At 53.0% G+C, this 273,169-nt stretch overlaps 20 protein-coding genes across 33 annotated transcripts in view; 9 read left to right on the top strand and 11 right to left on the bottom strand.

The window, feature by feature from the left end:
• CRYBG2 (crystallin beta-gamma domain containing 2) overlaps window positions 1-2,424 on the top strand; it is a 7,990-nt gene extending 5,566 nt beyond the window's left edge. The window contains exons 13-19 of the mRNA XM_068418026.1: window positions 3-115; window positions 270-399; window positions 568-707; window positions 834-957; window positions 1,503-1,661; window positions 2,049-2,208; window positions 2,336-2,424. Of these exons, the coding sequence (XP_068274127.1) occupies window positions 3-115; window positions 270-399; window positions 568-707; window positions 834-957; window positions 1,503-1,661; window positions 2,049-2,208; window positions 2,336-2,424 (915 nt within the window). The remainder of the gene's footprint in view (window positions 1-2; window positions 116-269; window positions 400-567; window positions 708-833; window positions 958-1,502; window positions 1,662-2,048; window positions 2,209-2,335) is intronic.
• Window positions 2,425-8,143: 5,719 nt separating this feature from the next.
• On the top strand, window positions 8,144-18,762 carry UBXN11 (UBX domain protein 11). Its single transcript, XM_068418085.1, has 13 exons — window positions 8,144-8,240; window positions 8,950-9,042; window positions 9,350-9,450; window positions 10,220-10,274; window positions 11,363-11,439; window positions 11,945-12,059; window positions 13,472-13,689; window positions 14,025-14,102; window positions 15,303-15,423; window positions 16,532-16,623; window positions 16,867-16,940; window positions 17,696-17,842; window positions 18,597-18,762. Exons 1-13 carry the CDS (start codon window positions 8,144-8,146, stop codon window positions 18,760-18,762), a joined length of 1,434 nt encoding a protein of 477 aa, XP_068274186.1.
• Window positions 18,763-20,370: 1,608 nt separating this feature from the next.
• SH3BGRL3 (SH3 domain binding glutamate rich protein like 3) lies at window positions 20,371-24,193 on the bottom strand. Its single transcript, XM_068417861.1, has 3 exons — window positions 22,225-24,193; window positions 21,684-21,851; window positions 20,371-21,288 (listed from the first exon to the last, which is right to left on the bottom strand). Exons 1-3 carry the CDS (start codon window positions 22,447-22,449, stop codon window positions 21,223-21,225), a joined length of 459 nt encoding a protein of 152 aa, XP_068273962.1. The 5' UTR covers window positions 22,450-24,193; the 3' UTR covers window positions 20,371-21,222.
• A 104-nt stretch (window positions 24,194-24,297) lies between these two features.
• Window positions 24,298-36,257, bottom strand: CEP85 (centrosomal protein 85). 3 transcript variants are annotated; one of them, XM_068417857.1, is made up of 14 exons: window positions 36,216-36,257; window positions 34,172-34,243; window positions 33,413-33,571; window positions 30,489-31,213; window positions 29,721-29,854; window positions 28,821-28,938; window positions 28,253-28,438; window positions 27,743-27,895; window positions 27,336-27,490; window positions 26,694-26,814; window positions 26,181-26,231; window positions 25,988-26,095; window positions 25,107-25,335; window positions 24,298-24,833 (listed from the first exon to the last, which is right to left on the bottom strand). In XM_068417857.1, the coding sequence occupies exons 2-14, from the start codon at window positions 34,224-34,226 to the stop codon at window positions 24,670-24,672; spliced, it is 2,358 nt and encodes a 785-aa protein (XP_068273958.1). In that variant the 5' UTR covers window positions 34,227-34,243; window positions 36,216-36,257; the 3' UTR covers window positions 24,298-24,669. The 3 variants fall into 3 exon arrangements, with proteins under 3 accessions (XP_068273958.1, XP_068273959.1, XP_068273960.1); XM_068417858.1 differs by having other exon boundaries at window positions 33,419-33,571; XM_068417859.1 differs by lacking the exons at window positions 33,413-33,571; window positions 34,172-34,243; window positions 36,216-36,257 and adding an exon at window positions 31,578-31,812.
• A 903-nt stretch (window positions 36,258-37,160) lies between these two features.
• On the bottom strand, window positions 37,161-44,110 carry CNKSR1 (connector enhancer of kinase suppressor of Ras 1). The gene is made up of 21 exons (XM_068417808.1): window positions 44,059-44,110; window positions 43,513-43,670; window positions 43,039-43,229; window positions 42,844-42,928; window positions 42,643-42,684; window positions 42,266-42,565; window positions 42,133-42,192; window positions 41,643-41,711; window positions 41,155-41,274; window positions 40,930-41,015; window positions 40,349-40,473; window positions 40,099-40,262; window positions 39,799-39,829; window positions 39,525-39,697; window positions 39,369-39,442; window positions 38,905-38,976; window positions 38,735-38,808; window positions 38,389-38,453; window positions 38,198-38,312; window positions 37,782-37,963; window positions 37,161-37,697 (listed from the first exon to the last, which is right to left on the bottom strand). Exons 1-21 carry the CDS (start codon window positions 44,108-44,110, stop codon window positions 37,497-37,499), a joined length of 2,439 nt encoding a protein of 812 aa, XP_068273909.1. The 3' UTR covers window positions 37,161-37,496.
• A 2,849-nt stretch (window positions 44,111-46,959) lies between these two features.
• ZNF593 (zinc finger protein 593) lies at window positions 46,960-48,613 on the bottom strand. The gene is made up of 3 exons (XM_068417999.1): window positions 48,394-48,613; window positions 47,570-47,632; window positions 46,960-47,398 (listed from the first exon to the last, which is right to left on the bottom strand). Exons 1-3 carry the CDS (start codon window positions 48,588-48,590, stop codon window positions 47,257-47,259), a joined length of 402 nt encoding a protein of 133 aa, XP_068274100.1. The 5' UTR covers window positions 48,591-48,613; the 3' UTR covers window positions 46,960-47,256.
• A 797-nt stretch (window positions 48,614-49,410) lies between these two features.
• On the top strand, window positions 49,411-50,390 carry C24H1orf232 (chromosome 24 C1orf232 homolog). The gene is made up of 4 exons (XM_068418073.1): window positions 49,411-49,497; window positions 49,610-49,696; window positions 49,787-49,884; window positions 50,132-50,390. Exons 1-4 carry the CDS (start codon window positions 49,411-49,413, stop codon window positions 50,388-50,390), a joined length of 531 nt encoding a protein of 176 aa, XP_068274174.1.
• A 310-nt stretch (window positions 50,391-50,700) lies between these two features.
• Window positions 50,701-53,640, bottom strand: FAM110D (family with sequence similarity 110 member D). Of its 2 annotated transcripts, XM_068417957.1 has the most exons (3): window positions 53,457-53,640; window positions 53,170-53,284; window positions 50,701-52,313 (listed from the first exon to the last, which is right to left on the bottom strand). In XM_068417957.1, exon 3 carries the CDS (start codon window positions 52,192-52,194, stop codon window positions 51,160-51,162), a length of 1,035 nt encoding a protein of 344 aa, XP_068274058.1. In that variant the 5' UTR covers window positions 52,195-52,313; window positions 53,170-53,284; window positions 53,457-53,640; the 3' UTR covers window positions 50,701-51,159. The 2 variants fall into 2 exon arrangements, with proteins under 2 accessions (XP_068274058.1, XP_068274059.1); XM_068417958.1 differs by lacking the exon at window positions 53,457-53,640 and having other exon boundaries at window positions 53,170-53,300.
• Window positions 53,641-57,836: 4,196 nt separating this feature from the next.
• Window positions 57,837-66,706, bottom strand: PDIK1L (PDLIM1 interacting kinase 1 like). 2 transcript variants are annotated; one of them, XM_068417645.1, is made up of 3 exons: window positions 66,634-66,706; window positions 64,088-64,389; window positions 57,837-61,438 (listed from the first exon to the last, which is right to left on the bottom strand). In XM_068417645.1, exons 2-3 carry the CDS (start codon window positions 64,370-64,372, stop codon window positions 60,698-60,700), a joined length of 1,026 nt encoding a protein of 341 aa, XP_068273746.1. In that variant the 5' UTR covers window positions 64,373-64,389; window positions 66,634-66,706; the 3' UTR covers window positions 57,837-60,697. The 2 variants fall into 2 exon arrangements, with proteins under 2 accessions (XP_068273746.1, XP_068273745.1); XM_068417644.1 differs by having other exon boundaries at window positions 64,088-65,525; window positions 66,634-66,691.
• Window positions 66,707-68,818: 2,112 nt separating this feature from the next.
• On the top strand, window positions 68,819-72,480 carry TRIM63 (tripartite motif containing 63). The gene is made up of 9 exons (XM_068417640.1): window positions 68,819-69,032; window positions 69,154-69,320; window positions 70,575-70,740; window positions 71,020-71,115; window positions 71,281-71,514; window positions 71,636-71,658; window positions 71,844-71,968; window positions 72,081-72,157; window positions 72,266-72,480. The coding sequence occupies exons 1-8, from the start codon at window positions 68,874-68,876 to the stop codon at window positions 72,152-72,154; spliced, it is 1,044 nt and encodes a 347-aa protein (XP_068273741.1). The 5' UTR covers window positions 68,819-68,873; the 3' UTR covers window positions 72,155-72,157; window positions 72,266-72,480.
• Window positions 72,481-72,853: 373 nt separating this feature from the next.
• On the top strand, window positions 72,854-75,926 carry SLC30A2 (solute carrier family 30 member 2). Its single transcript, XM_068418084.1, has 8 exons — window positions 72,854-72,859; window positions 73,628-73,922; window positions 74,262-74,408; window positions 74,704-74,857; window positions 74,945-75,101; window positions 75,279-75,384; window positions 75,481-75,615; window positions 75,716-75,926. The coding sequence occupies exons 1-8, from the start codon at window positions 72,854-72,856 to the stop codon at window positions 75,859-75,861; spliced, it is 1,146 nt and encodes a 381-aa protein (XP_068274185.1). The 3' UTR covers window positions 75,862-75,926.
• On the bottom strand, window positions 73,706-84,223 carry EXTL1 (exostosin like glycosyltransferase 1). Of its 2 annotated transcripts, XM_068417634.1 has the most exons (12): window positions 83,822-84,222; window positions 82,340-83,605; window positions 79,271-79,364; window positions 79,080-79,187; window positions 78,540-78,659; window positions 78,320-78,452; window positions 78,122-78,240; window positions 77,673-77,768; window positions 77,487-77,573; window positions 77,101-77,261; window positions 76,853-77,024; window positions 73,706-76,768 (listed from the first exon to the last, which is right to left on the bottom strand). In XM_068417634.1, exons 2-12 carry the CDS (start codon window positions 83,272-83,274, stop codon window positions 76,589-76,591), a joined length of 2,205 nt encoding a protein of 734 aa, XP_068273735.1. In that variant the 5' UTR covers window positions 83,275-83,605; window positions 83,822-84,222; the 3' UTR covers window positions 73,706-76,588. The 2 variants fall into 2 exon arrangements, with proteins under 2 accessions (XP_068273735.1, XP_068273734.1); XM_068417633.1 differs by having other exon boundaries at window positions 73,706-77,024; window positions 83,822-84,223.
• Window positions 84,224-86,885: 2,662 nt separating this feature from the next.
• PAFAH2 (platelet activating factor acetylhydrolase 2) lies at window positions 86,886-91,183 on the top strand. 4 transcript variants are annotated; one of them, XM_068417639.1, is made up of 11 exons: window positions 86,886-86,946; window positions 87,700-87,805; window positions 87,960-88,110; window positions 88,332-88,428; window positions 88,543-88,611; window positions 88,720-88,834; window positions 89,635-89,748; window positions 90,034-90,125; window positions 90,227-90,397; window positions 90,508-90,656; window positions 90,877-91,183. In XM_068417639.1, the coding sequence occupies exons 2-11, from the start codon at window positions 87,716-87,718 to the stop codon at window positions 90,969-90,971; spliced, it is 1,143 nt and encodes a 380-aa protein (XP_068273740.1). In that variant the 5' UTR covers window positions 86,886-86,946; window positions 87,700-87,715; the 3' UTR covers window positions 90,972-91,183. The 4 variants fall into 4 exon arrangements, with proteins under 4 accessions (XP_068273740.1, XP_068273738.1, XP_068273739.1 ...); XM_068417637.1 differs by having other exon boundaries at window positions 90,203-90,397; XM_068417638.1 differs by having other exon boundaries at window positions 89,635-89,756; window positions 90,039-90,125.
• A 10,335-nt stretch (window positions 91,184-101,518) lies between these two features.
• On the top strand, window positions 101,519-105,861 carry STMN1 (stathmin 1). The gene is made up of 5 exons (XM_068417646.1): window positions 101,519-101,542; window positions 103,020-103,090; window positions 103,839-104,011; window positions 104,760-104,951; window positions 105,351-105,861. Exons 2-5 carry the CDS (start codon window positions 103,078-103,080, stop codon window positions 105,417-105,419), a joined length of 447 nt encoding a protein of 148 aa, XP_068273747.1. The 5' UTR covers window positions 101,519-101,542; window positions 103,020-103,077; the 3' UTR covers window positions 105,420-105,861.
• A 1,201-nt stretch (window positions 105,862-107,062) lies between these two features.
• On the top strand, window positions 107,063-111,778 carry PAQR7 (progestin and adipoQ receptor family member 7). 3 transcript variants are annotated; one of them, XM_068417642.1, is made up of 3 exons: window positions 107,063-107,131; window positions 108,640-109,012; window positions 110,480-111,778. In XM_068417642.1, exon 3 carries the CDS (start codon window positions 110,519-110,521, stop codon window positions 111,557-111,559), a length of 1,041 nt encoding a protein of 346 aa, XP_068273743.1. In that variant the 5' UTR covers window positions 107,063-107,131; window positions 108,640-109,012; window positions 110,480-110,518; the 3' UTR covers window positions 111,560-111,778. The 3 variants fall into 3 exon arrangements, with proteins under 3 accessions (XP_068273743.1, XP_068273742.1, XP_068273744.1); XM_068417641.1 differs by lacking the exon at window positions 107,063-107,131 and adding an exon at window positions 107,950-108,048; XM_068417643.1 differs by lacking the exons at window positions 107,063-107,131; window positions 108,640-109,012 and adding an exon at window positions 109,835-109,884.
• Window positions 111,779-112,726: 948 nt separating this feature from the next.
• Window positions 112,727-115,962, top strand: AUNIP (aurora kinase A and ninein interacting protein). The gene is made up of 3 exons (XM_068418083.1): window positions 112,727-112,872; window positions 113,300-113,435; window positions 115,034-115,962. The coding sequence occupies exons 1-3, from the start codon at window positions 112,777-112,779 to the stop codon at window positions 115,960-115,962; spliced, it is 1,161 nt and encodes a 386-aa protein (XP_068274184.1). The 5' UTR covers window positions 112,727-112,776.
• A 623-nt stretch (window positions 115,963-116,585) lies between these two features.
• Window positions 116,586-125,053, bottom strand: MTFR1L (mitochondrial fission regulator 1 like). Its single transcript, XM_068418036.1, has 7 exons — window positions 124,986-125,053; window positions 124,765-124,876; window positions 123,709-123,813; window positions 122,915-123,024; window positions 121,450-121,661; window positions 118,189-118,501; window positions 116,586-117,607 (listed from the first exon to the last, which is right to left on the bottom strand). Exons 2-7 carry the CDS (start codon window positions 124,777-124,779, stop codon window positions 117,502-117,504), a joined length of 861 nt encoding a protein of 286 aa, XP_068274137.1. The 5' UTR covers window positions 124,780-124,876; window positions 124,986-125,053; the 3' UTR covers window positions 116,586-117,501.
• A 240-nt stretch (window positions 125,054-125,293) lies between these two features.
• Window positions 125,294-143,236, bottom strand: SELENON (selenoprotein N). The gene is made up of 12 exons (XM_068417815.1): window positions 143,094-143,236; window positions 137,939-138,056; window positions 137,027-137,157; window positions 136,329-136,541; window positions 135,378-135,502; window positions 134,438-134,575; window positions 132,813-132,894; window positions 131,636-131,824; window positions 130,464-130,569; window positions 129,469-129,581; window positions 128,686-128,787; window positions 125,294-127,787 (listed from the first exon to the last, which is right to left on the bottom strand). The coding sequence occupies exons 1-12, from the start codon at window positions 143,199-143,201 to the stop codon at window positions 127,617-127,619; spliced, it is 1,596 nt and encodes a 531-aa protein (XP_068273916.1). The 5' UTR covers window positions 143,202-143,236; the 3' UTR covers window positions 125,294-127,616.
• A 5,450-nt stretch (window positions 143,237-148,686) lies between these two features.
• On the bottom strand, window positions 148,687-216,214 carry MAN1C1 (mannosidase alpha class 1C member 1). The gene is made up of 13 exons (XM_068417916.1): window positions 215,933-216,214; window positions 214,220-215,224; window positions 193,918-194,014; window positions 170,633-170,748; window positions 168,369-168,449; window positions 166,169-166,263; window positions 162,267-162,390; window positions 159,668-159,761; window positions 156,015-156,130; window positions 155,641-155,860; window positions 153,334-153,506; window positions 152,394-152,509; window positions 148,687-151,751 (listed from the first exon to the last, which is right to left on the bottom strand). Exons 2-13 carry the CDS (start codon window positions 214,793-214,795, stop codon window positions 151,634-151,636), a joined length of 1,926 nt encoding a protein of 641 aa, XP_068274017.1. The 5' UTR covers window positions 214,796-215,224; window positions 215,933-216,214; the 3' UTR covers window positions 148,687-151,633.
• Window positions 216,215-235,434: 19,220 nt separating this feature from the next.
• LDLRAP1 (low density lipoprotein receptor adaptor protein 1) lies at window positions 235,435-253,844 on the bottom strand. Of its 4 annotated transcripts, XM_068417732.1 has the most exons (10): window positions 253,739-253,844; window positions 253,031-253,266; window positions 249,127-249,269; window positions 247,660-247,772; window positions 245,443-245,557; window positions 242,984-243,056; window positions 242,474-242,557; window positions 240,982-241,112; window positions 239,380-239,414; window positions 235,435-237,523 (listed from the first exon to the last, which is right to left on the bottom strand). In XM_068417732.1, exons 3-10 carry the CDS (start codon window positions 249,220-249,222, stop codon window positions 237,379-237,381), a joined length of 792 nt encoding a protein of 263 aa, XP_068273833.1. In that variant the 5' UTR covers window positions 249,223-249,269; window positions 253,031-253,266; window positions 253,739-253,844; the 3' UTR covers window positions 235,435-237,378. The 4 variants fall into 4 exon arrangements, with proteins under 4 accessions (XP_068273833.1, XP_068273835.1, XP_068273831.1 ...); XM_068417734.1 differs by lacking the exon at window positions 253,739-253,844 and having other exon boundaries at window positions 253,031-253,457; XM_068417730.1 differs by lacking the exons at window positions 253,031-253,266; window positions 253,739-253,844 and adding an exon at window positions 251,668-251,856.
• Between the last annotated feature and the right edge of the window lie 19,325 nt (window positions 253,845-273,169).

Genomic DNA, 273,169 nt, shown 5'->3' with positions numbered 1-273,169 from the left:
AGATCCTGCTCTTCTCAGAGCCCGACTTCTTGGGTGACCAGGCGGCCTTCGAGGAGGACCAGGACACCTTGCCCACCGCCTTCGTCCCACGCTCCTGCAGAGTCCGCGGGGGCAGGTAGGGTGTCCCCTCCGGCTGGGGACAGGAACAGGGACATCACGCTGGCTGGCAGCCTGTGGGGGCTCCCCGGGAGGGTGGGCAGGGCGGTGGTCCTGGGGGGGTTCACAGGAGGGATGGATGCCCACCACGACGGCACACTCCTCCCCGCCAGCTGGATCCTGTTCGACGGGCAGGCCTTCGCCGGGGAGCAGCACGTGCTGTCCGAGGGCGAGTACCCCACGCTCAGCGCCATGGGCTGCCTCTCCTCCACCGCCATCCGCTCCTTGAAGAAGGTCCCGGTGGTGAGTGTTGCTGGCACCAGGACAGAAACCCCTCGGGAACCTCCTTCCTCCCCTCCCACGGGTACCCCTGTGCTGGCTCTCCAGACTTGGAGCCCTTCTGCACCCATGGGTGATCGCTCCTCCTGCTCACCCCACCTCACACCTCATCTCTTTCCCCCCATCCCGCAGTTTTTCTCCGAGCCCTCCATCTTCCTGCACGGGCTGGAGTGTTTCGAGGGGAAGGAGATCGAGCTGAACAGCGAAGTGCGGAGTCTCCAGGCAGAGGGGTTCAACAACCACGTGCTGTCGGTGCGAGTCAAAGGCGGGATGTAAGTGAGCCCCAGCCCTGCTCTCCCCCCGGCCAGGGGGTGACCACGCTCTGCCCGTCCCATCCCATCCCATCCCATCCCATCCCATCCCATCCCATCCCATCCCATCCCATCCCATCCCCTCAGCTGGGTGCTCTGCGAACACGGTGACTTCCGCGGGCGCCAGTGGCTGCTGGACTGCACTGAAATCACCAACTGGCTGACGTACAGCGGGATCCAGCATGTGGGATCCCTCTATCCCATCCGCCAGGTGAGTGCTGGGACGGGGTGCTGTCACCTGGGGGGGGTGAACCCCAAATCCCCGAGGCAGGCGGCTCACATGGAGCTGAAGAGCTGCCAGTCCCGAGGAAGTGGTGGCAGCAGCCCCGGGTGAGACGGGGGAGGCAGCGGGACGTGGCCCTGAGAGCGGCAGCACGCTGCTGACAGCTCTGGCCCACCAAAGGTCCCACCAGCCGGCACCGTCCCCCCCCAGATCCCTGTCCCCCGCCCAGGGAGCAGCTGCCTTGGTGGTGAAACGCTCCCCATGGGCACTCACCTTGCAAAACGCCCTGGCATCCCCACGGGGAGAGCCGTGCCCGTGCCAAGCTACAGGCCAGGGCCACAGCCATCCCCCTGGGGAGAGGCAGGGGGGAACAAGGGGGACCCTCCCAGCAGCCACCCCAGGGGACCAGCGTCCTCCCTTCCCACCAGCCGGGTGAGGCCCCTCCTCGGCCAGCCGCGGCGTGCGGGGCCGGAGGTGCAGGCAGCGGGGCTTTTTTGGTGCAGAAAGAAAGGTTTCTCTCTTTTCTTTTCCAGCGACGGATCTATTTCCGCATCAGGAGCCGGGAGCTGGAGCTCTACCTCTGCGTCCCCGACGACGTGGAGGACATGAAAGCGGGGCGGGTGGTGGTCTCCAGCCTGAGCGAGCAGAGCAACTCCGTCTGGTACTACGAGGATGGGCTGATCAAAAACCAGGTCAGGGCTCACGTGTGACAGCCAGTGCGGCGGAGGGGACCAGGGGAGCCCCTTGCAGGACTCCTGGTGGGGGTGTCCCCACCCCACAGTGATCTTTTAGGGCTTGTAACAGCCTTTTCCAGCATCTACCCTCAGCCTCAGCCCCAAAGATTAGTTGATTCTCTGCTCCCCAATTCTCCCCTGGAGATGTGAAGGCATCTCTGCCTCACCTGAGTGGTTTTCACCACCCTAATTGTCCCCACCTCTCACTGAGAGGTTTTTTTTTGCCATGTCCCACCCCAGAATCAGGTGCGTTTACAGGGGAAACCCCTCCGAGATCCAAGCCTTTGCACCAGGTGGAGGCGATGGAGAGGAGCAGGCTGACCTGGCCACCGCCGCTCCTTGCAGGTGGCCCCCAACATGAGCCTGCAGGTCATCGGGCCGGCCGGGAAGGGTGCGAAGGCCGTGCTGTGGTCCGAGAGCCGGCTGCCGCGGCAGACCTGGAGCGTCGATTCTCAGGGACGAATCCACAGCCAGATGTTCGAGGACATGATCCTCGATGTAAAGGGTGAGGCCTCGGTGCCGGCACAGCGGCTGCTTTTCCAGGGACCCTCAAAACCGGGATGTTTGGCCGTGAGATGGGGCACCCACCCCTTCACCATCTGCCCTCCTGAAGCTCTCCCCTCGCTCCGCAGGCGGCCGATCCTACGACCGGGACCACGCCATCGTTTGGGACGTGGCTGAGGAAAGACCCACACAGATCTGGGACATCCAGGTGCTATGAGGAAGGCAGTGTGCGGCCCTTGTGCCCAGAAGTGCCACAGAGCGGGACGGGGACACCCTGCCAGTGTCCTCACATCAGGGTGGGAGGTCTCCTACCCCCCACGTGCTGCACCAAACACCCCTCAGCTGCAGCTGCTGCTGTGAAGGATGCCCACCATCCCCTCCATCGCTTGGGGAACCATCCCACCTCCCTCCCGAGGAGCCCCGTACGTGGCTCACGAAGGACCCCATGGACACGACTGGCACAGGACCCTCCGGAGAGCGGGAGAGCCCCCTGCCCGCCAGCTTCCCTCTCCGAACTGTATTTATGTACGTGTGTAAGATACGGCCCCCTCGTCCGGGCCAGCTCTGCCTCGGTGGTTGGTGTCCTTGTCCTTGCCACAACCTGGCAGCCCCCACACTGGGGAGCTGCCCCCCACCCCAGCACCTTGCCCCCCACGGGCCCGATCCTGCCCCCAGGATGGGAGCCCGGTGCCCTCTAGTGTCCACTGGCCCCAAGCAGCACCAGGGCCCTGGGTTTCCAGAAGGGAGGCGCAGGCCAAGCTGTGCCCCCCCAGATCACCGGGGCTGCCGGACCCCCCCAGCTCCAGCTCAGGGGGGAGCCCAGCCTGCTGGTGCTGCGGGCTTGGGGTGCTCCAGCCGCATCACCCCAGGGTGAGCTCTGCTTCAGCAGCGTTCAGCGTCCACGCTGCAGAGCTGTGTCATGGCTCAGGTCATTTGTCTTTGAGATCCCCAGGACAGAGGTCTCCTCCACCTGGGTGAGGGCAGGAGCTCCCCAGGAACGTGACTCAGAGCCAGAAGGGATGTGGGGTGAGAAATCCACACATGGAGACATCAAGTGCTTCTGTCCTCGCTGGTGGGGAGAGGAGACGGCTGCCGGCAAGGGCCCGGTTTGCTGAGCAGGTTGAGCCCAGTTTGGGGAGAGTCACTGCACTGGGGGAGCGATCACTTATCAACCCCGCAGCGAAACCGGGCTGTTCTGGCGGTGACAGACAGCTCGGTGCCTCCCCGGGAGGTTTCCGTGGCAGCTTCAGGTACATCGAGGTCCTTACATCAGACATCTCCAGCTGGCTCTGGCTTTCAGCAACAGCCGTCACCAACCCTCCATCTTTATGCTGAAACTTGTCCTCAGTTGCTCCAAGACCTGTCCTGCCAGGAGGACATGTAAGGACGGGACAGGAGAGCAGAGTCTGCTGCATGGGGATGCCCAGCTCCTCTGCCAGGCCAGCGGGCAGGCAGGGTCGGGCTGGCCAAAGCCCAAACCACTGCCTGCAGGCAGCAGTGAGAGGCAGGGCTGCTCAGAGAGAGCAATACCAGGGTAAACACCACAACCCCATCCCCAGCCTCTGCCTAAAAGCTGGTGGGAGCTCGGAGGAGACCCCTAGAGAATGGGGAATGAGGGGACACACAGGGAGGATGATGCCACCCTGAACAGTTTGGGCTGGGCCTGTGGCACCGCTGAGGCGCCTGGAAGCCAAGTGGGGGGCATCGAAACACACAAGCTCAGCCCGGCTGAGGGGGAAAAGCCCCTCAGTGCGACCCCCCGCCTTCCCCCACCGACAGCCGCGCCTGACAGGAAGTGCCTGCTCCCGCCACCCGCCTTTATATAACCTCCGCCGGGCCAGGATTGGCTACTAGGAGGGAATTCGGCAGCGTCGGATTGGTGGGAAGCACAAGCTCCTGCCGTGGGATTGGCCAGGAGTCACTGTGCTGGGGAGGGGGGTGGGACCTCCAGGCCTGCAGGGGGCGCTGTGGGTAGGTGTGTGGGTAGACGTGTAGACGCTGGGCCCCGGTCCCGGCCCCGAGGCACGTCTCCGGGCGTCCGCCCGGGGCCGGGCCTCGGGGCCGGGACCGGGGCCGGTTGTCGTTTCCCCGCCCCACAAAGCCGCAGGGAGGCCGGGGGAAGCCAAGCCGTGCACCCCGATCTCACCACCTCACCCCCGGGGCTCAGGCCTGGCTCCACCCGAGCGCGAGGGTTCAAGGCCTCGGTGCTGGGCAGGGGGGTCCCTAACCTGCGCCAGCCCCACGGCAGAGACGAGGCAGAGGCCTCTACACCAGCGCTTTATTTCTCAGAGCCTCACAGGAGTTGGCCCCAGGGCCTTGCTTCAAGCCGGGGCTGCTTTGGTTTGAGGGCGAGGGGAGCACGGAGCAGAGGGAGGGGAGTCATGGCTGGTCCGCGAGGCTGCGAGGGTCCAAGGAGGTGCCGGTGCAGGGGATGCCATCCTGGGGGTGTCTTCTTGGGGGGGTCGAGGAGGGTGGGGTGGACTGTGGCCCCCCTCCAGGTCAGCGGAGCCGCAGGAAGAAAGCCAGAGCCAGGCCAAGGGCGAGGGAAAGGAGGGGTGGGCTGCTGCAGGGGGGGCTCAGGCTGCTTATGAGGATGCCTGGAGTGGTGGAGGGGGTGGACACGTCCCCCCCCATCTTGTCCGCCTGGGCAAGGGGCTGGAAAAGAAAACGAGAGAGTCAGGCATGGCTCCAAACCAGAGCAGACATCAGCGTGGGGTGGAAACCCCGGAGAGCTCTCACCCAGCTGTCCTGAGGGCAGAAAGGAGCCGGGGGGACATCCCAGTGCCCACGCTGCCCCGTCCCAGGGGGCACACGCAGCCTCCTCTCCCCTCGCAGGTTATCCTTCATGCCACACATGGAAATCACCGCTGGCTTTGGGGTATTCCCAAGGCAGGGAGCCAAGCGAGCGCTCTCCCTCGCCTCATTGCCCTGTTTCTAGCCAGGGGCTTTTGGAAATCAGGATGGGGAGAAACCAGGGGGGTGGTCTCTGCCCCTCAGACCGCTGCGAGGAAGCTGCTGGGGATGTGGCAGCCCACGGGCCCTGCAGGGGAGGATGTGGGGTGCAGGAGCAGAGCTGGGGAACACCCGTGCTGGAAGTGAGGGGAAGGAGGGACCCCTGTCCCCCCAGGCTGTCGCAAGCAGGGACGTTGCAGTTGGTGTGTGAAATGTAACACCGCTGGGATGGTGATTTCAGGGCAGTTTCCTTCCGTCTCTGAAGACGGGCACCTTCCAAATTAAGGTGTTCCCATTAATCCCTCCTGCCCTGGCTGTGCAGGAACAACCTATCTGTGGTTTTGGTCCTTTCCCGGGACTCCGGGTGCAAGTGGCTGTGCGCTATGCCCGTGAATGAGGACTGCAGCGACAAGTGCTGCTCTGGGCTGCTGGAAAAGGGACACCATTTCTTTCCTGACGCCCCTACGCTGGTTGGCACCGCTCCTCGCGTCCCTCCGAAGCTGGGACAGGGCCAGGGATGGGGCCGCAGTGCCCAGCTCTGCCCCCTCACAGGCACTCCTGAGCTACGAGGGTTTTGGGCTGGTTTGCCCAACCATAGAACAGGACTCCCGAAAGGTAAATGCACCCTGTGAAGCCAGCAGCAGGTCACAGCTGCGTGGAGTTTGTGAGCAAAACAAGCACAGACAGATCTGGCCCCGTTAGCAACACGTATAGAAAAAAAAAAAATCAACCGTAGAGCTGCTCTGAATAACATCACCCTCCTCAAAAGTGCTGTCACGCTCATGCCTCCCACGCAACGGTCCCCACCCAGGACAGAGCCGACATCCACCAGTGCCGCGCTCGAACCGAGCCCCCACGGAGCCTCCGGGCAGGAAGGAAAATAACCTCCAGTGGGGAGAGGCGAGAGGAAACCACCCAGCTGTGTGCCCACCCGGCAGCCCCACAGCTGTGCCCAGCATCCCCAGTGTCCCCGCAGCCATGCTCAGCATCCCCACACCAGGCACGGGCTGGGGTCTGCATGCAAAGGAGAGGCTGCAAGATGGAGAGCTGAGTGCGAAGGTTACAGATAAGCACGATGCTCTTAAATTAAAAAAAAAAATGCTTTAAAAAAAGCAATGTATGGAAGTATTTAGACCTTACAGACCACAGCAGAAAGCTCCTGGTAAGGCAGCCAGGGTTAAAGTCAAACACAAAGTCAAATGCTCAGGTTTCCAGCTGAAGTTTAGCAGAAACTCTCCCACCAGTTGAACCCTCCAGGCCCCCACAGAACAGAGCTGGCTGGACCCCCACACCGTGGGGTTTCTCTTACCATGCAGAGGACAAGCAGGGCGAGCAGGAGCAGCAGGTGGGCGCGCTGGAGGGGCTGCATGGTCGGGGCTCGGCTCACCGTGTGCCGTGACACTTCCTCATCTGCTCGCAGCGATTGCAGCCGGAGGCTTTAAGTGCAGCAGCAGCCCCGTCTCACCAATCACACCTTCCTGCCCTGCACCGGCCCCGCCGCCCCAAAGGGCTGCTTGAAGCCAGGGCGATTTGGGGAAGTCGCATCCGCTGCCGATGCTGTGAGGAAGAAGGTGCAAGACATGTTATAGGGGATCTCCGTGCAGGGATGACACCGTCCAGCCCTTTCAGCCTCGCTTTTCCATCGCCTGGCACGAGAGCAGCTCCTGCTCCCTCTGTTCCCTGGCATGGCCACACAGCCAGCCCCACGCGGGACATCCTGTCCCCAGCAAAAGCAGCGAGCCCCTGGCCCTGCCTTTTCCCATATCACAAAATACACTGTGTAACAAACCTCCTTCCCTGCAACTCGGGGCAGAAGCTGGCTCCAAGCTGTCCCTCTGAATTTCAGTTACACGCCTGGGGCAGTCTGATCCGGGTAATGGATCAGGGAAACGCTTCCTTCCAGCCCCCTGACATCCATCTCCTCACAGCAGATCTCTGAGCTCCCTCACCTGCTCAACGGCACCAGCAGGAGGAAACAAAAGAGATCTGGTTATTTTAAGACAGTTAGAAATAAGTAAAGCTACTGAAATGTGCCCAGCACAGGCCTGAAATACACCTGTTGTCTGGTTTTGTGTTGGTGAAGCACATCACAGCGCAGCGAGCCCGCTGCCAGCCTCTGCCCAGAGCTGAAGGCTCCTCTGCAGCAAACCTTCTCCAAATGGAGTTAATTCTCGCATTTCGTGAAAGCATCAAAATGAAAGTCTCTTGGGGACAGCCAACATCCCATAGAAGGTGCTAAAAATCAGCCTGTTCTGCTCTTCTCCAACTGGTGAGGCTGAGCTCTCCGGAGAGCGGAGCAGCATGGTGGCAGAGGGGACAGGGGATGTGCAGAAAAGGCTCTCTGGAGGGTGGCAAGTGCTGGATGGAGTTCAGAGCATCAGCGAGGCAAACCGAGTGCCCGGGTGGGGGAAAGTGTTGGTAGAAAGAGACAAGAGAAGCAGGCGAGGAAATCAAGAGTGGCCGTACAGCGTGTGGCGACTCAGGTCAGGCTGGGCCACAGACCGTGTCTACGAGCTGAAGCCAAGGGTGCGCGGAGGGTGGCTGAGGGGAGGAAGCGTGGCTGCACCTCATGCTCCTGCACCCGGTTCCACCCCAGCACCGGGGAACATCTGAAGCGAACGGAGGCCGAACCAGCACCGTTCCGTGGGCAGGTGCGCAGGGCAGAGAGCCACTCGGCCTGGCTGGCTGCCGCACCCGGGCCTCCCTCCTCAAGCGCCGAACGGAGGGAGCTTCCCCCGGGGTACCCCTCCTCCAGACGGGGACTCGGGGGGCAGCCGGCAGCGCAGGCCGCGAAGGCCCCGGGAGGCCGGATCACCCACAGCGCAGGCCCGGGTGGCCTGGGGGCAGCCGGCCGAGGGGCCGGGCAGGCCGGCAGGGGCCCGGTGGCACCGGGGGGCAGCAGGGACCGCGGCGGGTCCCGTAGGGCCGCGCTCCCCCCCGCCATAACCGGGGTCTCCCGCAGCCGCGGGGCGCGGGCGCGGTGCATGCCGGGACATGTAGTCCTGAGGGGCCCGCCTCCCCCTCCACGTGACCAGGGCCGAGCCAATCGCAGCGGCCCCACGTCGCCCGTGGCAACCGCCGGTAAACAACATGGCAGCGGCGCGCTGAGCGCGGGGTGAGTGCTGCGGGGGGGGGGGAGCGCGGGGACCCCCCCGGGGTTTGGGACCCCCCACACACACCCCGTGAGGGTCCCGCCAGCACACGGTGCTCCCCCCCCCAGCGCACTGTTAACGTACTGTTAAGGCTTTTTCGGACAGCCTTTTCAATTACATTTTTTTAAAAATTACATCAACAAATCCCCCCAAAGTTAACGAAACTATGTTTTATTTTTATGTATTATCCCCTCTTATTTTTACCAAAAGGGCAGAGCTGTCCAAGTTCATTGCCTCCACTGCTAAGGCTTTTCTTACCACCCTACATGTTTTGCAATGATTGTAGCTCTTTCTCTCCTACGTGTGTCCAAAATCAGATAAGTAACAAAAGGTTTCCACATCCTCAGCAAGCCTAGAGCACATTGGAGCCTCATCTATTTTTACAGTTCCATTTTAGGTCACATCCTTTCTACTAGATCTTAGAGCAAAAACTCGCTTACCACTCCCAGTGAAGTTTGCTGCTCCTGTTAATCAGTGTGAGAGTGCTTATGGGATTGAGAGGACCCGGCCACCCCGCTTTCTCCTGCCCTCTGCTTCCCTCAGCCTAACCCTGGTATTTCTTTACCTGCTTTTGGAGAAGTCGTATCCAAAATGTTGACCTGTTTTCTTTCTTTCATGCTCTTCGTGCCTCTTCTCAGAAGATGACGGACTGTCTCCTAGGACAAAGAATCCAGTGCAATGCAGGCTCCCCTCCTGCTCAAGGGGGACAACACTGAAAAAGAATATGCAGGGTAAAGCCCCTCGATGATTAGGGGATCCTGGGCCATCACAGTTTCTCAGTGACACTCTGGTGGTCTCAATACCCCAGGCCAGGGCTAACTCCTGTGGTCCCCCTCTCACATACACAGCGTGCTGTCGGTGACACAGCCATCCCCCACCAGCCAGGAGCCAAGGGATTGCTACCCCGTACCCCCAAAAGGTGCCCTTGTCCTACCTGCTGTGGCAGAACAGGAATTCTCCCATGGGGTCCTCTATGGCACAGATGAGCCTCCAACACCGATCGCCATTTGAGGTAACATGTTGCGTTTGTCCTTTCAGGCGCAGCTCGCACTGACACAGACCTCGTGTCCTCCATGATGCAAAAAATCACTCTGTTGGAACAAAAAATAGAGAAACAAGCACAAGAAATCCAGCTGAAGGTAAAAATCCTGCCCCTTACTGAACCTGTTCTGTGCGCTGCTTTGACGGTTGAAGCCACAGTAGCATCGCACCTGCTCAGACCTACTTTGGGCTAAACCAAGTTAATCTGTAGCCTGCTCTGTTAATTACACAAACCAACCTTTGCAAAGCAACAGAGCAATGGTATCAGTGCTTGAGGTGGGAGAGTGTACAGTCCCTGCTGTGACTTCTTAAAGCCAAGGCTCTCAGCACCCTTTCACTGATATCATTAGCTGTTCAGCTTCAGACCTTTCTTTTCTTTTGCTTTCTGAAACAACAGCTGCTCGTACAGCAGAGCCATCCTGGAGCAGACCTCTCTGCATTGCTGCAGCTTAGACCAAGTACTCCCTTTTTTATTTTTTAAAGAGGTGGCTGCAGAGATGCTGGTTTCGTTTCCAGATGAGCCACATGCTGTGGGTCAGAGCGTGAGCTGTGCCTGAGCAGGAAGCACAGGGGCAGAAGTTTGTGTGTTTGCCTACAGTTCTTGTGCAGATGGAGGAGGGGGAGATAGCTCAGCATGTCCCTCACCTATTCTTGGAGCAGTGTATTTATATCCCACCCCCATTTGAGTCTAATTAAGGTATTTGTGAGGTGATACAGCCTTTCTGACCCTTATTGTGCCTGTCTCTGAGTGGGGTGAGAGTACATGCACCACTGACTTACCCAGCCAGGACTAATCATGCAAACTGTGCCTCAAGGTCCTGAAGGCCAAGGAACTAAACAAGGTCCTTATTTGTTCTGGTCCTGAAGGATAGCAGGATTGCTGAACTTGAAGAGAAGATGAGGACCCTTCAGAAAGGAGAAGGTAAAAATTGTTCTACCCTTGGCACTTTGCTCCTACCTGTGGAGAGATGCAGAGCTTGTGGTACTGCAACAGGGCAGGCTTGGAGACCACCCCTCTGAGCCATCCTTGCCTTAAAAGCCCAAGAGCCTCTTTGGTGAGTGGTATCAGTTACACACACGTGGTACCAGTTACACACACATGGTACCATTTGCCAAAGCAGATCCACACTTTATACTTGCATCTGTTACTCAGCTTTTCTGGTGTGGTGCAAAACATTATTTCCTGACCTATTTTCTATGGGTTACAAAGTTTCCATGAGCATAGACTAACCACACAGATACCTGAGATGGTCAGGAAAAAAAAAAAAAAAAAAAAAAGAACAGTAAATACTGCAGAGTTCAAACAGGCTGGAAAAAACAGAACTACTCACAGCTAAGCGAAACCAAAAATCTACTTGGAGTCCCAAACAGTATTACAGGTCCAGGCTCACTTGTCCTGTAAGGCAGCCTAACTCTAAACTGAACCAGCTGTGAGTGAGTCACTGAAGGTCTTTCCCCCCATTCAGTTCCTTGGAATCCAGCAGCTCTCCAGCTGAGCCCAGACACGTTTCCTACAATGGCTGAACTACCTTGTTAGCACAAAGCCGTGGTAAGTTCTCCATTTCCTGAGCAGAGAACAAGAATATGCCTGTCAAACCACAAACATGTGTTTTATACTTCATCACGCATTGTTCTAGCCATTCAGCCTAGGTTTCTGGATCCAGCTTTAGAGGACACCTGCTCATTTCTTTAATAGGCCCCTTAAGACTGAGTAAGCCAAGCAATTCTCATTGTATAATTGCAAACAGCACCGCTCACATCAGCTTCCCGCAGCACAAAACTTCACCAGGATTGTTCACAACTATCTTTGAGTCTGTCAGCATCTTTATCAAACTGCTGCAGGTTGAATTGTCAGGGACCAACATGCAGAGCTCATGTTCAGCTCCTGTGTTGTACGGGCTTGAGTTCACTTATGGTACAGGCAGATACTGCTGGGGCATCTGCATGACACGGGTTATCTATAGCTCTTCTTTAAGGCTGTACATAGAAAAACCAAGTCTTCCCTTTCAGACGCTCCTGACTCACGCACAGCAGAGGAACTGGAAATTAGGTGCCTTCAGCTGCAGGCCCAGGTCTGGGAGATGGAGGTGAGACATCTGCTTCACTCGCCCTAAGCTGTCTGCACCTTTGGTTTGAGATTGTTGCAGTGCCAGGCTGCTCGGTCTTTTTCAGGCTGCCACTTTGATCATCACAATTCTTCTCCTCGCCCCTCTGAAAAGAAAGAACAGGTTGGATGTGAGCTACAGGGCTGTAGGAGGGTTTTTTTAATACACAAACATTTGTGCCTCCTGCAAGCCTCTTCATTTTGACTTCCAGGACCACAGAAATATTCTTTGCAGCTACTACAGTCTTGAGAGATTACTGTGTCACCACAGATACTTTCATTCTCCCTTTTGCCTACTACTAGTAGAGCCACTACTACTACCCTACCAGTGAGTTCGTCTGTCTGCCAGGGCCAGTGAGCCCCAGGACAAACCTCCTCTTCCACTTCTCTTTCTGCTTCTCATGGTCACAGCTGACCACTCTCAGGCTTCCACTTGTAGTTTTCTGAAGCTCTGCTCTACAACGCTGACTTGTACTTTCCCCTTACAGCAGTTTCTAAGTGACTATGGTCTGATTTGGGTTGGAGACAGACATGAAGAGCTGGAAGATTTAGAATCACTCAGGGATGAGGAAGAGCTGCCAGCAAGGAGCCTCTGGAAGCCAGGTAAAGCACCAGCACTCTTTGCTGAAGCAGCTATCCTAGCTCCTGCTGCGTGCTTAAAGAAGGTACGATACTCCCCAGAGTAGATAAGCATCAAAGGCCCAGAATTTGGGTCTTCAGAATTTGTGATCTTGTGCTGATACCTTCATATCAGTCCATCTCAAGAACAGAGACACAGAGCAATTAAACGGGAGCTACACCAGGCAGAACGTTGGTATTTCATATACCTGGATTTTGTAAGCCCTGTCTAGGGGAAGAGGAGAGAACCTGATGGCTCAGCCATTCGGAAGGACACCCTCACAGCAGCTGCTTCCTGGAGAGTTCACATACTCAAAACGTTTGAAGCTTGATTGCTCTAATAACATTGACATAAAATGGGTGGAAAATGGAATCAGATGCTTTGTGTATATAGTAGCTGTAGTAACTTACCCATATTGTCTGGCTCCGTCAGAGAGTATTGTTTGCCTTTCCTCCCAACCACCACGTGAGTGGTTTAATTGAGAGCTGATTGTGCTGTATGGGGTCCAAGCATATTTGGCAGTAGCTTCTTAGGAAGTGGTGACAGAGAAAAAAAAAGAATAATACTTGGGCTGTACAGGCAATGCTGCTTTCTAACCACCACGCAAATGTTAGCTAACTAATCCTTCCCTCCCTAGATGCAGGAGAGGAGAAGACAGGAGAAGCAGTAGCAATAATTCTCATTGTTTTCAGCTCACTTACCCTTTTTAAGGGATATTTCCCCCACCCTCTGTTATCAAATCGTAAAAAAGCAGAACAGAAAATACCAAAGGCTTTACCTCTGCCTACTTCTCTTTCACTTCCTCCTCTGATTTCATTCTTCTGTCCCACCACAAGTCTTTTACTGCTTCACCCTACCACCCTCCTCAAGCACCCAGATAAACACCCTCAGCCATGCCCCAGCAAGAGCGAGCAGTCTGGTGGCAGCGAGCAGGCAGCTGCCTGCGTTTACACTGGCATTTCTTCAGCAAGCCTGCCCTGATCCAGTTACCAAACCCAGTTCATCCAACTAGTTCAGTTCCTCACTCCGTGGTGCATTTTACAGCGCCACAGTAAGGGACAACACACCACTTCTGACATTACAACCAGAGACAAGGAGCTGAGGGTGGCCTGTGAAGAGCTGGCTGCATCTGTAGCTGGCTCTGGAGTTGTATTAGCTTGTAGCAAGAGGGCTGTTTCCCTGCTGCCCTGCCCTGCCCTGCGGTTTTGCACACACCCATGTAAACCTGGCAGCGCAGCAGCCGCGTTGCACCACGCTGTGCAGGAGGCGAAGCGTGGAGGGGCAGCACAGGCAGCCCAAGAGCATCAGGACTCAAAGGCACCTCAGATTCACGCCGAGGTGAAAGGGGCTTAGCTGGCATCCCCTTCCCCCCCTAACTCTGATCCCTCTGCCACAGGTGAAGCAGTCGTTTCCCAACACCAGATTGATTTTGATTTAATCTTGGAGAAAGTGAAGGATTTGAACGTGCTGGCTGGAGAAGGCATCTCTCAAATCGAGCACACGCCTGGGGGTGCTCGGCTGAGACAGCCAGAGCCCCTCCCTCTTACGCTGTATCAAAATGGGATTGTCATGTTCAATGGACCCTTTCGGCCCTACGAGGACCCGTCCACACAGGTATGGGAAGGGCTGTAGAGGAATTAGAGCCACCCTGCTGTCATTCACTAAGCCTCAGGAGAGGGGATGTACAGGAATAGGGCTTGTGAGCTCAGCTCAGCCCTCAAAAGGAGCACCTACAGAGACCTCCAGCTTCTCACCTGCGTTCCCATGGTGCCTTTAAAGACTAGTATGTCTTTGGGTAGTAATTTTTAGAGATGGAGATTCTGGGTCTTTTATGCAGACTTTTCTGCATGGCAATAACACCACAAATAGGAGCAGCCCAGAGGGAATACATCCTTCATGAGATAAATAAAGAGTCTGAGGTATGACCATGAGCTCTCATTTGGTTTCAGCAATGCCTGCAGGATATTGTGGACGGCTATTTCCCTTCCGAGTTGCAGATGCACTACCCAGATGGCATCCCTTTGCAGGTAAGCACTGCAAAACCCTATTCATCAGCTTTTTGGAAGAAATTGCTTTCTTGCTTCCCAAGAAAATTGCTCAGGTTTCTTTCACCAATCTACTGGAGGGTCCCCACAGCAAAGTAAGTTTGAGGTTTCTGGACCCAGCATACGTGCAGCTTAATTCTGTGCACGTGTGGCTCGGGGAAAGCGTGGCTGGAGCACACCTGCTAGAGCCGTTACAGGAAGTGAGCGAGCGTTTCGGCGATAGGACCGAATGGTTTCTCTGCTTCGGTGAATCTTGGCTTGGAACAAGACTTCTAAGAGCACAGCAGGCTTTGTAGAAGAGAAGTAGGACGTGCAGCGTCTGAAGAGCTGCGTAATAAAAAAGGAGAAAAAAAAGTTCTCAACTAGTTCCCCTGGAAAAGCTTTTAAAACCAGATTGAACAAGTATCTCTCAAGGAAGATGTCGGGCAAGTTTATTTTGCCACAATTTAAATGGATTTGGCTGCCTGAGGTTCTGTTGAGTCCCACTTTTTGATTTCTCAGAAATGGCAAAAAGCCAAGGCCACGTTTTCAGGCAGAAAGCAGGCAGAGAGCCTCAAAGGACTCTAATGTAGGTCTTCAAGTGCATCTGAAACATAAGCAGGCACAACCAGAGGGGTGCACCTACCCACCGCCACAAAAAGCAGGGCACAACTGCACGGGCAAGTATGAGGTCAGGACAGCCAGAGCGAGCTGGTAGGTGGGGGAGGTAGAAAGTCAGATGGAAGAATAAGGGTGAAAGTCCCCACTGCAGCTTCTTACTGCCCAAAGCCCTCTCCACCCCCAACCTGCTGCTTTCACAGCGCTTTCCACCCGGAGAGCGTTTTCAAGTGTGGAAGCAGACACAGAGGAAAGGTCAGGTCCAAGCACATTTTTTACAACTCATGGAAAGGAGCAGCTGCCCAGTGCCCATTGAGATGGGTGAACAACTACCGTATGGTCCAGGTGGGCCATCTCTTGAGGGATCTGCCAGGATTTGCTTTGTGAGAGAGCCTCTGGGAGCTGAAAATGCATTTCATAGAGTTTGGACAGCTGGAGCAGCTTCCAAGGAAGCAGCTCTCTTGTTTTCATTTGGGGTCTGCAACTCTTGGTTGTCATTGCTGTCGTTTATTGTGCTCTGATGCAGTGAGAACAAGCTTGTGCAACAGTCAGATTTGCTTATGGCAGCTGGCCTTAATTCAACAGGTCGCTGACAGAAGGGACGTGGTATTTCGGGAGAGAGACCTTCCAGGGAGTTTTCCTGGCCACGGCCAAGTGGTTGGTCACCCAAAATCAAGTGAGGTGCAGGAAACCACTGAGATCCCAGGTAAATTCTTAAACCTGCCTCAAAAAATGCAGCTAACCCCCAAAGAGGAGACTCAAAACCTTACCGGGGCAGTCCAGCTGGTAGGAGGTGGATGTGTAGGGTCCCAGCAAGGAAGGCAACACTTCTGGATCAGAGTGTTGTGCTTGTAGCCCCAGTGTTGCTTCAGGAGCTGGGAGCCAGGCAGCACATGTGATGTCCTCTCACCATTAAATCCTTCTGAAGAATGAGACACAAGTCATAAGAGACCAGAAGATCAGCGAGTTTCCAAAAACATATCTGCCCTGTGCCTTTCTGAAAGGCCAAGCTCTTCCTAACTTCACCTTTAGCAGCATCACAAGAACCTTTGGTTCTCTTACAAGCTCATTCCATAAAGGTGGACATCTTAAAGCCTGATCAATCTTAACTGTACCGAATATGGGACGATGTCTCTTCAGACTTTCATAAGAGAATATGGGACGTAAGGTCAGGTCACAGATTCCTCATTTTACTTATAGACTCTAGCAATCTGTGTAAGCAATACCTGCCAGGGTTGGAAAGTCAAATGCAGTCAGTCATCTAGACAGAAAATAGTGGGTTTGTGCATGCTTAACTAAATAACCCAAACACGTGCATTGCCCATCAGCAACTTCTTCCTATTTATATAAAAATAAACATCTTGCTCCTTCATCTCAAGGCCATTCACAAACACAAGCTGTGCTAAATATTTCCTTTATCCAAGTAGTAAAAAAAGATAATTGCCCAGTGACACCACAGAAAAAGGAATGGACACCTACAAATACACGCTCACAAGATGAAAAAAAATTCCAAGTCTGTAACAACCGTCATAATTTCAGTTTTTCCTGCTCACAGCAGGGCAGACCAGGTTGTGCATCCCAGCTGTGTGCTGAACAGGCAGCACAGTGGCTCACTGTTGATGTTGACAAACATTTAGTGGGCCAGAAAGTGGGACAAGCTTCAATGGGGGAGATGGAGGACCAGTCCCAGCCTAGCTAGGGGAGCTTAGAGCTCTCCCTGTCGGCTGTCGTGCTCTCTTATTTCACAAGATCAGTTTATTCTGGTGGAAAATCGTTTGTCAAAAAGGTGACACATCTCCCTTCTGCTCCGGCAGGTCCCAAACTCTCCTTGGAGCAGTTTCTCAGCAAGCTTTCTAAGTCCTCAAAACATGGAGGAGAAGCGATTGGTGCCCGAGCAGCACAGCAGGTACGAGAGGACCCCCCAGGCACCCACAGGAGGAGGCCAGGAGCAATTCCCTGGGCTCAACGCCCTGCGCAGCACCGGCAGCCCCTCTCCTCGGGCCTCTCTCAGCTCTGCATAACCTCCTCCTCCCAGAGAGGCTCCACCAGAGCACACGTGGCACTTTGGCACCTGCTCCTGGGCTTTCCTGGCACCGGCTGCTCTCTGGGCAGAGCAAGCAGTGGTGACACTCACCTGGTTTGGTTTCAGAGCTCTGATGGGGTGTGGAGCAGCAGAGAGATCCTGATGGAGACACCCATGCTGTCTGCCCTGGAGAGGTACCGGCACGGCCCCTCCATCCCTGCCCTGTCAGGCTCTCATCTTCCTCCTCTTTCATCACTGAGGATTTATTTCAGGGGTTTCAGTTGAGGAAGTAAATGGACTTGCCTCTTTTATCTTATACCTTAGAAATAATTAGAAAAAAAGGCCAAGTTTGGTCTTTTGGAAAGCCCACTGAATTGTTCATGGTGAACCTGCCATCTTTTACATCTCTAACAAAAGCTTCTGTTGTTCAAAATATCACTTACTGATTCCTGTGAAATACATTTCCCGACAGCAAGCCAAGGCCTAGAAGTTTGAAACCATCTAAAAAGCTGTTTGTGGGCACGTTAAATGGGAGAATTCTTCCAGGAAACTGATGCCCGAGTGGGAGGTCACACTAACAACAACTTTTCCACTCATAGTCGTCTGGCAAGACAAGACCCAAATAGCTAATGAAAAAAACCCCAAGCAGGTTATTTTTAATCAAAAAAGTAGGGCAAAGTACTTACCAGACAGCCCTGACCTAAAATGAAAAAACTAAAAAAGGTCAGCAACCCTCTTGGCACCTTGAAGCAGTGAAAGGAAAGCAGCAGTTTGGTCAGTGGGTCAGTCTGCTCGCCCGCAGTTGCGTGGGGCCTTGCTTATCTCAAGGACATTCCCAAACATGAAACCCCTCTCCCCACTTCGGATCACCCTGGCAGCCCAGAGGCTCTGCCCGCTGAGCAGAGCTCATGGCAGAGCCCTCACTCCTCAGCTGACAAGGTTTGCTAACCTCCAGGGTGAAGACAGACGAAGAGGCTGAAGCTTCTGCCCCGGATGTCTGCACTCTCCGCATCAAATCCGAGAGTGGGGAGCAGACGTATGTCCTGAAGATGCTGTTCACAGAGACCATAGGGGACCTGCGCCAACACCTCGCCCACGCCAGGTAGGCCTCGGGCTTCCTCCCCTCCTCGCTCCCCACCCAGCTCTGTCAAGCCCTGGGGAAGGTTTCTCAGCTGCCGCTCAAGGCCACCAGAGACGCTCTCTGGGCAGCACTGCCAGGGTCACGCTTAGCTCCGAGCATTTAATACCCACCTTTGCCAAAACGCTGACACAGCAGCAGAGATAAACCTCTTTTGTCCTCTCAAAATCGCCACCTGACCCAGGTCCATCGCTGCCTTTGCCTCCTTCCAGCTGCCCAGCGGCACTCACCTATTGCCACCGTTCCCAAAGGGTTGCTGCAGCCTGGAAGCCGCCCTGCAGCCTTCAGCCTGGCTGATGGATCCGCTGCTGGACAAACACCCCCTTTTGCTCAGCCAGCTCTATATCCCAACGCATTTAACACTGCCCAAGGGCTCACACAGCCCTTTGGGGACAGTTCCAGATGGCTGAGGGGACCCCTTTGCTCTCCCCTCTTCCTAGTCCTATTGCGGGCCGTAGCTCTGGCCTCCAGTGAGCCCACGATGAGCTCACTGCTGTTGGGATGCAGGAGCCTCCTTCCCCGCAGCAGCTGCACAGCCTGGAAGGGCCGCTCTGTGCCTGGCTGTTTGCACTTTGGGCAGGCAGCCCTTTTTTTCTGCTCAGCCTGCGCTTGTGAAACAGTCTCTGCTCTTACGTAACCGCAGCTGGATCAGCCCGAGCATCTCGGCAAAACCTTGGGGGATCCTGGGTGTAGGAAATATTATGCTGTTCTTTCCTAGGGGTGGAGACTCTGACTCATATGAGATCATCAGCACCTTTCCCCAGAGGGTGTACACGGACAACTCCAGGAGCCTGCAGGAATGTGGCCTCATCCCCAACGCCTCCTTGCTGCTGCGGAGAAAAGACCCCTCCCAACAAGAGGGGACAGGGCTGCAAACAGCTTAACAGCTCCGAGCAAGAGCTGCTGCACCCAAGCTCTGCAAGAGGAAGGAGCTGCCTTGCACCATGGGCTGTGTTATAACCTCCACGGGCTGGGAAGAGAGGAGAGGGGTGTTTTTCCAGATTTACTTTCGTTGCACCGTTACCTGGGACGGAGAGAAGAGCTCGGAGGCAGCGGTTTGGCCTCTCCCTTTGGCAGAGAGGGCCAGGCCCAGTCCTGCTGCCTCACGGGGAGATGCTTTTCCCCAAGGCAGGTGGGCTTCCAACAGGGGCATTTCTGCCAGCTCAAACCCGAGGTCTGGTTTCTCATCTCTGCTGAAGGTTACACAGGCTGCCCCCTGCCCAGGGAAAGCTGCCAGCTTTACACTGCTCCTGGGCAGTTGCTTCGCTGGGCTCAGGGATTCTCTATAGCAGCAGGACAGACAAACAGCCAGGGTCAATTTGCTTTCCATACACAGCTGCTTCCCCAGAGATTTCAACTGCATTTACACCATGAGAGAAACAGGCTCAGTTATATGGTCCCTGGTGAAGCCAAACCAAAAGGCCTTGAGCCACTGCAATGCTGGGACTGAGCCAGACTCCTCTCAGCCAGGAGATCCTGCTACTGGGTTTCCTGTACGTGAACAACTCCTTCCCTTGGCCAGCCCCCAGCTCCAGCAGGGCCCAGGCTCGCAGCCGCCCGGAGCTGCCAGCCTCCCTCCCTCCCTCGGCAGCAGGGAGCTGGATGCTGCAACAGGACACCATGTCATTGGAGAAGAGCATAATCCCTTCGCTGCTTCACTGCTGAACCCTGAGTAAAGCATCTTCCTCCCCCTCCTGTGGGCTGTGCTTTGCAGGCCCCTTTCCCCAGCACATTCTTCCCGTTTCAGCTGTGACAAGCTCCCACTTGACTCCCAGCTGACAACACTCCCACTTGTGTGAGGCAGCGCCTTCTGGCCGGTTCCCTTGTAGCAGAGGCCCTGCACGCGCTACCACCCAGCCCTTATTAAAGGCTCCCAATAAAACCATTTAAGTTGCAGTTTCCGCTTCCATTAAGATTTCAAAGACACAGTCGCTGTGGAGGGGGGTGGGATGCCCAGAGCACTTCCCAGACCCCTCTGCCCAGAGCTGGACCCTGCACAACTCAAATCCAGGAAGCACCACTCGTGCAAACCAGCTGCTTCCACAGGCACCCGTGACCAGTGACTCAATCCCCACAGCTCTAAGTTAGTTTCCTCCTTTTTCCACCTATAGCAGATATAGGAGCATACAGGGGACTCTCCTACAGGGCAGCCTTTTCCGTTGCCCCTCTATACCCTGGTCTATAACCAACCAGGTCATCTTAGTGCCAGGGGTTTGTTTTTCCCTCCCCCAGGGCTGCCATTCTCACCACGCAGAGGAGAGGAATGCTCGAGAGAGGTACCTGTCACTACCGCGCTGTAGGATATTCAGACAAGTCCTGTGAGCCTTTGATTAGCAGCAGCAATCTAAGGTGTTAAGATCTTTGTGTCAGGCTGCAGCAGCAAGTACAACTGACTCAGCTTCTCTGAGCTGGGAGTGACTCATTACGTAGGGTGATGTTTAACCTGTAGTCAAAAGAAAACCAAATTTAAAAGAAACCCACGAGTACCGACGTGAAAGGTACAGTAACATTTAATAGCATCTCAGAAGACAACACTGGTTATAAACTTGCTTTTTTTTTTGGCAGGAAAACAAAATGCACTTGGTCCAGGTTGCAAAAAAGCCAACTCAAAGAGGAAAGATAAGACAACGGGAGCATGAGCCATTCCGGAGCAGCCCTGAGCCATTCATGCTCAGGAGGGAGCCCTGGAGGGCAGATGGAGCAGCGTGGGTCCTGCTTCTAGGCCATCCATCCCCCCGGGCAGCCTGCTGGGTGACACCAGCCTTCGCCCCCAGCCCCAGCCTTCACAGTGGGTGCTCAGACCCCACCTTTGTGCAGTATTTTTGCATTAAAACAAACCAAACAAAAATCAACTTAGTTGCCATAATCTCTGCAGTTTGAGATGAAGAAAAAAAAAATTAAGGAAGTGAGGCAGCAAGATTTACAATTTTAACAGCAACTGGGAGTAGTGGGAAGTAACACGCCACCCTAAGCCCTTCCCTCCTGAAGCAGAAGCTCTCCCTGCAGAGGAGAGAGGGCTGACGGACGGCTGCACTTCGCACGGCCCCAGAGGCTTCGCTGTTTACAGAGGCACTGGAAGCTGCGGTGCGAGCCAGGCCCGGCTTCGTTCAAAGGCCATGCGCAGCGAGCATCAGACTTTCTTTGGATCCCTCTGAGCTGATATCAGGGTTAGGCAGGAGGCAATCGGAGGCAGCTGCAGTGAGTAGTTTTGGTCATGGGTTTCCCTATGCTGGGATACAGGTCACGGTGCCAGGACAGTGCTGACAACCTGGAAGTGAAGGTGGTCGGAGATGAGGGTGCTCAGGAATGCAGGTAGAGTCCAGGACGGGAGGGGAGCCCGGGGCTCAGGCCAGCTTCAGGAACTCCTGCAAGGTGTTTTGCTCCACCGCTTCCACAAAGAGCTCGTAATCCTGCAGGGAAAAGCCACACGGTCGCTCATTAGGCAAGAGCGAGCTGCACGCTCCTGCCGGTCAGGCAGCGTGGGGTCCCCTGAGCACGCAGCACAAACTGGTTCACAACACGGGTGACAGTCACACGGAGGACGACAGGGCGAAGCAGGACAGCCCTGCACAGCACAGCCCCGCTGCCCATGGGTCCCCCTGTCCCCCTCTCTGGGTCCCACTTCTCACAAGCCACCGTGCTCCAAATGCCCGTTAACCCTGGCAGTGCCTTGTCCCTGCACCTCCCAAGAAATGCCTTTTGAAAGGCGTCTTGACACCATTTGTAGCAAAAACAAGGGGACGGGATTAGTGCCCACCACCCACCCTCCACGGCGCTCATCCCCAGCGCAGAGCACGAGCCTTACCCCGCAGTAGTGGTCTCCGTTGACGATCTGGGGTGGGATGGCTTTGGGGTTGCCTGCCTTCGCCCTCATCTCCTCCCGCAGAGCGTTGTCCTGGGAGATATCCACCAGCTCATACTTGATGTTTTTCCCATCGAGGATTCTGGTTACTTCGCTCTGTTGGGATTTGATCTGGAACCCGGGTGGGAAAGGGGGGTTATGGAGAGCTGGAAAGGAGCCCGAAGGGTGGGCACACACCCCAGCGTGCCAGCCACACACCCCAGCGTGCCAGCCACACTCCGCACAGCGCTCATGGGGTGACCGCTCCTTATGGGCCACAGTCCAGATCCCACCTGGCCACGGGGCTCGGTCCTGCTTGGGGGGGGGGACACCCAGCACGGTGGGATGGATTCGGGAGACGAAGGGGACGGCGCAGCGTGAGCAGAGGAGGGGACATCTGGGATGGGGCTGGGGGGGGGGCTTCGCAGCTCCACGGGGAAAAGACGCGCCCTCCCCAGGGCAGAGGGACCCCCGGGGCGCCCAGCCTTGCCCCGCCGCCGCTCACCTCCCGGGATCCGGTCACCGAGGTGCTGTAGACCTTGAGGGTGCTCATGCTGCGATCGCGGCCGCTCCCTGCGCTCAGCCGGGCGGAGGGAGGCGCGGAGGGAGGGAGGGAGCGGGCGGCCCCGCCGCCGCCCGGCATGTGACTGCGGGGACCAATGGGGCCGGCGGGCCCGGGCATGCGGCGTCGGCGGGGACCGGCCCCGACCCCCCCCCGGACGGGGCTCATGGACACGGGTGGAGCAGAGCAGCTTTATTTTATACTTAAAACACTCAGTACAAACAAGGGGATGAGACAAAGGCTGGTACAAAGACAGCGCGGCCAACGCGTCCTGCTGTGCAGTGGGACGGGGCGAGAACGTGGGGCAGGGTGAGAAACCCCCTGCCCGGGGTGCAGAAAGGCCCAAGATTTGCCCTGCATGGAGAGCAGCAGGCACAGGTTTGGCACATGGGATCACCACCTCAGCCAGCCAGGTCTGGTTTTGCAGGATGGCGGCGTGGGGGCATTTCTCTCCCCGCCCCGGGCAGCCCCGCAGCTGGGACATGGCCCAAGATGGGGTTTCAGCCACGATCCAGCTCTGCGAGGGCAGAGGGCAAACCTGTCCCCCACACCGACACCTTGGAACCAGATCTCCTGCTTGCACCCCAGGAGGGTGCAGGGAAAGGGGATGGTGCTGAGCAGCACCCTGCCAACCTGCAGGAGACAGCAACTCTCACAGCTGGTGCTGCTCCGCACCCCAGCGCCTAGAGAGCTCCCAGCAGCCAGGACAACTGACTTCAAGAAAGAGCCTTGGCCCACATTTAGCTCAGTGGTTGGCATCAGCAGCCTGGGAACAGAAACAGCCAGAAATGTAACACACCAGATGCAGAAAGAAGAGGGCAGACAGCTGGCTGCCCAGCAGACGCTGCTGCGCTCTCGCCCCGTGCCGGGCAGGGGTAGTGGACAGCAAACAAACCAATTCGTTGTCACCATTACCTATGGTGGCCAAACGCTAAGAACAAAACAGATTTGGTCTAAATTTTAACACAAAGGAATAACGAAAGCATTTCTCCCAAACCTTGGACTCGCAGCCCCAACGTGAACGAAAAACAACCAAACAGCAGAAGTTTCAGCAGTATTTTCCCCTCCTGTTATAAACCCAACGTCTTATCTTGCTCTGCTCAAGCTGAAAACCACAGAAGTTCCGCCCTCAGCACCACAGCGTTGTCACAAGCAAACATTCAGTACTGTAAAGTTGCCACTAAGGTTAAGGAGGGTTGTGATGAAGTGAACCGCATCCCATGCCGATTGATTCAGAAATCCTGTTATTCACCAGAGGAGCAGGGACCTCCCAGAGAACAACAGGCAGGGCTACAACAAAGCCTGAGTGGTCACTGCCTTGTAGGCATCAGGGAGAACTCCCAGATCCATCCTGCCATGTTAGGACCAAAATGGCTTTCTCCTCAAGCAGCAAGCAGAGAGCCAAGCAGCAGGGTCCCCTGGGGGCGCAGAGGCTCTCTGCGGCTCTGGCAGGGGCTAGAGACATTTGAGGCTCCCCAGGATTGTTTGTGATGGCTCTAAAGGCTGCTAAAAGAAACAGCAGTTCCTCACCCTGCCAGCAGATGCATTAGGCACGAAGCAGGGTGGGGACATGAGGTTTCTCTAGCACATTAAGGCACTTCAGCATCAATCCATTTCCTCTGCAGTCCGAACCATACCCACGCTCAGAGTGCTATTTCAGGGGAGATAAAAGGCTTAAGGCTCTGGGGTAACAGTGCCCAGAGGAAGCATTTTCAGAGTCTTCTTTTAGTGTTGCTTTATTCCCCAGCTCCTGTTGGCTACTGAAAGATGCCGGTTGCATTTACCTGAGGAAAGCAGGTCCTGCTCCATGGATGGCTACACAAGCACCCAAGCCAGAACTGTGCACACAGCATCTGAGGAGCCTGCAGCACCTTGGCGTAATTAGCAGTAGTATAACTGGCACACCTGCTCCCCTGTGAAGTCCACAGATATCCCCTGAACACTCTGATAATCCTCTGGTCTTACTAGTCACACAGGATCTGCACAGTGAATTTATCAGAAAGACCAGGGCATACATTTCCTTTTAGTGATGATTTTAACTGTCACATTTGCATGTTCAGCATTTGACATGCCTGCAAGGCAATTCAGAATTCATCTCCCAGCATCAGAGACCACACCAGCTCCAGCAAACACAGCATAAACACATTCCACAAGATCAAAGCTACTGCAAAGCCCGACACCAAAGCCCCGAACGATTCCAAGTTAGCCAGTCAGCAACTAAACACCTCTGGCAACAAACCCCCTGATTTCTCATGGATTGGGCAAGTCACACGTCTTGTACCCGGAACAAAGGGATGGTAAAGTGCTGAATAGGTTTTGGGTTGTAGGAGCTCCAGACTCCTGAGGGTTTCAAGTCTTCATTTCCCATCTTACTTTGGGGAGCGTTCTTTACTGGGTGATGCAGTTGTCTCCCATGTCCTGAGCATATCTGTCAGATATTGCTGTCCTTAAGTCCTCCACCCCTTTGTGAAGCTGTTTCACCTCCACCAGTTTCTTTGCAAGTCCATCAGGGCTCAGCAAGTCGTCCTTCTCCTTAGCAGAGTACTGTACAGCTGTGGAGTCAGAGAAGGGAGTTACCTCACATGCAGTTCTGACCGAGGATCACACACATTTGCAACTGAGCCAGAAAAACCAACGCACATTTGCAAAAGAGGTACTACTTATATTTAGTTATTCCAGCATGCACCTTTAGAGCTGGCTAACCACAGAAAGAAGGTTCAGAATCCCAGAAAGATGAGAACCTCCCATGCTATATTATGAGTTATTTAATTCTGCCACAGCACAGGAACCGAAGGGTTTGCTCTGCTGTCGCTCTGCAAACTTACAGCGAATGCCCAGGAGCAGCGAGAGGTTGGGATCCTTGCCCTGAGCCCTCTGAGTGACAATGCTGTAGACAGATTGCAGATCCTGCAGACAGCTGGCCAGCTCGCTGTGTAACTCCTGGGCGAGGCGGGCCGTCTCCGCAGGCAGCGGCTGGGTTGTTAGCTCTGCCTGCCGGAGTCGTTCCTGCAGGGTCAGGTTCTTCTCGATGAGATCCTGGTTCTGCACAGACAGCTGAACAAAGGGACACAGCAGGTTAGTGGTCACTCGGTACAGAACTAGCACACTTAAAGCAGCTTAACGCAACTGCTCGATGGTGATGGGAGCACCGAGGGCAGGAGGAGCTGGTTTACATCAAGCCCTCCAGACTCTCGCCAGATGAGCGAGTGTCAGTCCTACAGGGTGTGAGCATTCAGCTTTCCTGGCTCAGACATGAGCCCCATGACACTGCGCTATCCCTGCCGAGGCGCGATGCGACAAAAAAAGCTTCCAGGAGGCTGTGCACCAGCTGCTCACCCCAGCGCTGGCCACCGCTTCCCTCAAGGGCTGCCACTGTGCTTGGCTTCCTTTAAGCTTGAGAGTGGGGCTCAGCTCTGCCCTTCAGCCAGGGCTGTAGTGGAGTTTGGGCTCCTGCTCGCTGCCTTGCTGCCCCCAGCTGGCAAGCTCAGCGTCCTCCACCACAGCCCACACCCCCAGCTGAAGCTCCAGAGGCAGAAACTGCCTTTCTCCTCCTGCTTTTGAGGAGAGGAGAGCTCCTTTCAGAGCACTGACAGGGCAACTGCCTAGCAGGAAGCACGAGAGGTGGTGCTGCTGACTGCTAGAAGACAAGCCATTGTTCATTCAACTGTTATACTCTGTTGGGCACTCTAAACACTCCTGCTCTGACCTCTTTCACAGCGGTCCGGAGCTGCTGCAGTGCATTTTCTCTTCTCATAGCCTCCTCCTTCAGAGCTTGGCTTGTCCCCTCTTCCTGGGCCACCTGTTCTTCCAGGTTCTGGAACAGACCATGGGAAAGTAGTAAGTCTAACTCACTTCACAGCAGATTCTCAGTTCTAGGTCCCTCCGCAGTCACCTCTCACCTTTACTTGCAAGGACAACTGCTCCATCTTCTTCTGCTGTTTGTCCACAATCTGGAATGAAAAGCAGAGGCATCAGAACTGGCCACACAGACTCAGTAATACCACCAGGATTTCTCCTTCAGTAGGACAGCATCCCCTCTCCTTCCCTTTCCTGTCCACTTACTGCTTTAATCACTGCCTCTGTTAGTAGTGGACTCAGATTCCCTGATGAAAGGCACCTGATAAAGGCACCATTAAAAGTATCAGCTAAACACAAACCGGAGAAATTGCATTCTTGTGGTTTTCCTCTCCCCTCTTCTGCATTCTGCAACTTCTCCCCAGTGTTACTGTAGGAGCGCATGGTTACCACACCAAGAACAGCTTTTAAAACCCCTCAGTTTGGAATTCCAGGAACTGCTGCTCCAGTGCAATTGTGGCTGCCTGTGACTGCAAAAGTCCTTGATTTCATTTTAGTGCCTGGTGTGACTCAGTGGAAGGAAAAATGTGTGATTCCCAGCTGGGACAGCCCATTACCTTCCTGAGGCAGTCACATTCTTTCTTCAGAGAGTCATTTTCTATTTTCTGTCTCTCCCCGTCCTGGGCAGGGGGTCCTCTCTCCGCATTCTTCACACACTGCTGCACCTTGTCCTGCAAGCTGAAATTAACAGAACACCATGGGAAAGCCAGTTTTATTTGGGGTGTTTCCCTCACAAAACAATACAAGGCAGTGAATGATTTTCATATCAGGTGTCAGTGTTGCCCTGTTTGCATCCCAGCTTGCAAACTGCCAGGGCTGTGAAGGAAGGAGGTCCCTGTCCCTGGACACAGCCCTACCCATTTTACTGGCACATTTGCAGAGATACAACGGTCACGGATTACGTAGGCCCATTTTGCAAGGAGTTACAGTTGAGAGCAATAACTTGAGGACACAGACAAACCCAGGTGACAAAACAGGGCCCCCCCTTTCTTTCAGCCATCTCGTTCTGCTCCCGCCCTCCACTCTTGGCACGTGGAATTTGAACACGGTGTGCTGGTGAGCACTCACATCATCATCGCAAATCCATGGTAACCTGCTTCCAACAAGCGGGACAGTGGCTGTGCTGAATCATCACCGTTCTTGTGCAGCAATTACTTCAGTGCTTAAATGAAGCTTATTCTAATCCTTCAGATTTTTACCTACGCACAGTGGAAAGAAGCTCCAACTCCTTGTGTTTTTGGGTTTCTAGCTGCATCTCTTGCTCCCTGAAAGCAGCCCGGACATCTCCAAGCTCTGTTTCCAGTGCCAGCACTGTTTCCTGCATAGCAGTACTCTTCAGTTCAGATTCCTTGAGCTGCAACAAAGACCATAACACTCTAGAGACCTCCCAGGAGTTACACCACACACACACCACGTTTCAACTACATTCGCAATACTGATTTTTACTATGTGGCAATTCTCAGCTATAGCTCAGAATATTCTTCCTCCAAAAAGGCCAGACCACAACTTTACTGGAGCAGCTGCACAGGGGATTAACTGCAGCTGTAGAAAAGTCACCTGAGCAAGTATGTGAAGAGCTATCATCACACCTCAGAGGAAGTTTTACCTTCTGACTCTGTCTCTGGTGGTCCTCAAGGGTTGGTAGATCAGCCAGGTATCGTTCCAGGGTCTCGATTCTCTGTTGTCTCTCTTTGTTTTGTTCAGATTCCTTCTGGCATTTCTTTTTAAGGTTATTAATGTGTTTGTCTCTTCCCTTTACCTGCAGAGACAGTTATATACAAGTTTAGTTTATATAATTTCTTCAGTCCTCTGTAAGCCCACTCGTTTATGTTTTTGTACAGCACTCAACACCAAAATACAAGACCACCTTAACTCAGCAGCATTTCTGCTCACGTAGCTAAAGACAAGCTGCTTCTCTAGTTAAAAGAGGAGGTACTGAAATACTTCTAACTGCAGGAGGAAGGGCTTTTGCTTATAAACTAAAGTACTCTACAAGGAGATCAGAAAATACCTGCAATAACACACTGCCACAGAAAATTTTCATCTAGGTGCTACATTGTCTTCTAGCTTCTCAAACAAAAAACACCTTCCCACATCTAGAGCAATGGCATCATACCCTTTCTTCCTGTTTCTTTAACTCCTCTGCGTGTTTCTGCATAGTTTCCTTCAGCGACTCCCGGATCAGCTTTGCATCCACCTCTGCAGCAGCCAGTTTTCTCTCCAGTTCAATCTTTTCCTTACTGAGGGATTCAGTCTTCTCCGTGAACTGTGCTCGAAGAAACGTGTTCTCCCGCTGCAGCTCCTGCAAACAGAGACAGCCGATGAGTTCGGTTAGTTCCAAACTGGCACAAAGCAGCTGCACTGTCTCAGAGCTGTGTTCTCAGCCCTCCTTATTCGTGAACACCATTCAGCCCATTTTATATACTACAGTATCTGAAATAGCACTTGTCAGTGCTGCCAGGCGTTGGCATCACTAGCACAGCTTCTAAACAAACCGTAGTACTTCAGGGCTTGAAGTCTCAAGAGTCACAGAAGATCTCAGAGATGACAGGTAATCAGGACCCCATACAAAGGGTAGTTTTACTCTGCATAGCCCTCCTACTCAGGGAAGACCCAAGGAGAAGTGGCAGGGCCATTGGATTCAATACATATTTCTTTACTGACACCCTGTTGCACCCAATTACCTGCACTCTCAACATGTAGACATCTCCATAGGGTGCTGGACAGCCAAGCAGGGCACTGTGAACCTGCAGTTCACTTTCCCGGACCTTCTGCTCCAACTGGGCTATGTGTTGTCTTTGTCTGTAAACAAAACAAACCTACAGTAGAGAGCAATACAACATGAACAGTGCCACCACCACTCTGATGCTCCATACAGTGACAAGCAGAACAGAAAGACAGCTCTGCAACTCAGAACTGACCTGCAGCGAAATAATCTGAAACAGATCCATTTCCACTTTTATACAATTGGTATTAACTTTTCTTCCCTCCCCAGCAATGATTATACACAAAACACACAAGCCTTGCATGCTTTGGAGGATCCAGCTTGGCTGTGGAGCTTATGAGTAAAACAAATAGACATCAGAGGACTCAAAATGAACGATCAGAAAAAGTATTTACAGTCCAAATGCTGAAGGTAGTTTTCATTAGGACTTTTTCAAAAAGCTTACGGACCACTAGCGTTAGGTATGAGAAGTGTTGTTTGCCAGCCCAAACTCAAACAGCAAATTTAAAATAAAGATCTCAAAGAGCTCCCAGAAAGCCCTCAAGCAAGAAGGCCGTAGTTTTGACATTCCAGATAATCATGATGCAAACAGAAATCTTTATCCCTTGTAAAACACAGAAAACCGTAACCAAAATTGATTTATTTGAACCCTTCAGGATCACCATCCTACTTCCAAGATGAAGGGGAGGAGAGCTCATGAAAAACACAGGCTGTTCTCAAAGGTTCTTTGCAACAAAAAAAGTCGATTGGGTAAAAGGGACTCTGAGATATGAGCTTTCCTTGGTATTTTCAAACCCCTCCCTTCCCACAAGGAAATGCACCAGAGTCCTTAAACCACACAACAGTATCAAACACCCACCTGTCAATGAGCAGCTCTTTCTCCTTGAGTAGGTTTTCATTGGAGTTCAGGATATTGATCCACTGGGCTGGATCAGGCGTAGGCAGCGAGGGCGAATACATCGAGGGATGGAGGCAGGCGCCTCCATTTTGTAACTGAAAGAGGAGACAAAACGAGGAGGGAGAGGTTTGTGCTCCACAGAGGTAATTGCAACATTGCTGGAGCTATTTTGCACACTGTGTGCTCATCTGCATGCCAGGACATAGCTATTTCAGTCCCTGTCGATGTCCAAGAACAAGTAACTTTGCCCAAGCACAACTGGAGATTAACAAATAATTTTAGATCACTGTGCTAGCTCGCTGGAAACAATTTGTCTCCATTAGGGTACAGCTGGTGAGAAGTGATAAACAAAGTACTTCCATCTAATAAACTGCAGTTAGTTTTATGCATCTTTTCAAAAAAAGTCTGTTTCCTGCCTCTAGATACGGAATATAATTATTCTAGAAACTGTTAAGAGCTTCTTGGCATGCTTTTTCTTTGCAGTTTCTAGCAAACAGGATATTTCACCTCTTGATCTGAACCGTTGTGCAGTGCTGTAGCATAACACAGGGCTGCTCTACACAAGCAGCAGGTCAAATGACACATGTGACAGCACATGGTGTAAAAACAGATCATCAAGAGACTTTCAGTGTAAGACAGGGAGAAGCACAAGACATTTTCCCCCTTGCTTCATAAGTGTGGGACAAGGATTCACGACTACAGAGACAGGAAGGGTTTCAAGCTCCCTACCTGCATTTGCTCTATTTGCAATTGCACTTTCTCCAGCTGTTGTTTCCAAGCACTGAGCTCGCAGACCCTCTCATGCGGATGTAGCGTGCAGGCTTCTTGCATCCATGCTCGAGATGCAGGAGTTACAGGTTTTGAGAAGAAATTGTTGGCCTGGAGTCCCGTTGGCATCAGTCTGCTCCCGCTCGGCCATGTTCCGCCCTGGGGTTCACAGGCTCCGTTAGCCCCTGCCGCTTGCTTACTCTCTGGCAGCACCTTATAATGGTCCTTCCCTGCCTCAGCTGCCCCAGAGTTGGGATTAAACTTCTGGAACCTGTGGAGAGGGTCAGTGCACAAACTATCCGGGAAGAGAGACTGGTTGAGGGTGCGCTCAATGGCAGGGGTGTCAAACTTCCAAGTATCTTCTGTTCTCATGTGATCAGAAACAGGATGCCAGGATTGCTCAAAACCATTTTCCCCTGAAGTCCCGTAGAGACGCAAGAGATCCCTGGGTGGCGCCTGAGAAGACTTCCCAGCATTAAAATCTCCGTTTCTCATGAGCCCTGCGTGTTCAGAAGCAGATCCTGGCAGAGCAGTTTTTGAAGTACTCTGCGAACAGCTCTGGACTCCCGCAGAGCACGGCTTGGAGGGTGAGGCACCCAATGTAGAAGGCATAACATGGGCTGTTGGGATGGTCACTTGGGTTTTGATGGGCTGGAACGAGGAACCGTTACTGGAATTGCAAAAGTCTAGAGAAAGAAGAAGAGTGATGCTTTAATTACAATCCTGAAAATATTCTGATATGAACAGCCATTCCTCTGCTGAAAAACTTGCCTAAAGAATTTTAAAAGCAATTCTTTTCCCCCAAACATGTCCTCCTAAGCAGCAGCAGCAAGACTAATCACACCTGTGTTCCCCCTCACTACACGTTTCAGGAGCCTGCTGACATTCTCCTACCACTGTAAACCACAGGGAGAATCCAAGTTTAGTTCAGAACACATTTTTAATCCCTTCTTTTTAAGCTACTCTAGTATAATCTTAAATCAATAAGGTTATCTTTCTAAAGGTTTAGAAATCAAGTCCTTTAAATGGAATAAAAAGGCTGAAACTTACTGAGCTGAACACTGAGACCTTGATGCTGTTCTGCCCGTCCCACAGCTCAGCGGCTCTGAACCGTAACCAAAGCTAACTGGAGCCTTCACTAAGCCCATGATGAGCTTCAAACACAGCTGAACACTACATCACCAAGCAGTTGACCTTCGAACTCCTCCAGGATGCTGTGGCAAAAGAGCTTTTTCTAGAGGTTAGAGTAATGGCTCTTGCCTTATTGCCACAGGAAACGAGATAGAGTTCAGCACACGCACCCCAACATGAGCCCGTCCTCTCAGACTGGCACCAAACCTGGCTACATGGAAATACAGGGTTATTCTTAGCAACTCTCAGATTTCAATACAGCAACAGCAAGAGCTGAGAAAGGCAAACAGCCAAGTGCCTGTTCCCACTCCTCGTCCCGATACATTGTGTATCGTGGTAATTCCAGGTTTCTCCCAGATACACAAACTTGTTTTCTTCATGGGTTTGGCTCGAGGCCCATCCCCACATGATGATTCTTTAATCCAACATCAGGACCACAAGGTCACCCTTCGGCCTGTTTATAACCTCAAAGCATTGCTACAAGAAGGAATTAACGGTTACAATTTGAATAGGACCAAAACCAGATTCTGCAAAGACGTCACCAAGCTGCAGGAAAACTATCACAATAATGGCACAAGACCCTCTCCTCAAAAATGAGCAGCAGGGGGAGAAAATCTCTCTGAGGTTACTTGGCTGTGCCTAGGAACTCCAGAGAACACCACGCTACCGAGTAGTCACAAGCACATTCACCTTGGCAAACAGAAGGGACAGGACTGTTTCCTTTTACAGCCCCTAAATTTAAACCCTGGGATCACTATCAGGAACTCGAGTTCTCTGACCAGCACAGCACGTGTGGATGCTGCAATCGGTTCCTTGAGTGTGCTAAGGGTCATCACAACATTTCTGACTAATGTACTGACCCCAAAGTCAGCGTGGCTCAGCCAGCTGTCAGTGCCTCAGCTCTGACACTGGCGGCTACAACATCACAGACGTTCAGAAAGGCAATTTCCAAAAGAGCCATCGTTACCTCCCCTGCCCTCAGCATGCAACTGGATGTTTTATTATCCTGAGAAGCTAGATGGGACACTTAAAAACACGCTCCAGTAATATTTCCAGCAATATTTCCACGAGCCAGACTTTTTAAAAAGCCTTCATTTCACCTCACACATTAATAAGATCTGTAGCTCATTCAAAAGGCTCAGGGCAGCTCGTGAAACACACGAATGTGTGAAGTGCATAGTTTTAAAGAACAACACAAACTTCCTTGCTGCTGAAAGAAGAATCAGTGAATCAATAGTGGTTTATGTCACTTTCACAGGTGAAGATGGATTGCTGGGACAAGCAATTTCACAGAACAGGCCTCAGCTGAGGGCAAGGCTGCAGCATCCTTCAGTGAGAAGCACACAGCTCTAACACTGAGGAGACTTACACACAAAGGCACGCTGGTCTGAAGTCTCTAGAGGCACCTATAAATTATTTCTTAAAAAAAAAAAATCACAACACAGACTTGCTGATAAATCACTTGTTGATCAATACAAACCACCATATCACCAGGGTGGCTCTTTTAGTCAGTTAAAAATGCTTACTACAGTTAGGTGATAACCAAACTAGCTCAGGGGAACAGCAAGTCCCTTAATCACTTTTTTATATTTCAGGCAGCAGATCTGTGTACTGAGGCACTGGTTTTGAAACAGCCTCCAAACATCCTTACAGATTTTGCTCTCCCCAGGTTTTACATTCTAGGTATTTAATGCTTGGTGGTCTTCTAAGAAAACTTAAGGTCTTTGGCTGTTGCTGTGTGATCCCACACTGACCGTCACCTTCGGTGCTGTCCGAGCAGGAGGTGCCAATGCCCCCATCCCCGCTGTCGGCTACGCTTGAGCAGCGACTGACACGGCTCTGGAACTTCACAGACAACATCGGTGTCTTCCAGTCAGTCTCCAAGAAATGACTCTTCTGACTGGTGCTGGCATCTGGAGAGAAAAAGCCAGGGATATTTATGTTTTAGCCAACAGGCTGAAAAGCCTTTTAATACACCTAAATTAAGCCATATCTAATTACTCATGCTGATCCTTGCTTGACTCCCCCATATTGTTGCTAAATAAATCTCTTTTGCAAAAGGAAATGGCAGCAAGCACAGGGAAGTCAAATAATATCAACAGGAGACTGAAAAATCAATCTTGTTATAGAAGCCAGCATGCAAAAGCAGTATCTATATTCCCATTGAGAAGTTTGGTGGTATTTCACCCAGCTGATGCTCTGCTACTCAGACTAAAAAGACAAGCAGCAGCACTGGCCCACAGCAAACCTGGTTAAGTTAAAGATACATTTTTGCATTAACTGTTAAGAACCTTCCAGATTTATCAGTTATCACTCAAGACAGAGGTTCGCTATCAAACAATTCTCTACCCTTGCATACCCATGCAATTGTTTTATGTGGCAGGAATAAGACACTGTTTTTTTTTTAATAAAAAGCTTTTGGTAAAGAACTCTTCTCAGGGCCACGAGTCTCCTCAGAGAAACTGAAACAGGATCCGACAGCAGCAGGGATTTAAAGAAAGGTCTGTCCTTACTAGATGGATTGTTCTGCTGGAGCCTCAGGTCTGGATGTTTCTCAAGAGCAGCCATCTTATCTGTCCAGTGAGCTACAGGGTGATAAATAAAAATCATATTTTAAATCAGCATAAACCAAACCCTGTTCCCACTAACCAAGCAAAGGGTACACACACAGCAGCTACTCTTCATTCAGAGTGACACAGTATTTCATATTTAATTAGCATCTCCTCCCAAGAGTATCTCTGTTTCACCCCTGCAGCAACAGAGGCGATACTTAAAACACCCTCGCAGTTATTGCAGGTTTTCTTCATGCCTGAGAAACGAGGAGAGTTCCTGTCTGCGACATGCTCCAGGTATGCAGCAGTTCAGCAGCGCCTTTCAACTGGGGCGTGTGTTATCCCCATCGCAGTTATTTATAGAGCACCAGTCGCCATGGTACCTACACGCTGGCTTTATGTCTAGAGAGGCTAAAAATTTCCTTTTAAAAGTCTTAACTTTAAACCAGTTCGTTTCTGCCCTCTGTAGAGGTCACTGAGCAACTACATGCAGGAATGCAGTCATTCAAAACTTGGTGTTGCTGTTCCATAAATGCAACCATTATCTATCCAGAGCTTTGGGTTAATTTATTTGCTTATACTTCAGGCAGTGAATTTCCTGCCTCTGATGATGCGAGTATGATTTATAGCTCTCAGGCTCCACTGTGGAAATTCAAGGCCTCTCTCCACTCCACCAGTCAAACACTAAATCCTCGATTGCCAGCTCTTACAAATTTTTGCTTAACTGATTCAAAGAGCTCACAGAAACCATTAATTCTTAGAAAAACACACGCAGATTTTACAACATAGGATAGACATTGGGAATACAGTAGGATAATGAACCAGAAGCAGCATTTCACTCAGACAGTGAAGGAATAAAACACTTCTAGCTAAACGTAGTGCTTATGTTTAATTTAGGTATGTTCCAGAAATACCTGAGTGTAAATCTCAGCCTCTAGCACTACAGTCAGGCAGGTATAACAGGGAAATTCAAGTGTGGGCTCTTGAAATAAAACAGACAAAGCAACCAAAGCGTTCCCACCTCACTGAGCACCATCCTCTCACAAACACACCCAGAGAGCACCCACATCATCCTACAAACCACCCCCTTCCAACAGCAGGCACAGGGCAGAGACCCTGCAGAGGGGGCAGGAAGGGAGCGGTGGGACACAAAGAATCACAGAATCGTTTTGGTTGGAAGGACCTTTAAGATCATTGAGTCTGACCCTTAACCCAACACTGCCAAGGCCACCACTAACCCATGTCCCTCAGCACCACATCTACACGGCTTTTAAATCCCTCCAGGGATGGTAACACCACCACTGCCCTGGGCAGCCTGTTCCAGCACTGGACAGCCCTTTCCATGAAGAAATTTTTCCTGATCTCCTATCTGGACCTCCCCTGGCACAACTTGAGACCGTTTCCTCTCATCCCATCACTTGTTACCTGGGAGAAGAGACCAACACCCCCTCACTACACCCTCCTCTCAGGCAGTTTTAGACAGCAACAAGGTCTCCCCTCAGCCTCCTCTTCTCCAGGCTAAACCCCCCCAGTTGCCTCAGCCGCTCCTCATCACACTTGTGCTCCAGACCCTTCACCAGCTTCATTGCTCTTCTCTGGGCTCGCTCCAGCACCTCAAGGTCTCTCTTGTAGAAGAGAGGGGGAGCTTTGCCCCACGGCGGGGGCGAGCTTGGCAGGTCCGCGCGGTGATGTGAACCCAGGGCGCGGGGGAAGCCCTTCGCCCCTCACCCCCCCGCAAAGGGGATGGGGGGAACAGCGATTCGGGTGGAGGGAGGGGAGAGGGGAAGGCGGCTGAGCCCGGAGGGTGGAGGCCCAACCGCCTGGAAGGCGCAGCCTGACCCGACGGGGCCGGTCCCTGAGGGGCGCGGGGGCCGCCGAGCTGCCGGGGACGGCGGAGGAGGGATGGTTTCATAGGGGGGAGGCACAGGCGGGGCGCTGGCCCACCCGGAGCCCGCCCGGCGAGGCCCGAGGCCCGGTGGCTCGCAGGCCGGCCCGACCCCCTCACCTGGCTCCGCCGCGGCGCCCGCGCTGCCCCGCGCGCCGCGACCGTTACAGCCCCCGGGGAGGGGGGGTGTGACCTTGCCCGCCCCGTCCCTGCCCCGCAGCCTATCGGACGCGCCGGCTCCGCCTCTGCCCCTCGCTCATTGGTTCGCCCCGACGCGGATTCCCCGCCGCGCAGCTTCGCGGAGGCGGCGACGGCTCCTGGCGGAGGAAAAATGGCCGCAGTCGCTACCCGTAGGGCGGGGCCTGACAGAGCGGCACCGGCCCGGTCCCTGCGCATGCGCGGTGTGGCTCGCGGCGGGGCCCGGGGCTGTGCGGGCCCGTGTCGGGCCGAGCGCCGCCGCTGCCCGCCATTCCCGCACCCCCGCGGCCCCCTCAGGGTCCCCCCCAGGCCCGCAGGGGCGAGGCCGGGCGGCCGCCGCCCCCTCACATCCCTCGGCCCATTGGGGGTGGAAGAGGCGAGTCCGTTCGCGACCTTCACCCCTTCGCTGGTCGTTTCTCTCTCGAAAGCGAGCGGGTGTCGATGCTTTCGTGCCCGTTACTCGGTTGTGCCTTAATCCTTACGCAGGTTTGAGCCTCTGCAGCTGCGGCTGAATAAAGAGCGTCCCCACACCCAGCTGTGGCACGTCTGTACAGGGCCGGGGGGCACAGGGAGGGCCAGGGCCTGTCCGCCACATCCAGGCTGACCACGTCCAGGCTGCCCACATCGCCTTCCCCATCCTGCACCGCGATCTCCCCTTGCCCCTCGTGAGCTGCATGAAGCCCCCAGAGCCCCCCAGCCCTCCCTGGCCTCGCAGCGCCATCGGAGCCTGTCCCTGTCCCCCCACCCCACAAGGAGAGGAGCGCAGGGCACAGAGGGGTGCCACAACCCCTTGGGGACGGTGGCACATGGCACTGGTAGGGGCTGCCGGGACATTTCAGTGCCAAGAAAAACCACGGCACAATCAGCCCTGGTTGACACAGTTCTATTTACAGCAGAAGAGACCCCGTCCGGGTCAGTGTGCGCGACCGGGGCACATTCCTCCAGGCCCCCGTCGCCAATGTGCAGCCGAGGCAAAACATCCTTGAAAGAAGCAAGACTGTCACCGCGACGTCCTGCCCCAGGGAGAGGGGATGTAGCAGAAGCCACTTCTCCTGCGGGAAGTCCGTGCTGGGGGCTGAGCCTTCACAAATGTCATCAATCCCCCCGTGCACCCCCCCAGCACGGGCAGAGCACGCACTTTGCTCCTGCAGCACCGCCAGTTTTATCAGCAACGATTCGTGCCAGAGAGGTCCCGGTGGGGTGTCAGGGTTCGGCCGCCTCTTCGGGAGGGCTGTGCTCAGCCCCGAGCCCCCCGTCGGGGTCCTGGCCCTCCTGCCGTGCCCACCACTCCCGCAGCTCCTGGTACAGCTCCTGGTGCTCTTCCTTCCAGTGCGTGAACCTCTCCGAGGTGAGCGCGGCGTCACCGAGCAGCTGCTCCAGGGCCTGCAGCTCCACCAGCTTCGCCTGCCGAGGGGAAGGGCATGTTTTGGGGTGGCTGCCCATGGGCAAGGGGGGCTTCAGGGGGGTCAGGGGGCTGCGGGCTCCCACCTTGAGCGTGCTCTGCAGGGCCCGCACCATGTGCACCTTCTCGTTGATGCGGGGGTTCTTGTTGCGCCGGATGAAGGACTTGCGGCACTGCTCCTGCGTCAGGAACCGCTGCCGTCCGATGAGGGACACCCCCCCCTGCTTCAGGCACCGCATCAGGCACTCAAGATCCTCCCCAGGGGGGTCTGGGCAAGGAGAGGGGACACCATAGCAGGGGGGTAGCCCTGAAACCCCATGGGGCTGCCCCTGCACATGACCCTGCCCCAAGAGCATCCTGAGACACTACGTGGTTCACACTCAAATAAACCTGGCTTGAATTAACCCCCAGCACACACAAACATGCAAAAGGGAGGCCCTAACTTCGATTAAAGGGTGCACACAAGGGGAGAGGGTGACATATGTCACACCCCAGCACCTACCCATGGGCGAGCAGGGCCGGGGGCTGCCCTGAGGGCTGCTGGCTGCGTTGCTGGGCTCACCGCTGGCCAGGGAGAGCTGGGCTTTCTCCGGGGTGTTTTGCAGCCTCTTCTTTGGCTGGGGGAGAGAAGGGGTGGGAGGTGAGACGAGGATCCTCCATCCCCTCCCTGGGATCTCCCCCAGGGCCACTCACCGAGTCGCATCCATGCCTGGGGGACTCGTCGTCGGGGTCCTCGGCTTCTGTCTCACTGTAGCAGTCTGGGGGCCGTGGGGGAGGAGGGTGGCAGCAGAGGGAGCAGGAAGCCCCAGGCTGCCCCCCCAGCCCTCCCCGGGGCTGAGCATCACCCCAGCCCTGCTCTCAGGGAGTGTTCCTCACATGTCCCCCCAAATCATGGGCAAAGCTCCCAGCGGTCCCACACAGGGGCAGCAGCTCCAGGCACGGCTGCCCCACCGGGACCCCCGCCCAGTGGCTCCCCACAGGGTCCCCATCTCCCGCAGGGGAACCGACCCCATCTCCCACCCCGGGAAGGGCCTGTTACCTTCCTCCCTGTCCGGGACGGACTGGTGGGCCAGCGTGTAGTTCGTTTTGGCTGTTATCAGGTGGCTGACCCACCTGGGGAAAGAATGGATGGACAGACAGACAGAGGGTCACGGCCAGCCTGGTGGGGTGGCACCGGCACAGGCTGTCACTGGCCGATGTGTCACTCACATGCTCAAATCAGCCAGCGTTTCTGCAGCGAAGACGAAGGGCTTGTACCTCTGATGGGAGAGCTGGAACACGCTGGAGGAGGACAAGCCTTTGCTGCTGGGGCTACCCAGCACCAGAGACAGCCCCAAGCCCCCATCCAGCCTCCCCTGCGCCACGGCCCCCCCGTCCCCACCTGGCCCAGGGGTCTGGGCTTTTCCCTGCTGTCAGAGACACTCCGGTGCTCAGCCCTGGCCCAGATAACACCAGTAACACAATGCACATCTTGCTCAGGGCATGGGGCATGTACTGCACAACAGCCAGTCCTGCCACCACTGCAGGGACCCCACCAGCCCCGTGGGGACCCCTCCGTCACTGCAGGGACACGCAGGTGACACCCAGCAGGGCTCATTGGCACCTGCCCTTGGGACAGCATCCTCCCCTCCACCGCCAGCTGGGAGGTCCACAGTGAGACAGACCCCACTCACTATTTCTTCTTCTGCTCCCTCGTGCTCTCCAGGTCGTAGGTGGCCACGTTGATGAGACCTGCAGCCTTCTCATCCTGCCAGGGAGAAACAGCCGCGTCCGCCGCCCGCCTCGGCTGCCCCAGGCGGGGACTGAGGACCCCCAGCATCCCTACTCACATTGGGGTGGTGGTACCAGTAAAGCGTGTGGCCCTTCAGCACAAACCAGCACCGCTTCCACTTCTGGGCCATGAAGCCCACGTGGTCCTTCTTCTTCAGGAGCCAGCCATCGCAGTCCACCCGGCCCAGGTCCCGGCACGAGACCCGCCGGCGGCTCAGCCTGGTCGCCACTCCTGATGGCCACAGCGTTGGGGGGGGTCAAGAGCAGGGAAGGGGGAGCAGGGGGGAGAGCCCCCAGCCCCGTTCGCCCCAGCCCCGGCAGGGTCCTGCTCACCTTTTGGTCTGCGTCCCGCCTGGGGGCTGCCCTGGACGGGGAGACAGAGATGAGCACCCAGGGATGATGCAGGGGGGCAAGGACAGCACAGCGTTAGCTGAGCCCCCCCCCAGCAGCACCCACAGCCCCTTAGGGACCCCCAACTCGCACACCCCGCAGCAGCGAGCTTGGAGGGGAACCCACCCCAGGGATGGGCATTTTGCCTCCCGGCTCAGGCGGGACATGAAGTCCCGCGTGCCCCCATCGCTGCCCCCCCAGCGTCCCCCCGAGGCTCAGCGCTCTTCCTCCTCCAGCTCTCACCTCCCCGGGGAGCTGGCTGGGCTCTGCGCCCCCAGACCCCGCAGCGGGGGCTGCCGTGGGGCCGAGCTCCGCGGCGCAGGGTCCAGCGGCACCGAGGGTGCCCGGAGAGCACGGGGTGCCCGGCGGGGTGCTGACCTCCCACGCCGCCGCCTCCTCCCCAGCGCCTGCAAACAGCGAGCGGGGCTGCAGCCTCCCGTACTGGGGGGAGAAACCGCTCCGTCCGCGGACACCCCCTCCGCTCCCCTCCTACCGCAGCCGGGCAGCCCCCGCAGCCCCTCCACGGCCGCCCCGCGGAGCCTCGAGTCCTGCTCGTCCTCTCTGTCCTCCACGGGGTCCGGTGACGAGTCTGGCCCCGAGTCCAAGTCGGCAGCAGCGCTGGAGGAAAAGGGATCCCTGAGCCACAAACCCCCTCGATCACCGCGGGGGTCCCGCTGTGGGGCTCCGGCCGGCCCCACACTCGCTCGGGGCACCCGTGGTTCCCCCTGCCCGAGGAGCAGCGGGGCTGGAGGCGACGTGGTGGCGGTCGGAGCCCAGCGCGGTGGCTCCTGCCGGCTCCCCACACGCCTTTCCATTCCGGGAGAGGAGAAGGGTCACGGCTAAATATAGTTTCAACCCCATTAAAATGTTACCAAGTGAATGAATTACAAACACAAACACGTTTTTTTTTCTTTCCTTAAGACTACCAGCAGCTTCCCGGGCCGCTCGCAGGCAGCTGCCGCGCTGCCGGCACCGTGTCCCTCCAGAAAAAGCTGGGAAGGGGCCTCGGGTGCCCCCAAACGCCTCCGTGCTGGCCGGGCTGGGGGTGGCGGGGTGTCAGGGGATGGGGCTCACCTGGAGGTCAGGGACTCGGGGCTGCCCGGGCACTCGCTGCTCCTGGTACCGGGGGGATCCGCAGCGTCCGAAGATGCTCCCGGGAGCTGCGGATGGAGGGTCAGGGCCAGGGTCCCCCAGAGCTTTAGGGACCACCAACGCGGTGGGACATGCCCAGCTCCGAGCATCCCTGCCTGGTTCACAGTGCGACACTGGGGCTGTACTGGGAGCAGTGGGATCACTCACCTGCTGCCTGGGAGAGGGAGGCGAGCCGGGCAGGTCGAGGGGGATCTTCTTCAGCACCAGTGTCACCCCGCTTGTCTTCTCCAGCAGCTTCTTTGCCAGGTTGACGCGTGTCCAGCCCACCTGCACGCACCCGGGTGAACCGTGGCCCTGGCCCCATGCTGCCCCACGGCTCCCGTGTCCTTCACACTGCCCCGGCCACAGCTCCCACGGCCCCAAATCCTCCTCTGCAGTGGCCCCTGCGTCCCCCAACCCCCCTGGTCTGGGGCTCCTGTGTCCCCCAGACCTTGCCCAGCCACGGCTCCTGCATTGTGCAGATCCCAGCCCCCATATTCCCCCAGATCCTCCCAGCAGCAGGTCCCGTGTCCCCCCAGATCCTCCCAGCAGCAGGTCCCGTGTCCCCCCAGATCCACCCAGCCCTGCAGCTCCCCATCCACAACTTCGCTGCCGAAACCAGCACCACCCTCGAGCCCCCGTCACCCCCGACTCACCACGACCTGCTCATTGACCTGCACGATCTCGTCTCCGGGCAGGATGCGGCCCCCGTGGGCAGCCAGGGCCTGGGGCAGAGGCAGGGTGGGAGCGGGGTGCTCAGCCCCGGGGCACTCAACTCCCCCCCCATCTAATCCCAGCTCTCCCAGCTGGTGAGAACTGGGGGGTTAACCATTAACCGGCAGCCTGACCTTGCACAGCACCGGCCAGAGTGGCTGGTGGGATTGGGGTGCAGAGAGGGGCTCCCACCACGGCCCAGGCTGTGCTCACTCGTGAGACGAGTTGCACGGTCTCAGCTGCAGGCAGCCACCCCAAGCTCGGGGTCAGGGAGGGCGGATTAGGGCCCTAAGAGGGTCACAGGATCTGTCCGGATGGGTGGCAGCTGGGATGGGTGGTATCCCCCATGGCAGGTGCTAAAAGGGGCTGACTGAAGGACAGGGTGGCACGGGGTGGGGGGTGACAGGCTGGGAGGGGCAGCCCCTCACTCACCTCCGGGGTGGTGGCAGACACGAAGTGCAGGCAGGAGCTGGTGGAGGTGATCCCGAGGCCCTGGGGGGGGACGGGAGGGAGGTGTGAGCAGGGTGCAGGGGGTGCCAGGGGGTCTGGGGCAGTGGGGACTCACCAGCGGGGTGGTGGGGAGCGGCGAGGGGCTCCCCAGGGGGTCCGAGGGCAGCGTCGGGGTGTCAGGGGACATCTGGGGGTTCCCCCATGGGCTGGGGGGCAGCGTTGGGGTGTCAGGGGATGTTGGGGGGCTCCTCCACAGGCCTGGGGTGAGTGTCGGGGTGTCGGGGGACCCCGGGGGGCTGCGCTGTGGGCCGGGGGGCAACACTAGCCCCACGCGCTGCAGCATGGCCCTGCGGTCCAGCAGCGCTGGGGGGCTGCAGCCCACGATGCTCTCGCAGATTCCCACGATGTGCTGGCACTGCGGGTGACAGCGGGGGGCTGAGGGGGGGTCCCGGGCACCCCCATGGCTGCCACCCCCCCTCACCCAGCACTCACAATCCGCAGGATCTGACCGTCCCTCTCAGCCGCGGGACAGTCCTGGGGGGGGGACAAGACGTGGGGCTGAGCGGGGCAGGATGGCTCAGCCCCTCTCCGTCCCAGCTTTGGGGGACAGGAGAGCAGGCAGCTGGCTCCCCCCCCCCAATGCCGTGCCCATCACCGTGGCCTCAGGGCAGCGCAGCCACCCTGGGCACCCACCGCTTGCAGCGTCTCTGCCAGCTGGGCGCAGAGCAGGACGATGTCCCGGCTGGCCGAGAAGTCATTGAGGGTGGAGAAGAGGTACCTGGGGTGGGGGGCACAGAGAGCTCAGCCCCAGGTGCAGGTGGGGGCACCCAGCACCTATGGGTGCCCTCGCCCACCCAGCACCCATGGGTGCCCTCGCCCACCCCGCACCTGTTGAGCCAGGAGAAGAGCCCCTTGGCAGCCCCGACCAGGTCGACGACGCGGGCCAGGAGGGTGAGGGAGGGCGGCCGGGGGGCAGCCCCCGCCGGTGACCCCCCCAGCACCAGGCTCTGGGTGCCCTGTGCCAGCTCCCGCAGCCTCTCCGTCAGCGTCCGCAGGCTGGTGCTGGCCAGCCCCGCGTCCTGTGGGGGGACATGGGCACCGGGGGACAGGAGGGCAGTGGGGGGCTCCAGGGTGTCCCCATGTCCCCACCTTCACCCAACCCAGGGTGCTCCTGCATCTCTCCACTCCAGCCCAGGGTGCCCCCCTGTCCCCCACCTCTACCCAGTGCAGGGTGCCCCCATGTCCACCCCACTCCAGCCAAGGGTTTCCCCATGTCCCCCCCACTCCATCCAGCCCAGGGTGCCCCCATGTCCCCCCCTCCGCCGCGGGACCCCCGCAGCACCCACGGGTGCCAGCACTCACCAAGGCGCGGAGCTGCTCCACGGCCTCCAGCAGCAGCTCCTGGTGCCCCAGGCGCCGCACGCCCAGCGCCTCCAGGACCCCCGCCGACAGCCCCAGCAGCTCGGGCCCCGCCAGCCCCCACGCCTCGAAGGGGTACCCCTGCACCGCTGCGTCCAGCCCTGCCACAGCCCTGCCCTAGTGCCAGGACACCGGGGGGGGGGGCCCAGCACCCCCCACCAGTGTCCCTGCTGGCCCCTGGCCGGGTGACCCCAGGGGGTGACACCCAGCTGCTCTCCATGCAACGAGTTGCCCGGTCTCAGCCCGGATGGTGGGGATGGCCAGACCCCCCCGCCCACCCCACCACCGGCTGCATCCATGGACCAAACCCCCCCAGGGACAAGGGGAGAGGGACAGGAGAGGGCTGCCACCCCCCCCAGCCACACCAGGCCACCCACATGTCCCCAAACCAGGGACAACCCGCCCCAGACCCCCACCCCAGGGCCAGCAGCGGGGTGCCCCCCCAGCCCAGCTTGGAGGGCAGCCAGGGCGAGGCGGGGGGGGCCTCACCTCGGAGCCAGGCGGCCGCCTGCGCGGGGCCCCAGTTGCCCACGGGCTCCATGGCGGCCAGGCCGGAACGGGCGGCGGGAGCGGCCCTCACCTGCGCCAGGGACGGGCGGCCCCATTGGCGCGCCCGCGTGCCGCTCACCGCGGCCTCCGCCACCCGCCCAGTACGGCCCAGTACAGCCCAGTACGGCCCCACGGGGCGAGGCCCCACGACGCGCCCCAGTGAGTCACCACGGGGCCGGACGGTGACACACGGCTGCCGAAACCCCCCCGGGGGAATGGCACCCACCCAGGAAGCCCCCCCCTGCCTCAGTTTCCCCTCACCTGTGAGATGAGGTGTGTGTCCCCCCCCATCACTGCCTGTAGTGAGGGCTGAGACCCAACACCACTCATGACACTAGTGGGTGTCCCCCACATGCCCTGTGGGCACAAGGTTTGGCCCCATAACCCTCAGGAGCCCTGCTCAGCCCCCTCCTCACTGCTTGAGGTTTTTAGGGGGGGATCACTCCCCCCCCCAAGACACAATTCCCACCCCTTCCTTTGCAGCTGGGGAAACTGAGGCAGGAGGCAGCCCACACCCAGGCCTGCAGAGGGGCTGCTCACAGCTCTCCCACCCCCCCAGTCTGCCCCAGCCTGGCTCTGGCCCCCCCCCACCCTCGCCCCGGTGCCCGTCTCCCCCCGCCCCGGCGTGTGCGCTTGGGGGAGCAGCGGGCACTGATCGCGGCTGACAGCTGCTCGGCGCTCGCCGGGTGCGTGCCGCCCTTCCCGAGGAGGCCGCGGGGCCGGCGAGCGGGCGACGGACGCGGACACCCCATCGCAGCGGCCGGGGCGGGGGTCTCGGGGTTGGGGGGGACCCAGCCCCGCTGCTGCCGCTGACCCCCAGGGCCTGATCCCGCCGCGCCATGATCATCCGCCCCAGACGCTTGACGCCGGGGTATTTCCGTGTGCTCCAGGTAAGGGGTGACCGGGGTCGGGGGGAGCCCGGGGGGACCCCCGGGACCCTGCCCGTGCTGCCCACCAGCTCTGCCAGCAATGGGGGCCGTGCCCGGCCGTATCCTGGCTCAGAGCTGGCAGCGAGGGTGCTGCTGGTGGAGCCCCACAAGTGCTGCGTGGGGCACCCCAAAAGCACCCCTAGATGCCCTGGGAGGGGGCACAAAGCTGCCCCCATCGCCCTTACATCCCAGCTGGGCGCGATGGGGACGTTGGGGGCACAGCCTCAGGTCCCCTGGCCCTGTCCCCGGGGGGTTCGGGGTCTCACAGCGCTCCCCTCCCCTCTCCTCTCCCCCCGCAGACACAGCTGGCAGCGGGGCGGGGGGCTGACCCGGGGGGGCGGCTGCTGACCCCCCTGGCCCTGCTGCTGGCGGCCGCCGGGCTCTGCCTGTCCTTCTACAGCGCCCGCAGGATGGCCGGCCCCGCCAAGGCCCCCCCGGAGCCCTGAGGAGGGGGCTGGCGGGGCCGCAGGGACGGTCCCCAGGGGGGTGCCGGGGTCCCCCTCCGCCCGCTGGCCCCCCCGGAGCGGGGCTGCCGGATGCGGATCCTTTCCGGCCCATCTGCGCCACGTCCAGCCCTTCCCTGCACGCCTGGGCAATGTGATGCCCCGGGGGCCGGCGGACACGCGCCTCTGTCCCCCCCGTCTGTCCCCGCTTTTGGGAGCCGGTTCATCCACCGGGATGGAGAACGGAGAAGCCACCTCCTGGCTCCCGAGCTGCCGGCTGAGCCCCAGCAAGACACCAGGATCCGGCCACAAGACAACCGGAGGCTGAACAGACAGACAGACGGATGATGGAGCCGGGTGCCGCGTCCATCTCCATCTCCCCCTCCAAGCAGAGGGATCCGGGGGGCCCCTTGCACCCCGCTGCCAGCCACGCAGCCCCCCCGTCCCCGCAGGGACCGTGCTGCGGCCGCAGCCAGCCCGGCCCCGCGGAAAGGAGGTCAGCGCTGACCCCGTTAGGTAACGCGGCGGGGAGGGCCGGGACCAGACACCGGGGTGGGGGAACACGGGCCAGTGACGCATCCCCTGGGTCGGCGCATCCTGCTGGGATGGGGTCCGCAACCTTCCCAGCCCCCTCGCACCCACCGTACCCGCGCAGAGCTGCCCCCAGCGAGATGCTAACAGCTAGATTTAGTCGCCTCCGTCTCCCCGGGGCCGAGGGGGACACATCCGAGCAGGCTGCATGGAAATAAACCCTTCCCTGCCGAGCACAGCCGTGTCGTCACGCTGCCTTTCTGCTGCTCCAGCCCAGCACCCCGTCCCCAGCTCGGCAGGAGGGACAAACCCTCCACCAAACCTCCAGCCTGAGGGTTTTGCTGCCAGGGCTGTGTCGGTGAGACCCACTCTGCAGGAATTCGGTGGCATTGTCACACCAAGTCCCCCTGAGAGCCAGGCAGGGTCACTGGTGAGATCACAGCAGCACCAGGCTGGTGGACGCGAGGCAGGGAGGCTGATCACGCGCAGCCCCAGCCCTCTGGGAAGATTAAATCACTTGCAGGCGTTGGGTTTTTGGGGACAGGAGCCTAAAAGTGCCCTTACCGGGGGGACACCAACACTCCCCTCTCAAGGCCCAAACACGCAGGGCCAGCACCACAAGCAGCTGCTCGCTACAGACCCAAGCGCTCGACAAAGAGCTCCCTCAAGCACATATTCCCCCCCAAAAAGCAGCCCCGTGTCTGCTACCACAGGTTGGGAAGCCCCTGCCAGGAGGGTGGAGGGAGTTTTACCACCCTGCTAGGGCAGGAGCACGGGGATGAGGCCATTCCTCTGGGCTGGCACGGACGCTGGTAGTATGTCCCTTCGCGTGAGCGGGAAGAGGACAGCACCGAGAGGTCACCCCCCACCCCGAGGGGTGGCTGCCACCCTCCAGCCAGGGCCTGGCTCACCCTCACAGAGAGCTCCCAACACCGCCGGCCTGTTGGCTGACACATTTTAATGCACAAGTCCCCAGAGTCAACCTCTGACCCAAGGAGAGGGGATTAAAACCGCTCTAAAAGCAAAGAGACGAGGGTACAGTCACGCCAGCGCTCAGGGAAGAGCGGTTTGCCCGTTCCTCAAAAAGGAGGACACGCAGCGAGGGCACCCGGGGTCTCGCTGGCTCCTTCTCCTCATTAGTGCTCCGGCAGGGAGGGCTGCGCCAGGGCATGTTTTTCTCACGAAGCTGAGGACAAAGACGCCGTTACGGAGCCGCCTGGCCCCTTGCTCCGCGCTCAGCTGGACACCTCCATCTCCACGACTTCCTCGAGCGGCTGGGTCTGCACTTCCACCTTCTTTGGGGGGATGTAGGAGCCCATCCCGGCGGCGCGCTCTGCCTCCTCCTGCGTGTACGGTGCCTCCCGCAGCTGCTTCAGCCTGCGGGGAAGGCAGAGAGGAAGGCTGAAGCCTCCCACCCCAGCTCCCCAAAACACCACCAGCCCAGACCTGACACTGCCACCCGCCTCACCCCGACAAAGTGGGGACGGGCTCCGGAGCAGGGCATGGGCCCACGGGGTGACTCAGGGCCCCGCTCAGGCCCCCCCTTACCTCTTCTTGTGCACCTTGGACCTGAAGTGCTCCTTCATGCTGGTCAGGTCCACGAAGTAGCGCCTGGGGGTGGGATAAAAGGCCGGGGTTCAGGGGGTCCCCAAGATGGGAGCAGGGCTGGGGAGAGCCCTTCCAACAGGCCAGGGTCCCCCCACACCTCTTGGGCCAGTCCCCCATGGGCCAGGGTCCCCCCTAGAAACCAGAACAAGCTCCCACCATGGGCCAGGGTCCCTCCCGAGACCACAAGATCCCCCGCAAGGAGCCCCCCAGGGACCAGCCCCTCCAGGAGCCAAGGACCCCACTCAGGACCAGGACAACCCCCTCCCAGGGGCCAAGGACCCCCCTCAGGACCAGGGTAACCCCCTCCCAGGGGCCAGGGCCCCCCCAGGACCAGGACAACCCCCCCCCAGGGGCCAGGGCCACCCCCCAGGACCAGGACAACCCCCTCCCAGGGGCCAGGGCCACCCCCCAGGACCAGGACAACCCCCTCCCAGGGGCCAGGGCCACCCCCCAGGACCAGGACAACCCCCTCCCAGGGCCAGGGACCCCACTCAGGACCAGGGCAACCCCCTCCCAGAGGCCAGGGCCCCCCCAGGACCAGGACAACCCCCTCCCAGGGGCCAGGGACCCCACTCAGGACCAGGGCAACCCCCTCCAAGGGGCCAGGGCCCCCCCAGGACCAGGACAACCCCCTCCCAGGGGGCAGGGACCCCCCCAGGATTACAGCCCCCCTTCCCCAGCCCCGCCGCCACCAGGACCCGTCGGGACCCCCCCCACCCCTGGTGCGGGGACCCCCCCGCCCCGGCCCCGTCAGGCCCACGCACGCGCAGTGCAGGCAGTAGAACTGGGCGCAGCCCGGCAGGTCGGGGTCGGGCTCCTGCCGCAGCAGCCGGGCGGCGTTCTGGGGCTGCAGGTCCGCGTGGATCTCATCCAGGTCACGGCGGCGACGCTTCGTTTTCAACCGCCGGGCCAGCGAGTGCGCCCGGTGCGCGCCGGTGCGGCGGCCATTGCGCGGCGACATGGCGGACACAGGCAGGGATGCGCGCTCCGCAGTGCGCAGGCGCGGGCGGCCGCAGGCCCCGCCCACGAAGCGGCAGACCCCGCCCACTGCCTCTGCGGGCCACGCCCATGGGCCAACAGGCCACGCCCACTAGCTACAGGCCACGCCCACACGCGATAGGCCCCGCCCACTGACCATCCGGCCACGCCCCCCCGGGTCAGCCCCCGTGGCTCTGCCCCACGGCCGTGCCCGGCCCCACGCCCCCCCCGGGGCCGGTGGGTGCCCCCGGGGGAACAGCCGCGTCCCCAAGGGCCCCCAGCACCCGGTGGCAGCCGCCCCCAGGCTGTCCCCGCAGTGGGGCACAGGGCCCGGCCTCCAGGCAGGGGGTGACAGGGAGCCTGCGCTGCCCCGGTCACTGCTGTGATGAGCTGGGGAGGGCTCAGCGCGCCGTGTCCCGGCGCTGATCGTGTTTCCTCGCCCCCCCCCCCCGGGTGATCAATTATGGATGGGGAGCCATGGCGGGGGCAGCGCCAGGCCCCGACGCCTGCTCCGCACCGTGGGCTTGGGGTGGCCCCAGCCCTGGGGATCCCCTGTGGGCGAGGGGCACTGGGGGGCTGGGGCAAGGGAGGTGGAGGGGGGTTTGGGGGGGACCAGAGCAGCTGCCCCTGCGCTGCCCCCGGCTCAGGCCGGGCTCAGGTTCCCCTTTGTGCATTGGAAGTGGCCCCTGAAACTTTAATGAAGCCACCGGATCGCTGGGGCAGCGCGGGGGGGGGGCCCAGCCCCGCACCCCTCCTGCTCCCCACGGCACCTGCAGGCTCCCAGCCCCGCTGAGCCCCTCACCATGACCCAGGGCTTCTGGCGGCTCTACAAGACCAAAGTGCTGCAGACCCTGGGGGGGGCAGGGGCGGATGGGGCGCTGCAGGAGGAGGTAGGGTGGGGGGGGGTCACCACCAAGCTGGGGTGCCCCTGAAGCGGGGTGGCCAGCCTCCTTGCCCTGCCCCTGCCTGCACCCCTGCCCTCACGTGGGGGCTTCGTTGCAGGGAGACCCCCCCGAGCTGATGGAGACTGCGGAGCCCCCTGCGCTGATGGAGGAGGGAGCCAGCCCCGTGTCCCAGCTGGCGAGGAAGGTGAGGAGGGGGCTGGGGGAAGCAGGGGGCCAGGGGGGGCCCGCTGGGACCTGGAGGTCCCCGGTGAGCCTGGTGCTGCCTCCCCCACAGGTGCAGGGGGTGGGTGCCCGGGGCTGGCGGACGCTTTCGTCCCTCTTCACCCGCGAGGACGAGCACCAGCTGCTCAGCCCGGAGCCCTGCGCAGACCAGTAAGTTGCAGCTCGGTGGGGGGGACCCCAGAGCCCTGATCCAGCCCCTGGGAGCTGCTGAACCCCCCGCATCCCCCCGTCCCGTCACCTGCGTCCCCCTCCCCTGCTTATACCCATGGGACTGGGCAGGGGGAGAGCCAGCATGGAGCGGGGGCATGAGGGGGCTTGGGGGTCCCAGTCCTGGCCTCCGCAGGACCCAGAGAGAAGGGTCCCCACACCGACGTCCCCGTCCCCGCTCTCTCCTCAGCCCGCTGGCCGCCTCGTCGCCCGAGCCACCCCCCTCCGAGAAGGCGCCCAGCTTTTGGGATCTCTTTGCTACCAAGTGGCAGCAGGCGTCTGGGCCGGACAAGGGGGTGCCCCCCCTGGAGCCGGGTGAGAGCCCTGGGGAGCCGCCGGGTGATGATGAGGGTGATCTGCGGGAGCCGGAGGAAGGGGCCTTCCGCTGGGGCTTCCTGGCCGGCAAACTGGCCGAAATCCGGAATAAAAACGCCCCCAAGGGCAACTAGAGGAGGAGGCACCGACCGGACTCTCCAGCAGTGCGGGCAGCCCCCCCACTGCCCGTGGGCACCCCCCTGCCCACACCCGAGGGCTCCGCGGTGGTTTTGGTGACATGTCTGCACTAAAGACCCCGAGGTGCCCCTTTTCCCCGAGCCCTGCCTGTGCTTTCTTTGCCCTCACCCCTGGCTCCCAGCAGCCCCATCGCCCCCGGAGCAGCACAGTCCCCACGGTGGGGACGAGGAGGTGCCACCCCCAGCCCCAAAGCATCCCCCCACCCAGCCTGGCCTCTGCCCACACAAACCACACACACTTCCAGGCTAGAAAAAAAAAATACCAGGTTTATTGAGCGCTGCTCTGGCCCCAGCAGCCCCTTTTCTGGGTAGTAGGGGGCTGTGGCGGGGGTGCTGCTCTGCCCACTCCCTGGGGCTGGAAGTGGGGAGGATGGAGAAGAGGGGCTGCACCAGGGGAACAGCAGCCTGCTGGCCCTGGGGTCAGGAGGAGACTCACCCAGGGGAGCCCCTTCCCTGCCTGCCCCTCGGGTGCCCCCACTGCACTCAGCCCCGGGTCCAGGGTAGACCTGGTGGCTCTGGGGTTGGGGTAGACCTGGTGGCTCTGGGGGTAGGGTAGACCTGGTGGCCCTCCCAGCCAGCAGCAGGCCCGTGGCACCAGGACCAGTGATGCCACCAGTCTGTTGGCCGTGTCCAGTGAGGGCAAGGGACTGCACCCAGCCGGTGGGACCCATACGGGTGTTCTCGTCCCCAGCCGGGCTGCCTCCGCTCAGACGGTGGACTCCTTGGCAGCCGCCCAGGCTCTCTGGCAGCCATAGAGCCACTTGATGACACGGGCGTTGCGCTCCACCACCGAGACGGCAGAGCCCAGCCGGGCATCTGGCTCCTCCTCGCCCGGCCCCGCGTCCCCCTCGCTGCTCACTGAGGCCTGCCCAGGCTCCGACTCGCAGGATCCGGGGAGCCGAGCCGAGGCGTTGTCCCAGCCCGCCGGCCCAAACCGCTCCCGCCCCAGCAGCTCCACCAGCGCCCGGTCCAGCCCGCAGTAGTTGAAGAACCGCTCCTGCTCCGAGAGCGGCAGGGAGACGCGCAGAGCCAGCGCCTGCTTGCCGGGGGGCTGGGGGGGCTGCTCCGCCGGGCTGCCGGGCAGAGGGAAGATGCCACCGCTGCCACCGCCGCTGCTGGCACCCGGCGTCCTTGCCTCCTCCTCCACGGGCACCCACAGCATGGGGGTGTCGGGGCTCTGGGGGGCTGGTGGCCCCTCATCCAACCCCCTGGCTGGGGGGGAGCTGGGGGGCTTGTCCCTGAAGGGTCCCTGGAAGAGGCGTCGCACCAGCCCGGAGCCCTTGGCGTTCTCCTTGTCCCCCCCGGCGCAGTCCCGTTTCTGCCGGTAGATGATGAGGGAGTCGGGTCTCAGCAGGCGCCGGCCACCGGCCCGGCGCGACACGGGGGACTGGGGGCACGGCAGCTTGCGGGGGCCCTCCCGGCCCAGCTCTGAGCCCTGACACAACTCGCTACACTGCTGGCGGGCGAGGAGACGCCGGCTACGGGGGGAGAGCCGGGGCGAGCAGCCCCGCAGCGCCGGCTCCTGCCGGCTGTTGATGACCTGCTGGGATTTGACGTATTTGGCCTTGTCGGCCTCCAGCCGCTCCACAGCGCTGGGCACCCGGCCCCCGCCGCCCCCCGGCTCCCGCGGGCACTCGGGGCCCCGGTTCAGCCAGGCCAGGGGGGAGCTGCGGCCGGGGGCCACAAGGCGCAGGTTGCTGGAGGCGCAGACAGCGAGAGGGGGGCTGCCCAGGGGCACCATCACCCCCCAGCCCCGAAACGGCACCCCTGGTCGCTCTGCTCCACCCGGAGGGCTGCGGGGGGGTCCGGTGCTGCGGCCTGGGAGGCTCCCAAAGCTTCGCTTGGCTCCTGGATTCGGCCCTGGAAGGAGAGAGGAGAACCAGGGTTAGCACCAGGGATGCAGCAGTGGCAGGAGGAGGATGGTGGGGGGGAGCGGAGCTGGGGGTCCCCTCACCCCCGCGCGTGGCAGGCAGGCCGCGGGCAGCGAGCCCTGCCGGCAATCCAGGGGCAGGAAGAGAGAAGCGCCGAGCATCCGCCGGCTTCACCCGCATCCCAGGAGCCGCTTCCAACAGGAAAAAATACCGGGGCAGCCGCCTTTTTCCGAGCGCAGGGACGGCAGAACAAAGCCCGTGCGCAGGATGAGCTGGCGAGCTGCCCCAGCTGGGCCCGCGGCGGGGAGAGCGGGGCAGGGGCTGGGGGAGCTTTTGGGGTCTCCATGCCACCGTCCCCCCAGCCAGGCTGAGCTCGGCTGCCTGGCAGGGATGGGGCATCTCCTGCTCAGTGCCGGGGGGTCATGGAGCAAAGGGGCATTTATCAACCCTGGAGTGAAGCCCCACAGCTTCCCTGGGCGATGGGGGGGACGTGGGGCTGGGCAGAGCAGGGCTCGCTAGAGAGCAAACAGCCAGGAGCTGTCTGCCCACACACAGCCCACGGGCTCCAACACCACATCCACCCCCATGTACGATGGGGAAACCGAGGCACGCGCTTTTTCTGGTCCTGTGCTCCCAAGGGATGAGCTCCCCAGGCTCCCCCAGTGCTGGGGAAGGTGCCCCCCCCACACACAGTCCCGTCACACACCAGCTTCACCCCAGCAGAGCCAGCGTGTCCAGGGTGTGACCACCCGTGCCCATGCACCCACACGCTCCCCAGCCCAGCCCCGCTGCCAGGGTCCACGCTCAGCTGCTGGGCTTGGTGGGCGGAGGATGCTCTTGCTCACCTGAGCCCACGCAGGGATGCAGGGATGGACGTGTGATGGGATGCAGGAATGCTCCAGTCTCAGCTCCTGCCCCTCCAGCCGCCGGCACCAACCTGACCCCACAGCCCGCAGGAGCCTCATATAGAGGGCGAGAAAAGGCAGAGCCACCCCGTTAACCCCTGCCAGCCCAGCGCCGTCAGCAGGAGCCCACCCTGCACTCACCCTCCCCCGGCCACAGCCTTCACACCCCCGAGCCCTGCCTCTGCCCAGCCATCATTAACCCTGCTCCTCCCGCAGCTCCAGCTCACCTCGGCCAACCCTGCTCCTCCCTCCGCCTCCTTACGGGAGCCTGGCTGGGATTTTGGGATCCACAGCAGAGATCTCTGCCTCCTCCCAGGCAGGACTGAGTCTCTCTGCGCCCCAGGACACGAGGCATCAGGAATGGGACACGGAAACCATGTCCACCCCGGCAGCTTCTCCTTCTACCTCCATCCCGAGATGTTGGGTGCAGCTCAGGAGCAGGAGCCCACCGCGATGCCCTTCCCCAGGACCCCACCCTGATCCCCTTCCCCAGGATCCCACCCCAGGCCCTGAGGCTGGCGAGGGAGAAGGAAGGACGAAGGGTCCTTCTGGCACCTTCTCCACTGGTGGCGAAAGGGTCAAAGCCAGCCCCGAGCCAGGCCGGCTCCTGCCTCCCCTTCCCCTCCCTGGGAAGGGCTGTAAATTGCAGGAAGCCACAATGGGCTGGAGCCGGCCCAGGGGTTATTTTTACCACTGCCCTCTCCCCTTCCCGAGGGCTGAGCACTCCCGGGGGGGCAGCCTCCAGCCCCCCTCCATCCCCAGTGCCTGCCCCATGGGCTACCAGGTGGCAATGCATGGCTGGGGGGGGGGAAGGACACCCTGCACCCCGAGCTGGGCTCCCAGCCCCTTGGAGCGGGGTCGGAGAAAGCCCCCAGTGCTTCCTCGGGACCCACCAGCTCCCTCCACCCCTCTTGCAGCCAGTATGGATGGAAAGCTGGGGACCAGGAGGCTCCAGGAGTGGGGACAAAGCCATCCCGTGACCTGCAGACGAGGGAGCTCTGTCCCAGGATGAAAGGGGACCTGGCCCCCAGCACTGCTGGCCCCCACCCCAGTTCCTTCCTGCGGTGCCGCTGCTCCGGAGCCAGTGCCGGGAACCGGGGCTGGGTCAGCGTCCAGCACCGATGCCAGGAAGGGGCTGATGAAAATGGAAGCTGAGCAGGATGAGAGGATCCAGGGCTTGTCCGAGCACTGCCAGCACCGGAAAAAATCCCGGTGAAAGCAAGGAAGGGACAAACCACCTCTTCTATTCTACCAAACCTGGAGAGGAGCCGTGCAGGCAGCCGCGCTCCCAGCAGTGCCTATGCCAGAGCAAACCCGATCATCTCTAGAGGAAGATGGGGAAAGGGATGGGGATGAGGACAGGGAAACCCATGGCAGCCCTGGGATCTGCCCCGGGGCAGAGAGTGCCCAGGTTCCCACCCGGGAGCAGGGCAGCCAACAGCACCTTATTTTTAACTCCAGGCAACGTGAGCCACTGTTTATCAGGACAGGTTTTATTTTCCAAGCTGGAATCCCAGCAGCCGTTCCGGTAAAGCCGCAAGTGAGTAAGAGCAGCCTTGGATTCCCCTTTCTCTGGCAGATACAGGGTGTTCCCATGGGATGCTCCTACCAAACGCCTGCCTCTGCCCCAGAGCCACCGCTCTCCTCTCGGGCTCCTCCTCGGAGCACCCGCCAGGCACTTGCTGTTGAGCTGTTACGTCTGGACGAGGCAAATTCCCTTTGGGATACAGAAAGGGACGGTTTGAGGAGCCCTTCCCGGCATCAGCATCCCAGGCAGCTCCCGCTTCCCCTGGGGAGGTGATGGGGGTTTTGTCACTTCGACTTCTAGGAAGGGCTTTACCCAATTAATCAGCCCCTTGTGAACGCACCAGGTGGCTTTTCTGAGTCACGTGGATGCTCAAAACCCCTTGGTTTTATTTAAGGTTACTCAGAGCTCCCACAAGACACTTTCTGCTCTTCGATGGGGCTCTGCTTCCCTCCCAGCTCACCAAGAAGCGTGCACGGTGCCAGGCAAGCAAAGTAACCCCGGGCAAAACCCAGCCACAGCTGGGGCCAGGCACGGAAACTTCCAGCCCTTGGAGTGGGAGAGAAATCCTGAGAAAGTCCTCGAAGGTCCCAAGTCCAAGAGCACAGATCCTCTCTCATTTTTCAGAGCATGTCTCGCTCCCAACGAAACAGCCTTGCACCCCACCAGCCCTCCTCCCTCCCAGCTCGTGGTAAGAGGGGCACGACCCTCTCAGCCCTACTCATTCCATCTCCATCCCATAACCCCAGCGCAGGGCTCCCAGAGTTACTCCGAGGGCAGGGACGCAGCAGGAGGCAGCCAGCCACGTCCCATCGAGTCCTTTCCAGCTGTATTTCTCCTTTAAAAATAATTTAAAAAAAAAAAATATCATTTAGCTCCACCATGCCCAGGACTGCAGCCCCCCATAACCCAGCCAGCTCTTTCTACTTGCTGCTTTACTTTCCCAACCCACAAAAGCTCTTTCTGGTCTGAGGTCCCTGCAAATGCCACCGCCTGGAGATCAGCCCATGGGAGCCGGGTGGCTGCGAGCCAGCGAGTGCCCAGGGCGCAGGCGCTTTCCTTCAGGAGAGGGCAGGAGCGGAAGGCTCGCTGTACACGTTTAAAAATACCAAGGGCTCGAGTGGGTATGAATAAATCTGAAACCGCCACCCAGTCTAAGGCAGCCAGCCACGAGCTGGGGCAAGTAGGAACTAGACAGTCCGACGCAGCAGTGGCTCGTTCTTTGGGTCTCTCGACTTCTCTGTGCTTCACCTGCTCTGCTTATAAGAGAGAGCGGTCTCACACTCCCCCAAAACGCTCACAGAGCTCGTGAAGAGAGATCTGCAGCAGTTCAGTCCCATATTTCCACCTCCCACCGCCACCCAAACAGCGCAGACACTCTGGAGGGTTTGTGGCACTTCAGATACATCCCTCTTCCTCCACTGCGCTTAAGAATAGAAATTGCACTTTGCATAAACGGCTCCGCAGCCCCTCGGACCGAAAGGGAAACGAAACAGTCGATGCCCAGCACTGCCCATTAAGTAGAGTTTGTGTTTAAATACACCTAACTAGTTCTCCATGGGACAACTCCTTGTGCTCACCACGCAGACCACCAGTAAAGATTAAAAACACTTAACGACAGGACACCCCACAGGATTTGTGAGGTATCGGGGGAGCAAAGGGGAAAGCAAGGCAGAAAAGCTGGCTGTCTGTGCTGCCCGCAGTCCAAAGGCCACCTGAACACAGCTGCTCAGCCAGCCGCCGCGCAGGGGAAGAGAAAGCCGCTTCTCTGAAGCGAGGGCTCCCTTCCAAGGGGCGGGCAGGCGGCACCGGCTCCCCCAGGCAGGACTTTATCTCAACCACAACGCCTGCTGTTACACTGCAGTTTGCGCAGGGGCCGTGACTGGCTGGCGCGAAGGAAAACTCCCTTCAAACCAACACAAAGCCCCAACACCACCAAGGTGAGCTCCCGAGCCCAGCGCTGCAGCCCGGGGATGGTCGAGCCAAGCCCTGCCAGAGGGAACGGGGTGGGCAAGCTGGAGCCCGAGGCCTCAGCATCCTGCAGAACAAGGGGAATCAAGCAGAGGTTGGGTTGAGCCAAGTTGCAGCTTTAGTTACACCTGATTTCTGCACCAGGGCAATTCCTTGGAGATTTCCCCCCCTTCCTCTATGGACTAGATATATTTCAAGCAGGTAGGCTTGGTTTTCTTCATGTAGGGGAAGAATTCAGCTTGTGTCTATATTTATCACCACTCTTACAACTAGTCAGAGGTGTCACTTTCTCCTTTAACTAAGGTGCTCATCCTTTAATAAAAAATAATCTACATTTCAATCCCTTTCTCTTTCATAACGACTGCATTGACTTACGGATTTAACCACACAGCTCCTGCCGGGTGGGGGATCTGCCTGTTGCTGGCACCAGGACAGGCAGGAAACCTCAGGCGACGATGTCGGCGCACGGCACACAGGAGGTGACTGGGCCTGGGTTTGTTGGGGGGGTAAGAAATGGCAAGACAAAACAATTGACAGCATTTCCAGTTTGTGCTATTCCCACTCCCAGTCTGTACAACCCTTGGTTACGGAGCGCTGTTAATTAAAACATGCAAACGACCCCTCGATTCCTGCCAGAGGTTTCCCTACAGCCCAGGGTGGTACTCGGTCTGCTTGTAATAACAGCTTCAAGTACGTACTGGATGCTGCTTTTAGTCTTTAATCCCCTCTTTGAGAACGAAGCAGCACACCCAGAAGAGCACCATTCTGATCCCCAAAGGGCTGGGCAGGCGCCGCAGGGCTCACACGGACGTGGCTCAGGAGCCAGCTCTGTTTTCACACCCTTTGGCCCCGCTCTGTCAAGTCCTCCAGCAGCAATGTTACACATCGGTGGAAGTTTGGCACTGCCGCTCCCCACAGAGGGGAGCAGCACAGCCAGTAGCCGACCTAGTGTCTTTAACAAGGCCAGGATCACTTACGTGTGGCTGTGATGAGCTGCTACAGCTTACCTCTGTCCTGGCACAGCAAATAAACCCTTGGGTAGCTCTGCTGACAGGTAGATGACATTGCACTGACGGAGAAGAAAGCATTTCTCTGTAGGAAGTTCAAAAACTTCATCGAAATTCAGATTTTATTTCAAAAACAGTCATGAACTTAATAAATTACACAATAATTTTCCTCATTATAAATTCTCCATAAAATATATTTTACAGTTTTTAAAGAAAGATTTGAAAAAAAAAAATCTTTTCTGAGTGCTGAAAAGTTTCTTGACTTTGTGTCACGCTGGTGAGTAACTCTGTAGCTGCTACAATTTGTTTTATCACAGGTTTTAAAACAATGACCTCAGACAACAACAAAATCAAACAAACACAGAGCTCGAGGACGACCATTCAGCGCTCACCAAGGAAACACTCCGTGTCACCCAACAGCAAGGCTAAGCACCATGAGAGGGATTTCAGGTACCCCCACCCTTTAAAGTGGCAATCAGTGCAAAGAAATGCTTTGGGAGGAAAAAAAAAACAATAATAAACTCTAAACACTTTCCTGTGCCACTCGCCAGCACTGTTTCTGCACGGCAGGTGGGCAGCAGCCGGCGTTCATCCTTCGAAATACTTCACAGAAGAATCAGATGATTTGCAAAGCGCCTTAAAGTAGTAATATTCCGTAGTAGATTCATACTTTAGGAGAACACAGTTGATTCCGACTTTTGGGTGGGCAGGAGAGAAGAAGTTAGCAATGTATTTTTTAAAGAGCTCTTAATATGGAAAAATTATATATAAGCTCTTAAAGCTTTACCCATTGAATGACCACGCTGAAATGTGAAAGTGTCGGCACAGACAGAGGTTTGTTTTCTTCCTTTCAGCAACAAGTTGAGGCTTCGATTGTACTGAACTCAGTTAAAATATGAGAACAAACAGATCTCTGCATCTAGAACATGAGAAAAAAATGTCTCTCTCCTTATCGTTACTCACAGACAAGCTCCAAGTCGTCTTTTACAGACGAAGCTCCCTGCAGGGAAGGGGCAGCACTGGGACATCTACGCAGGCAACAGGCTGTGTCCTCGGCACGACGCTGTGGCCTCCATCCCTGCTGTACTCAGGAACACTGTCTTCCAAAAGTTCCTTCTATATCATTTTCTAAACAATAAACATGGCTTTGAAGCAGTGAAAAGTGTATTTGTCTGAGAATCCCTGTTTAGACAACTTGCCTTAGACAATAAAGTGAAGCAAAATATCAAGAATTAAGGACTAAAGCCCCCTGGGTAACTGCCACCAGCTCCACCCAGCACCAGGTAAGACCCAGCTGTAGTCTGGAAAGGCTCCGAAGTTTGGGAGAATCAGAATCCTTTGCTTTTGGAAGAACAAAATAAAAAAATTATACTTTGTTTGCGCTGTTTATTCGCACTCGGGCAGAATAAACAGTGACTGGTCAGAACTGCTCTCACAGCACTAAGAGGCAAGAGTATCCGAGAAGTAAGTTACACAAGGGAATACTCAGGGCAGTTTTCAGGTAAGATTTCGGAAAAAAAAAACATTAAATTGATTTTATTAAGAAAACCAGCCTCTGTTGCAGCTTTAATATATCTGCCTTTAAAGGGAATTTTTTAAGACTCTGCTTCTTCTGAAAGGTCAGACTGATGGGAAAGGACCCGCACCCAAAAGAACAGTGTCCTGGTTACAAAGCCACCTCTGCTGCACAGCCTCGGGTGGCCTCAGCAGAACCACGTATCAGTCTGCTTCTGGGGAGTAAGAGCTGGGGACACGCAGCCTTTCAACTGCTTCAAAGCTCTCCAGCCCACTGTTCCTGGTTCTAACTCAATATTACTTCTTTAAAAGGAAGAAAACAAATGGGTTTCCCCACAAATCAGAGGTACCTTTCACATAGTATTGCTGAGTTTTCCTCCCATACTTGAGAATAGGTGTGTTCTACAAGACAAACAGTCACCCCTTTATCTCCTCCTCACTACCAGGTCAGAGGCAATGCCAGAAAGGAAGAGGCCGTGACCAGTATTACTGGTTAGATTCAGTTAAGGGGAAAACTTTGCTGCCACCATATTTTGAAGAATCTTAAATTTTAACCCCCAATGCTGCCCGATTCCCTCATCCACGTCCCCATAAACTAAGCCCACAGCACTCTGCTGCTATAAATCCTCAAGGTGCTGTTGGATTATAGATACAAGAGCAGAGAGCACGTTGTGAAACTGTAGATTAACTGATTAATAAAGTATTTGATTACTAGAAGAAAGTAAAATCGACTGACTAATGAACTAGCCAACACGCTAGCACCTGATTGCACACAATTGTAATTTGACTCCCTCGGTGACGAGCTCATTAAGCTGTAAGTGCTAAGCTTGGCCATGTCAGCACTTCAAAAACTGCTGATCCCATTGCATTGCATTTGTCTACAAAGTCAAGTCTCAGACCCTACCTTTGACATTGGATAAAAATAAATAATAAAGTTATTCAGGCCTGGAGGAGAAGGAATGCTTCTCTTCTATCTTCTTCACCTAGTTTTCTAGCAGACCCCAATCATTCAGACCCAGAGCAAATAATTTAAGAAAAGTGGCATCCACTCCCAGTCACTCGGATACATAAATATATACACAGAATCACTTTACAAAGCCTGAAGATTTGCACTACCAGCATGCAAATCTTTTTTTTTCCCATGAGAGTTCCTAATACTGACGTAGGAAACTGGAATGTACGAAATACTCCGTGACATAGTGCTGGAAATCAAGTCTCAGCCCTCACGCCATCCCACACACACGAACATGTCACACCTTAACACTTGCCATGTAACATCCCGGTATTATACACATCAACGCAGCGTCAACACAACGGCCAACTCATTCGTATCAGACTCAACAAGAGATTCGTTTGGTAGAAACGACACCCCGCAGGTTTGAGTTCAGGCTCGTTGCTTTTACTCACACCATCAGCCAGGTGAGAAGCAGCTCCAGTGAGACACGCGAGGTCACGTGTCCCAGCTGCTGTCTTTAAAAGCTATGTTGACTAATCGTAGCTCTAGTTCAAAAGCATCGGGTCGGTCCTGCGGGTTGGCAGCCAGCATCTCCTTGATCAGCTGTTTCATTCGAGCGTTCATGGATTTTTTCTTCACGGGGATGAGCAGTTCCATCTTCGGGTTTTCTAGCAGCGCCTCTCCAACGGGCACGATGGCCGTCCCCTGCTTCACGTAACTCCCCAGAAGTTCTTTCTTTGTTTCCGTGTCTATGAACGTGATTCTTTCCAACATCGCCCAGATTATAATCCCCAACGCAAAGATGTCTGCTTTGGCAGTGTAGTGTCCTTCCCACACTTCGGGGGCCATGTAGAAGTCGGTCCCACACGCAGTTGATAGAAAACACTTATTTACATTGACTGGTTCCTCAGGATTCTGTCCTGAGGCTGAACACACCTTGCTCAGCCCAAAATCAGCGACTTTCAGGGTAGGCTCCAAGTCACTCGCATCCATCCTGCTCTGAGATATCAGGATATTGTCAGGTTTGAGATCACGATGAATAATCTGGTTTTTGTGCAGGAAGGCCAGCGCGCTGCTGAGCTGAAGCATGAAACTGGTGTTGGTCTTGCGGTTCGGCTTTCGGGACAACAGGTACTCGTTCATATCTCCTCCATCACAGAAATCCATCACAAACCAGAGGTAATAAGCACTTTTGGGGTCAAAGACTATTTCTCCTTTTAACGAGGTCTCTACAAGCTGCAACAAGGAAAAGAAATGTCGTAACTACCTGATGATCACAAGAGTATAAAGATATGATGGAAAAATGCGTGAAGGTTGGGTCTTCCCCTCGATGATCCAGTGGATGAGATATTGCAACTGGTGAAAATAAAACTATGCAAAACTTATGATGTAAAAACAAAAACAAACACCACAATGTATTTGACAGCCTCCTTATTTTCATGTGTGCAAAGCATATCAAGGTCACGCTCCTGCCCAGGAGCTAGACCCAGATAACAGTGTTTTGAAAGATACTAAGCGGTATCACCACTCCAACAAAGCCTGTCCCGCCCATTTTACTAACAACTTTAATGTAGAAAGTCCCAACGAGTAACTCCGTACAGTGCCAGGGGGTTGTATTTGCCCTCCACTGATGAAGCAGCCCCACAACAGATTTTTAAAGCCTATTCTCCATGCCCTACACGAGTGTATTCTGGCAAGTGTTACCACAAGATCCCTTGACTCAGGAGAACATTAACCTACAGGCGCAGCTGAACAGCTGCTGCACATCACACCTTTCCCACCACCACGATCCACCAGCTATTTTCTAGAATACAAGCAGTGAGCAGCTCGAGCAGCCAGTTCTAAGAGCTGCTTCATACAAGAAGTAAAGTAAACCCAGCAGTTTTGCTCATCCTGTTTACACAACTACACACTTGCCTCTTCAGCTCCTCTGAGGTGGCTCTGGAAGGTAAGCCTTGCAATTATTTCTGTTAGTAGTAAACCAAGGTGTACTAAAACCAAAAGTAGCTCCTACAGGCTTTCAAAAATTAAGGTAGCTATTCATATTTGGAAAGGCATTTTAAAATGCTTTTAAAAAGTGATCTTTTCCATCGAAGAGCAAAATTACTAGCAATTTATAGCTAGCTTTAATTGTGAGCACAACTAGTACCCAAACCAGACCAACTTAAAACAGTAAATCCATGTTAGAACTAGAAAAATACATATTTAGGGTTTACAATAAGAGTGAGATTAAGGCCTGACAGGACAGCAGGGAGTCTCCTTCGCCAAGCGAGCCCCTCCACACCGCTTTACAGCGGCTGTACTTGCATCCCAGTTCAGAGCGTGAAGACAACAAAACCCACCAGCACGTCTGTGACGGTGGCAAAGCACCACAGGACCAGGCTAGTGCAGGACTCTCACTTTATTGATGTATTTCAGCTGACACCAGCTGACATCTGCCCCAAAGCCCTTCGGGAGACACCAATACCCCCCTCCCCGGCCAGCCTCCTCACACACTCCACCAGTTCAGCTCTGTAACGTAATATCACCTGGGGTGGGGTGAGGAGAGGGCAAGCCAAGGGAGATCTGATTTTCTCTATTTTAGCACCCGCTACTATAAAGTGATGCCAGTCTCCAGTTGGCTCAGCTCTGCCCTTTGCTCTTCTCTGCTCTCTGGAGCAGGAAAACAATTTGTAGGGCTTGTACCTGAGAGAGGCAAGATCTACATGCCGTGTTGTTAACAGGCACTACCACCAAAACCCAGCGCTGCAGGTGATCTGGAAGCTCTCCCCCACCTTGCAGTTCCACCCTGCTTTTTTTAAGCTCCTCCCTGTACAGCTGTCCACAAGTTTGATGCAATCTCCCACAGATCCACTAACCACTAGGAAGGTAAGGCACTAATTTCTCCCACATGAGCTGGCCAGTATTATTTTACCCTAATCCCTTCGTGAAAGCAGGTCAGTAACAACTACCAAGCTACAGCGAGTTGACAAAGGCAAGAATCCTCTTTCTCAGGCTCGTACAGCGCTCGGCACAACGGGATCTGGACAGCCGTGAAGGGTTGTCAGATGAATGTTCACTGACAAAAGGTCCTACATTAGACACGCAAGAACGACACCAATGAAAACTGAAATGATAAAAGCTGACTAGGGATAACACAACGAACACGGAGCAGGCTACTGACTTTTTAAACCAGAGACACACATCGCTGCCAGGGGATCATTTATACTTGGGGCAGCTTCTTGACAAGGGAATGAATCAGATTATCTTTCAAAGTCTTTCCAGAGCTACTTATTCTTCAAAAATATGTATCTTCAAACTTCAAGGCGACTTAAAGGACACTTTCAGTAGCCACACAGGGAGAGCAATATTTATTCCCTTATTTATCATACCTTTACCTCCACAGATTAATAGTTATTTATTCAAAAAACAGCTCACCATATGCCACCAATTGCTTATTTCTGAAAGAATTTTAAGTGTTGGCTTCCTAAATCAAGATGCTTCCTCTTCCAAGGACAACGAGATTAAGAAATTCTTCAGAGCTCTGCCCCAAGACGTAGTACACGGCTGCTCGTTCACCCTGCAGCAGGCACTCTACCAAGTAATCCAACAGCCTGCACCTCCCTTCGGCTTTACCTGTGGGGCTTCCTCAAGTTATCAAAGCAGATTTGCATTAAGAAAAAATCCTGGAGTCTTTCAGAGTGGCACAGCTTCAAATTGCAAGATACAGGTGATTGTTCAATAAATACGCATTTTTAAAGTAATTTTTAGCTGTCAACAACATGAACAATACCCTCTCCTAACTAAGCATACCTCAAAAAAAAATATCTTGGCTACCCACCTCCTTCCCTCCCAGCTACACATCCATATTAATGACTTCCACCCCATTACCTCAGCTTCATGTACCTGTAAATAAAGGGAGGAACTGGAGCCATGGGACATCTTCTGCACCATACCATCTTTCTGCAAGATGCACTCCTCCAGGTGAATGACGTTGGGATGCTGGCTCTTGATACTGCTAAGTGCCCAGAACTCACGCAGAGCTAGTTCCACGTTCTCTGGAGCATGGCACCGAATCTTTTTCACCGCGACCCGTGCAGAGGTCTTCCTGACGACTGCTTCGTACACCACACCATAACTGCCACGACCAACCTCCCGTATTAGATCGTACTTAGGCTGGCTACTCACCATCTTCAAGATCAAGGGTTCTGGGGAAGGGGGGAAAAACCCACAGAACTAAAACTTGTGAACACGAACTGGGCTGTATTTTCCCCCATACGGTTTGGGGCGGCAATATGAGGCTCACCAAAACCCTGCAATGAACAGGGCAGCGCCTCCGAGCGTCACCCAACGCAACGCTGCGTTCGGGTGCTCGAACATTCCAGAAACTACGCTGTAAACCTCTACCTGTTGCCACGGACCAGTTAAAAGCAAAGTGACATCATTTTGGTGGGATTATTACGATCTCAAATACAGCCCAGTTTTCAAGGTGGCAACAATTCAAACCTAGACTTGCACTGTGCCGAGACAGGACTATCCCGTATGCTCCTGCTCCTTTCTCTCAGTGTCTTCCGTGAACATCTGCGGGAATAATAGTACGGTATCATGCTCTCCATCCACCCCTGGGACAGCAGAGAAGAGATTCTAGTTGAAGCCTGTGGTTGGGCAGCAACAGGTTTAATTAACGCTGCCCTTTATGGAGGTGACTGCATAGGTAAGTGCTTCTGTTATAATTTAATCGTGAAATTCTTTTACTGATACTAAGAGGATGCTTTGGATCACTTCCGATTTATTTTTTAATGTTACTATGATTTTTCACCTCGTCTCCTATGACTAGGGAGTCTTGTGGTTACAAAAAATTAAAAAGGGGAACTGATTGCAGAAGCTGGTACCCAGCATCTAACTTGGCTCAACAGGGCAAGGACTTAAACAAAAAATTAAGACATTGCTCTATAATAAGTAAAACAAGAGAAACAAACACACAATCACAAAAAAAAAAAAAAGCCACCAAACACTACCACAGATTTATGAACCTCCCTGAACTCTTCCCTGCAAGATTACAAACCGAAACACACCAGCACCACCTTCACACAACCAAACCAAAATGGGACACTGACTACAGATGGGAAAAAAAAGGCTCGGCTAGCCAATTATCACTGGTCAAACAGAATGAAACACAAAAATAATAATTAGAAAAAAAAAATCACAGCTAGTATATCAGAACTAAAATAGTTTGCAAGGCTGCCGGTGATAAATGTAATTCTCTTTATGTCAGTGAACCAGGCAATAAGGACCACATCAAAACAGCCTGTTAGTAGTAGAAAGCTTTCAATTATTTTAGGTACTTTTTTTAAGGAAAAAAAAAAGAAAAAAAAAGAAAAAGAGAGAGAAAAAGAGGTATCATGAGTCTCATGGCAATACTATCAGACATTTTAACCCTCCGGCAAGGTTCTGTGATGAACATTTACAGGAACATTTTGAACCCAAGTGCGATGTGCCCAAGAAACGTGTCACCGTGCAGCTCTGCTCGCAGGACGCATTGTGCCTGCACCTGCAGCAGGACGGTGAGGATCAGACTGTGATTACAGCCTTATTAAGGTCTGATTAATGCACATTAGGGTCTGACGGGCCAACAGCCCTGCCCGTGCAGGGCAGAAGAGCAGGATCCGTAACCTCAGCAGCGCCTGAGGAAAAGACGTTACTCAAACACCATCACACCGGGTTCAAAATGAGCAGAAAACGTCCCCCCGTGTTGGGAGTCACCGTTACCGGAGGCTCTGCCGTTCCACCGAGTGCCCGGGGTGCTGCTGCCTTCCTTCACCCCCACAGCGGGCCGGGCCGGGCCGGGCTGGAAACGCCACCGAGGTTTATTGCCCAACCGGCTGCCAAGTGCCGGCTGCTCCCCGGGGCAGGGCCCGGGCACAGGCCCGGCGGGGCACAGCAGCCAGGCCGGGCCTGCCCCTGCTCCAGGCCTGGCAACCTGCAGCCGGCACCCCACAGGGGAAGCGCTTTCCCTCCCTGGCTGCCTCCTTAGCAGCAATAATTAGCGAATAAAATAAATTACCCCCCCCTCCTCCTCCTCCTCCCCTTGGCCCTGCTCCTCCGCTGGGCCCTGCTCCTCCAGGGCGGCCCTACAAGCGGCTGTCACACCGGGACCCCACCTGCACCCCGAAGGACCTTGCTCCAGAGGGAAGTTACCGAGACACCGCTCGCTTCGGGCGGAGGCCGGGAGTAGCGGGGTGGGGGGGTGTCTAACCCGGCTGGGCCCTCCCCGCCTCGGCAGGTACCGGGCCCTCCGCAGCCTCCGCGCACACCTGGGCCAGAGTCCCCCGCCCGTATGAGCCCGACGCGGCCCCCACTATGACGTGCCGCGCGGGGTGGGGGGGGGGTGGCGACCGCCCAGCCCCGCTCCCCGCCGCTCCCGGGCCTGGCCTGGCCGAGCACCGCGTTACCTCAGCACCGCCGCCGCCGCGCAGCCTCCGCCCGGCCGCCATTATCGGGCTCCGCTCCCGCCCCTCGCTAGCCACGCCCCCTGTTAGCCACGCCCCCCGCGTTAGCCACACCCCCGCTAGCCACGCCCCCCGCCAGCCACGCCCCCCGCCAGCCACGCCCCCCCACCGCTGCGCCCGCTGATTGGTCAGCGCGGCGAGGGGGCGGGGAGCGCGCGCGCCGTTCCCGCGGTTCCCCGCGCGGTGCCGTTGGTCGGTGCCGTTGGTCGGCGCCGTTGCCAGGTGCCGGTGCCCGGCGACGCGCGGAGCTTTGCGCACCCTCATCTCCAGCACCCTCATCTCCAGCTGCTCTCCGCCGTGTCCTGCATCCCCCGCTTTGCCGTCACGTAAGTCCTCTTTTTGGGGGGAGTTTTGTGGGTTTTTTTAAAAATGTATTTATTAATTTATCGCTTGGCATCGAGGAACAAAACGAGCCCCTCCCGCATGACAACCTCTCCGTTCCCACAAATCCCCTTAATCAAGTCCAGAAGCAATTAGTTAATCAATGCCACCCCTGGGCAGGGCCAGTCTGTGGGTGTGGGGATGGGAGCACATCTGGGTGCCCCACTCCTGGCTCTGACCCCCGCGCTGCCCTCCCGAGTACCCGGCCAGCCCTGCTTCCGTGCCAACACCTCCCTGGAAGAGTCCCACGTGCTGAAACGGGGACAATTTTGCAAGATGTGCTTGGCCAGTCCCAGCACGGTCACTCGGTCAACATGTGAGGCTGCCTGGAAGGAGCACCCGAAACAGCTGCGGGGCTGCCCTGCCCTGGGGGGGGCTGGCTGCAGTGAGAACGGGGCCTGGGCACCCATGGACCTGGGCACCCATGGACCCCTGTACCCGTGTACCCCTGTACCCATGTACCCCTGTACCCGTGCACCCATGTACCAGGTACCCTTGTACCTCTCTACCCATGCACCCGTGTACCTCTGTACCCGTATACCCATGTACCCGTGCACCCATGTACCCGTGCACCCATGTACCAGGTACCCCTGTACCCCTGTACCCCTGTGCCCCTGTACCCATGTACCCATCTACCCGTGTACCCCTGTACCCATGTACCTCTGTACCATGCACCCTTGTACCCCTGTACCCACGTACCCGTGTACCCCTGTACCCCTGTACCCACGTACCCCTGTGCCCCTGTACCCCTGTACCCATGCACCCAAGCACCCCTTCACCCACATACCCCTGTACTTGTGCACCCACTTACTCGAGCACCCCTGCACCCCAGCACCCATCCCCTCCTGCCCGCAGTCCCTGTGGGCGCAGCAGCAGCCACCATCCTGCCCCACCAGCGTGACCCACGGGCCGCAGCGCTATAATTAGCCCCCTCTCCTCGTGCAGCTGCCAATATTTACAGGTCTCCCTGCGGACGGGCGCTGGCATTTGGCACGACACCCTGTTTATCGCCGCGCCAGCCGGGCACCGTGCGCCGGGGCTGTTTTCTGTGGCGGGTGCGGGTCCCAGAGCTGTGCTGGGCCCTTTCTGGGGCCGGCTGGGTCATGGCCACACATGCCAGCATGGGAGTAGCCCTTGCAGCCCTCCCTGCGGCTGCCCCTGCATCTGGGGGTGCAGAAGAGCCCCCCAACCCCTGCCTGGGGAGGTGGGACCCTGGTGCATGTGCCAGGCATGGGGGCTGCGTCTCCATGGTGCTGCCTCTCCCCTCCAAGCACATCCTGGGGACCCACATATGTGCACCCCGATGGTGGCTGCATTTTGGGGGTGCAAACAGAGCTGCTTCTTACCAGCCACCCCCCACTGCTGCTGGCCCCGGCTCTGCCCCATTCCTGGCACCATCACAATGTCTGACTGACCGCGGGGCTGGTTTTCGCCCCTCCACGCCCCCACCCCTACGCCGTTGTGGGGTCCAGCCCCAGGATCCGGCCACGTTGCTCCCCGGGGTGTGCGGCCGTTTGTCCCCGAGGCGAAGCCTGGCCCCGTTTGCCCCCCAGCTCCGGTTTCAGCGTGCCAGCAGCCGTGGCACTGGCGGGCAGGGCCTCCTGGACAGCCTGTCCCTGGCTTGTTTACCGCTGCCGGCGGCATCCCGATGGCTCAGTCCCGTGTGACAGGTGCTGCTTCCCCGGACACCCGACCCCGCGTCAGGATTTGGCTCCGCGTGACCGGGGAGCGACTTATAAATAGCGGGACGAGGGGTGCCGCTGGCAGCCGAGAGCGGGCGAGAGGAGCGCACCGTCATACCCATGGATTTCCAAGCAGGAATTTTGCGGGATAGCAGCCCCATGGAGAACCTGGAGAAACAGCTCCTCTGCCCCATCTGCCTGGAGGTGTTCAGCAAGCCCGTGGTGATCCTGCCCTGCCAGCACAACCTCTGCCGCAAGTGTGCCAACAGCGCCTTTCAGGTGAGACGGGGGGTCCCCGTGCCTGTTCCCCCCCACCCTGCATGGGCTGGAGGTCACTGGGATGATCGTGGTGCTGCGGGGATGCTCATGGACCCCCCTGATGTGCATCTCCCCCTCCCAGGCCTCCGTCCCATACTGGCAGAACCGGGGCAGCATGGTTTTGGGGGGACGGTTCCGGTGCCCGTTGTGCCGTCACGAGGTGCTGCTGGACCGTCAGGGTGTCTACGGGCTGCAGAGGAACCTGCTCGTGGAGAACATCATCGACACCTACAAGCAGGTGTGCTGCAGGTGGGCACGGACACTGTGGCTGATTGCTTGTGCCTTGCCCCAGCGGGGACACAGGGACATGGAGACGTGGGGACACGGGGACGCAGGGACGGGGGGATGCCCACCTCCTGAGCCCCAGCTCCATCTTTGAGACCGCAGGAGATGGCAGCTGGGCGAGAAACTGGGGGGCTTTTCTGCTGGTTCAGTGGTCCCCGATCCAAATCTTCCTTCCCTCAACCCAAATCTTCCTCCCCCAACCCAATTCCCCCCTGCCCTTCCCATCCAGAGCAGTTCGGGTGGCTCAGGGGGACAGCATGTCCCCGGGGGGGTGGTGGCACCAGGGCAGGTCCTGTCCCCTCCCTGCTCTGCAGCTGGAGCGTTCGGTGGGAGATAAGAGCTGTGGGGGACAAATCCAGGCTCTGCTCGTGACAGCGGGCGCTGCTGGCTGATAAGGGGCAGAGGGACAGTTTGGGGGGGCCCACTCAGTAAAAGCATGTGGCTGGGGGGGACAGAGGGGCCACAGGTCCTCGAGGCAGAGCAGTGGCCCCGGCCCAATTCCCTGAACCGCTGTAAATATCGTTTGAGAGCCATGGGGACGGGGACGATGGCACGTGGCAGGTGTCTGTGGCTGCCGGGGGCGGGGCTTGGGGGGCCAGCCCTGGCTTTGCTTCAGTGGGTTGGCTTGTCCCCATGTCCCCCCTTGCTGCAGAGGGGGCGATTCGGTTGCAGCCACTGGCTGGGACCACCTGGGGGTCTCTTGGTGCCCCCAACCTGGTCACTCGTTGGGTGACTGATAAATCCCGTCAGCCCAAGGCTAAAATTAGGCGCTTGTGCAGTGTCCCTGGAGCGTGGCCCTGGTGCCCCCTGCCCACCAGTGCCAACTGCCATGCCCAGTGGTTTAAACTGGGGCTTACTGGGCTTGGGGCTTACGGAGGCACCGAGGTTGGTGGCTCCAGAAGGAGCAAGTGTGGGGTTATGCCAGGATCTGGCCTCTTTCCTGGGGACCTGATTTTGGGGTGGCTGTGGGGATCAGTGGGGATGTCACTGCGGTGGGGATGACGCTGCAAGGGGGATGTCACCGTGGTGGGGATGATACTGCAAGGGAGATGTCACCGTGGTGGGGATGACACTGCAAGGGAGATGTCACCGTGGTGGGGATGATGCTGCAATGGGGCCATCATCACGGCAGGGATGTCACTGCGATGGGGACATCACCCCGATCGGGATGTCACCGTGACGGGGATGTCACCGTGGCCGTGCCGCTCTCTCCAACAGGCCGCTGAAAAATGAGGACGACTCCATGTGCAAGGAGCACGAGGATGAGCGGATCAACATCTACTGCATCACCTGCGAGGTCCCCACCTGCTCCATGTGCAAAGTCTTCGGTGCCCACAAGGACTGCGAGGTCGCCCCCCTGCAAACCACCTTCCAGGACCAGAAGGTGCCGTGTGGGGGGGGGGCAGGGGGGGCAGCGGGGGACACGGCTGGTCCCAGGGCAATGTGCTGAGCTGGGACGGTCACAAATAGCACTGGGACCTGCTCATGGGGTATTAATAGCCCCCGGGTGACTTCGCCCCGGAGACAGCCTATATTTAGAGTGGCCGCGGCTTGAGGGGGACGTGGGGGGAGCGGAGCTGGGGCAGGGCAATGGGATGGGAGATGTCCCCGTCCCTGTCCCCGCTGGGGTTCAAGCTGTTTCTATCCATCCACCCCTGCCCAGAGCGAGCTGAACAACTGCATCTCCATGCTGGTGGCGGGGAATGACCGGATCCAGACGATCATCTCCCAGCTGGAGGACTCGTGCCAGAGCACCGAGGTGAGGAAAAGGGGAAAAGGAGCCCTCCGAAACCGGGGGGGTGAAACCTCAGCCCGGGGGGGCATTTGGGATGGGAGGGAGGGAGCTGGAGCCCATGGAGCAGGGAAGCCCCTGGGGTGCTGCTGGCGCCGAGGGACACTTTGGTGGCATCCCTTGTCCCCACAGGAGAACAGCGAAGCGGCCAAGCGGGAGCTGTGTGCTCGCTTCGACGCCTTGGCAGTGCTGCTGGAGGAGAAGAAGTTGGAGCTGCTGCAGCGCATCAGCTGCGAGCAGGGCGACAAGGCGTCCTTCATCCAGACCCTCATCGGCCAGTACAAGGAGCAGCTGCAGAAGTCGAGCCAGCTGGTGGAGAGGGCCATGCGGGCGATGGAGGAGAGCGGGGAGGCCACCTTCCTCACGGTGAGACCCCCAAACCTCCCCCCTGCCCACCCCGCCGGTGCCCGCGTGGGGTCCCGCCAGCTCGGGGACATCCCGGCGGGTGCCGCGTGGCCTCACTCACCTCTCCTCTTGCTCCCCGCAGAAGGCCAAGCAGCTCATTAAAACGTAAGTGTCCAAATTGCGGATAATTCGGTGATTCCCCAGCCCCTGTCCTGCAGCTGGGCAGGATTTGGCCACGGGGCACCCAGATGGGGAGCATGGGGATGCCCCGACCCCCCGCCCGGCACCCCGCGGTCCCCCAGCCCAGCGAGGGGGGACAGGGGGGACATGGCCGTGCTCTCCCTGCCCAGGATCGTGGAGGCCTCCAAAGGTGACAAGCTGGAGAAGATCGGGCAGGGCTACGAGAGCATGGACGCCTTCTCAGTGAGCCTGGACCACCTCGCTGAGGCAGTCCGCGCCTTGGACTTCGACCCTGGTAATTCACAGCCCCCGACCCCCCGCTGCCCCTTTACCTACTCCCACCCACACTGTGGCCCCCCTTGCCTTTCCCGGTCGCCCCGCGGTGACGTTTGGCCGCCTGTTCGCAGCTGAGGAAGATGAGGAGTACTTCGATGGGGAGGAAGAAGAGGTGGAAGAGGATGCAGTGCCCGAGGGATGGTGATGGGTAAGGGGCGACACGGCTGAGCCCACCTCCCGGGGACCCTCAGGCACCCACAGGGGAGCTTTGGGGGCTTGGACCCCCCTTGATCCCCCCATCCTCTCCCCCTGGCAGCTCCCCAGTAGCCGCAGTGACGTCGCCGGCGCAGGATGTCCGACGACGGGACTTGGGACTGGGGGGACGCACTGGGGGGGCCGGCGGCCTCACGAGCTCCAGCATGGGACACTTTTCTATACGGGTGCAAAGAGGATGATTCCACACGTTTTATATCTTCCTTCTTTTGTATGTAATTGTCACAGATCTGAATTTTGGGTATTTTGTAAAGAAAACCGGTGGTTTGGGTGGTTTTTCTTTCCTCGCCCCTTGTTCTCGCCTCGCCAGCCCCGCGATGGGCACTGGGGATGCGGGTGGGTTTGCGGGGCCGGTGCCATCACTGGTGTCCCTGCCAGCACCCAGTGTGGCAGAGGGATGCTTCCCAGTCCAAGACTTAATTTTCGGCCTCATTAGCACCTCTGGCAGCACTGGCACCCCATGCCTGGCCGCCTGCCCGGGGATGTAACAGGTCAGCACCCAGCAGGATTTATCTCCTGGCGATGGGGTGCCCAGGGCCAGTGTTTGCCCAGGCTTGGGCATGAGGTGGGAGGAGGTGAGGGTGCTCCGGGCTGTGCCAGTCACTGAAACGGGGACGATCTTGGCATCGAGATGCCGGTTTGCTGATGGCTGAGCCTCACATGACTGCAAAAATACACCACGAATGCAAAAATATATCATGAATGCAAAAAAATAAGCCCCACTTGGCGCCTGGCCAAGGGGAAACTGAGGCAGCGGCCGCAGCGGTGCTCTGGGCTGTGTCGCAATTGCAATTAGCCCCGGGGCAATTAGTGCTGCTCCCCCGGGGCGGTGGGCAGGAGTCACTGCTGGGGAGGGGGGGTCTGGTCTCGGGTCTGTCACGCGGCTGGATCTAAACTGGGGAGGGTCTGAGAGCTCCCCGGAGCGGCGACGGGGGGGACAGGGGATGCTCCATCCTCCCCCTGCCTCAGGGGCTGCACCCACGCCCCGGTGCGCGGCTCCTTGGGGGTGTCCGGGGGGTTCCCAGAGCCACCTTCCCCCCCTCCATCAGCAGCCCCCTGGGTGCGGGGTGACCGTGCCCACCCCGGGCTGGCGGCCACGGGTGCTTTGCGGCCGGCCTGGCCCTCCCTCCCCGGCCGGGCTTGGCTTTGCTTTGCACACGAGTCCCCGGCGCGTCACACGGGCCAAGGCCACCGGCGGCCACCGGCTGCCACCAGCGCCAGCCACGCTCCGGGGTCACCCGCCCCGGCCCCCCGTCACGGAGGAGGATGGCAGCTGGCGAGGAGAGACGGCACCTGCTGAGCCAGGGAGCAGGCGGGTAGGGGGGTGCCCAGGGGGGCTGGGGACGTGGTGTCCCCTCTTCCCCGTGGGGCTCCCCCGTGGGGTCCCCTGGAGGTGTCTGGCCAGGGAAGGGGCTTGGGGGGAGTGCTCTGGGTCCAACCCGCTCCCCAAAATCCCCCCAGACTCCCCGCTCCAGCCCCCGACACCCCTCTCCCCGGCAGGTCCTACCTGGAGGCTGCGCAAAAGAACGGGCACAACTCAGCGCATGGCGAGGCGCCCGCCCTGGAGCTGGGGGCACGGCGCAGCCGGCACTGCCACACGCGGGGGGCCGCTGGCCACCCCCACCAGCAGCAGCGGGCGCGCAGGAAGCTCTACCTGGCTGCTGGCATCTGCCTCGTCTTCATGGTGGGGGAAGCCGTGGGTGAGTGGTGGGTGCAGGGTCCGGCCGGGAAGGTCCCCATGGGGGCACCCCGAGGGGCTGGGGCAGCTCCCATGGAGGCACCCCGAGGGGCCGGGGTAGTTCCCATGGGGGCACCCCGAGGGACCAGGGCGGTCCCCATGGGGGCACCCCACAGAGCTGCCCGTAGCCCCTCTTGTCCCGATTCCCCGCCGTGGGGACGGGCAGGGCTCCCTGTTGCTTTCGGTCAAAGCACTCAGTGGGGCCCCCACCATGACATGGGGTGACCTGGTCTGTGCCCAGCTCGGGCTGGGACCCCCCCCCCCAATGCCACCGCGATGTCCCCGCTGCCCCTGCCCGCAGGCGGGTACCTGGCGCACAGCTTGGCCATCCTGACGGACGCAGCCCACCTCCTGACTGACTTCGCCAGCATCATGATCAGCCTCTTTGCTCTCTGGGTGTCCTCGCGTCCCCCCACCAAAACCATGAACTTCGGCTGGCACCGGGCAGGTAACGGGGTGCCACCACCACCGGGGCTGCCATCCTACTCCCGGGGACCCCAGGGAGCACTTGGAGCATCCTGAGGTGCCCTCCCCATGGGGACCGGGTGCCTCGGGAAGCCCTGGGGGGCACGGGGAGCCCCCCAGTACCACGGGCACCATCAGGGCAGGGCACAGCAACCCCAGGGCTGAGTGCTGGGTGCCCACCCTGAGCCCCGGTGCTGCCGGGGGGGGGGGTCGGGGGGGTGCTCAGGCTTGGCACGGCGGCGAGGCAGCAATGTGGGGTTGGGGGGGGGTCTCTGCAGAGATCCTGGGGGCCCTGCTCTCCGTGCTCTCCATCTGGGTGGTGACGGGTGTCCTGGTGTACCTGGCTGCCCAGCGCCTGCTCTCGGCCGACTATGACATCGAGGGTGGCGTCATGCTCATCACCTCCGCCTGCGCCGTGGCCGTCAACCTCGTGTACGTACACCCGGCTCTCACCCTCCCCGGGTGTCCCCCACCCCGTGCCTGGTGGCCCCGGGGACGTCACCGCTGTCCTGCCCGCAGGATGGGGGTGGCCCTGCACCAGACAGGGCACGGGCACAGCCACGGGGCCGGCGGTGAGCAGCCCAACGCCAGCGTCCGCGCCGCCTTCGTCCACGTCGTGGGGGACCTGCTGCAGAGCCTCGGCGTCCTCGTCGCGTCCTACATCATCTTCTTTAAGGTCTGGGTGGTCACGGGGGCAAAGGGGATGGGGACATGGGGACAGTGGCTTCAGCCAGCCCAGACCAGGCACAGGGGTGAGACAGAGGGGACTGTGTCCCCTCCTTGCTGGTGCCGATGGGGATTTGGGGTGGGGTGACAGTGCCAGAGGGGTCTCATCCTCTCCCACTCGCTCCAGCCCGAGTACAAGTACGTGGATCCCATCTGCACCTTCCTCTTCTCCGTGCTGGTGCTGGGGACGACGCTGACCATCCTCCGCGACGTCCTCCTCGTCCTCATGGAGGGTAGGGACCCACTAGTGGGGGGTGTCTGGGCTGCGGGGGGCACCCATGGGTGCGGCGGTCCCCATCCCTCCAGCGCTGGCATCTCCCCCTCCCCAGGCACCCCCAAAGGGATGGACTTCAACGCCGTGCGGGAGACGCTGCTGGCGGTGGCGGGGGTGGAGGCCGTGCACAGCCTCCACATCTGGGCGCTGACGGCGGCGCAGCCGCTGCTCTCCGTGCACATCGCCATCAGTGAGTGCCGCTCCCGGGGACGCGGTGGAGGAGACGGGGTGGTGGTGGGGAGGTTTGGGGTTCACCCACACCCCGCTCTCCCCTCTCTTGCCCCTCGCAGACGCGGGTGCCAGCGCGCAGGAGGTGCTGGAGGAGGCCAGCGCCCAGCTCCAGGGCACCTTCCGCTTCCACACCACCACCATCCAGGTGGAGAGCTACTCCGAGGAGATGCGGGACTGCCGGGAGTGCCAGCCCCCCCGCGACTGAGCCCCCCGCGTGTCCCCGCGGTCGGGGGGGGGGGACTTCTCGTGCGTGGAAAATAAAGCGGAGCACAGGGCTGGCTGCGTGCGGGGGGTGTTGGGTCTGGCAGCGCTGGGGTGTTATCTTGGGTGTCTGCTGGGAGCGAAGGCAGCAAGGACGGACCCACGGCCGCAAGAGTGGCTGCTGGAGAGCAGCGATTCCCTTAATTACCACTCTTTCTATTCAGCTGCAGAAAAAAGCAGCTGAAATGACTCATTTCAGGGAGCGCTGGGAGGCAAAGGGGTGCTGGGGTCCCCCGGGGGCTGCGGCAGCCCCGTCCCCGCTGGGGGGAGGGAGGATAAACCCGCCCTGCTCTCGCCTCTTATCGCTCCTCTGTTTGCCCTTGGCAAGGCAAAGGACTCGCCCTCCCCGCGGGGCTGGGGGCCGGGGGGGGCTGTGCGCACGGCCGGGCGCCCCGTGGGTTATTCCCAGGGTGCCCAGGCGGCCGCCAAGGGCAGAAGCACCGGGGCACCAAACCGCCGGTGCTGCCCATGGGGCTCCCCCCCGTCCTACGGCCACCGCCCGGGCTCTGCCTCTCCTCCCACCTTTATTGCACTGGTAAAACCCCGTAACGAGTAAAACCCCATAACGAGTAAAACCCCGTTGGCAGCGACCGCCTGCTCTGGGAGGGCTCCGTGCGCCAGGAACGGGGCACCCCGGGGCCAGCCCCGACCCCGCTGCTCCCCGGCAGCCCTCAGGGCTTCTCCAAACGCGGGTATTTCTTGCGCAGGACGGAGACCTGGTCCTTGAAGAGGACGGGGTCGAGGCGCAGCTGGGAGGACACGAGGGGCATGTAGCCGAACCAGTCCACCAGCTGGTTGAGGCAATCCTGCTGCTGGGAGAAACGCCGGCCACCGGCCACTGTGCCCTTCACCTGGGCAGGGGGGGAGCACGAGGGTGAGGGGCTCCGCTCCCCACCTGGGTGGGGGGTCCCCGCATCCCCATCCTGACACCCTACCTGCTGGGGCACGGTTTCCTTGTGCTGTTTGCGCTGGGTGACCTTGATGGGCGGCAGCTTGGTGATGGCGGCCACGAGGACGTTCATCAGGATGTCCTCGCAGGCGGCCAGGCCGCCCGCCAGCTCCCGCAGCCCCGCCGGCAGGTACTCGGTGAAGAGGCTGTGATAGTACCTGGGGAGGGAGTGAGGTGGAGGGGGAGGATGTGGCTGAGCCCCCCCACCCCGCTGGCCCCTCCCCGGCCGGGTACCTGTGGTAGAAGGCGGCGGCGGTGAGGACGATGGAGAGCTCGTTGGTCCATCTGGAGGTGTAGCCCCAGCGCCGCTGCTCGGGGTCCCAGAAGTGGCTGCGCGCGGGGAAGCCCACGATGCGCTCGGGGAAGCTGCGCCACACCACGAAGGCAAAATCCACCTGGCACGGGACAGGGGACAGTGTCACCGGGCTGCGGGGACCCGTGGGAGGGGGCTCACCACCATCCCTGCCTTCCCCTGGAGGTGTGCCCTGGGCGTGGGGACATGGGGACAGCGGGCACCGCTCCCTGCCAGCCCCACGGTGACCACAGAGCATCCTTCCCGGCTCGGCACGGGGCTTGCCCCAGCTCCACGGGGCTGGGGACCGCGGTGCCCACGGCCTCACCTCGCTGGTCGAGAGGCTGGTGTGCTCGTCCAGGCTCAGCACGGCATCCGTCTGGATGGCCGCGGAGGGGAAGAAGCGGTCGCTGAGCTACGGAGGGGAATAATCGGGTTGGGATGTGCCATGGGGTGGATGCCCCAGCTCCCTGCCCGCGTCCCCTCTCCCTGCCCGTGTCCCAGCCCCTCTCACCTTCCCCCTGCCCTGGATGACGGTCAGAGGCATGGTGGTCTGGGGCCATTTCCCACTCGGCGGCGGTGGCTTCTCACAGCTCCACAGCACCAGGATCTGCAGGGGTTAGGACCAGCGTGGCTGGGGGTGTTTGTCCAGGCTGACCCATCACGGCGCGTTGGTGCATCGATGTTCACAGGGCGGCCAGGGCTGAGCCCCTCCAGCACCACAGCGGGATCTGCTCCAACCCAGCTCACCCCAAAACCATCCCATGGCAGTTTGGACCAGAATAAACCCATGGGTGGTCCCACCTCCACCCCAGTGGGTGGGGAGACAGCTCTGCCCACCCAAGGGTGACACCATCAGCCACCCCCTCCCACCCCAACCCCACTCTCGCCCTTCCCAGCTCATGGGACCCTGCCCCATCCCTGGGAGCTGCACCGAGCGGTGCAGGGCTCAACTCCCCCGACCTGGGCGCAGTACTGGGATGCAGAGACAGCCTGGATGAGCCTGAGGATGGGTTGGGACAAGGAGCTGGCTGGCGAGGTGGCCCGGATGAAAGCCGTGAACTTCTCAGAGGGGCTGGAGCCTGAAAAAAGAGGGGGAGAGGATAAGTGTTGTGGCATGCACCGAGTTTGCCGTGCTCAGGCGGGGCACAGGGGTCGTACCGTGCTGCAGGTAGTAGAAGGGAAAGTCCCCAGGGTGGGTGGAGAACTCGGGCAGGGCCAGGAGCCCCCCGGGCAGCGTGTTCCAGAGGAAGCGGGAGCGGGAGCGGTGTGGGAGCAGCCGGTCCTTGATGATCTGCCCGAGGCCGGGGAGATGCTCTCAGCACCCCGGTTGTGACCCCAGGAGCTGGGGGGGGGTGTTCAGGGTCGGGGGGGGGCTCACCTCCAGCGTGGTGTGCACGATCTTGTCGACGGAGGAGAAGTACGCGTCCCACAGGAACTGGGTCTGCTGCTGGAAGGCCAGCACGCGCTCCGGGGGGATGCAGCGGACGGCGGAGGGGATCTGCGGTGTATGGGGAGGGGAGAGTTTCTCACCTCACCCTCCCGGCAGGGCTGCCCTGTCCCCACCACCTCCACGCCATCCCAAGGGACACCCCGCAGCCAAGGATGCTGTGCCACCGTCCCGCTGTGGTTGTGCCACTGTCCCACTCTGCCCCCTCCTCTCTGTGGAGCAGGATCTGGCCCAGGACCCCCAAGGGCTTTGGCTCTGGGGACCCTCAACACCCCCCCCGAGATGAGCGATGCCGCAGGGCTGTGGCTGGGACGGGACCCCCACTCCGGGCTGGATGAGACCCCCCTGCATCCACCCACGGGCTCGGCTGCAGGTTTCCCACCCGAGCTTGGCTGGGGGCTCCATCCCCGCTGGTGTCAATGTGAGGGGGGGTCCCTGTGGCCGGCGCGGGGCAGGATCCGGCCGCGGTACCTGCAGCAGCAGCCGCTCGCTGCCCACGACAGCGGCTTTGCCCCAGTCGATGGCCTCGGCGAAGGGCAGCTCCCAGCCATCGCTCAGCAGCACGGGGACGCAGGCAGCCTGCAGCGGGACCCCACACAGGCTGGGACTGAGCCCCCGCACCCCGGGGTGGGGGTCCCCTGTCCCCCGCACCCACCCCGTACCTGCAGTGCCTCCAGGAAGCGGAAGGAGCCCAAGCGCCTGCCCCGGGGCACGATGCAGAACGTGGAGTTGTGCAGCAGCTCCTGGTAGTCAAACCTGGGGTGGGAGATGGGGTGGGGGGGTCAAGCATGGCCCCCCTCAGGCCATGAGCATCCCAGGAGGTCTCTCTGGCACCCGGCAAGGCTGGGCATCCCTCCTGGGGGGCGTGGGGCCAGCATGAGGGTTGATGGGCGCTCATTTTGGCCCTGAATAGCCACGGGGCCATGGGGCAGCGATGCCCTGGGTGATGGAGGGACAGAACCTGTGGCAGAGCCAGGAACAGGATTCAGCTCAGAGGATGGTCAGGATAGGACCCCGGTGCCCTTCAAAGGCATCACCCAGCTCCCTCCACCCTCCTGTGACGAAACCCCACGCAAAGCCAGCGCCCGAACCCCCGAGCCCGAAACTGCAGCGGCTCCGGCGCCGTGCCCAGACTCGCCAGGCAGGAGCGGCCCTGCCCGCCCCGGCAGCGTCTGGGGGGGCCGAGGGCTGGCTCCCCGCAGGGGCCTCCTCCCCGGCCGTGGGGCTATGAAAGCCCCTTCTGTGCGGGTGGCGGGGAGAGGCGCGTCCGCTGCCGGGTCCCTGCGACCGCGCCGGAAAATCCAATATTGACATTAGGTCGGGACAGACCCCGTCTGTTCCTGCCCGCGGGGAGGGAGGGATGGGGCAGCCGGGTCCTGGGTGGGCTGGGGGGGGCCAAGCGTGGTCCAGCTGTGGGGGGGCTGCGAGGCCAAAGGGCTGCTTGAAATGTCTTGGTCCCCAAGGGGAAGGGTCTCCCCTGGTGGGGACGTGGGGCTGGGGGTCAAGGATACGTCCCCTCTATGGGTGCTGGAGCACCCTGGAGCATCCTGGTGCTCTGGGGTGTGGGAAACCAGCCCCAATGCCAAGGCACAAAGTTTTAGGATCAAAACCACCCCGACATCTCCTATGGATGCTGCAAACCCCATTAGCGCACGCTGCCTCGTTAACACCCCGCTCCCGGCCGAGCGACCTGCTGGAAGAGGACCCAGACCCCCCGTGAAACCGCAGCAGCGACAGCCACATCCCCGGGGCAGGACCCTGCCAGCACTCGCCCTCGGGGCAGCCCCAAGCCTGACCGTGACCCCCAGCACCTCCATGGGGCCGTCCCCACCCGGCGCTGGGCACGCAGCAGGATGCGTCCCGGGGGGCTGCCGTCGCGGGGAGGCTGGCGCCGGCCGGGCTGCGGGGCCAAAACCTCCCGATGGAAACACTTGGCTCCCGACGCGCTGCGGTTTCCGGGTAATCGCGCCGTCAGGGCTTCCTTGTTTTGTTAGGAGCTGGGACGGGCGCCCACCGCGCTCCCTCCGCCCGGCCCCTCCGTGGCTCCGGCCGGGCACGGTGCCGCTGGGGACCCGCCGGCTCCAGAGAGCTTTTCCCAACCCGCTCTGATTGCCCTAAACCCCCGCAGCGGGGCCGGGCCGTGGCGCCCCTACAAGCCACCCTTTATCCCAGCACAGAAGCGGTTTGTTTTCGGCAGCCCCCCGGGCGCGAGGAGGGTGATGGAGCCCCCGGCAAGACCTTCCTCTGCTCCCCATGCTGCCCTCACCCACCGCCCCGAGCAAACGGGGACGTTCCCAACACACCGGGCGAACGGGGCAGCTGGGGTCTCACTTTGCCAACCGTGGTGTGTCCCCTCTCCCCATCATCACTCTGCCACTGTCCCAGCTCCACGTCTGGGGACACCTTCTCCTGGGACATAAATCCCCCGTGTGAGGCTGTCACACTCGTCCCTGTGGGACACCTGGGCACAAAGCCGTCACAGAGCTGGTCCGGCATGATGGAGACCCCGATGGCTTCGTACCCGGGTGTCCCATAGGGACAAGTGGGACGGCGGAGGCTCGGGGTCACACGTGAGCACGCTGCCCTGTGCCACGTGTTCCCCGTCTATCTGCTGCCTAAAGCCATCCCGGGCGAGGTGTAAATCTCCCCGTACTCATGAACAGCGTTAGGGGATTACCTGGGCCAGGTGGGAGAGGGATTTCCCATCCCACCGCCCCTCAGCACAGCGCGGGGCTGACCTTGGGCCCCCTGACCCACCATCCCGCAGCATCTCCCACCGTCCTGCAAAGCCCCATCCCCAAAAAGGCTCCGCTGCAGGGGCTGACCCCGCTGGGCTGCTGGCACCCACTGGCCGGGGCCACGTGGTGCTCGAGCCACCCCAAAGCCCCGGCTAATCCCGGTGCCCGCAGCACCCCGGCTCCACTTTTACCTCCCGGCACCTCCTAAGACGCTTTGAAGATGATGCCCAACATGGCCTCTCCCCATCTGCTCTCCAGCCGGGTGGCTGCGGGATGTCCCCAGGCAGCAGGACGGGGACCTGCCCATCGCCAGTGGGACAGGGACTGTGCTGACCAGCCCTGGTGACCGGTCCCCAGCAGCAGGACGGGGAGGCAAGGAGCCGGGGTGCATCCCCGCAGCGTGGAGCCCCCCAAACCCACAGAACTTTGTCCCCCCAATTTTTCCACCAAGGTCCATCACACAGTGCTGCCGCCATGGCCATTTGTGAGGGGGGACATGGGGGGACCGCCACTCCCCCATGTCCGGGTGAGCTCGGGGCTGCCCATGCCCAAGGACCCACCAGTTTTGTAGGATTTTTAGCAGAGCCGGTGATGGGGGGGGATGTTTCGGGCTCATCTCCAAGATAAACGTTTATGTTAGGGGAGGGCAGGAGGGGGGAGAAGAAAAGCATCATTCATGAGTGTTAGGAAAAAGGGAAATCGTATTAGAGGCGGCCGCGGCGATTGCAGATAAGAGCCGCTCTCGCCAGGCTACTCCAACTCTAATACAGACCAGGAAAGCCCCGAACAACCAGCGCCTCGCTCCCCGCTGTGGAAACGAAACCCTCATCTCTCTTGGTAGAACCCAAAACTTTCCTCTCTCTCCCCACATCCAGGGGTGCAGCCACCACAGACGGGCACGGCTGCACCCCGCAGAGGGGCAGGAACACTTGTGGTGTGTCCTCCCCCCCACCACCACCACCAGACCCCCTTCCCACCCCATCCCTGACTCACTTTTCGTAGTCAATGTTATCCTTGTCGCAGCGCGTGTCCTTGTGCTTCTGCCAGTCCTTGCCGTGCTTGCAGGTGGTGAGCGAGACGATGTCCTGCCCGTTGTGGATGTGGTGCAGCGCGTTCCTGGTGCCGGAGCCGATGCCGGTCAGGTACCGCTTCCCTTTGAACACCAACAAGTATTTCTTTTTCGGAGGGAGCGAGTCCTGATACAACCACCCCTTCTCCCCGCCGCGCTGCGGGTGGTCCTTGGAGAAGAGAGGGATGGAGATGTCGAAGCCGGGCCTGAAGCTCTCCGTGTAGAAGCTGGCTTTGGCCAGGATGGCCTGGCCGATGTCGAAGCCGAGGTCCTCGGTGTAGTTGGGCCAGGTGCCCGAGTAGAGGTTGAAGATGAGATGGTTACGGCCGCCGTTCCACAGCGGGAACCCGCGGATTTTCTCGTCGACGTCACGGACGTATTGACTCGAGAGATGGTCGCGGTCCAGCGTGTCGATGCTGAGGATGAAGAGGCAGGCTTCCTCGGGGTGCGGCGTGTAGTAGCGAGAGCGCTCGACGGAGGCGAGGATTTTGGTGTAACTCTCTGAGAGGGGCTGGTCCCTCTCCCGGGGGTAGGTGAAGACTTTGAAGCCGTGCTTCTGGCACCTGGAGAAGTCGAAGCACGTTTCCATCCGGCATCTGCTGTTCTTGTAGACGCTCAGCCGTGCCGCCCGCCGCTCCCGGGGCGATGGCAGCGAGGGGTCCCCATCGCTCTGGAGCTCCTCGGGGTCCGCAAAGCTTTTGAGGAGGGATCGATCTGTCCAATGGGGCCAATTCCTCCGGGCTTCGGCTTTCCTTCCGGAAAAGAAAGCGAAATGGCGCAGCTTGTCTCCTCCAAAGAAGAAAAGCAGGAGCCAAGAGGCGAGGAAAGTCAGGAAAATATATTTCTTCCTGGTCTGCATAGGTTCACGCGCGGCCCCGGCTCCTCATCAGGCTCGGACGGGTGCCAGAGTCCGGTCGAAAGGCCGACGTCCCGAACCCCGAGCGGGTGGTGGGACGGCTCCCGGCCCCCAGGTATTGTCCCGTGGCCCTTGCAGCCCGCGGGAGCGTGGATGAACCCCGCAGTTCTCCCACCGTCCCCTCTGCTCAGGGCTGCGCTGGCTTTTCGGGGCCGTCCCTCTCTCCGGCTGCAGCGGTGTCCCGCTCCCTGCCCTCCGGCGCAGCGCTCACTCCGCTGGGCCCCCGTGCCGTGACAATGACATTTCCATCGCCGCTTGGCCCAGCTTCAAATCCCTGGGGAAGGGGAGAGGTCACGCCATCGCCGTCCTGCCGCCACCAACCGTGTCACCGCCAACCGTGTCACCGCAAGCGGCTCCCCATGTCCCCACGGTGGGACCCCCCTCCCCAGACCCCTCCTGGGAATAAAACCCCCCTCCCTCCGGAGCCCCCCAGTCTCTCCCCAACCTGCTCCCTCCCCGCCTCCAAGCCCGGTGTCCCCCCCCCCGTTACCTTTGGGGACACGCAGCCCCGGGTGGGTTTCGGGCCACCGTACCCCGAAGTCTCGGTACGCGGCTTCCCGCAGCTCCGGGCTGCATCCCCGGGCGGGGAAGGCGGCGGAGCAGCCTCCGGGCCGCCCTGCCGGGCTCTCCCCGCCCGCGGCGCAGCGCTCCCGGTGCTCCCGGAGGAGCCGCGGCCGGAGGCTCCGCGCAGCTCCCCCCGGTCCCGGGGGTCTCCCCCCGCTCTGCTCGCTTGCCTGGTGGGGGGTGCCGGGGTTGTCCCCCCCACTCTTGTCACCTTGTCCGTCTGTCCCCGTGTCGGGCTGTCTGTCCCCGTGTCCCCCCCCCAGCTGCCTGCGCCCCTCCGGGCTGCCCTGTCCTCCTGCCCTCGTGTCAAGCTGCCTGTCCCGCCCGCCCCGGGCTGGCTGTCCCCTCGGGGCAGGCGCTGTCCCCCCCCCGTCTGTCTGTCCCCCCCCTCCCGGGCTGCCTGTCCTCCTGCCCTCGCCTGTCACCCCCCAGGGCTGGCTGTCCCCACCCCCCCGCCTGTCCGTCCCCCCCAGGGACTGCCTGTCACCCCCCCCGCCTGTCCGTCCCCCCTCGGGACTGCCTGTCACCCCCCCCGCCTGTCACCCCCCGGGTCTGGCTGTCCGCCCCCCCCCCGTCTGTTCGTCCCCCCGGGGCTGCCTGTCCCCCCCGCTTGCCTGTCCGTCCCCCCGGGGCTGGCGCTGTCCCCCCCCCGTCTGTCTGTCCGTGTCCCCCCGGGACTGCCTGTCCCCCCCCGCCTCTGTCCGTCCCCCCCCCGGGGCTGGCTGTCCCCCTGCCCCCTTGCCTGCCTCGCTCAGTGCCCGGCCCCGCTCAGTGCCGGTCCCGGTGCTCCATCACCCCCCGGTCCATCCCCCCCCCGCTCCGTGCCCCCCCCCGCATCTGTCACACCTCGTCCTATTCCCACCGCCACATTCGCCCTTGGCCCCGCCCACCCGCCTCCCCATTGGCCGCCCTCGCCCCCGTGGGCGTGGCCCGCACCCACCAGCGGACACGCCCCGCGGAGCCCCCTCCCCCCCCCCCCCCCCCGCGGCGCCTTCCCATTGGCCGCGCCCTGGGGGCGCCCACGTGGGACGGGGGTTCCCCGCGCGCCGGGGGGGGTCCCCGGGGGGTCCCCGGGCTCCGCAGGGTCCCTGCGCCGCCCGCCCGCTGTGGGACCCCATGCGGGGGCCGTGCCGCGGCCCGTGGCCCCACTCGCGGGGGGAGCCCCGAGGGGAGCGGCCCGTCCCGCTGCTCGCAGCTCTCGGGTGCGGCTGCCCGGAGCCCCCCGGGGAACCCCCGAAGGGACGGGGCAGTCATAGGGCAGCAATGGGGTCACGATAGGGCAGCGATGGGGAGCCGGGAGAGGCCAGAAACACGGCTGGGACCTGCCCCACCAGTGACACCCCCGGGCTCCAGTGACACCCCCAGGCTGCAGTGGGACCCCCGGGCTGCAGTGGGACCCCCAGGCTGCAGTGGGACCCCCGGGCTGCAGTGACACTCCCAGGCTCCAGTGGGACCCCCAGGCTCCAGTGACATCCCTGGGCTGCAGTGGGACCCCCAGGCTCCAGTGACACCCCCGGGCTCCAGTGGGACCCCTGGTTGCAGTGGGACCCCCAGGCTCCCAGCACGGAACGGGCAGGACAAGCCAACCCCATCCACGCACGGGAGCCGGGGGCCACGGCCCAAAGCCAGTGGTGGGCTGTGGGGTTCACCCTCCCCCGGGGCACAGATGGGGGTCCCGGCCTGGCCTGACCCCCCCCAAATCAGCCATCCGCAGCTCATGGCTGGGAGAGCTCGTGACGGGGTGGCTGGAACAGGAGCTGAGCGGGAGCGTGGGCCGAGTTAATCCCTTTGAAGAAAGCCCCTATAAACCCCACGTGAGCCCAGCGTGGGGGCCACACGGCCAGCAGCAAGGCCAGCCGGCCCCCAGCACTCCCCCACCGGCACCTACATAACCGGGACCCCAGGGGTTCGCCTGCGGGACCCCCACACCCCTGTCCCGCAGGGTGAGAGCGGGACGGCCCCAAGCAGCCAAACTCACCCCAGCTGGGACCCTCTCCCTGGGGGCGGCTTTACTGGGGTGATGTGGGGGCACTGGGGGGGCTGAGCCCCACCGCGGGGAGCCGGTGGCAGGGGCAGGTTGGGGCTCGCCTCTCCCACCCTGCCCTGGCGTCCCCGGCCGTGCCAGCCGCCCTCCGCCCTGCCCCGCCGGCCGGGCAAGCCGGGACGCGCCGGAGTGCTGGATCCCATCCATGGGTGTAACACCCTGTCCGGCCTCAGCCTGCTCGGCACGGTGCGGGGTGCCACCAGCCCCAGCTGGGCACCCCAGGGTGGCTGTGCTGGTGGGTGCGGGCTGGGGTCCCCTCTCTCTGTCCCCAGGGGACACACACACGGAGTGGCAGCGCCAGGGCCCCATTCGGTGCCCAGCCCGTGCCTCAGTTTCCCCGTGCACCCAGGGGACCACGCTGGGGAGCCCGGCACGGGGCTGCGTGCGTGGCAGCTCGGTAGGGATGGTTTTTTACCAAATCTTTGGATATTTATTTGCGGGGCCCCGTGGGGAGTTAATCCCCGGCCGCGGAGGGGGATTATCGGGGGCCTGAGCTGCGGAAAGAGGATTAACCAAAGGACAGGGGACGTGGGGACGAGCAGCGGGAACCCCGGGGCACCTCTGGGGGCTCTAAGGGACTGGGGGGGGCACATGGGGACAGTCCCCAGCCCTGGGGGGGCAGGAACCCGTCTGGGGCGCAGACAGGGCAGCCCCGAGGTCAGGGTGCTGGTGATGGGCACGGCCCCCCACAGCACCCCATGGAGGGGCCACGGCTGCGATGGGGGGAATGGGGTTGTGTCCCGCACTGGGGGCTGTGATTTGCACTGGTGGGACTGGGAGCTGCATCTCACATTGGTGGCACTGCGAGCTGTGATTTTGCACTGGGAGCACTGGGAGCTGTGATTATGCACTGGGGACACTGGGAACTGTGGTTTTGCATTGGGGCACTGGGAGGTGTGTCCTGTACTGGTGGCTACTGGGAGCTGTAGTCCACGTGCACGGGTGGCACTGGGAGCTGTAGTGCTGGGCGCACTGGTGTGCGCTGGGAGCTGTGACCCTGTGCACTGGTGAGTGCGGGGGGCACTGGGGAAACGGGGAATGGGGGATACTGGGTGTTGGGGTGGGAGTGCTGGGAGCTGGGGGGCACAGAGGGAAACTGGGAGCTCGGGGAGCCCTGGGAGCTTGGGAGGGGCACTGGGAGCTGCTAGGGGAGCTGGGGGGGGCACTGGGAGCTGGGGGTAGCACTGGGAAGCACTGGAAGCTGGAGGGAGCACTGGGAGCTGCGATGGTAACTGGGAGGACTGGGGGAGCACTGAGGGCTTTGGGGAGGCCGCCGGGAGACGGGCACTGGGAAGCACTGGGATCTGTAGTTCAGCTGGGGATACTGGGAGGTGTAGTCTGGGATCCCAGTGCATACTGGGAGGTGCAGTCCCAGTGGAGGGCCATGCTGGGAGTTGTGGTTCCCCAGCTCCGGGGGCTGCTGGGAGCTGTAGTTCTGCGCCGGGGGGTGCCGGGCTCTGTCCCCCGCGTGTCCGCAGGGGCTCCCGTGGGTGCTCGGGGCCGTGGGCGGCCACGCCAGCCCCGCACTGACCCCTCGCTCGCACGTCCCCTGCGCCAGCCCCACGCTGTGGGCTCGGGCCGTGCTGCCTCCCCCCAGCCTGTGGGAATTTGGGGTGTGGGGGGAACTGGGAGCCTCGTTTCTCGCTGCTGGTGTGGTGCTGGGGGGCTGCTGGGAACGGGAGAGGGGCGAGGGAAGGAGGAGGGACCGAGTCAGGGTCCCCTGGGCGGGGGACGGACTCTGACCCCGCGCCTCCGCGTAGGCTCAGCCGTGGCAGCATGGGGGGGACACCGTCGCTGGCGCTGCCCCTGGCGAAGGGGCCTCACGAGGTGGGCTGCACCGATGTCATGGTGGGACACACGCGGCAGGTACGGGACGGGGACGGGGACGGGGACGGGGACAGGCTTCCACACCCAGCAGGGTGGCTGCAGCCAGCTGGGTTTTGCAAGAGCCAAGCTCGCCGAGGCCACCGCTGCTCCGTGCTGTCCCCACTGCGTCCCCTCCTTCCCCTCTCCCCCCCAGGGGCTCTTCCTCCGCCTCTTCTACCCCTGCCTGCCCCGGGCAGGGGCCGAGCGGCCGCTCTGGATCCCGCGCTACGAGTACTGCGGGGGCCTGGCCGACTTCGCCCAGCGCAGCCGCCGCTGGTGCGCGCCCCTGCTCAGCGTCACCCTCGGTAAGGGGGTGGTGGGCACCGCGTCCCCCGTCCCCCCCCCATTCCTTAGGGACCCACTTCCTCAGCCGGCTTTGAGGCCACCAAGCCCCTCACCTGCGCTCGGGGCAGCAGGGTGGATGCTTCAGGCAGGGACGGGGCCGGGCAAGGACCCGCTGCAGCAGCAGCATCACCCCGCTGCCCGTTGTCCCCTCTTTTTCCTGGGGACTTTCTCTCCCCCGCAGGCTCCTGCCGAGTGCCCGTGAGCTGGAACGGGCCTTTCAAGCCCAGCAGCAGCGGGTACCCGCTGATCATCTTTTCCCATGGCCTGGGAGCCTTTCGGTAGGGTGAGCCCCGAGCGGGGCTGGGGGTGCTGAGCCCCGGGCTGGAGCCGGGATGGGGACACGAGTGTCCTGTGCCCACCGTGGCCTCAGCCCTGACCCCGCTCCCTCGCAGGACCCTGTACTCCTCGGTCTGCTCGGAGCTGGCGTCCTGGGGCTTGGCGGTGGCGGCGCTGGAGCACAGGTGGGTGCCCCGGTCCCCGCTGAATTCGGCCGCCGTGATGGGGCTGGCAGGGCGCCGTGCCCCACGGAGCCGCCTGCCACACGGCCGCGTGCCCTCCTGCCGCCGCAGGGACCGTTCTGCCTCCGCGACGTATTTCTGCACGGCGGAGGCTGGCGGAGAGGAGTGGATCCCCTACCAACGGGTGCCCCAAGGGCAGAAGGAGTTTTATTTCCGAAACAAGCAGGTACCAGCGTGGGAGGTTAAGGGTGGGCGACCTGGGAGGTGTGAAATCCCTCCTGGGCATGGGAAAAAAGGGGATGGCATGGGAGAGACCCCCATCCCCGGGGTCTCCATCCCCTGCCCTTCCCAGACCCGCACCGCCGTGATGCTGAGCTTCTTGTAAGCTGAGAAAAAATCTGTTCAACCTGTTTTCATGGGGGTTTCTGTGTCCGGCTCCAGCTGGCCCCGGCAGGAGCTGGGCTGGGCTTTGCCACATCCCCGGATGCTTTAACGTCACCCACACCCTGGGGAGAACCGGGCTTTCTGCCCAGCCCAACGGCGCAGGCTGGCGAGGCTCCGGGCTGGCTGCTGGGTTTGTTCACACTCTGATTTTTGTCTCTCCACGATTACCCCGGACAGCTGCTTGCTGGGGAGCAGGAAGGTTTCCTGCTGAGCCAGGTTCCCCCCTGCTCATTTCTGCCTCATTTAAAAGGACAACATCAAGATTTGTCGTAGAAAAGCTCTCTAGGAAACGCGGTGGTTGGAGGGGCTTTTGGCAGTCTCAAATCACCTCCCAGCCTCTTGTTTCTGTGCCTGCTGGTGCATTGCACAAACAAGGGAAACAGTTTTCCTATAAAGATGAACCCATGAGCATAAATGTTGAGGTTGAATGAGAAATAAATTAGAAATAGAGGGAAAGGTTGTGTCTGAGCGCTGCAGGTTTAGAGGGATGAGTGTGGAGGGACGTCGGAGGGAGGATCTGGCCCCAAATTTGTGGCGTGGAGGAGCTGGGTTAACTGGGGAAGGGGCAACTCTCGCTCCCAGGTTCATCAGAGAGCGGAGGAATGCGTGCGAGCGCTCCGGCTCTTCGAGGACATCAGCAGCGGTAAATCTGTCCTGAACGTCCTTCACCAGGACTTTGATCTCTCCGTGCTGAAGGTACCTGGGTCAGTCTGTGCTGAAGGACCAGCCGAGGAGTTGTTTGGCTGATGGGGGGGCCGGGAGCCCTTTGCTGGCAGGATCAGTCCTTGTTGTGTGAGACTTTTCCTCCTGGGACGAGCAGGGTCTGTGCAGGGCCAAGCCTTCCACATCCCAGCTTCTCCCTCACAGAGGGCAGAGCCGTGGGGCTTTGCTGATCTTCTTCCCTTGGCTTTTTCTTCCCTAATTAGGGACCTTCTGCAGCGAGGTTTGGGCACAGGCTCCTCAGCCTTCTCCTTTTTGCAGGACAGCATTGACCTGACCAAAGTCGCCGTCATGGGCCATTCCTTCGGCGGGGTGACAGCGGTGCTGGCCTTGGTGAAAGAGCCCAGCTTCAGGTAAGGAGGAGCTGTGGGAAGCTCTGGGGACGTGTGGGTCACCCTGGTGGGAAGGGAAGCCATGGCGTGGGCGGCAGCGCCGGGCATCCATCCCGCTGCAGGTGCGCGGTGGCCCTCGACGCCTGGATGTTCCCCCTGGAGAACGCACTGTACCCGGAGGTGCCCAAGCCCGTGCTCTTCATCAACACCGAGAAGTTCCAGACACCAGAAAGCGTCGCCAAAATGAAGAGGCTGAGCTCCAGAAACAGCCAGACGAAGATTATAACCATCCTGTGAGTGAGGGGCTGGGGCCACCCACCCTCCTGGGAGCCCCTATGAGCTGTGTCCTGGGAGGAGAACCTCTCCCCAGCTCCCCCTGAAGCAGATCGCTTCCCCATCCCAGGGGATCCGTGCACCAGAGCCAGACCGACTTCACCTTTCTCACCGGGAAGCTCATCAGCCGCATCTTCGGTGCGAGGGGGACCCTCGACCCCTACAAGGGTCTGGACATCACCAGCCGGGCGGCTCTGGCCTTCCTGCAAAAGCATCTCGGTACGGCGCGGGGTGGAGGGCACCTCGGGGGCTCGGGAGGGCACGAGAGCTCCCGGGCTCGCGGGGGGCTGCGGGGCGGCCGCTGCTTCCCTGCGCTTGGGTTTGGTGCTTCCCACCCCGTTGCACAAAGCAAAGGGGTCCAGTGGCTGCTCCTCCGTTACGCCGGGAGCCGGGCTGATACTCGCTGTAGTAACCCCGTCACCATCTCTGCCCCGTGCAGACCTGGAAGAGGATTTCGATCGATGGGACAACCTCCTTGAAGGCATTGGCAACGCGGTTGTTCCCGAAGCACCGTTCTGCCGCTCCAGCCTGTAGCGTGCTCCGAGGTCGCTGGTGTGAGCCGGGTACCGGGAACGCGGATGCTCGTTGTCCGAAATGAGCCGTGCAGGAGCCAAGAAGGGCAGGAGGAGCCGTGGGGACAGCAGGACACGGGGACTGTGCTCGTAGGACGGCTGGTGGCCAGGGTGCTCAGTGAGTGTGCCAGGAGAGCCCTCCCTGCCCGAGGGCGTGGGGCTAAGGGAATAAAATCTCCGGGGACAAAGACTGAGCTGGCTGTCGCTTGGGCACCCTCCTTGCACGCAGAGGGTAGGTGGGCATCGATCCCTCGCTGGGCCTGGCTGGATCTGCTGCAGCTGTGGCACATCTGGCAGGGGGGTGCGTTCGCCATGGGTTGAGGGTGGTTCAACCACAGCCAAAAGAACTGGCGCAAAGAGATGCAGCATCAGGGGCTCCGGGCACAAAGGTAAGGAAAATCCTATCGTCGTCCTGGGAAGCTGGCCGGATTGCTGACTCCACGCCTAAAATCGGGGGGGAAAAAGAGGATGGTTTGAAGCAAGGGGCTGGCTGGAAGGATCTCTGAGCACCCCAGCAGCGCAGGGGTGTGAAACGGGGACTGAGATCAGCCCCGGGGACAGAAGGAAACCAGCCCAGCCTGGTTTTGCAGCGTGAAGGGCAACGCAGGTGTGAACACGCTGCAGGCACAGGGACAGGCTGGCGGGGGGAGTGAGGCGCTTTGGCAGAACCTACAGCACCTTCCTGGGCAACACCAGAGACGTTGGAGCAAGGGGAGCTTCTTAAGGGGGGTCTGACCCTCAGCCACGCCCAGGAAGGGCTGAAGCCGGCGGAGCTGCATGGATTTACCCCTCCGGAGACCCTCCCCAGGGTCCTGGCTGGCACAGGCAATCCTGGACACGCCGCCTTGGCAGCTGCTGGGGACGTCGGGCTCCGGCCTCACCATCTGCTTTCGCATTGTCCCCGCCGCCAGCGCGGCATTCCTGCTGGGGGACGCATGGGGGGACGGCAGCGGCAGCCCGGGCTCTGCTTCCCCTCCTGCCATCGCAGAGAGAAGCTGCTGCAGACGCCGGCGCCCAGGGCTGCACAGAAGCAGGATTTCCTGGGGTGCCGAGGCTGGAGGAGAAGGGGGTTTGGGTGGCACGTACTATTCCTCACCCAGTGACAGTGGGTGACACAGGTGCCAGAAAACCCTTCCCCAAGGGGTAGAAAGGGGAATGGAAAAGCAGCATCTCACTCCTCCGGTGCCCAAGGTGTTTGTGTCACCGTGACAGCCATGTCCTCGCCTGGCTGGTGGCCCCCAGCCTCTGTTAGTCAGGGCGAGTCCTGGGGCTGAGGATGCTCCGGGATGGCCTTGGGGGGATGGCACAGCACTGCGCAGCAGCAGAGAGGACATCTTTCAACGTCTCCTCTGCTCTCCAGTGACATAAAGGACTGATGTGAACAGGATTGTGAGACCCTGGTGCTTTTGAGGCTTCCAGATATATTTTTTTTTAATTTTTTTACACCTAAACCAGCACCTTTAGCCCTGGGAGCAGGCTGGGATGTGACAACCCAGGGAGGCTCAGGACCGCTGTGTTGGGGTGCTGAGGGTGGGTGGGGGACATTCAAGGTCGATGCACGCGATGAGCCCGTCAGGTCCCGTTTTTAACAGTGAGAGACAGTGACTGGTGCAGAAATCAAATCCCATTTTCCTCCCCGAATTAGCAGGGCCGGGGATCTGCGCTGGCAGCTCGAGGGGAGCAGCCCGGCCGTGGCTCCGGTGCGGCACAGCTGAAGCAGGCTATAAATTCTGCAAGACTCTTATGTAAAGGCTTTAGGGAAGGGGGTGGCAGAAACCTGCTGTGCTCAGAGGGTGACTCTGACATTCATTAACCCTTCGGTTCACAGAAAGCTGCTTATTCCCATCCCCAGTGCCCGTGGGGCTGGGGGAGCGGGGAAGCTCCTTCTGCCTGGCCCTGCATCCCTTTGCTCCCCGCTCCGGACCCGGCCTCTATGCCCAGGACCACGTTCCCAATTGTCTCTGTGCCTCTGGAGGAAAACCCTGCCAGAAGAAAGAGGAAAATTCAAGAAGCCCTGGGGTCACTTGGGCAGGGCAGACACCCTCTTTCCTCCTCTCCGTCAGCCCCTCTCTTCTCTCTGTGGGATGTGGTGGTGCGGGAGCCCTCCCTGAGTGTTTTCCCACTTCACTGGCTCACTGCATCTGCTTTAAAATCCAGCCCGGAGCCATCTCTTCAATCAGGCTCCCTTACAAGCAGCACTTTCCTCCCGATCCCCATTACATGCTCCAGCCTCGAGGCCAGAGGCAGCGTGTGTGAAAGACGCGGCACAAATCCCCGGCGTAGCACGCAAGGAAGGTGTTTTCCCCACATCCCAGCTTGCTTGGATTGCTTTGCTGGGTCTGAGAGTCGGGAAGAAAGGGGCTGGGGCAGCTCTGGAGCCAGCGTTCCCCAGCCATGGGCAGGGACAGAGCATCACTCCCTGCCACCCGTCCGTGCCAGCGACCAGAGGGGAGAGCCCTCTGGTCTTTGGGCTGCTCCAGGCTTGCCTGTGCCACGCTGGAAGGTTTTCTGGCAAAAAAGCAGGAGCTGAGGGTTAGCCTGGCCAGCAAACTGTCACCGCAGCCCGCCGGCACCAGCCCCCAGCCAACGCGTCCTTACAACGCAGAGGTTCGGGTTCGAATCTGGAATGGCTGGGGTTTATATCCGTAGATCCCCCGTGTTTTATCCACGGAGGGACTTTGCTTCTCAGGGACGTGGGAAGGAAACACCGACTCCGTTACCTCGGGGCAGTTGGTGCCCAGGGCAGCCCAGCCGTCCCCGGCCCGGGAGGGTTGTGCGTTGGAAGGAGCCCACTTCCAGCCAAGCACTTCAGGGTGTCTGATCTCCTTTAATATTCAAACCAGTGGCTTTAAAAATAAAAAAAAAAACACGCAAGCTGCCCATTTATATTCCCCTCACAGCTGTGCTCGCAGCATGGCTGGGGTGTGAATGGACGCATTCCTCTTCCCCACGGCTTATCTCCACAGAGCAACCTCCGCTCTCCAACTGGCTTCGCCTTCAAAGCTTTCCACTCTCTGGGCTGAAATCCGACAGTGTCAGCGCAGACCTGGCTTTGAGCTGTTAGTATCTGAGAGCTGAGAGTCTTCCTCTCATCCTGCCCACCCCCAGCTCGTCCTGCCTGCGGCTCCCTCCCTCCTGGGAAGCCCCTTCCAGCCTGCAGATCCTTCCCCATCCCACGTGCACACAGCAAACTGGAGTCACCAGCTCCAGCCTGCCGCAGCGTTTGCTGCTGCTTAGGAGAAAAAAACCCTCATTTACTCAATTGAATCTTCCCTGTTGGTTTAATTAATGCAAATTGAGACATGTGTTAAAACCTCCTTGTAATTACAGTTAACACTTACTGTCGTGGGGTTTTTTTTTGCCTTTGTCTTGTATTTTTAAGGAAAATACTAAGGCCTGGATTCACGACAGCTGATACAGGTCCACGGCCCTGCATGCTGAGCCCAGCATGTGCAGTGGGAACCTGGTAGAGGGGCTCGGTGTCCAGCCGTGGGCTGCGATACCAGCCCCGAAGACCAGCGCAGCTGGAGGTGCAGTGCTGACCCCGCTCCTAACCCCAACCCGGGCAGCACCCTCTTGAGCAGAGCTCCTTAGACTCCTTTGGTGAGTATATGCTTGTTTTTATGTTGATTTTTCTATTGTCAAATCAAAACTTTGCTCTGGGTGAAGTTCTGAAGAAAAACAGAGTTTCTTAATCTCCAAAGTGAATTGTTATCATCTAACTCATCGTCTTCCAGGCTGCCTTGAGCTGAAAGCCCCAGATGCTCGCAGTCACGAGGGATTCAGCTCAACTTTGTCATCTTCCCGAGCATCAGTTCCTCCTGTGCTGGGAGATGTGGTGCTTGATGAGTTCCCTGGCCTTCAAAATGCAACACCACAGGCCAAGAGGGCTCCTGTTCTCTCAGCCAGCAGCATCAAGATCTCGTGTTGACTCTAGAGATGAATAAATGAGGGAAAAAAAGGACTGAGAAGGGAAACTGAGGTGCTGGAGGAGAGAAGGGGCTGTGCGAGGTCTCTCTAGTTCCAGGCTGCTCTGAAAAAGCCCTTGAAACAGGTTGGAGGGATCAGGTTTGGTCAGCATCCAGATTTCCTTTGTTTTAGGAAGGACAGGCTGAGCTCAGCCCCGTGGATGCCAGCTCCCGCTTTGCACCCAGGCGTGGTGGTGGGGCAGAGCAGGGGGCTGCACAAGGAGGAGACCCCCAAATGTCCCACATCCTCCTTTTTAACCCTTTGGCTACGTCAGCACCCCTCCCTGGGTGACACGGTGGCACTGGCTCCCCCCAACCCACCAGGTTCAGGATGCTTTAATCTCCTCACCTTGACAGCGGCTCTCTGACGACGTTCATCGTGCAAGGCCTGGGTTGGTTTTTTTTTGTTGTTTTTTTTGTTTTTAATTAAAATGAAGCACTTAACGTTGGCGATCACAACACAAGCGTGTCTCTCCCAGTATTGATTTTAGCGTACGGCAGCAGTTTGCTGGTTTGCTGCATACAAGACAGAGATGTGTTTTTCCTCCAGAAAGGCTGGCTTTGTTCGCCTGTTCTCACGGCCGCAGTGGATGTGTCTGGTCTTTTTTCTTTTAATATATATATTGAGAGATATATATATATATATATTATATATATATATGAACTCAAGTGAGTGGGGGGAAAAAAGGGATCAAACCCGTTACTATTTGGCTATCACCGATTTTGTCAGAGAAATGCTTTGATACCAAGTGGCCTGAGAGCTCTGCGTTGAGCATTATTTTCAAATTTGCCCTCAGTGGGAACAGGCTCAGCCCGGGGGCTGCGACAAGCTCATTCATATTGTTTATGTGACATCGGGGAAGTCATATTCCTTTAAAAGGATTTCCATCCCTGAGCTCCTCCCATCGCGACACTTCCAAGCTACATTTTGTCTTGAAAGGGTGGGAGTATTTTTAACTATATCACGCCAGGGAAGTATTAATAGCACAATAGGCTTGCTGAGCTGCTGGTAGAGATGAATCCATATTTTAAATTCAAGGAACTAATTAGGAGCTGGGGAATAATTAGTGCTATACCCGTTTTTCTTTCCCCCCCCACTTCATTTTCAAAGAGCCAAAGCAAACGTCTCTACTGGAATCTTCTACGGGTGTTGAATATTTTATGGCTTCCCCATGCGTTGCTATTCCATGTGGTTGTCAAAATCACGCTGTCTCCTTTGCTCTATCCCAGCTGACAGGGCTGACTCTGACACTTTTGAAATCTAATTAGTGCATCTCCAGTTGGCTCACACACCAAAAAAAAAAAAACCCAAACCCATAAACCCTTTCTTCGTGCTTCTCTCCCAGCCACTCGCTATCGCTGGGTGATGCAGCTCTGTGCAGCGTGGTTATTTTTGAACCCTCAGCAGCGAGTTGTTTATGGGCTTCCTTGAATAGCAAAGCTCTTGGTGCTCCATATGGGAAATGCAAATTTGTGGATTCGGGTTGGGGGCAGAAAGGGAAAAGCAGCGAGGATGGAGAGAAATGGGTCGAGGCTCCCGGCTCGGTTGGGAGGCAGGATGGGGGGAAGCAACGTGAGGAGATCTTTGGGCCAGCTTTCATCGCATGTTTCTGGACATAGTGGGGGTGGGAGCCAGCATCCACGTAGATCTGTCCTTATATTTGGCACGTAGCTCCCAGGGGGAGCACAACTGCACATTAGTGTCTCGGAGGATCTGCTGGTGCTGCAAAGAAAACAACCAGCTCTGAAATTGTACCCGCTGTTGGGAGTGTCTGTGATAGTTCTCCCTGGTGTGAAGTCTCTGGTCTCTAATAATAGTTGGGCTTGTGCTGGAGTCTTTTCCTCGCTCTTGCCTCTCCCCAGCCATCTGTTTTCAAGAAACTTGTGGAATTCGTGTCACTGAGCTCTTGGCCATATTTATCAGAGGGGCAGAGACTGGCTCACAAAGCTAAAAGCTGGGAGAGAAGACTAGTCAGAGAGAGAGCAGTAGTTCGATCATGTAAAACCTCATTTTCTTAGGAAACAAAGAATGAAAAACATGCCAGGAGATCTACCAGCCAGCTGGGAAGGGGATTCTGCTGTTCCTTTGCCCAGGGTGAATCGAAGGCAGAGCTCACTGTTCAGGAGCAAGGCCAGATCTCGTTCAGCGTCCTGGTTGCAGCTAGGGTGAAGGTGCCCATGTGTGGGTACTGCAGCCCCTGCCCTTGCTTTGGGGTCTGTCACCATTTCAGTGTGTTGGAGAATTTTTTGCCAGGCCAGCAGAGTGCTTTTGGGGCCTTTGTCTTTAGTTCGTTAGAAGCTTATCTTATTTTCCTACTCTATTTAGAGCCCTCATCACCATAGTATTCAGATATCGTGCAACACAGTCCCGTGACTGCATTTGAAGCGTTGAATATGATGTTTTAGGGTTGTATTGCCCCAATATCAAAGCAATTAATTTACATTTTCATCTCTCTTGCTGCAGGCGCAATCGCTATCTGTGGTGAGTGCTTTTACTTGTCTCATTTCATGGAGGAATTAAGTGAGTTTGAGTGAATTTCTCAAAAAAAACAAACCAGCAGTAGAAGCCAGGCGCCCTGTCTGACTCGAAAAAATTAAATCATTTCCAACAGCACATCGGCAAGTGCAAATTTGTTCTGAAGGGAACATTTTCTTAATGGTGTTTTTCAGCATAAATATAGTATCAGCCTAAACACCTCCAGTAAACAAATATCAATTACCTTAAACACTTATTGCCTGTGGAAGAGCTTTCACTGTGAGGCAGACACTCCCTAAAAGTCTTGTTTTATTCTTCATTTCTGTGGGCTCCTCGACTGCATTTGGATTAAAATGTATTTTTATCTGAAGATCAGTGAGGCCTTTGCAGCCACGATTTTCCTTGTGAGACCTTTCTCGGGCAGCAGCACGTCAGAACAGCCAGCGTGAAGATGGGTAAGAGAAAGATTTGCTGAAGGTTAATACAAAGAGTGAGAAACATGGATAGAAAGAAATATTTTAGCCCTTCTCTCTCCCTCTGAGTGCAGGTTTCTTTCACATGACTGTCTCCTCTAACAGATTATTTAATAAATCAGTTAAACTGATTGACTCGGGTCAAATAGTATATTGGATTTCTAGTTTTAAAATGAACTTTGCTAATGAAGTGACTGTTACCAGTATTGGCAAATACTTGCTAATATTACTTACAAAGGTGCTTTAAAACATCCTCTGGTTAACAAACAAGCTGTCAGTCCACCCACTGCGGATGCTTAAGGGTGGCAATTTAAGACTCAGAAAGCACATTTTCTTATTGGAGATTAAATATTTTTGCAAGTTAAAAGAGCTGCCGTGGGCTGAGTTGTCACCTAATTATGTCAGTCTCTTTGTGGGGTGTTTTGATAAGCACATCAGAGGAGACGCTTTAATGTTTATGCTAAATCTGGTCACGTCACGTCCTAAATTCACACATACAAGGAGTCCTCCGGATGAGACCTTGACTCCTGTGTTTCACTGAGAGCAAAGCCTGTTGAACTGAAGCTGAGGGGCCTTGTGTTTTTTCTGTGCTGAGAACGAGCCCACTTGAGCTTCCTCTTTTTTTTTTTTTGGAAAAAAATGGAATTATAGCAAAAAAAGCTCTTGTTGGTGATGAGGAATCCAGTAGACAAAAGCTACCACAGCCACATGCTGTGAGGCTCCACGAAAGAAGGGTCTGTTTATTATCGCAGTAAATGTGTTGATAAACACAAATCAAATGCAAATTAAATGAAAGCTTTTCATATACTCCATTCTCCTTGAGATCGGGCAAAAATAAACGCCACGTAAACAAATGGGTTTGATGAAACGTTCCAAAAATAAAACCACTCTTGCAACGAGGCCAAAAATGAGATGGTCTCCGTGCTGTTCCAGCTGCTAAGAGCTGGTATTTCTCTTTGTATCACAATAATACTCGAAAGATTTTGGTTTAAATGGAAACCAGTTGTGGCAGGTGCTGTAAAGGGGTTGCTAAAGAGTCTCAGCTTGAGGGACACGGTGTGGAAAATGCCAGAGCTGAGAACAGATCCCAGATCTGATTACCAGCTCAGTGCCTCTCATCAATAAACCGTGTTACGTAGGAGAGTTCTTATCTGAAATAAATGGGTTTTGGCTTTAAAGCCAATCTGCAAAGGAAGGTACGTTACATTCAGGTCTTTTAATTTTTTTTTCTCTGTTTTTTTTTTTTTTTTCCTGTGAGAAGCCCAGGAAATAAGCTGGAAAGCGCTGAGAACAAACCCGGCATGACTCGTAGCTTTATCTCAGCCTCCATCCCTTCTTCAAAAGCAGTAAATGATATTTCATCATCATCATCTCTCCGGGGGGTGAGGACTGACTAAAGGCAGTCACACAGGTACCAAACAATAAGCCCCGAGCCCAGGAAGCCTTGTTTCCTCTGGGAAATCCTGACATCATCCCAGGATAAGCTCCTTGATTTTACTAAAAGGCATTAATATTAAAGCATCCAACACACTGTTGATCTACACGGATGCTAATTAATAAATGATAACGGAAAACACAGGCTGATGGCACGGTCTCTTGGCTGCTTTGTCTTCCAGCAACATTTAATCCAAGCACTCAAGATGTTTCGTTTAAAAACACGTGTGTCCTGTGTGATATCTACGCGTGTACCACTGGTATCGAGCCAGGAATCCAGCAAATGCCCCAGGCACGACCCTGAAGGGCCAAGCAGCCAAACCATTTTGAATCCAAAATCCCTTCAACCCCTACATAAAGGTTCTACCACGCTGCTGGAAAATGGCTCTTCCCATGCCCAGCGAGCCGCTCCAGCACAAACCTCTCCCAATTCTAGCAGCTCGGCGGCTGGATGTGGTTTCCATGGAAATAGACGTCAGATCAGCAAAAAACAGGGCAAGTGTTTAAAATAATCTCTGTTTTGAAAGCTTTATGCGTTTCTGTCACAATATTAACCTTCCTCAAGGTAGGATTTTTTTTTTTTCTTTGATGCAAAATCCCTGTTTTTAAGAGGGTGCACAACAAGGGTGGGTCCCCTCAGAAAAGTCCTTTCTTTGGTATCCAGGGGATGGAGGCTGCTGGGCTGGGCTTGCACCGTGGCAGAAGGTTTGTGCCGTTCCCCGGCCATCGTATGGGCTCTTGGTGTAACCCCAGTGACTGTGGCACGGAAACTGCCGCAGGAACGGCACGGCAGCCGTTTGAACAGAACATGCGGAAAGGCAGCGAGTTCATTTAAAGCACATTTGTGAGCGAAGCACTTATCTACGCTTGGCAATAGCGTTGTCTTGGGGAGGGAACTGCTCACAGTGCCCGTAGGACAAGGATGGATCGTCTTTACGTGTCCGTACTGTGGGATCAGCGTGAATGATGCCTTTTCTGGACGTGCTTTGACTTGCTGGTGTCACCCCCGGAGAGGGTGGCTATGTGGCTGTCCCCCAACTGCCACACACTGCCAGGGGCTGCAGGGCCAATGCATTGTCAGACCCACAGATCCTCTTTGGGGTTGGCCTGTGGTGGACGTGGCCTTGAGGTGCCCAAAGGAACGTGGTGGTCATCTTGATGATGACCAAGAACCCTGAGGTTATTGTGGCCCTGAGATAACTGACTGTCCCTGAGGTGACCATGGCCTCAGGTAGGTGACCATGGACCCGATGTGACTGTGGCCCCAAGGTAAGTGGTGATGCCCCTGAGACGACCGTGGTCCTGAGGTGACCAAAGGCCCTGAGGTAGGTGACCATGGCTCTGAGGTGACCATGGCTCTTAGGTGACCATGGCTCTGAGGTGACCATTGTCCTGAGGTGACCATGGCCCGGAGGTAAGGTGGCCACGGCCCTGAGGTGACCATAGTGCTGAGGTGACTGAAAGCCCTGAGGTAGGTGGCTGTGGCCCTGAGGTGACCAAGGGCCCTGAGGTGACCATGGCTTTGAGGTGACCATTGTCCTGAGGTGACCATGGCCCTGAGGTAAGTGGCCATGGCCCCCAGAGGTGACAGTGGCCCTGAGGTGACCATGGCCCTGAGGTAAGGTGGCCATGGCCCCCAGAGGTGACAGTGGCCCCGAGGCAAGTGGCCAGCCCCGAGGTGACCATCTGAGCCACGGCTCCGCTCCAAACGCCCCTGAGCAGACGAGCAACCCTGGCCAACGGAGGCCGCACCGGGGCCCCGCTCCTCCCCACCAGCGGGGTGGGAGACAAAGGGAGTCCTGCCACCCCCCGTGCGCGGGCGGAGAGCGGGCCGGGGGGGGGGCGCACAGCCCCGGGGCGGCCCGCGGAGACGAGGGGCGTCGCGACGAGGTCCCGCACCCTCCGCCCGGGCCCCGCCGGGCCGCGGGGGTCGCCGCCGCTCGCCGCCCCCGCCCGCCCGTAACGGACTGCATCTCCCGGCATGCACCGGGCGGCGGCGGGAGGTGGGGGGGGGGCGTCCGCGCGCCCCCCGCCTTGGGCCCCCCCCCCGTGGCGGGCGGCACGTGCCGGCGCGCTCGGCCAATGGGGGCGGGGCGGGGCGGGTCACGTGCCATTGTTTGGCGCTTTTGTGCGCGGCGGGGCGGGCGGGAGCGGAGTGTGACCGGAGCGGCGGAGCGCGCAGGTGGGTGCACGGCGGCGGCTGCTCGGGACCGGGGCGGGGGGCTGCGGGCCGCCCGGGATCGGGGCGGGCGAACGCGGCCCCTTCGGGTGTTGAGAAGACGGGGGGGGGGCGATGGTCCACGGAGGTTCGGCGCTCCGTGGGGTGGGCGGCCGGTGCTGCAGCGGAGTGGGGGGGTCTGAGGGGGGGTGTCAGGGCGAGCGGCGCGGCCGGGGGCTTCGCGGGCGCTCGGGGAGGGGGCCCCGCGCCTGCCCCCTTTGTCCCTTTTCCTCGCGGGGGTCGCGTGGCCGCCCGCCGCCCGCTTCTCGGGCGTTGCGGTGACAAAGGGAAGGCAGACAATGGGCGGGGGGGCACCTCCAGCCCCCCGATCCCGGTGGGGAAGGGGGTGTCTATTGTCCTGGCGGCGGGCGACGCCCTACTCGCGGCGGCGGCGCCCCCCTCCCGTCCCTGACAGGACCCCGCCATTGTTAGTGGGGAAGGGGCGGTGCCCGGGCGGCAGCTCCCCGACGCCATCGAGCTCGGGGACCCGCGGTCGAGCCCCGCTCGGTGGCGGTGGGGGCGCGGGTCCCGTCCCGTGTCCCCCCCGCGCTTCACCCCGGGATAGGGGCGGGGGGCCCCGCACCTGCGGTGGGGGGCGGCAGGTGCCCGGATGTTACCGTTGGCCCCGCCCTCCCCCGAGCCCCCCGCGCGCGCGGGCGCGCGCGCGCCCTTTCTCTTGCCCGGCGGTTTGAATTCGGTGCGGTGAGGAGGGCGCGTGCGGGGAGGGGGCGGGGCCTCCGCTCGGCCGCCCGGCGGCCTCGGCGGCTATTGGTTGGCGGCGGGAGGGGCGGTACCGCCGGCGGACGGGTGGGTGCGCGGTCCTAGCGCCGCCCGTGTGGGCGTCCCCCGCTTTATCGTCAGCTTAAAACCTGGGAAAAAAGAGTCCTTTTGGGGTTTTTAGAGCGTTTTGTGGCTCTTTTTAATTACATCCCTCTATAACAAGAGATGCTAGGCAGCGTGCCTGCTCCCTGGCTGCTGTGATGTGCAGCATCCGGCTTCAGCTGCACAAATAAAATCAAATATTTTAATTTTTAAAATGAGCTCGGTGCCCGCATTTAAGACCCTTTGGTAGCAGCAGGAGCCGTCCTGGTGTGCGCCCTATTTTAATTCAGAGAGCTCTGTCTACTATGTGCAGTATTGGTGAAATATCTATAGCACTGTATGCTGTTGAATTAATGGTAAAATGGGATTCTTTGTTAATTACGGTGGAGTAAAACGGACTGAAAATGCCCGGCTATACAGTCGTACGTACAGATCTGTAACACCGATAATTGAGAACATCTCTGCTGTTCCCAGCAATGTGCGTCAGCCTCAGCCCCACAGACTGACTGCAGGAACCTGTCTTTTGTTCAGCAGGTCTAACTACGTTTAGCAATTTTTATTAGGAGTTAGAAATGAAATTAATGTACTTACTGTTCAAAGGCATGTCTCTGTTATCTAGGAATCCGACCGATTGAAGCTCTCCCAGAGTTGGCTTCTGGAGTCGTATTTTCTTGGTCATGGCTACTTCTGGTATGTAGTATTATATATTAAATACTTCTGTGGGGTTTTTCCCTATTAATTTCTCAGCAATATCTTTTAATCAAATATAGTAAAATAAACTCATCACCATGCTTTCCTCCCATATCCAGGCTGCTTTGGAGAAGCTGTTAAAACCGAGTGCTTGTAGAAACATACCAAAAGCCCTCTCAGATGAGGCTGTTAGCAGATGGGCCCCAGCTCATCTGCGTGCCATCTGCTCCGTTAGCAGAGCTGACTATCATCGAGACATCTTGGTGATCAAAACTGGTGTGCTGCTACAGCCGGTGCCGTGCAGGGCTGACGTGCCTGCTCAGAGGTGTTGGAAGAGAGAACGCTGGCTTACGTATTTCTTTGAAAACTGGTTTCAGTTCTTGGCTGTGTCAGGTCTTAGGGGAATGCCTCGAAACTCTTCCTCGGGCTTGTTGTTGGAGAAAGAATGGGTTTTCATTTGAAGTACTGACAAACTTGTTTTCACAACCCTGGTTATTAAAGGCTAAAATAAAATGTCAGACGCTTGGGTAGTGTGATATCAAGGAAGAATTGCAAACAAAATTGCTTGCCACATTTTTGAATGGTGCTGCTGCTGCTTAAAACTATCAGTTCAGATCCTAACTGTCTCCTTAAGTGAGCTTTGTGGCATTGAATTTCTGAAGGCTATTGTTCAAGTTACCTAAGCCAGTTCCTGGCTTAAAATACTGTTTCTTTGTTGTTTTTTTTTTTTTTTTTTCCGTGTTACAAGATATTCAAGTGAAGGAACTGGAAAAGCGTGCCTCCGGGCAGGCATTTGAGCTGATCCTCAGTCCCCGTTCAAAAGAAGCAGTCCCAGAATTCCCCCTTTCTCCCCCAAAGAAGAAGGATGTGTCATTGGAAGAGATTCAGAAGAAGTTGGAAGCAGCAGAAGAGAGACGTAAGGTAAATTTGAAACAGCTTAAGTGAGCTCTGCTCAATGGGTCTGTGCAAGATGTGTAGGGTTTTTTTTTAATTGTTACTTGGGACAAGTGGTGAGCAGTTTGTAATGATAAATGGAATATTAATTGAACTTGGGAATCTCTGGGACTTTTAAGAACCTTTGTTATGGTCTGCAAGGCCACGGTTTTTGTTCCCAAAGTGATCTGGAATGGTCACTTGTAAAACTGGGAGAAAATGTTTAGCTGAGAGGGGACGCTCTTTCAGGAAGAAGCTGTTTTTCTTGTGTTCAACATCATAACCAGATTCACGTTCTCCTAGAAAATGTAGTGGTGGATCTGTAATGAGAAGGTTTGCCAATACGATGTCTGGAGACGTAGGCTGGAGCCCTTGGCTGTGCAGAGGCTTACTAATTGAAGTGACCTAAATCACAGTGGTTCACCGTTCTGAGAAGCAAGATCTAGGAAAGATCTGTTGATGTTTAACGTAAAAATCCACGTTCTTTTTTCCAGAAAAATCCCTTTTAATAAGATTTGCAAGTAATGACAGAAACTTAACTTTCCTGGTGGTTAGTAATAGCGAAATGTGGGTGGAGGAAGCACCAGGGAGCTTTGTCCTGCATCATGAAGTTATGCTGGGCTCTGGTAAAATAGCAGAAAAATCTCTTCTCTCAGGAGCTGTGAGCAACTCTGTTGTAGTTGTCTCTGTAGTTCATCTGCTTTGTGTTCAAAGCGTGCGTCCTCTGTTCCGTTAGTCTCATGAAGCGGAAGTCTTGAAGCAGCTAGCTGAGAAGCGGGAGCACGAAAAAGAGGTGCTGCAGAAAGCGATTGAAGAGAACAACAACTTCAGCAAAATGGCAGAGGAGAAGCTGACCCACAAAATGGAAGCTAACAAAGAAAACCGCGAGGCACAAATGGCTGCTAAACTGGAACGCTTGAGGGAGAAGGTGGGTGTGGAGTCCCAGTTCCCCTTTGGGAGAGAGTTTATCCACGCTTCTTCCTTTGAAAACTGGCTAAATAAAGCGAAGTAAATGGCCAGGTGAGGGGGGTGCTATGAATAGATGGACATCCTTGGGAGGTCTGGGGTGGTCTAATCTTGAAAGATTATTAAATCTGCAGAAGACTTTGCAGAAATCCTCCTCTTGGGGGAGAGGGGGATGGGTGGAGTTAGAGCAGCATCTGGCTTTATCCTACAGAGCTTCACCCTGTAGCCCACGTCAATAACCCACCCTCGCGGGTTCCTGCAGTGGCTGGGGGGTGGGAGGCAAGTGGGGCTTGCTGTGCCAGCTGGAGCCCTGCCTCTCTGTGCCTGGACAGCTAACTGCTTCCCTGCTGCTGTCTTCCAGGACAAGCATATTGAAGAGGTTCGAAAGAACAAAGAAGGCAAAGACCCTGGTGAGGCTGAAACCGACTGACTTCGTTCTGGAAACCGACTCTCTCCCCCTCCTCTAAATATCCAAAGACTGTACTGGCCAGTGGTTTTATCTTTGGTTTTGGTTTTGTTTTGATTTTTTTTAAGTTTCTAGAAACTGATGTGGAACTGTAAGATTAGATCCAAACTGTACACTTTTCTTTGGGGGCTAGAGGGGAGACCTTCCATGTTTCACTTTTTCTAAAGTGTTGTCTTTCCAGTGTAGCTATCTTCTTGTTGCATCCTTTTCTACTCCAGTGCTCTTGCTACTGGGTTGATGGCTAGTACTGTATCAGCTCTGTAAGACGTTTGTGAAAGGAATATGTAGTATACTGTTCCATGCTCAATAGCTGTTACACTTCAAAAATCTGACTTGTCCCAGTCTGCTAAAATACTGCTGTAACTGAGTGACTAAATAAAGCTGCACAGTGCTGTTATCATGAGAATTACTATGGAAAATGACATAAGAAACAAAATCACTTGGCCAAGGTCTGTGGCAGGCATCCTTACCCAGTGCTGGGCAGAAAGGTCTGCAGCAGGAGCCCTCTTCCTCACCCGTGGGCATGCTGCCTGACTGCCTTTCCCCTCGAGCACGCTCATTGTCTTGGCTTTACAATCGGAGCTTTGTTCTGACACCTCAGCAGTGGTCAGCTGTTGTGTGTTTTTGTTAAAAAGAGTTCAGAACCACCTCCCTTGGGATGCTGACCCTTCAACAAATGAGGCCTTGTTACCACATGACTGGTCTGAGCCTTTTTTTGGTGAGGGTTTCTAGAAGATGACTTGTGCTATTGAATGGTGACTTGTGTACTGCTTCCTGCGGCGTCAGAATGTGAAAGTCAGAAACCTGTCCTGTGCTGGGATTGAAAGTGCTGTTTGTGGATAGGAATTATTTTTGGTTTGGTGTCTGCACTGCTGCAGGGTGAGTCTGAAGATTAACTCCTGCCCACAAAGAGATGTGTATCGTCTTTGGTTTTGCTGGGGTGTGAGAAATGGATATGACTGTACTTGTGCTCTGAGGAGAGATGCTCTGTCGGTGGATGGGCTACAGAAGGGCTGTATTTTACAGGTGCCTTAAAAGAATAACCCAAAACCTTCTAAGACTAATCCAGAGAGTGTCCTGTGCATCCACAGGTACTTGTGCTACTCTGTGGTAAAGACAAGGTTGCAATTGGTGTGTGTGAAGAGCCACCTAATGAGTATAAACACCTCGGTGTGAGGTACTCGGTGTTAGTAAGTGCATCCTGGAGCGGGGAAGCCTTGGGCTATCACAGCTCCTGTTAAGTATCCAATGCTCAGTGAGGCACACTCGGTCCTGTCTTCCTCCCTTTGTGTCGTTGATCTTGAGACTTTGGCTACCAGGTTTGTTTTCAGGTTGACTCCACACCTGGAGCATCTGGCGCTGCCCAGGTGACAGGCTTACATGTTCTGAGGATGGAAGAGCTGGTAGGGAATTTCTTTTTTAAGGGACTAATTGAGTCCTGGACCACTTGACCTGTCTTCTGGGGCTTGCTAAAGAAGGAACTGTGTTTAGAAAGCTTTCCTGTATCACACTTACAGCTTTTGATTGCGTCAGAGTTGTACTTAACCAAAAGCTGACATCACACTGTTTGAATGAAAGAACAGTGAGATAAAGCCAGGCTTGATGAACGGGAAGGCTGGGATCAGATCCTTTCCCTGGAGGATTTTCAGAAGTGTTTCGATACTTCATAATTTAAGGTAAGAGAGACCCTGCTTCTGCCTGCTGGGGAGCAGCCACCCCTCTGGGGTGGGGGCATAGTGCAGGCTTGGGGTTTTTAATGGAATGTAGGAACATGTAAGCTGAGGGCACAAGGATGTGGGTTGGGACCTGCCTGGGGAGGTGAGGAGGGTGGGAATACAGGGCTGAACTCTGAGACAAAGGCTTGAACCCCTTAATTGAATTTGAATATCTAGTACTGCATAACGGAGGTTTGAGGGATCACTGGATCAGATCCTATATACAAGATCAAGCTTAATTAGCAAGCAAAAAAATCAGGTGTTTGTTTTAATGTATGTATTTATCTGCTGAGAAAAGATCGAGTATCCTGAGTACCATGTGGGGGTTTTCAAGGTGTGCGTGGGAGGATAACAGCCCTGCCAAACCCCAAACGGTGTTCAGAGCACAAAGAGACGTGAAATGTGAGTCTGACTTGCCGAAGGTGCCAGATCTCAGCTCGGGGCCTTCTGTTCCCTTGTCTTAGCTCTGCTTTACACTTAACTGAAGGTTAATGCCCAGGGTCTGAGCTGAGTCTGGTTCGGCTGAAGGCTGCGGGGGGGGGAATGGAGGTTTTGAGGAGTGGGGATGAGATTGGGGATGCAAATAGGATGGTGATGGGAGAATGGAGTAAGGGAAACTGGCACAGAAATGGTGCTCAGACAGGAAACGGGGAAAAAAATGGCCTCTGGGGTGGGGGAAGCTGGGCTGAGCCCAGGTTGCTTTAAAAAAAAAAATAAAGACAAAAGCTGCAGAGCTCATTTCCGTGTGAGCGGGTGACAGCGGGAGCTGCGGGGGGCTGGAGCCGGCAGAGAGGGGCTGGGCTGGGGGCAGAGCCCCGCCGCCCCCCCTCCGGGCAGGGGAGTGGGGCACCGGGGTCCGTCCCGGTGGAGCCGCGGCGGTGAGCGGGCACGGGGGGCTCCGGCGGCGGAAGGGGAGGACCGGGGCGGGTCCGGCGGCGGGGAGCGGAGCTGCGGGGGGCTCAGCAGGTGCCTTGGGGGGGCCGGGGGGAGCTCCCCGGGGCCGCGTGTCCCGGGGGGGGGACAGCAGGACCTGCCGGGGCACCGGGAGGGGAGGGCAGGGTCCCCACCGACCCTCACTTCCAGCTGCGCCCCCCACCCCGGGGGGGATCGGTCCCTGGCTGCCCCCGGGGGGGATTTTCCCCGGGCTGGTGCTGCTGCGCTGCCCGGAGGAGGGAGAGGCTGCCTGGGCGGGGGGGCCCGGACCCCAAAAACACCCTCAGCTCGCACCTACCGGGGGGCTCGGTGAGCCTGTGCTGAGAAAAAAACGATTGTAACTGAAAAGAACCATATTTGTGCTTGAGAAGGGTAAATGCAGATGTATGTAGGGGAGCAAGCGGGTGCGTAAACAGCTGGGGGCCGAGGCTGTATCATTGAGAAAAAATTCAGCGGGATGGGTGGATGCTGCTTGAGAAAGGAAACGCTCCCTGGGAAATAGCAGGCGCTTGAGGCAACGTATTGATACCCCGTAGGTATGTGGAGGTTGTTACTGGGAGTACGAGCCAGATTAATGATTTCCAGCGCTGCCCAGGATGTGTGCCGTCCGTAACCGAGCGTTGCTCAAGGCTTCATACCTAGGAAGAGCTTTGCGAATTAAGTCTTGCTCCAACAAGTTTTGAAGGACCTGACGTAAACGCTGCTCCGTGTCCTGCCTCGTGCTGCCTGCTCTGAGCACAGCTTTTGCCCCAGCTCTCACTGCAGCGTCTCCCTGCGCAGAACCAGGGGTGCTTTTCCGGCAGGAATTTGTCTTCTGGCAGCCGTGACAGGGTCAGACGTGCTCTGGAGCTGAGCCCCTTCCCCGCGTACCCGGGCGTCCTTGTGGGCAGCGGCAGCCCTGGCACAGAGGTAAGTGCTCTGGGCATCCGAAAAGCAGCATTTTCTTCCAAACTGCCCGCTGAATTTGGGTCAAAATAGCTTAACGTGGGAAGTTCTGCTTTTGCCCACATCCCCCCGGCGTGACTCGAGGTTGTTTCAGTTCAGCGCAGTAGCTGCAAGTCCGGAAGAGGTTTATGAAGTTAATTTTTCGCTGGCAGCCTGCGCAGGTTGCAGTGTTAGGGGAGGCTTTAGGAGGCCAGGTGAGGGCCAGGGTTGCTCTCTGCGAGGTGCTGCCTGCAGTCAGGCTGGTTGTGTTTGACGTGGGGCCTCTTTAACCAGGCGAGGTGGGAAAAAGGGCATTCACGAGGGAAGCTGAGCAGCGAACAGCCGGGTTTTATCTGCATCTGTGCTCCTCAGCTTCAGGCAGGCATGAGTTACAGCCCTATCTACTCCATGTTGATGTGGAAATCACAGAGATCTTGAAAATAAACAGTCCCATCCCCTCCTCCTCCTGCTCCCAAACTTTGAAGAGCTTTTCCTGTCTGAGCTGTCCCTGAAATGACTGTGCTTGCCAGGAGTCGAGGTGTAAATCAACACTGGAGCTGGACGGGAGTCAGGCTGTTTTCTTCAGAACTTGTCTGAGCCAGAGCAGGTAAAGAGGGGGCGAAGGCTCATTTCGAGCATGTTGTGTTCAGTATGTTTTTAAGGCTGCCGTGAAAAGGCAGAACGAGCCAGCGAGGCTGCCTTTATCTCTAAGGACAGCAGCTCCAAAATGTAAATATGGGAACGCTTGCTCGCAAAGATTACGCTGCTGGACCTCAGTGATGCAACAGGATGAACCCACTCGAGCTGAGCTGGTTTTGTGCAAAGCCGCACGGAAAATCAGGAGCTGAAAAAAGACGGTAAACACTAAACACAGAAGTTACATCTTCTGTTCCTGGTGTTACAGTTATTTCTGTTCTCAAATGCCCCCCTCGTGAGGCAGAGCGGGTTGTCCCGCTGCTTGTGGGAACGTGGCTCGTCGTTGTTTGTGAAGACACAGATACTGCAAACGGTTTTTAAGGGGGAAAAGCTGGGCTGCTCCTGGAGCGGGAAGTTTGTTTAGGATGTTGAGTTTGTTTAGCAGCTCCCAGACTGCTGGGAAGGGCTGAGCTAGGAACTGATGTGTCCTGGTGTGTTAATTATTGCGTCAATTAACCCCACACTCATATCCTCTACCTCTATATTCCTCCAGTCTGTTGCCTGTGCAGCGTGGGGCACCCCGAGGGTTCTTAAATCTCCCTTCAGCCTCCTTCCTATTACTATTTTTGGTGAGTCTTTTATTTCAGCTGTAGAGACCATTCTCCAGTCACACATGATTTTACGTATCTTTGGAAAAAAAAAAACACCAGACAAAGCATTCAAATGGCCCCTGTGTGTTTATTTATTTATTTATTTATTTATTTTGGTTAAAGCCACCATTAAACCCTGCAGCAAAACTTTCTTTTCATCCCAAAGGTGGTTTGGTGCGGCGGGGACCCAGAGTTCGGCTGCATCATGGCAACAGTGGTCACCGAAAAGCTCAGCCGCCTCTTCATCAACGTGCGGCAGGTCCCTCAGCTGCTGGCCCCCCTCTCTCCTCCCACCGTCAGCAGCTCGGAGGTGCCGAAGGTCTTCTGGAAGCCCTACATCCACACCGGCTACCGGCCCGTGCAGCAGACCTGGCGCTATTACTTCTCAACGCTCTTCCAGCAGCACAACGAGGCCATCAACGTCTGGACCCATCTGGTGGCTGCGCTGATCCTGCTGCTGCGATTCCAGCAGCTCTCTCAGCGGGTGGATTTCGGGCAGGACCTGCACGCCCAACCCCTCCTCATCATCATTGTGGCGTCCATCACCTACCTGACGTTCAGCACCCTCGCTCACCTTCTGCAGGCCAAATCCGAGTTCTGGCACTACAGCTTCTTCTTCATGGACTACGTGGGGGTCGCCATTTACCAGTACGGCAGCGCTCTCGTGCACTACTACTACGCCATCGAGCCAAGCTGGCACGAGAAGATCAAGGGGTTTTACATGCCGGCGGCCGTCCTGTTAGCGTGGTTGTCCTGTGCCGGTTCCTGCTACGCCAAGTACCGGTACCACCAGTCTGCTCACCTTCTGAGCTGGCTCTGCCAGGAGCTGCCCTCCGGCCTGGCGTACATGCTGGACATCAGCCCCGTGATCCACCGCATCTACACCGCGCCGCCCTCCGAGCAGCCTGACCCGGCCCTTCTGTATCACAAATGCCAAGTGCTGTTTTTCCTCATTGGTGCCTTTTTTTTCTCACAGCCTTACCCCGAGAAGTGGTTCCCTGGGAAATGTCACTTCTTCGGGCAGGGCCATCAGATTTTTCACGTGTGCCTTGTACTCTGCACGCTGGCGCAGATCGAGGCGGTGGTGTTGGACTATGAGTCCAGGCGACAGATTTATTCCACTCTGCAGGGTGATTTAGCACACAACTTCTCTGCCCTTTGCCTCTTCACCGTGACCTGCTCTGTCCTCACAGCTGCTTACATGGCCCGGAAGGTGAAGAACAAGCTGGGCTTCAAAGAAGAGTAAGAGCCCCGAAGGGGAAGTAGGTGAGCTCACCCAAACGGTTGATCTGCAGCGAGCTGTGGCCACGCTGGTGTGAATCCAGCCACAAACTTCAAGGAGGAGATGGATGAAATGCTTTGCGAACTGTTACTCAGCAGTGCTCTCTGTAGGGAGGGGAAGTAAGAGCTGTTCTTTGTGCTTATTTTTAATTCAGAATTAGTTCCAGCTTGCTCTTAAAATGGTGCCCTGGTTTAATTCACATCTGAATAAACAACTGGAACAAAATGTTGTCAGCACTGCAGCCCTGTACCCTACCAGCGGTGGGCTCGGAAAGGTTCTTGCAGCAAAAAAGTAAGGAGGTGTCATCTGGCCCCCCAATTTAACCCATGGAAACAGAGGGAGGTGAGCTCCTATAAACCACCAACAATGGCAGCAGATTTATTTAATATCATTTCAGGTCCCTTTTATATGGCTTAGGGAGTTGTACAGAGCTATCCACGCAGTGACAGGGCCCTGTGTGTGAGAAAGGCGTGGACCCTGTCCTTGAGCATGCGGTAAGAAGAGAGACAGAGTGTGGTTGCAGGTGAGTTGATGGAGGCTGAGCCCCAGGGCCATACTAGAGACCTCTGCACCCTCTGTGGGGTGTGAGGCCTTGTAAACAGGCTCTGCTGTGTTGGCTGCAATGGCTGCAAGCACACAGCCCTGCTCTGGCCAGAGGGTGCGGGTGCAGGGCAGGGCCCTGCAGCTGCAGCTCGTAAAGACAAGGTGAGAGGGGCTGGGGGAGGTCAGGGCTTGGGCTGTGCTTGACCAGCAGCTGGGCTGGGGGCGGGAGAGCACCTGAGGGGGAGAGGAGAAAACCCAGGTGCACTGTGCTACTCCCCCCCGGGCCTGCCCCCCGTTGGCATCTCAGCGCTCGGCTCCCTCGGAGCCTCCGGCACCGGCCGCCCCGCTCCTGGCCCGCCCAGGGTCCAGCACGACGCCGCCTGCGCGCAGCCGCCATCCGCCCCCTCAGCGCGCCGCCGCCTTATATAGCGCACGGCCCGGGGTGGGCGGGGCTCCGCCTGCCGCTCATCGCGCCCCGCCGCTCGGATTGGTCCCTCTCCGCCGCGGGCGCGCGCGGTGGGCGGTGGCGGTCGTTAGGCGGGAGCGCGGCGGGCTGAGGCGGCGGCGCGGCCCAGCCCCGGTGCCCGCTGTCCGTCGGGGCCCTGCTCAGCTCCGGGAGGCCGGACGGAGGCTGCCCGATGCCGGGGATGAAGCGCAGACGCGGCGCGGCCCAGCAGGCCGGGGCGTGCGATGTGTGGCTGGACACCGCCGAGCTGAAGCAGAGCGCGGCCCAGGTGGGGCTCGGCGGGGCGGGGGGGCTGCTGCCAGCCGGGGGGTGCCCAGCTCCGCGTCCCGAGGGAGCGTGTGGCTCCCTGGGGGTGGCGATCCTGTGGTGTTGCGAGTTAGGAGGGGCTGGCAGAGCTCAGGCGCGGTGCAGGAGTGTTTCAGGAGGTGTGAGGGGGATGGAAGGGGTGCGCACGGCCCGGGCCATGGCCCCGGCAGGGACAGCCCGCAGCCTTGGTCCTGAGCATCCTCCTTGAGCAGGGGGGCGGACAAGGTGACAGCCACAGGCCCCTTCCAACCTCAGCCGTTCCGTGATGGTGTCACAGGAAGAGTTGAAGCGTTTAACAAAGGTGGGAGCTGTGCCACAGCGCTGGAAGAGGGGTAGAGTTGTTATTAATGGCATATATTCACTTTCCACTTGTTTCTTGCCCTACCCAGTCTCTCATAGCCAAGCCAAAAGTATCCAGTCGAGTTCTGGAAAGGAAGCACGCCTCGGTCGCTTTCACACAATCAAGAGCATCTCAGCCACGCATCAAGCAAACCACCATCTCCGCCTATTTCAGCACACAGACAGGTAACGTGGACCAGCGTGTGCCCCTGGGGGAAAGTGGTTTCAGGCTGTAATAGGGAACTGTCTTCGTTTAGCCCGCACCCAGGGCTAAACAATAACCAGTTGTTCTGTCACCCAGTGTCCCTTCCCTGAATGAGAAAGGGAATTGAGAAAAGGAGGGAGACTGGTGGGTTAAAATTTAAGCAGATTTAGTAATATAAAGAAACCAATATCAATGCTAATACAAAACACACAAAATTATACTTAGCCCACAGAGTTGTGGCAAGTCGCTCCAGGGATAGCGATTGTTGAGAAGGGGGAGAAAGAGGGAGGGGAAAAGAGAGCAGAGCAATAAAAGGCACCCCTCTAAGCTTTCCCTTTTACAGTGAACCTGAGGTTAATGTTACAGAATACACCTGTGGCCCAGCCCGGGGCAGCTGCCCTGGGTTTAATTGCTAATGGCCTTGACCACCATCCCACAGGTGACCACAAACTGAAACAAAATGTAACAGAAACTTGATTCTATAAATTTTATCCCCATGAAACCAGGACAGAAACCTATCTCCCTTTGTTTCTTGGCAGCTTTACTAGGCAGAAAAATAAATTTTCTAGTGAAGAGGGTAAAGATGAAAGGTTTGAATTAAGCCAGCTCACCACCTCTGTGCTTTTGAGGCTGCTTTGGTGCTCTGGAATACAAGACACTGGGATTTGTCCGTGGGTCTCAAATTAAGAAATACGAAGAGCAATGAAATGGATGCAGAAACCAGCAGCTCAGGGTTGTGTTGTTTGTATGTTGTACATTGTGTAACGGCCAGTTCATCAACATTAACTAGTTTAGCAATAAGCAGATTAGAGGAAGCATTACATAAAATTGCACAATTTAATTATTTGACAGAATTTTTGTGTGTGACAGAGTCATTAATGGTTTTTGCTTTGGATTTGTTATTCTTACTCTTTTTGAATGTGTTGTGTGCTTTCTCCTTTTCTTTGTTTGATTCCCTCAATTGATTGCATTCCCTTACTGTGTGTGTTTGGATTCATTGAATGCTGCCACTGTTCATCAGAGGTCTGTAGGATTTAAGATGCTGGAGTATTTCTTATTTGTAATTTTTTAGCATATCCTGAATTGAGGATGAGCTCACTTATATTGAGACATTATATCAGATCTCATTTTAAATGGTTTCAGAAGCAAATGTGGGACTTGATGCCTTCATCAGGCGATCAATGCAAGCCGTGGAAGTTTCACTGTGGGGTTTTGTGGTTATTTTTGTAACTCTTGAGCTGCTTTTAAAGGGAATGTTGTAGGTGAACTGCCTGGAGAGCTGAGAGCGGAAAGGCAGAGAATCCTGAGCAGCTGGAGCTGCAGCTCTTGCATCTCACTAGAGGGAAGCTTATTTTTGAACTACTCCAACGTTGCAGGCTGCTGTTTCATCGCAGCCTCAGCAGCACAAATACAAGTTATTGTGAGGCAGCAGTAGTGCTAGTTGGGTGTAGAACAGTCTCTGTGGTGCACAGCAGCAGCTCTGTAGTCCGACCATCAAGGAACGGTGCTGTGGGTAGTGACTAACCCTGAGCAATGTCTCTGCCAGCTCCGGCTTTATCCAATTCTATGTTGTTTTCAGATGAAAAGGACAAAGAAAACTCCAGGCCATCTCCTTTCATCCCGAATAGAAGCTGTAAAGAACAAGGTGTTTCTTTGGATGCCTCCCTGGTGAAGATCTTGGCTTTGCCGCAGCTGGAGGAAGCCCAGGACCCATCCCTCAGGGCAGCGGTGCAGGTTACACCCCAGCGCTGGGCACAGAAGGCACCGGCCTCACCGACTGCTTTGCCAGACTCTTCCTTGTTACAAGCGGAGTCCCCCAGCGAGAGCAAAGCCTCCTGTGTGCTGGGAGAGGATGGCTGCAGCTGCTTCAGCTTCACCCAGGATTCAGAGGGCAACCGGATCATCGCTCACAGAAATGAGTCCGATTTATTTGCTGGAGAAACAGCTTCAGGAAGCGGCGGCGTAACTTCAGACTGCGGGATGAACAACCAACCAGGCCAGCTGCACCCCGAGGAGGCGAAGACTGGACTTGCTTTCCAACCAAGACTTGGTGCAAAGCAGAATAAGAAAGCACAGCGATGGAGGGGCGTTAATTCTTTAATTGATTTCACTGAGACTGAGAATATAAATCCTACTGTAACGAGAGACACGCCCTGGGCTGCTGGATTTTGTTCATCGCCACAGAGTCCAGCTGGAGCCCAGCCTCTGAGCGAGCGCAGCCAGAACGCTGGTGCTGGTTTGGGCTGGGGCAGGAAGCGGGGATGGAGCAGTCCCTGCAGGCAGCTCTTCACCCAGGACTCAGAGGGGAACAGGGTCATCGCTCACCGCAGCCAGCACAAGGACAGGGGCAGCGCTCGCAGGCAGCCGCCTCGCTCTCCCTGCACGGGCTGGTCCAGCGATGCTGCACACATGGGCTGGAGCAACGTGGGGGAGCAGCAGTCAGATGTGTGCTATGATTTACTGTTCACGCAGGATTCGGAAGGGAACAGAGTGATTAAACACTGGTAAGTGATCCTGAAGGGGTCGCGTAATGACCTCGTGAAGCCTCAGGAAGGCATCTTTTTGTAAGACTTAGGTAAGTGTCCCCATTGTTTCTGTCTGTATGGTCTAGCCAGCATGTGCAGTAGACCCATGCAACAGGCACGACCTCTTTGTTCGCCGAAATTTTGCTTTAATAAAAATATAATTTGAAGGGATGCATTTATAATGGTTTGTTTCACTCATGGTTGCAGCCTGGTGTGGCTGAGGCCTGGCTTTAGTACTGCCTGGTGTTCAGCCTGAAAGAGCCCGCTGCTAATGCACCTGCCTTCTTAGGATCCTGGAAGCCCAAATTTAAAGGTTTTTCTAGGCTCAGCTCAGGAACCACACCACTACTTCACCTTAGCTGCCTCAAGGATGCTCTGCTAGGCTCTGATATCCCACCTGCACACAGAGCACGTGTCCAGGAACAGGAACTCGGTTACAGCTCCACCTTCTATGCAGGTAGGCACATTCCCACCACAGCCTTACTAGGACAGAATGATGGCATCAGCCACCACTTCAGCTGCAGCAGCTGGAATTCCACGTGCCCCCCCACCCTGCCCAAGATACAAGCACCGATGTCGATGTGTTTGGAGATATGTGCACAACCATTGTCTTATTAAGGCTCCATTTTATATAAAGGAAAAATATTATACATTAAATACAGCTATGAGGAACATCGCAGAGAACGTGTAGCTGAAGGAAACCTCTGCAGTTAGTGACAACTGCACCCACAATGGCAGGTTCCTCCTTCCCTTTTCTCAGGTGACAGCTCTTGTGGTGGGTGCTCAGTTCTTAGCATTGGTGGTTCAATAAATAGACCTTTTGAATGCTAAATAAAATACATTATCTGAATACAAGGACTATTAATGAAACATTAAATTACTGGCAAGAAATTAAGGCCATTCCATCATGCAACTGTGGGGATAACTGGTGAGCTCAGAAGTACCCAGGGCACACTAAAACCAGCCAGCATCCTGTAGACCTGACTGCAGGGTTTGATCATCGACTGCAGTTTCATCCTGCCATCGGGAAGACGCCTTTTACCACTGTGCTTCAACAACCTCCTGAACACTGAAGACCTGGAAGCATTAATTAGCTTATTCTTAATAGCTCCGTACCATCCTTGGAACAAAGCCCTGGATGTTTGACATCGTTCATACTGGGACTGGTAACTAGTTGGATGTAACAAGGCCGTTATAAGTTAATGCTTAATTTGAACCTAAGGAAAACTGCAGGTAGAAAGAACGTCATCCAGCAGCACTCATTGCACTCTTTAGAAGATCCTTATCAATAATAACATCAAAATACAAGTGGAAAAGAATTTCCATCTTCTTAAAAAGTTTTTTCTTAAATATAACAATACATGGAAAACACATCAAATCCGTAGGGTCTTTCCTAAGCAAGTGTCCAGTGCAGAAACCATTAATAAAAGAGGCAAAAGGCTCGAGCCTTAGGAAGGCAGCTACTGCAGAGAGAATTCTGGGAGCATAACACTTCTGTTTACAGAGTTTAATGACAGCGACATCATTTCTCCTTCATGGACAGGTCTTCGTCCTTCAGGGCAAATTTTCTTCTCAGAACTTCTGCTATAAGAACAGCAGGGTCTTCCTCCTTCATCGGAGTTCGGTTTCTACATGGAAGACAAACGCAGTGTATTAGTAAGAGAAGTGCCAAAATTGATGGTTTACAGCTCTGGTTTAGAGTCTTACAAGTATTTTTCTGCAGTATTTATCATCAGCTTTTGTCACAAGTGGAGGAGGTACAAGAACACCACCACAAACCAACAAAAAGCAGCTAAAAATTCAGACCTTTCATGTTTGCTTAGAAAACCTGGAGCTCGTTTTGTGGATCAAGGGGTAGCCTGAAAAATCTCAGCATCAATGCTCTTTATAACTTTTATTCAACTGTGTTAATAACTATGTAAAATAAAAGTTCATTAATTATTTAGAGCCTACATCCCTTCAGTATAAATCTACAAGTGCTGTGGTGGTTGAGTTGAAGTCCTGGAACTACTTTTTGTCATGACTTTTGCTATACAATGGATATATGCTCTCATATTTAAACACGGGTAATTACAGGTATTTTGAAGGGGGCTGGTAGACACATCCTTGTGCAGAAGCCATCCCTTCCCCTCATTCACACAGCCTCTCTTTAGGGTAACAGCAAGATCAAACACCTTTATCAACTCAAGAGAGTTCAAGAAGCACTTACAAGTCTTTGCTCTGCTTCATCCTATGAATGTCTTTAAGAATGCCCATCATGTCTGCAAAACTGCTGGCCTTCGAAAGAGACACAGAATCTTCCTCGTCAGGATCCTTTGGGTCTGGTTTACAATACTCGGAGGCTGCAGAACAGAGCATGGAGACCGACGGGAGCTCGGGGCTTTCGAGTTCTGCCTCCTCCTCTGTGATGTCGCTAATGACAAAGGAAGTTGTAGATTGGAAAGAGGGTCCAAAACAAGGTAAAGGAGAAGATGCATTTGAACTTCCTGGAGATAATAAATCTGGTGTTAAGGAAGCAGAAGCTGAAAAAGAAAACAATATAGGTGGATAGATAAACTCATACCAAACCATGTAGGGTTTTTTTTCCCCTCCTCAAAATAACAGAAAATAAATCAAGAGGCATCATCAGCCCCCCCATGCGATGAGAAAACCAATTAATCATATTCTCTGTTACCCTCCACGTCCACTCTGCTTTTCATGACACCAGGCTGCGACACAAGACCTTCTCCAGTACCTTTTATCTCACCCGCCCCCTTAGGTATCTCTGTTCCTATCGTGCCCACCACTGCTGCACCCCGCCAGGAGTCAGGTGATGGTACTTTTGCTGTTTTTACAGATAAGAAAGCGAAGAACAGAGACTGAGCCGCTGCTCAGGGTCACAGAGGGAGCCCGTGTCAGAATGAAGGTCTTAATTGTCTCAACTTTTCTCCTCTCTTTATTCACCGCCATGAGAACCGCTCGCCTTTCTCTTCCTTTGGGGCTCCTTCCCCCATAACCATTACTCCCAGTGAGAATGCAGAGCTGGTGCAGGAGCTCTGGCATTTCACACTAGACGGTCACAGCGACCATGACCGCAGGCGTTCTGACCTGTTTTGCTTTCCATCACCATCTGTAAAATGAGAGTAGCAGCCACCTAATTCCACAGGGAAGATGGGATTTATTTGCTCACGCTTTAAAATGCAGTGAGGGTAACAAGAGCTATACAAATTCCAAGTGACAATGAGTTGGGTATTTCCAGTGTAAAACACTAAGGGAAAACAACCACAAACCCAGAAAAATGCTTGGTGTGCAGCTCCCTGAAAGAGCCTTCCTGTACTAGAAACAATCTGCACCTTAAAGCACCAATGCCCTTGGCATCAAGAGTAAACTCGTAGATAGTTATCAATTTCCAATTAAGGGATTTCTCTAAGTATATAATAAAGCAAATTGCACAATATTTCTTTTCTGACATCCATCTTTCCAAAATAAGCCTGCTAAATAGTTATCTCCTCCATCAGATTACCGAGCTGCAGCTAGGCCCTGCATCACAGCTCCCCGTTATCGACTTAGAGGACGCGAAGTCGATACGACCTGTTCTCCACTGCCAGCTGATAACAACCAGGCCCACCGCTGAGTCCAGAGGCAGAGGAGAAGGTATTAAATGATTACATCATTTTTCTCCCATCTGGATCTCTAATTTTCCTCGTTATTACTCTCCTTGAATTAAAATGGACTTTTCTAGCACACAGCTTGAGCAACTGTAGAGCTGAGACGAGGGAAAAAGCACAGAGTTTCCCCTGTTCTTTGTTCCAGTTTGGTTGTTCCTCTGATCCTGCGTGGAGAGGAAAGAGGACGCCCGCGGCCTCGCTGAAGGGGCCATCTGTACTGCCTTGTTTTGTGCTTATTCCCCACAGAGTTGAGGGTAACGTGGCTCCCTCACCCCCAGAATGGCTTCATTTTACCCTCCTGCTGGGAGGGTCGAGGCCTGCGGCATACAGGATCCCGTGCACTGTGACAGGACCAGAGATGACAAGACAGGACCAGAGATGACAAGACAGGACCAGCACCTGCATTACCTCACAACAGCCCTTTGCCATGGAAGTGAAGGAATACCTCAGCTCATCCAAACACAACTTCACATGCTAAAAACATCACATATATTCTCAGGTGGTGGCATATATATTTACACTATTGATATCAAATCGATCCTTACGAGCCCACTGACCATCACACAGAACTGAAAAAGAACCCAAATCTCTCACGTAGAAACCAGCATTTCAGCTAAATCAAACACCACGGCTCTGTTTCATGTTCAAGTGTGTTCATGGCTCGTGGATAGCTGTACTAAACACACGCAGTCATTAAAGCTGCAAGTCCCTTGGGGCTACAATAATCACAATCAGATCACGAGAGATTTGGTCTCGTGCACGCACCGTGCAGTGCAAAGTAGCAATCTGGGGATTTAAGGAAGTATTTGCTTTCAGATGGAGGATAAAGAAGGTTTCATCAGCCACTATTCCCCACCATAAACAGGAATTAACCCACCTGATGTCATTTCAAGTGTGGAACAATCCTGTTTTGTTTTGTTTTGTTTTTTTTAAAAAAAAAAGTAACAGGAAGAATTATTGGTCCTTCTTTTCCCTCTGGAAAGCAGCTGTGACACAGCTGTTGCCTTGGTTATTGGCACAAGTATTCTGCATAAAAGAAACTCAGCTTTTAAGAAAAACTGTCTTCAAGGAGGACTAAATTCCCATTTTGCAAAACTGTTCCATGTTTTTCCAGTTGAGAGATCAACACCTCTGCCCTCTGCACACTCCATAAATAGATGCCAAAGTATTTCTGTTTTACTAGCTTCCATATTCTAAAGCAGCCACTCTTGCAGCCAGACTTGTAGAACCACTTGGATTTGGATTCTACCAAATATTGTCATGTTTTCAGAGCCTTACAGGAAAAGCCATGAAAGGAAGTAAGTCTTTCCTCACAGTTCAGCTTTGTGGCTAAAACATGGCTTTTAACTGCACACAATTTCACTAAAAGGAAGCAATGCATCAGTTCAGCTCAGCTCTTCCCCCAAATACCTTATTTGCTACAGAAATGGCACTGTCGCTTTCACAACAGAAACAAACACTAACATCTCCTCCCCAAATCAGGACATAACCCTCACACCCACGGCCGACTTGGAGCAGGAATGGCAAGAATACACCAAATAGTTTCACAAAACAAGGTGCTTGAGACAAACCGGCCCCCAGATCAAATGCAGTCACAAAGCAGCACTTGGTATTTCTTAAAAACAAGCTGGAATCCTCCAATGAAAGATGCAAACATCTAAACACCCAACCTGCACTGAGGTGACACCAAAGATGGCATCCCACCAACGGGAGCCACAGCTCTGCTGGAAAAACAACATGAAGTCTGGTCTGTGTGGAGGAAATAACGTGGGTCACTACCTCAGCCCTTCTCATTCCACAGAAAAAGCTCATGATGTTCCTACCTGACTCTGCAGCGACTATTTTCGCTATCTGACTCCGAAGGTGACTCAGCTCATCCTGGAGCTCTGTTGTTCGGCTCAGTGCTGGTAAACTAGGTTTCTTCAAGGCGAGCAGCTTCTCCTCCTGCTTCCTCAGGTTGGGGACTGAAGCGTTTCGCTGTATAACAGTGAAGGGACTCGGCTTCCACTTGTGCTTCAGTGGGCGAGTGTCGCTTCTACAGGACAGAAACCTGTTGGTTATTTCCAAGGTCCGGAGCCCTCTGTGACAACAACGCTCTGCCTGCACCTCAGGACAGCAGAAGACTTCAACACAATGAATTAAGCCTCTGTGCCACTACGCTGTGTGTACCCCCGTGTGTGCCACCGCTGTGCTGCTCTACGTGCTCTCTCTGCATTACACGTGTCTCCAGGGCTAAACAATAACCAGCTGTTCCATCACCCAAGACCCCTCCTCAGCTGAGAAAGGGAATTGGGAAAAGGAGGGAGACTCATGGGTTGAAATTTAAACAGATTTAATAAAATAAGAAAACTTGTATCAATACTAATACAAAAGACACAGAGTTATACTCAGCCCATAGAGTGGTGGCAAGTTCCTCCAGGGATCACAACCACTGAGAAGAGAGGAGCAGGAGAAAGAGGGAGGGGAAAAGAAAAGCAGAACAAAGAGCCCCCCCCTCCCCAGCAGCTTTCCCATTTATAGTGAACCTGACATTAATATCATAGAATACACCTGGGGCAGCTGCCCTGGCTTTAACTGCTCATGGCCTTGATCACCAGCCCACAGCTGGCCACAAACTGAAACAAAATGTAACAGAAAAGCGATTCTATAAATTTTATCCCTGCAAAACCAGGACAAGGAACACAAATTCTGCCACAGAAATCATGACCCAGCGGCACAAGACGTGGTGAGAGGACGCAGGGACAAAAGTCTGGGTGTGCTCACATGGTTTCAAGTCACTTCTCTCCTGGTCACCGTGTCTCCATGCCCTGGGCAGCGCGCTGGGCGCACAGGGGAAATGTCACTTACTCATTAACTTTTGCCTCTGATTTCAAAGTCCATTTTCTCTTTCACAAGACACCTATTACTATTGCCCTGCTTTAAGGACAAGAGGTCAACTGAGCAGAACCAAACTCCTGGGGACAGAGCATTTCAACCCCAGAGAACTCAACTCTTCAACTTTCTAACCAGAAAACACCACAGACCAGGGGGGTTACTCTGCACAGGTCTTTCAGTGAGTAAAATAGGGCATGGCCAGGCTCCTTGTGCTTCCTACAGGAATTCCTCCCAGGGTCCTTTGTCCTTTTTTTTTCCTCCTATCTCTTGGGAAAAAAGCCTTTCACCAGGCCCCACATCAGACCTTGGGAGGACTGGAAGTTTGATCCACATTTGATCCATGTCTGGCCTATGCTGTGCATAATAAACCAGCGTATAAAAATAAGGATGAGCAGATACAAAGAGGGAACCAACCTGACTCTGGCGTATGTTTCTTCATCATCTGCTGCTATCCACACAATGTCTGCCAAGGTGGGGACTGGAGGGACATCATTTAAATAGAGGTCTGAAACATTGGGTAGAACCTGAAAAGAAGAAAGTTCCATTAAGGAAACCGTGGTCCTGTCTCCTGCAGCCGCCCCAGCTGCGCTGGACTGGCTGTCAGAGCCTCTCTCCTCTGCACCAGGTCGGCAGCTGCGTGTCAGGTGTGTGACAGCAGCATTTGGCTGATGGAAACGTAGCAATTCCGCACGTGTTCTGGGGGCACTGGTGTGTTACGGTGCTCTGGGAGACTGCAGAGCGAAGGGACACTTGATCCAGCTTAGCACGCTGCCAAGGCCACGTGCACCACTGCCACTACGAGTCCCAGCGCTGTCCTTGAGCTTAGACAGTGACAGAAGTGTTTCTGTAAACCCTCTTTCCCTGTTTAGGAAACACAGGCCCAGAGGGCGTGTGGCTTCCTGGAGGTCACGCAACAAAGCACTGGTTCAGCAGCTCCATGTTTCTGTCTCCTTGCTAACCCAGTCCACAGACACTATTTCAGGAGGGATTTTCCTCAAGCTGCCAATGATCACTTTACAAGAACAGAATTACCAAAAAAAGGAATAAAAAAAATTTTACAATTAACTGCACCGCTACGTGAGTTTTGTGAATACAACTCTGCAGGTACCTGGGGTTGACAGAACAGCAGCTCGTGACAGGGCCTTGTCTGGCTCCACAGCAGCAGCTTCCTATATGAGACTACCACAACCTCTCATGAGCCCCCTTACCTCAAAGGTTGCTCTGGGACAGGGCTTTAAAGGGAGGTTTGACCCGATCCTCCTGACCACGCTGCGTGCCGAGCCGTGGGGTTTGTTCTGCCAGATGGGGATCGTCTACAAGAAGCCGTGTGACATAATTAGTATTTCAAGTCACTTGCCCTTCTTAAAATTTACTAACTTGGAAATCGACCTGTACAACCAATTCAACAGCTCTGATCTCTGATTTTTGATTTGTTGAGTGATACTTTTAACTGGGCACCTGCTAACGACGAAGGTCCTCACTCCAGAAAACTGTGTTTCAGCTGAATGTACGTGAAAGTCAGCCAGTTCCTAAGGGGCATTTTAAACAGGGGTGTAGGATTTTCAAGACTGAAAACTAAAAGCTCTCAGTAACAGACGCCGAGCTCCAAACAAAAACATGCCAAAAGGAGGAAAACAGCATCACATGAAGGGCCCAGGAGAGAAATGCAATCAGAAGAAAGTCTCATTTAAAGGGACACTCTCGCTTCCACATGGTCTTTACTACAAGCAGCGCTGGTAGGGCTGTGAATGCTCCTTGGATGACGGCAAAGTGACAAGTGCATTCAATGCCTGTCCCCACGGAGGGCCAAGAACAGCCCTGGAGGGTGTTTTCAGAAACAGCGAATGTTTTAGTGACCTCTGGATACTTCTGAAATGGATTCAAGAGGTGAAGCGCTCTGTCCTTTGCCCGTCTTCCCCTCTGCCGGTGTCACGGCTGTCACAGGAGGCAGCACAAGGCTCTGGACAGCGAATACCACAGCGGCAAACGAGTCCAAACAGGTTGTACCGCTCAGGCCACCACCAACCCCATTAAGTTATTTATTGCTGGAGCTCGGTACGCACACAGTGCCCGAACGATGGTCTCGTGCCGTTGGATTTAAGATCCCTGATGTGTGTTTTAAACTGGATCTCGGAGCTGGGAGCGCACTGACTGCTGTGACGCGCCTCTGGCCACCGGCGTCGGGAGAGCCGGGGCGGAAGGGGCCCGGGGCGGGGAAGGGGCCCGGGGGGTGCCGCAGGCGTTCCGGGCGGCGTTACACTTACGGACTCCGCTGCCATCTCCGGCTCCGGCCGCCGGGGCGAGCTCAGCGCTGGGTGCTGCGGCTCCCGCGGGCGCGGACCGGGCTCATCGTACCCCCCTCCCCGCCGCTTCTCACTGCAACACACAAGTGACCGGCTGCGGGCAGTGCCGGTGCCTGCGCCGGGCCCAGCTCGGCCCCCCGCGAGCCCCGGTCCCTCGTCCCGCCCCGAGGCCCCGCCGGTACCTGAGGGGCGGCGGCGCAGCGCGTCCCCGCTCCGGGCCCCTCCGCCGCCAACTCCCGGAAGCAGAACCCGCCCCCCCCGCGCTTCCGGCGCTGGCCCGCGCATGCGCCGAGACCCCGGAGCGGGGCCCGGGGGTGTCATGGCGGCGGGGCCTTGCGGGGCGACAGCCCTGGCCGCGCTCACACCGAACCATCCCCGCCGCCCCCCGCCCACCTCCCCGCTCCCCAAACCCGGCTCTGCCGCCCCTCCCCACCCCCGGCCCAGCCGTCCCCCGCCGTCTCGGAGGAGCCAAGGACTGCAGGAGGCCGAGGGTGGTGGGACGGGTTTTACAAGTGCAGCTACAACCGGCACCGAACCGCGCGGGGCTGCTTCCCCCCGGCCCCTCGCTGACCGACATCGGCTCTGACCCCCCGCGGGTTTCAGGCCAGAGCGTCACGAAGCGCAAGGGGTGGGGAAAGGCAGCACCTCCTCCCCCCGAGGTACCACAAACCTACGGAAAACAACTTAAAAGTCAGTTTACAAACAGGAGACAAAAAGCTCGGCACGTATTAACGACCCTCAGGCAACAGGTTCTGTCCGGAGCCCACCCACGGCAGGGAACGGGCAGCGACAGCGCAATTACGCAGGTTGGCACTTAATGAGCTAACGGGGACACAGCCGAGTCCGCCGGGGTCCTGCTCCAGCCTGGGGGCGGCTGGTGGGGCTCCTTCTGCCACCCTCCAAACCGACCCCCTTCACCCCGCGCTCCAACAGCGCAGAGGGGGCTCGGGGCAGGGCTGCCGGAGCCCGGCGGGAGGCAGGAGCTCAGTCTCTGCTGCTCTCCGCTCCAGCCAAAGTCCCTCACAGGGACGAGACTGAAGTCCCCCAAAGGGACGGGACCGCCGGTGGGGCAGGAGCTCGGTCTCGAACGCTGCCTGCAGGCTTTGGCACCTCCCGCACCTGAAAGTGCTGCCAGACCTGAGGCTGCCATTACTGGAGGCCCCTTGGAGCGCAGAGCTAATGCATAGTTATAGAGCTGATACTGAGAAACATCCCAGGGGTAATTAATCTCAATTAGTGAAGCTACGCTGGCTCAGCCCAGAGGTCCATCTAAGCTCAGCCTCCAGCCATGGGCACAGACACAAGGGCTGGGGCACGGTGGGGACAGGGTAAACACCACCCCTGGGTTCCTCCCAGGTCCTGGAGCCCAGGAATGAAAATACCCTTCCAAAAAAACCAGCTTTTCCCCCCATGTGATTTGGTCCAACAAAATTGTGCTTCAGAGAGCAGAAAAAGCATCAACAGCCACGGCTGGCTGCAGCCATCTATTGAAGATGCTTTGTCTCCTCACCTGTCTACAGGAATATACTTTAAAACCCATTTAGTTAACCTTTTCTTCCCCAAATTGCGCTCACTCTGTAGCCAGAGCTAGACCAGAGTAGGAGCACCTGCTCAGGGTGGTTACAGGTAGGGGACAATGGTGTCCTGCCCAAACAATTTCTTAGGAAAAATCTCCTGAACATTTCTGTAGTCCTGCTGGCTTTTGAAACCGCTCAGTTCTTACCCACTTGATGCTCTCAGGGCAACGCTGAACCTCCCGTTCCCGAAGGGAACTTCACCACGGGTCACCGTTCAGTGTGACTTGGAAGCTCAAACATGGACAGAACATTTTCCCACCTCCGAGGAGACACTGGGAGAACAAAGCTCTCCCAGCCGGTGGGGTGGGAGCGGCCCTGGGCTGAATGGAGTGGGGGCACCGCTCACTGCTGTCCTCCAGAGCCTGGAGTGCACACACTGCATTGGTGGAGCTGACAGGGGCTCTGGCCCTTAATCCCCCCCCGAGTTAATCCACGCCTGACGTCTCTGAGCTGCACCAAACCTCTAACGCCCTGCTCTCCTTCCTAATTTCACTGTGTCAACCCTCAGCACCTCCCTCAGATGCAAAGAACCTGAATAAGTGAGACCCCTGTCCCACCACCTCACCCAGGGTGCTGGGAGGAGGCCGTTCCAGAGCTCAAGCCCCTAGTTTGAACCTCCTACGTTCATGTCTACACAGTACCAGCTACAGTCCCATTACGTGTTGGTTGCCACTGCCATCCATAAATGCCGTGGTGAAGAGGCATCCAAGCCACTGGGCAGCTTATGGCTCAGAGCTGCCACTGGTGAGGTGTAGAGGACACCGGCTACCAGGAGGGAGCTTCCCACCTGCGCTGGAGCCTGCACAGGGCACAGGTGCTCACCACGAGTGGTCGGTCGTAACGGCGATGCTGTTCTCAGTCACTCAACACACAGTCCAGTCCGTGAGATCAGGGGTTCCAGGTGACGCTGGGTACAGCTGTTACACGAGTTTCAGCACAGAGTCTGAACAGGAGCTGGAGAAACATGAGGGTGAGTGGCAAACCAAGGTGTATGCACCAAGAATATTCACAGATTCAAGTATTTTCCCTCCTGTAAAAATTTGCCTGAACTCAAAAGGGCAGGTTGTCAACTGGCATCACTTGAAACATGCCCTCAAACCAACAACCAGAGCAAAGCCCCAGGCCTGGGATTGTCTCCATCAACATCTGCCATGAAGATGAGGAAGAACTGCTGTAATCAAAATGGATCTCTGAAGTCTTTGGCCATCTCTGTGGGGCATTCAGGTGCCTTTGTTTTTAGGTCTGCAGGTGTGGTTTTGCTCTTTGCAGTCCTTCCTTCAAGAACTGGAGGTAAGTTGCAGTCGAAGGGTCTTCAAAATTGGTTGAGAAACTAAAGATGCTGCTTTCAACATCTTCAGGCTTCATAGAAGTAATGTCCAGGAAGTAGTTGGCATTGATATGGTGAACCTGGGAAAGAAAACAGACGAGGAGAGGAGACTTTAAGGGGCAGAACAATTCCCCAGCCACTGCCTTGGCCTCTATCCAGGACTCTGGTGACAAGACTGTAACAACTCTTAAAGGAGCTCTAATACTTTGCAAATGCTAATTCAGCATCTGGGATTCAGGTTTGCATTTTACACAGCAACCTGGACATGCTGAGCTGAGGCCACTCACCAGCCCACAGCCTCATCTGGAGGGCAGCCACGAAGGAGACAGCAAGGAGTCACTGCACGTGTCACTAGCTAATCGCTGGCAAGTGCGGGGCACAATCAGATCAGCCCTGGCAGGACCCAGCACTACAGCCCAGCTGCTGCCACGCAGCGAAGCGCCGCGCTGTCAAGTGTCAGGAGCTGCTGTTGTTCTTCAGATCCAAGGCAGGGGGGCTGCTGGGGAGCACAGCAGAGCTGAAGCATGTGGACTTGCTAATGGCTGATCTGCTGTGACAAACTTGGGGAATCAAGAGAAAGACAAATGTGCTGGGAGGTGCTGATAAGGAGAGATTTTCTCCAAAGCATGAGCACAAGGACAGTGGGTGCAGGGAACAAGCTACGATGGTGTCCCAAAGGTCACTGACTCCAACCAGGGACAATGAGGAATCACAGGCAGACATTTGGTTCAAGTCCGATTGGTTCCGCCCCTGCCCAGAGCTGCTGTTGTTCTGTCTCTGAATAAAGAGACATTTGTTTCAGATTTCTTGGTAGAGCTGCTGTCTGCCACAGCACCCCTGAGAGCACAGCACCGTGAGGGATGACGGCCCCACAAAGGCTCGAGGAGCAGATGCTCGCTTCAGGGTCTGCAGATGACCCTGAAGAGAACATGTTCTAATGGAAAAAGCCAAGCCCAGCTGAAGGGGTCATGAACGTACCACCGTGCCGTTGGGGAGGCAGATGATCATCTCCACGGGGAAGTTGTATTTCTCCAGGTGCAGGTCAGCCAGCTTGCTGTAGAACTCATTCTCTCTGTTGGTCTGTAAGGAGACCCCAAAGAAACATGTTTGCACGCACCAAAGCTAGCAGAACAGCACAGGAGGAGTACACGGAGCATGGCAGGGAGGGACCGAAGAGCTGCTTTGCAGCACCGTGGTCACTGGTTCCATTCTCATGATCTGCTTTACTGTCCCCTTTCAGTCAGTCTCCCTCTCACACTTCAGCTGTAGATTTTCTCCCCAAACAATAAAATCACTCGATCACTGGCCGTTCCCAGACACACCAACAGTCGGATCCCAGCTCTTCCCAGAGTCTCCAGCTCTGTGATCCCAGCACAGGCCCACAGACAGGCTCACAAGTGGGGAAAGGTGCAGTCAGGAGACAGGGTTCAGACAGTATTTGGTTGCTCCCTGGGTTACAGAGAAATCAGTTTGTTGATGGCACAGATGGCCTCGGGCAGGGCTATCTCACAGTGGAGCATCTGGTTTAGCTTTTAAAATTGGCACCACGACAGCGCAGGGGGTCACTGTGCCATTTTCTTAGCCTGCCTCCATCTGGTGTTTGCTTGGCCCCTGCGATCGCTTGGCCATAGAGGCCTTGGAACCGAAATCCCCCACGGCACAGGTGTGAGCTCCCCCCTCCTGCCGGCACCCCCGTGCCAAGCACCATCTGCGCTCACCAGCCCCAAATGAGAAGGTGGCAGATGTGGCTGCAACACTCACCTGCAGCTCCTCCAGCTCCTTCACCAGCGACCAGCTGCTGATGAAGCTCTCGTTCAGCAGGGCGAGGATGGGCGAACTTTCCAGGACGGTCTCCCGGAGAGTCCGCCCCGAACCTGGCGTGGGAGGAGAGGCACACAGTGGTTTGCTGCGTTTCCTGAGCTGACTGTCGCCATGTCAGATGCCACCACAATGCCACTGCTCTGGTTGCTGGGGCAGCTGGCTTGGGCTCCCCCTGGCCTGGCCCATTGTCTTTTTTTCTCCTTTGTTGGCAGTTTTCCACAGCTTATTGTTTCCCGTGTGTGCTGCTGGCAGAGAAGACTCACCAGAGCAGACCCCAGCCACTTGCAAGGCCACAGAAGGCCCAGGACAAGCTTGCCATGGAGGCTGACTGGTGTGGTGCACGTAGGAAAGGATCAGGCCCTGTGGATCCACCCTTGAGTGCCTCTTGCTGTTCATGCCGAGCAGAGCCCAGACATGCTGCAGAGGTTTTAAGGGCAGATATAGACTAAAGATGCCTGCCCCTCTCCCACCCATCATTCCTGCTCAATGTGGCGTGCAAGTTCTTAGGCGTGAAGGGGAAACAGCTACACATCAGGACAACCCCAAACCACATCTGGCTCTGGCTTCTCCTGTGCAGGTGTCAGGGACAAAGCAGAGAGCAGCAGGGTCCCTTTCACCCCTCAGGTGCTGCCTCTCCCCACGCAGACTGAGCAGGGAAGAGAAAAGAGGAAGACCAGACCCATGCCTCCACCTCGACAAAGGCACTTGAATTAGCGAGTTGTTCTAGGGCTTGTCTCAAATAGATCTGATCCTGCCACTGGGGACCTAAGCTCAGTAATTCCCCACTTCCAGCCCTTTCCTATTCAGCACCTTCAGTGCCAAAATGAGCAACACAACATTTACCGCTGGCTCATGACCAGCTCCCTGACCCTCAGCTCTTCTCAGAGCCTGAACGAGGCACTTCATTCCTCCAGCCACGCCAGGAATGTCCTCACCTCAGCAGGACTGGTCATCCAGGGCACCCCACAGCAGGATCGAGTGCACCAGCTTCTTTTCTGCTTTTGCTTTCTCGAAAGCTTGTGTGAAGGGAAGATAGGAGACCTGGAGGCAGAGAGACAGCTTGAGAAACAGACCCAGAACAGCCCATCTCAAATACGAGCAGGGTCTGAAGGAACCAGACCTGCCACACCCCAGAGGTGACACAGAGAGTTTAATTTGCAGTGGTTCCTGCAGATTAAAGCAAATGCCAACTGTGGTGCAATCCCCAGGGGCAACTTCATCCCCGCTGAGACTGTAGGGAGCCCCTCACAGCACGTGGGCTGTTACCAGCACCCGCAGAGCCCCGTCTTTGCACACTGCAGAGAGCATCTGCGCAACGGCGGGCAGGCAAACGCACCTCAGCAGCCTGGGAAATCTGCCCTTGAGGTTTTTATTACAAAACCTCACTGAAACGGCCCCAAAAATTGGCTGTGAGGGACCCTGCACAGAGGTTGTTCCAACTGCTCAAATGACAGCAACTTTATTAACATTTTGGCAGCTCAAAGGGATATTTGTAAGCCCAGGCACAAGGAGGCAGCCACTGAAACGTGTCCCTTCAGCCAAGGAAGCAGCGACAGGCAGTAGCCATCTGCTCCACAGGCACGTTAATAGCGTGGGTCACCCAATGCTATAAATTTGTGTCTCGCTGCGGGATGCAGAGGCACAGGGGGATTGTGTGTTTTCTGCTGATAAGGAAAGCTTGGTCCAAAGGTAGCTGAACGTTGCCAAAATAACACCAGAGGAAAACCATTTGTAAGCAGCACGATTACCTGCCTCACTCAGAAATCGCGTCAGCAGCTACTGATAAGGGGAAGGAAGGATGAGCCTCCATTTACAATCCAAGCCTGGGACACGTGACATCGCGGCTTTGCTCCTGCCTGTGCTGCTGTGTGACGCCAAATGGCTTTTCAGAGATGCTGCACTCCCTCAGCTGGAAACTGGAAGTCCACCAAGCCACACACGCAGCGCCTGGGAGGCACATACTGAGCTGGGAGACCCTCACACTACTCTGAATGCTGATCAGGTCATGGCCTCTGGTTTCTGCTGGTCCTCGAGGTGGCTGGACATCTCAGTGAAGGTGACCTGCCCCAAATAAACGTACTAAGGAAGAGCCCAGCGCCTTCCTCACCTTCTTAAATGGATACATGGCCACTTCCAGCTTCTGGGCTGCCTCTTCCCAGGGGATTTCCTGCTGCCAGGTTATCTCTTCGAACACAAACTGAATGGGCTCCCCTGAGGGGTCCCTGCTGTCAATCACATTTCCGTTCTCGTCATGGATCACGGAGGGGACTGAAGGCCCTGTCGATTCCAGCTCCATCTGCAGGACAACAGGCTGAGTTGGACATTGCAGACATCCCACTCCTGGTTTTTCTGTACTCCAGGACAGGATAAAGATGCAAAATAAAGACTGTGCAGCTTCTAATGGAGATAACAGCTTGATCTATTGTCTCCTGGAGCTGCACTTTATCAGTTGCAAATGTATTTTATTGGAGAACAGCAGGAAAGCAACTTCATTTCCTTCAGTTATTATCTTGACTGTGCTCGCTAGATTGGAAGTGCCCGAGACCTGTTCACTCCATGTTCCCACCTTCCCAGTGGAGATTTTTGACTGTGGGACACCAGATCCTTAAAATCCTTGGGCCCTGCAGGGCTCGTGGAAGCTCTAGCTCCTACCACCAGCACAGCCCTTACACAGCCCGTGGACAGCCACAAGAGGGTGCAACAGGGAAAGCTGTCAGGAGCTTCCCTGGAGTTCAGTGTTCTGGTACAGCTGAAATTATTTTGTAAGTCTCTTTTCCTAACTTTTGGCAATTAAAAAGAAACATGGATTTAGTTTAGGAGAAAATGGGACTGTTAAATTTAGGCATTCAAAATCCTGACTTATGTTTCCTGTCCCAAGAGCTGGGATTATCACAGAATAGAGGAATAACCACATGCAGTTTCTAAATTCAGACACACTGTTGTTCATACACCCCTCTGGTCTCAGGGCCTGGGCTCAGCTCCCAATCTTCCCTCTGGCCTGTCAGACAACTTTTTAAAAATGGAAAAAGTCACATGACTCCAGGAGCTCAGGATTCAACCCACACAGAGGGGAAAAAACAAAACATCACCAGAACTGGGGATAGGGAGGCACACAGCTGCGGAGGACACACACAGATCAACAGAGATTATATTGTTATATTGAAATGTTCAAGAGAAAGCTCTAAAGACCAGGGATAACTGAGGTTATACAGCTTAGGGGCAGGGCAGCATAAATCCCTGCTGAGATGCTGCACGCACAGGGGGGACTGAGAGTGACTACAGACCTGTGGCAGGTAACCGATATCCACCTCCATGTTGCTGCTTTCGCTCGCCCCATACAGCCACTCCATATCAACGTTCAGAGACCTGCAAGGTGAACCCGGCATGTTCAGAGTCATCCGAGGCTAAAGCTGTGTATGGGAAACCCCAAACAAATGAGAACATCCAATGCTCCTCCTGCAGGGTCAGCACTGAAGCCTCTGGCTCCTTGGAGATCACCATGTTCCCCGCTCAAGACCAGCAACACCAAATCCCTGCTGGATCAGGGCCCAGGCACCCACCCAACACTCTGGGCAAATGCACTCACACCTTTGAGTACTGTCAAAGTAAGGAAGAGAGAGGTGTCTTTGCTCCCCCTTCCTTCCAGCACTTAACTTGTACATTCTGATCCTGCTGAACTTTTAAAAGCGTTTTTTGGAAGCAAAAGGCTTTTGTAAGGAGTTGCTGGCAGAGCCCTAAGTGTCTGCTTGCTGTAACAAATGTGCTGACAGAGCCATAGGGATTGAGTCGCCAGGGTAAGGTTGTAATAGAATTCTCACTCCAGCCGTCATGGGCAAAGAGATTTGAAGCTTCTTTCCCCTGAAACGCTTCCAGCTACTTGCCAGAGAACAGGAATGAGCTAGTGTGAAGCTATGCACACAAAACCTGTGAAACATCAAGCAAAAAGTATGCTGAAGCAAGAGAATCAGAGGCTTTGCTAAACTTCAGTGCTTTGAGCCAGGCACTGGGATTGCCAGGGGCTGCCTCTCCACACTCTGCCTGTCTCTCCCCATCCTCCGAGTACCGAGGGACAGTTACTGGTGAGTGAATCAGACCCTGAAATGGGTCAGGGATCCTCAGCAACTAGCAGAGATGCATTTGCCAGTTTTACAGCCAACTGCAGAGCTCAATTCACTCAGCTTTTCCAGGGACTTGGCTGAAAAGCATGAGCTCATCCATCACAGACACCCGAGGAGCCTTCTGCAGCTTGCAACAGGTATCTGACATCTGCACGAGTCCCTGCCACAGCCAGGGACTGCTGGGACAGGTCAAGGGGAGCAGTGTAAAGTGGTTTGGCACAGGACAGCTCAGGCTTGGATGCTCAGCTGAAGCACATGCCAGTTGCAGCCAGGTTGTGCAAGGACATCCGTCCCCAAGCCCATGCTCCATGGGCCTAAGCAGGCCCAGCAACCTCTGCCCTGCTTCTCCCCTGTCCCTCCTCTGCCCTTGTCCTTCCCTGCCTCTTCCAAGCCAGATGCTCCCCAGACCTGTTGATAAACAGAGCTAGTCCTGAAAAATTGCATCAGAACCAGTTTAGGGAGCAACTGTATCTAGAGAACTGAGGACATGATGACCATGATGACCGCGGGCAGAGAAGGATGTGTGGGGAAAACAGATAAGCAAACAGCAGAACTCGCCTGCCCAAAGCTCTGACTGCAGATCTGCCTTCCCTGCACAGGCCAGGACACCCACACACCACATATCACAAGGGACAGGGCTGTCACCGCACTCGTATCTTCATAAAAAAGCAGCCCACCAGCCTTCCCCCACGCACAGGGCAGGGTCCTAGAGCCCCTGGGTTCCACTGGGCTTCATTTACAACAATCCTCAAGTCTGCTCAGCACCCAGGAAGAGAGAGAAACAACTGTACCTGTTGTTAGGAACAAAGAGCTTAAACTCTCGGACATGGGAAGAATCCTTGGAGAGGACGATGTGACCTGTGAATTGGCCTGGGGAAAACCAGAAGGGAAAGTCTGGTGGTTCATTCAGCTGGAACTCAGCGTGGATCCTGAAACGAGAAAGGAGCCATGAGCTGCAGTGCCGGGAGGAGAGAATGGATCCTGCGCTGCAGATGACAGCAGCGAGAAGTTATCTCCAGGCACCAGAAATTATGAAGCTAAATTGGGGCAGAGGTTCAGTTCAAAAAGCTTTTAATGTCACACAATGAAGAGGGTAAAAGAGTGGAGGAGATCCTCTGGGTCAGGATCGTCTCCAAGATCGATGCCTTTTGGAACTGGGCAGTAAGTGTCCATCCAGAAAAGACGAATTACTTTATCATTTCTTGAAACACAGGAACAGACTAAGACCCACTCAGCCACTCTTTCAGCTTGATTAGGCAAATAAAAGCTGTGTGTAACACTCCCAGTAAAACAAGAGAACAATTCCACAGACTCTCCCCCTTGGAAATGCACTCCACCCTCCAATTAACCAAAATCTAACCAATTTCTTGCTAATCAGACTCTCCCCTTTCAGCCAGGGATAGTTCCAAACCAAGGGTGATGTAGAACGGCTGCTGTCCTGCATCTGGGTAAGAGTCCTGGACTCACCAGGGACTCGGTGACACTGGGAGCATGGGTGCCCTCTCTGGTCGTCAGCAAAGCATCACCCATGGGTACCCTCCTGCTTGACCTGCTTCGCCTCCCTCCCAGCCAGGACACATCTGATCTTGCTTGGGAACACAACTGCACGTGCAATGACACGCACACTCTCTGCCACAGGCTCACAGCAGCCTTCTCCACTCCCCTGAGATATGGAACAAATTCAGAAGTGCCCCCACACCCCCCTCTAACACCCTGAACCCATGGCCTTACCTGAACGCTATGGTGTAGTAGAAGGTGCTGATGGCTTGGATGCAGGCCACAGCTCCCTGGGGGGCAAAGCGGGTTTTGACGAAGGGGCGTGGGTGGAACATGCTCAAAAGCTTGTGGATTATGATCTAGGGCAAGAATTGTAAGAGAGCAAAAATGAGAACAGTTCCTCCACTGCAGGTCAGCTGCAGCTCCAAAGTAAGTGCCCACCAGATCAGGAAGGCAAGAGAACTGCCATGACTTAAACATTAGCTCAGAGACCTCCCTAATCACAGAACAAGGAGATAAAGCAAGAGGCCGCTTTTAAAAATAAATCCATCTCCCACGCTTTTTCTGCTATTCCCATTGTTTGCAAGTTTCCATCACCCCAGTCAGCTGAATGTCTGAGTACGGTAAACTGATCTACGAGGCTGCCTCCATCAATACTGCTTAAGACTTTGAAAGAGTGGGTATGGAATCAATAAACACAGCAGGCTGCGGAGGTATATCACCTGTGTGATCACTAACACCTACCCGGCACCCGGGGGAGAGCGATACACACGCCCGGCCTTACAAACCAGGTATACACATTGTTTCACTTGTCAATGCAATGCCCACCTCTGGGATGGCACTCGGCAACTGTTAAGGTACCATCACTTCATACAAGTGCTTTCTGAAGCACTTCTGGGAAAGATTAGCCTAAAAATCCCAAACACTTAAACGAAGCAAGATGATGTTACTCACGTCAGCCTCATCTGGCCATGACACACACCCAGAGCTTTTGCCTGCTCTGTTTTACCTCCAATTTAGAAGACTCTGCTCCTGGCTGCATTTTTGCACCCTTAGAAAGTCCAGGGAGGCATCATGCAACAGCCTTGTCCGCTCTAGGGACTCCTGCGATTCATCTGGGCTATGAGGCAGAACATTTATACAAACTGCCTCTCAGGTATACAGAAATTGAGTTTCATATCTCACCTCTTTGCCCTTGGGAGGTGGAGGGTAAAATCTGTTGTTGGAAAGATACCCAGTGAAGATGTTTAATTCACTAGGAATTATCCACCACGGATCCCCAAGATCCAGTTTATTCTTTGGAGGAAGAAAGGCTTTAAACTGTCTGGCAAGCAGCACGCTCATAGGGGCAGCTGGGGCGGTCCAATTCCTCAGCCCTGACAGAGCAACGTGAGAAATCTGTGAACAAAAGACACTATCAGAGCCTAGACCAGACTCTTCAAGCGTGCAGTAACACTGATGGATGTAAACAGGCTTTGGAGAAGGGGGAAAAAAAATATATCACATTTTAAATTCTTCCTACCACCCCAAACACCACCAAAAAGTTCTGTCAACTTCCAGTTATGTGAGTAGTAGGAAATGGGAGAAATGGTGTCAGGTAACACCACTGCTTTTGGACTTGGCTCCAGGAGAGCCATCTCTAATGTTTGCTTCCAGCTTCCCAGGAAAGGCGTATTAATTGGGGCACAGTGCTGCTGAGTGCACTGAAAACAACACAACACTGCGGAAAGCAGCGAGCTTGCTCGTCAAAGCAAATCCCACCAGCTCCAGGAAGACCACCTCCCCCTCCCAACATGCCAGCACTTATTCCAGCTGATGTTACCAGCCCACAGGACGTGTTTATACCAGAATTTCTGGCCGTACACATCCCGCATGATACCTACTCCCAAGAAACCATCTTTGCTCTTCGTCATCGTTTCCATGACCAAAGGCTGGAATTTAGCCATGATGGACAACGTCTCCCCGCTTGGATCAGGCGTCTCCTCCTCTTCAAATTCTGAGATGGGAGCAACCCCTAGGACAAAGGGACAGGAATTTAAGCAGCTGTTTCCCCTCCCTCCCCTTTGAGGCAATTGTGAAGTGATTACACGTTTATCCTGGCAAATCCAGGAGCTTCCCAGCTGTCCCTACGCTGTGTGCAGCGGCCGAACTCAGACCCACCCCAGAGACCAGCTTTGGCTGCAGGAATTAAAGGGGAGCCCTCCTTTTAGTGGATGACTCCAAACCCCAGGGCTCAGGCAGTCTCATTTCAGCGAGGAGGGATCAGAACACACGCTTTAGCCAATTCACGACAGCGCAAGCAAACAACTGTCTGTGTTTCGACTGCACTGTGAGCTCTCCTGTACATTATCATCACTACATTTCTTCCTGCTTGGCAGCACCAAGAGACATTTGCCACACGCTGATACAGTCTCCAAACATGATCTCTCACAATTGCTGTCTGAGAGAGGCTGCTACAGCCAGAGCAGCGCAGGAATGAAGTGCTGTGACTCACTAATAGTTTTGGCCTCGCGTGGGCTGAGCTGCATTTGTTGCATTCACCCACCCCAAATCCCCTTTAAGCTCCAGACCAGCAACTTGTCAGTCTTATAAAAACTCTACTTTGTGAAAGTGATGTCTAGTGCTTAAGCCTTTTCAAAACATGTAAAGCTTAGCACAGCCTCTCTTCAGGTAAATAAGACCCAAAACAGCACCCAGAAAAAAATAAAAGACATGAATAGAAACTGCTGAGTGCATTATCTTTGGCTTTTGCCTGGTCTGTGCGGGAGAGCTCTGCAATGTAGACAGAAACCTACCCGTCAGCTTCTCAGCTATCGGCTTGAACTCTTCTGGACTGAGGTACAGATCGTTGTTTGTGTCCAGAGAAGAAAAGAGGAACAGCCCCTCGCTCCCCAAAGACTTCAGTGCCAGCTCCTAGTTCAGGAAGAAGAGGCAAGTAAGATTTCATTCCAACCTCTTGCAGAAATTCACTCCAGCCCCTCTCAGCTTCAGTTACTTGGCATTCTTTCCAGCACACAAACACGGCCATCAAATCGAAAGATTAACGCCCCTTGGCAGGATTTTGTGCTATTTACAATAGGGATTGGTGTCCAGGAACTGTTGGCACGAGCATATTAAAACTACATCTGGCTGAGTAATTCAAACTGAATCATTTGCTCAGAGTCGGCCTCAAAGTCTTTCGTCAGAAAAATTTCCAACTTTTTCCACACAGCCCTAAACCTGCAGATATTCAGAGCACCTGGAGATGGTGATTTCTGTAATTAACTGATGCACACGGAGAAGAAGGCAGTCAAATACATGACTATCCACATTACAAAAACACAAAGGAAATGAACTGAGCCCTTGTAACTGCCCAAAGCAATTTAACTTACACCCGTGCTGAGATCCCTGCCCGCGTTACCGCACACGACTGCCCTGCTCTCATCAGGTTCCCCCCCAAACCTCCAGTCTCAGGAGACTTGGGGCATTTCGGCCCCTTGCTCTGCAGGGAACGCTGCCTACTCATTCGGCCATAAATCAGAGCGCCACAAATCCCATGGTCTTCTCCAGAAACTTCTGCAAGATCCCAGCCACCCTCTGCCTCAGTTTCTCCCTCGGCAAAGCCCACACGGAGATCATCCAGTGGAAAACGCCACTGAAACGCAACGTCTGCCTTGGAGCACACCCAGAAAGGCTCTAGATGCTTCTAGTCATTTCCACTCCGCCGCACTCAGCGCTGAAGAGAAAGGGACAACTCGTAGGCAGGCGAGCTCCACGTTGGTGTGGGATGGAGAGACACATATAGCAAGTCAGACAGGCCACATCACTGCCAGCCAGAGCAGCACGTCCCCTGTGACCCAGCATTTGGGGCAGCTTCCCCTGCCACCCCTGTAAAAGCCTGAAGCTGCAAGGATAAATACTCTGTATTCTGCTGTTTAACCGTGTTTATTCTCTCTCGCCTGCAGCACCATCACCATCCCCAGAGCTCCTGAACTAGTTTATTTTCCATCTGTTGCCTGCCAGCCTGAAGCAGCACTAATGCAGCCTGGAAGGCTTTGCTGCCATCAGCTGCAGCAACAAAAGCACTTAAGAGCCTTCCAGGGCAGTTCCAGGACCGAGACAGACAGAAATAAAGGCCCTGGAATACAAACCAGAGACCTGGACGCAGACGTGGCTGAGGAAAGACGAGGAGGGCAGCGTGCAGGAACCACACAGCTGAAAAAAGGAATGGAGGAGTGAGATGGTTGTTTATCTACACACAGGAACGATCCGCTCCGGACTGCCCATGTTCCTGGAGCCAAAATCGTGCCTTTGTTCCCCAAATTAATGGGGATGCACATCCTTGGCCCTACAAAGAGACAGCAACATTTCCCTGAGCAAGTGCCCCGTCCCCTGACAGCCAGGTGCCAGGGTCACGTCATGAAGCCTTGGGCCAGGCTTCAGCACCCCCCTGGGCTCTAGATCTTGCTGGTGCACGGCACGTAACGCATCAACCTCGTGAGGGTCCTCTGCAGAGGAGGCCGTCCCGGCTGCGTACTGAGCTCTGAAGAGACGGCCCATTTCCTGGTCCTCTCCGCAGAGCATCAGCGATTCCCCGCCGATGAATCGTTTCGAGTCTCTCTTCTTTTCTGCACTTCACAGACATGGACCTCAAGGGATGGGAGGCAAATGAGCGACAAAGTGTTTAGTTGGTCAGACCGCCTGCTGCTGTAGTGTTAGGAAAAAGTCATGATCGTTTACTTAAGAGGGCTGAAGGCAGAAAGAGAACCAGTCATGGCCCACACAGACAGGACATCTCTGACTGCGTCCAAGAGAAGGGGGGAATACAGGTGCCTGGTGTTGGACGTTAGCACCCAAAAATCAACTTACATTGAGAGCACGCTCCCATCCCCTCCGCCTGCGCTTTCACGTAGGTTAAGCAATAAAAACCCATCAGCTGCAGAACCATCAGATAATTATTCCTACAATGGCAACTGGCCAGAGATACAGTGGCTTTGCGGTCAGGAGACTTACGTGCGTGCGCACATCTCACAGGCGGGCCAGCAGCCGGCCAAATGCGGCCTCCCTGCTAACAGGGCTGGCACTGGCTCCTGCCTGCTCCGGGTGATGCTGCCTACTCCTGCCTGCTCCGGAGGATGCTGCCTGCTCCGGACGACACTGCCTGCTCCTGCCTGCTCCGGATGATGCTGCCTACTCCTGCCTGCTCCGGACGACACTACCTGCTCCTGCCTGCTCCGAACGATGCTGCCTGCGCCTGCCTGCTCCTGACGAGGCTACCTGCTCCTGCCTGCCCCGAACGACGCTGCCCTCCCCAGAACTGGTTAAGACAACCACTTCTCCAGCTCGGCGCGCTCCAGGCAGTCCTGGCACAACACACCAGCTCTGCACAGCGCCGCAGGACGGATCGCTCCCTTCAGAAACATTAATTTCAACACTCACGAAGCTTGGCAGCTCAGCAGCAGCACCGTTCAAGCCCCTCCGCACCAGGACCCCAGGCCCCACCCAGCCTGAGATAAGACCCTAACCACGGAGGAACAAAGACTGCCCCACTCGTGCTGCACTCAGTCAAAAGGGATGACAAAAAGTACGTTTACAAGGGGAGCGCGATGTCAGGGCTTGGCCTTTTGCTTTCTGGTAACACGTTAAAGAAAGCTCTGCAGAGCTTGTGGGGTTTTTTCTTTTTTCTTTCTAATCTGGGATCGCAAGAAATAACGAGTTGCCCTGTTTGTGCCAGAGGAGTAGGGCTGAGCTTTTTCAGTCTTTTTGTAGAGGAGGAGAGCTGTGGTTTTCACAAAGAGTTTTCTTCTCCCACCTGCTCGTGGGTTGTTCAGCTAAATAAACATTTCCATAAGAAGAGACGAGATGTATGTTTTAAGCAAGATAAAGGAAAAATAAAAGCCTTGGGCCCGTCATATTTTGCTCTGCTCTCCAGCAGTGCCCGGTCACAGCCTGTCCTCTAGGAGAAACAAAACCTCCACAAGACCCGGCGCTTTGTCGGGCAGGGCTGACGTCCTCTCCGCCAGCCTGTGAAGGACCATCCTGACCCTCCTGGCCCCTGGTCAGAAGAATTCTTCTAATTAACCGGTTTGAGCCATTTCACCCTTTTTTTGCAACGCGAGAAGAGACAAAGACAAGAGTTGTCCTGTAAAAACACAAGTGTTTTTACACTTGAAACATACATAGAAACATCAAGAACAAGAAGTCTGCTCTCCACTGTGACCCTCTGCAGATGGTCAAGGCTGCACGCTGAAGCAAAGAGCCAGGGGAGCACAAGCGCGTTCCCGCAGCGCCGTAGCCGTCTGGGTTATACAGATCACAATCAAACCCAGCGTCAATCAGCCCAATTTAAATAAAATCACAATAAATTCCCTAAAAAAAACCCCTTCCCGTTTCCCAGCTCATGTCCTCCATCCTTTTGCTGCTCCTGCAGTCAGGGCACACAAGACCTGCGTTTCTACGATGAGAAAACCCACTACTACATCTCCACCAGCCTACTGGTGGCCACCACAATCCCTGTGGCCACCTCAAGCCCCATGGCCACCACAGCTCTGCAAACCCACAGCCTGACAGTGGCCACCTCAAACCCATAGCCACTGGCATGTGGTGAGTACCACAGCTCAATGGTCACCTCAGTCTGGTGGTGGCTACCACAGCCTGGCAGCGGCCACCTCAAGCTCCACAGCCGCTCATGTCTGGTGGTCCCTACAGCCTGACTGGTGGCTGCTAGAGCTCTGTGGTCCCCACAGCCTGGCAGTGGCCACCTCAAGGTTCACAGCTGCTGATATCTGTTTTTTCCCACAACCTGGCAGTGGCTGCCACGGCTTCATGGTCACCACAGCCTGGTGGTGGCCATCTCAACCCCAGCAGCCACCTCAAGACTGCAGCCACCAATGCCCCGTGGCCACCATAACCTCGTGGCACCCATCACAGCTCTGTGGTCCCCTCAGCCAGGTGACGGCCACCTCAACCCAGGTGGCCACCTCAATCCCAGTGGCCACTAATGCCTGGCAGTCACCTCAACCCCAGTGGCCACCTCAACCCCCATGGTCACCAATGCCTAGTGGTCCCCTCAAGCCCAGTGGCCACCACTGCCTGGTGGTCACCTCAGCCCAGCAGCAGCCACCTCACCCCCAGAGGCCACTGATGCCTGGTGGCTACCCTCAACCCCAGCGGTCACCATTTTGTGGTGGTCCCCTCAGCCCAGCAGCGGCCACCTCAACCCCTGTGACCACCACTGCTCGGTAGTTACCTCAACCCCAGTGGCCACCTCAACCCTGATGGCCACCAATGCCTGGTGGTCCCCTTAGCCCAGTGCTGGCCATCTCAGCCCCCATGGCCACTAATGTGTGGTGGTCCCTTCAGCCCAGTAGCAGCCACCTCAACCCCTGTGACTACCGCTGCCTGGCGGTTACCTCAACCTCAGTGGCCACCGATACCTAGTGATGCCCTTAGCCCAGTGGTGGCCACCTCAGCCCCGCTGGCCACTAGTGTGTGGTGGTCCCCTCAGCCCAGCAGCAGCCACCTCAACCCCTGTAACCACCGCTGCCCAGCGGTTACCTCAACCCCAGTGGCCATCTTAACCCTTATGGCCACCAATACCTAATGGTGGCCACCTCAGCCCCGCTGGCCACCTCAGCGCCAGTCACCACCTCAACACCAGTGGCCACCAACGCCTGGCGGTCACCTCACCCTGCCCACAGCCACCCCAACCCCAGTGGCCACTGATGTGTGGTGGTTCCCTCAGCTCAGCAGTGGCCACCTCAATCCCCTGTGGCCACCAATGTCCGGTGGTCACCTCAGCCCAGCAACAGCCCCCTCAACGCCCGCCATCCCCTCAGCCGCCATCGCCCCGGCTCCCTCAGAGGGGCGAACGCGCCCGCCCGCCATTTCATCCTCCCTCCCCTCCGTGAGGGGCAGCGCGGCCTCAGCACCGCCTCCCTCCCCCCCGCCCTTCTCCTCCTCCCCCGTTACCTGCTGCCGGGCTACTTCAGCGTCCCGGTAATACTTGATGGCGATTAACGCTACCAAAGTAGCCAGGGCTAAAGCCAAACGCGGAGGAGAAGCGCCGGGACCCGCCATAACGGCGTCGTTCAGCTCCGCCGTGCCGCCATGGCCGCGCCGGCCGGGGGAGGCGTCAGGCGGGCAGCGCCCGGCGAGGAGGAGCCGGGGCCGGGCGGGAGCCTGAGACCTTCCCGCGGGGCTCGGAGGGAGGGAGAGGGAGGTCGGAGGGCCCCCGTCCGACCTCCCTCTCCCCGCCTCCGAGCCCCCCGGCCGACCTCCCTCTTTCCCCCTCCGAGCCCCCCGTCCGACCTCCCTCTCCCCCCCTCCGAGCCCTTCACGCAGTCCGGAGGAAAAACCACTTTTTTGGCCTCAAATCCGCTGCGAGGACTCTTGGAGGAGATTAATCCCCCTCCTCTTCAGCAACCTCATTGCTTTCCGCTGATTTTTTGCTTTTAATTATCGATGGGAGAGTGGGGTGTCCTCCAGCTCCCCTCATTAATTTCCAAAGTGATCTTTGGTCCTTAATTCATCATTTCCCCAAAACAGCGTTACCTTGCACCTCTGCTTGGTTTCAGCTCACCAAAATGGGTATCTTTTTTAAAATCAAGTATTAGTTTCACTTGCAGTGATTCCACTGAAGTTTAAGCCCCAGGATTGCAGGGATGGGAATGACTTTGCAGCCAGTGCCTGTCTGCAGCCATCGCCTCCTGCCACCGCATCATGATCCCCAAATTTTGAGTCACTGCTACCATCACCCCACATTTTGAATCATTTCTACGATCCTTTACCAATTTTTTGCACCCATCATTTCTACGATCCTTTACAACACCCCAAACTTTTCCACCCTCGCTGTGTTCTTTGTGCCCTTCAGGTTCTTCTGCGCCGTTGTCACATTGCTCCTTAGCAGTGCATTGGCCAAGAGATATATATTTAGTCATTTTAATCTTTCCTCATAAATCAGTCTCCTGCTCCTCCTTACGTGCAATCCTGCACCACCACTGAAATCCCCTGATTGCTGGGGAAGATTTAGTACTGTTTGCTGCTGCTGCAGGGCTAACAGCGCAGAATGTTTGATCTCTCTAAGGGTAGCAGGAAGCGTTAGCATTTAATCCTTTGAAGATTTCGCTGTTTCCTAAGCCTGCCTAATCATTTTTGTTTTAGGTTTAAAGAGTGTTTTGATTAGAGATGAGGAGAGCATGACCAAGCCACTAAGAGAGCAGTGGCAGATGCATCAAGGAAGGAGGAAGAGGCTGGTAATCCTGGGCAGAGCAGGCCAGGAGCGTGTGGAGTTTTGAGCAGTTCCCAGAACAAGATAAAAAAACTCACACTGTGCATTTGCTTGCAGACCACAGCAGGCAAGAGTGGAGGGAGCAGGACCGAGGTGGTGAAGGGGAGGCACAGCCTTCTCTCTGGGACTTGGGCACTGTTCTTCTCTCTGCCGTAGATCCCCATGTAGCCCTTGATGTTTCTCTTGCAGTGACAGTGCGAGCTTGGGCAACACAGTGGACCAGACTGGGTAGTCCAGCAACACAATGAACACCGGGTTATTTGTTACTCAGATCAGTGTCGTTACATCTGTGTGGCCAAGGGAAGAAGGAGAAGGTTCCTTCTGCCAGTTCCGCCACAGAAGAAAATGTTCATGAAACTCTGCCACTGCTCTTTGCTCTCCACCTCCCCATCTGTTGAAGAACCGATGCTGGGCCATGGGGAGGAAAGGGGAGGAACTGAATTAACAGAGCATTGAAATAATGTCTGGGAGCAGAGACAGGTGTGAATGAGTTAAGCACTCAAGCTCTTTAAGCAGATGTGCTTTAAAACTTCCCAGACTCATTAGGTTGGGCAGTGAGGTGTGGAGAGCTTTTGCTTACCTCAAATAGCCTAGCAGGTACCTTCAGAGCACAAAATGTAACAGGATGAGATAGCTTTGAAACAGGATAATTGTAACTGGGTGTCTGGGAAAGGAACAGGAGGTGATATGAGATGACAAAGCCTGCAGACACCTAGATGGAGGAGGAGACCTGACAGGGTGGCTGGCAGAGCCAAAATGACACGGTTTAGAGGAGAAGCAGAGGGGCTCATTTTACATCTGAACCATTTCCAGTGTCACCAGCGACCATATAAAGATGACAAACGGATTAATTATTTGATAGGAAAAAGAATGAAAGACAAAAGGTGAAATAATTCAGGGTATCTGCTGGGAACTAATCCTCCGCAAAGGAGAACAAAACCAACAACTCCTGGCTCTACACTGCTGGTTCTTGAGATTACAGATTACAGCGCTCAGGAAGAATTTCAAATATCCAGACATCTGCTGTGTGGCCCACCCAGGCACGCTTGTATCAAAGGAAATCCTTGGGATAGAGCAATAACAAGGAAGATTTCCACCAAGAAAACTCATCCAGCAGGAAATACTATCCCAGATTTCCCCTTTGCCGACAGGGAGAGAGTCTGGCTGAAAATAAGGAAAATAATGAGAAATTGGTAGCAGGGATGAAAAGCTTGGAGCGACCTTTTTCTGCAGTAGAGGGATGGGTTTTCCATATGTCGGAGTACACGCAGTAACTCTGTGTTCCAGGGTGGCACATTGCGAGAGCAGAGAAACCCCGTCCTCGTTTAAATTGATGGCCCCCTTCCCATAGCCTGAAACCCTGGCGCGTTCTGAAGTCAAAGCAATCACGGTGTAATGGAAGGCGGCATTAAAATCTGAGCTCTGTGCACAAATGGAGAAAGCACCTGGAAACAGAAACCCCCCCGAGGAAGCAAGTCCCAACCAGACTGAGGCCCCAAACCATTAATCCTCTGGAAAACAGTAAGGAACAAGGAGTCTTCAAGTCTGGTTTCACATGGGGCTTTTTGAAGGGAACAAGAAAAGCGGAGGTGTGTTTAGTGCAGAAGAGGGGCTTGCACCCTGCTCTGGGGATGCACTGTGACAAAGCTTCACAGCCATGGAAAACATAACAGTTCATCCCAGAAAATGAATGGCCAGCAAAGGCTGCGGAGCGAAATGAAGTTTGATTGAGATACTTCGAAGTAGACCATTTAGTTGGAGAGCAAGAGCCAACGCCTACTGAATCCCCACGGGCTTGCATTCCTAACTCGCCTTTCCTCTTCAGTAGGAAGCAATCCAGCCTGGTGGGTCACCCACAGCTCTGACACTCACTGGCTCTCACTAAACAAAAGCATTTACAACGCAGGGGTGTTTTATTGAGAGGATTCCTAATTACAGCACGGTACCTGTTTGAGGCTCCACAGGGAATGAAGCCAAAGACCCAAACGTCATCACAAGTAACTGCCGAAACTTTGAAACTGCTGGCACTGGGAGGCATCGCGTCTGAAACAATCAGATAACAGATCAGATCAAAATGTATGCGGAAAAATACTACGACTGCCAGGCTTTTGAATTCAATAACCAATTCTGCTGAAAGCCTTCCAAGGGAATTTAATAACGCCGTAAAAAATGAAGTGTGGCTTACAAAAAGATGCATTTGTTTTCTGGATAGTTTTGTCTTATCTCTTTGTATGGTCGGGCGACAACAGCCGGCCGTTCTACAAGCGATAGTTATTAGTTTTCATCTCTACCACTGATGCCACTTCCTTTTATTAGAACTTCATTGACAGGAAATTCTTTCTGACATAAAATAGGGCCACGTGTTCTGATGGTGAAAATTAACCCGGTAATCACGGCTTCTGAATTTGAATGTAACAGAGGAAATAACGTAGGCTGATGGCATTTCCTGGTAAGGTGACTCAAAAGTAGAAAAAACCCACCATAAATCAACAACAGAATTCCCACTGGTGTCCCACATGCCTGAGACTGAAAGGCAGGAAAGCAGCTCAAAGACACACATCCTCCCAGATCCTTCCCATTAGCCGTTTAAAACCAAACCTCTACTTCAAACATAACACCCCATTTATTTGTCTGCTCACAAGTATGAAAACAAAGGGGCTCCCACCTGGACGACCAGAAAAAGTCCTGCCACCCCCACCTATCGGGAAGTATACTGGGTGTGCACAAGATAGGAGGTGAAATTCCAGAGCCTGCTGCTGCACACAGGGCTCCCAGAGCTGAGGGCTCTGCCCCAGCGAGAGCATCCAGACAAGGCTCGAGGGGTGCAGCAGAACGAGGAAAGAGCAGAAGCATTTCAAGACACCAGCGGGGCAAAACATTTCTGTTACCTGCATTGCCGTAGGACAGAAAAATCCCAGTCGTGGATCAGGGCCAGGCCTTGGAACAAAGCTGATCCTTGGAACAAGTCTTTACTCCCGCTAAACACATGCGTGCTTAACTTGATGCCTGTGATTAATCCACTGGCCTCAGGGCTGTAGCTGTGGATACCTGTGAGCACAGGCAGAGTATTTGCAGAACTGTGGTCTACAGGAATGGAAACCTCCCTGTTTGTGATGCAGCCACTGGACTGCAGGAAAGCAGCAGTTCTCCTCTAGAAGTGTACGTGACTTTACTAACACCGTCCTTCCTCACTTGCATGGAAGAGAAAACAAGAGCAGAGTTTTAATGTAACACCAAGGATCCATTTCTAAAGGAAACTAGAACCAGGCTATTTATTTTGGGGGTTTAAATTTTGCCAGGCAAAGTGCTCAGAGTTACTGCAAGAGCAGGACATTTTTATTTACAGAATTCCCTTAATCCTTTATAAAAATCCCCTGAGCTAAACCAGCTTCCCAGTGTCCAAATCTCTCGGATAACACAACTCACTCCCAGGATGTTTGTTTACCAATAACCATTCCTCTAGGCCAAGCTTACCAGCCACTATCTTTATCCCTGGGATAAGGCTAAGTCCCCATCTGACAACTTTATTTCTCTTGGGGAATTACGAAGGCATGAATTTAGAAACACATCTTTTGTTTTCACAACTTGCTCACAGCACCTTTATCTTCCCAAGTTGCTGAATGAACCAATTACCAAGAGAACGTCACAAGAATGAACAAACTGTTCCACCACCGAGGGCCGCGCAGCTTCACGGTGACCAGAGGAAAGGCTGCTGGGAGAAGGGATGCTGAGCCCAGACCCAGCCCTCGTCGCAAGGACTGAGTGAGTGACGCAGGTACTCACGACTGCCGGGGTCAGGAGTGGGGTGTGAACGTCCCTGCCCAGCCATCCTGCGTAGCATCACAGGGGACACACCACCTAAACCTTTCAGCGGCCGGATGCACGGAAGAATCTGGCTTCAATTTTTTCCTGTCTTTTCCTTCTGTTACTTCATTCCAGAAACAACGTACACCGAAGAGCACGCTTGGCTGCGGGTTATTTATTTTCTGCTAGAAAAATAAGACATTTAGTAGAACTCCTGCTAACCCATATCAGATGGTGAACAAGCAATTTAAGGGAATTGCTGTCCATACACTGGCTAGATCACTCTGGAAATCAACATCTATTGTGAAATATTCTCAAAATCAACCAGTATTGTCCCCTACTTATTCCAAGCAGGATGTAACAGGTCTTTGACAGATGGCTTTAAAAGAGGATCAACCCAAACATGCTTTTTATTTTACAAGACTTTTATTCTGTTTCACAGATTTGACTATTACAGCAGTGAAATTATTACAAGTGACTCATAACATTTAGTTCCAAATAAAAGTAGAAAAACACAAAAACAGTAAAGGAAAGTTAAATGAGATGTGATGTGCGGTAAATGCATTTTAAGAGCACAGAAAAAGTACATAAAAATTCATTAGGATCAAGAATTTTGCAGACAGGTTTTGATTTAATTACAATTTTGACACCACAGAATCACAGAATGGTTGAGGCTGGCAGGGACCTCGGCAGGTCATCTGGTCCAGGCCCCCCGCTCAAGCAGGGCCACCCAGAGCTGGTTGCCCAGGACTGTGTCCAGGCAGCTTTTGAGAATCTCCCAAGGATGGAGACTCCATGGGCAACCTGGGCCAGTGCTCAGAGTAAAAAAGTGTTTCCTCATGTTCACAGGGACCCTCCTGTGTTTCAGTTTGTGCCCACTGCTTCTGGTCCTGCCACTGGGCACCACTGGAAAGAGCCTGGCTCCGTCCTCCTTGCACTCCCCCTTCAGAGATTTATATACATTGGTAATATTCCCCCTGACCCTTCTCTTCTCCAGGCTAAACAGCCCCAGCTCTCAGCTCTTCCACATAGGAGAGATGTTCCAGGCCCTTAATAATCCTGGTAGCCCTTCATTGGACTCTCTCCAGTATGTCTATGTCTCTCATGTACTGAGGAGCCCAGAACTGGACACAGCACTCCAGGGATGGCCTCACCAGTGCTAGGTAGAGGAGAAGGACCACCTCCCTTGCCCTGCGGGCCATGCTGTGTCCAATGCAGCCCAGAACACCATTCACCTTCTTTGCAGCAAGGGCACATTGCTGGCTTATGGTCAATGTGGTGCCCACAGGACCCCTAGGTCCTTTCCTACCAAGCTGCTTTCCAGGTGGGTGCCCCAGCATACATTGGTGCACGGGGTTGTTCCTTCCCAGGTGCAGGACTTTGCACTTCTGCTTGTTGAACTTCATGAGGTTCTTATCAGCCCACTTCTCCAGTCTGTCAAGGTCCCTCTGGATGGCAGCATGAGCCTCTGGCCTATCAGCCACCCCTCCTAGTTTTGTGTCATCAGCAAACTTGCTGGGGGTACACTCTGCCCCACCATCCAGATCATTAATGAAGATGTTAAACAGGACTGGACCCAGTACTGACCCCTGGGGTACTCCGCTAGTTACTGGCCTCTAACTAGACTTCGTGCCACTGACACCGCCTCTATATCCAACCATTCTGCCAGTTTTCAATCCACCTCACTGTCTGCTCATCCACCCCATACATCAACAGCTTGTCTATGGAGATCTTCTGGGAGACAGTGTCAAAGGCCTTCCTGAAGTCCAGGCAGACAATATCTGCTGCTCTCCCCTCATCTACCAGGCCAGTCACTTCATTGTAGAAGTTTATCAAATTGGCCAAGCATGACTTCCCCTGGGTGAAGCCATGCTGGCTACTCCTGAAGAAGTTTTTGTTAATTGCATGCCTGGAAATGGTTTCCAGGATTATCTGCTCCATCACCGTCCCAGGGGTTGACGTGAGCTGACAAGCCTATAGTTCCCTGGGTCTTCCTTCTTGCCCTTCTTGAAGATAAGAGTGACATTTGCTTTTTTCCAGTCTTCGGGTACTTTTCCCAGTCACCATGATGGATCAAAGAGTACTGAGAGTGGCCTTGCAATGCCATCTGCCAGCTCCCTCAGTACTTGTGGGTACATCCCTTCAAGGCCCATGGACTTATGTATGTCCAGTTTGCTTAAGTATTCCCTGACCTGATCCTCTTCCACCAAGGATACATCTTCCTTGCTCCAGCCATTCCCCCTGGTCTGTGGAACCCGGGATTCCCAAAGGCTGCTCTTGCTAGTCAAGACTGAGGCAAAGGCGACATTTGGTATTTCAACCTTTTCTATGTCCTGTGTAACCAGGTCCTCCGTCTTGTTGAGCAGTGGGCCCACATTTTCCTAGTCTTCCTGTTGTTGCCTATGTTCTTATAGAAGCCCTTCTCACTGTCCTTGACATTCCTGGCTGAATTCTTCCCTCCAGGGTCTTATCCCAAGGGACTCTTCCAAGCAGATCTTTGAAGAGGCCAAAGTCTGCTCTCCTCCAGTCCAGGGTTGTGAGCTTGCTTTTCACCCTCCTACCTGCCCTCAGGATCCTGAACTCCACCATCTCATGGTCACTGCAGACAAAGCTGCCTTTGATCTTCACATCCCCAACGAGCCCCTGCTTGGTGGTGAGTATGAGGTCCAGCAGAGCATCTCTCTTTGTTGGCTCCTCTGCCACTTGAGGGAGGAAGTTACTATCAATCTACTCACAGAACCTCCTGGATTGCTTATGTCCTCCTGAGTTGTCCCTCCAGCAGATACTGGGGTGGTTGAAGTCGCCCATGAGGACCCGGGCCTGCAAATTCAAACCTGAGGCTGCTCCTATCTGGCTGTAGATGGCCTGATCCACTTGTTCTTCCTGGTCAGTTGCTCCCTCACATAAAGGGCAACTCCCCTTCCTCGTTCTCCTATCCTGTCCTTCCTGAAGAGCCTAGAAAGCCTACCCTAGAAAGCACAGTATACTGAAAACTGCAATTAGAAAGGTGATAAATCCAAGAGTATATAAAAGGCAAAAATGAAACAGAAAAACGAAAGGAGGACGTGTGTGTGTGTGTGTGTGTGTGTGTGTGAAGTCTATTTTATGGCAAACTTCCAGTCCTTTGGCCACTATAAAGCAAAGTCAGTGGATTTCATATAAATTCTCTGTATAAAGGAATGTCTATGAACTGTGTACAATATGGCCCAGAATAAACATCTCATTATCAGGCTAATAAAGCTCCTCACAGAGGAAAAGAAGGTGCTTGTGTCACGGTTTCATCTCCCCAATATAATACTGTCCGGAATTGGACTAGTGCCCCAAAATACCATTTTAGGAACAACACGAATTCCTTTAATGGAAAGGAAATGCAGTGACCCGCCGACGCTGCAGGAGCAGGGCGCTGGGCATGGCCTCACTACTGCACACTTGCTTTAAAGTTCGTGTGGTTGACTGGCAGGGGGTGAGCCTCGGTGTTGAACACCCAGTCGTCCAGGGACAGCACGTCATCTTCACAGAACAGAAGATAGAGGTACCTGGAGCCATAAGGCAAGGGGGGGCGGGAAGAAGATGGACACAAAGGGAGATTAAAGGAAACTCAAGTGGGACTCCGAGCATGCACTGTCAGCAGGACTGTGACACGGGCTGCCGCTGGCCTCAGCTCCCAGGGTTTATGGTGACACGTTTCCCAACTGCCTGCCTCACTCTCCTGCTGGGAACTACCACCCCAGTGCAAAGGGGGCAAAAGGGGGTGGACATCTGAGCTCAGCCCCCCCCCAAACATCAGCTCATGCTACTGGCAAAGGCAGATCTGCACCAAGGGGCAGCAAATTGAGGCCATCGTCATGCCTCCTCTGTGTGCAGGCAAAGACAGCTGATCTTAAACCATCAGAGCTAAATTCAAGGGAGCTCAGCAGTCAGAGCCTCCCACTTAGAGCAGCTCTAGATCACAGGAAGAGTCCTTTAAATCCAGCACGTGAGCAGAAACCTCCAGACAATGACAGAAGTGGTTATACAGGAGGAAACTACCAAAGCTTTGCAGCACCCATAGCCTTGCCCAGTTTTCCCCACAGAGGATAAGGCTTCCCCCTTATTATTAGAGAGTTATTAAGCAGACAAGAGTGTTGATGCTGCAGGAATCATGCTACTCTGAAAGGCCTCTGTGATACCAGACTTACTTCAGAGTCTCTGCGAGGAAAAAACTCTGTTGCATGTTGTCATGGGTTGGGGTTGTGGTGTAAACATCTCGGATGCCAGAAAAACCAGCTTCTACTCTACAATGTTTCTCCAGGGCCTGAGAAAGGAAAAGAAATCTCAGTAACACACAATAGCATGGAGTAACTCATTAATCATCATCAGTTGCATTACGAGTCAGCTTCACAAATCAAATTCCAAGTTTATAGTAGCCTCTGTCTCTCACTGAAGAGCGTGGTGATTACTCCAGATTCCGGGAATAGAGCTAGTTCTAATGAAATAGCAAGAAAAACGTGAACTGCCTAAGTTAGTTGATTGATGGACCTTGACATTACACACACACAGCAAAAACAGATCTCAAGAGGCAACTCTAGCTGCTTGCAGAGCCTTCTCTCCAGGGCAGTAGGCAGATGACAGTTCTGCCACTGAAACACAGCCCCTGCTCAGACATGGGGCAGCAGCCAACTGGCTATTGCATGAGCTAGACCAAGGTGAGGGACTTTCTGGCTGGAAGGACTCTGTGGGGAGAAGAGAAGATAAAGGGCAAAGGCAGGTTTGCTGATTTTCCCTGGCCAGCTGCAAACCAGCGGTTCTCAGCAGTCCAGATGTTTCAAATAGAAGGTTGCCTCCTCTTTGCAGAGAGCTGTTACATTAATAGCAGGTTTCGCTGTCTGCAGCACTGCTCTCCATAAACCTCCAGTTTTGACTGACTGATTTTAGCATCGCCAAAAGGGAGAAAAAACCCTTCACAATGATCAACAGAGACACCACACTAAATTGAGCTACTTTGTGTATTCTGTCCCATTGCTAATGTGTCTTTAACACAATTGAAATAGTTTCTGCTCTTTTTATTGACCGAAGGAAAGATTTTTGTACGAATCTAGCAGCCTGTAAGAGTTATTACTGCAAATTTTCCAACCATACCTTCACAACCTCCCAGCCCCACTGCCTGTACTTGGGATCGTGTGTCAGCCGCCACATGTACATGTAGCTTTCTACCACTTCTGGACGTAGGATGTAGTAGCGCTCGCTTAGTCTGGTTGCCATGGCTTCAGTTCCAGCATCAAAGCGAAAGGCTTCGGGGCCAAGTTTGGTATCTAGACAAAAATCACACACACGCAATGATCAGTTTGAGGAGAAAACAAGTAAACAGACTGTGCAGGTGCTTTTATGCTGCTCAGGCTGCCAACATTTAACTAAGGCTTGTGTGAGGTCGTATGAGCAGATCAGTCACGCTTGTGTATCAGATCAGCCTCACAGCTGATGTGAAAACAGGGGCAACTCCACAGAGTGCATGAGCTGTGCCCACTGCCACCCCAGGTGCTGCTCCTTCTGTGGTATGTCTGGGTGCTATCTAGGGGAGGATAAAGCGTTTCTGAGGGTGGATACAGCTGACAAAACACAGACTTGGACCAGGTTTGAGCGTGGAGAGGGCAGGTACAAATCTCCCCCATGTCCCAGCACTTGTACTGGGCTGGTATTTCCTCCTAGGAACTGCACTGCCCCCGACCCTGAGAGCAGAGTGTGTCACTGAAGACAAACTCAGAACCCAGACGAGAAAGAACAGAGAGGCAGATCCTGTCGTAAAGCCTCAAAGAGAAAATGCATTCAAAGGGAAACCAAGCCATGCAGCTGACTCTGCCATCACAGAGACACCGATACACTGCTCCCAGGCAGGGGGCTTGGTTCACACTTATCACTCCACCAGACTGAGCCATTTCACCTGCACGCAGCAGGGAGGCTGTAAGAACTGGTACCTGGGACCTGCATCACTTCTGCCCTTCCTTCTGGTCCACCAGCAGCCTCTTTGAAAAGACGACATCAGGGTGAGGGGGAATGCTTAACCAATTTCACTGGCATTTTATAAATAAACATTAAGAGTACCTTGGTCTTTTTGAGTGTCCCTTACATGAGAATCTCAATCTCTTGCAAGCATTAATTAGCACTCAGATCCCTACTTCCAACACCAACCCTCTCCCTATTCAAAAAACAGAGAAAACTGAGCACAGAGGTTGCTTCTGAGCATGCCACAAGGTTTCTCTTGCTGCACCCACCTGTCTACCACAAGGCTGTGTTTCAGGGAGTGATTCTGTTTCTCTACATATTTTTCACACCTTCTCTGGGCCCTCCTGTCTGCGTGGGGATCCAAAAGCGTTCGCTAGTTGGATTATTTACTGAGAGCCAGGGTGCACAGACATTCACTGCAGAACAATGAGCTTGCTGAAATGACAGCACCGTAACCAGCGTGGGCAGGCTGGCTGCTGTCCTTTCTATGCTGATGGATATTGCTGAAGGTGAAAATTGGCTCCAGGCACTCACAACCAGAGGGTTATTAGTTCGGGTGGTTTGTTTTAGTTCTGTAAGTGCTGGGGGGAAAAAAGTGTTATTTGCAAACATCATTTCAGGTTAGCTTGAAGTTTATTGGGCGAACATGCTGGACACCGGCTGCCAATGTGGGCTGGTTGATGTGGTGAAGGTGTGAAACAATCTTTGGGAACAGTTAGTGCAGACAGACCTGTGCTTGACAAGGTCCTGGAAAGCAGACTGCTGCTTCGCTGCCTGCAGTCTCAGGAGAGCTACAGAGATGCCTACAAAGAAAGGAGTGGTGTCCTAAGCAAGCTCATCTTGCTGAAAGCCCCGCAGGCAGAGAACTAACCCAGTCATTCATCACCAGTCACTGCTCTCCTAAAGCACTGACTGATAAGCACACTGGGTGGTGGAACAAATTTTACTGGACTTGTGAAATAAAAAGACTTGGCCTGCCCCTGCTTAGACAGCTGGGAGAGGCTGAGTAACTTCATTTTTTTGGTTCCTACCAGCAGCTGCAGGTCTCCAACACTCTCCTGTTGGGCTTCTCAGCTGCTCTGCTTCATACAGTGGGACACCCTGCAATTAATCTCTGTTAATTTCCCCGTTTTATCTGCAAAGGGATGTGAAAGGACAGACTCAAACTATAGTCTTGGCTAGCTCTGCGACTGGGAGGCAGGACTGGGATTCAGCTCTGGGTTCATTTCCCAGCTCTACCACAGGAGCTCACATCTGCCTGTCCCTCTGCTCCAGCTGTCTGCTGTGTAAAACTGCTTTCTCTTCTAGATATCCCAGAAAAGACAAGTGAAAATCGTACACAGGGACACAGATGCTGCTGCAGTACAAAATACCCTACTGCAAACCTCTGCCGCACAAAAGCTGAGTTTCCCAAGCCAACATTTTCTAGGCAGCCCACAGGTTTACCTGAGCGTGCGTAAGACTCGTGACATGTGTTTGTTATTTCTGCAGCGAGATCCACGTAATGTTGCCTCCTCTCTTCTCCAGTGTGTTCAGCTCCAAGCGCTATCATGCCCCCAGAGAAGCAAGCCAAGTGGCCCATTTTGTGATCCAAGATGCCGCCCCTCCATTCAGCAATGTAGGTCAATCCTCCAGCAGACTTTTTGACCAAATGCTTTTCTATTGCCTAAAGGGATGAAAAATCAGAATTTCAGGATACTTAGTAGACAGGGTGAGGAATGAATACCAAGGAAACCCAAAGATCTAAGACATTTTTGCCTGAAACATTCTGATGAACAACGTCCCACACAAAACATACAGAGCAGCAACCTGCTCCTTACCTCTAGCGCATCGTCGTACATCTTTTTAGCTTCAGAGTCTTTCTTGTCTGACATCAGCCAAGATTTGATGAGATATTCATAAAAGCTGTCTCCAAGCCCCCCAATGGAGACATGGTCTGTAGTGGGAAAGCCAGAAAAGAACTTCAGGTTCATGATATACAATGAGTAGTTGCTTTACAAAGAGCAAACCACCATGTCCTATTTAATGCCCTTGTTCTCTCCTTCCTCTTTCCAGTCTCCTGGGGAGAGCTCGCAACATTTCTTTTTCAAACAGGAAGAAAGGTAGAAAGCGCAATCAGAAGAAAAATGATCTGTCATTTTACAAAGCATTAGTATCCCTTACCAAAACTATTCAGAGGTCTTATTTTGCAACCGTTATTTATACTGCAACTTGAAGATGCTTCCTGTTTATGAAGCAATCATCATAAATCCCAGCCTCATCAACCAAAAGCCATGGCAGGTATCGATAGATCTCTACCTAATGAAGCCAGTGGGTGCCACCTCCCTGCCTCAGGAAAGGGAGAATGCATGTGGGATCACACAGAGCTGCCAGCGAGGGGCTGCTCTAGGGACCTCTCGCCTGTGCCATTTGTATTCCTGGCTCATGGTGGGACTCTGTGCCCTGGGGAAGGCTGGGGTTGTTGGCGTATTAAAATGATAGAGTCAGGTACAAGGATGTGCACTGAATATTTTCTTCTGCAGAAATCAGATTTTCAAGGCTATCTGTTCAGAGTACACAATGCTTTGACCTTACTGGAGAGGAGGATGCTGAAGAATTGCACTGTGAAATGGGCATGACAGCTGCAGGTTTCTGCCCGGGGGGAACTGCTGGATGGATTTATGGCTTTAAACTATACCAGAAGGGGAAAAGCAGCATTCCTTCTTTCAAGCAGCCAAGTACTCCCCGTTTTTGAAGAGCAAGACAAAGCACCCACCATGGACTGAACCATCCCTGTTAATTAACAGTACCCACCTCTGCGCCTGCACACGTCCCCATTTCAAACGTAAGCAGATGCAGCAGGTTTTCGGAGTGAGCTGTCCAGATTTTTATTTTCCCTTTCGCTGTACATATATAAAGTCCTGAGGCTTAGTCTAAATGCTAAATCCTACCAACAGAAGAGATCAACAGCCATGCATTTTCCTGACCTGAAGAGCAAATATCCCTGATACAGTGTGTCCAATGATCCACAGAATAATCCACAGCAAAACAATGAGATTAGACGCATGAATTCAGAAAAAAAAAAGAGGACAGGCTATTTGCAAACACCGACTGCCCAGCCTGTCTTGAAAGAGAAGCTCTGTGATCCTAAGTGTGTCATTCATAAAATCACCAAAGCAGGAGCTCTGGTACATAATTGCTTTCCATATGGCATCAGCTTTGCCAGCATTTGCTTCCTAGGCCCTTTGCATAAACGAATCTCTTATTTCAGCAGGGGACCAGGCTTTAATTTCCTAAAGGTAACAACTGCACTCAGAAGAGGTACAGCAGTGCCTCTTCATTTAGAAGATCTGCTCATTCAGCCAGGTCAGAGATACACCTTTTAAGAAAATCACAGCAATTCCAAGAAAAACAGCTTCCCACAAAGAGCTTTAATGACAAGAGAGAAAATGAGAGCCTGGCACCTACAGGGAACATCTCTGGGGCAGGCTGCAGCTGCCTCCCTGCTTTGGTCCTCATCTATTTCTCACCAGCAGCTCTGGAGCCGCAGGAGAGGCTGAGCAGCCTGTTCCCTCACTGGAATACGGATTCAGACCACAAGGTCGTATTATGAGCAACTGCCACAAACAGCCTGTGCCATGAGTTGCCCTCATGACGTGAAAGTCTAGCAGAGAGGTCATCTCTAGTCCTTTTGCATAAATCAGCCTGTCCCAGAACAAGTAATCAGAGGCTACTTTTAATAAGCTCCAAGAACCAGCAGCAGGCCCCACTAATGTCAGCAAGGGGTGGGAGCAGGTCAGGACAATGAAGTAAAATTTGCAGACATAAATAGAATTAAATTAGCGGCAGAAGAGATGAACACCGAGTATCAAGCTGAGTATTTTAACCATCTGAATTAAGAGCACAGCTCTTCAGTTTCCCAAAGATTCTGTAACGATCAGTTATGGCAACAGACAGGCACTTCTCCTCTCAGCACCAACGAATAGGCAGAATTAATGTTTGTGTCTGGGAAAATGTGCAGCGTGGCTGCCAGTTGGGAATAACCTAACGAAAATGGCATCTCAGGGGTGCGGTAGGGGATGGGCGATTAGCTTCTCAAGTGGAACATATTGCAACAACTCTGCAGAGACAAATGTGGAAGGGAAGCTGAACTGCTTACAAAGGGATTGGATAACTTTGAAGATCAATTAATAGGACAAACACAGAAGCCTATTTTCTCTCCTCACGGCACCAAAGGACAGCTCTGGTTTAATGGGACAACTTCAACCATCCAGGATGCTTTGTTGGGACACCTTTCAAGCCAAGCCCTGTCAATTACCATTAGAGGTGCTGCTGTGGCAGTTAAAGGTCACAAATTGCTCACTGATAGTGCTCTCTCGCTGTCTCAGATGATGGCAGCCACGCAACTGCCTGTCAGTTACAACCAGAGCTATTAATACAGTAGTTAGAAAGGTCTGGAGTGATCTAGCAGAGCAAACAGCACAACAAAACATGAGGACACCAGGAAATGCAAGGACTCAAAGAAAGCTGCTTAAACAATATAAATGTAATCCACTGACAGGTTAAAAACAGCTTCTGCAAAAAGAGACTCTTCTTTCCTTTGACAGAGAAACACAAAATCCAGCAATTTGCCAAAACAAGCAAATCCTTAACGGAGCGGGAAGCTGAGGTCAGAGCTCTGGGGCACAGCAGCAGAAGCAGCCTCTCCTGCTCCTACCAGAGGGCAAGCTTCTGCCCTTTGGTGGCACAAAAAGAGGGGTACAGTCTCTTCTCTGGGTAAGGAAGGGGCTATGTGTGTAAAGCAGGAGAGTAAATAATCTTGAGGTTTAATAATCTTCCTCGTTATTGCCCCCTTCACATCAGAGCAGTATTGATTTAATGCCCATGTCTTCAGTGCTGGCCAGTGGCGGGCTCCCAACAAGAGAAAAGAATATGTACTTGTCTCACCCTTCTTGCACAAAAATGCACTATGCAGAGGTACCACCGTGACAGGTACACGAATGCACACAAGACAACGCAGCCCTCGATCCTAGGGGGATCTGGGACTGCAAGCCCTCTGCCTCTCCAGGCGGTTCCTCACTTGCTGCAGCACACTCGGGAAGTAAATCTCATAGTGCTTCTGCTCACAACCTTCACCTGCAACTCCCAAGGAGGTCTGTGGGCTGTGTGATGACTGCAGGATGAGGTCTTAAAGAGATGTGCTGATTTCTAATATCTGTGTGATGAACCATGTACCATTATCCTCCCCCTGTGCAAGAGAGGCCCTAATTCTCTCTGGAGGTGAGACGCTCAGCTAGAAACAAGGCTGATGGAATAAGTGCACAATTACTATATTGCATCTTACAAATCGGTTGCATTATCTAATCACATGTAGAACAGGCTGCCTGACAAGACATTTCCTTGGCTTGCTGCTCTGACAGCTGCTATTGCTTCCTAAAGAATAAGGGAAAGACAGAAACGCTCCAGGCAGGGCTCTGAACGCAGTGATACCTACGCTGCACCCAGTTCCCTGTCACCGGGCTCAGAAAGTTGGGATAAAGGCCCTGCGGCTTCTCAACTCTGTTCAGGACTTTGCGGATGTTCATCACCTAGAAGAGACGAGAAACAAGAACTATGTTACTTCTCTGCTGAAAAAAGCCAACGGTTTTGCACTGTCACTGAGAACTCTGTAACTCCTCAGCGCTGATCCCTGGCTGAACAAGCACAGCAGCCTGTAACGCTGTGAATCATCACGCAAGCAGAACCCAGCGACATGGCTCTCCGGTGAGAGGGCTGTTACGGAGAAACATTCCTGCTGGAGTCCTCAGCACAATCTTTATCCAGCTCTGTGGGATTTTAGAAATGATTCTAAAAGCCCTGCAAGGCTCCAGTTCAGCGAGCAGCGGAAGCAGTTTGCTAACAGGGGTCCAGAAACAATCTGGAGGATTTGGGATCTGGGTGGAAATGTATGAGATGCGGAGGGTGATTTTTTCCATGATCCAAAGGGAAAGGAGTGGCAGGGACGAGTGACTCACACAGCACTTAAATTCACCATGTGGTCAGTTAACATGATGAATTGGGGCCTTTAATTTCAACAACAGACAGCTCCTTTAATATGCTACAACAGCTGTACTTATTCTCCCAAACCTCCCTTGGTTTCACCCCCGTTAAATCCAACAGGCCCTTCCCATGAGGGACAAAGTGAAATGATATGCAGCATAAATATTCTATTATAACCTACAGAGCAGCTAATACACTCTAAACCTTTTATAAAATTAGACAATTTGTACGCCAAAAGCTGGCTACAGACTTAAGTCGGTGCTTCCAAGTAAGTCGTCAGGCTGCATAATATTTACTGAAGTTTAGGAGCATGGCATATTAATGACATGTTTGAATAAGAAGACACAGATGGACTTTATTCTTGCTAAAATCACACAAGTCCCAAGCTGCAAGTTAATGAGTTGATCTGTTCCTCTGAAGTAATTTCCCACAGGATGGGCTGTTTGAGCCCACATCATCCTACGTTTTTTCTCTCCAAGGGTGTTAGGATAAATGCGATACGTCCTCTGGGGCACACAACAGGCACGCTCAGCTCTGGAGAGGCCAGTAGAAAGGTTCTGCCCTTATCCCTCTACGGGCTTAGGAGGCAAAGAGGAAAACATGTTAGGCTGGGGACAGAGGCTTGACCCTGGCTCAAAATGCCACGGTTTGAACCTGGAATACAGATGCAATTCTAGTTTTTAACAGAGCATCTTCTTGCCTTTGTGTTTTCAGCACTCACCTCTCTCTTCCCCCTCTTCATTTCCTTCACATGCATTTTCTTTCCATACCACTGTTCCCTTTACTGGTCTTTTCTCAGCCCCCGCCCTTCCTCTGAGCAATCTGTCTTTATCACTGTCCTCATGAATCTTTAGCTTGTCTCCTTCATTTCAAATCACCACTCTTTCTTTATCTTCCCTACAGAGTTTCCTGGGTTTCTAGTTTTCTTTCACCCTCTGCTTTTCTCTCCTGCTCATTCCTCTTGCTCACCCCACCCTTATTGCTTTCCATACACTCCATCCTATTCTCCATTTCGTTCTCCTAGCTTCTTCCTTCTCTTTGTCCCTGTCTCTTCTTCAAATTCTCTCCTTGTTTCACAGCTGACAAACCTGCTCTGGAAATATCCTGGAAAAGCACCATTTTTAGCTTTTAATTGGCAATCCTAGAACCCCTGTCTGTTTTCACCCCACTGTGGGACTCTGGACAGGCCCCATTTCCTTTGGGCTCACGGGAGCAGTTTGGATTCTAACTGGAACAATTTGTCTCCCTCGAAGCTGGTTCCTCAGGGACGTGCAGTGAAAGCTAATGACTCGCTGGTATCCAACAGCATATTTATTAAGTTGCTTTCACATGCACTACAAGATCACTTGTGGAAAAAAAAAGCTCAAGGTAATGTATAATATCAATAGATTTTCAGTTACAAGTTACACAAAAGGAATCCAATATGTCAACTGTCAGGCCTTGCCTACCCAAGAAACCTCAGCAGAAATCTTGCTGGCTGGAGCATAACATTTAATGCCTGTTTAGAGTAAAAAGGTCTGCGAGTACAAGGCACTACTATTAGGATATTAGAATTAACAATTATCTTTGCAGTCTGCATCCAACAGATGGTTTAATTTTGGCTGTGTCCTTGTCTGAGTAAGTTTTTGCTACAACTTCACATGACTGAGACATTGGGAAAAACATCCCCATCTCCCCGGCGGCTGCAAGTGATGGAGAGGCAGGTAAAGGGGCTACAGCAAATGTAAATGGCCAAAGAAAATGCTGGGGTAGCTGCCTTCCAAGGCCTAGGGTGTGATGGGATCTCCAACAGCAGCTTGCTGAGACCTTTTCAACGAGCTGGTCACCAGCTCTGGGGCTTGGTGACCTCTGCAGCCTGCAAGGCACAGCATTCTGAACCCATGTGCCACTCTGGAAGGTTTCTCCTCTGGTGAGCTGTACTGGTATTGGGGAGAAGGAACATTTTGCTGCCATGTTGCCTGCTGCAGACAGACCACAGTGCTGCTCTGCTCCAGCACTGACCCCAGGAGTATGAAGAGACCAATACACTAAAGACCAGGTTGGGAAGTACTTGCCTTTTCTGCAAACACCGGGTTGCCAGAGAGCTCTGAGAGGTGCAGGAATTCTAAGTGCAAGGTCCCAAATTCTGCTAAGATGCTGCTGCCGGCAGATGCCCAACCCCAACTCCAACTCATGCCACTGCAAGGAGAGAAAAAGGAGCCTTCATTGCCAGGAAAACACAGCCAAAGCCTGAGGTCCGCCCACCGCCCCACCTGCACAGGACAAATCTGACTGAAAACACTCCCCTGGTGCTCATCTCATGTGCCTTGCAAGAACAGGAGGGCCAGCATAGAACTACAGAAGGTGGCAAACACTGTCTGAAGAAGTCAGTCACACAAAGTGCCTCTGCCCCTACTTTTGACGCACTGGGATCCCTTCTCAGTTTCTGTTTGTCTCCTCTCACCCTGCCAAATCCATGCAAAGAGAGAAATCGGCACTGAAGCAAAGCAAGGAGTCAATTCTGGGGATGAGGAGGGCATTACTTCTCCCTTAAATCTCAAAGAAAACTAACCAAAGGACATGGGAGGGCAGAGGCTCTTCCAAGCACCAACGGCCTCAGCCTTGGAGCTGCTTTTACGTTCAACCACTTCGGTCTCATATCCCGCTGCTGCTCTGTGCCTCTCTGAAATCTACAGATGTGAAAATGTCCTATATTCCTAAGCCTTGATCCTAAAACAGCCTCTGCAGGCGCTGGCCCAGGGAAGCTTGGCTGAGCCATCTCAGAAGTGACATGGCTTTGATTTTCACGTCTCTTTGCGGTTGATACCGATGAGGTAAGAGGTTTCCAGTGATGGGGGGGTGGGGGTAACACTAGATGGCGCAGGAAAGCTTGGCTGTTAGAAGAAAAGGGTTTCTCTTGTTTACAGGAGGCTAAAACTAATGATCTTTCTGAGGGGGAAAAAAAAAGTTTCCTCTCCATGTGATATACAGAAAACCATTTCAGGTCCAGAGCTGTTTGTTTCGCCTCTGGACAAAAAGAGCCATTAGATAAGCAACATGTTCACGCTGTTTCAAATTGCTCAGTCACTGCCAAACGTCAGCCTTCTCTGCAGACTGTCAGGAGGCTGTACCACCAGCTTGTCGTTTGAAAACACGGTATGCAGCTAAAACGGGTACCCAGTAACATCGGGTGTTTACAGCAGAGATCTCCCTGGGCAGGCAGAAAGCTCCTCCAGTCTGAGCAGGATAACGCTGGTATTAATATCACATTGGATGTATCTGCTGAACCTGGCAGCAGCTGGCCCTGGGATGGGTGTGCTGCACAATCCCACGGTGTTCTCATATCTATAAAGAGTCAATTACTTTTTCTTTATTTACTGCACTGAAGGGATGTTGTAACAAATACGATCTCACAAACAGAAACTGCCTTCTGAGCTGGTTCAAATGAGGAGTGCTTGGAAGCAGCCAAATGGGGCCGTGTTTGTTGTGACAGCGGCTATGTGGGGTCAGAGCGGCCAACGCAACCCTCCCCTGGGAACTTCTGTCCCAAACACGCAGCCAGGCACCGCCTGCAAGGACCGGGCTGCCGGGAACCCAAGCCCCGGGTTACAAATCACAGCAGAACTCAAGGAGAGGTGGTCTGGAGGAAACAGAGTATGTCTGCAATGTGCCCCTGGGTTAAAGGGCAGCCTGAAATGACCCCCTGCAGGAAAACATTTTTTTCAGCATTACAGATTGGACAAACTGGCTCTTGACAGCTGCCCTGTTTTAGAACATCTCAGAGGAAACTACCATTTAAAGGATCTTGGTCTTCAAGACCAAAGGAAATGCCCAGAGCTCTCTATCTCCCAGATAAGTGGGTCTTCCTTAAACAGTGTCCAGTGCAAGCATGGACTGAAAATGGCTGTATCATCTCCTTCCCTCACAGAGATCCAAAGCAGCAAAACAGGGCCAAGTTAAGAGAGACCAGGAAAGGATGATGCTACAAAATCTGGAGGTGCAGAGGGTGTAGGGGAGACGTGAAGGAGAGCAGGGGCCAGGCAGCCGGAACAGGAGGCATCGGGAGAGAAATCACAGTGCAACACAAGCAGAGAGTGCAGAGCAGCAGCTTGAGAAGACAATGTGCTCTAGGACCTGGCAGACAACGTGGCAGTTGGACTAGCAGGATGGAAAACAAGCCTGTGTGAGACATGATACAGTGCCTGTGTGAAAACAGAAGGCCACAGGGAAGCACATCAGCGGAGAGGGGACACAAGAGGAAAAGGTGGTGTGAGGTGATAGGAAGAGATAAAGCCAGTTGGCTACGGCAAGAGCTGGAGGGCGGGTGTCTTCGTACTTGGGTCCTCAAAACTGTATACACAGAGTTGACTTAACACCAGCTTTTGTTTGTTCCAAATTTCTGAATGTCATTCTTAACCCGCCCCCGCAAGCTACCAACCACCAAAGGCTTACACATGCTGCAAGACCCTCCTCCTTTTGAGGTGATGAGGTCTCTCTGGAATGAGCACATCCTTGCAAGAGTAGAATTGGAGAGAGAATTCCTTCTTGCAAAACTCTTCTGGGCTTTGGTTTGGCCCTGACATGTGGGTCAGCGTGCTCTCACAGCATCACCTCACTCTCCTCTGCTTCCACTTGCACACGCTATCTCACACTGAATAACTCCCTTCCCTTTGGGTTCGCACCCTTTGGCTGTTCCTCATGTTCCTGCAGGAGTCAGACTACAGATTTAGCTCGCTTCATCCTCGCTCCTAAATCAGTTGATACTCTGAGCCCTCACAGCAGTTTCGTGGCCCTGAAGCCAGAGCTCAAGCCGGTAACAGGGGTTCTGGATTGTGGGCTTAGTGTTATTTTGCTTTTCTTTGCTCTTAGTCAAGGTCATCAGCAAAACATTTTGGGAATGTCTAGGCAGACACAGTCTGCTTCGATTGTCTTCACAAAGGGCAGGGGAGGGTTTGGCATTTCTGTGAAAGGTTAGGCTTTATCAGCCACAGAGGAAGCAGAACATCTCTTCTGAAAAAAGAGACAATTAAAGTCGTGGTGGTGGCTCAAATTTTCACTGGGATCACGTGCAGGTAAGACAACTGAAGGGTGACAGTGATATTTGAGCGATGGATCAGCGTGAGCCAAACATTCAAAAGTCTAAGAGATGAATAATGATTTTCATGGCTGCTGCTCTGAGTTTTGCAAGAGGTGAGGATGAAAGGCTTCTGTTAACTCCCATTTCCTGCTGTCTCTGTTCAGCCAGCATGCAGCTTTTACCCTGGGGGATTTGTTTGTAGGCATCAAAATGAGCCAATGAGCTCTTATTGGCAGGGAACATTGTCTACTAGCAAGAATCAGAGACTGGGAGTCCAGCCTCCAGCTTTGCCTCTGTTTGTTGACAGACCTTCAGCAAGGTATTTAACCCAGCTGCCTCAAAGCTCCCTCCAGCATGAGACCACCACCTACCTGATATGAAATGTTGTGGCTCTAAGTGAAGGACACACACCTGGCTGAGTGCCAGCAGGGAGAAAACTAGAGGATCTGTATACTCCCCCCTTTCCAGCAGCAAAACTGTCAGTCCCAACCAGTTCCTTTCCCAATTTTTCCAGACATGGAGCCTGGATAAATTCACACGCATCTAGTTGGGCACACTGCAAAAATACCGAGAGCACCGCATGCTACGTGTAGACTACAAATAACCTTTCAAAGAAAATGAGAGTGAGGAAAATGCTATTGCAGCAGGGAGCCCTGCCAAGAGGTAGAAGAAGAAACTGTGGATAGCCCAGAATTAATAAAACACATCTGGGTTTAACTTGAGTCACCTGCAATCTCTGCCAAGGCACCTCTTGGTTTTGAGCTGGCAAAACAAATGACCTCGAAGAATCTGCACTAGAGGGGGGCACCTCTGAGGAACTGCTGCTGTTCCTGCTTGAATCCTGGTCTTTTACAAACATTCAGTAATAAAATGACATGCTTGTAAGGACGTGTGTCTTGCCTGCCCAGATTTATGACGCCACGTGGGATACCGGTGGGGGTGTTAAAAGCTGGCAAAAGTTTCTCTCCGAGTTCCAGAGCTTTACTCTTGAACACCTGTTAAAAGAAGAAGAGAGGATAAATATTTGATGGACTGCTTGTGAGTACTAGTCACACTGGATTCTTTCAAATCCACTTTTTTAAACACATCGTTATAAAAAACTGAAGCTGCTGCCCTAGAAGAATCTACCATTCCAGGTATGCTGCTGCCCTCGCTCCACTGCATGATAGAGCTGAACCAAAAGCCACGCTCAGCTTTGGGATCTACCTGAATGTCCTCTAAAAATCTACACTAAACCAGTCGTAAGTCCCCTGCCAAACCCTCAGCCTGGGTGACAGCAGCCAGAGCCGCAGAGCTTGGAACACCCCAGCAGCAAATTTCCACGATCTGAACTGATCCAGAGACTGCTCGTTGGGGACAAATCCTTCCCTTTTCCTAGGGTGGCAGAGGACACGGGGAGGTGAAATGACTGAATTAAAATCAAAAGAAATCTTTCTAGGGTGAAGCATTGTTAGATTTACAACATGGGTTTGCCTAGCTCGTGTCATCTCCTGTTGTAGAAAACATGATTAACTAACAAATAATCTTTTACTTGCAACTCTTTTCCAGGAAGGATTCATGGTTTCATGGCTAAGCTGCTCCTTTCCCATTTGTAATGCCTCAGTTTTGGGCTTTCAAATCAAATTATAGCTTATGGTGGCTTGCAGCACAAAGCCACCATACACAATTATTTTGGGACGAACTGATACAAGCACTAATCTTTGCTCCAGAGATTAGTCCTGATCAAGGGAAGCCTCTAAGTGACTTAGGAGGTAAAGCACAAGCCTTTTACCTCTAGCCCCCCTATACCAGTCCAAGCTGTCACAGTAGTTCTCAGAAAGTGGGAATTTATTGCTCTAAAAATACTGCACTGAGGAAACCTGAGCTCTCCCGTGGGCTTGCAGACCTTTGATATGCTCACAAGGAGACAGGGGTTTGGTTCAGAAGGGAAAGCAAGAGACAGGGACTTGATTTTTGCCTTTCAGCCTGGTGACACTGACTGGGTATATGACAGGCACTGCCCTGGCTGCTGAGCATCGCTGCTGACTGCACTTCAAGATGTCACTGCTGGAGTTTTATGGTTTAATGTGGTTTCTTTTTGCTCTGTTGATCTGAAGCCTGTTGGAAGTTGTGACTGAGACAGGCCCTGAGCTGGGGCACTGAATCTTTGAGAGTTTTCCCTGGAGGGAAATCACAGAGAGAAGTCATTCCTGGAACTCATTTAAAATGCAACTAAAGTAACAGACTCCTGTGACTCCACAGATCAACGGTGCCACTATGCAGGGATGATCCATCCCATCCTATTATGGTGGACAGCACCCAGCCCCGGTCAGTGTATGGCACGAGAGCTAAGCTCTCCTTTAAGAGCCAGCCTTCCAGTTCCTTCACTCACAAAACTCCCCCTTGAATCAGAGTTCCCTTCATCTCTCTACAGCCAGCTGTAAAATTCCAGCCCAGTCACATTATAAAACAGATTATGGCATTAAACCCTGGCCTCTGCCAGGCTGGAGAGAAAGAAGGGAAGTGGAAGCGAGAGTCTTCTGCTTTAGCCAGGACTGAATGGCTGCTCCACCACGCTACAGGAGGGGCTGTAACATTCTGTGGAGCTGTATCACTTTGTCACGTGAGTTGGCAGGATGCAGGTACCCTGCCCTGGCAGTTTGCCACCCTCCTTCTCTGCACCCCAGGGCACTTCATCTTAGAGCAGAGAGACTGTCCAGGCAGAGTTTGGAGCACTTGCCCTCCTTAGTCCGAGGCAGAATCTGGAATAATGTTTGATGAAATATTGCTTATGTTTAGAACACAAAGGAACAGGTACAAAGACAAAGATCACTGCAAATGGCATTTCACTGGGGAGCAATGTGTCCAACAGAAAACACGTCTTGCTAGAATTGCCCACAGGAGAAAAGCTCTTTTGCAAATGGGCCATGCACAGTGTGTGCAAGGTAATTATGCGAGACTTAATTAAAAGAACATTAGTGGCATTTCGATATTCATAAAAACGATAGGTTTAGCCTGTTGTTATGGAGGGATTATCTGATGCTCAGAGAAAAGCTGCTGGAGAACCCTTTCAGTTCATTATTGGCGACTGTGTGAGACACGCAGAGCTGCTGGAACAAACCTCTTCTCCAGTTAAGTAGTACGCGGCCAACAGTCCTCCGACATAGCGGATGTTCACCTCAAACAAGGATGCTTCTCCGTTCTGAAAATACATAATGAAACACTTGGCTGCGAAGTCTGCACGCGCAAATGGCAGCTAAAGGGGACAGATTGCAGGCAGATAGTTAAGTCTCCCAGTCCTCACCCCCAGTGTAACACAGCTTTTTGTCTAAGATCTCACAGCACTTTATTTGCTCTACAGTGACAGGTGGAACCTGAAGGGAAACACCCAGACTGTCCCTTTATCACCAGCTGACAGTATGTAAATCAGTTATGGCAGATGTATCGTCCATCCATCCAACCCAGTCTTGGGTTAAGCCTTGCAAAAAGCTCTGAGTTAGTGTTTAGGGGGAAAATTTACCCCTTGAAATGTTTACTTAAAGAGAAAATTGTACAACCACATGGATAAATTATCCATTTTCTTGTGAAGATGGCAGTGCATTAGATAGATGTAATGCACTTCCTGCACTAGGTAGATATTTTCTGTCATTCAAGGACTCTTGTCTGCAGCCTCAGAGCACCACAGCCTATAGGGTGCCTGTCAAGGGCATGCACATGGACAGACCGTGTGATGGCCATGTGCCCCACCACCACAGACAGCAGACAGATGGGTATGGTTCACTGAATCACTCAAGAACCCCCTCACCTGGAACAAGTTTTGCTCTACCTATTCAGCTGATGATCAGCAAATGTCACTGATTGCATTCAAAATGTGCCTTTAAAAAATACATGCCCCGGCCATTGAATCTGCATGAGAAATGATTCCTACCCTCACGTGAATGCATAAAGCCAAAAACTAGAAAGATCTTCCACCAACACGGCACTTTCAGTGAGGAGGGCAAAGCAAAGGGGCACTTGAACCTCTGCACTAGCCTGCCTCTTCCAAATACCTGCAGGTTACAAATCAGAGCAAGTGCTTTCTTGAGATGATGACTGAAATTGCATGAGATAGATCATGGCAACGTGTTTCAAACAGAGCTTGGGGGCCTTGGAGTCCCTCCCTCACTTTTCTGGACTATTAGAGTTTCTTGTACAGAGACAATTTTTAATTAATTTCCCTCCTTCTCTCCCTCTGTTGTGCTTTCTGCCTCCACCGATCAATCCATAGCATTCATTCTTGTCTTTGCAGATCAATCTCTTCTGCAGGCCAAGATTAAAAGCTTTTATGAAATCCAGATAAATTATCTCCCAGTTGATTTTGTCCCTTGTTTATCGATTCAGTAACGCACTAAGAGCATTCACCAAATTTATCAGATGTGGTCTTCCTTTTATGAACGTATGAATGCCAGTCGTGCCCTCCCAAATGATGCTCTTGTATAAAGGCAGCTGCATGCATTGTTCCCATGGGGAGAACCATTTGTCACAACACACAACTAGGCCAGCATTAAAAAATGAAAGTTTGAACTGCACTCTGGTTTTAACATTCACCCTGTGCCACTGATGTGATCCCATCAGCTCTCCCACGAGACACCCAAGACAAGAGCTGGCCTGGGGACCAACAGTCAGAGCTATGGCAAGGGGCCCCAACCACAAAGAAGATAAAGGACCACATCCTTCGTTTGATAGCACCGCAAGGCACGTGTTGCACCCTCAGTCCCAGCGAGTCTAATACTAGCTCTAAGAAGTGGCTAGGAAAGCTTCAGGGGCCACAGAGAGTGAGCATCTCTGGCCACTTTTAGATATGACGCCCTTCCTTCCAAATCTAGGCTCAAAACGGGCTCCCACTTTGCTGCCAAGGTGCCACCCTCCCACTGCACAAGTCTCAGCAATGACACCAACAAAGGGCCCAGTCAAGGATATCAGCATTTGCAATCTTAATCTATAGCATATAAACAGAAAACTTATCACAGGCAGACATTTAACTGAGATAAACCAAAACTTGTCCTTTGATGAACAAAACTTCCTTGGAGTATCTAATAATTACAGCTGGTTTTATAACCCAGATCAAAACACAAAAAACATTAAACACTGAATCTCATTTTCAGCCAGACACCGTGAGTCTGATCTGGTGGCCCCTGCCTGGAGCCCTGTGCCACCCCACCACATGGGGTGAATCATCACAGCAGTCCCTTTGGCCTTAAAAAAGAAAATCAGAGTTGAGTGGTTTCTTCCCTGACAGACATCACAGATCCCCTCCCCAAATGATTCTTAGAGAAGACTCTGATCAGAACTGGCCAAACATGCAGTTTCTGTGACACAGACAGGCATTCCCAGTAACTGACTCACCACATTCAAGTCAAAGCTCTTCTCCACCCACTTCTTTGCTTCCTGGAATTCCTCCTCGAGTTCCATGATGTACAGAGTATCTAAGGCATCTACCACCGTAGCTCCTCGAAGGCCTCCTGCATTGCAAACAGAACAGCACGATGAAGGCCCATTCATGCAGTCGTCTTTAGCTCTAAATCAATCTGCAGGAGCTGGGACAGGCAGCAGCTCCCAGTCCCAACACTTGGGATGTCTGGATGGGATCCAGACTGGCCATGGTCTAGGCAGAGATCTTCTAACAGGACTAGTGAGCTCTGCTACTCAAAAGGGGTTGCTTTCAAGAGGCCAAATTTTCAAAGGTCTGACACTTCTGAAAAAAATACCCCCAGGAACAGCTCAAGGTCCACACTTTAAGCCACCAGTCTTGACTGCAAGCCTTGGCCTTGTTTTCCAGTTCTTGTCTTGGCCAAAGTGATTAGGCAATTCCACCCCTAATACTTGCTCAGCTGTAAACCTAAATCCAGCCTCTTTCTAACTCAGTTACAAGCATAACCCTCTTCTAAGTGAGGGAACAGAATTTTATTTTTATTGTACAAGAGCACCCGAGACAGGACTTTGATCATCCTGTCCTGATGCAGTGTTTGTTATCTGGGGCACAAAGTACTTCTGCACTGTGCCCCGACCCAGGGTTTCCCACCACCAGCACATACACAAAACACAGCCTCATCTGGCAGCAGAGAGACCAGAAACTAATCTCGATGAATCTCGAACAGACAGTAGGTGACTTTGGGGATGGCTCCCTTCTCTGGCTGACAGAGCAGTCCCTGTGAGCATGCTCACCATTCCCCAGCAGATGACAATGTTCTACAGGAGAACTTCCAGTTGAGAGAGAAGGACATGGCATGCCATGCCAAGAAAACCATACAGGGTGTGTAGACAGACAATCTTGGAGCAGTTGAGATTAAATGAAACTAGAGATGTTAACAACCCTGGGTTTGGAACATCTCAGTGCTGGAGTTTTATTTCTGTTAGGGTTCCAACACGGGAAAGCAAAGGGTATAAAGCACATCGTGACTCAAAGTTCTTTGTGCTTAAATTACAAAGGCCACCACCTTCCTGGGTAACTCAGCAAACACAAATCCTCACGTGGAGGATTCCAGTTTGGCATCACCATCAGTCACCCCTCTGCGGATGTAACACACCAGGGACACAGGCGTGAAGCTGCCTCCGTGTTGCTGTCAACAAGCCGCACGTGCAGGCCCCTGCGCACACGCTGCTCGGTCGCAGCCACGCTCCTACCCCCCCCCGACAGCCAGACCTCTCAGAGTCACTGGCAGCAGTGACGCTTGGATGAGGTTCAGGCTTCATTTCTGCAGCAGAAACAGATACTCCTGTCCCTATCATCTCCCTTTCCAGTGTAACCACAAAGACTCACACACACTGCTAATGCCCAGGGGTTTTCCACAGACACACACTCCTCTTTGTCTCAGGTCAGTTCCTTCTTCTCACTAACAGACTTTAAAAAAACCACCCCAAATTCCCCCAGCTTTCCCAGCCCTTTTATTGCATGCTCATTGGCACTTCCCTAATACCTTCAGTGTTACTTCAGTTCTAGTTCTGCTTAAGAGAGGAAAACCCAGCTGGACGCACTGTCGAGGAACTACTGCAGAGGGGAGAGGAAGGCAAAGGTGAGTCCTGTGTCATGAACCTTAAGACTTTGGTCTTTTCTTATTAAGGGAAAAAAAGAGACCGTGTCTGATGTGCATCAGAGCTTTTCCCCAGAGGAGAAGTGCTCAGATCCACCACTTTCCTGCAGGGCTCCTTTCTGCGCTCAGCATTCCTCTCCCGTAAGATAGGCATCCTGCCTGATTTTGTTGATGTTACAAGATTGCAGTTTTGACACTTTTCAGCCAGTCAGCACATCATTGCTTTAATAAAAACCCAACCAAGACTTTACTGCTCAACTACAGATTGCTGGCTTTCGGATGCTGTCTGCATGAAAACAGGGGCTGTGGAAAACGGATGAAGGCAGCAGAGAGAGCCTCTAGAAATCCATTTATTCCTGCAGGCTTGTGAAATGATCATCTAACTGGAGCTATCTCCGAGAGTGCAATAGATGGAGTCAAACAGCCACTAGATCAACTGGTGGGTTCTAAAAACCAGCTGAGCTGATGTTTGTATGGTGTGTTTTCCAAAAGCAGTGACCATGAAAAACATCATCATTGCAGGCCGAGCAGCTTTTATCAACCTTAATGATTCTTCAATATGAACAGTTATGTGATTTTTATACACTTTCCTATTAGCAAGGAGAGACACAGCAGCTCAGAGCAACACGGACGCAGGCAAAACATTTTAAAAAGAGAAGGAAGGGCGATGCCACATGAGGCACAGCCTGTTACCGTGGTATTCTGGGAGTAACACTACCAGGCTCGATTTAATTTGATGATATAATCCACAAAGCCTTTCATAATCTGCAGAGAGACAATGAGAAAAGGTGGATTTGCTCAAACTAAACAGAGACAAAGAGACAATAAAGTCACAATTTTCTGGGATGATTAATTGAAGTGAAAAATATTGCTCGAATTGACAGCGCCTTTTATGTTTTTAGCAAGTAAAGCCTTTAAACACTTGAATTGCATCGGGGATTAGGAATATGCTCAGATCTTCCCTAAAGCAGAGCTCGGAGTTGCTCAGCTTTCCTCCCCTGTGTTTGACAAAGCGGAGGGCAAACCTTGCTTCCCCGCTGGTTTGTCTTTGTGTCATTTTAAACATTTGCTTTAACTATTCCCCCAAACACTCTGGATCTGAAGACCCGCAGGCTGTGTGTTTTGTACAAGGGTCCTGTCAATGTTTCCTTTCTTCTGCACCAGCTTTGAAGCAATTGCAAAATGCATGGCTGACTATTTTTCCTGCAGCTAACGAAGTCTATGGCAATACCACGAGCTACCGTCCCAGCTTGAGCTGTCTCATGAGTACGATAAAAAAGAACCTCCTTCCCCTCCACAACCACGCTGAGAGCAAACCAGGCATCAAGACTTCGCTGCCGTGTCTCTGTCGCTTGCCAGGACAGAGGGGACATGTAGGAAGGACCCTGATCCCCTGTGCATGTTACTTCTTTGCTACAGGAGCATCTTCCCTTTCTGCTCACACTTTGCTTCATCAGATCATGACAGAGCTCATGCTACAATGTCCAATGGCTCTGATTATACTCAGCTGTCAAGAGATGCTGCTATACATATCCCAGCGTGTTTATTACCATATATATGCATCCATTTATAAAGGTGCTGGTATCTGCTTGACATGCTGCTGATTTTGAGAGACGTTAAAAAATAATCACCTTTCCAGATCTACACATTATAGTGTGAGGGATATAATCAAAGGGGAAGCAGCCTCAAAAGGAAAGGGAATCAAAACCCACTCTGTCACTTCTGACTCTTGCTGACACTCCCCTCTCTAAATTACTGGTTTCAGCCTTATTGTACTCTCTGAGGGAGTTTTGAAGTAGAAACCAAGAAACCCTCAAAAGAAACCCTTCCGCTAGGACCCAGAAATGGTAGCGATGACTTTCAAGCAGGGCTCCATGTCTAAGCTTCTGCCTGTCTCCACAAATCTAAGGCTCTGTGTGCTACGAAAAGCCGCCCGCCCCGATCCTGCTGCAAACCTGGCTTGGAGTGGAGATACCCCTTGCTCAGGAGAGGCAAGGTCACCTTGCTGATGGCCAAAAGGGAAGGTGTGTCTACTGGACACAGCTCTGGGATCCACACCAGCTCCTGTGCTGCGCTGTGAGAGCCCATGGCCATTCTGAACGGGAAAGACGAACCACTGAGACCAGTGGGAAGAACTGGGACCCCAGGCAGAACGCAGGGATGCTTGTCTAGGGGCATTTCTAACGGAAGGACGTCATGGCAGCTCCTGTGACAGCACGTGGCAGGGCCTCTGCCTGGAGTTTCATCTGTGAGAGAACAGCAGCACACCAGAAGCAGCAGCTCATGGTAGCAATACAAAGGTTCATCTCTTCTTGAGCTGAAGGAGGGTCTGTACCACCCCGTCCCAAGCCACAAGTGTATTTGCTCTTTTGTGCATAAGAATAATGGAGACATCCATGTAGGCAACAAGGCTGCTCTGTTCCTTCTTCCACCCACCCAGAGGAATGATCATCCACCCGCTTGCTTGTGAACGCTGCCACAGAAATCATTAACAAACACTACATTAATTAACATTATGCTCGTGAAAGGTGCTGAATGGAGCACTCCACGGAGAGGAGAAGGCATTGTACATACACCCGTGCCCCCACGGCCTCAGGGGGATGTGCTTTAATGCCAGTCTAGAGGAACAAGACCATTTAAGCAACACAGTCTCAGAAGGGCCTTCATGGGAATTAATGGCAGCGCTATCTCTAAAAACCACAGATAAAGCCCGTAGCAGCTCGTTCTAGTCTGGGTAGATAATCTGAATAGAAGGGCTCAGCCTCTTCTCCCATCCCTGACTCGTCCCTGCTGCCTGCTAGCTCAGGGTTTCATTAAAGCCACTTGCAGCAAGGGTTTCTAAGACAGAACACAATTCCAAAGGCTCATTAGGAGGTTTAACATCTTCCCTGGGCCAGACAGGGAACACTTTGGAAGACATATGCCCCTCTCAACAACCAAAGAAGCTAACGGGTACAAAAGCCTGCCAGGCTACTACAGCATCGACCCACCCTGGGGAGGTGCCAGTCAGGTGAGGGGCAGCTCTCTCTGAACCCACTACAGAGCACAGGGCAGAAGAAAAGAGCTACCACTGCAGCCTGGGGCTCCTCTGACCCCAGCACAAAGATCTGAACTGACTATGAGCCTACAGACTATGGCCAAGAAGTGACAGACGTGTGGCCCTGATCACAAGCTGAACGAGGATTGTAAAGGGTGAAAAGCTCCAAGTCAGGCGAGTGGGGAACCTATGAGTAACAGCTGAGTCCCCCTGGCACATGCACAAGACTCACCCATTTACACATGTCCCACAGCCCTGCTCTCCTTCCCCATCCTGGCAAGCCAGCGTGTAGAGGAGAAAAGGGAACAGCTTTCTTCTCAATGTGTAGTTTGAAGGGAGGCCATGAGGGCTGATCAAAGGTGGAGAATATCTACCCCACCACCTGCCAAACACGTAAGGGCTAATTAAGGCTTGACAAGCACTGCAAAGCACGAAGCAGGGACTAAGTACAACTGTGGTAACAATCACAACTGCTGCTGCATCTGTGAGCTTCCTTTTAGCTACCCATTATCCACAAATCAAACCCACCAATTTAGGCAGAAACAGGCCAACCAAACATACCAGCGTCAGGTACACAACAAAAACCGCACGTTTGATCATTAGTAGAGTAGGAAGAGTTCATGTCTGACTTGCTGAAGCTTTAAAGCCACCAGTTCCACAGGTGAAACTCAACTGATGTGAACACTTTGCATCTGCTCACGTTAACACCAAGGGACGGCCACAGGTCGTATCAGACCAGAACATTGATCCAGGTGTTGCTCACACAGCACAGCTGAGCTCCCCAATTAGAAAGGGCCCAGAGGACAGGATTATGTTTTTTAGGAAGTAAGATGATCTACTGAGCAAAAGACAAAAGTCTTCACACCAAAGAGTTGTCTTTTATCAGGAGACTGTGACGTTATCCTGGGTTTAGTTCTCCTTCAGTCTCTGTGGGAGCTGCACAGAACAGAAGACAGTCACATCAGAGAGAGCTACAACTTTTCATACGGCTTCTTGCAGCCAAGGTCAACCCTCAGCTTGAGAGAACCTCTGCCTCCACCCTCTGCGCCCTGCAGACAATAGCAAACTGAAATGCACAGTACTGGGTAGATTTCTCTTGACAGCAACTACATAAGTGAGGAGTGAGCAGAGACTGAAGGAAAGGACAAAAATTAGGAAAGGAAAGGTAAGAGGGACAGAACCAGAAAAATGAAAACCAAAGAGACCGCAGAGCACTTGCAAGAGCATCCAGGGTATTTGCAATGCATTCCCTTGGCACCAGAGAATAGATTGTGGTTTTTGCTGTGCTCAGAAAATGGTTTGTCTCCCCCTGCTCTGCTCCTGCTCTATCAGTTCAATCTGCTAAAGTGTTGCTTGTAACCGAGGAGATCTATCAGCCTCTGGGCCGTGGAGCCTGAGCCTCACGCTATCTTTTCAGCCTACCCAGCTGCCATCGAAACAAAGCCCCATCACACTCCTCCCAGTGGGAACAGGGCCTGGGGTCCGTCAGCTGCTCTAATAAGGTGTCAGTGACTCACTGACAAGAGAAGAGACAATAGTTAGGCAACAGAGTGACTCACTGGTAACGAAGCACGATTCATTTACCTTCATCCTACCTCAGAGGGTTTATATGAAGTAGGATGCAGAATAAGAGGCCCAAAGAGAAGGGACAGCCAGTGCAGCAGCTTGGATTTCAGGATCAATCTCCAGAATCTCATAAAACACTCTCACACGGGTGAACCAAGCCCTCGTTCTTCCTTCTGGCTTTTCCAGCTCCATTCCTCCAAAGCCCAGACAACTCTCCCACCTGATGGATATCACTTCCCAGTTACACTTTGGGGGATCAAAAAGTGCCCCTTTGTCAAAATCAGTTCTGTGTTGGGTTTTGGCTTTTTTTGTGCTGGAAGTTACTCAGGCTCTAGGAAGCAATTTAGGCCAAACTTAAATACCTCCTTGGGGTGAGGTGTTTACAGACTGGGCATCTACCTTCTCCTACCAGACGCAGTGCACAGACCTGCACCTGCTTCTCCCAATGGCTAAACAAGTGGCCTCACCCCAGGACATATTCAGCCTCCATAGCTCAGCAAATGTTTGATTTTCCAGACCAAGTGGAGCAGCTGTGATGGGAGGGACAGAAAGAGACGCCTTCCCTCACTCCCCTCTTCCCAAAATAGCCAACTTGGAGTATCACAGGCCAGATATGAGACTTGAAGGGCTCCCAGCTGCAATCTGTCCCTTGAGAGCCTTTAGAAAAGCTGTAAAAGTGATGCTTCAGCAAATGAGTAGCTAAGAGTGGGGTCTTTAATAGCCCTTTTCCTCAGGAAGGAATGCCTTTTACCAGTGGCTTTGCCTAACTCCCACAGCCACTCCGCGTCTGAGGAGCCACTAAACACGATGGCTTGCAGGTGTGTGATCTGAAGTGCGGCTGCCCTGTTGGAAAGCCAAAATGCCACACAAATCCCACACAACGAGGCAGTCTCCCTGGCTCAACTCTCACCAGCTTTGCCATCTAGGTGCACGGAATGATGATGAATTTAGTGTGTGCCTTGGTGCACTGCCTTTGCAACGCTGGAAATGGCGCAAGGATTCCCAAGCAGCAGGAGATGGAAGTATCTTCACCAGCTTTTCAACACTATCTCCCTGATGTCAGAGTTTAGCTTGAACAAAATTCTTCTTTGTGCCATATCACCTGCGTTTAGAGAGCCCTGGACCCCTGCTGTTGTGATTACACTGCCGTTGTGAATTGTCTGCCACGGAGATGGATGGAAGCCCAAACTAACTTCACCAACACACCCATTCAGCAGGCAGTGCCTAAGCAGTAGAGCAAGCAAAGAGGTTAAGGAATAGTCTCTAATGTCATGGAGACAAGACCCAGGGGGCCTGGCCTTGCCATTTGGCAAACAATCCTTTATGAAGTTTCTCAGTGAACAGAAACCGAATCCTTCATTTTCAACAAATCCATTTTAAAGATGTGTACAGTAATGCATTGTGCCAACGCTTAAAACGAACAGCACAAGTCATTAGGAAGCTATCATACTTAATCTTGCATATAGCAGGATTGTTTAAATGCTACAGAACAGAGAGTTTCAAATAGCTTTTTGCTAACGTTAATAACCAAATTTACAACTGAAAGGCAAGAGTGAAAGGAGGAGGAATTTAGATCAGCACAATGTAAACCTAGATCAAAAATGAAAGGTCTTGACTCCCACTGTTCTTATGTCAAATCATATTTGTCAAAACAAAAATTAGTGCTGCAATCTTGTTTGGAATAAAAATTAGGATGCAGTTTCTATGAAACATGATGAACTTGTTAACTGTTGAGGCGCAGAAGACTCCAGTTGTTACTGGTTATTTATCTTCACCTCTCAGGGCGCAGGCGACGCAGGGCAAAACAAGAACTGAAAACACTGAGATTCCTTCTTCTGGTTATGCTGGGACTGAAGGCTTCAAAAGATTGAACTGGCTTTGATTAAAATCAGTGCCTTGTTAAAACGAGTCTGCAAAGCGACCATCTCCGAGTGCTGCTTTTCTTGTTCTTTTCGGTCCTTTTTCTCATTGATAGTGCTTGGAGACCAGACTGAACTGCTGACATTTATCCAGAGATTTGTGCGAGAAGCCTGGGAGCTGGCTGAGACCGCGTCACCAGACAGCTTCTGGGTGGTGGCATACTGTCGAGTTCTGGGGGAAATCTACACAGAGGCTTTACACAGCTCAGGATTATCTTGGCAACGAAGCAAAGTGTGAAAATCACTGCACAGTTTCTTGAAAAATCTGCTCTGAAGCGAAGATTTGCCAGTCCTCTCTGCAGAGTGCTTTGGGTCAGGGAGAACAAGTGGTTGGGAGCCTGGAGCTTCTGAGACAGGATCTGGGTTTAGGCCAGAGCTCCCTGCCCGCTCTGGGCCTTAGTTTCTTCTGCCAGCAAAAAAGCAGGAGGCATTTTCCTCCAAGTTTGAAAAGGAAAACAAGAGTTTAAATAACGTGCTGGTTAGAGAAATAAAAAGATTTAAAAATTGACATTCAGGGAAAGCGCTGCAGCACGCTGACCAAAGTTTTAGCCTGTTCTACTCAGTACCAGTTACAGCAAGACAACAAACAAGAGTCAATAGACAGCAAGGCACACGCCACCCCCCTCTGACACTCAGCAAATAGCCCCTTGTGTACTGGCCTGTTCCCCCTTCAGCTCCTGTCTCGCCATCTCCATCGATCACATTAGTTTATCCACCATCACCTGACCTGGTGTTTCTGTCTCTGTTCATCCTGAGCACCCTGCACCAGCCATCACCTTCCCTCTGGAACGTCACTGCTGGCCACACACAAACACTCCCACCAGTTTTTTTTTTAACTTTTCCTTTCATAATTGTGGATAACCTTGCACTAGGTATCAGTGCTGGAAGATACACTCCAGTTCCAGAAGATATTCTCAAGTAGAAAGACAATCTGCTCACATTACAAGTAGGATCAAGCCAGTTGTCAGTGATCCCTAGGACGGGGCTGGTACTATTTGTTCACCTGACATAAATTAAACAGAAAATCCAAATGAAACTAGGAAACAGGTCACAGGCCTTTTCAGGAAGAAAGAAAATTTCTCAGTTAAGTCTTCTCTACTGTCTCATTACAACCCATTCAGCTGCCTGTGAACAGCACCCACCTCCTGCAGATGAAGCCTGCAAAGCCAACACCACCAGACCTGAGTTACGGCCTCGCCGCTGTGTTTTATTTATTGAGGTTTTTGTCTGTGAACCTGATAGCTGTAACACAGAGTAACTTTATTCCCTTTATTTAAGGTAAACTAAACAAATTACATCTGAGCAATGAGGCAGCAGCAGAGAGAGATAAAGGGGACAAAAAAGTAGTCCAAGAATTAGAAAAGATCTATTTCTTTTCTTATCAGCACATTCTCCTGCAGACTAAAAAAAAAAAAAAAAAGTCCATTAGCTTTGGAGCAACCTCATTTTTCTTTGCTTTCCAAATAAACCACTGCACCTACACTTCAGGGACTTCATCAGAAAACACTTCATATCCAAGGTTATTTTCCAATTTTCTTATTAATCTTTCTCACTCTCCTCTCCAGATACTGACCAAAAGGTCACACCCCAAATCCTCTCCACCCCACACATACTCCCCTGACATACAAAGCAGGGGGTGACTACGCAGAAGAGCAGAACCCACCTTACAGAGCCCTTGGCTTCCAGCAGCTCACAGGCAGCTCTACTGAGCAACACACCACGGGCAGCTCTGTCCTCTGCTCCCCCGCCAGCCTCCGCTGTGAGCAGCCATCGATGGAGTCTTGGGGCAACGCGCTGGGCACTGCCGTGGCTCCCAACTCATTAACCACAAGAGTTCTGGTTGGCTTCAGATTCTGCCTCTCCCTGGCGCTTGTCCTGCAGCAGGTCCGCTCTTCAGCAGGGGTAACGGACACGAGGGAGTCTGCGCCAAGCCCCCACAGATCCCAACAAACCAGCCTCCATCACCCCACCCTGGATTTCAGTTTATGTTGACATGCCATGCTTGATCTCTTCCACTTCATGATTCCTGATAGATTTAGCTGCAGTAGCTGAGAGCGATGACCCTGCTTCACAGGCACCAACTGTCTACTAATCCCTTCAGCTATCAATTATCTGACCCCAGAGACGCTAATTTTCTTGCAGTTCTGGTAGAAATACTTAGTGGATTCATCAGAAACCCATGCATTTTACTAGACGCAGGGCATCACTCAAGACAATGCCAAGGCTACTGCCACTCTATAAGCTTTATACCTAAATCAACTCAAACCCCAGCCCTATACACTGTAGGGTGGATAACATCACTTGCCCCAATTAAGGAAAGGTCAAAGTGCTGATCATTCCCTGAAGAGACGCTTAGAAACAGGAGAGCAACTAATCCTGGAGCACGTGGCTTGGAAGAAGTAGAGCCCACGGTGCATCAGACCATGCAAAGAGACTAAAAGGTAACACCACCTTGGAAGAGCCATGTGCCAGACAAGGATGACCCATCTCCCAACTAAAGGCAAGGAATTTTGAAGAGTGGCATTATGGAGATCACCCATAAGATAGCTCAGTCTGGTCGTTGTTGTCAGCAGGAGCGATCTTCCGAGATCACGGGAAGTGACAATGAATCAGGTTCCACCTGCACAACACAACGGGTGTCAGCATATGTGCCGCACAGTTTCTAGGTAAATCTGGCACCACAGAGAAGCATCTTGAAGCGTTGGCTTTTAGGTTGCTATGATCAAATTTAATACAGAATGTGTTCCAGCTGGGGGAGAAATAGCTTTTTTCGATTACAAACCACTCTTCTTTTTCAAATATCAATTTCCCCGGAAGAATTAAGTCTATCATTCAAACTGAACTAGCAGTGGCAGCTCTCCCCTGAACAAGTGATGGGTGAGAGAGAGAAAAAGAGAGCTCATGCTCATTTAGGAATGTGGCAAAGCAGACTGTGTCTGGAGGAGATCATGCTGGTGGGAACAGGCTAGCAATATTCTTATTATGCACTGGAAAAAAAAAAGAAAAGAAAGGTGTTCAGCATGAAAATGAATTGCTTGTCACAGAAACAGCCCTTCAGATAGTTACTTCCTTCAGTGGAAGGGAAGAGAAGATATATGATAAGCACCTACTGCCAGCTGACTCATAAGTATTTAATACTTGGCAGCAGCTCCCCAGTTTAATCCTCTTTTCCCCAGTTTCTCCAACTACCTTTCACCATTCAGCGATCCTCCAACAACAGGCACTGTCCTGTCACTGCACGACTCCAAACCTCCTGGAGCTCAAATCAAACTCTTTCTGTTTGAAAGTGTCACAGAGGATGAAGCGGTTTGACCAAGCCTCAGGAACACAATCCTTGATACAGAGATACCACAAATCTACTCTCCACGTGTATCCCATCCATTCCCATGACACGCAGGCAGACTGTGTCGGCTACGGAGAGCTCAGCGGAAAATGGAAAGCAATAATCGTTCAAATGATCCTTCAGTAAAGAGGTTTTCTCCTTTGTTTGGGCAACAGGGCTCAGATGTCAGTGACGCAGCGGTGATTACTTCTGGCAAAGAGAGGTAATTTGACAAGCAAGGAGTAATTCTGGGAGGAACAGTTCAAGAAGGTTAAGCAGGAGACAACAGCAGCAATTCTAGTGGGGCAAAATACTGCTGGTCTCTTCTGGATGTTTGAAATTAATTGTAGACTGGTTAAAGGCAATCTGGTTATATACTATTTATAGCTCCTTCACATACCTCCTCGAGGCCTTGCATCATTTAATGTGAGGGGTCCCAACAGGCCTATTAAAACAAACACAACGTCCTACCTGCAACTATTATCCACGGGCTCAGAGATATAGGTAGCAGTTAATGAGCAGAGACTGCTAATTCATCTTAGAATTCAAAGGACAGACGCTTCATTATAATAATCAGAAAGAAGGTGCCCTTCTATCTTCCAAACACACTTCCCAAAAAGTGGCTGTGGCAGATGTGTTATGACAGCACAAGAGAGAGATGCAGCTTGTAACTCTAGACGGCATTTTTCCCTCAGCAGATACGCTCTGGAGAGGCTTTGCAGAACAGACAGTGCTCTCCAGTTTGGGTTATAAAGCTGCTCATCCCCCACATGGTTTTATCTATAGTCCAGACAAGCAAACATCACCTCCTACAGCGTGTTCACAGAAGTGATCTGGTCCTTAACACAAGCCCAGGTGTGAGCGCAGAATTCAGAGATACAGGAATGAAACTGCCCTTTGCCTCAAAATAAAGCTAATAGGATTAATTATGCTGGTCAGTATGGAACAGAATGGGAGGTGCTGGGCCTGGACACCTGCTATCAATCCAGATACTGCTAAGTACTCAAGTTACTGCTCACAAACTGAGCTAAGGTCTCTAATAATCAACGATGAAAGAATCTGAATACGTTTTATTTGTGAATGCAATGGGTCAGGAGAATGCAAATGGTCTATTACCAGGTCTCAGCTGATGAGCAGGAACACACGAAGCCCTGGTAACTCCATCACTCGGAACCATCTGTCCATATTCTTCCTTTTTTCTCCTAAAGTCACACCAACAAGACCCTGTCTGAAAGACTCCAAATGCTCTCCAGTATGCTGCTTGACAGGATTAGATATCAAAATAATCTTAGCAAATTGGAAAAATAGTCTGAAATAACCAGGATGCAATTCAATAAGGACACACAACGTATTTCACCCTGAGGGTAGAACAACGAACCACGAAGCATAAGGAATAAATGGTTAGATAGCACGGCAGAAAACAATACTGAGGCTACAGTGGATCATGAATCCAGCTCAAATCAACCATGTTGTAACGTTGCAAAATGGAGCAAACCCCAGCCCAGGACAGGTAAAGGGTGTGTGTCGCATGCAAGACACAAAAGGGCTCTTGCGCTCCACTCCACACTGGCAGAGCCTCCACGAGGAGAGAGTCCACTTCAAGAGACATTTGGCTCATCTGGAGACTTCAGAGGGGAGCAACGGCACTGAGGAGAAGGCCACAGAATGTGACCTACCATTAAAGCTGGAAAGGTCTGGGGTTGCTCAGCCCTGAGGGGAGAAGACCAAAGGGAACTTGGCAACATTTTGCAAAGACACAGAGAGATGCTGCGAAGAATAAGACGGTAAACCATGCTCCACATCCATGGGGAGAGGCCAAGAAGTCACAGCTCAACTTTCTGCAGGAGACCAAGGTCAGATACCAGTACAAGCTTTAAAGCCATAAAGCACTGAAGCAGAATGCCTGTGGTGACCTTGCAACACGGGGTAGCTTAGGGATGCCTTAAGAAGGGAAGGACTAAACGACCTCTCACTGTTCCCTTTTCATTCTGTGATTACCCACTAAGATGAACGAGAACTGCAGGTCTCCAAAAAGCCTCATGAAAATGCCCCTTGGAGATGCACAAAAGTGATTGAGGGAAGGAAGTGCTACACAAAATGCTTTCTGATGGCTCGATTCCCTGCAAACCCCCAAAGCTACCTTAGTGACAGAGTACATCACAGTTACCATTCTGGATGTACACAGAAGTCAGGAAATTAAAAATGCTGGTTCCCACAGCAACCAGGATGCAGCCTGCCAAGAGAGAAGGAATGTTCTAGCCTAGTCAAAAGGTGTTAATTTTAATGCCTGAAGGCGACTTCCACTTCCAGATGCCTGAAGACGACCCCGGTGAAGTCAGTGAGAGCTCTCTGCTCTCATGCACGGGAAAAACTTGATCCTCAGCTTCTTTGTTCCTGAATTATCTGCTCTTGCTTGCAGAACACAGCACAGATTTGAGTTTGGAAATGAAGATGAGAGACAGACAAATGAAGGCTGCTGTGAAGACCATCACCAGGAATGCTGTGATCTTGGACCATGCTACACTTCAGTATTCACATAATTTGTGCTTCGCCATCCTCCAGCTCTGTGAAGCAACGCTATCCCTCTGTAGTCATATATTCAGATAAAAGCACCGTGGCGAGAAATAGGCGTAACTTAGGTGTTCTTAATTGCATGTTTGTATCAGAGCAAGGATATTATGGGTATATAGAAACCAGTATGGAAACAACCTCTGCCTTCAGAACTTTCTCTTCAAACACCTTCATTTTCCTGCACTGATATTTTTTTCTCCTTTTTTCTTTTGGTAGCTGCATATAAAGTGTGTTAGGGTGCAGTAAATTTTTTTGAGAATAAAACATCAGAAGAAGGATGAACAATTTTAGTAAGTCCAAAAAAATCCTCCCCGTTTTTCACACTGATGCCTCAAGCAAAGGCTAAGGGATTTTCTTGAACTTTCACAAAATTCTCTCTAGAGACAACAACAATCCTGAGAGGCTAAAAGAGAGTATTTTTTAAAAGTATAAAGGTCTTCAAATGACAAGTGCCTACCACAGTATTCTGAACACATAGATCCAACCTCGAAACCAGCGACAAATCTTAAAGTTGACATCCTATGGGATGATGTTAAACCTACTGATTAAGTGAGATAAGAGAATTCTCTCATTCCAAAAGGCAGCCGAGATAAAAAAAAAATATATCAGAAACAAGTACCTGGAGAAATTATAGAAAAGGAAATTCTGTAGCAGGAGCCATTTGAAATGCGATCTCCTGAAGGCGAACAGAAAAATGTCAGAATCTAACACTAATCCAGATGAATATCCAATGAGATACATAATGAAGGTGGCAAGAAACTTCAGCAGTAGCACAAAAAAAGATACGATAAAGCAGTTAAGTTCTAAATATGAATTCTAACACAAAACCAGTTCTGAACCTGCCTAATCTCTTCAGAAGTTTCAAGAGTGGAAAAGGAGTGAATTAAAACCAAAGAAGATAAGTGGGTTTTTTGCTGCACGGTTTGTAGCTCCCCCATCTCCTCTGAATAAACAAGGAAAAGCTAAATACAGAGGGATAAAGATAAGGAAACCAGAAGTCTCAAGATACTTCCAACATAAAAAGGCATGGCTAAAAGTACATCTTTTAAATATTCTTAACTTGCTCTGCTTTTTTACGTAGTTCCTGGTAGGACACGTCAGCAGGTGGGTTGACATCTGCAGCAGAAATGACGTAAAGCATCTGATTAGCCAGCCGGTCTAGGGAAGTGATCATCCCTCTCTACTCGGCACTGGTGAGGCCGCACCTTGAATCCTGTGTCCAGTTCTGGGCCCCCCACTTCAAGAAAGATGTTGAGGTGTTGGAGCGAGTCCAGAGGAGGGCGACCAAGCTGGGGAAGGGTCTGGAGGGTCTGACCTACGAGGAATGGCTGAGGGAGCTGGGGGTGTTTAGCCTGGAGAAGAGGAGGCTCAGAGGTGACCTTAGTGCAGTCTACAACTACCTGAAGGGAGGTTGTAGTGCAGTGGGAGTCGGCCTCTTCTCCTAGGCAACCAGCGATAGGACAAGGGGACACAGCCTCAAGCTTCACCAGAGGAGGTTCAGGTTGGACATTAGGAAGAATTTCTTCTCAGCAAGGGTCATTAGCCATTGGAAGGGGCTGCCCAGGGAGGTGGTGGAGTCACCATCTCTGGAGGGGTTTAAGAAAAGACTGGACATGGCACTTAGTGCCATGGTCTAGTTGACAGGGTGGTGTCAGGGCAACGGTTGGACTCGATGATCCCAGAGGGCTCTTCCAACCTCATTGATTCTGTGATTCTGTGATTGCAAACGGTGGCTAGAAGACAAATGGCCCTCAACGTTTCTGAAAGATGCACTCTGACCCAAGCAGAGGTATCTGTGTAGTCAGCAGCTTCAAATTTGGTATTCAGCTCTGTGTACTCTGTGTTATTATCAAGTCGACACAGAGGGGGGCCATTAAGATCCTTGGAGTGGATGCTGGATGTCAGTCCAAGCCAGCTGGAAGTGCCAAACCTCCAACTCAGCTTTTGCTGTGGAGTTGCCACCACCGCCTCCGTAATCCAGAGAAGAATCGGTGAGCAGTCCAACTTACACCCACTCTCAGTTGGCTGCCTTTTAATCACACGCTCAATATCTCTGAAGATTAGACAATTATTTCCGCATAATTAGTGTCCGGAATGAGGCACAAACAACATGCATAACGGGGTGATTTAAAAAAAAGAACTTAAAAAAGAAGAAAAAAGCTTAAAGACAAGCTCACTGTATTTTGAAATACAGCCCCCAGAGTCTGAAAAAAGGAAAAAAAAATAGTTACAGCCTGGATTGTCTACATGGTAACGGGGCTGCTCATGCGTGGCCTGCTTCCTCTACTCCTCAGCATCTTGCAAAGAGGTCCCAGAGAACACTCTCTAGTCACAACATCTCAACACAATTGTCTTTCTTCTTCTGCTTTGGTTTGCTACTTTAATGGCTGTTTTTCTGGGTTTTTTTTTTTTTTGTTTCCTTCTCCTCCATTTTGCTGTGCAAAGCAGTTCTGAGAAATCCCAAGACACTCTCCTACTTCTAGGCCTCATTAAACTCAAAACTCTGTTCAGGGTCAATGGAAAGTTCATGAAACTCGTGAGGAAGCCTGGGATGATTAATGGTTTTACACTGAGATAATGTGAAGTTTACCCAGTTTCCTGCTAAAGACAGGCCCAGACCAACCCCTTGCTGTCCAAGCTTTGCAGCTGTCCTCGTATCTAAAGGGCTGAACACAAACAGAGACATCAGAGCTTCCATCTGTGCTTTGTATCTTAGGCCAAGGGGCCACTGAATTGTCTGAGTTTGTTTTTTTGTGTTTTCTAAGATGTAAATCTCAGTTTAGAGGCAATGAAGGTATTTGGTTCAAACCAATTTTTTTTCAAGAGCTGCTGCCACAACGGAGCTGGTCAGGTCTAGCTCAGCCCCAGAATAGGCCAGGTTGGATGGGGCTTTGAGCAACCTGGGCTAGTGGAAGGTGTCCTGCCCATGGCAGGTGGGTTGGAACGAGATGATCTTTAAGGTCCCTTCCAACCCAAACCAGTCTGTGATTCTATGATAAGGGCTTTGATAGCAAAGGTGTTTGAAGAAGGCCCTAGGCCACCATATGAGACATTAATAGTTTTTTTCTGTTTAAACTATCTAAAAGAGTATTTCAAGCTGACAAGTTACTACCTGTCAGCTGAGCCACTGTAATAAGCTTAAATCTCTGTGTGAGGTTTAGGGTTCAGTGGAGCCCTGATGGTCGAGCTAATGCTTGAAACTGCCCATCTGAAGGAAACCACCATTCTCAGCATGACCCAAGGTGAGAGCAGAGCGGGAACAGATCTCCTGCAGTAGTAATGACAACCTCGGTGCCTGGAAGAAGTGATCTTTGGCAGGTGGAAAGCAGGGGAAAAACAACCCGTAACAGGGATAAATGTCAGCTCTAACATGAATCACGCAACCATCTCCGACGAGTTTGATATTTGGAGGATATCCTGATTCACTGCTTCATGCTGACAGGAAATAAGTTTGTTGCTACAGATTTCAGCGACAGCAAAAGCCAACGTCAACTCAAAATGCCCTTCCTGTAAATAATATTCAACTGGGTAACATTACACATAAAAAAAAAAGAAAAGATAATGCCAGTGAGCAACAGTGTTCCAGCAACATCTTCATCACAATATATTTTTCTCTTTAAAGAGCCCATGGAGCCAACCGTCTAATGTCATGTGCAATAGGCAGCAGGAATAATTCAGCTCACAAATTCAGAGAGCAATTATTATTATTATTATTATTATTTTAATCACATAAAAGGACACTCCAGGGTTTTGTAAGTTTGTGATCACAGGGAAAGAGACTCAGGCAGAACAGAAAAGCTGCACCAATTGATTGCACAATTGGAGGTTACCATTTCTCTTCTGGTAGTTAGAATGTTGCTAAATTAGTATTTTCATCCAATTACCTTTCCCATGTTAAATATCCATACATCAACTCCTGTTGCTTCTAATTGAGGTGGGCACATTTCCTGCCTGCTTCATGGTTTCCTAGCTAAATCACTGATGATGAAGCAGCTAGTTGGAAAATGTTTGGCTCACCAGGCAAGACTGGATGGTTGAAGAAACTAATTCTGGGATGTGGACACTGAGGTGGTGGTCAGAGTTAAAAGCTCCTCTGAAAGGAGCTTGGTGGTGTTAAGTCCAGTGGAGACATGTTACTTGAATCTCCATCCAGCTCAGAGACTGGGCAGGTCACAGTGTCACTGTGCAGTGAGAAAGTCCGTTAGGATTGCGCTGAGTTTGACAGGGAGGAAAAACCTGAAGGTTTCTGAACCTCAGGACAATCAACTTGGTACTTGCTAGAGGCCTCTCTCACTACTTTTCTTCCCCAGCCACTTCAATCCCTTTTTATCCTGGAGAGCCAAAATAGCACTATTTCCAGGCAACCGAGACCAATGACCTCCTGTCTTCAAAACAGTCAGGACAGCTCAGGCCAAAGTCTGAGCCAAGTACACAAACACTGATTTTCCGAGAACCGTTATCCAGCCTGTGCAGACAGCCCTGTGTACTCTGTCACCAAGCAATCAAACGTGGGACAACATGGAGGGCCCTACACAAGGATGAAGTCTAAACGCCTGACATCTTTTAGATCCAGCTGCTGTCAGATCTTTGCCACCCAGTTCTGGTGACCTGGCTGTGTCCTAGATGTGACAGGTGTCATATGGATTCACATCAGACAAAGCTACAGAGCCTCACAATGATGCACAAATTCAGCATATGCCAAGAGGAGCAGTGGCTGTGACAAGGCAATTCATAATTTTAGGTGTGATTTCAAGTGGTGAGAGAGGAAAAAACAGGGGAAACCTAGTTAAGGATTGCTATTTTTATACAAAAATTAATATACTAATGTGCAGTTAGGTGGTGAAAAATGACTGTCTAACAGCACAGCAAGGTTCCATATTTACTTGCTGTCACTGATTTCAGAGCAAATTGGCTCAGGTTATAAGTCAAAGAAGGATTCTTCTGCTGCCAGCACTGCACACTTCAAGAGATATCTGAAAATCAGGCTTCTTACCTTATCATTGTTAAAAGACTGTGCAATCAAAATGTAACTGACAATTCAGCTGATGCATGAGGAGAAATGGATGCCAGCTCGCTCTCCCATAGCTAGACAAACTCTGTGAAGCTAACAGGATTTTAAAAACATTTTGTCAGAAAAATAAGTGGCTATGACAGACCCAGGGAGCGGGCAGAATAATAATTCAGCTATCTAATGCTGGATATCACAGTGACAGGTGCATTTCAAGTGCTGCGCTACATAATACGGTTGCCCTCTCCAGCAGCATCACTCCAAGGAATTCAACATGCTTTGCAAACATCAAATAATTTAACACTCACAACACTGAAGACAGGAATGCTGAGATGCTGAGGCAAGAAGGGTTAAGATAACTAGATCACAGAATCACAGAATCAACCAGGTTGGAAGAGCCCTCTGGGATCATCGAGTCCAACCATTGCCCTGACACCACCATGGCAACTAGACCAGGGCACCTCCCTGGGCAGCCCCTTCCAATGGCTAATGACCCTTGCCGAGAAGAAATGCTTCCTAATGTCCAACCTGAACCTCCTCTGGTGAAGCTTGAGGCTGTGTCCTCTTGTCCTATCGCTGGTTGCCTGGGAGAAGAGGCCGACTCCCACTGCGCTACAACCTCCCTTCAGGTAGTTGTAGACTGCAATAAGGTCACCTCTGAGCCTCCTCTTCTCCAGGCTAAACACCCCCAGCTCCCTCAGCCATTCCTCGTAGGTCAGACCCTCCAGAAATCAGCACTGGGAACAGAACACATACCTGGGGATCTCTAGCCTTCAGCCTTAGCCACAAGCCCAGCTGTGCCATTTTTCTTAAATACTTCTAAACAAGCATGTTTTGGTCCTGATTCTAACAGTTGCCAGACACTCTGCAGGTCTTCCTTGAGTTAGCTTAAGTGCGGAGAAAAATTTTGCAGGTAATTCTGAGCACCCCTCGCTTGTGCAGTCATTCACATGGGAACCTTGTGGTGCAGGTTTTATTCTAACCGAGATCATCCTTCCACTCTAGTAGTGTGCTTTGCCCACTTCCATGGCGTGATTTCCAGGGAAATCATCACACATCTGAAACGGCTGCAAGTCTAAAACGTGTTTACCCCACTGCAGAGCATGGGATAGGATGTTTCACTGGCACATCTTATCACAAGCATCACAGATGAATAAATAATGCTTATGAAAGAAGAACAGCTAGTGGAAAGGGCTTTCAAGTTGCAATGATTATAGATGATTATAAATGACAGCAATCAGAAGACTTCTGTCCAAATAAACTATGTCCAGAATACGGGAGAATCTTGATGAAACTGATGCCCTAAGAACAGGATCTGGAGAGTGTCAATCACAAGCAGGAACATTTAGGCATTGGAACAGGCTGCCCAGGGAGGTGGTGGAGTCACCATCCCTGGAGGTGTTCAAAAAGCATCTAGATGTGGCGCTTCAGGACATGGTTTAGCGGGCACGGTGGCATTAGGTCGATGGTTGGACTTGATGATCTTTTAGGTCTTTTCCAACCTTAACAATTCTATGATTCCATGATTCTATAAAACCAAGTCACCAGATCGAAGTCCAGGTGAGTGGGAACGCTGCCTTCCAGTGTGTGTAGCAGCCTAGCACTTACTTGGGTCGTGGGCAAGTCTGATCTCTGGGTATGAAGAAGTATGGGAACTGCACAGACACTCTCCCAGATGCGAGCTGCCACCTTCCAAGGCAGAGGAGAAAGGAGATTAACTAGGCTGGAGATACAAGAGTTTTTTCTGCCTGTGATTTTCCTGCCATCGGGGCAGACGCTGGGGAGGGATGCTAGTTCATGGCTGTTAAGAGAAGCAGAATGCTATGTAGGAGCAGAAGGTGAGTGTTTATTTTGTATTTCTACTTTGATTACAGAGAATATTTAATAAAGTACAGCTCCCTCGCTTCCCCCATGGTGAGGCTGCTAAACTGAAGGCTAGACTACAAGTGAGCATCACATCCACAACAGGAAAATGTATCACCCTTCAAGAACTCGACTGCTTCTCATGCACACAAACATACTTGAAAATAGCCCCAAAGACGTTCCTTCCCTCCCACATGGAAGCAGCTGCAGAGAAATCTCAGCTTAAAATTGACACCTCCAGCCTGGAGAGTACTTGATTTGCCTCCATTACATCTGTAGTTTGGAATAAAAAGATGCATGATGTGACAGGAGCGGGAACGGGCAACAGTGAAGAAGGCAAACAGTGCCCTGTCCTAATTTCTAAAAGCCTCTGAAGATAAGAGGGACAGAGGGCTGCAAGAACGGATTGCCTAATGCTTCTGTTCTTTACCAGCCCCAGTTAAAAGGAGGAAAAGCCTATTAAAAGGCTGAAATGTACCATGTAGCTTCTTTTCTGCAATTGTCTGCAAATCCTTGTGCTCCAAAGCATTTTCCTTGAGGGTGCTCACAGGCATGCTACAAACAAGCATAAGTACTGCCAATTGTTTTAGCATGATAAATGCATTTTAAAGCTTTCAATATTTTTGCCTGTTTACAGGCACGCTCCTTGAGGAATTTTGACAAGCTTGCCAGAATGGAAAAGTTGCAAAATGCTTAACTTAGTGGTGAAGTTAATGCAAGTTCTTGAGGAAGAAACCTGGGTATTCTTGGGGTGTTGAAAGAGGAAGGCAAAGGACAAACAAACCCAAATCCCTGCTCCTGACAAAGTGAGAGTGGGCAAGAGCAGTGGCTGGTCATATACAGCCTGTGCTAGTACAAGGCACACTTCCAAAACTGCTTCCTCCAGACACCCCAGCAATAGCTAACACAGCTTCCATGCAACTTACAGTATTGCACAACCAGATGTGTGTTAACCCTCACGGTGCTTCTGCAGGAACAAAAGAGACAAGTGCCTCATCTGGGGCAATAAAAGGACTTGATGGTGGTACCACAAGCGGAACACCAAGGTTTCTCTTTATGCTGTGGCTAAACTAAAAGCCAGCCCTTCCTCCAGCACCTGCATCAGGGCCATCTGCCTTTGCAGTCCAGAGGCCAAAGAGGGCTGCTGCTCTTCAAGGTTTTGGCCATTCTAGAAGACACGTGATATTATTTCTACCTTCAAACCCTCACTTTCACACACATCTTGCAGCTCCCCAAAGCTAATGAGGCCTGCCTAGGAGACCTCTCCACACAAAGCTGTAGACCTCCGCATCTGCTGTCTGAAAGATCACACCCATGTCATGTACCTGATGGAGACAAGGACTGGAACACCCAGAGAGCGCAAAACCAGGAATGGCAGTGTTTCTTCATACTGTATTAGTCCAATCCCTTTGCCCTGAGGAAATAAAGCTCACAGACAATTTGCCCACTAAAGAACTCTATTCCACCCTAATCTGGGTGAAGGACTCTGGGAGATAATCTCTGCAAAACAGAGTCCTGTGGAAAGAAGCCGAGAGACCTCTGTACAGCAAGCCTTCCCCAAGGAGGGGTGGGAAAGGGCTGCTAAAGCAGATTCTGCTGGCCTTCCTCCATCTTCTGCACCTTCTCACCATGGCACAACCTGTGCAGGCAAGGGCAGGCTAGGGCAGAGTGAGCAGAGCAGGGAAATGCTTTGAGTGCAAATGAGGAAAAAGACAATTTATATCCCAGAAAGTCAACAAGTATCCCACCAGAACGAGCAGGGGAATAGCACTGAAATTATGTGAGTGGCTCACCTTAAAAAAAGGTAATCTGCTACAGAGTAAAATTATACAAGCCAGTAAGCACATAGTATAAAGAGCTTTTAATATTGATTCACTCACTCAATATTTCATAGAATTCACATCTTGCTCAACAGTGGAGAAACGAGAGAGAAAATGCTCAGTTTGGTCAGGTCCTGACGTCTACAAGCTTAGACAAACAGCAGCACTGTCAGATTTGGACTGACTTCATGTTTCAATAAAGCCACTGGTTGGTTTTAGCACTGTTCTCAGACATGTTTGGTGCTAGATCTGTACACAGAGGAGATACAGGCTAGGCACTGAGAGATGTTTGTAGGAATGAGATTCCCAGCAATGGGATATGGGTAGGTAAGCCCTAGGAGATGTGTTGAAAGTCTCACTTCATAAGAATGGAGAGAGGAAAGAGATGAAAGCTGTTACAGATACCTCACTGCACTGCAGAGAAAAGAACCGCCATGGACGTGTGACCTTAAAAAAATGCAATGAAATTGTACTAAAATCGATTCAGAACTCACCAAACATGTTACCGATGTGGCCGTTCTTAGTCAGCGGCCGCAGTTCATTTTTGCCGAGTGCGTATTGTTTGTAGTTATCCCAAGCGAATTTCATCATCTGTAAAAAGAAAAACTGAATGAAAAAGGGCTTAACAGAACTCCAAGTTTTCTGAACTTCAGCTCTGGAAACAAATGGGAGTTTCCCATCCACTGCTAAATCCCGTAACCAATGGCCCATTAATTATAAAATTCTTAATTCGCACTGAACGCTGATGAACAGGGCTGCATTCAGCAGCTTGCCAACGCCTCAAACTCATCGCTCCCGGTGCGGAACTTGGGACTGGCACATTTCAGAAGTACCACAGTAGAAAGGAAGAAACTGGTCTCCGTTTAAGGGCTGCACACAAGTTTTCTTCTATTAACAGAATACCTTCATAAAGGAGAAAGGGGAGAGCCATGACATTTTGATATCTTCCTATCAAAACTCAAAAGTGCTTTCTTAAGAGAGCCCTGCAGATTGGCTGGGTGATTTCTGAGAAACCCCTTCCAGCTCAAACAATTCCTTTAGGGACATTTGAACCGTCCTGCCCGGGCTCAGCACATTAACCTTTCCCTGAGGACCGCAAGGCAGCAAGTTTGTGCAAGCTCCAACACACACACCCCAGCATGGCTTCTTCTCTCCTCCTGTCCCTTTGGCTCCAGCTGGTAGGAAAAATTAAACCTACAAGTATCCTCTCTTCAGCTGGGAGAGACTAGGACTTGTCAGCTTCTAAGGAGTGCCTTAAATAAAGCTCCCTTTTGTAATCCACACAGCCTGGCTCCGAGCAGTTTCAGCCCCAGCATCACAGTGACCTGTACATTCTTTGATTCAATCCCTGGAAGAAAGTCAGATAACAAAGGGGAAGAAGGGAACAAAGGGGAATCGACAATATTCTCCACCGCCACTCAACAAAGATAAGGATCTTCTAAAATGCTTCAACTCAGACAGACATATGAGAGAAAATGACAGTTTAAGACAAATCATTCCTCCACAGAGTGCCCCTGTCTAGCGTCTGCAACAGCACTTACTGCTCTATTTCAGGATCAGAATATGCAGGTTACTTTGGGATGAAATTCCTATTGTCATTTCAGTCCGTACTTTTGTTCTTCCCTCCAGCTGTGTGTTTCACAAACCCAACATTGCAAGCCTCTGGCAGGATCCTCCTTAATTAGCACACACACACACACACACAAAGCCACATCACCACACTCACCCCCGCCCCTCTACTTTTTAAACATCAAGCTTCCAAAGTAAAGTTTCACAGAGCTGGTCATATGGACGAGGATAAACATTTGCTGAACTGATTGATAACATTCAGACTCCAACAACACCAGGAGGAGGAATGTTGGACAAACAAATAAATTCAACTTGGGTTTTAAAAACTCAGTGTGGGATGAATTAGTCACTTTGCTTTGCTCTGAGGAAACTAAATAACGACCCGAGCAGGGGGAAGAAACCCTCCACAAAATACACTCAAACGTGCCTCAATTATATGACTCAGGGTGTTCATTTTATTTTCACTACATCTCTGTGGTTTTTTTCAGTGGCAGCATTATTCTAAAATGGGAAATTCTCATTCTTCATTAACGTAATGAGGAGCTCTGGACTCTCTCTGACAGTACCGAGCGAATGCCTTTATGTCTCAAAGCTTGATCCTGAAACTCACTGCAGGAAAGATGGTGTTTCCCTGCAGACAGCTTTCCCACAGCGAGCGATAGGGCTCGTGCACCAGAAAGGAAACAGCTATGCAATCTATTCAGTTCATTTCTCTTCTAAATGAGAGCTGAGGAAGGAGGACCCACCCTTCTGGCACATCGAGAGCCTGGCCATGGAGAAGATGTGGAAATGACTCTATTTTGTTGCATAAAACCCCTAACGTTGTAATTCTGAATCAGCCTCATTTTAAGCTGAGTATGAAATTTTAAGTTATTTCCTTCCCTTAACTTTTTTAACCCCTCCATTCCAGAAAGTCTGAACTTTCTTCTTCAAAGCACACGAGAAACCGAGGCATCTCTGCCACATTGGTGCAGGTGGCTCCCTGGGATCCAGCGTTCGCTGACACCTCATCACGGGCAAGAAAACCACCCTGGGTTTCCCTACGAGGGAAATCTCCTCCTCTCCTGTCTTCTCACACAAGGATGGACTGCACGAGGCCTGCTGACAGACACCCCAGAGTCACTCCATACAGCACTCCCAAGTGCTATTTGAATAAATATGTTTATTCTTAATTTGCCTATTCAACCATTTAAGCTGCATTGGTCATGGTGTTGCAAGAAGTTCCACTACAAAACGATTTATTGGGCTGTGCTGGCTGCAGTGTCTTAAACTCTCCTTCTCTGTTCTGTCCTGAGCTGATAATCAGGCAGACAGAGGATGGATGAGATTGGATATGCTGTCTCATCATACTAAAGGGTTGTCAAGTTTCCTTTACGTGAATATAATTTTACTCACTGCTTTTAAAGCCTGTGTATCTGGGAGGCAAGACGCACAACGCGGTACCTTTCATTACCCAGGATCAAGCTTTCCTCGCTCTAACGATGGGTCCAAAAGCAGCAACTGGAAAAGTTTAAAAGCCAAAAGCATCTGTGCCATTCTGCCCATTCGGGCTTTCTGCAGCTGTCCTTCCAAGCCAAATTTAGCAGCACGACTTCCAAACCGCTAAAGAGATTCATCAAGTTTCTAAAAGCGGGGACTCCACATTTATACACCGTTCGGAGGACTGAGATGGAGCTTTCGGAAGCTTTCTCTGACAGAGGCTCCGAACGCCAGGCTGAAACGGGATGGAGCTGAGAGGTGCAAAATGGAAATTCGCAGTGACGTGTTCAACTCCACTTCTGATGAGATGCCAAGGTTAGAAGTGAATATTTTATGCTGTTCTCGTCATGACAGATCACAATATGTCAGCATTAACATTATGCCATTTTAGATTTGAAAAATGGCACCGGAACCACAAAAATTATGGAAATAGATCCATAATTTTAGATTTTGTTCTTACCAGTATGCCATCTGCCATCTAATAGACAATTATCTAGTTGGCCCTGAAATTCTAATCACCCTGGCTTTCAGCTGATTTATAGCAGAGACTTCCAAATTTATAACTGAATTTGTCAAATTGCTCTTTCTTCTCTGTAATTTCTAAGTAACTTTTTACTTTTGAGAGTTTCAGCTGACCAGCCAGGCGATTATATATTAAAATCAACTACAAGTAACTCAACTGAATTCTGAAAACCCGCACTATCGCTTTCATCATTTAGGCCATCACCTTTTCTTGTGCATCGCTCCATCCAAACCCAAAAAAGATCTTGCTCTCAAGCCCACGTGTATTTCACACGGGCAGTAGCCTGCAGCCAGGCACTCAGGGCAAAGTCCTGCAGCAAGCTATTTGCTGGTTCAGGGTCTTCGCCTACAACTTTGCAGTATTTAGATCGCACAAAACCGCTGCAGAACAAGGCTGGGTTAAAACTGCTTTCAGCGCATTTTTTAATTTAATGTATGGGAATATTTTTGTTTAGAAGCCAGCTTTGTAAATAGTCTTGTTTAAAGTCCTGGGCCAAACACTAAGTGCTTGTGTCCCTTCACAGAATCAGTCAGGTTGGAAGAGCCCTCTGGGATCATCGAGTCCAACCATTGCCCTGACAACACCATGGCAACTAGACCAGGGCACTAAGTGCCATGTCCCTTCAAGTCCTGCAGCAGGAAATCATACAAATATTTAATGTTTTCACTGATACCCCAAACTTCTCCACCCGCTAAGCCTAACAACACCACAACAGCACCCACACCACTACCACAGCTTTGCCCACTCTAATCGCCATTTGCTCTTGACATGTCTTAAGAATTCTTACATTTTCTGAGATCAAATATGCCAAATCACAAAACAAAAATCACCACTCCAGACTCAGTAAATAAAAGCACCAACAAAGTTGATAACACTCCCTCCCCACACACGCTACCTGACATACTACAGGAGGGCACCGCTGCTCCTCGCTCTGGCAGTGCTTTTACGATGCCACCCAGGCTGGAACACGGGAAATATTGAACAGTTGGGATTTACAATTCCTGCCCACACATGCCACAGTCTTGATCTGCAGAGTGCCACCACTTCACTGATTTTCAGGGAACACGAGGTTATGGAAAAATCAGACTCCAGAGGAAAGGCAGTCTGGAAGAATTCAGAACAAAAAGGCACTTAGCAAGTTCTGTGAGCCAGATCACAGGATAAAAACTTGACCAAGGAAGTGTTTTTGCTCTGAAGAGATGTGCAAATCTGATGTTCTTTAATATATGTAACAACTAAACCACTGAAAATCCCTGGGTTTATGTTCTTGCAAAAAGCAGAGAGATGAGAGAGAAAAAAAAAAAGAAAAAAATCCCCCCCACTATCACTTCCCCTCCTCTTGTTACCAGGGAAGATTTCAAAATGCAGAGCATTCCCAAACAGCTATTTGATTAGTTTTATCCATCTAGGCTGGGATAATTAGTAAATGCTTAAAAGATGAAATCTAAATATACCAACCAATCAGCCCCTTTCAAGAACTTCCAAGGAACATTACACAAAGCCATTATCTTCACAAGATAACCACTTTGGTGACTCTTTAGCCTCCCTTCTTCAACTCCCCTTCAAATATTTAACTATTAAGCTATCTAAGAAATTCCCTGTTTGGGATTTCAAAAAAAACCCAAACAAAACCAAAAAAAGGGTGGTGGTGGGTGTAGTTTTAAATATTTCTTTCCCTATTGCATTTCTTACTTGGTTTTTCCTACCTCAAATTACCAGACAGGTTTCTCTTCCTTTCTCTGCAGTTGGAGGAAGATTAGTCGTCATATCACTTTCAAAACTAGGACCTATTCTTTCCCTTCTCTAACCTTCTCGCTACCCCAAAATAACCCTGTTCTAGTTTGGATTTTTAACCTGCAATATAACGCCATATATTTTCCCCAGCTGTGTAAAAAATAATTTGCCAGATGACAAGATGCAGAGAAAAAGAGGAACCGACTGTCAGTCTCGCAGACAGAAGAAAAAAATCTGCCTGAACGCAGCAGGATAAGCCACTTATATTCGGAATAATGGATGGTATTTTTTTCTAATCAGACTTGCATACACTTGTATAATTCAGGATTGACTGTGGGAAAAGTAATGAAACAGTACCATGTTTATTATCTGTTGCTGTTTTTAATATTATCACACAGAATGGAGATATAAATATCCATACAAACACCAAGGCAGAATGTTATAAAAAGGCCAGAATTTGTTTGAAAATCTTTAATATAAAGCCAAGCAACTTCTCAGGCTACTTCTTTGGGACATTGTCCTCAGAAATATTTTTACGTAATAGCAAAAGAACAACAAAAAAAGCTGCATTTTAACTCCAGCTGATTGAAAGGTTCCATTTAGGCAGACGCTAATATCCCCAGGCTTTTACTTCGGGGGTTTAAAAGCCTGTAACTTGCAGAACAGATAGTGCTTCAGCACATGACAGACGTTACCAAGCAACCCACAGAAATGGACACCAACACTGATAATCCATTCTAAAATAATTACATTTTATAATTAAAGATTACAGTAAATCCAATAGATCCCAACAGGAACTTGAGCAATTTAGCGAGACGCCAGCTAACCTGTTTTACAGCATCCATGTTAGCTTCCGTCTTTGAATAAAACATTAAGTGAATTGTAGGGATTTTCATTTAATAGACTTTCAAACAACTGATAACCACTGCAGAGTCTCACCTTGGTAAGTGTTAATCTAACGCCACCTCATTTCTCTAACTTTAAATAAAGTATCATTCTTCTTTTACTGATGGTAAAGGGGTGACTGCACGTAAAACCCGAGTCTGGTACTACCAAATGAAAGCCCTGGCAAACCCAGCTGAACACAATCTCTTGGACAGGTATTTCCTCTCTGCTTTCCATTCCTGACCCTTCTCATACACCCGCTGGGCAACTTCCCCTACCGTGTGCCTCAGCTTACCCATCCACAGCACAGACCTCATCCTTTTCTTCTAAGAGCACCACGCTCTTAGAAATAACCAAAGTGTATTAAACAGCGTGGGACTGAGTTCACTTGGTGAATTTGCGCTCAATATTCTTTCACCCAATGCTCTCGCATACCCAGAATCATTTTGCATGAGATCACAGAATCAACCAGGTTGGAAGAGACCTCAGGGATCATCGAGTCCAACCATTGCCCTGACAACACCATGGCAACTAGACCAGGGCACTAAGTGCCATGTCCAGGCTTTTCTTAAACACCTCCAGAGATGGTGACTCCACCACCTCCCTGGGCAGCCCCTTCCAATGGCTAATGACCCTTTCTGAAAAGAAAATGGCAGTGGCAGGTTCAGGGCCAAAACTCAACGCCTGCCTACACGCACTCGCTGTTAGCAATGGCTTAACACGGCAGCGAGGAGTGCGTGTACCTGGGTAAGGTCCCCGGCTCAGGAGAGTACACATTATCCTGCTGCAGCTGCACCAACGCAGTAAGATCGATACCTCTTTGTCAAAGAGGTGGTCTGTGCTAGGGAACACTGGGATTATACTCAACCATAATGGGGCAAGAGGTTCATGAGCCTCCCAGATAACACAAGACTGATTTCTTGTCGCAAACCCACCTCCTCAAAAGCAAATTTCTGCAAATACACCCTTTGGAACGACGCCCAAAGCTCAGGAAAGCCTCAGCTCTTTCACAGCTGCCTTTGCCACCGTTCTGTCCATTTTTTCCTTAAACAAAGGCTCATGTTTCCATACTCAAAGCACCAGCTCGAGTACACAACCCCTCCCATGTGCTCCAGCTCTTGGTAACAGATTCTAAAACAAAATTTCAAACCTTGTCAGCCTACTGACTGTAAATACATTGCTGATTGCTTAGTGTTAGATGGTAGATAGGTACTGTGGATTAATTGTTGCTTTATCTAGAAGTAAACATAACAGAGTAATTCCAGCAACGAGTGAGTGGGGCTTTGCTTCAGATTCTTCTGGCAAAGTCTTCGCAGCTTGTTTTCAAACTTGCATGGGTCATTCTTTATTACATCAGTTCCAACGACACAGCAGACCACTGCTCAGAAAACTGATCTCCATCACTGGAAGTAATGGAGGAATTCTCTATGAAGTCAGAAGAAATCACCTTCCATCACAACAGCCACAAGGCACCTTCCAGCAAGTTGCAATTAAAAAAAAGTTTCAACTTCTGCTTGCTGTTCCCAGACAGACAGGCCAGCTGAGCAAAGGAGAGCTACTCACCCAGATCTGCAGAGGTAAGCACTCTCTCCCCACCACAATCAGGAAAAAAGCAGGACTACAAGCCTGATTTGCACTGGGGGAACAGAAAAAAACCCAGCACAGAGTAGTCCAAGGTCATTAGTGTTAGTGACAAGGACAGAAATAGAACTCAAGAGTCTTCCTGACTCACAGCCCCTGCGAGGAAAGCTGAATGGGAGAAAGAAGAGCTCAAAACATCATTAAACTAACTCCTAATTAAATTCCTAATGCAACTAGATTTAACCGTGTCAAGAGGGGGGAAAAAAAAAAGCCTTCGATAGGACTGTCTCAGGCATTAAGACCCAGCTGGATCCAGCTGCATCTAAATCAGGAAACATGTCAGCGAGAGCAGTTGATTTTGCAGTTAGTCTCCTAATGAGATGCTAGACTGCAAGAGGCCGACAATGGTTTTGAGAACAAATTTGCAAGTCTAGACCAAAGCCCAGGGTGATTTAATAGAGAGATGAGAAAAGCTGTAGTCTCATCTCCTCCGCTTCCCAGAATCAAAGATTGCGGAAAATTCTAATAGAAATAAAAAGTATTTGTGTTCTTGGCCGCCCTAATGCTGTCAGCTTCATATTTCCTCTGAGCCTCTATAACTGATCACACATATGATATTCCAGAGCAGGACTGAAGCTGACGCTGTACAACAAGGCCAGCAATAAAAACGATGAAGAGTCGTCTTGTCCTAAGCTTGTTACCTCTAACTGCTGTTCAAGCACTCGCTGTCCTGAGGTTTAGAGAACTTGCACAAAAAGGCAATCCATGATGCCCACCCAGCAGCCTTAGCCAGAGGAACTGACCCTATTAAATTTGAGGGATGATTTCTTCCATAGATGGATCCTCAAAAGGTAATTTGGCATGCTGCAAAAAAATTGGGGTCAGTGTCCAAGAGCAAATCTAAGTCCAGCTTGTGTGATGCAGATGAAAGTGAAGAAGTTGTGCCAGCAAACAGACAGAAAGGGAATGGCGAGATACAGGAAAGATTAAAAATTGGAGAGAGGATATTTCAAGAAAGATGAGCTTAAAACCATAGGAATAATCATGACCTCCCTTGTTATCACTACAGAATGAAGGCAGAAGTTGCTCTTGGAGCAACATCTGTAAGTATGAGGAAATGAGAAAAGAAATTCAAGGTCAATTCAAGAAATTCAATTATAAAACATTGGGGCTTTTTTGGATACTACGCAGAATTTGCACTTAGCTCTGGTTTACTGCTTCCATGCAGATTTCCCACCTAAAAATGATTTCTTAAATGGGAATTTAAGTGGTGAGTATGTACCTGTAGCATTTAAAAGTGCTTTCAAAGTAGAAGATATCAGAAGGTGTTCAAGCAACAACAGAAGATTGGAAATCAATCTATTTTTGTAAAATATTAGAATACTAGATAATAATATTCTAATATTAGAATATTAAATACTTTAAAGTATTAAAATATACCTATGAACTACGTAGCACTGTGCTATACTTTACCATGATGCTAGTTTCAGGAATTATTGTATGTGCTGCACTTTGGAATTGAAAAGGTGCCATATATCCCAATACCTATATACAGACTTTCACGCACAAAGAAGCATATCAAGCGAGTATTTTCCCCACCACCACTGCAATGTCACAAATCATTACCTTTACATTCTAATGTAATGCTTCACTTCACAAGATCACTTTTGCTAACAAAGGTGCATATTAGGAGATGTTTGTCAAACCCACAACAACCCCTTCTACAGCTGCTGCCAGGGGCTGCAGGCACAAAGGATGGCAGGTGGACCCCAAAAGCAAGTGATACACTTTGTGTGACACTATTATTTGGGTTTTTCGAGTCCTTTTAACTCTAGGTTGGACAGTCTGGTAATGGCTTTTCTTAGTGACTACTGTTTAATTTCAGCATGCCTTGTTAAAAGAAAGTGGAAAAAAATTACTTACCTAGTAATTGTGCTTCTTCTAATGTCACCTCAGAGTTCCCCTCCGGAGTTTTGTGCCTGCAGCATAAATCAGGCAGGAAATTCTCCTTGCTCTTAGGATTTTGGGCACTGTGACGTACCTATAGGCTGCCTTGAGGGCTCTTACATTTCAGCGATGTCCCTTCAAGCGTGTACAGCACACTGTCCTCGTAAATCCCTAATTACACACAGACTACAAATTCTCCTTAAAAGTGACCAACATTCCAGGTGAATGATGTATAACGATCAGTTAAACACCCAGGCCAGAATCCGTCAGCTCCTCACCATAATACCCCCACGTTCAAAGGGAAAGTGGATGGAAACACAAATACTAAGCAAGATTGTTTTTCCAGACCTGCATTATGACAAGGTAAGTAATTTTCTCTTTCCCTAAAGATACCATCTGCACAAGATTCTCATTTCTGGAGAGCCGGAGCCCAAGGGGATGCTCTAAAAGAAGCTGTAGCAATAACTAACCAAAAATGGGCAGACTGCAAGGGGGGAAAAAAAAAAAAAAGAGGCGGGACATTTTTCCTTTTCTTTTTCAAGGAAAATAATAAAAAGAAAAGAGAAAAATGTCTGTAGAACCTATCAGGCCTACCTGTTTGACAGCCTGTGGGACAGATGTCAAACAAATCAGTTATGAAAAGAAAAAAAACAGAGAAGGCACGAGGCTTTGTACTCCTGAGCCTTGGATGTGGGACCACGGAAGGAGTACTCTGTGGGTATGGAAGTGAAAGACTAAACAGTGACTAGAGTCTGTGCATAAATCTGCCACAGAGCTGTCCTGAGGCAAGGAAATAAAGCTTTCCTCGCCCAGAGCAGAAATATCCCGACAGTCACCTCGAAGCACCATTACAGAAATTCTGATGCACCAGAGGGCCAAGGCTCGTGTGAGGCTTTGAATCCAGCAGCCCAAGTTGGACAGCTGAAGAGCTCTAGGTCACCCAAAGAAACATTTCCAAAGCATTTTCAGATATAAAAAGCGAAGATCAACCACACAATCAGCCACATCCTCTTTTGGGAAGAAGAGATTTCTCAGCTTGGGACACAGCAAGATGCTTTGGAACACAAGTGACTCGGAGAGAGCTGCTAAGTCAGAGCAGGGAGCCCGGTGGGTGAACTGAACTGATTCACACCGTGGCTCGGGGCACAATCTTGGCTAATGACAACCTAAACAGACTAAACTGGTCTCTGTTTGGCCTCTAAATCTGGAAAAAGGAATCACAGCTTTGAATAGGTCCCACACTGTAAGATGTGAGGAGTCCTTTCACACTGGAAAAAAAACTTAGCACGGTCACAGATTCACTCAGCGGCTCAATATGCACATCTTACTTTTCCCATTTCAGGACCGTGCATCTGATCTGCCACTTTCCTCCCAGCACCGGCAAAGCGTGAATTGCTTTTGACACATGGATGGCTCAAGGGCCCAAAAAGCAGTCGTGAGCAGATGGGATAACTGAAGGAAGGAAAGAAAGGAAAAAAAGTAAATACAGGTCAGGAGTTACCCTGCTTCGCTTCTGTTCTGCACTGTGAGAATGGACTTAGGAGCAGAAGAAACATCTGTTTAGAAACTGTCTTTGTCTCAGACCAAACGCTGGAACAGGAGAAAAGAGGGAAGTCGAGAACTGCCAGCACACCTCGTGCTTTCTCTCACACTTGGATGGCTTAACAGGAGAGATCTGGGAGGATGAGTTTAGTTTAATGATTTCTTGCTGGTTCACCTGCTGCCCATCTGTCTTTGTAGTCCTTGCTCTGAGGGACAGATTGGAGTGTTGCTGTCCTCTCCCCTTTCAAGAATTACTTGTGATTTGAACTTCTGAAGAGAGGAACAGAACAATTTCAAGCATTAAGTACTCAGTAGAGATTAGTCCAATAATTTATCAAAGGTAATAGCTAATAACAGACACAAGAAACTCACTCACAGCCTTCCTAGAGCCTCACGTCAGAGTTGTCACCTTACAAAAGTGTTATGAAAAATTCTTGGACCACGGTAGCAAATTTATTAGCCAGAGGCTGATAAACTCTTCCAAGAGTCCCTCAGTCAACAATAAATCATACAAATCAGGTTGCAAACACTGGTTCTTTAATAAAAATGAAGCTGGTGGAGTGGATGTTAGAACAATGTTAGAATTCAGCTGGCAGGATGAAGGGGACTCGCTTTCATTTAGCCTGACCTCCCATCACGGGAGGGACCAGGGCTTGGCCCTGGCATCATTCCAGCGCTGCACTAGACAGTCATCATACACCGATGATAAATGAACTGCTGAAAGAATAAAGCAAGAAATGGCAAGTTAGGGGATCTGGGTAATAAACTAAAGAAAAGAACCATAAAGATTCATCAAAATTAGAGACACGAGGCACCTCCTTGGTCACGGACTCCATGTCCCTGCCAGTGTGGAAGTGGCTCCCACAGTACTGCTCTGGCCATGCTTCCTTTCAAGACCTAAGCAACAAGCTTCCACTCACCAAATTTCACCCTAATATTAAACTCAAAATTTTATTTAAGTCTCTGAAATCCAGAGATGAAGGAACCAGAAGAGAAGACAGCTGCCTGCTGCTTTATCCTACCCCAGTTAAGGAGCTGCCTTTCAAAAATCACTCTTTTGAATTATTCTACTGTGCAGCCACCGATGAGAGTGGGCAGATCCACACCCCGAAATGTTCTGGTTGTCGGAGGGCTCACTGACACGCAGGACAAATGTCTGATGGGTGAGAAAGTCAAATACAGCTAAGATATTTCAGGACTGAGGAATCCTAACATTGTATCAGTATTGGAGGACGGCCTTCAAGGAAACTAAAACAGCACCAGAAATCAGCCACAGCTTTGTTTGGGTTCATCTAGCACAATGCTGAATTACCAACATAAAGATGTGTCCTTCCTAGATAACTCCAGAGGAAAATGAAGGCTCAGATGGAAGAAGAGCCAGAAACATCCACATTTCCACTGGAAGCGTTTTATTTGTGAGCTGGGCTGGCTAACCCAGACAGCAGGAGGGTTTCAGGATGGATGAAATGTGATTACATTATAATTATCTTTTGTTACTGTGCAAAGTACATGGTTATGCACTTTCTTTACTGCCCAGGGAAATCATGTTAACACAATTAGAGCAAGAACCCTGTTTTAAACACGGTTTGCTCGGACGTTACTAACATGGTTCCAATTCTCAGTACAGTTTTCAGAGCCATCTCGCTCCATAAATCAGTGGGAGTTCTGTCACCGACTTCCTCTGAAGCGAGCACCAGCTCTTAGAGAAGAGACGTTCTCTAGGATGTACTGAACATATAGCGTCACTGTATCTCATCATCCTGTGCAAGTGCTGTTGGCACGAGGAGATGCTGTAGAATTTCTAAATCTCTTGCATTTATTATTCTTTGCAGCCTTACTCTTAGGATATCGTTCTACCCACTAATAAACTCAGAGAGAGAGAAATACAACAGCAGCTCTATGGCCATGCTATAGAAGTGTTGGAGGCCAGATTAGAACTAATGAGTTCCTGGCTCCCACTCAATCACAACCATCAGAACAATTAGCTCAAATAAGCCCGAGAACTGTTTTCTGCTCAGCTGTCGTCTGCCCGTCCTCCCCAGTAACTTCTGAGCTGGAAAACTTCAATTGGGTTTGACAGAGGGTAGAGGTCACAAAGAAACTAAAGTTCAGTGCAAATTGCCAGCAGACTGGAGGAGGGACCCACAGAGTACCCGCCACTACAGGCAGGAGAGCAGCACAAGCTCCTGCTCTGTTCAGCCACAGCCCGGAGCTGGATCAGTGCCTCTGGCCCCCACAGCCGAGGGGGGACACTGGGAAGAGCAACAAGCCCCCCTGGGCAGGGTGGGTGACACAGCAGGAACTGCCAACAGAGGGATGGGGAAAGTGACAAACTGCATGAGGGGGCTCTAAGGACGCCTGGGGCTTTCAGCACGCAGGACTCTATTCCTAGAAAGCCAGGCTCCGTGACCTTTCTGCTAAGGGAAGAAGTAAGCATTAAGAGCACACTTACCCTTTTTAAACACCGCTGATGGCTCTCCTTTGATTCTAGTACGCAGCAGATACACACACAAGGGACTGTGCATCCCTGCTGTCAAGATATGTAGATGCAAAAGGGAAGCACTAACGTCACTTCAGCTTAGTGCAACCTCCAGCCATTACTTACACTCCAGTGTCTTCCCGGGGAATGCTGAAGTGCCCAAGAGGAAACAGTTTTGCCTCATATCAGCTTGCTGGATTATGGATAAAAAAAATTGTGCCCATTTTACAGAGGTGCAGACTGGATCCATACAGTGGCGTGATGAATTTGCCGTCAGGAACAGAACCCAGGACCAAGTGTCCTGTTCTAATTAACAGTAGATGCTCTGCTCCCTTTAGTAAGAGTACAAATGAGTAACATCCCTGTCCCATAAATAGAGGATGTTTATTACCCAGTCCTTCAGTGTTCCCGCTGTGCTCTCCTTCCTCCAGTGGTCTGGGTCCATCACGCACAATACACCCGCATTATGCACGGATGGCTGACACCTCTGCCCATGACAGCTCCTCTGGAGCCCTTCCAAAATATTGTGTCATATGATGAACTGAAGCGCCAAGGGGATATGCAGTAAAGACAGCAATCATGGGAGCGTGTTCGCTCCTCGTGACGAATCCATTCACAGCGTTCAGTGAAAAGTACTTTTTTGGGGAATGTAAATTTAGTCTCTTTCCTGAGTATAAAAATTCGAATGCTCCAAGCACAAGATTTCATCTTCCCACCAATGAAGTGAATACTCTTTCCTGCTTCCTCCTTTTGACAGCTTCATGTCAGTTGTATATTCAGAACTAAATCACAGACTGATCCAAGATACATTCTCCTTTCCCCCCGTCTCCCATCTAAAACCTGAACTGTTTTAAATACTGAAAAACATATTAAAAAAACATCAAAACAAAATGATAAACAATCTAAACAATAATAAGACTAAGAGAGTAAAACAAACACAATTGGATCTATATGCAAGGCTTTACCAGATGATGCTAATCAAAGGAAAGAATACTAGACACAAAAATCTTTCTCCCATTAAGAGGCAAATTTAATTGTTGATTGAAAAGTTAATCAGGAGTCTCTAAATATTTTGGCTGGAAAGACAGAAGCTTTTTAGTAAATATCTGCACAACTGCACATACACAGTCCCCAGACCGATGGCAGAATGGGGGGGTGATGGGAGCGTGGCCCACCCCGGTACCCCCTGACGCCTCACCAGCGCAGCCCCCAGCTACGTGACCCCCCGCTCAGCCCACGGCCACGCTCGGTCCTGCTCCCCGAGGGCACCCGAGCGTGGTTACAGCAGGATGTGACCGACAGGCTCCAGCCCTGCTGCCCTAACCCCCTTGTCTTTATGTTTGAGACCTTTCAAAGAGCTTACGTGTATTTACTGAAGTAATTCAGCGAGGTGTAGGTCCTTCTGCACAACACGCTTGTGTGTGGCCTGGAAACTCATTTCACCACGTCCAGCACTTGCATTCAGTCATTATCTGTGATCTGCCTGGAGAGGTCCACACTCCACCAATTTTGCTGTTGTGTGAATAGCGCATTGTCTTTAAGTGGCGATTTCTAAACTAGCCTCACACTAAATTTAGTTGTCGGGGAACAAGTGCTTTCAGCGCTAGATTTTGTAGATAAGAACAAATGTCTTCGAATTGCACAGTGCTTCCAAATTCCAAAATGCCCCCAGCTCTAGTAGTATCAGTAATAGTGTGCACTAAGGTATCGCTGGCATCTCTAAGGCAAGCAGCACTGCAGCACGGAGCACAGTATGGGAAGTATTTTCTATACTCATGCATTATGCCAACAGAACAAACATTTTTTTAGTCAATTAACTGCAGACCCTAGAGCCGAAAGAGGCTGAGACAGGTTGGGTCTAAATTTTGTTTGCATTAATCCACCAGAGGCTAGTGAAGCAAAAAATCCACTGTACGCACCATTTGTGGGATTTACAGCACAGTACCCTTTTTCACAGGTTCAGTAAATAAATGCATGAGAAGAAGCATGGAGCAAAGGAAAATTCCAGCAAGCCTGGAGCCAGTCAGTGCTTCACACTGCAGAGAAACTCTCTCATTGAAAAGGAATTTCTACTCCAAAGAATTATGACCTGATCGCAGTACACCTGACTGATCTGAGATCATCATTCTAGTCCATTATAATAAGAATTTTACTGAGAACAGTTTTCTTTACTCCCAGTGACCAAAGTAAGTCTGCTGGAAGCCGCTGGGTTTACACATGACCAGCACAAAGGATTAGATGTTTTCCACAGGTCTTGGTGAGAAGGATGTGCACGGGCAGGCGCCCTTCCATCCCGAACTGTGCGTGGTGCGGCTCACGTACCGCAGCCACTGACGGATTACGTTATTTGTTTGTAGTACTGCTCATCCCCAGATTACAGAAAGAAAAGGCATCTTCTCCAAATGCAATAAGTTGCACAGTGTAGGGGAAGGGAGATGCCTGAAACCCTTTTAGTGCTGGCTTCAGAAATGGGATGGCTCAGGGACGAACGATAAACAGGCCAGCCGTAACTCAAACTGAGAACTGTTCTGAGCCCTGCTTTCAACACATCAGTGATCACAACCACCCATGTAAAACCCCCTGAGAACACGCACGGCTCGCCTCCACGGAGGTGTGCAGATGGAACGGGTCTGGCCAGGCTCTGCTCCCAGCAGGGGTCAGGGCTGCGGCACGAATTCCGAAGGAGAACCAGCAGCACGTCCCCAGCTCTGGCTTTGCCATTGCAGAAGCGATCACCGGTCAAAACCACACAAAGGAAACTCAGCAACCAACTAACTTTCCACAAAAGTTCAGCTCCTGAGAACATCCCTGTTTCTTGCCAGTTATCATCTAGTGACAAACTGTCAAGACATTTGTGTTTAAAAGACTGATCTACCTTAACAGGTGCCTGCTAATCTGCAGAGCGACGCAGGATAACTGTGTACACGGCTCTGATGGCCTTCTTCCCCCTGGGGTCTGATTTTCGAAAGCAAAAACATATTTAGAGCTGTGTTAAAAGAGGACAGCAGACAGCAAGGTGAGGCAAAGGAAGGTGGAGACAGGAAGAAGAGCCAGGATGAGGAGAACTGCACTGTAAAACAAACAGGCTTCAGTATTACTAATCCGGAGGAAATGAATGCATGTGTCAAACCCAAGGGTACAATTCCAGCAGAGGACTAAAAACCTGCCTGAATTTGACATATTCCCTTATTTGAAAGGGACAAAGGACACTGTCAGGTTAAGCTATTAGGTATTCTCAGGCATCAGGCAAGGAAACGTGCCTTTTGTACCCAGAGAAGAAAAGAAAAACCAGCAGATCTCTTTCACTGTTCACATTTTTCTCACACCTCATGACTGGAAGTAAGCTAGCTAGTTTAATTTCATTAATGGACACCTTCTGGCCTAGCTGGTTACAGTGGTTGTTCTTAAGCACTGGACAGCATTAGTAAGGTTGGTATAAAAATACTTCAGAGAAGTGCTGTTCTCTCTCCTCACCGCTTCCCTACCTGTGAGACCCATGAAGCCACCACAGCAACAGTACAGCAAGCAGCAGTCTGGTTTGCTTCATCCATCATCAGCAAAACTGTCAGGTCAGCTCCAACAGCAAAATCTTTATTACTGGTTATGATGCAAAAGGCAGAAACCACACAGTCTGATTTTCCCAGATCTGAGGCTGAGTTTGCAGTAGCGACAGTTGGAGGGGAAATCATTTTGACTTTTCACTGAGCCAATTTGATCTGGAAATTGTCGAGCACAAATAAATATGGAATCCCACTGTGGCATTTCTACAGTCACTTTACGACTACAACCACTTTTCTTCCCTTTTTTTTTTTTTTAAAAAATCAGTGATTAGCATTTGGCACATGTAAAAAATTAGCTACTCCCTGAAGCCATGCATGACTGAGCAATTACAGAACTAACAGGTTTTTCAGAGGTCAGTTTAAGAGATTAATAATCCCAGGCCCTCTTAAATTTCCCAGCCTGCAGCATGGGGAGATTGTTATTTGGTTTTACTGCAGTTTTCTTCAAAAGGTCAGGTGCCCACAGTGCTCAGCTGCCCACAGTAACGCACAGCAGTATATCCTAGGCAATTCTCCAGGTGACCAACGACCTTTGCAGTAAGCAGTTTGTGCAATACAGGTGCTCTCTTTTTTTTCTCCTTCTCAGGAAAACAACTGCTTATTGTCTCTGGACTTAAAAAGGTTAAGTCGAACCTGAGAAGTCTGCCACTCTGCTAAGTTACCCACCAGTGCAAAGCAGAATACCTGCATGCACACGTCAGCTCAGCTCACTGTGGTACTTACTCCTTTTAGCAGACTTCTACGTGCCATTTCAACTTGCTAATCCACCTCTTTTCCTTTCTACACTACCAGGGAACACAGCATTCAAAGCACAGAAGCGAGCGAGGCAGATATACCCCAGCCAGAGTCTTTAACCTGCGAACAGCTCCTGTGCCCCGTGTGCTGCTCAGAGCTTTGCCCAAACAGCAGTGAAGTGGGAGATGCCACAGTGGTGGGTTTCACACTCTGACAACACTGTCTTTTAAGCAGAAAAAGTCTATCAGGATGACGTTAGTCGACACTTTCCACACATAACAGCGAAGAAACAAATGACACATCCTCTTCTTTGGCTGAGGCATCAAGCAGCTTAGAGGTTGTGTGGGAAAAGAGCAGACGCCTGCTCCGACTCCTGCTCAAACTGAAGGGTCCTACCAGAAAACACAAAGTTCCACATCTCTAGGTTGGGCATCAGCCCTAGTCTTTGATCATGCACCAGTTCTTTCTCCTGGCTTTCATCTAGGCTCTGGCAGACAGATGTGGGGGGAAAAAAATAACAACAAATCCCATCCCTATCCATCCTCCCTGTTATATAGGTGCTGACCTGTAAGAATGGCCTAAGGAGGGGGAAAAAAAAACCCCAAACCAAAAAAACCTTAAGTACCAGGACAGTTGGAAACACATTTTAGCAAATTACAGGGCTTAAAGCTCTGGAAGAAGGAATGAAAAGCTACTTGCTGCTACTGCACACACACCTTACCCCGGCCAGCAAACCCACTGCCTGCCCCTGCAGGCATCTCTCACATCATGTGAGGAGTATTTGCTAATCCAAATGCTGTATCATGACTTATTTCTTCCTTGCAATTTTTTTTCCCCCCATCTGCTTCTTTTTATACAGCATTTGTCTTCTAACCTCTCTTGCTTTGTTTTCCTCGTGTCTTTCTGATTCGCAAAAGGACACACCTTATCTCTTCCACAAGCTGCACCACCATCCCTTGGTTTGCACGGTCTCATATCTCAGCACCATTATTTGTTTCTCTCTCTCTTTATGAATAAATAGAAGTGCAGTCACTTTTAAGGAATAAGGGCCATGTTTGAGGAGCAATTAGCTGTCAGCATAAAACTAGTATTTATGGATTCTCATCCTTGAAAAATCTAACTCTGCTACCCGGCAGTGATTATGGCTGTTATAAACAGATGGGGCTGAATCCATACAACTTGCAATAATCCTATATTTAAAAAATAATTAACTACAAATAAAGGACTGAATTCCACTAGCTTTCATAAATTTGATTTCCAATTTGATGTGTTTGTACAGAGTGGAAGCTGGGTTGTTCACGGGTATGTCATGCTACCCTAGCATACCTTGAAAGCAGGAGCCTGCAGCGTACCCAAGCACATACTCCACAACTCCAAGCACACGAGAGGGCTGGGTACTGGAATATTCTGAATACCCTGCAGCTGAGATGCTGAACGAAAGGATGGCTCCATCACACCTGGGATCGTAAGGACACCCAGCACCCCTGGGTGTGTTGTGTCTGGTTGCCTGGCAGAGAAGTTGGAATTTCACCAGCGGTGCAGCCTTTGTTTTAATGACTAACAGAGAGGTCAGTAGGGGAGCATTAAAAAACTGGTTTTAAGACGCAGGTTACAGCGGATGAAAGCCCTCGGTGCGTTTTCTTTGACTTCCTTCTCTGTTCAACCTGGTGCAGCATCTTTGCTGAACTCCTTACACCTCTGTGAGAGAACAAACCCAGGAAATTTATGATCAGCTTAACTAAATCAGTGCATTTTACTTATTGGCACCTCTTCCTACACCAAAATTCAGTCCGAGTTGGTTATCCAGCACAGCACAAACACAATCGACTACTACAGAGAATCTATAGCTCTTGGTTAACTAGGTCACAGATTGCTCTGCAACGCTCGTGAGGCTGCCAGGCTTTCACGCACAAACTGGAGGCACCAGGCCACGTTCTCCCCTCTGTGACACCCCTGTAACCCCACCGATGAGGTTACCCGGGCTCTCTAAGCGAGGGCAGTCTTCAGGTTGCTGTTAGCAGGTAACAAGTCCCAAGCCAACTCCACCTGGAGCAAGCAACAAAATGATTCACAGGGACAGCCAGCCTCACGCCTCCTTCCCCGACCTCTGCGAGGGCACATCCTGTCCGTCTGTCCATCCCCGTCCGTCTGTCCATCCCCGCAGACCAGCGCAAGTTTCGTCATCTACCAGATTTTGAGTAAAGCAGCCAGATTTACGCTGATAACCCAGGAGGGAGCCTCTTGCACAACCACAGACAACTCCCACCAAGCGAGTTTTTTTTTTTCCCCTAATAACCAAGCTAAAATTTCCCTTTGCCTAATTTCAGCTCTTTAATTTCTAGTCACACCCTCTCAGGCTGCCCTCACATTTCCTCTCCTATGAGACAAGGCGCGTGCAGACGCCGACAGGCGCGTGCACCCGCTGACACCTCGCAGGCGCAGGGCCACGCTGCGGGACACCCCCACAGACAAAGACACCCCCTAATTCCTGTCACCTTCCTTGGGAACAGGAGAGAGGGGTGTGAGGGGCCTGCGTGGGACATGGGGGAAAGGCTGGGAAAGTGAGGGGTGTGTGAGGAGAGTGGGGGCAATGAGGAAAGGATAAAGGAATAAAGGAAAGGCTGTGAGGGGAGGTGAGGGCTGACTGAGGGGGGACATGGCCGTGAGGGCTGAGGGGGGACATGGCTGTGAAGGGAGGCAAGGGCTGACTGAGGGGGGACATGGCCATGAAGGGAGGTGAGGGCGGCGTGAGGGCTCCTCACCTCTTTAATCTTCATCCTGCGGGCGCGGGTCTCGGGGTCATCGCCGGGCCGCCTGCCCCGCACCGGGTGGCGGAGGCTCCGGCGGAACCGCTCGTAGTCGAAGCGGAACGGAGCTCGCGTCTCCCGGTCGGCGGCGGCGGGGGGCGCTCCGGTGGCGGGCTGGGCTCTCCGCTCGCCGCCCTGCACCTGCTGCCGGGAGCCCGGCGCGGTGTGGGCCGGCGGGCCGGCCATGCGGGCGGCCGTGCGGAGCTTCTCCCGGAGGCGGCGGGGGGCGGCGGGGCTGGCGTGGCGGGGCTCGGCGGCGGCTGGGGGGCTGCGGGGCAGGCCGGTGTCGCGGGTGGAGGAGGAGGAGGCGGAGGAAGAGGAGGCGGACGAAGAAGAGGAGGAGGAGGTGGTGGCCCGGCGGGGCAGGAAGAGGCGCTTGAAGCGGGAGGAATCGGGCAGGAGGAAGAGGGCCCCGAAGCACAGCGTGAGGAGGCCCGAGAGGAAGAGCAGGAATAGGAACTTCTGCGGCAGCCGCAGCCCCAGCGCCGCCGGCCAGCCCGGCATGCCCGGCAGCTTCCGCAGCAGCACCATGGGGCACCGGATCGCGGCCGCCGGGCGGGATCAGCCGCCACCCCGGGGAGAGCCGCTGGCTTCTGCGGCGAAAGGCTCAGGGACGCGCCCCCGCACCACCGGCTGGAGCGGGCGCCTTCACCGGGGGCCGCCGGCGGGTGACACGTGGATGGCTCCGGACTGGGCTGCGCCGCGGGGCCCCGCCGCTGCCCGGGGTCCTTGCCCGAGAGGCTCGCAGGGCGCGGAGCTGCGGTTCAGAGTCTCCCCTCCCGGCATGAAGGCAGCGGCGAGCGCATCCCGCCGGAGCCGGGCGGCAGGGCTGGGCTGCTCCCGGCGTCAGTCCCCCGTGCAGGCTGCCCGCCGGACGGCTGCTGTCGGGCTGGCTCAGGGAGCGGTGCCGGGGAGGTGCGATCCCTTCTCTCTAGGCGGTGGGTTCATGCTGCAGCATTTCTGCGAGGGGGGGCAGATAAGAGCGCGTTCATTCAACACCAAGAAGGATGCAGCCGGCGTTATAGCCTACGTCCCGGAGGGTCTGCCGCCTCCCCAGCCGTTCCCCTCCTCCAGCCACACCAGTTCGCTTTCCCTCTCTCCAGACTCATCAAGTCTCTAGCCTGCGAGCAGCTCCCAGCTCTGCACCATCCCCTACAGCTCCGGGCTGCCGGGGCAGCCCTGGGGCCAAGAGGAGCATCCGTGCCCTGACGAGGAGCGAGGAAAACCCCCGGGTGGGGCAGAGCACGGGCAGACAGGGACGAAGCTGCTCCTCTCCTCACCAGGCTGCCGGGAGCTGCCTTCGCCCGCACAGCGCTAGAGACGATGGGGCTGCAAACAAGCCATGCGGAAAGCTTGGCTCGGGCTAAGTTTCTTAAGGAAAAAAAAAATCTACGGATTTTTTTATGGATCGCGGCGAATTCCCCCCTTTCTCCCAAATCTCTGCCTCCCCCCCCAGTCCCCTTCTTATATGAGCTGGAAGAGACAGAGCGCAACTTCCAGACCACGAAAGCAAGCAGGACCACTTTCAAAAAGCAGGGCACGTTTTAGAGCCCTACCTCCAAGCCCCAAATCACCCCTACTCCTACGGGTAGGAACGGCGCTGCACCCCAAACACGCCGCTAAACCCGCTCGGCGGACGCTTTCCTACCCCCAGCCCTGTTTACTCACCCCTCTGACAAATCCAAGCCGCTCTGGGTCCTACAGGGAGGAAAATCTTCTGTCCTGCCCGCGCATCTCCACCGCGGGAGCCCCTCGCTGCTGTCAGCGCCCGCAAGTGCCCGTTAAACTAAGAGGAGGACGAGGCTGGCTGCCTGCCGGGCTCTCCCGGGGGAAGCTCCGCTCTCCCGCCCATTCAGTCACCCAGGAGGGAAGTACCCAACTGCACCAAGCTACTCAGAGGCCTCCGCTTTCCACCTCCTCCCCGCCCCGCCGAAGGGGACCCGCCGGGCTGCGCTGCCCGGCGCCCGCACACGCAGCCCTCCCGCCGCCTCCGCCGCCGCTCACTGCGACAGCGCCGGCAGCCCCGCCCCTCGCCCCGCCCCTCCGCCTGCCACCGGTCACTGGGCGGAGGAGGCGGGGGCGTCGTCAGCCAATCAGCACACCAGCTCCTGCCCGCCGTGACGCTCTCCCCCAGAGCCGCGCTCCGCTCTCGCTTGCTATTGGCTGGCTGGCGGAGCCTGGCCGCGCCCGTTGGCTCTTCCAAACGCCAGCAAAGCCGGGAGACCCGCCCGCTTGTTTACCACAGTTGCCTGGCTCGGGCTAGGGAAGCGGCTCGCCCCGCCCCTTTCCTCCAGACAGCCTTCCATTGGCTGCGAGGCATGCCCACCCCCGCTGCGATTGGCGGAGGAGGGGCCCAGCGACTTTAAATAGAGGCTGAGGGCGCCGGGCGGGCTGTGGGAGTCGTGAGGGCTCAGTCGGTGCGCGGGGGTGGCGCCGCCGCCCCCTCCCTTCTCCTCGCCTGGTGTGAGGGCTCTTGAGCGGCGGGTTTACCCCATAACCTGCCACCCAAATTCTGGCTGTGCCAGAGGGTCAAAGCCCCCAGGAGGGACTTTGTACCCTGGGGGTTATGTGTCCCCAATGGCCTGGCAGGCACCACCTCACCCCCTGACAGAAGGAGGGGAGCAGGGGCTGCAGAGAGGGGCCAGAGATGGCTTCGGAACCACCTTTCCGCACACAAAACTGCCCTGTTTTTTTATGAGCCTACAGTCAACTGCCATGAAGCGCATCTGAATCCCAAACACTTAAATCCTCACCACACGCCTTAAACTTCAATGTACTACACAAGCGCTAACCAACCCTGACAGTCACCCTGTAAGTTAACACCATACCGGGGGTGAAGATGGTGAACTGAAGAGTTTCTGCTCATAAACGTTAGAAAAAACGCCAAAAATCTTCTACAGAATTAATAACGAAAGAGGAAAAAAGGGCACCACCCAAAACTGAAAGCATCTGAAACCGCTCATAACTGGAGCTGGATGGGTGGAGGAGGTCACCAGAGGTGGCTTTTGGGAGCTGTGAGCATGAGATAGAGGAGCTGCGGCAGGAGGAGGCTTTACAGGAAAGGGTAAACTGCAGCCACTGAAGTATTGATGTGACTAAACTTGGAAGAGCTAGAAGAGAACATTTTGTAGGCTGGAAAGGAGCTGGAGCTGCAGCGAAAGAAATCATCTGCTGTTTACATCTTCCTGCACTCAGTGTGCTCCTTCTTCATAAACAACTAACACCACAGGAAAGAACTACCTGATGTGATTGCTGGGTCTAGCAGGAGCACGTTGCAGGGCCCCACATTTTGAACTGTTCAGCTGAGAATCAGCTGTGTTGTCATTTTCCTATGAAAAGTTCTATAAGCAATAGAAAGCAGAGAGCAGAGCAGCTCTAGGAGCAGGATTTGGGAGCTGCTATCGACCCGGCTGTGCCCAAGACCAGTGATCATCCTGCCTTACCCTTCCTTACACCTCCACAACTGCTGCAGGTTTTCATCTAGTCAAAATAAAACTAAGAAGTAAGCCTTGTGCTTTTCGCTGTCTGGTGGCTGCCCAGTGGACCTTGAACGCAACCACCCTCAGAGGCAAATTTGCATCTTGATTATTTGGTTTTGAAATGTGTCCTTTGAACCATCCCCTGTGGTTTGCAGGCAGGACCAGTTCAGCCTGAGCAAGAGGGAGATGTGGGCACCGTCTCTCAGCCACCACGTAAGGTTTCCTCCGGAGCAGCTGCTCGAGGAGCGCTCGGAGCAGCTGCTCTCCCTTCCCTGCCCTGAGCTGCACCGCCAGGGAGAGGGAGTAGATTTGGCTGCTCCGTTTTGGCAGGTCACACCAGAGCCTCACTGAGCACAGCAGATGCTCCACATGCTCCTTGGAGCCCAGGGGAACTCCTTGCAGAGGATATTTTGGTTTTGCTTCTCTGCACGCCTTCGCGGGGCAGCTCAGGGGAAGGGGGAGAAACCTAAAAGCCAGCTGCCAGCTCCATTATTTTGAGCATCGATGCAGTTGGGAGGGCTTTTGTTGCTGCCCTGCCTCATGCATTTATCAGTGGTCCCCCAGAGACCTGCACCAGCAAGAGACCATCGCTCCGCAGGCTTCCATCATCCCTTCTGCCAACACCTAACACCCTGCCTCAGCCTCAGACTGAATGGAAATAATCCTTCACTCTCCTCAGATCTCCTCTTCCCTGGGGAGACCTCAAGCAGCAGGCCGCATTTTGTCTCAACCTTATAAAAAAAAAAAAAAAGAAAACCCCCAACCAAACAAAAAAACACCAAACCAAAAACCTCTGCTATTGCAGTGGTGGTCCCTTGATCTTCTTATAGATGGCCCCAGGACCGAAAAGGTTAGATAGCTCTGCTTTCTAAGAGGATTTGGGGGCATCAAGTAGGATAATAAAATCGACAGCTGAGAACAAACCAGAGGGATGATAAAACAGACAGTTCTGAACAGACCGAAAGGCTGTGCCTAGCTCTTCATTTTATACAGCAGTGATAGAAAAGTTGCAGGTTTATCATTTAATTAGGTTAAATTAAGAAATCTTTTTGTTTTGCTTTGTGTTTAGCATAACATTGTCTTGAAGGTAAATGCTTAGAAATTAAAAGTTTTCTAAATTAGGTTAAATTAAGATATCACACTTCTTAAAGAAGACAAAGCATTGTCTTCAAGGTAAATGTTTAATTACATTTGTAAAACACTTTAGCTTGTGTATTAATAAGACAGAGAGCCCAGTCTCTGTGTATAACTGCAGTTGCAGACAGAAGCCAAATAAATTGAGAAATTGGTGTTGAAGGAGTTAGGAGGCAGAGTATAATTACTGGAAAGATGGGGGTCCTGCTGCATTATGATTCTTCTTTTTAGCAGGACTACTGGAAGAAATAATTTTGAGAAAATTACTTTTTTATGGCCATAAGAAAACCAGAATTTAATATCTACCTTTCTGTGAGGAAGAAAACTACATAGTGATAGATAATACTCGAGGCAAAAGAGTTTGGCAAGATAATTACACTCAAGCCTCCAGCCTATCTTTTAAAGTAGGCTTGATTTTTTCTTTTTTCCCCTCTCACTGTAGAAAGTGCTCCCATTCCGGCTGCAGGAGTGGCCAAGATGTCTCTCTTGTGCTGGAATAACACTCCAGTTCTTAGCCGGAAAGCCCTTTCTGACACTCAGAACCACTCAAACCTGTGATTTTTAGGTAGTGAAGGGCTAGAGCAGGCAGATGGAAGAAAGGCTCTGTATTGCTGGCAGACAATTTCAAAGTTAACATAGTTTTGGGGGAAAAAAAAAAAGAAATCCAACCAACAACCCAGCCTTGTTTCATTGAACTAGAAAGGGATAGTACATTTAAATGCATCCTTAAAACAGGGCAGCCTCAGCATGTAAACCAGACACCTAAACTTTGTTGATAGCTACTACAAAGCGTAGATAGTGACAACAAAACCTGGTGGAATTGCCAGCTTTAAAACAGAAGGAATCCTTTACCTCTAAAAGAACAGGCAGGGCGGTTGACAGAACAAGGTGCCATCTTTCCACGCATAGTTAAAGGATTTCTGACACTTTACGGTGGCGTGGAGCCTAATTTGTTGCTCGGCTTTCTGAAGCCTGATCTTATGAGCTGCTGGGAACGGAGGGCTCACGCAGTGCGGGATGGCTGATGGCTGTTCCCTCCCCAGGCTCTCACGCGTGGCCCAGCGGGGAACGTTTCAGGGAGGTCAAAGCTTCTGAGGCATCTTCCCTCTCCGTGCAGCCCCAAGGCTGCTTTTCCTCACCTGCAAGCAGCAAGGTCTAATGTGTATTTAAAGGCTTAGCTGTGTGTAGGCTGCCAGGCCCACTGCAGCTACCATGATTTTATCCGATTGTGATCAGATAAGGGGAAATCCATACATTTAAACTGGCTGATACATTATGCAAACAGCAGCCCTAAAATTTCTCGAAGCAGGGCTCATCTACACGCAGTGAGAATGAGCGAAACAATCCCCAATGGCCTATAATGACTCAGGACGGAAGAAATCTGTCTGATATTGATTATTTTAAGGTTTTAGAAATACAAGCAGAGGACAGGAGGCTCCTGAGAAGCCTAGATAATTAGGAACTTCGTTATCTGCTATGTGAAAGTGAATTGCAGTTTCCCAGTGTATGTAGTAGTTTGCTTTTAACCTAGGAGAGTGTGCCGTTGCTTTGTGTTACTTAAGGAACAGAGAGTGAAAAGCGTGATTGCTTGTTAGATTAGACCATGTGCTGATGGATTACTGGCATCATTGGTAGGAGGTATTCTAATAAGACAACTGGAAGGCTAAATTGTAATGATAATGTAACCATGGCAATGTCACCTAGACAGGGTGGATACAGAGCCCAAATGACTTCAGCCAACAGAGTAAGTTCCTTCCAGCTACAGCCTGGAGTACCAACCTATATATGGTGTGAGAAAACAAATGTATGAAGTAGGTGATACAGGTATAGAAAGATGTGTTTAAGGCATGGCTCTTTGGAGCAGCCTTCCTCCTCCTCCAGATGATCCCAGCAGCATCTATTGACCATCTTGTGCTGCCAAGGAGGAGGCCTGCAGGCTGTAAGTAACAAGAACAGTTAAACTAGTAGTGGATTTTGCCCTGGTTTTCTTTAGTTTGTGCTCTGCAGGCACACAATTTTCATGTGATAATTTTCACGTGCTAAACCTGCAAAGTGAGGGTCTATTAAGCCCCCTCGTCTCTTTACCAGTCAAGAGCAAATGGCTGATGCAGAGAAGGCAGCTACCTCACCCTGCCTGTGAAGCCATTGAAATGCCAGTAGCAGCTAGAACCAAATTCAAACCACAGAAAATAGCATATTTAGCCCCCAAAGCTCTGAATTGAGAAGCATCATCACGCACTGATCTGCAGGTTTGACTACTTTTCTTTTAACTCCATATTCATACGTACAAGATAATAATTATCTGAATTAAGACTCACATTCAGGGATGCACGGAAGCCTCGCTGAGAATTCAAATGGCAGTCCTCTGCTAGCAGGAGAGAGAGGCATTGGCACAATATAAAACCCACCACCACCTCAGCCAGACTTACTGGTTTTCTAAGAAAAAGGGGAAAAATCATTCACATCTGCGATAACAATCCCTTCTATGCCTCTTAAACCAGAAATGGGTAGGAATGAGCTTTCACAAGGGGAGGAAACTTGCTTAATTATGGTAAAGGTCTATGTCTCAACAATCTTACCTCTTCTGTGCCAGGGAAAATATAAAACAAGATGAAAAGTAGGGCAAAAGCAGAAACATAGCATGAGGTGCATGGAGGAAAGAGCGGAAACAGTTCTAGTTTCTTACTTTCTTGTAACACCAGGTGACTAATACAGCAGGCTGAACAAGCTTTTCTTCATTAAAATCAGCATAATCAGAATGACTGTGTTCCATTTTCCCCTACTTAAGTGAGATAAAAGCCACAAGAATGCAATGAATTTGCTGTTGTGAATGTGGAGCAACATCCTATTTTAGATGGCTTCAGAAATAAGATCCCAAGTGGAAAACGCCTAAGAATAATTTTCAGAAAAAGAGTTGACTTGTCAGAAAATGAGTTGACTTGTCAGAAAATACAGTTCACGCTCACCAGAACTGCAGACAAATTGGTGATGAACTTGGTGAGTAGTTTTGTCTAAGAAAAGTGAAACAAAAACAGTTTTTGACAACCAGAAGCATTAAGAAAACCCAACAATCTTAAAGCAAACTTAAATATTTGGTTTGGGTCAAAAAAGTATCTGGAGTCAATCCAAAAAGCAGTTTGTATGAGATGTGGTGGTCCTGACAGCATCCTGGGGAATGAATTATCCCTGTCTACAGCTAAAACAGCTTTTTTTATCTCAAGTTGTTTGGAGCAGGAAGATCTGCCCTCCTTTTCAGGTAAAATCTGGCTGTTCAAAGTTTCCTCACAAATCTGCAGTCATCTGAATAGTTTGGAAAGAAACGAGGAGGTGACAGTCTCATCGTACCTTGGTGGGACTGAGCACATCTCAAAAATGTGCCAAGGGACCCTATTTGACAAAACAAGGGAATTTTCCAGCCAGAATGAAGCCTTCAGAAACTGCGAGGCTTCTGGGTAGTCACTAAAGGAAAATAATCTCCCAAAAGGTGGATTTCCATTTATTTGACAACCATCTGTGTAGTCCATTGTCAGTCCCAAATCCAGAGACATCCTCATATGTCTGCAGCAGTCTCTGCTTTCCCCCAGATGTGATAATCTCTGCTCTCCTTGAAGGGTGGGGCTAGGTTTGCTCTGAGAACGTTGAAACAAATCTATATTTCACAAAAATCTTCTCTCATTGTATAAATATATCCTGCTGCTGCTGCTTTTAAAGAGTGGATTTCAAGGCAAGCCAGGAAATAATGACCAGCATCTTCAAATGCTGGGAAGTTTAATCATCATGTGGGAGCATGGGAGGAAAAGCCTTTCTGTTCATCCTATTCATGGTCCACAGACTAGGAAGAAAAAAAAAGATATTCCTTTGCTTCTGCTCTGTGTTTTGGCCAAAGATGAAACGCAGTCATACATTTTCGTTACCTGCCTCAGAGCTCTTAGGGTTTATGTCAGCCCCACAAGCAACGGGCTGCTTCGGACCCGCTGCCTGAACTGCCACTTCTGTTAATAATTATGCCATGGGGTGAGTGATTTCAGCAGGGCTTCGGCAGTTTTCAACTTTGGTGCTGAGTTTGAAGAGGATCACGCCCAAAGGGGATAGTTTGAGATGAGGATTAGTGTGTGAATTCTTCTGGGCTAATAGGTAAGTGCTCCAATAATTTAGGACAGTGATCTCCAACTTGTGGTTAGCAGACCCTTGGGGTTAATACACTGTTCTGCAGCAATCTATAAAAAAGTGATGAAAAAAACCCAAGTTATTATAAACCATATAGAAATACACACAGAGAACATTTGTTTTTAGAAGACCACGAGTCAAAGACTAAAACCCACCAGTTTACAGAGGTTGCAAAGGAATTTATCAAAATAGCTGTTACACGACAAGCAGTCTTGTTTTTTTCAGCAACAGGTAACAGTATAAGAAACCTTTGGGTCAGATTATTAACTAGAGTTATTAGACTTAATGGCAAGTGATAACTCCATGAGCCACGGACGTCCTCTGGCCATTTGTCTACAGGATAAGTTACTGTCCACCATCGCTGTCTTTAGGTTGGATTCTCTCTGACACTGTGTAAGAAATCCTTGATAAACTCATTGGATCAAACCTTCAACCCCTCCCCATTATTTTCCCGTGCTACTAAAGTGATGTAGAGAGACCCTGAATCTGCTGCACAGACACTCCCCTGCACATGGTAAATGAGAAGCCTGTGCCATTACAGAACAAGCACCTTCCTCACACAAACAGATCCATCTTACAGAGGAAAAAATATTTTCCTACTTCCCTTGGTGCCAAGCTCATTTCCCTTAAACTTTAACGCTTTTGAACTAGGCCATTACGAGCCAGGCCAAGAGAAATAAAGACACCTTAGAGCATTTGAATGGGATAACGTAAATATTTCCATTATAGGGAAAAAGAAGCACTTCCAAAGAGTTAAAAGTCATTTAAACTGTGTGCTGCAATGAAAATTCCAGCTTATAGCGCTATATATTGGCCATCCTCAGGTGACCACTAAGGCTCTGTTAACATCATTTGTCAACTGTACAGTAACTTACCCTGGAGGGTAAAGTAGGTCAGCAGATGCCCTTTGGGCAATTATATTGAGATTAATACACAGGTTCCAGAGTATTTTATTGGCACTGCTCAGATGTTACCGGCCTCTTTCTGCACTGATCTGAAGCTGCCAGGTTATCGATCGGGATAAATGCCTCGTGTTTTGCATGGATCCTGGTGCCTGGCAGGTGAAGTCCCTCCCCAGAGAATTTCAAGGTAAGCAGAATTTAAACCTCTTTCAAAGAGGTCAACAGTGCACAGGAAAAAAGAAAAGAAAAGGAAAGGTTAATGGGGCAGATGTTCCAGCAGCTAAATATATTTCTATTCCCTGTAGAGAGGAGTAAAAAATTGTTGAAGCGCTTTGCTACGTATTGCTTTGCCAAATTACAGAATTACCCTTTTCCCTATCCAGACATTAACCAATACAGGAAAATACGGACTGTGGAGTTCACGCTTCCAGAGTGGGAGTTCCCGTGTCAGATCAAGGAAGGAACTGATATTTTTTGTCTGTATCCAGACAAGAAATATGCTTTAAGATTTTAAATGAGCATGGGAAGTCATAAGCTAAAGCCATAAAAGCGGAAGAATCTGCACTTTGCAGACAAGCTGCTGTCACAGTCCTGTTTTGCAGGTTATTTTTTCCCCCAGAAAGGCAGGCTTGTCGCTCTTTTTTAAAAATCAGCTTTTCCCCCGAGTGCCAATACCCCCCTGTAAGGCCAAATCCACCTCAGATGGTTGCCTTCTTTCTGCTGTGCATCACACCGTGCTTCCTGGTAAACACCGAAATATGGAGAGGGCTCAGCGCAGCCCAGAATATCTTCTAAGTCACCTTCAGGGTGAAGTTCATCTGTCCCAACCTGAGAAACAGGTCACTCCTAACATCGCTCAGATGAGTCACTGTCTGCACTATATTTATGTGGGACCCTGGGGAGGTCTATGCCAAACTGTTGACATTTTGCCAGTGTAAGTCTGGGGAATAGAGATGTCCCATCTAACTCACGGCGTACGCAAGCAAAACACATCCTCTGACACAGGCACAGCTTGTAGATGCCTCATCATCCTGTCCTCCTCAGTTGCCTTTCAATTTTTCCCGGATCAGTACAAAATAAAACCATTTTATGGTGCTGAAGCCCTATGAAACAGGAAAATGCTTTTCCTTTCCTGATGTCTCCAGGTGGTACCAGCCTGGACTCACTCATTCTCCATCTGTTATCTCAGAGATCCCACGGAATGACAAATCTACTTGGACCCGTAGATCCAATTACATTTCAGGGGACATTTGTCTTTCCTTTTCCTACCTTAAACTTGTACATAAGGCAATGCCTAATCCACACAAAGGAACAAGAAAAAAATCTTCCTTGGATCCTTGTCCAGGCTCAAGAGATCCTCTTCAAGGACCCTAACAAACCTTGTCTAGGTTGGTGCTTTCTCCTTCTCCCAATACCTATGTCTGTGTGAGCACATGTCCTCACACCGCAGCCAGCAGCGGTGCCCAAAAGAGGGGGAAGAAAGCATTTGTATTTCTGAGCCTCAAGCTGTTGTATATTAGCACACATTTTTAAATACAGGTCTCTTATGGGCTGCATCAGCCATGCACGCTGCATACAGATGAAAAAGGCTCTGATCAGGTGGCCAGGCTGTAAAACAGAGAATGAGAACTGGAGAAAATAACAAATATGGGGTTATAAAAATACCTGCCACGTATCAGAAGTGCGAGGGAGGGGGGAAATCAGGTAGTTACAGGGGGAGGGAGAGGTAGGCAAATTAATGTTTCAGGGCAGTGTCCTCCCGTCCTTGCTTCAGAAAGGAAACAAACCCCAAAGACTTCTTGGTCAAGACGTGAAACGCGTGACCTGCGAGGACATGGTGTCCTCTAGCCTGGCTGATGGGTTTCTGATGGGGAGCTGCAATACCAACAGCCTTCACGTTGCTGATATTCTCCCAGGCTTTCATGGCTCTTTGAAGCCAGAGACGCTCAGGACAAGTTGAGCTTCCTTGGAGCACAAGCCCATGGACTGTAAATGCAGTACGGGCGATGGAGTTAATCAGCACAGCCAGTGCTGAGGCCACGTACCTTCAAGTACCTTTGTAGGAGTTAGCTCGCGCTGGAGGGAGGTTGTAATTGCTCATTTTCTAGCTGGTTGGTAGGGGAAAAACAATGTCACCTCTGCTGATCTTGGAAAGTTGTTCCTTTGTGTCTGCTTCAATTTGTCAGGTGTTTTTTCCAGCCATGGCTCTGACACAAGCCACGGAGGCCGTGATGGCCCTCAAGGGCAGCCCGTGGGCTGCGCGGTGCAGAGGAGGGCAGACGTACACATGCACCCTGTGCACTGGGACTCCTCGCCTGCGGGATCGGAGGAGCAGCATCATCCAGTAGCATCTCAAGTCAGGGACGGGAAGAAGCCTGCAGAAACCAGGGAAGCCTGCATGTACTTGCCAAAGGCGAATTCAGCTCAGCCTTTAATGCTTTGTTAATGGCCAGCTTCCAAAGCCTTTCCCTCAACTTGCTCAGGGCTCTTTCGATTTCAGCCTAGAAAATCCTCCTGGCACTGGCGTCAGCTCAGAGGGATAAAAGAGGAGGATCTTCAGCTCTCAAATAGCCGTTGCCAAGAGCCGTCCTGGAGACAAGAGGAAAAATCCAAGGACAGATGATCAAATGGCTGATTGCAGAACGCCACTTTTCATGGAGAAGGCTCTCCTCCTGAGCTAGTTGTCCACCTTCTTGCTCTTTGAAAACACTTTTGCTCCTGGTGGATCAAACTTTTGAGGAGAGGGAGTACAGTATTGTATCAGGGCTGGAAGGGTCTTTCAGATATAGGAAATTCTTGTGGGTTTTTTTTTTTCAAGTTTGAAGACTGTGAGTGGTTTTAGAGAGATCTGATAACTCAGATGGAAGTTTGGAGCTCAGCACAGATGCTACCAAGTGACATCTTTGAACCATGTGTTTCTGTATAAAACCAGACTAGATGCTGATAATGGTTTCCCCTGGCTTTACAATCTATTACACTTATTCTCACCACACAGCCAGAAACCACCTTTCCAGATATCGCATCATGTTATCACTTCAGCACCTTCCTGAAGTGGCCTTAGTAGGTCCCAAATCAGATAAAGCCTGAGCTCATCAGGGTAGCCAGCATTTAAAGGAGGCTTTATCACTCCCTGCTTCCACCTTTGCAGCCACAGCAAGAGGCAGGTTAGGATTAGGCTCACCTTGCTCCAGACTGAATCTTTGCCAGGTTCTGGCCACAAATCTCGTCTCCCAGCTCCATCACTCCTGGCTCAGCATGTGGTTCATACTGAGGGTCTGAGAACAAGTTAATCACTGGCTCTGAGACTGATTCAATGACATTTAACTAAAGCCGGCAGGAGCAGCATAGGGGAGAAGTGTTGACAATCCAAGGGCAGGACCACACCTGTGCTCCCTCACATGAGATCAGCTTGCAGCCATCAGACCTGATTGCTGATCAGGGACCAGAGAGGGGATGACAAGTGGGATCATATTGTCAGGCAGGGATGCAGGGGTGGCGTGGGGACACAGGCTATAAGGGACCTCTGGGGTTGAAGAGTCCATTCCTTGCTCTCAGAGGAGTCACATCACAGACCCTCCTTTGTTATCCCAAAGAGACCAGCTGCTCCACAGGCATCCCATAAATCACAGCTTGTTGCAAAACACATGGGTGGGTGCCCTCAGAAGCTCAGAGCTGATATCACATAGCTGTGGCAGTCACAGGCATCAGGATCCAGAGGTTCCCCATGGGCTTAGCCAGATGAAACCCAAACATCTCAGCTCCTGAATTCTGCTCTGAGGAGGCAATGATTTTAAACTTGTTTGCAGTTGTCTCTCTCATCTGCTGCTGTGTCAGGTAGGAAATAGAGAGATGTAATTTGGAGCTCAGCAGTATTGCACCTCCTTATGCAATCTGCTTAACGAGACGAGGGAACACTTGTAACTGAAAAGATCTGCTCCAGCCTGTGCAGGCTCTGTCTTACCCCGGCCTCAAGAGACCGCACTGTCATTTTGAGGACATAAAAAGCAGAACTGGAAAGGCACATAGCATCAAGGGCCAGGAGAAGCACCTATGAAATACAACCAGCACGCCAGCCACGTTTCTCCTGTCATAGTTGTAAAATTACTTGTATGCCCCTACCTGTCTGAAGTCCTCAGATAACTTCCCCAGAAGCTATTCCTGTTCTCCCATCATATTCCACAGACTTGAGTCAGGTCAGCTCAATATCTAAATGGGAGACCACGAAGGAGCAAGTGACCCAGATTCCAACAGTCTTCCCCCAGAATTTAGTCTTGATTCACACACCACCAACCATCTACTGGGTCACAGTGTTTTAACCAACGTGAAAAAACAAAAAGTCCACCCTCTTGCCACCTTTAAAAGCAAAGGTCTTGCGCTCCCAGCACCCACTGTTTTCAGACACATTTTGCTGATCAGCTCTGACCCATTGCCCAGCCCCAAAACACTTATGGATGCATCAAAGCCTCAAAATTAAACCTCGAGGATCAAAACTGGCCCAATTTAAGAAGCAAATCCCAGGTAGAGCAGCACAGACCCACCTCCCTGCCCACAGACATACCACTGGATGACAAATCCTCCCAAGTTCCTGGGGCTGTGGCTTCTGGGATTTATTTAATGACTCCAAGAGGTGAGAAGGTGGTTTCAGGGAAGCTGTGAGTCAAAGAGCTCCACCTACAAATTAGGGAAACCTTCCTGCTCCACCCGATGCCACCCAGCTGGGAGGGAGGTGAGACACGGAACGAGAGCTTTAATTGCTGCCTGGCATCAGAGGTCAGCGCTCAGTACTTCTGTATGATCTTGTGTGCTGAAGATAAAGTAAATATTTCTGACTCCAGCCGGACCCGTGGCTTTAATAAAGCTATGTGAGAGTCAACTGGATTGTCTTCTGGCTCACGCATCCACTGCAAAATTATAGGTTCCTGTTATAGACTCTTCATTAAAAGGTGATTTCACGGGAGCTGTAAGAGGGTGATTTTCAAATGTGAGCTGGATCTGCAGGTCCGACGGATTTTTTTTGCATCATTCTCAGTCCTCTTCAACCACCCACCTTCTCTCACTCTGACTTTTTTATTTAACTCACACATGAAACCGAGTTGATCTGAAAGTCACTGACAGACGATACACCCGGTTCCTGTAACAGCGTTTGCCGGCATCACCCCGATGCCAACTGTATTCTAAACCTGCAAGCTCTCTCCTTGGAGCCCCTCTTTTTGCGCTGATGCGGAGCTTCCCCGACCCTTCCTTACAAACAAATCCAACCAGCAACACATTTTCTTGCTGTTATACATTTTTTGCTTCGGGCTGGCCTCGGTGAACCACAACCACTTGTCTGCACATCAGCTCTTACTCAGCAAAGGTTAAGTGATAAGTAGTATTTTATATTTCTAAAGACTGCCTCCTTCCACTGTAATTTGCGTGTTCTGCTCTGCTAATACATCCTCCTTGAACTGCAGCCACCTCGGTGGGAAAATGCAGGACATGATGACCCAGGAACGTACCACACGGCGGTGGGAAACAGGACGTGAAAAGCAAATCTCTGCTATTACCGACCACGATAAGATCTCAGATACACACGGGCTTGGTTTAAGATCTTGTTTCTATGTACAAGTACATTTATTAAGCCTTTGTTCTTAACCTGAGCTTTCCAAGAGAGCCTGTGAACATGGTTTACTACCATAATTTCAGTTATAACATAATAATACATGGGCTTAGAGGAAGGCTGTCAGCTGCTGCTTTTTTCTACATAAAATCTTTCTGACTGAGCAATTTCGACCTACTATTGATCCAGATGACTCATATGATTCCTATAATTGAGATCAGAGGAAAAAAAAAAGCCTATTTCTTCCAGCATGTTTGTTCCTTACATTTGACAGCTCTGTGTGTGTATCAGTAGGGCTTTTTTTCATGATTAAGGTGAAGGAATATTTCAAGAGTGGAAAGCTATAACTGCTTCGGACCAAAAGGCACCGGGGAGGCTCAGACGCAGGGATGGTGGCTGAAAAAATCTGGGTGTTTTCCCACCGATCACCTTTTAAATGTCGAGCAGCTGCTGAAGTTGTTTTCTGGGGATGACAACTAGGAATTTCAACAGAATAAAATACAAGACTGACTCCAGCTTGTAATCTAACAAGGAGGCTCCTGATGCTGCAGGCTCAGTGGTCTTCCCCTCCTCCCTTCCCCTGATTCAAGGCAGATTTTACATCAGCTGAACTGGACGGAAATTCTCCTGTTTCACACGGGATAACCAGGAGGCACCGACTCAGATGAAAAAGCCTCGTATGAAGTAAGGATTGCAAGAGCAAGCCTGAAACCCTCCCTCTCCGGGTAATGAAGCATGCTGGCAGTTACTGGGTTTAGATCTTTCCGTAGGCAGCATATTGATGGAGAAAGTGCTGTGTATACAGTTGTTTATTTGCAAAAAAGGTAAAAAAAAAAAATTCTATTAAAATCCTGCACCTCTGGGACTGTCTTTGAAAAGTGTGTGATGTGACTCTAGGAGAGAAGGGATCAGCCTGTAATAATTTAGATGTTCCTGTTGCTATGGTTACTTTCTTTTTTTTTTTTTTTTAAGTGAAGCATACCATTCTAATTTAAATTTCCAGTAACAAAAAAAAGGTAGCATATTCAAAGTCATAAAAAATGCCAGAGACGTAACTGTTTTATTCTTCACTGTCAGCTTTACTTCTGCTGTGACAGTATAGAGAAGTGATAAAATTGCCACGTCTGAGGAGATTTAGTACTTTTACACATTTTATTACATTAATTAGACCTGGGGCTCGTACGTACGAGCATGTGATACAGGCAATAGCCAAGTGACAGGCCTGGTGCTGGGATGTCACATTAAAATTCCTGCCGCCAAGCAGGGGAACGGAGCAGGGTTGTAGCTAAAACAAGACCTGACAAGCAGCAAGTTTGGGGGCTGTAACGGCAAGATTTTGGGTAGGGAGCTGGAAACACAAAAGGTATAAGCCAAATAACTCCCTGCAAAGTATTATCATTAAGGCTTTTAAGCAAAAACTTTGCCTGGAGTGATGTTACCATCCATGGGATTATTAACGGCTGAGACAGAAACTGCCGCTGTGGTTTGCAGTGAGAGTGTTGGGAAAACTCAGCCCTGGGACTGTTTTTCTCTTCCATAGAGGCTGGAGGTTTGTTGCTGAGGAAAAATTCGCTGATGGCAATGGCTGGAAAGGCTAAAAAAAACCCTTGGACGCCCAAAGTGAGTGATGTGGACCTGAGAGTGCAGAGCAGTTTGAAGGGAGGGGAAGAAGAACCCTCTGGGAGCGATGACGGCTCGGCGATGCCCCGGGTACGTGTTTGCTTCTGCTCGCCCAAAACAGAAACTGCAATGGCAAAAGTCTGGGGCAAACAAGGTACCTGGGGAATAAACTGGAAGACAGGGAAGGTGGCACGGTTTTGGTATCTAAATACTGTCTTTCTCACGTCATGGTTCAAAAGACGTGTGTCAGGGAGGAGAAGGCGGCAGAATCACCCTCTCCTACCGCAGCCTGACGTGGATGGCTGGTTTATGTCAGCTGTGACCGGTAACGTCGTTCCTACCCCGTTACCTCGGCCAGGACAGGAGTCTTGGCCTGAGTCTGGGGGCTTTAAAGCCAAGCTTTTAAAATCCATGTTTTTCCCCCTCCTCGCTTATCTTCCCCAAGCTGCCAGTAGCAGCTGGGTGAGTGATACATCCCAGGAGTCAGCAGGGAGTTCAGAGCCAGAACGTGACGGTGCTGATGTTTCACAACCTGCCTCTCCTGATATTTTCTTCTGGAGGGAGAGTGACCCCATGGCCCTGACGTGGGAACAGTGACGGTGGTGATAATCGTGCCTGGCCCCTGGAAGGAGAAGTGATGAGGAGGGCTGGAAGGCGGCATGGTCCCTGCCTGCGCACGCAGCCGGCACCGCTTTCCCCAGCGCTCCCACGCTGGGTTTGCTGGCACGACCCGGCTCCTGCGACTCCCGACGGCTTCCAAAGAGCCCCCCTGGCAAACAAGGAACGAGCACTCAATTGCAAAGACAAATCTCCACGCTGGCAGCCAAGGCCGACAGCTTTCTGGCGGGTTAATGCCCCGGGAGAGGCTCGGCACTGCCAAGGGTGAGCGGCGCCAGGCGGGTGCTGGGTGGGACGGGGAGCCCCGGGCTCCGGCTCCCTGCTCCAGCGCCTGGAGGCCGGCCAGCGCGGGCTGCCGGCGCGCGTGGCCCCGGCAGCAGGGTGCTAATCGGGCTAATCCGCTTTCCGGGCAGAGCAGAGGGTCCCTTTGGCGCGGCTGGCCCGGAGAGCTGCCTCGCCGAGCTGGGAGCTGCTGTGGAGCTGGGAGAGAGAAGCAACCGCTGCTGACAAAGACCAGAGCCCAGTGGAGAAGGGACTAAGTGGTGTCCTGTATGAGAGGCTGGTGACAGTAAATTAACCAGCATTTGGTCACTAATTATCTTCTACCTGCCTCCGACCTTCCTGCGCTGCCTACATCTGCTCTCTGGCCCCGTTTCCACTCCCATCTCAGAAGACTTCCTCTCCCTGCAGCTTTTAATGACTTGACATCCCTTCCTTTTGTACAGCCAATATTTTTTCTCTGAGCCACGAACCAGCTGGAGATGTTTGCTTTTAGCAGGGAAGAAAAATAACAACCAAGCCCCAGCAACCCACAACGCTCTTTCCCATTATCCTTCCCCTGGGCATTAGAGGAGAGGTGCTAAATAAATGAAGTAATGCAATATTAAGACTCCCTCTGTCATAAGCAGTATCCACTCGCTCCTGATGAATTGCTCGCAGTCGGATGCAGCCTTGCTGCTAAAAGGACTCCCGAGCTGAGGGCTGGCAGCAGAGGCCCCGCTCACTCCTGTCTCGTTTGCACCAGGTAATTTCATCAGCTTCTGGCCCCGTGGCTGCTGGTGTGGGCTCCCGGGTCCCCTCGGTGCTGGGGAAAGCTTCTGGGTCCTCCTAAGCCCTTGTTGCATCTTGCTCAGCTCCAGGCGTCCGACGGGGCTTGTGCTGCCTCTGCAGGAGATTTTACTTTGCGATGAGCAGGGGCACGACGCGGGCACCATCAACCCCAAGTTACCACCAACTTGATGAATTGAGGTCCCAGGTTTCAGGGAACGCTGGACCAGACGCTCAGCAGGATTTCCTCTGAAGGAGGCCATAAAAAAGTTAACTTTTTGACAAGTTTATGGATTTTTGGCACTGAAATCACAGCTCTTTCAGGAGGAGATATTTTCACACACCGAAGGGATTTGGCAGGATAACCCCACGTCCCTCGGTGTTCGCGCGGACCGAGGGCGGCCGCGTTGGCACGCGGCTCCGCAGCTCCCTGCGATGGAAACTTTGACAAAAGCCATTTGCTAACGCTGCGTCCCTGCACTGCTCTCCTGCTGCAGTATCATCTCCTGCCGTAATGCTGCAAACCCTGGAAGAAGTTCAAAAGTGGAGGCAGACACAAGCTTGCAAAACACCCCTTCGGTGCCGTTCGCTGACTTGTGGCGAGCTCCTCTTGAGCCAGCCCCTGCCCCGGGTCCCAGCAAGGCTGGCAATGAGATTTTCACCAAACATCACCTTTGCCTGGTGTTTTTTTTCTGGTTCAGCTCCGCTGGGCTTCGACAGGGACTAATCTCATCGGGGTCTGGCAGTTTGCTGTTGCAGTTGCAGACAGCCATCACGTTAGAGCGGAGGAGAGCGGTGCTCAACCAACACCCCCCTCCATCCCGAGCCAAAACGCTTTTGTGCTTCTCCACGACGATGGTTATTTCTTCTTGCTTCAGAGCACAGGAAGCCTTGCAGAGCAGCCCACAGCTCCCGGCACCCTGGGGCTCGCTATAAAAACCATAATGCTGCATTCAGGTGTTCAGATGAAATGTTACTCTCTTTATTTGGGCTTTAAAAAAGAATGATCTAGGTAACAACAGCCCTACAGCTCTTGCTCAGGCTTGGCACAAGCTCACAAACTCTCTCAGCACTCCAAGGGGAGAGGAGAGAAGTTCAGAGCTCGGTACCTGCTGCACTGAACGCCGTTGTCCTTAACAGCTCAGCCAGATTGTAACCTCGGAGCTGGACTTGGCCTTGACTCGTGTAACACAACTGACCATCACTTGAGAGCACTCCTTGAACAGAGAAGAAAGGACGATGCTCGATAAACTCAGTTAAACTCAACGCCCGCATGTAAACCCAGCCTGTAACTCGGCAGCAACGGGCTGGGTTTGTTGTTGCAGTTTTGGGGGGTGCATTAAATGAGTTTAACGCGTTACAGCACCAGCAGTAAAGGAAATGAGCTCTGAACTCCATGGTTTGCACCAGCTGCAGGTTTTATTTCTTTAGCGGGTGCTTTGGGGAGGGAGATTGAAGACGAGCGCTGAGCTGGCTTCCTCGCCGTAGGATGGATGGAGTCGTTACGTCCTATATACGCCCCGTGCCAACGCAGGGTGACAGACCAGCATTTCACAGCCACAGCCACAGCTTCTGCTGCTGAGGCTGCTCCAAGGGAGGAAAACAGGCAGCGAAGTCACACCAGGCGGATCTGGCGAGCCCCGTCCTCCCTCCCCGCCCCAGCATGCAGCCAGCTGGGGTGAAGGAAATGGATGTGGAAAGTTTCTCACCCAGCACTTAAAAAAAGGTCACATCAAAACTGAAAGATCAGTTTGTTCCTGGGCGCCGCCATCAGTCACGCATGAAGGCGCAGACCGACGGTACTCGAGTACTCACAGTCTGGGGCACCTCTTCACACTGGAACAGGCACTTTAAACAGAAAAACCAACTTTTTTTTTGCATTTGTTTTGTTAGTCTAACACTGCGGGAAGAGAGGCATCTCTGCAGCGTCCTTTCGCTCTGCCCGCAGCCCAGCTCGGGTACCCCAAAGGGAGCGTGGTGCTACTCACAGGTTACACCTGCTTGTCAGCAGCCCCAGATGAATTTCTCCGTGTGCTTCGCAGAGCAGCGTCAGCAGCGCAGTGAGGGGGCAGCTGCAGGAGCCCGGTCACACACAGAGTCACAGGATGGTTGGGGTTGGAAGGGACCTCTGGAGATCATCTAGTCCAACCCCCGAGCTCCGAGCTCACAGCCAGCCAAGGCAGGAATTGCAGGGAGAGGCCGAGGACGCAGGGCAGCTCTCCGGGCTGTTTTTATTTAAAAGGCAGCTGTACAAATTAAAACTCCCCCCACGGGAGAAGCACTTTGCACAGCGACTCAGAAACTCTTTATGAATTAAAGGATTTTGGGTTTTCATGTCACCAGCACCACGTTTACCCACAGATGAGCCCGAAGCACCAACCAACCTCCCTCTTCTCATCCTCTGTCCCACCCTTACCTGGACGCTGATCCTGGGGCTCAGGCAGGGATGGATTTACCCACCTGGCTGGCCCTGGAAAGAGTCTTCTGATGGACACAAACCTCCCGCAGATGTTTCTGATCGCTTACTGCTACGCATCAAGAGAGACAGTGAACTCAACCAGTTGAAAAGACCATGATAAAAATAAAGTCACCCAGCACAGACACTCCAAAAAATGGTCGAAGTTTTATTTTCCTCAGTACAGATATTCTTTACAGCAGAAGGTTTTCTTAAAAAACTATATACATACATGTATAGTATTGTGCATTTCAGTCTACGCTCCTGGAGTCTCTAGAAAAGGGGAAAGATCAATGTACAGAGAAATCCTCACGGTCCATTCCTGCAGCCCAAGCTCTCTCCTAGGAAGGTCACCGCTCCCCGGGGCCGGGACAAGCTGCTTCGGCGCAGTTTTGCCGTTGCTTACACAATAGGTTCATGTCTCTACCGTGTGCCTCTGTAGCACGGACAAACTTTGAATAATTCCTTCAATTGCCAAACTGATGCTACATGTAAGATCAAAGAAGTCATGGGCACAGTAGTTTCAAGATGTAAAATTGCTTTAAATGCAATTTTGCAGGATAAACAGAGCGCACTTAAGAGACATGATGAGTCAGCTTCACAAGTCCTCCATACCTTATCACAACACCACTTAGGGGGGAAAAAAATCAAATCTAAGTTAGAGTCACTCAGCTGTTTCCTAATAAATTCTTACAGCTGACAAAGAGGTTTTTATTTTTTTTTGCTGTTTTTGTTTTTTTTTCCTGCAAGCAGTTTTAAGAGAGTTATAAAGAGCTATCCGGGGAATGAATTAGTGTTTCAAAGCCAAGTTACAAATCTATAAAACAGATTAGTATACTTCACATAAGGCCACAAACACTGCAAACTGTCAGTGCGACTATTTAGGATCATTAAACTTAATCTTTTAATTAGCATAAGCTTTATACCTCCCGTTACTTATTTTCAATTCCAGGAGCAGATGACAACCGCTTCCGCGGGCTCCCAGGAGACGCGGCTGGCTGGGGGAGGAGGACGGGAGCGCCGCTGGAAGGGGCACCTCTCGCTATCTGAACATCCAGGTATTGGTTTTGCTTAATCCAATTCCATTTGAGTCTATTGAGTGAGCAACGACCAAATGGTTTCGCGACAGTAAAAAGGCACGCACAGCCAAATCCACTTAGCAGGGCTAAGCACACAGATCTATTGTGCCTCTGGGTTCACCCCGCCTGCGACTTTCAACACGCTTTAGCAAAACAAATTGTCACTCCCTGGTGGTTTTGCTTTGAAAGCCAACGGAGCCTTAGTTATTTCGAGTCGCATCGGGAACGGTGCGCGTGAGTAGTCAGTTTGGAAACAGACCTGCAGCATTGCCAGGTTGGGGTTTTTTGGGGGGTAAGTAGCTTCTGAAGAGAAGTTACAGGCACTGCTGACCTTGACAATTCAGACCATCGCTTTCAGTTCAAGTTTTAAAGTGCAAAACTTCATAGAGTCTTTGGGTAAAAAAAGTGTCAATTCCCAGATGAAGCTGGCAAAGAAACAGCCAGAACACGTCGGGGTGATTGACAACTGTGAGAGTGTCACAGACATTCACAACAAAAGCAACATCTCTGCTACCTCTTTGATTCTAACACTGTCAGCAGCTGCTGCATCGCCTCCCCTCCGCCTGGGCAGGTGACGTGTTGTTCAAGAAACAGTGGATTAGTAACAGTTGTGCTTGCAATTGCATTTGCATCCGCAGACCTTTGTCTAGAAAAGTATCTCCAGAGAGACTTTGGTGTTGCATAGTCTTTTTTTTCAGAGAGGAACAGGCACTGCTGAAGGTTTGTCCATGGTATATTGCCACCTAATACTGTAGATGCTCTACACGCCTTCCAATAATACATGTAAACTGTAACGGCTGTGAATAAATATGTTCAAGAGCATCTCGTGGTCTAGATAAAAGCAAGGTACAAAAATCTGCATTAGGTTTCTAAAGCTTTGGTCTAACCTGTGCTGTAACATCACCTGACTTGGCGAAGAGCCCTCAGTCCCTCGCGTACAGCACCCGGAACAGCAAGATTCAGTCCATAGATTTTAGTGGTTATTCTCTTGTCAGCTCTTAGATGCATTTGACCTCAAAACATGAACAAATCATCTTTCTCGCCTGTGTTGGAATCTATTTTGTTCCAGTCTACAGGTGAGAGCGTTTCTGCGCTCTGGATGTCTTGAGCCGTCAGTCCCGTGTCGAGGACGTGTGGGTTCGTTCTCGACTGCGCCAGTCTAAGAGGGGGAGAAAAACAGACCGTAAGGACACAAATCCGTGCAGTTTATAGCCTGGATGCTCGATGCATCCCTAATGCCAGCCCCAGCTGCAGTTCCACATTGCAAAATCCTCCAATGGAATGAAATAATTCAGTAAGGAGATTATTAATAATTATTAATAATTAAGTAAGCTGGCACGTAAGTAAGCCTGCACTTCAAGAAAGATGTTGAGGTGTTGGAGCGAGTCCAGAGGAGGGCGACCAAGCTGGGGAAGGGTCTGAAGGGTCTGACCTATGAGGAACGGCTGAGGGAGCTGGGGGTGTTTAGCCTGGAGAAGAGGAGGCTCAGAGGTGACCTTATTGCAGTCTACAACTACCTGAAGGGAGGGTGTAGTGAAGTGGGAGTTGGCCTCTTCTCCCAGGCAACTAGCGACAGGACAAGAGGACACAGCCTCAAGCTTCGCCAGGGGAGGTTCAGGTTGGACATCAGGAAGCATTTCTTCTCAGCAAGGGTCATTAGACATTGGAAGGGGCTGCCCAGGGAGGTGGTGGAGTCACCATCTCTGGAGGGGTTTAAGAAAAGCCTGGACATGGCACTTAGTGCCCTGGTCTAGTTGCCATGGTGGTGTCAGGGCAATGGTTGGACTCGATGATCCCAGAGGGATCTTCCAACCTGGCTGATTCTGTGATTCTGTAACATTTGCAGCGCTCTCAAGTTTGTTGCAGCTGGTTTCTCCTAACATTCCCCTCCAGGCACCCAGGGAATTTGCAGTCTGGACATCCCGTATATTGATGGTCTGGCAGAACGGTGCTGTGTCCCTTCCCCGAGCTATCGCTGGCGGGTGCATCGTGAGCTGGGATCTTACGGCTCCGCTGCCCACAGGAGCAGCCTCACTGCAATGACTCAATTTTCACGGTGCCGTGTCTGGACACGCAGCATGTGCCGCAGCTCACTGCCCGGCCCGAGCATTTAACTCTTTGGGTTAAGACACAGCAGGACTCAGATGACGTTTAAGAGCCCATGGGGTCAGCTTTAAGGGGCCTTCAACTCAGCCCATCCCGGGTGTTTCACAAAACCTAACGAGCCCCAGTTATTAAATACCTCTGTGAAAACGTAACGCTGCACATCCATCCTCCCAGGGCCAAAAGGTTAATTCAAACACTTGCTGTTTCACCCAGCAGAGGCACGGCGGTGAACAAGCCTCAGGTCAAACTGGCCACACGCACGTTTTTCAGTAAAGAAAAATGACCAGCACCGACGTTGCGTCAGGAACGCTTCCAGAAGCACCTCGGTGCACGAGCAGCCCAAATACTGAGTCACCAGCAGGCCAAGGGTGACGTGACAGCTCAGCACCCAGCAACGCAAAACAAAGCACCGCGACCAACAACATTCTGCTTAATTAAGTACGGCAAGGAACAGAGGTGAGGAAAATAGATGACATTAAGACATAAATTCAAGCAGCCCCTTTTATCGAACACAACTTGGGACAGGGCTACGGTGGAAATGGAAGCTGTAAATCATTCCTGAGAGCCACACAAGGCACGAAGGGCTGTTTCCTTAGGGCTGAGCACGCAGTTTCTTGTGCTGCCGCAAACCCCGGCAAGCAGAGGCGGCCACGCCAACTGCTTGGGGAATTAAATTCCCTATCACATACAGCCTCTCTCCGGCCTTAAAAGGTTGTCAAAATGTTTAGCTTATCAGCCAGCCTCAAAGCCTATCTTTCAATTCACAGCCGAGGTAGTGCCGGGGCAGCTGCCTGGGTCAGATCACGGCGGCTGATTAGATTAGAAGCCTTATTAAAAGCCAGGCGTGAGTCGAGTCTCCCGGGCTGGTCCCCAGTGGCGTGAACTCGTAAAGGGAGTTATTAGAATTACCTTGAAAATGCTTCGTCGAGACCATCATCCATTTCCTTTGTTAAAGAGATAAAAAGAGAGAGAAGTAGTTGCTAAGAGAACGCACAGAAGTGTATTTAGAGATTGTGCTCCGCGCTTGAGCACGGCATACAGAAATAAGATAGATATATATATATATATATAGACTCCCAAGTGCCTAAAGCAACACTCCCCGGGGCAATTTGCCTCCTCCTCGGGCAGGTTTTATCTCACTCTCTGCACAAGCCCCAGGGTAAGAGGTGTAACTCCGTGTGGCCCCAGATTCCCCAGGGCAGATCCCAGGGCTCCGGACGGGACGCCGCGTTCCCCTCGCAGCCCAGGGACAGGGCAGGGGTTTGGCCCTTTCCCACCATCTCCAAACCAGACTAATTCTGCCCCGCTGCCTGCACGGGCTGGATCCGGCCCATCAGCTGGACCACATCCCCCTCGGGGGTTAACCACAGCCCTCAGCAATTCCAGCTCCTGGGGGGACCCGGGCAGAGCTTGGCAAGATGCTCCAGGCATCCCCTGGGGCTTTTTTTTGGATCAGGAACCCAGAAAGCAACTCTGCACCAGCACAGGGGGAACCTGCGCTGCTTGGAAGCAACTCTGGGATCCTTTTTCTCTGGTCTGCTCCTCAGGTCTCCCAGGGAAAGAAAGGTTTCCCACGCAGGAGGCTGGGCTCTTTGCTATGGACAGACCTGACTATTCCCAAAATCTTGTGATGCACTTACAGACTCAATGTCATATGTAAAGTATAAAAACTCTGCAAGAAGGGAGAGATTGGGGACCGCTGATAAGCCTCCAGGATTTGATACAACTTAAGAGTATATCTTCAGGTTTAACCTGAAAAGCCTCAGGCTCAGACCCGGCAGACTCAAGAACCAGGCTCCAGGCAAAGGCCTTTATCATTAAATTCTCCAAAATTTAGCGTGTTTCCAGAGGGGGCACGTGGCGGGATGAGGTCCCAGGTCAAGTAGGGCTTCAAAGCCCCAGCCCAGTTGGTGATGGAGCACTTGGGCATGGAGGAGGCTCCCCGACAGATGCACACCCAGACACATGGTCTGGGTCGTTATTTTTCTATTAGTGGTCCATGAAACAATTAAGCCAGATGACAGAGGGCATTTTAGAGAAGCCACCCATGCTCACACAAGCCAGATACAGCTGCAAAGAAAATGAGGGAAAAATAAAGAGTAATAACGAACACAAACATAACCTGGTTTTAGTGAACGGTAAACAAAAGCCATCAACATAATGATTTTTCCCCGGAACAGAGCAGTTAGGTGGTCTCTCAATTAAGTGACAAACCACTGAGAAATGCTGTTCAAGAATAAGTAATATTCAATTATCTGACAGCGGCGTTTCCCAGAGTGCCTCGCAATCTTGTTCATTTATTTACAGAGCCCAAAAAGGGCAGCAGGTACTCGAACACTGATTGATCGTTTTGAGTACGACACCGAAACCCCGCTCGCTCGGGCAGCTCCGAAACCCTGCGCCGAGGGCTCAGCTGCCCCAGAGCTACCGGGGGGGTTTATCCACAGAAAAGCCCCGTGGTGGGACCCGGAGCACACGCCATGGGGGTGGCATCGCAGGGCACACACTTACCCACACCACGTTGTTATTTACAGAGGAGTTGGGCCCGAACGTGCTGTTATCCAAGCGTGGGGAGTTCGTGCTGCTGGTCAGGGGTGATTTGGCAGGATCTTCTAAATCCAGCAAGGTCCCCGTGGCTGCTGCTGTGAACAGAGTGGAGAGGGGGTGAGGCAGGGCAGGGGGAAACGGAGACGACACAAATCCAACCCTTTTTGCAGTAATCGCTTCCCTCAAGAGGGGGATCAAAGGGTTGCATCCCATTCCTTCAGGATGGCCCCAAATTTTAGAGTGCAGAAGCTGTGTTCACCCCAGCTGGGGATGTGGTTTCAGCCTGAATCATTAGTGATGCTCAGATCAGGCACCCAAGAGCCCCTTCACAGGGAGGCAGGGGAGGATCGGCCGGCTCATCCCTCCAGCAGCCATCAGTGGAAGTCCTGGGTACGCGCTTACGTTCAGAGTGAGTCAGGGTCGGCCCTGGGCAAAGCTGACACATCCCAACACCAGGACATCCTGACCCCAAAGACATCCCAACCCCAGGGCTTCATAGCCCAGGGGTGGGAACAGACCCCGGGTGACATCCTCAGCTCAGCCCACGGCATCGATTCAGCATCTTACAAAGACGCATCGTTATTTTGTGGGACCAAGGGCAAATCCTGCACTGGGCGAAGAGCAGTCTGTAGCTCGGGGGCTGCCCACACACCGCAGGCTGGGGTGTTTCAGGGAAGTCTCAGCTCCTCCCCATTGCCCTCCAGTAAGGGTGGATGCAGAAGTGCCCCAGCTGTGGAGCATCCCCTGGGCGGACGCCGGAGCCCATCCTACACCCGTGACAGCCCCGGGCCTCATTTATCCCAATGTGCCTCCACTTGTGAGAGATTCCTCCAGTCTTGGGCCTTCCCATGAAGAAAGGAGACCTGCCAGCCTGGAAGGAAGCCCAGTTTAGTGCTATTTTCCTCCGTGCCAAATCCTCTTATCTCCGTGGCCAGCATGGAAGAAGGATCAGCCTTTTGTCCCACTTCTCCCTGGCTGCACGTCTTGTGTTTCAGAGGCAGCAGAGGACCCATGGCCAGGCGCTGAATTACCAGGGGTTTTACTATTTAATTGTTTTATTTTCATGCACCTCCTTCCCCAGGGGAGCCAGAGGCTGAGCAGCACCTGGATGTCCATCTCCTTCGGCTGATGGGATGGCAAGTCTTTGGGGTCCAAGAGAAACCCAAAACCAAACTCGGGATGTGGGGGTCTGCGCTAAGCTCATAAGGACGTTATGGCCCATTTGCCTCGGGCAGAAGTAAACAGATGTGGGGTGGCAGGAGGTGTGTGCAAGGGGCTGCGTGAGATGTTTAAGGGGGAGATGGAAGGACCCGGCAGGCAGCCACTGTGTCCCAGGTGCTCTGCTGAGGGTGACATCTCCACTACGATCAAAGCATTTGCTCCTCGCTGACCCCACAGATCTCAGACTGTTCCCCATCCCCAAGCCCAAAGCCAAGCTCTGCTGTTGGTGACTTACACGTGTCGGGACTGGCAGGGGTGTCCGAGCTGGGGCTGCTCGTCCCTTCTCCTTCCACGAGGGACCTTTCCCGCTTCTCCTTCTCTGCAAAACAAGGAGACCCCGTCACTGCCCGCCGAGTGCTTCCCCGCAAGGAGGGACAGCAAGGACAGGCCACCAGGTCTCTTCTGCCCACAGCAGCCCAGGCTCTGGGTGTGTTTTATAATCTCATGGAAGGTGAAAGCAAAAATCCCGACAGCAGCAGGTCTGAGATACCACAGACAAGCACCACATCCTCCACACCCCGCCTGCGAGACAGGAACGCAGCCAAAGCTTGGCTGGATTTACAAGCTGTCGAGAGAAACCTGGAAGATGCCTTAAATCACACCAGAGGTTGGACCAACCTTAACAGCAGCCTGGAAATTTGGAAGGCGAAGGGAAAAGGCACTTGAAAGCTGGAAAAAACCCGAAGTCAGCCCTTGAACTTTTGGGTGAAGAGTGGGAAGAGGAAAAAAAACCCAAAATACTCACCTTCTTTAGCCGCTTGCCAGAACTCAAACGCGATTTTGAAGGCCTGGGCTACGGTGAGGGTGACAGCTTGTGCCTGGAAAGAGAGCGATGAGGCAGCGGGTTAATCGACAAGTTCTCATGTAGATTTAAATCATTTGGAGGTTTTGCTTTGCAGATTCATGTTAACCTGGATCCAACGAGCCCTCCGCTCCGCACGGCTGCGGAGGGGTAATCAAATATCGATGGAAGCGGAGACTCGCTCTGTGTAGGACACGCAGCTCGTTGTAGAGCCAGCTCGAGGTGTAACGGGAGGACGGAGGAGGGAGGGACGTGGCTGTCACAGGCACCGTGGGACACGCGCAGCTCTTCCTGCACCCCACACCTGAGCGGGGTCCAAACAAGTGCTGCGCAGCCCCAGGCTCGTCCCCGCGGCTGCCCGAGGGATGTGGCTCCCCGCTGCGGGGCCGGGCTGTGCGGTACCCACCACGCACCCACCACAGAGCATCACCCGCCAGAACGACCAACATCTCAAGGGGAATTAGTGCTCGGGCTGAGCCCTGGCCCATGCTGCTGTCGGCCACGCCAGAGCTGAGGAGGGATGTGCAGAGCCGTGGTCCGTCCCTCACTGGCACCGTGCCGAGGATGCTCCAAGGGTGACAGAAAACAGTGTAAAACGCCGCCAATTTGCAGGTCTCTCCAAGAGGGAGCAATCCTGGAAGCAGGACGACGCCTTCCCTTGGCTCCCCCCAGCTACCCTGGGGTCTCGCTGGCTTAGCCCAGCAGCGTGGAGTTCTGTCCCAGCCAGGGCCGCAGCGGGAGCGGGGACACCCTCACCTTCAGCCCCTCCGCTCCTCCCCAAGCCCAGAGCTTGAGCAGCATTAAAACCCCCCCTGCCTTAAATAGCCCGAGTTGCCGGAGATGGATAAACGGTGACGTAAACGCCCGTGTCACTGGGTGAAGGCAGAGCTCAGAGCAAGGAGACACCGAGTGATACCCTGCGAGGAGAAGAGAAGGCTCAGGGGTGACCTTAGTGCAGTCTACAACTACCTGAAGGGAGGTTGTAGCCGAGTGGGAGTTGGCCTCTTCTCCCAGGCAACTAGTGATAGAACAGGAGGACACAGCCTCAAGCTTCGCCAGGGGAGGGTCAGGTTGGACATTAGGAAGCATTTCTTCTCAGCAAGGGTCATTAGCCATTGGAAGGGGCTGCCCAGGGAGGTGGTGGAGTCACCATCTCTGGAGGGGTTTAAGAAAAGACTGGACATGGCACTTAGTGCCCTGGTCTAGTTGCCATGGTGGTGTCAGGGCAATGGTTGGACTCGATGATCCCAGAGGGCTCTTCCAACCTCATTGATTCTGTGATTCTGTCCCAGGAGCCTTGAGGCTGGTGTTTGTTTTACGAAGTCACAAACTAAACAAACCCAGATCCCAGCCCGTAACCCGCAGCCCCTCGTAGCTCGGAGGGTGGAGACGTGGGGGGAGATCCAGCAAAGCCATCGCTGCCAATTAAGCCCCGCTAAGCAGGAGAGCTCATTTGAATATCGGAGCTATTTACATCCTTGATGGAAGCGCAAACGCTTTATGGCAAAAACTTAAATATGGTAATTAAGTATGAAACTCCTCACAGCTGTTTACAATTTAAGCTGTCACATCTGAATCAAGTGTAATAGACCCAGCTACCGTTGAGAATTACCCACGAACTAAAAATACAGATTAATTATACACCCGTGACTGGTAGCTGTGTGTACATCAGGGACCCTGCCCTGGGGCAGGGACGGTCCCTGGGCTGGAAGCAGGGCAGCACCGTACCAGCATATGTTTTAAAGACAAGGGAAAAAATATATATATATTTCTAATTTTTGCCACAAAAGGCCTTGGAGAACTTTATTTGGAGGGAGACACACTGAGCTGATGTACCACTGAGATAATTCTTTTAGCACTGGAGAGATTTAAATTTTAATTTGCAGAGCGAGGCTTATCTTCGCCGTGCAAGGACGGGAGCGCGCGGCGCGGAAAGGAGAGACAACTTGTAGCTTCCATTATTCTCTCCCCACAAAAAAGAAAGAGTTGGGAGAAGCAGAGAATATTAACCAAGCTGCGGTGGCCGAGCTCCGGGCACAGGGATGCTCCTACAGACCCAGGAATCACCACGCCGCGTGGGAACAGCTCCCAGGAGGTTTGTTTCCCCGCGGATTCGGGAGATCCTGCTCTCTGCTCGGGCATGGGGGGAAGGATTTCTGAGGGCAGAGGGGTCTGACCTGCCCTTACGCTCTCCTAAAGCCCCTTCATCCCAGCTCCGGCTCCACTGGAGAGACCCCCAGGGCTCTGCTCCGAGCCCCATCCTCGGCACGCAGCGGGGTCCGCGCTGCTCCCACGGGGAGGAAACAGCCCCCTCCTCGCTCTAACTACGTGATCTCACCGGCGCAGCCCCTCTCTGCTTCCTCCTCCTCCAGCCCCATCCCCATCGCTTCCTCCAGACTGACCATTTTCCGTTTGGGACAGAGGAAGGCATGGCACTCCAGGTTCTCATTGAGCTGGTTCTGGGCAATGTAGGCAAACACTTTATCGTGGATCTTGTCTGCCGTGCAGTAGGATATCCTGAAAGACACAACGAAACGTCTTGGCCGGGGCACTGCGTGCAAGGGAGATCACCCAACCCTCCTCTGACCTGCCACAGGGCTGCCAGCTTGGGGCCAAGCAGGGGAGGCAGAGGGAGAGGGAAGTGTCACCAGGCTGCGATGCAACCCCTGCCCAAAGCAGGGGAGTCGATGCCACCGGCTTGAGGGTAAGAGAAGCCCAGAGCAACTCCCGCGGCCACGGCACGAGCCACGTGCATCACACGCGGAGGCAGGAGGGAAGAGAAAGTGCTTCACCTTGCAGGAAAGGGCAGGTTAGAGAAGGGGAGGGCTCTGCAGCGTGCCAGCCTGGGACAACACCTGACAACTGCTCTGCCCTCAGAAGAGAGACTCCGGAAGATTCTCCTTGGAGGATAAGCTCGCAAGGAGAGAGAAGGACTTGTTCTCAGCCTACGATTTAATTTCAAGGCTCAAACCAGGGAAGGAAACAGATGCAAGGGCACCCAAGAAAAGCCGTCACAGAAAGGCTGGAGTTCAGGCCCTGAGATCCGCAGTAGCAGACGGACGGGATGCTCCAGGACCCCTGAGAACACAGGACACGCTGCCCCTGAGAGTGTGCAGGGAGGGGACTGGAAGGTCCCAGTTCCCAGCAGATGCGGGGACATAAAAAAAGCCACATTCAAAATTTATTTACGCTGCATTAATTTCTTGTTCCATGTGACAATGCCTCTGCTCCACAGCCTATATTTTATTTTCCAGAGCTTAGCTGTGCTCTGGCTTAAAGAGACACTTGGAAGTTCACTCCTTTCTCCCATTTTTCCCCAGAACAGTGTGGCCACTCTCTAATAATCGTGACAAAGCTGCGGAAGGTTGTCCGGCCCTTCCAGCCACCCCCAGCGCTCAGCTCGATGCTGGCTGGCCGTTAATTGCCAGGGAAAGGATAACTCACGCCTGCCTCTGAAGGGAGCCAGATTTACACCCAAGGCCTCTGGCAGCGGCATGTCCGGCGACGGCGGCTGTGTTTGAGCCGCAGCCACCTCGTCCTGCCCAAACACCTGATCCGCGGCGAGAGCTCAGAGCTGGCATCTCCCCAGCGAGCAGAAAAGCCAAAGAGAAGACAGGAGAGAGGTGTTAGAAGACAGCCCTGGGACTGCCACCGGCGCAGTGACCCCCCCCCATGCACACAGACCCCAGCTTTCACCCTGACCCCGCTCCCCGCTCCGGGGAGCAGCATCAGTCCCCACGTCAACGGCCTCTTTAGGATGCGCTGAGCTCAGTCACCTGAACCGAGGGGCTGCTCGGACGCCAGCACGGACCGGGAGGAACAGCTTTATCGCCGGCTGTTAAATTGTCCAGGCAGAATTTAAGGCAGCGTCTAAAACTCCCGGCCCCGTGGCTCTGCCTGCTGCTACGCCAGCGCAGCGATCCCCATTTTGGTGTGACCGCGCTCGCTTCGCCCAGCTCCGCTCTTGAGCGGCGGGTTTATCTCCTGGGGAGGGCTGGGGCTCGGCGCCGGTGGCTGCGAGCGACTGGAGGAAAGCAAGTGGGAGAAGGGGGAGAAAAGCCAGCGGGTTAGTAGTCGGGTTAGAAAGCACGCCCCAACCCAGTGCTCCCCACCCACAGGGACAGAGCAGCAGGTGAAGGAGAGAAGCAAGAGTGTGGGGAGTGTAGAGGGAGAAGGGACTGAGCCGAGCTCTGCTCCATTGTGCCTGTGCCTGCCTCCAGCCTCTTCAGGAGAAATACTTGCCGAGGAGCGGAGGTGGGATAGTCCTCACCCACTCTGATCACCCTCCCTATTCAGCTCTTGCCGTTACCCCGGGTGCTCTGGCGTTTCTAGCGCCGAGAACAAGCAGTAAAGCCACGTGTGGTTGTGGAGCACGTGGCTGCGGATCTGCAGTCCCCGCATCCGACGCCTCCAGGCTCGTCACGTCTTTCCTTACCCCCCGCTGGACACTTATTGCACCAGATGTAAATTTACCTTAAATTTAGCAACCACCCTCCTTCCTCCACCATCGCTTTCCATCCAGACGTGACGGCAGCGAGGCAGCAGCTCAGCCCAGGTGGAGGCTGGAGCGGCCGAGGAGCCTCAGAGCATCACCCACCGACGCGCAGCCCGTAACCCACCTGTATATGGAGACGTTCTCGATCAGCTCGTTCGTCCCGCTGTCGTTTAACACGATCCCTCTGGGCGAGACTTTCAGAGTCACTTTCTGCAGTTTCTTTCCGCTTGCTTTCGCCTTTGGAAGGGAAAGAGGAAGAGGAAAGTTACAGGCCTTTACACCGACACATCCAAAGGTACACGAGCAGAGCAGACTCCAGATACACACAACCTAACAGGCATATTAATAGCACTCATTAGTACTAGAGACCGAGTTTACTATCACGTGTGATAAGGCACTCGTGAAAACTTTTCCTTCCCTGAAGCAATGATCTTTGCTGCCGTTAATGAGACAAGGACACCAAAAATACAACACGCAGCCAGCTGGACGCTCAGCCCTGCTCCCCGGGGACCTCACTTGAGCCACAGTCGGTCCTGCCCCTCCGGGGCTGGCCTCAGCCCTGGGGCTTTTATTTAACGGCTCCGTTCTGGGTCGGTCAGAGCAGACGTGAGGGGCTCTGCCAGCAGCTCCTGTTTCACTGCGAGCGCTCCCCTCCCGTCCCGCTCAGCACGTGCCAGGAAAGGATCCGTCATTACCCAGCTCGCCACCCCATTGAGTTTTATGGCGGTTAACTGTGCAATTGGGTCTTTGCCTCATTCAGTTTTATAAGGGCTTAAAGAAGCGTTAATTTTACGTGGAGCCCGGTGAGCAGGGGCTCCAGGGAGGCTCGGGGCTAGAGGATGGCTGAAAACTGGTCCCTCTTGCGGCAGCTGTGGCTGTATTGGCGGGGAATCGGAGCAAGCTGTCCTGCTCTCTTCTCCTCTTAACCCTCCAAATCCCAGGAAGGAGAACCCAGAACTGCACACCAGCTCCTGGTCATGCACTGGCTGCACTCAAAATTCTAGCACAGAACCATAGAATCTTTTTTGTTGGAAAGGACCTTTAAGCTCATCAAGTCCACCCGTTAACCCAGCACTGCCAAGGCCACCACTAGCCCACGTCCCTCAGCACCACATCTACATGGCTTTTAAATCCCTCCAGGGACGGTGACTCCACCACTGCCCTAGGCAGCCTGTTCCAGTGCTGGACAACCCTTTCCGTGAAGAAGTTTTTCCTGATATCCAATCTAGGCCTCTCCTGTCCCTGCCTTGCAAGAGGAGAGATGACCCTGGGGAAGGCTGATCTCACCAGGTCAGAGGCTTCTCCCACACCCAGGGTCACCCAAAGCTTATCAAGGGGAGCCAGAGCTCAGACACATCACACCAGCTCTCGCAGCCTGCCCCATCCAAGGGTTTCCCAGTGCCCCTGCCTGCATTTCTACCTGCACCACCAGACGCCTGCTCACCCCTGGAAGGGCTGGACCCACAATCCCGACACCCCCCAGCCTGCAGACAGACAGCACTGCCTCCAGACCGGTGGCTTTTGAACCGCCCCGGTGACAGACGCGTTTGAGCGGCAGCAGACGGGGCTCTGCTCCGGCACGGACACTCACGGTAGCCACGATCCTTTTGACGGCGGCCGCAGAGAGCTCCTCTCCCTTGGGCTGCTCCACCAGCGTCATGCCCATGTACTTAAGGGTGAAGAGCATCCCCTCCAGCAGCGTCTCACGGGTATCTGTCCAGTTCTCCGGGAGCTCTAGAGAGGCAACAAAGCAGCTCTTAGATTCCCATCAGCTCCTCAGTTTAATTGTGAGTGCCCAGGCCCACCCCAGAAGCAAGGGGATCCCGAGCACCAGCCCCAGCCAGGCGCAGGGGAGGGCTCGGTGCCGCCCCACGCACGGCAATAACCTTCCCCTGCGCTAACCATCACCCACCCACCGAGGCTAAGATGGGATTTGCCGCTCGCTAAGCCCACGCACAGCTGCAGGGAGCCGGGCGATGTGCTGCGACCTGCTAAATCTGTCACCGACAGCCCTGAGGAGCCCATCGCGCGGGCGAAGCCTCAGCGAGGTCTCTGCTCTCCTCTGGAAATCACCCAGGAGGCCACCGGCCTCATCCCTGACGTGCTGCGGGGGGTGGGAAGGAGGGTCCAGAACACAGAGATAAGTTTGGGACCACACTGAAAGTCCGGTGGGTATTTCTAAGCCTGAAAGTGCACCGCAGGAGCGAACTTCCAGACATGGAGCTGGCAACCCAGGACCTGCAGCTCTTGTGTTTAAGGAGGGTCTTGCTTTGAGCAGGAGGCAACAAACCACAGCCTCGGGGAGCAATGAGGCTCCCAGAGAGGAGACTAAAGGCTTTGCTGCCTTGTGTCCAGCCTCCAGCAGCGGGGCCAAACTCTGCAGCTCCCTGCGAACCTGCAGTACGGAGCGGGCAGGGCTGCGGCGGCGGGGACGGACGCGCCCCTGGGGTAACCCCCGTGACTCAGCCTCCCGGCGAAGGCGAGATGGGAGATAAGCCATAAACCCCGGCACCACTCCCAGCGCCGGGCATGGGTGCGGAGCCGTGAACCAGCCCAGCACTGGATAAAGTCGAAGGGACGGGAGGCGGGTGGGAGCGGTCCCACGGGAGACAAGGGTTTGCAGGGGAGCAGGGCCTCCACGCACAGGTCCCAAACCCAGAGAGGGAAAGGAAAAACCAAGGAGAGGCGAGATGCTGTGTTTACCTCGTGTCCCAGCTAGAAACAGACAGTGCCAGTGAAAAGCCTGGATTTCTCCCAGGCCAAGGGGCTGCCGCTGCCCTCCCAGCCCGGGCGGCTGAAGCCAGGCGAGCACCGGGGTGGTTTGCGTGTGGATGGATGGGCAGCTGCTGCCCCACGCTCCCCGCCTCGCTACCCAGGCACTGGTCCCATAACCTGTGCAAGGCAGCCCCGAGGACAGGGACCCTCTGAGCACCCCACGCTGCCTGGGACAACACCGGCTGCAGTGAGGCCCCGGGCACCCAGAGATCGCGCTGGCCTGGGACGGAAACGGGGGTGGTTTGAGCGCAGCCACTGAAGTGCTTTCAGAAAGGAAGGAGCAGCAGAGGCAGCGCAGGGAGACGGAGGCTCCTCCACGCACCCTGCTCTGCACCGTTCGCCACCCCCGCGCCCGTCCTCCCGTTAACACCAACGATTGCACCCAGGCGCAGGGTGCGTCTGTCCCGTGGGGTGACGGTGACCCGTGGGGTGACAGCGACGTGCCCCACGCAGCAAAGGGCACGGGGGCGGTTTGCAAGGTCACTCCGCAGCAGGCGCAGGGCGAGCCCGAGGGCTGCTGTGTCCCAAGGGGCCTCTCTGCCAGGCCCGTCCCGCGATGCCACGCTGGGGCAGCACCCCGCATCTGCCACGCAGCCCCCCAGGCTGTGCTCCAGCCAGCTGCCCCCTTCGCGTCCCACAGCTGTTGGCCCTTAATCGGAGTGAAAAGGAGTAACGATGCTGGCTCAATCTCATCAGATTAGTAAAATCAAGAAGTTTGATCTCGTCTGCGGGTGGCGAGGGGTGCAGGCAGGGCAGGGCACCCTCCTATCGGGGGTCCGTGGCAGGGCAGGGCTCAGCCGGGCTGGTCCCCCCTTCCCCGGCCGCAGCGGGAGGACGCCTGGCAGGGGCCGAGTGGCCGCTTGCCCAGGGGCCATCGATCCCATGATGGAGCCAGTAGTGGGACGAGGCCAGAAACCAGCTGCTGGGCTCCAGCCCTCACCCCAGGCTGGGGGACGGGGACAGCCCCCCACCCACCCACCCACCGTACCCCACTGCTGCACCGGGGAAGGGGTGCAGGGGAAAGGGGGGTGCAATGGGGGGGGGGGGGGGGGGGGCAAAGTGAGGGGCAAAAAGGGGGCTAAAAGGAGGGATGAAAGAAGGAGTGAGAGAGAGAGGAGTAAAGCGGGAAGGGGGTACGGAGGGGCAAGGGGAAAGAGGGGGGGAGCAGAGGGGGTAAAGAAGGGTGAAAGGGGGTGCAGGAGGGAGGAAGGGGAAGCTCAAAGAGGGAGAAAAGTGGGTGCAAGAGGGGTGAGAAGCGGGATAGAGCCGGGAAGGAACAAGGGGGGGTGCGGGACAAGGCGGGGGTGTGGGACAAGGGGGGTGAAGGCGCTGCCGGGGGGGGGGGAGCGGGTCTCACTCTTGTGCCGGCCGCCGGCCCAGGAGGGTTTGTGCACGCTGGGGCTCCGCAGCAGCGCTCGGCCCGCCGACTTCAGCGCGTCCATCCCGCCGGCCCCGGCCCCGGTCCCGGTCCCGGTCCCAGCCCGGCCCCGGCCCCGCCGCAAACTTTCCTGCGGCGCCAGCGCTGACCGCGTCCGGGGGCGGGGCCCGCATGCAAATCGCGGCGCCGTGACGTCAGCGAAGCCACGCCCCCACCCCCGCCGGGGGTCCCCGCAGGGCCTCGGGGGGGGGGGGCGGTCCCCGGAGCTGCGCGGGGGCCCCTCGGTGTGTGTCGGGGCTGCGGGGAGCCCCCGGGGGGAGCTGGGGGTCCCCGAGACTCGGCGGAGACCCCCGGAAAGCTGCCGGGCCCCCCCGAGGTGGGGGGATCTGCTGCTCCCCTGGGGACCCCCGAGACCCTCGGAACCACCCTACAAACTTCAGCTCCACGGGGGTCCCACGACCCAAACCGCCCCGGACAACACCACAGAAGTTGTGTTTGCCCCAAGAAGGGTTTTTGATTGCCCCCGCCCCGGGATGGGACAACGTGGTGTGATATTTTAATACCGTGTTTGGTAAAGGTCAGCCGGAGCACGCGCCACCCCTCCGTGTCGCCGCGGCCGCCAGCGTGCTTTTAACTCAGCCTGAATATAATTGTACGGAAGATTAAGGCCCTCAAAGACTTTCCGAAATTAAAGGGATAATAACGAGGAGGTTAAACCCCATATTTAGGATTTGTAGAATAATGCTTTACGAAGCCTATTATTCACAGAAATGTTCGTGTAATTGAAAAAATCCCTTTTTAGTTAAATTTTAACATTTCCCTCTCATGCTCGTAGCCAGGAGCCAACGCACAGGAGTCACGAAGCCAAACGGCCGGGCAGCGGGATGGCAGCACACGAGTGGGTGGTGGAAGGGTCGAGGAGAATCTCTCTGCCCAAAAGCCCAGCCTAAAGCAGGACGGTGCCACTGGCATGTCTCCTTTTAATGCCTGGTTTGAATCCGAGCACGCAGGGGGAGAGCCGGTGACGGGGCCTGAACCTTGAAAGAAGAAACCTCCCCTGAGAGCTGACCACGTCGGGGCAGCTCTCAAAGGGCAGCAGGATGCAAATACCAAAAACCCTGAACAACTGCTGCATCAGGAACAAGTTTAAGCATATACGTAGATCCACGTCTGTGCAGCAACTCACTTAAGCATCCGTGCTTACTTTAAGCATGTGCTTAGACCTAATTGATGCCCAGGGTTTTAAGCACACGCTCGAATGTGTCACTAAACCGTTGATCCCTGTCGGGATCCAGACCCACCGGCTGCGCTCCTGCCCTGCCACAGCCCGCCCTGCACTCACCTTTTCAGCCCAAGGTGCCCAGGGTGCAGTCCTGCTCCCCTGGTTGTTATTGCAAAGGGTACGAGGCCCAGCTGCAGCGCTGGGTTTTCCCACTGAATCCCAGCACGTGTGTTGATGGTCGCCCCTCGCTTCGCGCCCTGCGCTGTCTCAGGTGGGTGTTGCATCGTGAGAGGAGCAGAACGTATTTCTTCAGGTGTCACCACTCAAGTTGGAGAGTGAAGGACCACAACAGCGGCCTGGGAGAGAGAATTCAGCAAATTAAGGGCTTGAACGTGGCTTTGCCATCCAAGCCAGCCTCCCTGAAAGTCACAATTTGAGTTTAAATTATCCCTGTAATGGTAAAAAAACTACTGGTGTCATCTCCCCCAGGAAGGCAGAGCATCAGGCAGCTCAAAGTCGCAGCTCCTGCTCCTGCGCTGGGCAGCCCAGGCTTTCCTCCCCAGGCAGAGGGGGGCAGCAGGCCAGGCGAGCAAAGCCAAAGCTATTTATTTCTGTCTGAGTGCCCAGCACAGCCCAGCAGCGACTTTTTGGAAACCTCCTCGCTTTCTCTCTAGCTGTGAGCGCTGCGTGGCTGACCCCCCCAGCCCCACCACACTCGGCCCATCGCCGCCCATCCATCTCCCTGTTAATTGTTGTCTCTCCTGACGAGCCACCGGTTCTTTCGAGGTTATTTTCAGCTTGCAGCATCACCGAAACACCCAAGTTCACCTCTCCAGTATTGCAGAATCACAGAATCAGTCAGGTTGGAAGAGCCCTCTGGGATCATCGAGTCAGGGAGGGACAGCACCTGCTCCCGAGGCTTTACTCCTTCACTCTGCCTTCGTATTTATAGTTAAATAGCAGATGAGCGTATCTGGGGCTGGTTAAAAGGTGATCACTAATGGAAATCTGAGCTCCTTCCACTCTGTCAAACCCAGCTGACGTTTGCCTCCTAACAAACCAGCATCCTTGCTGAGAAGGCCTGTTTCTAACCGTCGGTGTGATAAAAAGACCAAACACTGACATTTGCTGCTGGTTTCCCTTCCTTTGACATTTCATTAAGGAGAAAACAACACCAGCAACTACAAATGTGCTCTCGTTGGCCATAATGATGCGAGTGCCCTGATTAAGCGAGTAGCTGGCAAGGGGGACGTAGCCTGTCTCCAGGATGACAAACCCCCCAGAGTCCTCCCGTGGCTGGGCAGCCTCTCAGGGCTGATTCTCTCCCCGGCTCTGAGAATCCCCTTAACTCCCCCCCCACTGCCACGAGGCTGAGCCATCACCAACCCAGACCGAAGATCATCACTTCAGACTGTCAGTAAAAGTTCTAATTTATAGGCGTGCTTAGGACTTAAATTACCCTGGTCATTAACGCTTCGTTAATGAGTCAATTAACATGCTTTGGGATCTATGGGGAAAGGGCATTATAAATATGCACAGTATTAAATCCTGCAGAAATCAGTGTCTGACTGTCCCTGTGCTTGGCCAGGAGCTGGTGGTGGTTGCAGCGAGGGCACGTGCCCGCTTGGTCACGGGGCATCGGTCCCAGCAGCCGCGGTGTCACCTGTGCAAAGGGCTCTCGGGAGGCTGCAGGGGGGACCAGCTCCAGCACCACCACATGCCTTCGGTGCCAGGATCAGCGTGGGGTGGAAAGCAGCCCAGGGGTGGAGATGGGAAACAAAGTCTGACCTGAAACGCTCATTTTAACACCCCACAATGCAGAGGGGCAGCAGCTGGGCTCACCCCACACACTAATTACTGTGCCCGCTGCTAGCACTATCCTCACATGCTCCCCCCAAACTCCACGACCTGAATTGTCTATTTTTTTGCACCCTCTTTTGTATCACGCTCTCGAGCTGTTCTCACATCTCCACAGCCTGGCTGCTTTCGCCTGCATCACCGATAAAATCAGGCTGACGGCTGCGCACGCTGCGCTGCCTGTGCTGATGGAAAACAGGCCCAGGGCAATGAGTAGCAGCCTTAATTGCAATCAAGGCCTGCCAGCCTCATCAGTGTGCCCAACCAGCGGCAGCTGATGGGCCAGGGCTGGGAGCTGATGGGGCTGCCCACACCACCACCTGCGCAGCATCTCGCTTCCAGGGATGCTCAGTGCTCGAGGATGGTTCAGGAAACCTCCTAATCCCCAGTAATTAGAGGCTGGCTTAAACATTAAAGCATAAGACTTAATGTCTCTTACCAAATTTCATAAGTTAATTAGCCCAGCTCTGCAGACGCTTGGGTACCAAGAGGTAAACCTCACTCTTTTTTTTGGAGCTCTGCACACTTTTTGGTCTGAACAACGTCCTGCACAGGAAATCCCACAGCCCAGCTGCTCCCTACGGCCAGCGCCAGCCTGCAAAAATCCGACAGTGAAGGAGCTCTCGTGCTTTGCCCTGGCAGCAAATTGTAAATGAGACAGGAGCTCGTGGGAAAAGCAGCCTCCCCCCCTGCTCTGCCGCTGGCGGAGGCAGTAGGTGCCTTGTACGCCCCGTCACCGAGACGTCCCCCTTCTTTGGAGGGAAGAAAGGCTCCTGTGAGCGGGAGGGAGCTGAGCACAGTGGGAGGGATGAGGGATGGAAAATCCACGTCAGCGTTGCTGTCATCCAGGGCAATTGGAAGCTGCACTTGTTCCCAGTGTGTGTGGTTTGTTCCCCTGCAGACTCGCTTCCCTTCCCTCTGCAAACACGCGTTCACATCGTCCCCTGCTTCCCCCTGACTGCTGGGCTGAGCTGCGGGTGCCGAGCTGCCCTCGGGCACTGGGAAGCAATCCTGACCTGGGGGAGCAGATGTCCTGGGCATCCTTTCCAGCTCCATCTCATCGATGGCTGAGAGTAGTCTCGGAGAGGCTGGAGTGGTCCCTTCCTGTCCCCGTGGCTGCATCTCCAGGGTCACAGAATCACAGAATCAATGAGGTTGGAAGAGCCCTCTGGGCTCATCGAGTCCAACCATTGCCCTGACACCACCATGTCAACTAGACCATGGCACTAAGTGCCATGTCACATCCTCCCAGGGGACAGCCCCATGTGAGACCCTCCAGTTTTCAGCAGATGGAGCACTGGGGGATTGAGCACAGCCCCAGGGAGGGCAACTGGGAGCTGGGTGAGGACACTGGTTCCCAGCCTGGCTGGTCACGGTGTTGGGGATAAGCCCCCGTCACGGGCACGGGCCACCAGCAAGTGGGGCAGAAGGGGCTGCCCGGCTCCCAGCGCCAGCTGCAGCCCATCTCACCCTGCAGATGTTGGTCTGCTGCGAAGATCAGAGCTGGCATAAAGCGCTCAGGGACGCAGGCTCAAAAAATCCCGAGCGGCAGCAGCGTCTGTAGCCACCTCAGAAGGGTTTGGCTCATTTTTGCTGCCTGGGAGTTAGATGTGTGGTTGGAGGTAGCGATCTGCTCTCCAGTGTCATCTCCAGAGGATGAACCAAGCCTTGGGGGAGACAAACACTCCTGGGAGGGGTCTCCATCTTCTCCATCTGCGGCCGCAGCCTCCCACCACCCCCTCACGCTGTCTGTCCGCGGTTTGTTTGGCCAGAGCGATTTGCCAAATGAGCATCTAATTCATGAATAGTTTAATTCCCCAGAAAATGACTTATTTCATGGTGAATTTGTTATTCACCAAAAAGATTGCTCAGCTTTAATGCAGGTGGAGAGGAAGAGTTATTCCTCATGCGACTTCTCCAGTGGCTTCACCAGGTTCAAAGCTTTTAGGAAGCTAAACCACAGGGTACAAGTTCTCCTGGCATACGCCGAGGATGGAGCTGAGAGTGAAAGTTAGCTCGCCTTGATTTTAATTAATTTTCCCAGTGTAAGGACAGCGGGACCAGGCGCTCTTTGAGGAGTTTAGTCACTTATTGGGGTTAATTCTGCTTTTTATGACAAGGAATTCAGTCCTTGTCTTAGGCTCGTGTTAAACTGGATTAGTTTTACTGACAGTGCTGGAGCTTTCAGATTGACACCAGTATCACTGAGTTATATAATACAGCAAAGATAAAAATACATCAGGGTGAAATATCAACTGTTAGAGGAAGTAACTAGAGCTCCCACACATTTAATGCATTCTGAAGAAAAGGGGAGAGAAATCACAGCACACTAACGCACAGTGTTTGGGGGCATCTTTTATCAGAGGCTATCAAAGCACTTCACAAATCATTACTTATTTAAGCCCTGTCACATGCTGGTCACAGAAGAGAACAACGCTGGAAGCAGGGCATGAACCCAGGAAGCATCAGCAGAGACAAGGAAATATTTAAACTACGGAGGTTTCCAATGGGAAACGCTGTTTTACAGAGACTGAAACATTTTGCTGGAGCGTATTGATGTCCAGAAAGTTTCTGACAGAACAATTTCAAAGCAATTCAGCATCAAATTGGATCTTGTGCAGCCAGTATGTGGGAGAGGGGCTGGAGGTTGTATTTCAGTACAAGGTTTACTATGATGTGTACATCCCATGTAAATCCTTGTGGCTGACCTTAGCTCAGTGTTTCTTTTCAGTCTGGTTAGTTGCGTGTTTCTGAGCATCTGAGTATTTATTTCCATAACTTGGGGGAAGCTGCTGTGACTTTTCAACTTGACTTGAGAAAATAAACACCCTTTGCAATATCAGGATGCCCCTTACAGCTTCAGTAGATGCTCCCTCCTAAACCCTCCTCAAAGTCCCTGGCATAACCTGGGGGGTACGTACCCTTCTCTGTACCCCAAGTGGGAAAGGTTACTTGCTCCTATGAAGACTCTAGAGTTTAATTCAGTTAAAACTGAGATCCTCTTTCCAGGATCTTGCATCGATTTACTGACAATGTGATCCCTTAAACTGCTGTTTTTGAGGCCCTGATCCCCGACCTCTTCAAAGACAAGTGGATCAGGGGTCTGCAGGGGAAGAGGGGAGAAGGGAGGGTGCGTAAGACACAGCAGAGCTTTCCTGGGCAACAGACCCCATCACTCACGACTCGTTTGTGCCCACTACCAAACCTAAGCCGCGCTGCCCGCTTCTCACCCTGCGAGGGAGTTTGCTTCTCATTCCCTGATGCACTTGTGGCTTCTGCTTGCTGGGATTACAGTCCAGCTCTGCCTATTCCCCTGCCAAAGAAAAAGCCCAGCGCTCCCATCGGCCCTGCCTGCACCGGGGAGAGCATCCCAGGGTGTTCTCCCAGCACCAGGTACTTGCTCTTCAGCCCACGAGGGTTTTGTGAGATAAAAGGCTGCCCAGCGTGACTCAGGTTCTCACTGGCATGTGGCAGCAGATTAAAACGAGAGCTGCCACCGCACCCAGCCCTGCCCCTCTGCCCAGCACCCATTGCATCCTCTTGTGCCACGGCTCCTGAACTGCCATAAATTAGATGTCCCTACGCCTGGGTGGGCACATCCATCAGCAGGACGGGGGCACCCGACAGCCTGATTTTAATCCACTGGCACGTGTCTGCTGGGGACCTCTGCGAGGCCAACATAAATCAACGTGGTTCTCTGGAAGGGAAAGCAATGCTGTGCTGATTTACAGTGGCTGAAGGCAGCTCTCTTCCCTGGCTCTACCAGGCAGCGAAAACTCACCGCAATCAGCAGCGAGGTGATCATCGCCTCGCCACGGAAACAACCTTTGTGAGTGTTTGATTAGAGAGAAAGGGCTCGGCAGAGAGGGGGGACAGAAGACAGGGGATATATTTCCAGCTCTGCCCCTTACCTGCAAGGTGATCTTGCTTGAGAACTGCTCAGTTTGCTTCCCCCCGTCAAGCCTGCTGTTACCAACGCACCAGGAGCAGGTTTCCAGGTCAGACTTGAGCCAAAACATCAAGCCAGTTCCCAAGCGCAATCAAGGTCCACTCAGGTTTTCAGCGACTTCTGGGAGAAAGAAAAAGACAACGGTCATTTCGGAATAGTCTTTTCTTAGGGCTAATTTAAGTTTTTTAAACCTTTTAAATTATTCACCAGGAACAAAACTACAACAAATTCCATTTTGAGACAACTCTTTGAACTGCCCTGCTTAAAAAAAAAAAAAGCATCCAGGCACTGCAAGTCCCCCATCCTCTCCAGCTGAACCCTTTCCCCCTGTTCAAGCCAAAGGATGAAGGATGGTTGCAGGTACATCCCAGACCGCTGGGATTTCGGGTGCCCATGCTCTGTTCCCCCAAAGGCTGGCTGTCACTGTTAGCATCACGCCTCTTGGGATGAACCCTTAGGGCCCGGCACCCCGATGGTGTGGCCACGTGCCTTAGGGAGGGGAACACACCCCGCACCCATGGGGATGTTTTTTGAAAGAGTTGAATATCATCACCTGGAAAACAGCGATGAATTCATTTCTTGGGAATGGTTTAGATATGTACCCACCCCCCCCATATACACAACCCCCCAGGACTGCACTGGGTCCAGCGTCCTTCCCTTTCAGAGGCAAAACTTCCCCTGGAAAACAGCCCCATTGCTGAGATGAGGATTTCTTAGGAAAGAGCCTGCAAAATCCATCCCTGGATGTTTATGTATTTCCTTTGAAAAAGGCTTCATCCTCTTCCCATCTCCTAAAGCAAGCTCCTGGCAGATTCTCCAGCCCTTCGCTGGTGTGGCAGCCCTGAGCAACATTTCTCTGTCAGGTTAGAGCAGACACGGGTAAGGGAATTTATAACACAAATGCCAAGGGAGTTCATTTGAACTGTGTGAAAAGCCACGACCGCCTCGTGTACTATTACCACTCAGCTCTATTTAATGTGTTCTTAATTACAACCATTTTTCAGTTTTTCCTTAAGAAAACTCTGCGCTGCCTCGTGGCTCTGCCCAGCAGTGCTGTCTGTCCTCTCTCCTGTTACAGTACTGCATTTAAGGTGCTGTTTCTCTCTCTCCAAGCTTCTTTTTTTCAGGGCCCTTCTTCCCCAGCTGCTCCCAACCAGCCGGCTTCAATACCTCCAGCACTGCATCACCAGGGTCAGATTTTGCTGTTGCTGGTGTTGCTTCACGTTCAGGCTGTACCAGAAAATCAAATTTAAGGTGCAGAGAAGAACAGAACCACCGAGGCCGTGCAGACGTAAAACAACAGATGGGCAGTGCCTCGCTGCTCTGGTTGGGCAGCTTTGGAAGCTAATAATAATTGTACACATCTCTCTCCAGCTTGTTTAATCCTTATAATCTCCTTACCCTCCAGTCCAGATCGTTGTTTCCTTTGTGTGCTGAGATCCTTGTGGCCAGGACATCTCTGCCAGCCCTGTATCACTGCCCATCGCCTTGGGCAAGGGGTACCCAACCCTCCAGGCAAAGGCTTCACCAGGGATTTCTGTCCCAACAAAATGTCCTTCAGCCTTCCCATGAAGAAGGCACAGGCAGGGCTGTGGCAGGTCAAAAGATGCCAGCAAGTTAAAAAAAGAAATAAACATTTCATGCTGAGTACATGCAGAGAACAGGGGTCATGTTTTATTCCCAGTTTTGCTCGGGATGTGCTTTGTGTCTTTTGGAGTGGCTAGTTCTGAAGCCTTGCTGTTTTACACGCAGCCCCATGGGTTATGTTATCAGATGACAACTCTTCCCTTCCAAACCTCCATGAGGTTTCTAGATTTTTGTGGTTGAAAATATGAAGAACAGAAGTTCAAAAATCCAGACAGCAAGCAGAGAAATCTGACTTTTTTTTTAAATCTTTAGACCCGGGGGACGAGCTGACTCTGGGTTTTTGAGCTTTTAATAGCGATACTGGAATCTGGCCACGTGGCTGCTGAGCTTGGCCCTCCCCAGGCTGAGCGCTCGGGTCTCCGCTGACCACAAAGCAAAGAGCAGGCACTGACTGCTCTAAAAAGTCACTGAATCCTTTACTGGAAAACAGTCTTGGCCTTTGCTGGCTTCTCTTTTTTCTTGTCTGCTGTTGCCCGATTCTCTCTTCTCTCCTGTTCCTGCAGAGCCAGCGATGGGAGGTGGCACCACGGACTCGGCCGGCAACAAATCACAGAATCAACCAGGTTGGAAGAGCCCTCTGGGATCATCGAGTCCAACCGTTGCCCTGACACCACCATGGCAACTAGACCAGAGCACTAAGTGCCATGTCCAGTCTTTCCTTAAACCCCTCCAGAGATGGTGACTCCACCACCTCCCTGGGCAGCCCCTTCCAATGGCTAATGACCCTTGCTGAGAAGAAATGCTTCCTAATGTCCAACCTGAACCTCCCCTGGCAAAGCTTGAGGCTGTGTCCTCTTGTCCTAGCACTGGTTGCCCGGGAGAAGAGGCCGAAATCCACCCACCCTGTACCTAGACCGCGGCGTTATGGGGAGCAGCAGCTTGACCAAGAGGCTCTTCAACCTAGGACACAAAGATCATACCCAGTCACTGAAGGATGAAGCTGGATAAATCTGACTCAGAATAGATTGGGGGGGGGGGGTTGTTGTGGGGTTTTTTCATTTTGTTCAGAATGAGGGTAATTTGCCATTGGAACAATTTATCAAGAATTCGTTTGGATCCTCTAGCAGCAGAAAAACTTAAGCTGAGCGGGGATGCCTTGCTTGCCTTGCTGAGAGGGAGCATTAAGTCCTGTGGCTTCTACTGTTCAGGAATTCAGAGTAGCAATCCCAGCCTCCCCCCTGACCTTTCATTCACTGATCTGGCTGCATGCTGGGTTTCAGGTTGCTTCATGCCAGGTGCATCTGATAAAACAGTTTGTTCTGAATCCAGCTTCCTTCTCCGATGGCTGCTGGTCTCCTGACCATATGGCAGAGCCACACGTCCACCAGTGCCCCTGGACTGCAGGGATTATCGTGTTTCTCATGAGCACCCTGGGCACAGAGGAGCAGTCCCTCTGTCCCTGCCATCACAAACGATGCAGCCGGACTCTGGGCCCTCTCCTCCAGCACGGAGACCAACAGGAGCTTTACTAACCCCAAAGCAAGCCAGACTGGTCTCCGCTGCTGCTTTTAGCTCTGCCAGCACACTAAGCAGCCACCCTGCGTTGAGTCCCATCCCAGGGCTAACCCCCGCTCCCTGGGGGATGTGCCACCCTGGGACAGGTCCTGGAGACCCCAGGGATTGCCCCTCCTGGGGGGGTCCCTTCCTACGCTCTCCTGTGGGGAAGGGAGGACCTGCCACGCTGTCAGCAGTTTGGGGCAGTGAATGCACATGTTAAGCCCTCCTGCTATTTATGGTGCTGTTTCTGGGACAGATAATAATAATAATAATAATAATCCCATGTGACAAGTGCATGACCACCCCAACAGCAAATGTGGGGTTTGATTTGCAGCTTTAATTTGAGGCTGGCTTGTGCCAAATGCTGGCTCTTCACATTATGGCACGCTCAGGCTGCCCAGCTTGGGTGTTTGGGGGTGGAGCAGAGCATGGGAGAACTGGGATGGACTAACGTGCACCCTCTGGCCCTCCTGTCCCCCACTGCCCAGCACACCAGGTCCCTTCTGCTGCCTCTCTTCTGGGAAGCCCCTCCGGATTGCGTGGTTCCTGATCCACCCAAAGCAGATTATTTCTGCTGTAGCGTATGCAAAAGCTGCCTACATATTTACAAAAGTCCTTATTTCCTATTATAAGCTCCAGCTCCCCCTTCCCACCCCCCTCCCCAGTCCCAGCTTTTCCACCACATCTGAGAACGAAAATAAAAGAACAAAGAGCGGTTACCTGGAAAACAAACCAAAACCAAACCAAAGGTGAAAGCCAAGGTGAGGCAGGGAGGTGTCAGTCCCAGAGCAACAAGAGGTTTCAATTAATCACGTGTAATTGGGATGCAGTGTAAAGCAGCACAGACATTTGGCAGGGTGCTGGCAGCCGGGCCAGTCCTCAGCCGTGTGCCTGGTTGGGAGGCTCTGGCTGGAGAGAAGCGATGTGGGAGCTGTGCCCTGGCTCTCCTCCATCAGCCCTGGGTTGCAGGGGGTCACTGGCTGCCCTCCTGCCCCGAAATACGTGGCTACATCAGGTGCTGCTTCTAGTTAGAGAGCAGAGCTGACGGGACAGTCTGTCCTTGCAGTGAAAGGGGCAACGTGGCACCTAAACTCAAGAATACAAAAACTACCTGCGTGCCATGTCCTCAGGGATGAGGTGGTTGTTCTGAGGAAGGATTACGCAGCCACTGTCTGTGCCTGTGTGACCACCCCAGCAGCTCCTGGAGCCAGCAGCTGGTTTCCCCCCTGCCTGGCAGAGCGGTGAGGTCCCAAAGACACTCAGTTCCTACAAGTTTCATGCACCCATGGAAGGTGGGTGACTTCACCTCTCCTCAGATGCTAGAGCTGCCAAGGCACAAGCCCTGGGGAACTGGTCCCTCGGCTGGAGCAGGACAAGGGCATTTGCCCCACAGCTACAGTGGCAGAAGTGCTGAGCCTAAGCCATACCCTGGTGTCCCCAAACAGTGGGGAAGCCCCCAAAGCCATGCTGGGAGGTTTCCCCGCTAACCCCGGGGAAGGGATGCAGGAGCACGGCAGGGTTTCCATCCAGGAAGAGGGAGGTCCTTTTACTGGTGCTGCGTGGAATCAAAGCAGGTCCCACCGTTGCAGGGAGAAACGTCTTTCCCGTTCACTCAGCGACCCCGGAGGAAGCCAGGGCTATGCAGCATGCAAGGGAGCATTTGACTCCCTTTTGCTGACGTCCCGCAGTGTTTGGTTGGTTCTGAGTGTGGCATCTCCACTTGCTGGGAGCTGCAGGTCAGGCAGTGCAGCTCCCTCCGGGCTGTCAACGCCCCAGGCCTGCCTGCCTGGGAAAGGACCATAAAATATCGATGATTCTCAGCACACTCCTGTCCTCCAGACATTTAGCAGCTCACTCTTCCTGCAGTCAACAGCAAAGCAGAGGCCCCTGGTCCTGAGCACATCCTTGCTGGGTGACTGGAAGTGCAGGGACAGGTAGCTCGCTGAATGCAAGAACAGGAAAGGGCTTTGAACACATTGGTCTCGGTGTTTTAATTTTAATGAGGAAAGAAATAGAGCAGCTGAGAAGCTTGTAGGGGCGCTTGGCAGCTGATGTGTGTGCGGGGGGATGCGGTATCCACAGAGCAGCAAAGTACCTCCTCTGCCTGAAAGTGGGACCAGACAAAGTGCCGCTGTCCTGGCGCATTAACCCCTCCTGTCCACCACCGACGTCCAGTGCACGAGCAGTTTCTTGGAGTGATGCTTCTCCAGCCTCTTGCCCCATCAGGAGCGACTGCATCCCACTCCTCACAGGTTCCCCGGAGCGTTCAATACCTGCCTGTGTAGACAGGAGCGCTGAAGGGACTTGTCCTGGCCTGCCAACCACCGGCACAGAAGGTATCTCCTGAATCACATCTCTTGCTCTAGCCCTTGGGTGTTTCCACCTTCCCAGCTGCTTTCCACAGATCCGCCCTCAATCAGCATGTGAATCAGCCAGGAAGTCAGCCTGGTCCTTTCAGAAGAGCCCAGCTTTGCTGGAAAACTTTGCTGGTGTGCAAACCAGCCATGCCCGAGCCATCTGTGCAGCTGGGTACTGAGTCTCTCCAGCTTGTAGGTCCTGATGCAGGCTCTTCTCCTCCCCACCCTGCAGTCCTGCTACTGCTGAACAGCAGTGGTACCTCCCCGGGGAACTTCAGAGCATCCTAGAGTGGGGAGATGAAGGGAGAGGAGGATGGAAGCACTGCTGCAAAACAGTCTCAGGAAAAAGAGGTCAAAGCACCTGCAGAGGAGACAACACACAGCTCTGCTTCCTCTCCCAGCCCTGCGAACTGCTGCGTAAGAACTGCTGCCTTTGTTTGGAAATGCTGCTGCAAATGGGTCCCAGTGGTGTTCTGAAAGCTCGTGGCCTGGCTACGAGCAGGAGCACCAACAGGGATTGCTGGGATTCCCAGATGGATGGAAAATGTGTTTGTTTCTGCCAAGGCGTTTTCTCCGCGCTCTCTGCATTGATGTGGTGGGAAGCGGCAGCGAGGCGAGAGGAGAGTGCGTTCGGGGGGGGGGGGCCTGGCAAACCCACGGCGTGGTGTTTGTTCCTGCTCCAGCCCCGCTCCTCTGCTGCGCAGCGTTTCATCTGCAAATCCTCTGATGCTGCTGCCAAAAGGGAAACCCAAAATTCATGGCCAAGAGGAGGAGTTGCAGCGGCAGAGGAGTTGTTTTGTGTTTGACTGCAGCAAGCAGCTGTGCCAGGCTCGGGGCTTCTTCCCTCTGCTACGTCGGAGGCTTGTACATACTTCTGTGCTGCCAGGGGAGTTGTCCTGGCAGAGGTGCAGAGGTGAAAGCAGGGCCAGGGCATGCAGGCTGGACTAGAAGCACAGTCCAGGGTGAGTGGGACTGGGCAGAGGAGGATGGGGGCAGCTCCCAAGAGGGGCACCAGCAGGCAGCAAGAGCTCGTTCAAGCCCTTTTTAGCAGCCATTTCAGCTGCTTCCCAGCACTTCCCAGCTGTGGTTGGGTACGTGGTTACCAGCTGTGGTTGGGACAACCCCCTGCACATCTGCTGCACTTGAGGCCCCTCTGGAAACCTCCTCCTCAGTGGCTTTGGAGATTCAGCACACAGCTTGAAGGAAGAGAGAGGCTGCGAGCCAGAGATGGGGTATGGACCAAAGCGCAGTCCTTGATCCAGGTTTCTGGCTGCCTGCTGCGCTGCAGGCACGCTGCAGGAGGAGTACGGAGACACAGAACTTGCCCCAAAAGGCTCCCAATCTAATCCTTAGATGCGATCACGACTAATAAATGATAAAGTGATGAACAAAAGACATTAAAAAGACAACGAAAGACCAAAGGAGACAGCAGTAACCCTGCCGACTTGCTCAGCTCTGATGCAAGCTCCTTTTGACAATTCAATTATAATGCGATTCTAATTACTGCGTTGATGGTATTGAGCGCCGAGGCAGAAGGGCACTGCAAGAAAGGGATATTGATAGGGGAAGGCGGCAGCAGTAGCGCTTCTCGCCCAGAGAGATGCCAAACTGCATCAAGGGAGCACTGAAAAGGAGCCGAGGTCTGGGGTGGAGCGCAGCGGGGAACAGTAACATTGGATGACAGCTCAGAAAGGGAACGATAATGAGTGTGATAGTTGTCTCAAACAGCGGCTGATCTCGCACAGGCAGAAGGCAATTAACCAGGAGAGGGTTTCAGATCCAGGCTGGCGTAGATGCCTTTCTGCTGTCAGCCCCTTAAAAGCCTGCAGCTGGGCATTTGCACTTCTCTCAAATCTGGTGCTCCCAACCAAGTGCAGTCAACACACAGCGGTCAGGGACCAAACCCAGACCTCTGACACGCCAGGAAAGAGCCGAGGGGCTCGTCCTCAACCAGGTGAAAGCCACCGAAGGGGTAAAGTCACTTCACTGCGCCTCAGGTCCCACTGGGCACTGCAACAGGCACAACAGTGCCCTCCCTGCACACAGGGTCACCAACACGCTCACTTTCACTAATTCCATATTTAAAACACGGCTTCTCAATCAAAGAGATGCTATTACCCACAAAGCAGCTTAAATTGTCCCCTAGATTTAAATACAGCCTGTTGCATAAAACATCTCTTTATCAATTTCACTTAGGGCTGACAAGCGCTCCCCTGCGCACATCCTTTTAATAACGTCAGCGTGCGCTTCACCGAGCCCTTGAGTGCATTCCTCTGGGAAGCAAACACCCTTAAGGGCACCTTTTGTCATTGTTCGTTTTCTCCAGTTGCTGAAGAGGGGCTGTGCTGAGCAGCCTGGGCTCCTACTGCATCACGTCTCTGCGTGCGGTCTCCAGGAGGTAGATGGAGGGTGCCAGGCAAGAAGAAACATCCTCAGCTGCTGTGCAGGGCATGAGAAGGAATACTTCACTTCTCCTCCAGCCCAGTGAGAAATCCATGTTTGGTCTGTGCCTGGTGTGAGCAAGCAGAAATTTAGAGCATCGTTGTGGCGAGGACAGACCTTCCTCCCCAAGGATGCTCTCAGCACCAGCAAGCCTGACACGGGGACTAACCGCTACAGCCCCAGTTGCCCATTCTTGGCACAAAGGAGCATCAAATCCCCCCACCCTGCACTCCAGTGGCTGCGGCTCTGCTGGTGCCGTGTTACCCATCGGACATCAAACGATGTGCTCTTTCACAGAGCAAGAGGCACAAAGTTTTGAGGCAGGTTGAGGAATCATTTGGGAATCAGCTGAGTGTAGCACTCTGGCACTTCAAGGGTAAACAAACGGAGAAATAAGAGTAATTTTATCAAGTTTTATAGGGAGAACAGGTCAGAAGCAGCGTTACCTTGTGGTTAGGGTGCTGGTCTGGCATTTGGTGAGTTTTGGTTTAATTTTGGCTTCTGCAGATGGGCTCGATGGATGACAACTGGCCAAAACGTTGGTCCTCTGTGTTTCAGCTTCTCCATCTGCCAAACGAAGAGAACAAGACAAATGAACTGATGAAGAGTGCTGCGTGAGAGAGGGATTATGTGGTTAATTAACAATGGCAAGAGTTCAAGGCACAGACTCTCACGACATTTTCTCCCAGGCCACAGCACTCTCCTGGCTGCGTGCTGGAGGGCTGGGTGAGGAGCGAGCCCAAACCCTCGCGCTGCCAGCAGCCGGAGCCGGCTTCCCGTGCAGATCGTCCGCCCGTGCACCGACCCCAGCCTGGCTTTGTGAGCAGCCTTGGTTACAGCATCACAGGCACTGCCAGCAGCTGAGGACCAGACAGAAAAGCCATTGACTACCCAGGCTGTTAAACACTGCTTGCTGCTGGCACTGCAAACTTGTACGGCACCCAGACACTGAGCTGGACTTCTCAGCAGCTGCCGTGCATTAAGGTTGGAGATGGAAGGGATAGGAAATACAGGAACCTTTTTTAAACTCAAATGAAAGGAGGGTTTTCAAAAAGACAAAAAAAAAAACCCCAAACAAACACGAACCCCACAAACTTCATTGTTTTAAAAAAATCCATCAGAAATGTACTGGAAAGCCTGTGCATGATGTTTAGTTAAATGGCTCCTGTCTTGTCATCAGCTGTTAGAACTTGGTTTATCAGAAGAACTGGGCATCTGTGGAACAATTACTTTCCTATTAATGCCCACAGGCTGCCTGCCAGGGAGCTGTGCTCTCCATCAGTTTTTGACCATCTGTGCCCCCTCTGATGCTTTGAAGGTTTTTTTTTCCTCCCTTTCCTGAGCTTCAGGCTGACATTTGCTCTCTAGGATTAGGAGGTCGTCATCTTCATCACTCTGGGAGAAGGGTTTTCACCCCAGAGTCTCCAAGCCCAGCTGCCAAAGCATTAAAATGGCTTGTAAAGGGATGCTGGGAGCTTTTAAGTCTCCCTGCAGTTGATGGGATGTGCCAGGCAGAGGCCAGACAACCAAGTACACTGCGAGACTCAGCTGTGAAGTGGACCACATACTCCATCCCGTGTGCCAGGGACTTCTTGGAACCATCCTGCTGACCAGCAGCCACTGATGCAAATGAAATGTGTTTGCAGCTGAAGTCCAGCAAGCAGCATCACAGCTCTCTTCTGGGTGGGGGCTGAGGCTTGGCAGGGCCAAACCTTTGAGAAATCAATTTTCTATTCTTTTTTTTTTGCCTTTACAAAGAGAATTTCAAAGTCTCTGTGTGAGTTCCTCTGCTTTCTGGCATAGCCAACACCACCTGCCCTCCTCCTCTTTACATCCCCACCCCTGTTATCATCGCAGAGGTGCAGAGTCAACACAGCAGGAGCATAAACCAGACAGATTGGGGTTAGCATCAGCTACAGCGGCTAAGTGGACTGACGGATGCTTTTAATAACCGCAAATGCTATTCTTGGTGCTGATGATTTAGCAGTTAGCATAAGATACAGAGGGAATTAAAATGAATCTACGGAGAGTACTTACTTTTCATCTACGCCCGCCTGCTGCCCGCTGGCTTGGCTCTGGCTCACGCTATTACTGCAGGGAGATATCGCTGCCTTTCAGCAAAGCATCAAAATCCACCATCGCTTGATTTAACAGCTGGAACATTGCAGCCTTCCTTCTGCACGTGGTCATCCAAGGTCACTGGAAAACATTGCAAGGTTTTCTGGTTTGATTTTTGCTTTGGCCTAGAATAAAGCCTCCTCATCTCAGCAGCAAATACCACAAAACTCAGGCTGAGCTAAGTTAAGTCATTAGTTATTTGGTTAAAATGCATTTTTTTTAGTAACTCTGACTTTTTCAAACACACAGTGGGTCGCAGTATTCCTTTGTAGTCCAAGAGAGATTTTAAGGCCAATTATGAATGGTGGAGTAGCCCCTCTCCAGGTGTGAAAACCACAGGGATACAACTCCTTGTGTAAGCAAGAACCATCTGAGAGCCAGAGCCCCAGCTCCCCAACCACGATCCTGGCCTTCCTAGACGAAACCTGCTGCAAGTGGGGTCTCCATGAAGATCCTCCAAGGCAGCAGAAATCCTTGCACTGAAAGGTTGCAGAGAGCAGAGGCACTGGGGCGTAGGAATCTGTGAATTTTAACTTTTTTTTTTCCCCACCAGTTTGGACCATCATGTGTCCAGTAAATCTATTTCTACTCATGCCCTGAGCACTGCAGAAATATCCCTAAGGCCCTTGTCCAGGCAGGTAATAGCGCAGGTTTTCAAGTGTGCGTGGTGCTACAGCAAAGACAACCCCAAAAAAATGAGGCAGGGGCCACAGATAAGCTATTGCAAGAGAACAAATGCGAAGGGAGAGACTAACTGCAGGGTCAAAACATGCACAGCTCTGAAATAGTTCATGTTACAGAAGAAGCACAGCCAGAATGGGACACACGTTGCATCTCTGTGACGAACACCCTTTAGATTCACCAGTACTGGCTGATGAGCACCAAAACCACAAGTTCCTGGGGCAAGTCAGGCAACAAAGGGTTCATTAAAATAAAGCAGGCTAAAAGGTTGCCCTTCTGCTTTGCACAGGTGACTGAAAGGGCAGGGAGAGCCCAGCTTCCAGGCATTTACTACTGTATTTTTCATTGCTCTCCAATAATTTGAATTTTTGCATTCATTAAATCAGCATTATCAATTCCCAACATTACCACTTGCCTCATTTCCTCTCTCATCTAAGATCTCAATTTATTCCAGTCAAATCCTCAGAGGCAGCTTCCCGGGTCCCTATTCTAACCCTCTTTAATGTTTCACTCTTCTTCCTGGTACAACCCAAACCTCCCAAGGAGCAGAGGTCACAGGACTAATTGCCCTGCAGATCCCCAGCGCTTACATCTCTGCATGGGGAAGGAACAGCCTCTTCCCCTGATCTCCAGCCTGCGCTTTCCTTTCCCTCAGCCCTCTGTGCCCTTTCCCCATGGCTTGGGCACAAAGTTTATCTCCCAGCTGTAACAACACGGAGTCGTTTTCCACAGCCTGTGGACACAGACCCATCTCCCCTCCACCATGGGATATTTCACCAGTGTCTATTTTGAAAGAGCAGAGAAATTGTGTTTGGAACATAGCAAGTATCTTAAAAATGAGGTGACATTGTCGCTGCTGGTGCTTCCATGGCAACCTGCATTTGTTTCTCAGAGCTGTTTCATAATAATTAATACACCACTTCCATTCACGTGGCCCACGTTCAGAGTGCACAGCCCAGTCCTCACCGGAACTTTCCTGGGTCGCATGAAATATTTATGCCAAAGAATCAGAAGAAAGAACTTTTCTGGTGTGTTCCAGCCCCTGGGACAAAGCAGTGACACACAGACATCCCATCACCCCTTTCCCAGCCCAGCTGGCAGGAGCACATTTGCTGACATGAGCTGGGCAGAGCCTGTCGTGACATCCCTCCCACGCGGTGACAGGGCAGGCAGAGAAGCCCTGGTCCTGTTGATCACACCGGGATGGGACAAGGCAGGGCTTGTTACACACTCACAGCGCCGAATCCAGGACTCTCCTCTCCGTGCAGGCTGCCCCACGCTGTGCTGACGTGTCTAGACGTGGCCAAAAGCGAGGGGATTTGGGGAACTGCACCAGCAAAATCCTCAGGCACAGAGAACTTGCCTACCCTGCACTCCCTCCCTGCTGCAGGCTCTGGGGGAGTGTTCAGCTGGATGTGGGAGGGCGCGGGGGAGAAGCGGATCACAGATGCAGTCGCATGTCATTGCAGTGATAAAGCCAAAGCTGAGAGCAGAGCCTGCAGATGTACTGCCTCTGGGCTGCAATCCTGCCAGATCCCACAGGCGAAGCAGCAGGTTCTCACCTGGCAGAACCCAGACAGGGACGGCCAAAGAAAATTCAGGTGCTGCAGGCTGTGGCTGGGAAAGATTTGGTAGGTGCTACTACATAGTTGTAGCTCCAGCGGGAAGCCAAAGGGGTTTCCTGCTCCAGCGACTCCAGCCTTTCAAGGGATACATAAAACCGAGTGGTTGCACCTAATACAGCTATCAAATACCCAATGGCACTTCCACGGGAGGAGGAGGGTGAGCCCCGGGGTCCTGGCTGAACTCCAATTTAGATCATTACGTTCTGCCAACCTTCATTCTTTCTGCAGCTTCAATTGGATATGGGATTTGGAGGCTTTTCTCAGCTGAGATGTATTTCTGGCCCTTTTTCCTGCTGACTAGACTCTTAAAAAGAAAAAAAAACCAAACTAAAACCCACCAACCCTTCATGTGCAGCCTGGCCTCTACCCCACCAGCATCAGTCTGGGAAGAAATCAGTCACCTTCACAGGCTCTGAAATGCACTTCATGAAGACACTCACATATGTCACATATGAAGTCTGGGTCCCTCTGTCACTTGCTGTCCACATCCTTTCATAAACAAGAGGCTCTGCCACAGACAGCTTACAAATACAGACCTACCCCATGGCTAAAACACTGACATCCTTCACCAGACACTGCAGACATCCACAAGTGTCAGACACTTCCTAAGGAGCCCAGCATCACAGACACGCTAGCCAAGAACTCTGCTCTCCCTTGTTGACCTTTCTTCTGCTGAGTGAAATGCTCAAATGGGGGACATTAAGTGATCAACGACAAGCGTAAATTAGGGTAGTGAAAGGGAGAGACCTCTCGCTGGAGCTGTGCCTTGGTATCATTTAAATAGACCTGAGAGGCTTAATTGTAGGCTCTGGCAGAGCACAGACAGGCTGCTTCACCCCACGCTTGTGTAGTCCCAGCTACGAGCAGGAACCTCCCCAGCTCCTGGAGTCACACAGTCATTCACTGCCGAGCAGTGCTGCTGTAACTGAAACATTCCCATGTCCCTCTGAATTATAGCGAAAAGAGGGCTGATAAATCTCCATTGGCTGAATGTACAAAACCCCTGGAGTCCCAGACAGTGTGTGTTTGTTTTCTCGCTGCTGTGGCTCCTGTTGTCAGAATCTGTCAGGAGATTTCTCTCTGTATTTCACTACGATGGGAGCACGTGCAGCTTGGATTCTGCTCAATTCCCTTTTATCAGCTTCATTTGAAGCCACAAAGCAAGGGGCCAAAATCCCAGGAGACAGCAGCTGTTCCTTTGAGCCTGCCTATGAACATCTAAGAGGTTAATGAAGAGATCCCCAAAGCTGGAACAACTGCATGGACAGCCCATGAAGTGGCAAGAGCTTCCCTATATCAAAAGGTCAGAATTATTTCAGTTCTCTCCCACCTGATGATCTCTCACGATCCTTTATCAGGCTGACAGGGCTTCTCCTGGTGCTACGTGTCACAGGAGAAGTCTCAGAAGTCCTCCTCCTCCTCTTCCTCCTGGAGAACCGTGCTTTCATAGCAGACACTTCCAAGGCCCTTGTCTGTTCTGAAAGAAAAACCAGCAGCTTTTATTTCTTTATGTCAACAACCACCCTTTCCAACTCTGCTTTTACATACTGTCTTGTTTACTATAAAGAAGGTTCTTACGTTGTGTTGTTACCTTGTTCACTTGAGGTGTAGCTGCACCAAAGAGCGCTTGGCTGCTCCCCTCTTTGTTCCTGACTGCTCACCTCGGGCAGAGACTCACCTCTTGATATTCCCACTCTTACTACCTTTCCTTTTGCAAAACACACTGAGCAATGAGCTAGGGAGTGTCTACAGGGACTTGCAACATTATTAATGCCTAAAACCCAGCAGCTACATGCAATGCTTTACTCAAAGAGCGTTTTGTTTTGTTTGAAATTGTGAAGTTAAACATCCGTTCTCCTAACAACTACAGAACTGGCAGCGCTGTGACAACGCCCTTCCTACAAGGCTCTCGAGGGTTTTTCTCAAGGTTGTACATTATCATCCTCATTTTAAATAGGAAAAAATGTTCAAAGCACAGACAGGTTAAATGCTTTGCCTGAAACCACAAAGAAAGTGAGTGGCAGGGATGGGAAAAACTGAGGTCTCTTCCCACCTGTAGTACTACTAACCATCGTTTCAGGAAAAT

This window comes from Nyctibius grandis, chromosome 24, assembly GCF_013368605.1.
Source record: "Nyctibius grandis isolate bNycGra1 chromosome 24, bNycGra1.pri, whole genome shotgun sequence".
Classification (NCBI taxonomy): Eukaryota; Metazoa; Chordata; class Aves; order Nyctibiiformes; family Nyctibiidae; genus Nyctibius; species Nyctibius grandis.
Note: the sequence above shows the minus strand (reverse complement) of the source record. Positions and strands in the feature narration are given on the sequence as shown.

Coding starts and splice junctions, on each gene's coding strand:
- FAM110D (XM_068417957.1), bottom strand. CDS start 52,194: ATGGTGCCCCTGGGCAGCCCCCCTCTCGCTGTCTGCGCCTCCAGCAAC.
- AUNIP (XM_068418083.1), top strand. CDS start 112,777: ATGCCGGGGATGAAGCGCAGACGCGGCGCGGCCCAGCAGGCCGGGGCG. Junction 112,873..113,299: donor TGAAGCAGAGCGCGGCCCAG/GTGGGGCTCGGC, acceptor TGCCCTACCCAG/TCTCTCATAGCCAAGCCAAA. Junction 113,436..115,033: donor CTATTTCAGCACACAGACAG/GTAACGTGGACC, acceptor TGTTGTTTTCAG/ATGAAAAGGACAAAGAAAAC.
- CNKSR1 (XM_068417808.1), bottom strand. CDS start 44,110: ATGGAGCCCGTGGGCAACTGGGGCCCCGCGCAGGCGGCCGCCTGGCTC. Junction 38,977..39,368: donor AGGGAGCAGAAGAAGAAATA/GTGAGTGGGGTC, acceptor GTCCTCCTCCAG/CGTGTTCCAGCTCTCCCATC. Junction 38,313..38,388: donor CCAGGCATGGATGCGACTCG/GTGAGTGGCCCT, acceptor TCTCTCCCCCAG/CCAAAGAAGAGGCTGCAAAA.
- PAFAH2 (XM_068417635.1), top strand. CDS start 87,716: ATGGGGGGGACACCGTCGCTGGCGCTGCCCCTGGCGAAGGGGCCTCAC. Junction 88,111..88,331: donor CCTGCTCAGCGTCACCCTCG/GTAAGGGGGTGG, acceptor TCTCCCCCGCAG/GCTCCTGCCGAGTGCCCGTG. Junction 89,757..90,038: donor TCCGTGCTGAAGGTACCTGG/GTCAGTCTGTGC, acceptor TTTGCAGGACAG/CATTGACCTGACCAAAGTCG.
- CEP85 (XM_068417857.1), bottom strand. CDS start 34,226: ATGGCTGCTCTTGAGAAACATCCAGACCTGAGGCTCCAGCAGAACAAT. Junction 25,336..25,987: donor TCCGGACCGCTGTGAAAGAG/GTCAGAGCAGGA, acceptor CCCTTTGTTCAG/CTGTCTGTGCAGAACCAGGA. Junction 24,834..25,106: donor GCTGCTCCTGGGCATTCGCT/GTAAGTTTGCAG, acceptor CTGACTCCACAG/CTGTACAGTACTCTGCTAAG.
- ZNF593 (XM_068417999.1), bottom strand. CDS start 48,590: ATGTCGCCGCGCAATGGCCGCCGCACCGGCGCGCACCGGGCGCACTCG. Junction 47,633..48,393: donor TTCTACTGCCTGCACTGCGC/GTGCGTGGGCCT, acceptor TCCCACCCCCAG/GCGCTACTTCGTGGACCTGA. Junction 47,399..47,569: donor TCCAAGGTGCACAAGAAGAG/GTAAGGGGGGGC, acceptor CCTTCCCCGCAG/GCTGAAGCAGCTGCGGGAGG.
- MTFR1L (XM_068418036.1), bottom strand. Junction 123,025..123,708: donor GTCCCAGAGCAACCTTTGAG/GTAAGGGGGCTC, acceptor TCTTCTTTTCAG/GTTCTACCCAATGTTTCAGA. Junction 121,662..122,914: donor GAAACATACGCCAGAGTCAG/GTTGGTTCCCTC, acceptor TCTGTCCTGTAG/AAGCGACACTCGCCCACTGA.
- SH3BGRL3 (XM_068417861.1), bottom strand. CDS start 22,449: ATGAGCCCCGTCCGGGGGGGGGTCGGGGCCGGTCCCCGCCGACGCCGC. Junction 21,852..22,224: donor CGGTGACCGGATCCCGGGAG/GTGAGCGGCGGC, acceptor CCCGGGTTCCAG/ATCAAATCCCAACAGAGCGA. Junction 21,289..21,683: donor ACGGAGACCACTACTGCGGG/GTAAGGCTCGTG, acceptor TTTTCCCTGCAG/GATTACGAGCTCTTTGTGGA.
- C24H1orf232 (XM_068418073.1), top strand. CDS start 49,411: ATGACCCAGGGCTTCTGGCGGCTCTACAAGACCAAAGTGCTGCAGACC. Junction 49,498..49,609: donor ATGGGGCGCTGCAGGAGGAG/GTAGGGTGGGGG, acceptor GCTTCGTTGCAG/GGAGACCCCCCCGAGCTGAT. Junction 49,885..50,131: donor CCGGAGCCCTGCGCAGACCA/GTAAGTTGCAGC, acceptor CTCTCTCCTCAG/CCCGCTGGCCGCCTCGTCGC.
- SLC30A2 (XM_068418084.1), top strand. Junction 74,858..74,944: donor GCCGTGGCCGTCAACCTCGT/GTACGTACACCC, acceptor TCCTGCCCGCAG/GATGGGGGTGGCCCTGCACC. Junction 75,385..75,480: donor CCTCCTCGTCCTCATGGAGG/GTAGGGACCCAC, acceptor CCCCCTCCCCAG/GCACCCCCAAAGGGATGGAC.
- EXTL1 (XM_068417633.1), bottom strand. CDS start 83,274: ATGCAGACCAGGAAGAAATATATTTTCCTGACTTTCCTCGCCTCTTGG. Junction 79,365..82,339: donor GATAACATTGACTACGAAAA/GTGAGTCAGGGA, acceptor CTCCCACCCCAG/GTTTGACTACCAGGAGCTGC. Junction 77,025..77,100: donor GCCGCCGCCTTCTACCACAG/GTACCCGGCCGG, acceptor CTCCCTCCCCAG/GTACTATCACAGCCTCTTCA.
- UBXN11 (XM_068418085.1), top strand. CDS start 8,144: ATGCCGGGACATGTAGTCCTGAGGGGCCCGCCTCCCCCTCCACGTGAC. Junction 10,275..11,362: donor GACCCTTCAGAAAGGAGAAG/GTAAAAATTGTT, acceptor CTTCCCTTTCAG/ACGCTCCTGACTCACGCACA. Junction 16,624..16,866: donor GTGCCCGAGCAGCACAGCAG/GTACGAGAGGAC, acceptor GTTTGGTTTCAG/AGCTCTGATGGGGTGTGGAG.
- PAQR7 (XM_068417642.1), top strand. CDS start 110,519: ATGGCAACAGTGGTCACCGAAAAGCTCAGCCGCCTCTTCATCAACGTG.
- STMN1 (XM_068417646.1), top strand. Junction 104,012..104,759: donor CAGCAGAAGAGAGACGTAAG/GTAAATTTGAAA, acceptor CTGTTCCGTTAG/TCTCATGAAGCGGAAGTCTT. Junction 104,952..105,350: donor TGGAACGCTTGAGGGAGAAG/GTGGGTGTGGAG, acceptor GCTGTCTTCCAG/GACAAGCATATTGAAGAGGT.
- TRIM63 (XM_068417640.1), top strand. CDS start 68,874: ATGGATTTCCAAGCAGGAATTTTGCGGGATAGCAGCCCCATGGAGAAC. Junction 71,515..71,635: donor GGGAGGCCACCTTCCTCACG/GTGAGACCCCCA, acceptor TGCTCCCCGCAG/AAGGCCAAGCAGCTCATTAA. Junction 71,659..71,843: donor GCCAAGCAGCTCATTAAAAC/GTAAGTGTCCAA, acceptor CTCCCTGCCCAG/GATCGTGGAGGCCTCCAAAG.
- MAN1C1 (XM_068417916.1), bottom strand. CDS start 214,795: ATGGTGCTGCTGCGGAAGCTGCCGGGCATGCCGGGCTGGCCGGCGGCG. Junction 170,749..193,917: donor CCACATCGGTAACATGTTTG/GTGAGTTCTGAA, acceptor TTTGCAATGCAG/GAGGCCTTCGAGGAGCTACG. Junction 153,507..155,640: donor CGAGTCTTACGCACGCTCAG/GTAAACCTGTGG, acceptor ATTTTTGTCTAG/ATACCAAACTTGGCCCCGAA.
- LDLRAP1 (XM_068417730.1), bottom strand. CDS start 251,752: ATGGACGCGCTGAAGTCGGCGGGCCGAGCGCTGCTGCGGAGCCCCAGC. Junction 249,270..251,667: donor GGCCGGCGGCCGGCACAAGA/GTGAGACCCGCT, acceptor TTGCCTCTCTAG/AGCTCCCGGAGAACTGGACA. Junction 242,558..242,983: donor CTGGCAAGCGGCTAAAGAAG/GTGAGTATTTTG, acceptor CTTGTTTTGCAG/AGAAGGAGAAGCGGGAAAGG.
- PDIK1L (XM_068417645.1), bottom strand. CDS start 64,372: ATGGTGAGTAGCCAGCCTAAGTACGATCTAATACGGGAGGTTGGTCGT. Junction 61,439..64,087: donor GTTCCTCCCTTTATTTACAG/GTACATGAAGCT, acceptor TCCTTGTTGCAG/CTTGTAGAGACCTCGTTAAA.